The following is a 254,353-nucleotide window of genomic DNA, read 5'->3' as shown; positions in this document are numbered from 1 at the left end:
TTATCTTTAGCGTTTTACAAAATTTTTCTTACTGTGGACTTGGCAATTTTCTGCCCAATATATGCAAGTACATCTATGTATCACCTAGGAGATGAAGCTTTATCTAATCTGTACAGCTATGATCTTGGTCACAGTTTTTGCTTTTGTAACTGTAACAATCTAAAATTCACTGAGCACGCACACAAGATTTTATAATTTGGATTTGTCTTCATGGTAAATCTGGAACAAGATTTCTATATATTTTTGTAATACCTTAAGGGAAGAGTGAATTTGTTTTAAGTCTGTTCCACACAGAGTAAAATAATTTGTTATGTAATTTTTTTTTTTAAGTAGTCATGGTACATCAAAGGCTGAAACATGTGACTGCCAGAATAAGCATGATGAGGTAGGACACTAATAAGAAAAAAGGAGAAAAAACGGAATTCTCTTTTTGCTGGATGTCTTCAAGTATTTTTTTATCTTTGTGCATGTTCACTCCTTGTTGCATCAAATAGATTGAGAGCTATGTGCAGAGGTTTGTCTTGGTAAGTGCCTTCATGTATGCTTTTGATTGTTGGCTGTGAAGTGTGACAATAAAGCAATCTTGTGCTTATAGGTCCTGCAATGGTAACAGTCTCACCATCTGCAAAACTCCTACTCCAGCAAAGCCAGGCTCCCTCATTCATGGTGCAGATGTCCTACTCACATAAACTGCAAATCTTTACTCACAGAGGAAATCTGTAGGAGTTTAAACATATTTTTCTGGAATTTCCAGGGGGCTCAAAACTAAATCAAGCAGTCCAGGCATTTGGGCCTTTCATATGCTTTGTTGTAATAAATCTGCTGCCCTAGAAAAGTACTTCAGTGATGTCTTGTCTTGTGACTGGAATGGAGTAAAACTTCATCATCTATAGATCTTATGACAAGAAAAGCTTTTGAATTATTCTCTGAGCAACAATGGTTAATTTAGAGCAGTAGGTTTGAGGCCTTAGCATATCATCAGTACTTCTAAAGGAGGGTTCAGACGACATGTTGGGAACATGGATGGGCTTCACACAGATGGGCTGTTTTATTCTGTGCTTTCTGCCACCCCTCCTTGGCTGCCTCTCATTCAGCAAGTGGCTCTGTGTCCTGTACCTCATCCCTGAGTGTTCTTCACTGTTCCCTCAGAATCGAGAACTGCTGTTCACCAGTATGGACACAGTGTTATAGGTCAGTGTCCTTCACTTCCTTAAAAACATAAAAGCATTGTTAAGAGGGGGCTTCTCCTGCATTTTCAACACTAAAGAAAAAGCAGATGACTCAAACGTTACAGACTGTTTTCTTCTGGAAGCACTATTTTTTCTGTGCTGTTGGAAAAAAGGGATCTGTATTGTTTAATATGTGAAATTGCAAACATCTTTTATGAGCAGGGAAAGGTCAGGGTGTGCTTTTCCCAGGACTGAGCTGTAAGAGCTATCACCTGGCAGCATACACAAAAGCACTACTCAAACTGAAAAGTCAGAAATTGCTGTTTTATATTGATAGTAAAAACTATATTATTTTCCCTTAGAAAAATGGTGCTTCATGTCTTTAAGTACTGGAGAACCTCAGCACATCTTTTGAGGTTAATTAGTTCTCTTATGAGGCTGTTCTACTAACATGCTGTACTCACCTGTGTTGCTGGGTGAGCTGATCAGGTGCCAGTAACCTCCATGAGTTTTGCATGGTAAGAACAGCTTTCAAAATTGCCCTTGTGTCTTTATTATTTTGTCTATGAATTGTTGACCCAGTGGAGGAGAACTGACTGTGCTATAAGTAGTGTTGACATCTTTAGTGGAGCCATTTGTAGTTGGGCAGAAAGTGTAGGAGGTATGAAAATGTCTGGAAATCTTCTAAAGAATGACCTTTACTGCTCTCTAAGCTATGGGAAATTACCCATGAAGCTTAATGGCAGGGGAAATGCAAAGCACAAAAAGCAAGTTATGTTAGTGACTTGGAGGAATTTAAGGCCTAGTTGATCACAGGTATCTGTGAAGAATCTTTCAGCTTCCATGGGAGTGAATGCTGGGAACATTTGTTAAGTGCCTTGCTCTTTGAGAAAAGTATTATTGTAAAGCATTCGAACAAAAAGCTAGTGATATGCAAGCGTTACCAGTAATTAATATTTTGAAATTACTATTTGAACATCCAAGGACTTGTTCTATCAAGACTACGGAGAGTTACTTCTATAAAGCGTAGTAGGCTTACCCTAGTCTTTACACTACATTGCTCAGAACAAGAATACAAAAATGTCTAGCACCCTAAAAAACCCTAACTTGTTATTTTTACGGCAATACTGTTTCATTTTTTAAAAGCTATGGTTGTAAATGCTAAATTAAAAAAAAATCTTAAGAAAATACCAACTGGAAAACAATGTAGTTTTGTACGTTCCTCTGAATACAACTGACTCTTGTATCTGTCAAAAAATAACTCACAGGCAAAAATGAGATGGGAAATATGAACACTATTTTAAATGCACAACTTAAAAAGTAAACATTGAAACTAATTCTTTAAAATTCTTTTATTCCATATTTATTCAGGAAACATAAACCCTGCTTCCATTTCCGTAAATGACATTTACTTCTTGTTTAAATCATAGTCCAAAGCACAATTTGTGGTTTTGAACAGTTAAAAGCTATGGGTTAAGGAAGAAAAATGTGGACAGTTTCAAAACAGGCTAATTTTGTATTTAAATGTCAAATTACCATAAAGACACAGAACCTATTTGGTTTTTTTTCATTGATATGTATGTGGAGCAAAAGCTGTTTGCAACACTGCTTTCTGAAATGTATGGAGTATGTTTTTTTTTTAAGACCAAAATAATTTTTCCCAACAGCTTACTGAAATTATTCAGCATATATTAATAATTTGCTGCACTGTCATAGAGTAAATAGGATTCTCTTTTGCCAGGATGGGAACATGTGTTTTCTCTCTAGCTCATAAATTAATATAACATTTTTAATTTCTGATAGTTGGATTCAACAGAGAATCATAGAATAATTTAGGTTAGAAAAGACCTCCAAGATCATCAAATCCAACCTTTGTTTGATCTTCACCTTGCCAACCAGAGCATGCCACACATCCAGTGGTTCCTTGGAACACCTCCAGGGATGGTGACTCCCTCCACCACATCCCTGAGCACGGGTTTCTGAAGCTCCCCTGGTGAAGGTGAAAGCTTGATACATGTCTTGCAGAATATAATCCTGTATTATGTAATAGGATACATAATCTTTTTGGTGATGTAAAGCAACAGTAACACTTGTTAAGGAAAATTATTCAAGTTACTTTTATAACTTTGACTTTTTCTCTCAAATCCACTGAATGTAATTTTTCTTTTGATTATTTCTATTATATGGTAGGAAGGATAGAAGCATCTACTTTTGTGACTTTGCTTTTTTGTTCCCCCTCCTCCTTCTCTCACTGTCTCCAGCTTGCTCCCATAACTTAGATTATCTAAGTGGAAGTTGTAAGCATACTTCTGGGCTTTAACATCTCTACTAGGGCCCTCTCTTCCAAACTGCTACAGTCAGCAGACAGAAACTGTTAGGTCTAATTGGAATTAAACTGTATTCCAATATGAACACTCAGGTTACTACAAATACCTTGCCTCTGCACCACCCCTCTCCCCCATCCAAAACTTAATTAAATACTAGTTCAGCATACACAATAATTGGACTACTTGAGTTGGAAGGCTTTTTTCATGGAATGTAAATCTTCTAAAGCAATGTTTTGAAACACCATTCAAGTTACTGTTAACTTTGGACAGTAAAAGGAGTGGAAACATGCATCCAACATTCATTCAATGCAAAAGCTTGAAGGACCATAGAAGGAAGTACTTCCACAATTATATCATTAATCATTTTATGGCAGGTCATCTTACCTAAAGAAAATATTTTCTAAATAAAGGACACTTAAAAGTTCCTATGTCTGGCACTAGTACTCCAAGAATGTCTGACAAGTTGGCACAAATGAGTACATAACAATATGACCAAGGTCAGTGAAAAAACTGCAGAGCTAATACACCCAACAGAAACAAGATGAAGGCATTATCATAAATGAATCACACAGACTCATACACAAAGTAATAACCAGTAATCACTAAAGTGTTCCCACAGAAGCAATTAAATAGAAATTCAGTGGTGCATGGCCTTAGACCAGTTGTTGCTGACATAAAACAATAGAACCCTTTAACTTTTGTTTGAATAATCTTTGCTATTACCCCAAAATAAACATAGGAATTAAGATCTGAAGACAAATGTAAATATCAGTCTAGTTATGCTTACCAACAGTACTCTAACCCAGTCTTTTCATCTGTGCTGTTTATATCACACAATAAAGTGAAAGGCTGCAAACAAGAATGCTTCATACTTAAATATTTTTAATGTAAAAGATGATGAATTTAGTTCCTCTATGTTACTATTTTTAATGTTCCTCTCCTCAGTTCCACAAGTCGTACGGTTTTAATGGCTGGTTTTAAATATCAGGATGACATTTCTGTGCCTCAATAGAATGTGTGTATGTGAGCAGGGCAAGATTCCTCTCTGCAATTTACCTTCCCCACCACTAGACGTCAACATTAGATCATTCAAAACCCTAAAAAGTGTAGAAGTCCTAGGAGGATTAGAACAAGAAATAGAAAGTATATTCCAAATCTTACACCATGACTGTAGCACAAACCTTCCTTATTTAAGCACCAATTTATCTCTCTTTTTTCCTTTTATGGAAAAGCAAAGATTTTGATGTATTCTTCCCTTGCTGCCTCAGCATCCCTCAAATTTGGGCTTCAGGATAAGAAACACTTGCTCAGAAAAGTTTTCTCTTAAGAATAAGAAAATTCCTCCTCTTCAGTAATGTAGCAAACTATTGTGAGATTTCATCTCAACAATAAGTTTAAGTGACTGAAAAAGGAAGGTTTAATAAAATTCAAAATTTTATTAATTACTAATTACTAATTGTTACTGATTTCTTAGAGATACTACAGTTAAATATACAGATGACTGTTAAATGACATTCTTCTTCAATGTAGGATTATTTAGGGAAATTGCAAACATGACAAGAATGATAATGCTTGACACAGAGCAGCAGATTGCCTATGTGTAACTCTTCTGAGTTAAATTTTACCATAAATGGATAATCTAAATATTCCTTGCTGAAATTTAACCCTATTACCTCTTAGCCTTGACAGAAATAGGAGTGTAGTTTTTTTTGTTATCAGAATAAAACTCCCCCTGCCTCCTACCCCCCACCAACTCAATTATTTGAAAACAGGGGAGAAACTTATCTTAATTCTTATTTATATGCAAAACATTTCATGTAACTGAAATGTCTGACCTGCCTGCTTGTTGTCAATATCTTTTATACAGCTGTTTTTCATTATTTTCCCCAAGGGAAATTCAGTAATGTACAAGCTGTGATGATCTCAGAATTATGTTTCCAGTATGTTTAGAAAGCCTTAAATTAGTTACTTTCATCTCTCCAGCTTAAAATTTGCTGTATACCACTGACAGGTGCCTCTGCACAGAAACAGGTATAACTAATTAAATCAGAGTGAAACCATCTCTTCTTTATGAGCCAGCAGTGTGTCCAGGTGGCCAAGGCCGATGGCATTCTGGCCTGTATCATAAATAGTGTGAATGACAGGGCCAGGAAAAGGATTGTCCCCTGTAGTCGACACTGTAGAGGCCACACCTTGAGTCCTGTGTTCAGTTTTGGGCTCTTCATTCACTACAGGCATGTCCAGAGAAGGGGAACAGAGTAGGTAAAGGGTCTGGAGCAGAAAACTTGAAGCAGCTGGGGCTGTCTTGACTGGAGGAAAGGAGGCTCAGGAGAATATCTTCCTTATTGCACTCTACATTCCTTTGAATGGAGACTGTAGTGAGGTGAGGGTCGGCTTCTTCTTCAAGTAATGAGTGACAGGATGAGACAAAACTGATTTAATTTGTATCAGGCAAGATTAGTATTGGATATAAGGAAAATATTCTTAACTGAAAGTGTTTTCAGAGCGCAGGCTACTCAGGGAAGTGGCTGAGTCACCATCTCTGCGGGTATTTGAATGCTGTGCAAAAGTGGCACCTTGAGACATGGTTCAGTGGTGACTTCAGTGGTTGGACGTGATGATCTTAAGGGTTTTTTACAAAATAAAATGATTCTATGATTAACTTCTGTAAGTCTTTATTGTTTCTGTATTTAGTCATGGTAATTACTGCTTAGAAGAGTCTAAGAGATGCTGTTCCCTCTGTCTGTTGTGGAATTCTTGAATCCATAGAATCATAAAACATGTTTGGGATTTTAAAGATGTATTAGTTTCAACACCCCTGCCACAGGCAGGAACACCTTCCACTAGACCAGGTTGCTCAGAGATCCTCTAGCCTGGCCTTGAAGACCAAGGACAGGAGTTGTACAAACCACTCAGCAACTTCATTCTTATATCTAGTATAAACCTAGTTTCTTTCAGTTTAAAGCTGTTTCACCCATCCTAGACTGACTTCCTGAATCTTCCTGGAATTCCTTGATTGCTTCAACTTGTCTTTCCAGCAATGTCACTTTATTCAGTACCAGTTCTTTCATCATCTAATCAATTAAATTATTACACTATTGTAAGAAAAGATTGCTATTGGAACACAATGCAACATATTTCCCCCTTTCTTTTTATTCTCTTTCCATCAATGAGACTAGGCATCACAAAGGAACCTAGGAGAAATCAAGCAGTTTCAATCTTTGAATGCATTTTATTTTCAAGTAAATGACTGCTACTGAATATTTGAACCTCTTAAATTTCAATAATGCCAAGTATGAGGTCCTGCACCTGGTTGGGGCAATCCCCAATATCAATATAGACTGAAGGACAAAATGCAGTGAGAGCAGCCCTGAGGAGAAGACTACTGGGGATACTGGTGGATAACAGACTAAATATGAGCCAGGAACATGTTCTTGCAGCCCAGAAAGCCAACTACATCCAGCTGATGTAGTTGGCTACAGCGTGGCCAACAGGTTGAGGGAGATCTCTTGAGACCCCACCCCAGTATACCCCATACAGCTCTGGAATCCCCAGTACAAGAAAGACCCATGGGAGTGAGTTCAGCAAACAGAGACAGACTTTTTAGTGGGGCCTGTAGAAGAAGGAAAAAGGGCAATGGTTTTACACTGAAAGTGGATAGATTTAGTTTTGGACATAAGGGAGAAATTTATTATGTTGAGGGTGGTGAGATGCTGGAACAGGTTGCCCAGAGAGTCTGTGGATGCCCTATTGATGGAAGTGTTTAAGGTCATGCTGGATGAGGCTCTGAGTACCCAGGCCTAATGGAAAGTGCCCCCATAGTAGGATGCTGGATCTTTAAAAATCTCTTCCAAAACAAACCATTCTATGATTGGAAGCATTATTTTCTGTAACTCCTGAACTGGTATATATTAATGTTTGCCCATACCTTTTGTTGTCAGCAAAAGAATTGTTCTAGAACTTATTAATATTGTAATAAACTATTTAGTGGATGGAATATAAAACAGTTACAGTGAAGTCAGTTGGCCTACACTTCTTCCCAGTACACTGACAGATACCATCAAAACTTTTTAACTTAGATCCAATACAAAAATGAAATAAGAAAATAAGAAACTAAAGGGAACTGTCATGAAAAGGCACATCACAGCATTTTAACTGGGGTTGACTCTGGCTTAATTCCATATTAAAACTTTGCACATCTAAGGAGGTTTCATCTAATTGTAGCTGCAGAACCAGCTTTGTAATCAGGGTCTTGTGAAAATATGAATTTCATAAGCATCTACATCTGCAACCTCAGTCACCTTATGCGACCAAGTGCCATGTAACATCAGGATTATTCATCCGTTTGACAGTATATAACAAAAGGAGTTTGATACTGACAGCTAGTCTCGTGCTATAATTCGAAGAAAAGGAAAGTCCTGCAATGAAGTGAAAAATTGCTTAAAGTGCCAAGTGATTATAGAATAAAGCTGTGGGAATATTCTCTTCACTCTTAGTAAACAGCCATGTTTCTAATAAAAATGCTTGTGGTGTGGATTATAGTGGATAACATGATATGAAAGCAAGATACAGGAATTTTCCTGCTTCTTAAAATGAAGTCCTCAGGATAAATGAGTATGCATAGCACTAGGAGACGGCCTACAATAATCCAGCCAGGATCTGATGGAAGAGGGGATTAATGTCCAACACACCCCAAAATATCCTTAGAAGCAGCAGAAAGTCCTTCAAACAGGGCAGCAGGAGAGTCCTGTAGTTTTTTGTGCGGGGAGTATCAGCATTTGAACCAAAAGGCAGGCATTACAGTGTTTTGTTTAAGTGCTTGTGCTTGAGCTCTTGTGTTTGTCGGTGTGTGTGACAATTTACTATTTACAGGAAACATCCTTTGTAAGTAAAACCAGTGTTTCAGCCTGATGACTGTAATAATTGAAATAAATTCTTTCTTCTAGAAAATTGTACTGGCATGCTAGAAAATATCAGTGTGGATTATTTTTGGAAATTGATGGTTTGTTTTAAATCCAGTTTTAAGTAAAATAGATTCTCAGGCTTTGATGTAAGATATAGCTGCTACAGATTTTTGTATTGCATTCATGGTCAAGACAAATAATTGCAACAGAACTGAAAATCTCTAAACCTTTGAACCATTGTAAAATTAAGTAAATGCCCAAGCTGTATTCACAGCTCCTCCCAGAACCAGTCCTGATAACCTGCTAACCGCCTTTTATTTTTTTTTTTTTTTTACATTGTTATATCACTCCCATTGAAGGGTTTTTGAGGATTAATGCAAATAGGTGGACTTCAAATCTATAGCTCTGGCTATTAGTGCAACTAGAGCCTTTTAAACTAGTCTGATGAAATGCTTAAATGTCCCCTTTCCCCCCTCTTGTTAAATACTCTAAAGGGTAACTGAATGAGATAAGATGTCCTGCAAAGCTTGCAGGATTTTTGCTATTTTGCTTTAGAACCTCAAAACTAAGAAGTCTAGAAAAGGGTTATTAAACCTTGTCAACACTTGGTAATAACATAAATTTACATTTTAATGAATACCTTTTGGCATTTCCAACTGTGTATCATGAAAGTAGTTAAAATATCCTGAATATTTACATCAAGATCGGAATTTTATAAAAGTCTCTCCACTAGAAGTTAGCCCAAGAGACCTGAAGGAAATATGCAACACTGTAAACACGTGAACAGTAGCTGCTCTACAGAAAGAACAGAAAGGACTCAAAGCAAATCTATATTCATTACAGGGCAAACCAAGGATCAAAAAGGGAAGATAAAAAACAGAACAAGCATGTTAATGTTACTTCTTGGCAGAAGTTTTTTTGTTAATGAAATACGAACCACAAATTAATTCCAGAATTCCCTCCTAACTGAAATACATATAACATAACATGTTCTGTGTAAACAGTATAAGCAGGAACAGCAAGAGTCACATTTAACATTCTATAACATTTTTACACTTGAAATATCCATGCCAAAGTTGCCTTGCTTCAGGCTGTTTTTGGGAGAGTTTTTGTAGACCTCTACTTTTCCATGATATGGTTCTGGATAGAGGAAAGAATACAGATGACAAAATAAGGGTAAATAGCTTTGAATACACAGAAGTAGGAGAATATTCTTGTCCCATTAAAAATTAAAAACACATTAGAAACCAAACCAAACCAAAAACCCCAAAGCCTATTGTCCTGGAAAGAAAACTGATTGTGTACAATAAAGACAGTGCCAAAATCATTTGGGAAAAAAACTCAAAACCTCTATCTAACTTAAATTGAATACTAAAAACCTCTTAAACCTTTTAAAATCTCTTTTAAAAGTGTTGCATTACAGTGGGAATCAAATTTAATTCTGCAATAAAAGGACAATTGATGATGAATAAAAGGCACCTCTGCAAGGTCCAGTTGTTAATCTGTTTTCATCAAAAAGTGATATAAAAAGGAAACAAAATAATCAGGCGGTGAAAATTATTTCTTTTTCACTTCAATCAATGCCACTGGATAAAAGCAGCTTTCTCCTGCTTTGTGAAAGTGACAAGAAGGGCATAAATGCCAGGTGAATGAGTACAATATTAAATACAACTTGTAGTAAAACCAAATCTTTTTAGGCAACAAATTAATAACACTGGAAGTGAAAAATAATTTTTTTAAGATATATGAATAAGTTTTATCTCCAGCTGCTACATGTAATGCTATTATTTCAGTAGAACTTCTCTTTTGGAGGGTTTGAATCTCCATGCGCAGAAATAAATAGTATCTGGTTTGATACCCTGCACCTCTATCCTATTTCCTAGGAAACCAGATATTAAATAGAACCCCAGGCAGTGCTAGAGGCTGGAGGTAGAGTGGCTGGAAAGCTGTCGAGAGGAAAAGGACCCGGGAGTGCTGGATGACAGAGGCCAAAGATGAGCCAGTGAATATGTGTGTGCCCAGGTAGCCAAGAAGTCCACTGGCATCCTGGCCTGCATCAGCAGTAGTGTGGCCAGCAGCACCAGATGAAGGATTCTTTACTTTGCCAGCACTCAGCACTGGCAAGGCCACAACTCAAATCCTGTGCTCAGTTTTGGGCCCCCCACTGCAGGACAGACACTGAAGGGGTAGACAGTGTCCAGAGAAGGGCAACAGAGCTGGGCAAGAGTCTGACACACAAATCCTGTGAGGAATGGCTGAAGGAGCTGGGGTTGTTTAGCCTGGAGAGGCTCAGGAGAGATCTTAATACTCTTTACAACTCCTTGAACTGAGGGTGGAAAATGGCAGCACAGTATTAGCCATGTCTCTCAGTGTTTTGCCCCATCAGCAGGGATGGGGAAAGGTCCTGGGAGGGGACACAACTAGGCCAGCTGACCCAAATTGACCACAGGGACACTCCATACCATGTGATGTCACTCAGATATTAAACTAAGGGAACGAGGAGAATGGGGGGGCACTTGTTATTTACAGTGTTTGCCTTCTGGAGAAACCTCTACTCATGCTCGAGCCCTGCTTCCCAGGAAGAAGCTGAACACTGAACATCACTTGCAGATGGCAAATGGAAAAAAATATTTTTTTCACTTTGCTTATGTGCATACAAACTTTGCTTTTGCTTTGATAAATTGCCTTATCTCAATTTATGAGTTGTTTCCATCTGATTATCCCTCCCCTGTTCAGCTGTAAAATGGTAGAGAAGCTTGGTGGTCATCTGGCGTCCAGTCAAGGTCAGCCCACCACACTTGTCCAGTCAGCACTACATGCAATAGTACTGAATGAGCAGAAAAAGGATGCTTCCTGTCATTGACCAATGCCAAACACTGGCATTCTTACAGGACATTCTGCTTGAATTAGGTTAGCTTTTACTCTGCTGCCACTGTGTTTTTGCGACAGTGGAAACTTGAAGACAAGTGTAACTGACTACACGTCAGTTAATTCTACTTCAACACTGCTAGATTATTCATATTTAAAATAAAATAAATATTCCTTCTTTAGTACAGATCTGCTCAGAGTTAAGGAATTTAGCAGATTGTTAGAGAGAGACGCACAAAAGAATCATAAAATGTCCTGAGTCAGAAGGGACCCACAAGAATCACTGAAGTGGAGCTCCTGGTCCTGCAAAGACAGCCTGAAGAGTCACATAATGAGCCTGACAACATTGTCCAAACACTTCCTGAACTCGCTCAGGCTGGTGCTGTGACCATTTTCCTGGAGATCTGCTCCAGTGCCGAACCACCCTCTGGGTGAATTCCTAACAACCAGCCTAAACCTCCCCTGTCACAACTTCATGCCATTCATTGGTCACCACGGAGGAGAGATCAGTGCCTGCCCCTCAAAAGGAAATTGTAATTGCAGTGAGGGCTCCCCTCAGTCTCCTCCAGGCTGAACAGACCAAGTGACCTCAGCTGCTCCTCACACAGCTTCCCTTCTATCTCCTTCACCATCCTCATGACCCTCCTTTGGATATTCTCTAACAGTTTAATGTCTTTCTCATACTGTGACACCCAGACCAGCCCCCAGCACTGGAGGTGAGGCTGCCCCAGCTCAGAGCAGAGCAGGACAATCCCCTCTCTTTCCCAGCTGTGGTGCTGTGCCTGATGTCCCCAGGACAGGGTTGTCCCTCCTGGCTGACAGGGCACAATGACTCAGGTTCAACTTGCCACTGAACCAGGACACCCAGGTCCCTTTCCATGGCACTGCTTCCAGCATCCCACTCCCAGGTCTGTCCATCCAGCGCTGCTGCATCCCAGGTGCAGAATCTGATCAATGTCATTCATCTAGTAATGCCACATCTTTTTTCAAGAGCATGCAGCTTTCACAAGGAAAGAAGTTTATGTTTTATTGAAAGTCACAATATACCACTATTCATATTGTGCATAATATTTGAGGAATTTGCTCCATTTGTCTTTACCTTCATAAACCTCTCTGACATCCCCAGATAGTCTGTTCTTTGATTCCAATTGAGCCCATTCCAGCAATTTTAAGCAGTGATATGTCAAGAAGATGTCAGCTATTCTAAAAGGTTCTATTCAGGGGTATTTGTGTCTGTGATGCCAAAATCCATAATTGAATTTGATCACATATACTAGACAATGATAAGAATCAGTTCCATATGTCTCTATCCTTTTTGTATTAAAGCTTTCTAGAAAGCTAACTCTATCTTTTATTCCTTTAGGATTTGCTGTTTAAGGATGGCTTCCAGAAAATTAGAAGAAGAAAGACATGTTAAAAACTGAACACATTCTGATATTCCTTATTCCTACTTTTGTTCTAGTTAGACTGGCCCTAGCAAATTTCAGCAGTAATACAGGTTTCAATCCATGCTGTTTCAAAACCTAGCAAAAAAACCCCAGCATAGGAAAAACCATATATAGTAAGCAATGCAGTAACATACCATTGTTAAGTCAGCTGACATGAAAATTTAAAGGGATTATTTTTCTCTCTTGTTTTCTAGCAGTGCTTAAAAAAAATTAATGAAACTGAATTTTCATCCCCTTAAAACATATGAATATATGTGCATACACAAATTGTCTCTTTTCCTGAATAAGCTATTCTAATTATCTAACCCTGGAATGTAGATTAAGTTTTAGTTACAGAATTTAATCCTGTTGATCCTCTACATAGCTCCTCCTTTTCTTACAGTATGCTATGAGAAAATGCAACTAAGTTTAGTGAAGATATGAACTGTCTGTAATGTTTTCAAAGGCTAAATCAGAGGAATGGGTCTAGGCACATAAAAAGTAACAAACTATGCCTCTTTTGTTCAATACTTTCTTGTCACTTCCTTTTACTTCACCAAGACACTTGCAATAATTTTATCAGAAAACCTGCCAGAACTTAATTACCTTTGACATCTCTCTCCTCTGTAACTTTGGCTGACACGTGTCAATGGGTTTAAAACCTACCAGGAGGGAAGAAAGGCAGTCAAGCACAATGTGATCACAGAATATTTCTTGCTTAAGAAATCAGACTTAATACTTACTAAATTTATTCCAGCCTTACATAACAATAGAAAAGCCTTATTTTAATTAGTCACAGTAAATTAAAGAAAAATTCTATGAAGAAAAGAAAACATGTTTCAAAGTAACAATATTCACTAAATATGTGTTCAAATCAAGAAATTTACTAGAGTGTTTTCTGACTCAGTTGGTTTGCACATGTATCCCACCACTGACTGTAATGGAATTCTTTCAGATTCATAGTGATTCGGGAAAAACATGAATAGGTCTCTGAAGGTACAGTATGTGTAAATTCCTGAAAGGAAGGAAACAAATTCAGGGAGAAAAAAAAGAGTTGTGATTAGATAACATTCATATCAAATTGAAACAAAACACAAAAAGGCAGCTAGCTAAGAATAGGAAATTCGTCCATGCCTTGATTTCCTTCCTTGTAAGTAACAAGGTTCACAGATCCAAAAGCCTGCATGTACAGCCCTGTGTGTGGGGCAAACTTTTCAAGTCAGAAAACAGGGTGGATTCATCTGATACACACTACTTGGAAATATCCTAGGCTGAGGAAGAAATACAATTAGTGAATTCAGAGTCAGGAAAGGAAAATAAATCAAAATGCAAGCACTAAGATGAAAAAGAATTACCTTCTGGCAAGGCAACAAATTCAAGTATTAGTCAGAAAAAACAGGTTTTTGGACAAAACTTGCATAAAATTTCTTACTTCCAGGTAAAATTTTCACAGTGGAAACTAGCTGGTGCAGGGCAAAAGTGACTTTACAAGGCTTTTAAATATGAGATTATTGTATAAGTAAGAGTTACTGAAGTTACAAATAGGTTGTGTAACCAGCTGAAGCCATGCATACACACATACACACACAAAAAAAAAACCAAAACAAAAAACAACAACAAAAAGGATACAATTAGAAAAGGACAAGAATGTGGATGTCTAACTTTTACAGTTTGGTGGAAGTTCACTAGAGTTCATCTTCTCTATGAAGGAAAAAACAAACCTTTCCACCTGTTAATATATCAAATTTCTCCAGAAGTAAACACTGATACTGCAAGATTAATTTCCTCTCAATTATTTCTGTAGTTCTACCACCTAATAAATCAATCTCTTGGATACAGAAAATTCATCAACTTTAGAGAAGGAGAATGCATTGTGAAAAGGAGCTTATGCAGTCAATAATTGTGAATACCTATTTCAGATACTTACACCAAAGTTTTAGGAATTGATCCCTGCGTTTTATCTACAGCTTTTTAAATTACTGTACAGAGATTCTGCATTACAAGCAGTTGGAGACAACATTCAAATGATTTTGATTTTATCATAGAACCAGGAGAGATGCAAAAGATAAATGTCTCTCTTTCTCAGGATTGTATCATAGAAATATAATATACAAGGAAAACCAAGAACTATTGGTTAACCCTTCTCAAACAGCTCTAGACAAAACAGCAGTTTTGTCTCTGACCTCTTAAAGACTAGGAGTCCCAGTAAAATAAGCCCTTCTTGAAAACTAATTTATTTCCTAGAATGAGATTGTCTCAGTTGGTCTCTACTCAGAGTATACCATCCCTGGTGATCTTTACTTCTGTCTTCATTACTTCTGACACAAAAATTCTGCCCTGAACAAAGAAAATACATGACATCACTTGCCATCAACAACCACATGACATCAAATCACATACTGTCTCATTTTAAAGACATGTATGAATGTCAAAATTGCAAATGACAAGAAATGCACCATGTCCTTGGAGACTCCACTTTTAGAGCATCTGGAGAAAATTAAATTTCTGGCTGCCTTAAGTTTTTGCAACATACCACAGGAGAAAAAGAGGCAAATATAATGCAGTTCCACTGATTCATTTCAGAACAAAATGCTGCATCTTCATTATCACCCACTTCTTTAAAACAGCATTAACATTTACCTAACCCTTTCTGCAATGTTTTTGGTGTTGTTTTTAGAATAGAGATGGACATGTCAAAGCTATTTCACAGGTCACACCACCCCTCAAGAATTCATTCTCTTGTTGCTTAACTAGTGTACTTACAGTATACAAACTATTTGCAGACAAGGTTTTGTATTATGGACATTGTTTTTGAGTATGTGCATTAAGATGTGTAACAGCTTAATCAAGTAGAGATGAGATTAATTACCTGCAATCTGTTCCAGCACATGGTCACTTGCATGGTAAAGGAGTTCTTCCTCATATTCAGGTGGACCTTCCTGTGCATCAGTTTCTGCTATTGCTTGGCATCACTGAGAAGAGCCTGGCTGCATCAGCGAAGGCAATCAGTTTGCTTCAGTTTGATTTCCCTTTGGTGAATCCATGCTGATTACTCCTTGTCACCTTCTTATGTTATCCACATGCTCAAAAGATGGCCTTTGAAGCAGGTGAGGCTGCCTGTCCTATAATTCCCTGGGTACCAATATTTGGCTTTTTTGAACACTGAGATGACATTTGCTTTCTTCCAGTACTCAGGCACCTCTCCTGACTGTCATGACCTTTTGAAAATGATTGAGAATGACCAAGCAATGATATCCTCTAGTTCCCTCAGCAACTGTAAATGCATATCATCCGGCCCATGGGCATGTGGATGTTAAGTTTGACTAAACAGTCTATAACCCAATTCTCTTCCACTAAGGGGAAATCTTCCTTCATCCAGAATTTCCCCCTGCTTTCCTCAGTCAGGAATACTTGTGGTCTGATCAGTGAAGACTGATGCAAAGAAGGGCCTTCACTATCTCAGCCTTCTCAGCAATTTCTATTGCAAGTGTCCATGTTCCATTCAGTAGAATGCCCAGACACCAGGTGCTATATACTCGTGTTAATTCACTGTATAAAAATACATGAAAATACATCTTCAAGAATATTTAGGCCTCAGCTGAAAATAATCTGAATAGATGCTAGATGATTCCCCAAAATATACCTTAGTTAATAAGACTATCTTTAACATTTGACACTTGAGTGTTAACAAATATACTGCACTACATATTAGACTGGTTCTTCCAAACTTTCCCCTTCTTCTTTTCAAAAATGAAAAATCTTCCATCACTGTGAAGTAATTAATGACTTGAATTTCTAAAATGATTTGAGCACTGAAAATACCAGATATCTAACAGTACCTTACAATCTGCTTTGCCATATTTCCAATTTGTATCTGAAGACATAATTAGTTTATTTCCCATTGCTATCTAAACTAAAATAAACTCCAAGTTTTTTGATGTTCATCCATTAATGAAGACTGGTTTTAAGAACCATGTCTTTGAAAGTGGATGCTCTCCCACTGCACCAAGCTACTCAGCTGTCTAATTTCCTTTCTGAGTTCCTTGGATATTATCTTAGGTAAGATTGTATGGGTATATCATGTTGTATAGCAAGTGAATGCTGCAAAATACAGCATGACCCTTCCTTGAGAGACTATATTCTAAAGACACTTAAGATACTTCATAGCACAGCCCAAGTAAACATGGTTTCAGACATATACAAGTGAGAGATACTTTGTCCTTTCCCCTTCAGCCTATGTAGGGCACCAGATATGCTATTTGTTTCCAGAAGAAAAGAAAGTGAAGATGAATGCAAAACACAAATGTCACTATTACTTTTCTATATTCAAAAATATCTCTGTATTCTCAAACAGGGATATGGAGAATCCTTTGCTACACTTCTGTTAAAACATCTCTCCTCAAGCTTTGAAGATTTTGCTATAGCCTGTGTTAGAAGGGACCCTAAAGATTACCTAGCTTCAGCTTCCCTGTCATGGGCAAGGACTCCTTCCACTAGACCAGGTTGCTCAGAGCTGCATCCAACCTGGCCTAGATCACTGCCAGGGATGGGGCATTCACTGTTTCCCTGGGCAACCTGTGCCAGTGCCTCACCATGCTCACAGTAAAGAATTTATTCTTAAAACCTAAATATGAAACATAAACCTACCATTTTTCAGTTGGAAGCCACTTCTCCTTGTCCTATCCCTATATGACACTGCCAGAAGTCATTCCCCTGTTTTCCTGTAGGGACTGTTTAGGTAGTGCTTTAAGGTCTCCCTTGAGCCTTTTCTTCTCCTCTCCAGGCTGAACAACTGCAGTTGTCTCAGCCTGTCTTCATAGGAGAGCTGCACCACCCCTTGAATCATTTTCCTGGCCCTCTGGTCAAAACATCCATGTCCCTCTTATGCAGGGAACCCCAGAGCTGGATGCAGCCCTGCAGGTGGGGTCTCACCAGAGCACAGCAGAGGGGCAGAATCCCATCCCTCCACTGCTGCCCACAGTGCTTTGGATTCAGCCCAGGGCACATTTGACTTTCTGGGCTGCCAGTGCATGGCTGGGTTATGTCCAACTTCTCATCCACCAGCACTCCAAAATTCTTCTTGGCAAGACTGCTCTCCATTAATTTACCTTCCAGCCTGTATTTGTGCTTGGGATTACCCTGACATAACCAATATGCCATGACAGAAGATGCATCTTAAATGCCTGCCCAGTTTAGAACTGAATTATGTCAACAAGGGATGTAAGAAAACCCATTTGCCTCTACCCTGTCGATAACTGTTCCTTTTAAAGTGATAAAAAACAAATAGAAAAAGCAAATTCCAAAATTTTAGTTTGTAAGTTCTGATGTATTTCTCTTGCCATTTTTTTCCAAACACTTTGTATACACTGGGACAGGAGGTAGAGAGTGAATTAATATTTATTTATCATGCAAATCAGCCTTGTCAAAGGCCTGGCAAATACTGGGTATGCGTTCTAATTTTGTTATGACTCAGCTCTGTGAAAGAAATGGGCCCATGTTCCGGGGCTGCAAACCTTTCTAGAAAAATGTTTAAAAGACATTTCACAAGGAACACAGATGACAACTTTTTACATTTTCTGTGCAGAACTTATAATGTTTTCTATGCTGCTCTCTGAGTTCACATAGTAAACCTTACCTCTTTGGTTTTGCATATTAATATGAATAAAATATTGCTTGCAATAGAGGTGGTTATTTACAATTTATTGCTTAGAAAATGGTATTTACAAATATAGTATTGTATGATACTCTTTTTCTTTTAAAATAACTTTCTACATTTGTCATCAAAATGAAAGCTATTTTAAGCCAAAAGGTTTTTTTCCATTTATGAGAACAGTACCATATTTGAATAGCAGAATACCATGTTGATTGATATTTTCAGAGTATATAATTTTATTTTCAATCTATGAATATTCTGCACCTGTAGGATTTGATGCCTATAATCCAGACCCTCTTTATATCCTCTTTGTCTGTATTACCTTGGGTATTAAAACCTGTTAAAAATGAAAATGCCTTACAAATGCCTTCTAAGGAATTCTGCTGGACAAATGGCTGTGCTTCATAGATCTTTCATTACTTACCAGCAATTCAATTTTGATCTAAGAATAAGAAGACACCATCATAGTACTTTTCAACTGAGTGCTGTGATAGTGGTATAATAGAAAAATCTACAGCCTTCTAATAAACAGGGCTTACACAACCTGCCTCAGATAAGATGTTTTTTATAGAAAGGTCAGAGGAGTGGCTGAGAGCCCAGAGGGCAGTGCAGCCCTTCAGAAGGGGCTTAGCAGGGTGGGGGCATGGGCAGAGAGGAACTGCCTGAAATTCAACTGGGGCAAATGCAGGGTCCTGCACCTGGGGAGGAGCAACCCCAGGTACCAGCACAGGCTGGGTCTGACCTGCTGGAAAGCAGCTCTGAAGAGAAGGACCTGGGGTTCCTGTGGACAGCAAGCTGTCCGTGAGCCAGCAGTGTGTCCTGGTGGCCAAGAGGGCCAATGGTGTCCTGGGGTGCACTGGGAAGAGCACTGGCAGCAGGTCACAGGAGGTGATCCTGCCCCTCTACTCAGCCCTGGTGAGGCACCTCTGGAGTGCTGTGTCCAGTTCTGTGCTCCTCAGGACAAGAGAGACATGGAGATGCTGGAGCTGGTCCAGCAGAGGGTGACGAAAATGATGAGAGGACAGGAGCATCTCTCTTGGGAGGAAAGGCTGAGGGAGCTGGGCCTGTTCAGCTTTGAGCAGAGATGTCTGGGAGGGGACCTCACCAAAGTCTGTGAGTATCCGAGGGGAGGGTGTCAATGGATGGATGGATATCAGGCTGGGCTTGGTGCTGCCAGTGAAAGTTGGGAAAAGGATAGCTTAGCCAGTCTGCCTCTTGATTTTCATCCTTCACCATGAAGAAACTTGAAACTGACCCTGTTTAAAGCACTAGGGCCATGCCTTATGTATGTCTTCATGAGAACTGAAACTGTTAAGGGATCAAAGAGAACAAGCATGAGTAACTCAATCACACAAAGTGTAGAACAGAAAGTAACAGATGACTTTCAAGATAACCAGCAAATATGTAACAATTTCCACACATCAAAAGTGTAACCTTAGCATGGAAAGAGGTGAACTTTCCACCCATTATGATGAGAATAATCTACCACTGGAATACTTTACCAGGAGCTGAAATTAATTTACTGTTATAGTAACTCTTATTTTATTTTTAATTGGAGAATATGTTTTAGGAAAACAGACAAGCTGGAATGAAAGGAACACCTATGGTCTGTGTTCTACAGGAAATTAGACCAGAAATTTGCAGCAACATCTCTCTAGTCCATTATGCTATTCCATAATGCACTTTTGTGCCAGGCACTCTTGGGACTTATTACCATGGTCTAAACAAAAGAATAGCTGTCAGCTTTTGAGAGACTTTTAAGAAATGTTATCTCTTGGAATTCAGAGTAATGTGTTCCATTTATTTGATTTGATTTGTTGCTGACAGGAATATAGAGCAGAAGCCAGCTGAGCAGGGAAATTACAAGCATGTATACAGCATCAAAGCATGGTGGTAACAACACCATGGGTGTGGGTTCAATACCTGTACAGGCCATTCCCTTAAGAATTGGACTCGGTGATCCTGGGGATCCCTTCCAGGATTGGGATTCTGTGAAAAGGAGAAGGAAAAAAACATGAATTTAACAGAGGACAACTAGGAATAAAATACTAAATTATACAATACTTTTACTTATTTTTTAGAGTTTCTACTCTACTTTCCTGCTCATTATTTGCTCCTGTTCTATTTGAGCTTCTTATGGCTTTATATTTTGGCTGCCAAACTGCTTTCTGATCCTTATCCCAAATGGGATTTTTGCACAGAGTGCTGTAACATAGCTTGTGGTCAAAGGGGTTATCCTTGAAAAATCCCTTAGTTCTTCTACTGTGACTTGGGTGGAAATAAGAAAATAACAAATCTTGTAATTCTAGTGTTTTTACTAATAATCAATTTTCTTTTTCTACTGGTAAAGCAGAAAGAGGCTTTTAAATTTCACAACATTCTTTTTGCAACACCACAGCATCTGTAGCCCTGAATTACCTTGCTTCTGCTCATCAGAAGTCCCTTTAAGTAGAAGGAAAAGAAACAAAATAAAGCAAGAGAAAAGTCTAGTGCTTTGGTAAATCTCCTGTCAAGCCTCTTTCAGACTAACAAAATCAATGCCAGAAATTTCTAGTTTTGCTGTGCTCTTAACTAACAGAGGACCCATGGTCCAGGGGCTCACAGCTGTGGAGAAGGTCAGGCCTATGAATACCAAAATGACCTCTCAGATATCTGCTCAAAAACTCACTAAACCTGTGGATCTCTTATGGACTTTTTTCCCCCCACTACCCACCTCCCAGACTGCATCTTCCCACACTGCCCCAAGGACCGTACCTTCTCCATAGTCTGTCTATCACCAACCCTGCAGAGGTCACAGAGTCATAGAATGAATGAGGTTGGAAGAGACCTGTGGAGGTCACCCAGAGTAAAGAAACTCAATTCCATTTTCTTTTATTCCACTAGCCATCAACTGCTTATCCCATAAATGTTCCTTTTTGTCACAGCACAGCTGGTCTGTAGCTGGGCAATGAATTCAGCCCTAAATAAGAAACACAGTTCGGCTGGTGTGGTTTGACAAACAGGTCCCTGGGTGACCAAGGCTGGGATAGATTTGAACCCAAAGAGACAACCCAATTGGATCTAGAATGCAGACATCTCGCTGGTCAGAGAGCTGGATGGTGATAAAACCCAGACCAATCAGATGTCTTAACCTAGGAAATTCAAACTCCTTATATAAGAAAGCTCCAAACAATAAAATGGGTTCATTGTCACAAGGATCACTGAGAGTAAAGTTGTTTCTGTCTCTGACCAACTGCTTCACATAACACCTTTTTCTTTTTTTCTTCCCCCCCCCCCCCCCCCCAGAGCATAGTTTGTACTCTTTGTAGTGCAAATGGCTTGAGCACATAATGAAGTGCTGAAATACCACAGACACTGGAGGGCTAGTACAGTCCTTTATGCAGAATCCTGGCAGGGCTGCTGCCCTCAAGCACATGGGGCAGGAGATTTCCAAGATAGTTGGGAGTGCTTCCACTGCAGCAATGGAGATGAAGAAGTAGTGTGAGTGTGAAGTTTGTATCTGTTCTCTTCCAATGATAGTGCCCTAATGATTAATATTACTTGAGCTCCTCACACAGGAAAGTTTTGACCATGCACACCGTTCTTCTTTCTTTGGACACTTGCACTCAGTTTTCTGTTTTAAAATAGTACTTATCAGTATCCAAGAAGTTTCACACAAGGTACCTTAGGCAACTTGAAAAAAACCTGCAAATTTATTCAGAAACTTGCAAATTACAAAAATTCTCAAAGGCATTAGAAATTTCAGACTTGCTCAAATGTTTTTTTTTTTTTTCGATAACTAAGAGATAGAAGAACAAAAGAAGAAATAGCAGCCGCACAAACATACTAGCCATAAAGCATAGGATTACCCTGTTTTTTACTGCAGAGCCTATCATTAAGTTTCAAATTTAGAAACTTCTGTGGAAATTAATAATGACTTCCTTCAGAATAATATAACTGCCACTCATCTATACTTATGTGTAAATTAATAAAATATATATTTTGTATACACAGACAATAAAATTGAGAGAGGAATTCAGAGGGACAGAACTGCTGATTTAAGAAACAAAGTAACCAAGTGGCAGGAAAAAAACCACACAAAACTATTTTAATTTCAAAATAAGAATGAATTTTCTTCCAAATTTCTAGTACAGGACTTTGTTTTATCAAACCTGTTCAGAGTAGTACATTGCAGAGACAAAATCTGACCTGAAGCCAGTTCCTAAGAGCACATGTTATTACAGCTTTTCACATCGTCATTCAAGGACAGGGTGGATGGTGCCCTGGGCAACCTGCTTCAGTGGATGGCAGGGAGGCCTCTCCATGACAAGGGGTTCAGAACTAGATTCTAAACTTTGAAGCAGCTTCTAGCCCAAGCTATTATGTGATTCTAAGGTTTTATGATGTGATCTTTTTCCTCTTTGATGTGAATTGCCCATCTTAAATTTATTCTGTTGCTTCAGTGAAATTTGTTGTGCACTCCAGCCTTGGGGCAAATTTGTCCTCTTCTTCCCCTCAGTTTTTAAGTAGCATTATACAAATACTTGAAAACTGTGAGATATACTCTTTAATGTCACATTAATTTAGGGAGATAATATGTGTGTAAAACATACTATTTCTTTTTTCTTCTAAGAAATAAAATTTTTCACTGTACAGCAAGAATTGAAAAAATTAATTCAGGATTTCTCCCCTGTATCTTGCATCCGGATAGAATGTATTCTATACCAGTGCAAATTATCAGTAAAGATGTTAAGAATCAAGAGACAGAAATAAAGCTCTTTTGCTTAAAGGATACAAAAGTTTTGTTGAAGCTTCTTCTTTCTGTGATGAGCTGCTGCTCTAAGCTCTGCAGTTTTTCCCCCCACAGGTCTACTACTCATTCTACTCAAAGCCAATATTCATGAGTGGGTGCTACCATTACAATTTGATGAAGCACAGTGAATAAGGTTTGCACACCAAATTCCATCTTTCCTTAATTTACTCTATTCTTGTTGAGCTATAGATGACTAGATAAATACTACTGTAAATGTCAAAGCCATTGAAATACATATTTTCTGCAAGTAAAGAGGGCATTTGTAGGCTTTATTTGACAGCTACTGAGTACAACACCTACTCAGAGTAGACCAGCCCTTGAAAATAGATAACACCATGATCACTGCTAGTGTAAAGGGGCTTCCTTGCTGTGTTGGCAGTGTGGCCTCTAGGCAGCAAGCAGGCATGTCTCCATGCCTCTGAATTAATCTCCCAGCCAAACAAGATGTGGAAATGGCTTGCAGAAGAACCCCAAAAACAACAACAACAACCAAAAAAAAAGATAGCCCATCACCAAAAAAAAGACCAAAAACCAAAGCAAACAAAACAAACGAAAAACCTAACTCTCTCCCCAAAACAAAACAAACAAAACCCCCAACAAACCAACAACAAAATGCAAAGAGAAATCCAGTATAAGAGTTGCACTTTCTGCCCTACAAAATTCTCTGCATCCTTCCAAGAGAGTTGCTCAGATTTGCTGACCAGCATCAATATGATGGTCTTTAGAGTCATTTCATACTTTTCAATAATAACTAAATTTATGAAAAGAACTATATACATCATGTTTTAATACACATACAGGGGTGAAAAACAGAAGTGTGAAAATGGAACCATGGTGTTTGATAGGAAATAGACTAACAATAAAAACACTTCTTCATTGTGGAAAATTCACTTCAAACAATAATTTTGTTGGCAGATCATATATTGATAAAATGTGTCACAGGCTCTAGCACTAAGGGAAGAGCAGGCCTAGAGGAGTTTTCCAGCTGGTTTTCTTTCTGAAGTGGCCTTTTCATTTTTAACATGACAGCAGATGTTGATTTAAATGATTTTGGCTGAGTTGCTACGAATTGGTCTTTTCATATGCAATTAATTTCTTTGTTTCTTGTTCACTAAGGGATTTAATTGCAGCAACATAGAAATTTGCCAATTTTCCTTTAGAGAAATGCCCATGAAATTCTCCATTAGAGTAAAATCCTCAGATCTTCCATTGCAAGGAGTTATTCACATATTACAGTAAATGTCTGTAAAATCATATGTTTCTCTTCTAAGAATAAAGATTTTTCAACTGTACACATTCACTCATTTCTGTCTTAAAACCAAAGTATGCAAGTAAGACCATACAAGAAAAACCTAATGAATTGGAAAAGTTGCCAGCTACAGCAATCACATGGGTTTCAGACAGAGAGCATGTGTTTTACACAGCCGGTTGTGTGCAGATATCAAAACTTTCAGCTGTGAGACACATTTTCAAGTATCTTCCTCTCAGGACTGATTCAACCTCTGGTTCCTCTTGCCAAATCAAAAATCCACAGACTTTTGTGGGTTTTAAACTTTATTTTCTCAGAGCCTTTGATAAATCAATCATTTTAAAGTGACAATTTTTTCTTGCCTTCTGATTCAGATTTTTTTTCCTTATTCTGCCAGCCAAGGTCTCCGAAAGATGTACTCTGGTTGATTTTGTTGTGACAACTACAGATGTGAACTTGCCAGATTGAACTCCAGCAACAGAGCCAGGGGCATATACTTCCAGCCAGATTCTGATGTAGAAGCATCAAATTCTGATAGAGAAGTTGGGTGAAAAATACATTCAGCCACAGCTGTCTCTGTACAGTGACTTTATTTTAGTCTCTGTGTAAAGTTTTGACATTTTAAATCTCCTCAAACCATAACTCAGAGAATAACTGGACACTATTCCATCTTCTGCGCCCATAGGAAGCTTGTTTTTCAAGCTTCCCTTTTCCAATAAATAATGTTTTTGCAGCCACAAAGGCAGTAACACAATTATTCACTTACTACAAAGGAAGGAGCATGAGGAAGAGGAAGGATATTTGGTCTGCAGTACATTGAAGTCTGTTCTGAAAAGCCAGAAATTATTCACCTCTTGTACATGTCCTTCTAGCATGAAGCATTCACTTCCAAGTACAGCACTAAGTCTGGAGCCTTCACTAACAAACTCTACATGATTAATGATTTTTCCCATCATCCTTCCTTTTCATTATCAGATCGTATCTCATCTATATGTACTATTTACGCTGCCAGTATTTATAACATTGCAAAGTAAGAGGAGAACAATTTGCAATAAATCCACTGCTTGGCTAAAGGGCTTTCTCCCAATCATTCCGAATGCACTAAACCGGAGCCTTGTTAGCTGTGGGCTGTGTGCTTGTCTAACTTTGTGTGTTACATTAAATGTTACATAGAAATAGCAACTATTAAGTCAGAACATTTTAGATGAAAGGCCATATAAAGAGAAAAAATGTATCTATATCCAGGAAAAACAGACATGATAGTTTTTGGAAAAAGTCTAACGAAGTATCTGCTCTGAGGAGTATCTCAGAGCTGATTTTTGTCCATCTGTAGGTGTACTTCTGCTCAAATGTATGTATCTGTGAATAGATATTGACCAGAAAAAAACCCTAATTTTTCACTGTTAACTCAGTATTCTCCAATATTTACTTTTCTTAAAAACAGCCCAGTATAAAGTACGGGTGGCCTTCATAGTATTTTATGAGAAAATATGCTGCTTCTAAAAAAGGAATTGTGAACCTACCTCAAAGATAAGAAGTAAGAAATTAAAAATCAACACTATCACAAATGCAACTCAGTTTAGAGACTCAAGTAAGCCAGTTCAACTCAAACTTTCTTTAAAATCCAATATATATACAGCGTCTTTCTCACATTTTTACTTTTCTGCTAGAAACTATAAAAGTATACACTTTTTAAAAACTACTTTTTTCCTCCTTCCTGCTCTTTCACTTGTGGTGTTGTTCCAGTCACAGTTTTTAATGTTCTTCTTCCCCAGAAGCCAAAAGTCAGTTGAAACAACGTGAACAGTTAGCTCTGTGTCTATTAAGCTAAACCATCTCCCCTAGTGCAAAAGAACCAAAACAAAATGAAAATACTTATAACAAAAGATTTTACTGAAAGAACAGTAGAAAGCTGAAAAGAAAAAAAAAAAAAAAAACACCTCAAAACAAAGCAAAACAGCCCTACACCTCAAACAAAATAACATGAAGATGGCACAAAACTTGGAATGAATTTGTAAGTTAGCAGGAAAACTCTTACCAAAAAACCATTTTTGGTAGCTATAAGATTTTATAAGGTAAAGAAATACCTGCAGATTTCTAACCAGCAGTCACCTGTTTTGAAGAAACAAATTTATTCAGCAATTCCACTAGAAAACAAGGAAGTGAGTTGGTGGAACTTCCACTCTAAGAAAGCAAGAGAAAGCATGTTAATATTGCTTTTGCATCTGGGTGTGTTTAGAAACTACTTAGGAATGAGGTCTGCAGTGGCCCATTATTCTGAATTTACCAAAAGAAGAAGAAAAAAAAGCAACTCTAAACCCAGCCAGTCACATTTATCTAAATTCAGTGTAATGCAAGCAATGACACAAACAATCTCTCTAATATTGGTATCAAGAAGATGAAATAGATCCCAGTACTCAGTCTTGTCAACAGCATTGCATAGTAGAGAAACTTGAAGTCTTTAAAGTAAAAGGAAATGATCCATGTATTTACAAACCTGTATAGACTTCTACAGGTCTCTTATTAATAATTAGTAACTAGATTTTATAAGCACACAATTTTACTATTACATGCTAGAAAAAACTTCACCATTTGAAGCAGAGGCATTCCTGGAAAGAGTGTCATTGAGAGTCTGGTGATTTTTAAATACAATAAGACATTCTGATGAAAAGGACCATAAAAAAACCCCCGAAAGAAAATCAACATAAAACCAGCAAAAAAAAGAGACTCCCAACACATCCTCAACAAGTGCCATATATTCTAATACCAACAAGCATGTCCCAGCTGAGCACGTGCATATTGATTGTGTGGCAGGGAAGGTTGCCATTTAAGAAGTGGAAAATTCCCCTCTTGACTTCCATGTAGAGACCAGTTTACTCACTGGTAGTGCACTTTGTACTCGGTCATATAAAACAGCACATAAATTTAAGCCCCCAAAGTGGATACTGAACCACTTTGCTGTGGAAGGGGGCCAATGCTTTCTCTCAAAATAATAGCTTATAAAATGAAAAAGAGCAAGAAAAACTCTGCCCTTCCTGGAAGGAAGCACAAGATCTGATGTTGTGTGCACCATAAGAAGATGGTGCTACATGCTCAGTCGCGTCTTATGTCTGAATGAACACAGCTGCTTTTTCTGGTGCTTTGAAAAGAGCCTTTCCTCTGCTGACTCTTCACTTTTATTGCAATTGGGTTACTTGGAGAAGTTTTCTCCTTTCTCTGTTTATAACCATCCAGCAGCACTAAACTCTCTGAAGTGAAGAATTTCAGGTTCCTACCTTCAATCTCTTTGTGGAATTCAGCTGAAATCACACGAAAAGTCCAAAGACAGATACAATTATTCTATTCATATAAGTCTCATTTCTTTGGAAAATCCAGCTGAAGCCTCTGTTTAGGAGTGCCTAGACCCAGATTTTGTGCATTGGCTCATAATTAAGCATGTTTATTATGAAGCAGGATATAATATATTTTCGAATGTTTTGAATTAGAGTTTCTATAAAACTAACTTCTAAAATACAATTAGACTGTCCATAAATCCCATCCCTTTATCACCTGAATTAATGCCAGCCCAATGAAAATCAGTTTAAAAAGTGTAATGTCTTTTTGGTAAATTTAATTGCAAGTAAAAATTCTTTTAAAAGCATAAAATAAAATTATTGCAATCAGATTACTTTTAAAATAAAACATCTGCTATAAGAAATAGTTTATCTGTTGAAGTTTAGAATAATGAAGAGAAGAAATTACTGTTATATAATTTTGCAAAACTTCAAATGCATACCTGCAAGGAAATCCACCAATGCCTCTGTTCTTTGCTATGTTTTCCATCTGTCTGCACTACATGGGTTCCCTGTGTACCTCCCAAGTTTGATCTGGCTATGCTTGTCTTTTTGCATTCCCCTTTTCTGACATATGCTATTTACCTATCCCATAAAATTGATTTGGCATTATAGTATTTTCTTTGAAAAAGTTAATTCTGCTGACAAACTCATGCTGCAGCAACTATTCAAGACTAAAGGATGCTAGATTACCATTTACTGAAAGTAAGAACAGTTTTGGAGATGCAATTTATTTTGGAGACATTGAATCTGAAATGCATTTTTCACAGTATTCTGTTTTTCTCCCTAGGAAAAAAATCAATTGTTCAGACTGCTAAAAAGATTTGTTAATTGCAGACATATGCCCTGTCGTCTCATCTGTGCACTTACAAAACCAAGCCACAACAGAAGTGAACTCCTTTTCTATAATTCTCCATCTTAGGCAACTATATAAAAAGGTCTTCCTAGGTGGCTAACTGTACACATTCTGAATTTTAGTTTTGTTTTCTTCAATGTAAGTAAGTTCAAATTTCTAATGTCACCTAAAGTGGAGAGGGAAGACAGTGATTTTCCTGCAATGCAGGGTATATTTTAGTTTGGAAGATGAGGGAAAAATTTTGTTGAACTAGTAAATTAAAATCTCTGTTGCATCTCCAGGTATGGGCTTGTTTTTCATTAGATCAGTAGCAACAGCAAAAGCTAACATAATTTAGCAAGATGTGACTGGCTGGTAGAAGCAAACAACCAAGAATATATCTTAAAATTGCCTTTTTAAGATTGATGTACATAAGTAAAGTGGTATATTTTCCCTTCCTCCATCATCAGCTGATTTTTTGACTACTCATATTTGAAATTTAATTTCCTACAATTTGACTTTAAATTGATTAAAAACCTCCTGTGCAGTGGAAAAGGGCTTTCACTATGGCACTTGTCAATGACTTGCTATCAAATGCTATAAAATGATTTTTCATTTCTTTGTGCCTTACTTGAACAGCTCATCTTTCATTTACTTTTATTACTAGTCACACGTACTCATGTGTTGTTTCTCAAAGAAGACAAGAGCCAGGATGCCATAAACTTTCATCTTGCCTTTTAGTAGTCTGTATTATCACAAAGTGTTTATAAAAGTAGTTAATACAAGCTCTTGCACAAAAGCACTATCCTCAGACTCTAAATTATGTGGTACTGTAACTGGCTATTAAACATACACTCAATTTCTCAATTCCCACTCTGTGATACTGAAAAAAAAATGTGATATATAGAATATTAATAATAATACCTGCACCCCAACCCCTCCATGAGTTCACTTCTAGCAGGAAATTTGCAGAGTGGTTATAACAACAAAACAAACAAGCAAACACAAACAAGCCAAAAACAAAAGGAGGGAGAAAAGCCAGCCAAACAGTCCCTTCCAGAAATGTAGAGTTTAGAGGGTGCTATAGTGATTCCTTATATTCTTTATGAACTGTAAGGTTCCTAAACATCTCAAGGATTTTCACCTAAAATGTACCCAAAACATGTTGATACTTTCCAATTTCAAGTTGAGTTCTAGACAAAATATCACAAAAAACACACAACCCAAAATTAAGATAAAAATTGCTTTCTCAGTCAAAGGTCAAGTATGGCCATAGTACATAGCTACTTCATCCAAAAAATATCAGAACAACACAAAACAAAACCCTCTTACCCTCTCATTTAAGCATCTATTGAGGCAAATAAATAAGTACAGCTGAAAACAGCAATAAGAAACCTCTTCCAATTCCTTCTATAAATTGCTTTTATTTCTGAGGGTTAACAAGCCCTTTTGACATTCTACCCATATAGGAGTTACAGATTTTCAGATACATCACACTCACAAAGAAGAGCACTCAGCATAGAACAAGCTGTTCTCTGCTACAAAAGCACTAAACACAGATACTCAGCAGCCAAAGAATTCATGGGCCCTGACCTGGTAAAAGCACAAACCTGAATACAGGAAAAATAAAAGAGCAAACAGGTAAACAAAACTGATAAAAGTGCCCTAGGGAAACAAATATTTCAGAGGAAACGATTAATGCCATGCAAAAAGCAGGCATAGTGTAAAGTGGGGGACCATGCATGGTGATTTTTTCATTGGCACTGGACACACCTTTGTAATACATTATGACAGAAGAATCTCAATTGCTTTGCTCATCACTGTTGTTGACAACTGATTTTCATTATAGGCCTAAGATTCATTAATGAACGACAATTATAAGACTTACAGTACTTTGCATTAAATTCAGTGCCTAATGAAAGATCAAAATGCAGTAGACTTCTGCAAAGTGGCTGGAGTGATGCCTGGCTATTTTCATGTTGTCTCTAAGGGGTTTCTCTGTGTGTAAGCAGAAGTGATTTTACTTTCTATATGCCACTGAAGACGGCCTTGACAAACTCTTCTTATCACTTAGTGCTTCGTTACCTCTGATAAAGAACCACAGCATTAAATTCTGCTTCTCTCCAGCAACTGCAAAATAGGATCATTATCTTCAGAATCTGAAAACACTGTTGGCACAGCTATCATCAAGAACAAAATTTTGGCAGAATAGTGTGTTATAGGAATGTATCCAGCTCAGTTCTCAGTGCTCAGAATATGAAAAACTTTGTTGTTTATTAAGTCTTCATATTTTTTTCTTAACGGGAAGGCAAAAAATCAAACCCAAATGTGAAATGAGAAAGGGAGAGGGCAAAATAGACTCCCTCAAATAAATTCTGATTGTTGTAATTTTTCATCAAAATCTACACATCTGAATTAAGATAAAATATATTCCCAATCATATTAGCTGCTTCCATAACTGTTGCCTTCTTAAGGACCCAATGGTGTTTTACCAATGACTTATTAACCCTCAAAATAGTTTCTTATGTGTGAAAGAATAACTCTAGTCCCTCCAGTCTGTGAAGTCCAAAATTTGGTATTGTTGACACCATGTGTTCTTCTGACAAAAATAAAATAATTCTAATTTCCTGGTTTTTATCCTTCTCTATAACCCTAATGAGAAAAAAAGAACAGAAATCAATTCAAATAATGAGAAGTCTGATAATTATTTTTTATAGTCATACTGGTCATATGCAATCCTATTTTTTTAATTAAAAGTAAGCTATCAACTATATTTTGTTCATTTAGTGCTTCAGATAATAAATCCGTAAATTCTACAGATTTTTTCTGTCTTGATGCTTCCTACAGACTGTCCCCTTGAATGGCAATTAATTTCTCAAAGCCAACTCCTTTTTTGCCCATAATGGGTAAGTGTCTTTATTTTGACCTATGAATTATTTCACCATGTTTTTTTCTCCACCCTCTTAAGAAGGTATGCTGATTTTGGCTGTGGAAGAGTTAATTTTCTTCATAGTAGCTGCTGTGGGTCTGAGATTCGGGTTTGTGCTGGAAACAGTATTGATGACTCAGAGGTGTTTTGGTATATCTGAGCAGGATGTATTTAGGGCAAGGCCTTTTCTGCTCCTCATTCCACCCCATCAGCAAGAAGGCTGGGAATGCACAAGGAGCTGGGAGGAGACACAGCCAGAACAGGTTACCCCAGCTGACAAAAGAGGTATCCCAGACCATAGGGCACCATAGGGAGCCTATAGAGGAGAGGAAAGTAGAAGTGATGATACTTGTCTTTCAAAGTCCCTGTTATGCTTGATTAGGCCCTGCATTCCTGGCCACCTCTGAACACTTGCCTATCCATAAGAAGTTATAAATAAATTTCTTGTTTTGCTTTGCTTGTGTGCACAGGTTTTGCTTTACCTATTAAGCTAGTCTTACATCAGCTCATAAGTTTTCCAGCTGTTGCCCTTCTGGTTCTCTTCCTCATCCTGCTGCAGGGAAATGAGTGAGTAGCTGGGTGAGGTTTGGTTGCTGCCTGGTCTTAAACCATGACAGGAGGGCAAATGACAGAGAAGTGTGGTGGGCACAAGAAAGTCAACAAAGGACAACACATCTTCTGCTGTATTTTGCCTTACTGATGAGTTCTAACCAGGTAATTTCAGTTCTCAAGTGGAAAACCTTCCAAAATCTGATCATTCCTTAGGCTCAAAATGAAGTTTTATCAGTTCTGCTTACCTCTGAGATATACTTGAAGTACCAAAATGTCAAATCTGAAGGTTCTGAAAAAACTTAGATTTATGAAGTGGCGTCATTGTCTTACCTGCACTGTAAGCAGCTAAAAGGAGGGAGAGCCAGTGCTGTACAGTTATTCTCCATCTGCATTACTTTATACAAATCTACAATTAACTTTACCTGCTATTTCATTGCCCACTCTCACAATATCCTTCTGACACTTTCAGTCACCCTTACCAATTTCATTAACACTCAACAGAAAAATGTCTTGCCCTTTCCCACAATACCTTTCAGTTTCTCTGTATTTCCTGTTTGTTATTCAGCATCAATGTGATGTGGCTGAATGAATCCATTCCTGTCCCACACAGCTTTAAAATAAGAGGGACATGGACAGCCTTTTCTTGCTCTTCCCCAACTGGAGGATGAGACAGGAGCAAAATAATTTGTAATTATAAATTCTGGTATAATTTCTTCTGGAACATTGGCTGTAATTTTTTTTAAAGTTTAAAAAATAACTCCATTCTGTCTGAACTACAGTATTTGCTTCATTTCTCTACTAAGCAGTTACTGCTGGTGAAGTAGTAGTCTCATAAATAAACCTACAGTAATTCATACTTTGTACCACTAGGTGTCGAAATGTCAACACAAAGACTTTCTCTGAACGTCTAATCTTCAGATGTAACAAAGCAGGAAAATATTGTGACCAGGCACCTCATCATGCTGTATTGTCAGTACTGCAGCAGACAACACCACCACTTTAATGAACAATCACCCAACTGCAGGGATCCTGCTATTATCAGCGAGAGCAAGCAAAACACAGGTAACAGAGGAAAGTGCAGTATGTTACATGTTACTTTTATATCTTTGCCATCTTTTCTAAAATATTTGTCACTGTCACCAATTCTTGCTCTATGACATTTTTTTGTATTTTGCATCATTCTTAGGGGCTATCCTTTCAAAGCTGTCATCTGTCCCTTATTCAATCTTGCGTTGTTCAACAGTCCCTCTTGAGGACATTGCTGGCGCAGCTCTGTTCTACTGTTAATGTGACCATCAAAAGAAGACTGAAGCAGTTTCTTAAACAATTAATAAGAAATATTTCCTATTTTTGTATGCAAAAAACCATAATATAGCTATTCTTTCAACATATCTGTATGATTTCTTTAACTTCAGTGTTGTATTGATTTACTTAAATAAAATATGAAAAGAAATATGATGGAACACATGCCTAACAAAGTTTGTGAGGAATTTGTTCTAGTAAAGTGCTAGATATTACACTGTATACCATGACCTTCAGGAAGTCAGTCCTGACATGTCAGCTTTCAGAAGTCAACAAAAGTACAGTTTAAGCACAACTCAGTTATTTAAATCCATCCAAAAAACCCCCCACCACTAGCTTTCTTCACTGCCAGTGCAACCCTCATATTTCAGAGGAAGATTGCTAACATACGTTTGATTTCTGGCCTATATTTTATAAAACTTAAAATAAACAGCCCTACCACATTACAGCAGAGCTCGAATTAAAGTAAAAAAACATTATGTGACTGTCAACATGTGTGTAACAATGCTGTGAAAGAAACACCCCCTACCCCCTCCAATTTCAGTTTTTAAAGGAAGGTATCTTTTCCCCAGGCTCCATAAACATCAAAGGCAGATGGAGCCAAGTTTGAAGTGATGATAATTTATATTGCAATCTAGAATTCACAGAATCACAGAACTACAGAATGAATTCGGTTGGAAAAGACATTTAAGATCATCTAGTCCAACCTATGACCTAACACCTCCTCATCAATTAAACCATGGTACCAAGTGCCACATCCAGCCTCTTTTCAAACACCTCTAGGGATGGGAACTTTACCACCCCCCTAGGCAGTCCAGTGCCCAATCACTCTTTCAGTGGAGAATTTTTTTAACATCCAACCTAAGTATCCCTTGGTGGAGCCTGTGTCCTCTGGTTCTGTCAGTTGTTGCCTGGTGAAAGAGACCAACCCCACCTGACTACAAACACCTTTCAGGAAGTTACAGACAGTGATGAGGTCACCCCTGAGTCTCCTTTTCTTCAGGATAAACAACCCCAGCTCCCCCAGCCATTCCTCACAGGGTTTGTGTTCCAAGCCCCTCCCCAGCCTTGTTCCCTCCTCTGGATGTGCTCAAGCATCCCAATATCCTTCCTAAACTGAGGGGACAGAACTGGACACAGCACTCAAGGTGTGACCTCAACAGTGCCGAGTACAGGGGAAGAATGACCTCCCTGCTCCTGCTGGCCACACCATTCCTGATCCAGGCCAGGATGCCATTGCCCTTCTTGGCCACCAGGACACACTGCTGGCTCATGTTCAGTCGGCTGTCGACCAGAACCCCCAGGTCCCTTTCTGCCTGGGCACTGTGCAGCCACACTGTCCCCAGCCTGTAGCACTGCAGGGGGTTGCTGTGGCCAAAATACAGGACTCAGCACTTGGACTTGTTAAACTACATCCCACTGGACTCTGCCCATCCATCCAACCATTCCAGGTCCCTCTGCAGAGCCCTCCTACCTTCCAACAGATTGACACGTGCTCCTAGTTTAGTGTCATCTACAAATTTACTAATGAAAGACTCAATACCCTCATCCATGTCTTCAATAGAATATTGAACAGGAGTGGCCCCAGCACAGATCCCTGAGGGACACCACTGGTGACTGATCCCCAGCTGGATGAAGCACTGTTCACCACCACTCTCTGGGCCCAGCCATCCAGCCAGTTCTTAACCCAGCAAAGAGTGCTCCTGTCCAAGCCACGGGCTGCAGCTTTTCCAGGAGTGTGCTGTGGGAGACAGTGTCAAAGGCCTTGCTGAAGTCCAAACAGACAACATCCACAGCCTTCCCTGCATCCACCAGGTGGGTCACTTGGTCACAAAAAAGAGACCAGGTTGGCCAAACATGACCTACCCCTCCTAAAGCCATGCTGGCTGGGTCTGCTACCCTGGCCATCCTCTAAGTGCTGTGTGATGGCACTCAGTGTAAACTGCTCCATTGCCTTACCAGGTACTGAGGTCAGGATAACTGGGCTATGCTTACCAGGATCCTCCTTCCCACCCTTTTTGTGAATGGGTGTCACATTGACCAGCTTCCAGTCATCTGGAACCTCACCAGTGACCCAGGACTGGTGGTAAAAGATGGAGAGCAGCTTTGTAAGATCATCTGCCAGCTCCCTCATCACCCTGGGGCGGATCCCCTCTGGTCCCATAGATTTATGGATACCCAAGCAGCTCAGCAGTTCTGTGACTGCCTCCTCGTGGATAACAGGGGGTCCATCCTGCTCCATGACACCATCAACCATCCCAGCAGGACAGCTGGCCAGAGGACAACCTGTCTTTCTGTTGAAAATTGAGGTAAAGAAAGTGTTCAATACCTCTGCCTTTTCCTCATCTTTAGGTATTAAATTCCTTCCCATATCCAATAGAGAATGGAGGTTGTCCTTACTCTTCCTTTTGTCACTAATGTATTTAAAAAATATTTTTATTGTCCTTCGCAGAATTGCCAGTCTGAGTTCTAACTAGGCCTTTGCCTCTCTAATTTTTTTCCAACATGCCCTAGCAACACCCTTACATATTTCCTGAGAGACCTGACCCTCCTTCCAAAGGTGATACACCCCCTTTTTTTCTGAAGTTCCTTCAAAACCTTGTTGCCCATCCAGGCCGGATGTTTGCTCATTGACTCATCTTTCAGCACACAGGGACAGTCTGCTCCTGTGGCCTCAGAATTTCTGTTTTGAAGCACGCCCATCCTTCCTGCACTCCTTTGTTCTTAAGAGTTGTTTCCCAAGGAACTTACCAAATAAATATCTTGAATAGGCCAAAATCTGCCCTCTGGAAGTCCAGTGTGTAAGTTTTATTGATGCCCCTACTTGTCTCACCAAAGATTGAAAACTCTATAATTTCATTATCACTGTGCCCCAAGTGGTTTCCAATCACCACATCTCCCACCAGCCCTTCTATGTCTACAACAGCAGGTCTAGTGTAGTCCCTCCCCTGGTGGGCTCACTCACCTGTGTTCTTCCACATACTCTAAGAACCTCCTACATCACCTATTTTGTGCTGTATTAAGTTCCCAGCTGATGTCTGGTAGATTAAAGTCATCTACAAGGACAAAGGCTGTTGATCCTGAAACATTATCCAGCTGTCCATAGAATAAGTTGTCCAACTCTTCTTCCTGGCTGGGTGGATGATAACAAACTCCCAGAAGGAGGTCAGCATTGCTGGCCTTCCCCTCAATTCTACACATAGGCATTCAACTCCATCATCTTTTGTTTCAACAACCATGGCATAAAAATCCTCCCTAATATAAAGGGTCATCCCTCCACCTTCTCCCTTTCCTGTCACTTCTGAAGAGCTTGTAGCCATCCAGTGCAGCACCCCAGCTGTGTGAATCATCCCACCACATTTCTGTGATGGTGACTAAATCATAGCTCTGCTGTTACACCACGGCCTCCAGCTCTTCTTGTTTATTACCCATGCTGCATGCATTGGCATACATGCACCTCAGCTGGGCTACTGATTTCACCTCTAACTCAGGCTTACCACCCTTGGGCCTGCTTCTAGAGAGCACAGCTGCATCCCTTTTCCCCTTCAAACCTAGTTTGAAGCCCTCTCAATGAGTTCTGCCAGTTCATGAGCTAAACTCCTTCTGCCCTTATCAGAGAGGTGCAGCCCATCGAGATCTATCATTGGTCCATTGTGCTGTAAATCTGTCCTGTGATCATAAAACCCAAATTCTGCCTATGACACCAGTCTTTAATGATAATGATGATGTGAATGTGAGTTTTCATGTTCCTGTCTTTCATCCAGTTCTTCACTGCATGTAACCAATTTAATTTTTAAATAATTATTATGTTAATATGTTTATTATTATCCAAGTTATCCACTGTATATCAACCTATAGCAAAAGAAAATGGGCTATTGAAATTATTCACAAAATGGTATGAAATACATAGGTGAAAACCAGAGCCATTCTGCTTTACCTCATGGCCTTTCATTACCCCAAATACAAGATGATTTGTAAGTTTTGTGCTCCCCACCTGATGTTAAGTAGAGTACACAGTCTTCCTCTCATATTTTTCCTTCAATCAGCTGCTTATGTGCCCTACTATGCCTCTTGACATAAACCCTGAATACTGGGTCTCTGTGCAAATCCAACAATACACAGTGTTTGTTACTCCATTCCCATAAAACTCTTCAAAGCTCATTAGCTGAAATGAAATGAGGCCCTTGAACACATCTTGACAAAGCATAATTTTAAAGTATCTTAAGAAGAGGCTGGGCCTTCAAAAAGGGCTTGAACATGGAATATTGCAGCCCATATGCATACTTCTGAAACATTAAACTAAAGATAATTGAAATTCAGGATGGAACAGCATATGCAGTCAGACTTGGATTGAGTATCATTCTAATTAAAATAGCTGAAAAATAAATGGACACACAAATTGGAACATACCTTTTAAGACCTCAGCTGGTGCAACTTTAGAAAACCAAGTATAGTTTTTACATTAGGAATAACAAAAATGCTAAAAGGGTAATAAAAATTTTGTAGTACTGAAAGTATAGATAATGGAACAGATAAATAGTGATGCATTATATACCTAGAAATACATAATCACGTCTTAAAGCTGTCCATTCTAGCAGCACTGGAGAATGAGAGTCTTTGAAACATTGCTATGTACCAGCAAGTTCTTGGGATTCTGTTATTACTAGCAAGTTTAAAAATGTTATTTGTGCTTAAAAAAATTTAAAATGTACCCTCAAAAAGTAGGCAAATTGTATTTTACTCTTCAATGACATTTCTGATAAGCATTTTCTCAGAACACATGTAGTAGATTTAATTTCAGGAAATTATCTGTTGAATCATAACTGCCACAACATGACTTATGTTTTCTACTGACCAGGTCAGAGACAAAAGATGACATGAAAATACTTCAGTGAATGTCATACAATTATCCTCCTCCCAGTCACTTCAAGCATTCACATTTTTTCCCTCTGCTTCCAAATACTGACTGCCACATAGGTTATAACAAAACCATAGGGTTATGATTACAAGAGGTAGAAAAATTTTCAGAATGCTTATTTCAAAGATGAGACCTGAAGGAGATCAGAAATGGAATTTTTTAGGGTTTCAGGAAGGAAAATCTTTATAGTAATTCAGTACTTTTGCATGACTGCTGTGCTGATTCTGTTAACCACTTTCATGGAGGTACTATAACAAATGCTGAAATTAGCTTCACAACATAATGCACACAGTTACATGAAAACAAAACCATGACCATTTCCACTCCTACAAGGCAGTAACAGGAGCTGAGGAACAGTCAAAGCAGATTTAACCTCTACTACTCATAAGAAGTCATTGTTTTCCAGTGGGGATATTATCCAACAATAAATTGTATTTTCACTTTTCTTGTTCATTTGCCAATAAGCACTCTTGAGATCTGTGCCAGGCAATGTTTTGAAGTGTTATCTGTCACTTTTTACTAACCAAAACCAAAGAAGTTATTTTTATAAAGAAAGAAATTTGGCCAGAGTGATGAGGTGGTGAACAAAAACTGAAAAAAGCAACCCACCCTAAACTCAGTAGCTATTTCAGATACACCATTCATATTCTGTAGGATTCAGAACCATCTTCCATGCTGGTTACCAGGGAAACAGCTCTCATGCATTCTAAAATCCCACATGTTAAAAGCACATTCTGGAGTATTTTTCCCTAACGATGACAGGGAATATGATCCAGAATAAGAGTTTTTCCATTTACAAAGTTAAATTGACAGAGGGAGAGGCTCCGAATATATTTAATAATAACCATCAAAAGTTCTGTAGAGAAGAAAATAAACCCCTTAAAATAAATTAAGTATAAATACATATGGACTATTGCTTGGCATATATCTGAATGTGTGCTTCTGGCATGACTTATTTGAACCTACATAATTTGTTACTTCAATGTTTTTTTTGCTACTAAATATAAAGGTGAAAATTACAATATATCTTTAAATAAGTCTTTAAAATATAGGAGTCTTAGGAATAAGAAAAATATTAAATACATAACTTTTTAGTTAGGAACAATTTAATAAAGTTCCATGTTTCCTTCCAGTCTTTCATGCTATAGAAGTACAGGTCCAAGTTAGCCTTAATTCCATCATTCTGAGTAATTCCAAACATCCTGAAGGAAAGCATGGGAGCAAAATCATAATTGGAACAAAAAATTTCACTCATGTAGTATGAGGCTTTGTAAATTTGTAAATTTTGCATGCTTAACAAGCAAAACCCACTGTTATCACTCCTCAAAGAGTCTGCTACTGTTGAAAATACCAATGCTAAAAGTGTTTCTTTAATAATTTTATTTAAAAATAGAAAAGGTAGTTCACAGACAATGCAGACACGTGTGTATGGGTGCATGTGTTCATATGTATCCTATGAAACTGATAGTAGCACCTGGATAGGTTTTAAATATAAACAAAACCAAAAACTGTTCAGGAACATATTCCCTCAGTAATTCTCTGATTAATCCTTGCTTGTACTTGGAAGACCATAACTGGACCCATAATTCCATGAGTGTCCCCACCACCATGGAAGAGGAGGAAGGCCAATTCCTTCCACCTACTGACTGCTCTCTTCCTAATGCACCTAGCCGTTGCTGCCTCAATGACACAGTGGTGGCTCATGTTCAATTTGCTGTTCACCAGGACCTTTCCAAAGCTGTGTTCCATCAAGCCAGCCCATAGTAACTGGTACATTGGGCTGTTCCTCCCCAAGAGTTTGCATTTTCCTTTGTTTTGCATGAATTCTTCCTTCATTGTATGAGGTTTCTGTCAGCCTGTTGAGGTCTCGACAGTGGCACAACCCTTGGGTTTGTCAGCCACTCCTCCCAGTTTGGTATCACCAGCACTCGGCTCCATCACTCCACGATTCTATGTGTAAAGAAAATACTAAACAAGACTGAAACCAGTATTGTCCTCTGTGTCACGCTCCTAGTCATCTGGTCTCCAACTATGCTATGTGCTGATGATCAACATTGTCTGCAGCTGGCCAGTCAGAGCTCAATGCATCTCACTGCCTGCTATTCCAGTCCATCACTTACTTGCTTGTCTAGAAGGATTTTATGCCAGCCAGTGTTACACTGCTCATTATTAACTGACAGTCCATATTCCCCAAATAAATTATTTTTCCCACAGAACAGAGGTCACACACTACTCACTTAAGCTGGCTGCTTAAGGCCATCTCACTAGGTACACAAGCTATGTCCACTAGTACACACCATACACCAGCTTTTGAGACCAAACAAGAAAGTGGGGACAAGCAGACTACCCAGCCAAAACCACCAACTCTCACCACTTCTGTGACAGGCAGAAAATATCCTGGGGGTGTGGAAACAGTTTGTGTTGAGATGGAGAACAGAAGTAGAAAAACTCTCTCACACCTTTCTGGGTGGACTACAGCTGGGTTTAGTGACAAGAAACTAAACCAAACCCCAAACCACTCCACTTGTCCACTAATGCTGGCAGTTGCAATACAGAAACATTTCATAAACAATGCAAAAAAAACCTAGTCAAAAAGGTGAAAAAACCCACCAAACCATTAATAATCTAATGAAGTTATCAACACTCACCAGTATGTCCACAAATTTAAATATTCCTCAAATTCTTTAAAAAAATGAAACTCCTATAGGAATTAGAGAATCTAAATGCCACATTATGAACAATTAATAAAAATACATATGATGATAGAGCTGCCATAATATATAACTGAAAATATTATACAGGAAGACTGGAACATGTGTGCAGAGGGTAGGTAGGCCAGAGCAACGTACATGTTATAGCACAGCAATTATCCTCCTTTTTGTGGCAGTTTTGCACATTTCAAAATTATCCTTCTTGATTAAAATTTAAATTTTAGACATTGTTTTTATTTATTTAAGCAAAATCACATCAATCATTGTTTAATATGACAGAAATAGAGAAACTTCCTCTTTACAAAACTGCAGAGGCCATTGTATAGAGGTAAGATTGGAATTACAGCAGTGGGGACAGACTGGGGAATGACTGTCTGTGGGAAACCTCACAGAAATGGACCTGGGGACCCTGGATGGCAAGTTGAACCTGAGTCATTGTGCCCTGTCAGCCAGGAGGGACAACCCTGTCCTGGGGACATCAGGGACAGCATCACAGCTGGACAAGGGAGGGGATTGTCCTGCTCTGCTCTGAGCTGGGGCAGCCTCACCTCCAGTGCTGGGGGCTGGTCTGGGTGTCACAGTATGAGAAAGACATTAAACTATTATAAACCATTTAAAAGAGAGCTACAAAGATGGTGAAGGGCCTTGAGGAAACCAGTATGAGAAGAAGCTGAGGTCTGTTGGTCTGTTCTGCCTTCAGGGGACTGAGGAGAGCCCTCAGTGCAAGTCTGCAACTACGTCTTTACTCTTTTACTCTTTTACTGTTTTCTTTACTCTTATGATCTGTGATAGAATTTGAGGGAATGACCTCAAGCTGTGTTGGAGAAGGTTTGTGTTGGATATCAGGAAAAGGTTCTTCCCCCAGAGGGTAGGTGGGCACTGGAACAAGTTCCCCAAGGAAGTGGTCACAGCACCAGCCTGACACAGTTCAAGAAGAATTTGGACAGTGCTCTCAGGCACTAGATGTGGCTTTTGGGGTGTTCTGCACAGGGCCAGAGGTTGGGCACAATTATACTGATGGCTCCTTTCTATCTCAGAATATTCTGTGGTTCCATGATTTTACATCACAACCAGTTTTAAATGTCATCAATTTTTGATAACAATTATGTGTTAAAATGTTACTTAAAAGTTAAAAGTTTAAATAAAAACAAAAACAAACAAACAAACAAACCTAAGGACCCCCACAGCCACCAGCACCACCAAAAAAAATCCAAAACCCAACCTCTCCACACCAGAAAGTCTAGCTAGAATTTGAAAGAAACTTTTAAATAGGCAGCAGCTAAACACTTTGTATCTGTAAGTAGCTTTGGATTTATCAAAATAACTTCTCTACATCATATCCTCCCAGGACTCCAGGGAGCTGAGCTTTCTAAACTTGAGATGAAATGCAATGAAGACACTCATGCGTTTTTCACTGCTAACATTCTCTGCATTAGTTAAATCAGCTATGAAGACAGGGAACCAGATTTGAAATCAAAACCCATCCTCACTACGTAAGGAAGAAAAACTGAATGCACAAAAGACATCTTTTTTCTCCTAGAATAAAAGAGCAGGTCTGACAATAAGAAGCACTTCCTTGAGGGATTTTACCTCTGGTATACGCACCACCAGGGAAATACCACCTATTTCTGTGATATGAGAAACCAGCCACAGAGTGCAAACGTCAGCCTTTTGCACGTGGATTTGGCACAACCCTAAGAGAAGGTATAGAGTATCTGGACAAGCCTTGTGATACATGGGACAATGACAAAAACCTAAGTTACTCTCAAGACAAAATGCAGATCAGCAGCACTCTCTATTAACTTTGAGCTCTATCAAAAGATCAGTTTAAGGACTAGTCTAAACACTAAGCTATCAACACTCACTCAAAACTACAGAAAAAACTTTCATGTGTCACATTATGGACATAGATACATGTTAATAGAGCAAGATGGAAGATTTCCAGGAGCACTTTTTTTTTTAACTTTCTCTCATGGAGGCTGGCACCTATCTGCTTCTGGAGGACTGAACAATTTAGCACACCAATTTCTCTAAGATTTGTGAAACTTAGACTCTTGACTGAAATTATTTTAAAACAAAAGAAAAATCTGCCATACATTACTTATGATTTACCTCTGAATCACAAGTAGTCTTCCACTCTTTATGATCCAATGATATACATTGCTCAAATACATAGATTGCAAACTGTTTTTCTAAAATATTTGCTGAGACTACCCTTCATTAGTAGGACCTCAATTAGCATTTTGTACTGCTGAACACAGGGAGGATGATTTACTGTGCCCATAGTTCTGTTTACTTTTGCTTACAAATGAGTTATATCATGTGCATAAATATGTGATAGTGAGTATAAAGAAGACAGGGTTAAACTCCTCTAGTATTGTCCAGTGAAGGGACAGGAAGCAATGGACATACACTGGAATATAAGAGATTAAATACAAGAAAAAAACCTTTTTATTTAATGTGAAGGGGACTTAATATACAAGCATTCTGTTCAGGGAAGTTGTCTTTATCTTTGGAGGATACTCAAAACCCAACTGGACTCAGTCCGGAAGACTGCTCCAGGCGACCCTTCTTTGAACAGGGGCATAGCTGATGTAATTTCCAAGGTTCCTTCCTACCTCAATGACTCCATTATTCTATGACTAGGTGGATAAAAACACTGCCCAAAATAACACAGCAGCAGTGTGAATGTGGAGGTTGAGTGAAACTCTGTTCTCAGAGACAGGGACACCTCTTGTGAAACTTCCACTGAGCCAAAATATTACCGAGCTTCAAAAGGTTATTCAGGACAAAAGAGACCAAGAGAAGAACCCATACACCACCTGTCCTGCACAGCTCTGGGAGATGAACCAAACAGGATCTTACCAAGAGCGAGTGGTGGCTACATGAAAACAGTCTCCTAAGAGGCTGAGTGGGACCAAAGCATGGCTGCTGTGCTTCCAGTTCTGCATACCATCCAATTTTCATGTAGACACTTTTGGACTACCAACTGCAGATCTTCTATTATTCTCCAACATTTTTTTTTTTTCACTAGCAGTATTTGGTTCTGCTCAAAAAAGGCTGAAGTACAGACCTTGTATCAGAAATGATATCATGTAAATAATTTAAAGTCTGCCAGTAAGATTATGGATTGCCAGGAAAAAAAATTTGGCTTATTCAGAAACATAAAGAACCCCTAACCCCCCACATATTAATCTTAACTGCCAATTATTACCCTCCTTTCTTCTTGTTCTTCCTGAATCAGCAGCTTCTCAGCTTTCTAAATACTAATGAATATTAACAGTAAATACTAATATTCTTGCTCTAAGTTTTTCACTGATGGGTTTGCACTACAACAAACAAAACTTTTTAAAGAAGGAGAAGCTAAAGAGAATGCAAGAGGAGCTAGTGGATGAATTCAGAGAACAGTCAAACTTAGTCTGGCCTTTTAAAGTTACAGCATTACAGTTGTTTAAAATTCAAATTTGGTCTTAAACATTGTAATGGAGAAGTTCACTCTCAAAAGAAACTAATTCTCATTTCACATTACAGCTAACAGTGACACAGGATTTCATCCTAATTCCTCCACGAAATCTAAGTCTTAAGCCAGCCAAAATCTTTCTCCCAGTAGTTATGTGTGGTGGGTTAACTTTGGCTGGACACCAGGTGTTTAGGAAGCTCACATATCACTTCCCCTTCTCAGCTGGATAGGGGAGGGAAAATCAGATGGGAAATGATTGTAGGTTGAGATAAGGCAGTTTGCTAAAGCAAAAGTGAAAATTTGTGTGATTAGGGGGGAAAAAATTATTCCCTATTTTGTACCAGGAAGTAATGTCTGGTCATCTCCTGGGAAGCAGGGCTTGAGCATGAGTACAGGTTGCTCAAGAAGGTAAATATTGTAAATAACAAGTGCCCCCCCATTCTCCTCGTTCCCTTAGTTTAATATCTGAGTGACATCACATGGTATGGAGTGTCCCTTTGGTCAGTTTGGGTCAGCTGGCCTAGTTGTGTCCCCTCCCAGGACCTTGACCATCCCCACTCTGCTGATGGGGCAAAACACTGAGAGACGTGCCTGATGCTGTGTCAGAGCTGCTCAGCCATAGCCAAAACACCTCTGTGCTATCGACACCTTTCCAGACACCAGTGCAAAGCACTGAGAGGGCTGCTGTGGGAAATTAACTCCAGCTCAGCCAGAACCAATACAAAATGAAAAATATTTTCATCTAAATAACTCAAGGGTTGGAGAAATCCAGAATCCAAGACTCTCCAGGCTGCTCATCTCAGGGGTCATCGCACCGTGATTCAGCAATGATAGCCAAGCTGTACACAGGAAGGCAGCAGTTACCTAAGGATACCATCCCCAGCTAGAAGTTTTATCTCGTCTCTAATGGAGCTATGCACAGTTTCTAGATGAAACAGCCCCTTATGATTTGCCTACTAGATTCTGTCTTTCCATTTACTTTCCTGTATCTTTTACTAAAAATCACACTGACATTCTGTTACTTCTTGTTCAAAAAACTACAAAATTAAGCTTGGCCTGAAACTGCAAGTATTATTTGTATATTCTGGTTTGTGTTCGAAAAGCCACCCTGTTCAACAAAGCAATTTGACCAATTGTGCACAGTATACAGTGCTGCATGTAGCTGGAGAAAGTGTGTTTTGCAGTTATTTCAGCAAGAAAAATACAAACAGAATATATATATTTATAATATACACATTAATATGTATTTTATAATATATACTATATATTTAAATATATTTTATATTATATATAATTATAAAAATATATTTATATACGTAAAACTCTTTTATCTTGGCTCTTTTTTTTTGTTAGTCCTATGGTTTTCAAAACAAACTGAATGGTTCCCATGCCCACCTGTTTTCCTGGTAAAAACAGTAAACTAATACAGAAAACCATCTACAGTGTTTTCAGTTAAAGCAGAGCAACAATGTACAGCGCATGTGATATCCTAAAAACAAACAGAAAAGAAACAGAAAACAATAATAATATAATATATATTACTATATAGTGTTTATATTATATAATAATATAATATATAATATTTATAACTACAAAATACATAATATTTAAACTGCATAAAGGTAGAGTATTGTACTGAAGAAAAGCAAATTGGAGTAAGGGTTACTTCACAGTATTTCAAGACATCAGCAGTACAAATTAAAAACTCCTATAGTGCAATGTTTAATGTAAATATTCACAACACCTTCCAACAGACATCAGTGCAGATGGTTAGAGCAGTCAGACAGATTTCTACATGGTTAACAGGCCAAAACAATTGCAAAACAGATATATGACACTGAAAGTGGATCAGTATTTGGGGTTTTCTTTTTTTTTTTCAAATCAGTTTTGCCTTAAAAAGTTTTGTAATCTAGCATTGATACAAGTCAATTTAAACTTAGTTGCCGATCTGCAGATTTGTTCAATGTTCCTGACAACTTTCTGTCCGAAGCCTGGCTGGTTATTTGGAGAGGAGCTTTAGGAGAGTGTGTAGCGAGCAGAGCTGGCACTAGCACGGCGCAGTGACACAGCTCAGTGCACTCACAGACCTCTCTGGAGACGGTTTTGGCAGAGAAGCAGAGCTTTGACTCCAGCTTTTGCATCAAACTGTGGGAGCACGAGCAGCTGCCACAGAAAAGCAAAACTTTCCTGACTGAGGCAGCTTCCCCCAGTTTAAGATTTTGTATCAGGTAGTTTCAAGTGTCTGCTTTTCTTTCAGTCCTTGCTGTGGGCTTACTTTGCACCCCCAGCCTGTTCCCGAGCAGGAATTCTATTGGATGTGTGTTTGGCATCTGTGTGGAGCTTTACAGCAGCAGCTAGAAAGGCTTAAAACTTCATCTGCACTGGAGCCCTCACCGACATCCGCCACAAGGAGCACCAGTGAAACAGAACTCTTGGAAAAATGTGTGGTTGGTGTAGGATGTGGGAGCGCAGCTGGGATGCTCCAGAGAGCCACCCTGGGCTCAGGCCTACCAACATGGGCTCTGGGAAACAGCACAGCCATCCATGACCCACAGCATCCTCATTGTGCCCTGCCCTTCGGGATGGCCTTCGGCTCCTCCAAAGGAAAACCACCCGGCACCAGGGAAGGGAAGGGAAGTTCTGGGAAGGGAAGGGAAGTTCTGGGAAGTTCTGGGAAGTTCTGGGAAGGGAAGGGAAGGGAAGGGAAGGGAAGGGAAGGGAAGGGAAGGGAAGGGAAGGGAAGGGAAGGGAAGGGAAGGGAAGGGAAGGGAAGGGAAGGGAAGGGAAGGGAAGGGAAGGGAAGGGAAGGGAAGGGAAGGGAAGGGAAGGGAAGGGAAGGGAAGGGAAGGTGCCTGTGGCAGCAGAGTTCTGGTTCCCTGATGTGTCTGGAAACTGTGAAAGACAGGGGATGAGCCAGCCATTGGTGTTGGACAGTTTTCATTTTGGATGGCTTTTTTTTGACTTACCTGTATTTAATTCCTTGCTGATATTGTTGAATCTAGCACTGGGCCTACCATCTTGCATCTTTTAAGGCATACACTCTGGGAATTTTGCTGACACCCGGGTCTAGCAAAGCATTGCTCTGGGTGGCTGCAGTGCAGTGGCTGGGGCTGCCTCAAGTGTCCTGCAGCTAGCAGCAGCCTTGCAGGAGGCATGTTTCTTGTTCCTTAATACAGAAACCACTGACTTAGAACAATTATTATTGTCTCCTTTGAGGACATGGAACTGCAAGCAAGCTGCTTAATTACTGTAGCCACAGAGAGCTGTACAGCTACTTGTGATTAAATTGTAAATATACCTCTGTGCTGAGGTGGGAACTCTTTCAGGCTAAAGATCCCATGGCTTCATTATTTTTTTTCAGGTTCAGCCCCTTCTGTTCTCAGGCTAGAATCAATTCCATAGCGGTTTAAGGACGCACCTGCTTTTGTAGCACTGTGTCATACTCCAAGTCCCAGAGTCTGAGACTCATTTATAGGTTTGCAAACAGTAGAGAATAGTCTTTATGACCTTCTAAATTTACTGAAGTTATGTAAAATAAAAATGCAATTTTAAAATCTCCTTTCAAGGTTATTTCAGGTGCAGAAAGCTTTTTATTATTTTTAATTTTTCTTCCTTTATTTATTTAATTTTCTTACTTTTGTGATGGGGAGAAACATTTATTGCATAGAAGCTAGATACTCAGGTTTGTAATAACACTGTATGCATTAAAAATTTAACTGTTTATGCCCTCAACTTTTCTCCATGCATGCATTTAAAGTTCCCTTAGAGATTGCTACTGTACTTTGTCATCGTCCTGCCATGTTTTTCTCTATTAGTTTATTCTAAAGAAAACAGACCTTCTAATGATACTTGAACCTTTGAACTTCCAGAGTTTTAAACACTTCTAATAACAAGGAACAAGCTTTTGATTTGTGCAACACTGATAGGTGAAACCATTAGAAAATAGAAATATGAAAAAATTTAAACAAGCATAAGGTTTCTTTTCCCCATATACATTTGTGTTTATATCCTGAATAGAAAACATTTTTTAAACTCTAAGCTTAGTATTTCTAGGTCAACAGAAAACAATTGTCTCCAACTTCGCAAAATAAATATGCAAGAGTAAGCAATTATATAACAGTTGTTTCAAAATTTAAAAGTGAAATATTTTTGTAGTTTTTATTCATAGTAACTTTTTCTAACATAAGGATATGGCAGGTTTTAAAGGAGTCAGGATATCTGAGTTTGCTGATCATTGAGTTTCATACAAATGCGGCTATTCTCTGAATGATGTTACTCATTGCTACTGCAAGTAAATATTTGCCTTGTTTAATAGCATTCGGTGACCCACACATACAGTTTGAGATAAGTGTCAGAATTAGGTTTTTTGTTGGAACAGTAGAAAGATGTACACAGCAGTGCAATTCTCACTATGCTAACGACTTTGAAAATTTACATCTTATCTCTTTTCCCACATTAGGGTTGGCCCTCCAAGCAACAAAATCAAGGTCAAAATTTATTTTTTTCTGTATATGTCTTACCTTTATGAGCTTTATTCATAGTATCTTCTAACAGGCTGGAGAACTTTCATAGAATCATAGAACTGTAATGGAAACTGGTGGAAAAGTCCTAATGGAACTGAGTCCAACAAGTTAACTCAGCACTTCCATGATCACCACTAAACCAGATCCCTAAATGTCATATCCACACAATTTTTCAACTTTTTCTGGCAATATTTCACACCATGTTACACAATGGTTCATATACTTCTTCATCTAAGAACAAGTCAGTATAACGTAGGCAATCCTCTGGGCAATTTATTCTTGGAACAAACATTTATGTGATATGCTTAAGCTTTCTTCCAATCACTAATGGTCCTTTTTCCCCCAGCTTTCTCACTACTTTCTTCAGTAAGTTTGGATTATTTACAATTTGGTTATTCTGTAGCTGAGCAATAGAATAGTGCAGACTACAAGGATGTAGATATTTTCTGCTGAGCTCCTGTGGAATTTTTCAAGTCAAAATTCTGCTACACCTTTCTTGATGAATGATGTGGCTTAACCCCAGCCAGAAGCCAAGCCCCACACAACCGCTCACTCACTCCCCTACCAGCAGGACTGGGAGAGAATTGGGAAGGCAAAAGTTAGAAATTTCACTGATTGAGATAAAAGCCATTTTAACAGGGAAAGTGAAAGCTGTCCACACAAGCAAAGCAGAACAAGGAATTATTTCTCTGCTTCCCACATGCGGGAAGGTTTTCAGCCATGTCCAAGGGAGCAGGGCCCCATCACACCTAATGGTGACTTGGGAAAACAGGGCCCATCACTCCAAATGCCCTTCCTTTCCTCCTTCTTCCCCCCACTTTATATACTGAGTGTGATGTCATGTGGTCTGGAATATCCCTTTGGTCATTTTGGGCCACCTGTCCCTGATGTGTCTCCTCCCAGCCTCCCATGAACTACCTGTCTCCTCCCCAGTGTGGCAGTTCAGAAAGCAGAAAGGGCCTTGGCTTTGTGTAAATCCTGCTCAGCAATAACAAAAACATCTCTGTATTATCAACCCTGTGTTCAGCACAAATCAAATACACACCCCCATATCAGCCATTGTGAAGAGAGCTAACTGTACCCCAACCAAAACCAGCACGGTGCAGCTGAAGAGAAATACAGCCACCCAAAATACCTGTCAGCCAGTGGTATTTCCTAGACCACATATGAACATCAAGCTCATTTCCTTTTAACTCTTCTGGCTGATCCACCATTAATGAGTCATGGCCACTCTCAGAGATTCAGGTGTATGAACTTACTGCAGTCTTGATAAGGCTGCCAAAAACAAAGAAATATGTAAATGGTTAGTGTCAGCACAGTTTTTCTTGAGAGTTGATTACAATATAAAGTTTTATTGTACCATCAGGAGTGAAAATTCTGCCCCCAGCTAAAAAGAAAACCATGTTTTCTAGGGGTAGGTTTGAAATTTAAAAAAATCTGGTATGATTAAAAAATCCTTATTACAAACATTTCACTGTCTCACATGTCCATATTGCTGAAAACTAGCTCAAAAGCTGTGCTCACATGTAATTGGGAAAAGTTGTAAATCACCTCTTTTTGTTAAACTGGTTGGTAGTTACGTTTGGCATCACAGGGGATGGTCAGACCTAACTTTCAGTGAATATCTTGTAACAAAATCATAAAACAGCTACAGATAGTTCCTCCTCCTTTTGCTTGAATATTGTTATCCTTCAAGAGCAGAGGTACACACAATAATTTACTGCTCTCTTCTGCTGATTGGTTTTCTTTATTGTTATGATCTCTTGAACAGTAACATAATCTTTAAATCAGGAGGGCACCAACCAAAAAGACCATGAAGTAGTGCTCTGTAGCAATCAGGAAGAGAAGTGATATTTTGATTACAGCTAGGAAGCAGAAGAAAATGTTTATGTGTTTCATAAGCCTGTATTTTATGATGTGCTTTACATGGAAGTAGTTGGTTGAGTAAAAAAGGTATAGCTGGTTGAGTATAGGAGTGGCACAGATGATGTTTTAGAAAAAAACATGAGCAAAATACTATTAATGTAGGTTCAATGGGGAAGTAACCAGTTTTTCTTCTTGGGGCTTTTTTGATGGCTCACAGTGGCTTTATGGGTACTGTTGATATGGAGAGGGGACTTCGAGGAAGAGCACTTGTTACCAATAACATTTTAGTTTTACTCCTAAATTACATATACACTTTTCTAACTATTTCTAGCTATGCATATTTTCATACCTACTATGAGCATGAAGAATATAAGAAATCCTGCTTTCATTCACTCGAGAAGTACTGAAACATGAGAAATCTCTTATTTTTACTGTCTTATTTATGAGTCTTTTTAGAGCATGGTCATTGTAACCGGTGAAAAACAGATACAGATTTTTATTTGGCAGTGTCTTCTATCCACTTTTCTCAGGAACAAAGAGTTATGTAGGACACAGACATTCAAACAGAAACAGACTTCAAATATTATGCATATTCCAAAACTGGGAGATTAAAACAAACTTAATTTTGCTCTAACACCATGTGTGACTTTCTCTTTAGTGTGATGGATTTAGTTTCCATTTGTTTTGCTATTGTATTGTTTTGCTATTTTACACTTTGATAAAGCTTTACTTTGACTGACTTTTTTATTTTCTTTTGCACTTTGTGTACTTTGTGCATGTCATTGCTCAGTAACTCACAGTAGCTGCACTCCTTAAAAGGAATAGACTCAGAGAAACTTTGTTACTGGCCCAAACTAGTTTGACAGGTTCAATGACCCCAAATACTGGTGCAGTGAAAACAATCTCAGATTGAACCACCTTCCAAGTGCACACTATTTAACAGAAACGACTGGGGTAAAGGATATGAATTAAAGTTGCACTTAGAATGTGAATAATGAATTGTATAAAAGTCACAAATCTGTCTAATTCTCAAAAGACAAAACTTGTCTTTGCAGAAGGAATACTTTGAAAACAAACAACAGCAACAAGCAGCCCAGGTTTCTCTCTGCCAGATGTCTGAGACTTATCATGGCAGGATTTTGCTGATTTAATAGCATGGTAGGCTAATCTCATCTGGCAATGTGAAGTTATTCACTATCCTAATACTGCAAACAAAAAAGAAATTATGAAAGCAAAAAACTGCTGGTATACCTTACCTCCTTAGAGAAGTAAAAAAGATGACCAAATGAAGAAGCATTTTCATAATATTGTTCATGTAAGTGAGAGGACAAATCCAGGACCTCTCATAAATCCTAAAGGTTTGATCACCACATAAATAGGAAAATTTTCCCAAGTAAATCTACATTTTGTCTGCTAATGTTAAGATTTACTAATATTTTATTTTGTAAAGATTTATGGTTTGGTAGAATAAAAGAGCTTATAGCACATTAATTATAAGTCTGCAATCCTGAGATATGAGGAAAGAATTCTCATATTTTTATTATTAAAACCACCAATTAAGATTAATTTCACATGTACGGTTCTATGTCTGCAGAGAGCTTAACCCACCATCTCCTGTTAGAGTGATGTTTCAGCAGCAGTCTGCTCTGAGGTTTAGGTATTTTACAATGCTGGTAAAAATATATTAAGTAACAGCAGGTTCAGAGGGATTAAAAAACCTACTGGAAGAATTATTGTCTGGGAAATAATACATGTTTCTGCTCCTTGTCAAATACAATGAAGTTCTGCACTTTTTTTTTTTTTTAAGTAGTCTAAACTTCACCAAAAATAACTGCATTACCTCCCACAAAAGTCAATTTGGATGGGCTGGTTTTACTCCCTGTTCACCACTGACTGTACATAGAAGGCAGGAGAGAAATTCCACTGGATCACATCACAAATATGGTAGAGCTGGAGCAGGGTATCTTGAGTATAATCACTGTTGTGTCAGTTTATCATACAACAGTCAGTAACATTCAGGCAAATATTTTTGAAAATTTATCAGGGTGTTTACTTGAGCTCACTGTTGGCAGCATTTAATTAGTTAAACTACATCTCCTTGTGGCACAACAGCACCATTGTTCCACTCTTCTGGTATTTCTTTTGGAGTTCCCAATTTATTAAAATTCTACATTAAATGAAACAAGAAGATTTTGGAATTTCTGGTTATCTGGGCCTGTTTTAATTTCTACTCAGTATTTTTCACAATTATCCTTAGTGACTAATGGATTAGAAAGTATTTAATCATACTCTCATGACAGCAGCTTGCTGTGTTCCCTCCAGACATAGGCATCTGGTATGCCTTCTTCCTAGTTGCTTCACACTTATGTTTCACAATTTGGGTAGAACCAAGTAGGACCTGTGACATTGCGAACATTATTCTAATGTTCTTAAAAGTGTCTGTCTTTTTAGTACTACCTCATCTTTTGGTATTTAAACTTCTCTTTAAGAGTTCTCGTACTCCTTACCTTTGAATTCTGAAAGTTTATGACTAGATTTTTTCTCCTGCTTGTTGTATTGCCTTTCACTTCCCTTTGCTACTGAGTAAAAAAATCTTATTACTAAATCTTCATTATTAATCTAGTAAATGTCTTAAAAGCTGTGGTCTTTCTTTGCAGAACTCTGTGGTTCTTATTCCATACCTCACTTCAATTTTTCCTAAGATATTGCAAACTGAAATTTTAAAAGTATCGGTTACATAGACTACTTCCAGGAACTCTCTTTTCTCACCAGTAATAAATACCAGGTATTGGGATTGTTCAGTCTGGAGAAGAGGAGGCTCAGGGGAGACCTTACTGCTCTCTGTGACTGCATGACAGAAGGCTGTAATGAGGTGGGGTCAGTCTTCCACTTAATAAGCAATGGGACAAGAGGAAATGATCTCAAGTTGTGCCATGGGAGATTAAGACCGACTATCAGGAAAATTTCTTTACTGTACGGGTTGTCAGGCACTGGAACAGTCTGCCCCATGAAGTGGATGAATCACCATCCCAGGAGAAATTTAAAAGCCGAGTAGAAGTGGCAGTAGCAACATGGTAGTTGGACTCACTGCTGGGACTTGATGATCTTAAGGGTTTCTCCAACCTAAATGATCCTGATTCTAAATTGTATGAGCTTTCTGAAGAGATTTATACATACACGTACACACAAGCATACATGCACACACGTATGCACATAGGTACATAGATTGGTAGTTGATACTGATACTATCTTCTGTGCAGTCATGACTAAGTAAGCATGACTAAGTAAGTGATCCCGGCTTATTGCAAGGAGAGTGACAATTCCCACCTGGAGAAATAAAGGACACCCCTGGACTGATGAGAGGATGCTGACAATGAGAGGATGACCCCACACCTCCAACACCTCTGCCAAGCCCTGCTATCACCTTGTGTCACAGGGCAGCACCTGCAGCCAGACGGACCCGTGGATGTTCCACTGGGCCAGGAGCGCACGGACGGCGACAGCAGCGCAGAGGCGGGAGCGGCTTCGCAGAGCAGCGGGGGACGGGAGCTGGGTGTGAATTGCTGGAGATGCTGCCGGAGCCCCAGCGGGGCGGCGCGGAGGCAGCGAGGGGCTGCGGCGGTCCCGCATGGCCCGGACGGAGATGGGGGCTGGTGGCGCTGTGCGAGGGGCGGCGGGGCAGAGCGGGCTAAGGGGCGGTCGGGGCGAGAAGCCCGGCTCCGATCGATGCCCGGGGTCCGCCGCCCACCCACCGGGCAGCACCGCACAGCACCGGGCAGCTCGGGCTTTCCTGCTCAGCCTGACACAAGCCCGGGCCAGAAAGCTTCTGGCACACTTTCTTTTGCCTCCCGTTCCCCTGGGGAGAGTGCGAGGAGGCAGAGCCAGACGAGGTGCCTGGCTCTCTCGAGGTACTTCTGGTCTCTTGACCACAGCATTGTTAATTATCGTTATAGTTTGTGAAACCTAATCCCCTTCAGCCAGCAGCAAAACCATAGCTGTACTTTGATGTAAAATATAAAGAAAGTCAGGCTCTTGTAGAAAACACCCTTAAAATAAACTTGTTTAATTTAATGAGAAAAAAAAAATCAAACAAAATACAACTTGTAGTTTTCGTTAACAACTATGAAATTACAATGGTTTTACAATAACTTTCTGAAAATTCTTTACATAGGTAAGCATTATCTGTAAGACTATGGCACTCTCAGACATAACAAAATACCTGGATATGCTTGCTATGCCAACAGAAATGTGCATGTACAAATAGAAAAACGTACATAAAAGCATTTGTACCTGTCTCTGATGAAAGAAGTAAAATTGTGTGGCCTTCCACTGGCTTCCTGTTGAATTCTTTATGTCATTATTTATATATGCCAATTTCCAAATGTCACAGTTCCTCAATTTACTGCTAGGTAGTATATGCACAGATATATTCTCAACTTGTTTTTTCTTTAATGACAGCCTTGAAGTGTTGGCAAAATGCCTCAGACTTCACCATTTTTATTTTCAAAGGAAATTTTATTAAGTCGTATGATGTATGCCACACTGCTGTTTTCCCAGTGTTTTTGGCCTAAACATAACAGTTTTCCACAAGAAGAAAGTTCCCTCCATCAGCAGTAACTTCAGTCTGAGGATGCTTCACATTGCAGTGGCTTTGTCTGTCCTCAATCATAGATCTCATTACATGGTTAATGGCCATCTATCATTACCTACTTCTTCTCTTGCCACTTGAGGAATGCCTCTTCCTAGAGAACAGTACATACATATTTCATACCACAGTACGGGATCCTGCCTGACATTATAGGCTTGACGTAACCACAAGCTCAACATCAACAACCAGCAGTCATATCTATAAACCTACTGGGCACTTGGAGGCTCAAACAACACAGCTGAATACTGCTGTCTGGAATGTGTGTAGGTTGCCATAAGACTTCCCAGCTCCTTCAGGTGGTTTTATTTGTTTGCTGGGGTTGGTTTTTGTGGTTGGGCATGATGGTTTGGTGGTTTGTTAGGTTTTTTTGTTTGTTTGGGTTTTTTTTAATAAATAGAAATTATAGGCAAAAGGAAGAAAAAAGACATCACTGTTGTAGTGAAATTTTGTTCAACTAATGCAGCAGCACATCTGCTCTTACTTTGAGCACAGAAACATCAGACACTACGACATTCTGTTAAAACTTCCACTCTTTAGGGCCCTGGGTTCACAGCTGACACAGCAGGCCGAAGTGATCGCTGTGCACTGAATAGCAATTTCCATGTACCCATAAGCATTTTAAATAATGTTTTGTCAGCCCAAGTGATGGAAATACACAACTTCTTTTAATGCTTCAACCTCTATCACTTACAGATACACTTCAACCACCAAGTTAAATGTCTGGAAATTTCAGATGATCAGCTGTAAAATAAGCCTCTTCTGGGAAGTAGATTTCTTTTCCATAGATCTGGAATCAAAGTTTTACTCAAAAGACCTCCAGGCAGACAAGGGAAATTATCTTCTCCTAAACTGTGTTGGCCATAGAATTACTGAAAGCAGAATATGCCAGTACAAAAAGACTGCAGAAAAATAATTTGCAGCAGGTAACCTTGTCTGCCCTTTCATTAATTTCTTGTGGTTAGGACCTGTCCTTTTGCCTGCTGGACAATAGAAGGCTAAATAAAGGTCATACTCATGGCTCTCTAAGACAGTAAATCAGGACATTAAATGACTGTGAGTCCAGGGAAAGCGTTAAGCTGTTTTTGTAGCCTAGGTAAGACAACCATTCTTTCCTATTTGTATTAGAACAACTGAAGAGTTGTTAATTAGCAACTCTAATATTAGAATTTAAAAGACTATGTGCTAGGATACTGAAGCCATAATATTTCCTACTGAGAAGAAAAATGATTTTTTTTGTGAATTTTGCAGATAAACTGGCAAAATAATTTTCCTCTGCATGACTGGGGACGATAGGTTTGCCTTCCATACCTTGCAGGATTGTACTATTCCCTTCTGCTGCAATTTGGAGGCATTAATTTAAGCACCCTGCAACACATGTATTGAGTGTGAGTGTGTATTTCTCAACTTCTGAACATCAGACTAAGGGAAAATGAACTTTTAGCCTACATTGCTTTGTACTCCAAAATGTTTAAAGAAGTCTCCTAGAGAAATACTGATGAAGTATCTCAAACCCAGTTTTTTTTTCTATTAACCTTGAACAAATGAACAGTCACCTGAATGACTCACAAATAATTCTCAGTTCACATAAACTTTTCTCTGCTTAGGAAATTTGTTGTGCTCATTTACATTGTACATCATCATCTTGGTTGAGCCCTGTATTTAACTTCTAGCTATATAATGTTTTGCTCTTCTGGATTTTAATTGAGGATTACATTTTGCTATCTACAGTGGAGTTGCTTTTGTTTTGTATTAGCAGAAATAAAATCAGCATGTATGAGTGTGAATATGTATAAAAAGAGAATTATTTAATCCATAACCACAGAAATCTTCCACTTTTAGCACCATTTCTATAATTTCTTACAAGAGATTCCAACAATTTCTACACCATATTAAATAATACTGAAAATCAGTTAAGCTGTTTTTACATGTATTAGTCATAACATCATTTGAACACTTCTCAGATCTTGTAAAGAATCTGAATTATATGATTATGCATACAAGATAAGGAAAACTTGATTTCTTCTTAGTGCCACCACAGCCTGTTGCAATTCAAGAGGAATAGCTCCATCAGCTAAATTATAGTAATGTAATTGATTTATATGTTAAAAGATTATTATGGAAGGGAAGTATCAAATTTGACTACATTTATATCCAGACTTTTGCCTCTCAGTAACACTCAAGTTACTTAACTTCACCAAAATGAGATGACACAGTAAAGTTCTAAAGCACTTTAAGAAAAACCTTGATAATGAATAGTAGATCAGTTAATTTCTTGAGCTAAAATAAATCAGGTCTTATCAGTAACTGTGAGAGTTCTCCAAAAAACATGCTGAGAAAAGTAGCCACCAGGATACTAATAAAAACATTATCTGGCCTTTCCAAAATCAGCATTTGAAGTAAACTAATTATTCTGCAGCATGTGACAACAGATTAATTAGCCTCTAGTATACAATAACCACACTTGTGTGCACAAGTAACTGACAACTGTTAAGAGACTCCAGATACTTCATCGTGAGATAAATGGAATTTTATTTTTAGGGAAAGAGTGATTCCTCTTTATAATAAATGTATAAAAGTGCAATATCTTAAATATTTACTGCATGCAAGTATCTTTTTTGTTGTTACCGTCATATAAAGTAATCTTATGCAATAGTCTCTGCAAGAATACATTTAAACTTACTGTCAAATTAATGCATCTCTTTCGTTGAGTGCCAGCCTGATCATTACATTAACCACCTCATACAGGACTGCAGGAAAAAAGCCAATTTTCCAGCAACATTTTAGCAAACAGCTCTCTACTGACAATGCAAAATGACATACTAAAATGGCAAAATTTGGCTCATGTTTGCCAACTATGTTTGCAACTATAGTGTTACAGGGGTTTTTTTTCCTGAACCGCCTGTCCAAAAGGCTGATTGTATCTGCTTCTGATTACAGGAACCTTCTGAAGCTATTCTTATTCACAATTTGTCTTTAATGCAGCCATTATAATCAACTCTGTAGTGACTACCAGAATTGAATCTGGTATGTTAAGAAACCTTCTCTTTGTGGCAAACAGGATAAAGGAAAGATACCAAAACATTAATCAAGACAAAACGGCAGGAGGAAGATTAACCAGACAGTGCTTTCTTCTTCAGCTGTATTACACATCATCAGTTGTTGAATTTTACCAGACCAATTTACATTTAATTCACAAGGATCATAAAGTATTCCGGAGTGCACATACATAAAGCAATTACTTTCTTTAGATGACAGGAAGCAATTAATGAGTGTGATAAATGAGGGTGAATGGAGAAAGTGCCTTAGACACAGTAAACCTTGAATGACATGCCCAGCAACACAGAATTTTAGATAAGATGCATAACATTTTCTTTTTCTTTTTAGAGCTTTTTGGAAAAGAACTAATTTTAGTTTGTTGATTTTTTTTGCTTTGTTTTTTTTTTTTTTTTTTTTTTGGTGAGATGAATGAAAGTCCAATTCTTGTATTTTCCCATCTTTAACACTAAGTTTGACTTCCTGCCATCAGTCATCAGTCTCACTACCTGTACATTGCAATTAGTCCGCATACAGAGAAACTTGTGATTTTTAAAAAGGAGTAAGAAAGAGTTTACCTTGCTCTTTTCTTCCTTTTTTTTTTTTTCAGAATATGTATACAATCAAGGCCTTTAAAAATGAAAAGTGCAACACCTCCAAGCCAGAATAGCTAACAGCCCACAAAGTAAATAAAATGAAGAGTTTAAAAATGACAGCACTAGGACTAGGTTTTCAGGGAGGAAAGTATTACTCCCTTTTTTACTAATTTCTAAGCCTTTGGGCCACACAATTCTACCTCTTTCATTTAGTCATCTTAGCACTTCTTGGAACTATTAATCAGCCAAATCGGCTGAAACCTCTGAAAATCAGACTCATAATGCTGCCAAGCAAGGAGAGCAAAAATTAAGGCTTTTTTTTTCACCCTATTCATTGACAAAGCAACAGGGCTGACATAAAGGAGAGAGAAAGCTCAGAGCAGATGAAAACCAGGATCAGAGGAGGTCGTGGAGGGCAGATCCTTTTGGTAGTAAAGAACTGTGAGAGGGGGTCTGGTGCCTTTGTACCAGATACTGACACCAAGTGTGCCCCTGAGGATCTGGCAATTGTGTATTTTGTGGCAATTTATAAATATTCTGGAACTCCTAGATGTTTGGGACAGTGCTTGGTAATTGGGTGAGATGATCATAGTATCTGATGTTTTAATCACAAGTATGCACAACTTATCACAGATACAGTTTCTACATCTATTTCACATATCTAAAGGTCACAACTTACACTGTAGTTTGTTGACATTATCTTCACTGAGACACAGACATAAAATAAATCCTTTCCTAGTGACTATCATTCCCCCATACATTCTGCAACTGGAAAGAAAAATGAAGAACCATTCACTCTTGTCCTTGCTTAAGCAAACTATTTGCACTCCAGGAATCTTAACTCAATGGTTTTGTTCACTTACTAGAGAACCAACTAATTTTTGCAACTTGCCTGAAATACTATTTCTTCAGTAACGACAATCCAAGATCTGCTGACTGTTGACCAGGTAGGAGTCAAACTCTTGAAACCTAGTACCTAGGCCTTTTTCAGTTACTCTTTTCATTATATAGGTGAATAAAAAGATCTAAGAAACACACTACTCTTGCAGTAGTATTGCAGTCCAAAAATCCTTAAGACATTTCCTCATGGTCTGCAAAGTCATGAGTTTTCTTTTCCTGAGGCATAGGTTTTATTTCTTTTCTCCTATGCTTCTGAGTTTCCATTCTACAAAAGCCAAAAAAACCCCAAACCTTTTAGAATACTGTCGAATCACCTTCTCCACTGTAACAAACCCTAAATGTTTTGAACATCTGGCTATAACAAAGATATTCTGGAAATTTTAATATTTAGACAATGATGATGGAGCATGTATAATTAAAAAGTAATTTTGGAGTAATACAACTATTCTACATTTACCATACTAAGAAAACTTTTGGAAGAACAATTAGCCCAAATATTTCAAAAAAACTGAATTTCAAGGACTGAAGATACTATAGCATGAAGATGCGGCCAAAAATACTGTATTTTTAACCAACAACATTTTTGAGAGGCAGAAACTGTACAGTATTAGTTTTTCCAAAAAACTATTTCTGTCCCTCAAGCAACACACAATACATGCATTTAAGTGACACTTTAAGAAGAGCAAATGTTATTTTAAAATACTCTTAAGTTTAAAAATGGATCTCACACTCCTTCCTTAAAAGAAAAATAAATTAACTGATCAAATAATGATTTCCTGCAGCATAGTAAATGAGGAAATAAGCTTAAACTGTATTTTAAGAGAAAAAAAACTTCAACTGATTTACATGAAACTTGATGCATCTTTTAACACTGTTTTCAAAATCTCTATTCCATTCTTACCTGCACATGACTAATGTGAAAAAGCTCAAGATAAACTTACAGTAAAATTCTTGAATCATCTAAATTGTGACCCCAAGGTATTGACTAAACAGAAAAATTTGTTTGACTGCTAGAACACAAAATGCTACAGACAAACAAAAGGCAAAACAGATGAAATATCAGTAGCTTCACTTCTCAAACTGAAGCTATTGTTTTGCAAGATTTCTACTAAACTAACAAGCTGGAAAGGCTTTAGTTGTTTAATGTCTATTAAATTCTAGAATTTATGGTTTATGTCAAAAGACAGACTGTATTTGCAAAAGTGTCAATTTCTAAAATACTACGATTAATTAAATACCAGGACATTTGAATTTTCTAAATTACTCATGTCAGTCTCTCCAAAATATAGCTACTTTACTGATCTCTTAACTAGAGGTAGGTCATGTGTTGGCCTTGTTAATATGCTGTGAACACTCGCATTAGTTCACTAATGTAATAGTCTGCAGAAAAACTATGCACAGAGCTCCAAGAATAGCAGCACATGTAATAAATTAAATGTCTAAATTTTATTTTATTCATGTGGGTTAACATGTCTTTGTTTTCTCCTAATATTTCATTCTTTTGTGAAGAATATTTAACAAGGAACGGGTCATGAGGTTGAGTAATCTGAAAGCCTTTTGCACCTTACAACTCAAGGCTGGGAGTTTAGCAATGTCGATATGCAGCCCTTTTCCCCCATACAGAGTTTTTGCAAATCATGCAGTCAATTCTGACTGTTATCCAGCATTAAAAGTCTCTTCTCCATTTTCAAACTTCAGAAAGTAATTCACAATCATGTGGCAGTATGATTAGAAAGTACAGTCCATACACCTTGACAATCAAAAGAGACTGAATTAAAAAAAAGTAAACTGCCTTTATAGCTGCATCACCCTACATCTGTAAGGACAGTGCCAGTTAATTCGTGAAAAAGGCAAGTTCCAGGTTTCTGTAAAACACGTATTACAGCTTTCTTGTGCTAGTGAACATCTAGAACACACAGGTTCCCAAGACATTTTCCTTCCGTCCTCCCCCATTTGTAACATTCAAAGAAAATGCATAATTTTGGCAAAGTTAAAAGGGTTTCTGTCTTGATGTTTTTGCCTTCAGCTTCATGTTAGAGGCACAAACTTCTGGACTTCAGCACTATAAGGCATAATAGAAACCACCATTTAAAACAACAGCAACACCACCACCACCACAACGAAATATACTACAAGTGGGAACAGTTGTGTTATTTAAAAAGAAAATGTTTTGTAAACTGTCATACTGCAATGCTGTGTTAGGTGACTCATGTAAAGCTTGCCTTGGCATGCCAAATATTTTTCTCCCAGAACATGCTCAAATGGTCTAAACATTGCCACAGGTTCAACTTACCTAAAAAAAATACCAGAAAATAGCCCAGTGGCACACACTCTTGAAAACTTTTGCAATCACAATATAACTATAAAGCATGAGTAAACTTTTGTTTTGTTTTTATACAAAACTTGGAACCACATTTCCTTCTCCCCCACCCAATATCCTGTAAGAAAAAAAGAAAACCAACAAATTAAAAAACCCCAAACTTTTGTTAGACACCACTGCCTGGTGTGGCGTTCTGTTTGGTTCTGTTTTTCTTTCCTTTTCTTCTTCTTCCCCACCTCCCTCCTTTTTTTTTTTTTAATTTTTTTTCTTCATTTTTTGGCTACAGTTCCATTTACAGCACTGAATCTGATGTGGGCTATGTATTCCCAGGTTAATAAAAGGGATATTATCAACAGTGGAACTGTGAAAACAGAAGCTCTGTTGCATTTATAGCATGATCAGGACCAATTTTGTTAAGCTGTATGTAAGAAAGAGTCACTGCTCTGATCCCCTATTCAGAATGTCAGTGTCACTTTTCATAATCTAGATCAACCTGCTTTAGTTTCATTAAATAAAACATGTTAACTCCTTAAAATCTTTAACAATAGTGACTTTATGGTTGTTGTTTTTATACCTAAGGTTTCCACAGTTTCTGAAAGACTGATCTGATGTTTTGCATTTTATCATGGTATTTTAAGGGCAACAGCATATGTGCATTAGTACTTATGTACAATGAAGTATCTCTTTGATAGCTGAAATGCCTCTGAATTTACTTTTCCAATAAAGCTATTAGAAAAGTGAAAATAATGTAATGCGAATCAGTCAAATACAAAAATTAAGTTTCTATTTAAAGCTTATGTTCCAATATAAGATATAATGGCATAAGTTCTTCTAATAGGATTGTTTTCTACAGCTGTATAAAACCCTGACAAGATTTAAGAATTGTTTTGTATGTGAATCATCTCTGTCTTGGTGTCTCCAATTTACTTCTACTCAGGAATGTGCAAATGATTTTATACAGCATGATGCTAGTACCGCTCTGTACTATAGTATTTCATTTTGTAAATAAAAACAACAACAAATCCCTAGTCAGAAATAAACTGACAAAATTTACATTCTTCTCTCTTAAAAAAGTAAATAAAATAACATTATTTAAAATGTGAATTAGCTATAAGACATAGAATACAATTACATAGATACATATCAATACAGCACATTCAATTTGCCAAAAATTAATGATTACAAAGCCAGTATGGATGCTGCCATATATATATATATATATATATGTATGTACAATGATTATAGCATTCATAATTGCACTATACCTACAACCAGTTTTAAATTACAAGGTGTTTTAAGAGGGAGCAAAAAATAGCAACTGTTCTTATTATCATTCTTTTGGATTTGAGTGGGTTAAGGATGAAAAACATCTCATTAGTATTTATTGTTAACTTTGGTAATCAACTAATAAGCCGTTCTTTTTTCCACCTCCCATCCACTGCTATGTGGCAGATGTTTTAAGTGCACTCTAGTGCCAGTTGGCATTAGAGATAATCAATCCAATCACATGTCTGAACTCCAGAGTTTTCTCGCTAGAAATCATGCACCTGGTCAAAAATCACCTTTCAACCTAAGCTGCAGAATAAAGGCTCATGTGTGCTGCACTTTTGTTGTTAAAAAATTGCACATTTATGTTTCAAGAATGATTTTCTCACTGCTTCATTTGCATTTATAAATCTCTTCTAAAGAACACTGATAAAGGCTGCTTTGCATGAAAGCCTATCAAATGCCTGTGAATCCATTAACAATCAACCTTACCCAAAAAGGTTCCTGAACATGATCTCTCATCAATAATTTCTTGCAATACAACTGAAGGTGCCTTGACATTATTACAGAAAACAAATTCATGTCATAACTGACAAAATGAGAGATCTAAACTGTCTTTGAATTACTAGACTACATGGGGGTGCATGGTACACCTCACAGCTTATTCACTTACATGTTGGTTTCGACATTAGAAAATGGTACACTTTCTAAAAAAGGGAACATATGAGCTGAAACAGTGTGTGTTAATCATTTGGCAGTTGATTCAAGCAGATCAGTCCCCAGCCCATCCATTTGGCATTTCAATCAGTATCTTATGTTTCAACAGCATTAGTTTTATAAAAAGCCAGATCTGGCAACATGAATTTTGTACAATAAAAATAATTTTTCTACTGTGGAAAAAGAACACTTAAAAAAGCTCTAACTTAAGAAAAAAACACCCCACACAACTGAGAAAAACACTGTTTCAGGCTGTAGTCACTGGGGAAAATGTAGTGTCTATGACTTTTCTATTTGGCATTTGTGAATAAAATAAGAGAGAAAAAAATGGCACATGGCAATTAAAAAGAGGTTCTAACATATTCCGTGTACATCCCAGATTCTCTCTTAATTAATTCATTACTGTCTTCTGTGCACCCTTCTTAACTGCAAAACTATGCTAAAATTTATTATCCTTAGACAACTGTAATTCTGTTTTGCAATCCCAATATTCTAGTGTCAGAAGTGAAGACAGAATGAAGACGCCCATGTAAAGAATTTAAAACTCACAGTATCAATACTTTTTGATCCTTCAAAGAAAGTACATACTGCAAAATTAAAATGACTGATGAATTAAACTGTGATGATAGTCTTTTCCTGACCAAATCACTCAACAGAAAATATTTCACCCAGGAATGCAACTGGTGGAAAAAAAAGGCGATTGTACCTTCTAAAAGATAAGGGAAGTAGGAAAGGAGGGGGAGAGAAAGGTTTAAGGAAAGAGGAAACCAGCTTGATTTTGCTTCAATAGCAAAAAACTGCTATCCTTTGTAAATCTACGATTGAGAATTTGAAACACATTGAGTCACAAGGTTTTGCCTAAAAAATGAGGAAATGTGCTGTGAATGTACTTCAGCATCTTTTGGTTTTCCTCCATATACTTTAAATAAAACCATAATATTAACTACAAACTCTGTGTACATTCACAGAGTCCAGGCCAGCAATAAATTAGTATTATGCAAATTGTTTTCACAGATTATAATACAGTCCCTCTTGTGTATCTTCAATCACGGAAAGTTAGTTTGGGAGGACCCCCCAGGTACAGTTAGACCAGGTTGTATTCCTTCAGGTTTAACTGTAGGATTGTGTCCTTGACAGCAGCAAAGACGAAGCGGATGTTCTCTGTGTCTGTAGCACATGTGAAGTGAGAGTAGATAATTTTGTCACTGTCTGGATTCAGGTCTACAAACATCTTCAGGATGAACTCTCGTGCTGCCTGTGCATCCCGCTGTGGTCCTGTAAGGAGACAAGTTCAGTTTTCTTAGTCTGTTTTGTATTTCCACTTCTATAAAAGAAAATAAGGAAGGCTTAGTCTGTGATCCCCACATAAGAGAAGATGGGGAACACCTTTTACTAATCAATAGTATCATACATGGGCTGCATTCCTTGTGGTAGCAGCTATTAAAAATAAAGGAAGGAAATTTCAGAAGTTCACCAAGTCAGAGCTGCTCTTTTGCTGCTGACTATGTTCTTTCTTCACCAAGATAAAAAACCTATTTTAAAACAGGTGATTTATGAATGTGCAGAATGAAAATTAAAAAAAAAAAACTAGCTAAATAATTAATTCTTTAAAAAGTTAATAAAAATGGTGAATGTTCAGTATAAACCTACTATATTTAAATTATACTTCAGTTATTTTAGCACTGCAAGGTTTAGTAGTTTTATATGAATTTTAGTAGAAAGCGTAGTAAAATTATATCCTGAACTGGGTCAGACATCTGTCATCAATAGACCTTAACTTACTTTAAGTGATAATAAAATACACAGCTGCTGTCCAGCTGAAACTGCAAAAGGCACATGTTCTAACCAATCAGTTGGTATCTAAGTAATGTATGTTAATGATCCTATCAGATCTGAATTAAAGTTGTAACTCTCAGAATGACAGAGTCAATCTAACCAAACTACATTTTCAGCTTAAAAGATCACAGAAGGTGAAGTAATTACTTCCAGCCTGGAACAGGGAGGATTCATTCATGTTCACAGCCAAAAGAGCAGTGCAGAAGCAAGATTTAGATGGCAAAGTGTTTCTGGTCTAAGTAAGAGACTTAGAAAAGAGCTCTCATAGAGTTAGTAGCTTTCTTGCCCACTGCTCTCCCTAATCAGCAGTTTTCCACGTCTGGCTCTAAATGATACCTTGAAGATCTATGTAGTTGCTACACCAATATTTTTCTTCTCTTTTACTTCCAACTATAGCCTCTTTTTGTGTCTGCCCTCTCTCCCTCCATCAGCCTGTCAGTCAGCTGTCTAGTACTAGCATGCAAAGCATGTCTTCATATGATACACTCACCTAGGAGCATGGCTCAGCCTCGCTTTCAACGCCCATACTAAGGCATTGTGCAGCAGAACTCCTTAATTTAATCTGTCCAATTTGCCACCATGCCCAGCAGTTCTCATCCCTAGCCTACTTCCTCCCTTCTGAAGGTAAGAGAAGCAATACAACTGAAAAATACCTATTTCTGATACCTTCCCCAGATCTCCCACTTCTCACATCCCCCCTTCTGTACTGGGATAGAAGAGGGGAACACATGGTGACCTCTGCAAGTCACAGACCCTACCCTGCCACCAGAAGTAGTCAAATCAAACTGTAACCTATAACTTTGTCTCTGGAGTTAGGTCCTGCAAGATCTGCAGAATCAAGAAACAAATGATTCTCAAAGACTTGCAGATCTTCACTCCCACATCCCTGATAGTCCATAATGTTTTCTTACTCTCACCAAAGGAAAAGGACAAGAGAAATGAAATTTCTATGAACTGTTTGAATTGTCCTTTCTTTTTTTTTTTTGTTTTTTTCCCCCGGACAAGCATTTTACACAGCTTTTGTCAGCATTTCAGATGCAGTAACAGAGCAGACTGTAAGGTCTACTCACTTTTGGGATGTTGTTTAGGGAACTTGTTACACAAAGGAAATTCAAAAGAACATGCATATTTCTATTCAACTGCCAGTTCACTTCTGGTCATTACTATGAAACTAAATTTACATTGAATTAATAAATAATATGATCTAATCCTGCAGGCTTTTTACTGTTCTGTTCCTCTTTAACAGAAAACAAAAAGTACATTTTTCCTATTATTACTTTCCATATTTGAACATGAGAATTCCAGTCTTTTTCTCAGCTTCCCAATCAGCTGTTCCTTCCTGGTGGGACAAAATCAATTTTCTTTTCTTTTCTTTTTTTTTTAAATAGGAACATTTAGTTCTTTAGATCTCTTATTATATGAGTTTGGTTCTTCCCTGTTACCAAGGCCTTATCCACTTAATTACCTCAAAATTCTTAGCTTTTCCCCTCATGAGAACTTCCTGGAAGTACAGCTTTAGTAGAAACACTTATATAGCTCCAAATTTTTTTATAATGGACAAACACCATAACTTCACATAATTAATATTAAATTAAAACACAGTTTAAAAAGGTAACATAAAAGGGTCAAGGAGTGGTTGCATGTCTCTCAGAGTGTTACAGAGAGCATATGACACATGCCCTTAGGTAGCCAATTGTTGGGGGTCGGTTCTTTCCCTTTTCCCTCTATGGAATTTTCCCCATTGTCATGCTAAGATACCTGTTGACTGGGCCCTGGTGACAAGGGGGGGGGAGGAGAGAGAGAAGAGGGAAACCCCGCGAGATTCAAACAGCCAGAAGAGGAAGCGGAAGGCTGGGTCTCGGCCCGTTTCCCCCGCGGAGTTCGGAGGAGAAGGGACCAGTGTTGGGGACGATCCTCACTGCTGTTGGATCCTGCCCTGCTGTCTTCTCGCTGTGAACTACCACCATCCAGCACTCTGCTGAGCACCAGGACCCACACCGTGAGTGGAGGGCTCTCTCTCCATCTCTCTCTCCCCCTGGGACAGCTCTGCCATCACCCCCAGCCCTCCTGCGGCTCTGCGGGACCCGCCCGCCCCCAGCACCGGGAACTGCAGCTCAGGGAAAAGGTGCCTGCAGCCAGAAAGGGACTGGGACTGAGTTACTATTCTCTTTGTGGGTAATTTCATAGCTGTTGTTGTTCTTGTTTGTCTTGTTAGATATACTAGTAAAGAACTGCTATTACTACCCCCATATCTTTGCCTGAGAGCTCTCTTAATTCCAAAATTATAATAATCGGAAGAATCACAATTTTTTTCAGTCCAAAGGGAAGCTTCTGCTTTCCTTAGCAAACACCTGTCTTTCAAACCACGACAGATTTTGGCCACCCAACGTGGGGCCCAAGGGCATTGAGAGAAAAGGGTGAAAAAGGAATAACAGTTCTTGAGTTACCTCAGCTTTGTGTTAGGTGGCATCATGTTGTCCAGCTTACCGTGGTTTGGGCTCCATGTGGCCACAGCTTTATCTCTCCCACTTGCAATCCCTTACTTGAACATGGGTCCTATAACTCAGGCTGCTGTAACTATTATCCAGTTCCTTTTGTGGGCTGATAACGTGAGAAATTCATGGATTTTTAACTTCCTCTGGAAGGTGGGCACATGGATTCAGGGCTATCACACTCTAACTGTATGTTTTTGGGGTTACTTTAATAATGGTACATACTGTGAGGATATGACACCAGGGAAAATTTTGTCCCAACCCCTTAGACAGTTTTTTGGGTCTGCTCCACCAGCTTTTGAGGGGTTCAAATCTCTTCTAAGCAGTAATGATATCATACAGTGGCTGACATTGCTAATAGGCCTTGTAAACCTGTTCTATTTAACATTCCGAGATGAGGGGAGATTGACTTGGATGACAACCCTGATACGTCCCCCAAGGAATAGGGATCCTGCCCCAGAGCCTGGCCCTGCCCCAGAGGTTAAGGATGTTGCCCCTGAGCCTGACTCTGCTCCAGAGCTCACCTCAGAAAGGAACCATCCAGAGTGGGTGGGGTTTCTAGTGAAGGAGATGGGCCAAATGCTGAAGGAGTACCTTTCCCCAACTCTTGAGAAACTCTCCCTCTGCCTTAAAGAGGGAGAACCTGATGGTGCAGCAGTGGAACCCACAAATGTTACATCTCGCCAGGCTCCAGCTGAACTGCAAGGGCACTCACAGCCAGCAGCAGTTGCCCCTGTGGAAACTAGAAAGTCTAAGGTGAAAATAAAGCACCTAGATAATAATGATCAGAAAGCAGGGCCCTCACAACCAGCAGGGGAGCCAGAGGTTGAGATCGTCACAGAGTCCCTGTCATACGAGAGTCTCCGTAATCTGCGTAAAGATGTTGTACGAAGGGGCCGTGAGGCTTTTACAACGTGGTTACTGCGGGTCTGGGACCTTATGGGTACAGGTGTGCAACTGGATGGTACTGAGGCAAGGAATTTGGGACCCCTGACCCAGGACTCAGGTGTGGATCACATATTCGTAAGGGAACGAGGCCCCCTTTCCCTCTGGGAGCGGCTTTTAATGAGTGTAAGAGAGAGGTTTGTCCATAGAGAGAGAATGCAGGAGCACCACCATAGAATGCGCTGGAATACCGCTGAGGAGGGGATCCAACAGCTGAGAGAAGTAGCAATACTGGAAGTACTCTTTGGGAGGGCTGGACAACATGACAATGACCCCGACAAGGTCAGGTGCACAGGGCAGATGTTGTGGAATCTGGCACACCTGGGGCCATCTCAATACACCACATTCATTGCAGCCATTAATGCTGACACCAACCACGAGACAGTGGGTTCTGTTGCCGATAAGCTCAGAAATTTTGAGAGTATAATGAACGGCCCAATGCAGGCTCAGGTCTCTGCCGTGATTAGGGAACTCAGAGAGGAGTTCAAGGAGGAGATAAGAGGGGTGAGGGAGGAGATGAGGAAGGTCAATGCAGCACCAGTGCGAGTCACAGATCCCAGAGTTAAAGCCCAACATCTCCCAGCTAGGGAGAGAGGATACACCCCACGAGCTGACCTGTGGTTCTTTCTGCGTGACCATGGGGAAGACATGAGGAGGTGGGATGGGAAACCCACTTCTGCCCTGGCAGCACGGGTGCGTCAACTCAGGGAGGGAAACACTAACCAAAGGAGCTCCACTAAAGTGAAGGTAGCCTCAACTTCCCATAACCAAGATGTAGGGTATTACAAAAGGGAGGATGATTTGTCACATCCCCTTGAGGGAACCTCCAACATGTATGCCCAGGAAGGAAATAATAACCAGTGCTAGAGGGGCCCTGCCTCTAGCCAGGGAGAGGCACGGGAAAACCGGGTCTTTTGGACGGTGTGGATCCCATGGCCTGGCACATCAGAGCCACAAAAACATAGGGCATTAGTTGATACTGGTTCACAGGTCATCCTAATACCATCAGAACATGTGGGGGAAGAGCCTGTTTCTATTGCTGGGGTGACAGGGGGATCACAGGAATTGACTTTGCTGGAGGCTGAGGTGAGCCTGACTGGGAAAGAGTGGCAGAAGCATCCAATTGTGACTGGCCCAGAGGCACCGTGTATTCTAGGCATAGACTTCCTGAGGAATGGCTATTACAAAGACCCAAAGGGACTCAGGTGGGCTTTTGGAATAGCTGCTGTAGAGGCAGAAAACATTAAGCAATTGAACACCTTGCTTGGACTGTCAGAGAACCCATCTGTAGTGGGACTCCTGAAGGTGAAGGAGCAGCAAGTGCCAATTGCCACCTCCACAGTGCACCACCGGCAATACAGGACAAATCGAGATGCCATGATCCCCATCCACAAGATGATCCGTGAGCTGGAGGGCCAAGGGGTGGTCAGCAAAACCCACTCACCCTTCAACAGCCCCATCTGGCCTGTGCGCAAGTCTGATGGAGAATGGAGATTGACTGTGGACTATCATGCATTGAATGAAGTGACTCCACCGCTGAGCGCTGCCGTGCCGGACATGCTGGAACTCCAGTACGAGCTGGAGTCCAAGGCAGCAAAGTGGTACGCCACCATTGACATTGCCAATGCATTTTTCTCCATTCCTCTGGCAGCAGAGTGCAGGCCTCAGTTTGCTTTCACCTGGAGGGGCGTGCAGTACAGCTGGAACCGACTGCCCCAGGGGTGGAAACACAGCCCCACCATCTGCCATGGACTGATCCAGGCTGCACTGGAAAAGGGTGAAGCTCCAGAACATCTGCAATACATCAATGACATCATTGTGTGGGGGAACACGGCAATGGAAGTATTTGAGAAAGGAGAAAAGATCATCCAGATTCTGCTGGGAGCCGGTTTTGCCATCAAGAGGAGCAAAGTCAAAGGTCCTGCCCGAGAGATCCAGTTCCTGGGAGTAAAGTGGCAAGACGGGCGGCTCCAAATCCCCACTGAGGTCATCAATAAGATCACCGTGATGTCTCCACCAACCAACAAGAAGGAAACACAAGCTTTCCTAGGTGCCATAGGCTTTTGGAGAATGCACATTCCTGAGTACAGCCAGATCGTGAGCCCTCTCTACCTGGTCACCCAGAAGAAGAACGAATTCCACTGGGGCCCTGAGCAGCAGCAAGCCTTTGCCCAGATCAAGCAGGAGATCGCTCATGCTGTAGCCCTCGGCCCAGTCAGGACGGGACCAGAGGTGAAGAATGTGCTCTACTCTGCAGCCGGGAACAAGGGCTTGTCCTGGAGCCTTTGGCAGAAGGTACCTGGTGAGACCCGAGGCCGACCTCTGGGATTTTGGAGCCGAAGTTTCAGAGGGTCTGAAGCCAACTACACCCCAACAGAGAAGGAGATCTTGGCTGCTTATGAAGGAGTTCAAGCTGCCTCAGAAGTGATTGGCACAGAAGCACAGCTCCTCCTGGCACCCCGACTACCAGTGCTGGGGTGGATGTTTAAAGGGAAGGTCCCCTCTACCCACCACGCCACCGATGCCACACGGAGCAAGTGGATTGCCCTCATCACACAGCGCGCCCGTATCGGAAACCCAAATCGCCCTGGGATTTTGGAAATAATTACAAACTGGCCAGAAGGTGAAAATTTTGGTCTTGCCGATGAAGAGGAGCAAGAACAAGTGACCCGGGCTGATGAAGCCCCGCCATACAACCAACTGCCAGCAGATGAAACTCGCTACGCTCTTTTCACTGACGGTTCCTGTCGCATCGTGGGGATGAACCGGAAGTGGAAAGCAGCCGTATGGAGCCCCACACGACAGGTTGCACAAGCTACCGAAGGAGAAGGTGGATCAAGTCAACTTGCTGAACTCAAAGCCGTTCAGCTGGCCCTGGACATTGCTGAAAGAGAAAAGTGGCCAAAGCTTTACCTTTACACTGATTCATGGATGGTAGCCAATGCTCTGTGGGGCTGGCTGGAAAGATGGAAAAAAGCTAACTGGCAACGTAGGGGAAAACCAATCTGGGCTGCTGATGAGTGGAAAGACATTGCCAGTCGGGTAGAGAAGCTACCCGTAAAGGTCCGTCATGTAGATGCCCATGTCCCCAAGAGTCGGGCTAATGAGGAGCACCAACACAATGAGCAAGTAGATCAGGCTGCAAGGATAGAGGTGTCACAGATAGACTTAGACTGGCAACACAAGGGAGAGTTGTTCCTGGCTCGATGGGCCCACGATGCCTCAGGTCACCAAGGCAGAGATGCTACCTATAAGTGGGCACGAGACCGAGGGGTGGATCTCACCATGGACAGTATTTCCCAGGTTATCCATGACTGTGAGACGTGTGCTGCCATCAAGCAAGCCAAGCGAGTGAAGCCCCTCTGGTATGGGGGGCGGTGGTCCAAATATAAGTATGGGGAGGCCTGGCAGATTGACTACATCACACTGCCTCAGACACGCCAAGGCAAGCGCTACGTGCTGACCATGGTGGAAGCCACCACTGGATGGTTGGAGACCTACCCTGTGCCTCATGCCACTGCCCGCAACACCATCCTGGGCCTGGAAAAACAAGTCCTTTGGAGACATGGTACCCCTGAGAGAATTGAGTCAGACAATGGGACTCATTTCAAGAACAGCCTCATAAGCACCTGGGCCAGAGAACACGGCATCGAGTGGGTGTACCACATTCCTTATCACACACCAGCGGCTGGGAAAGTGGAACGGTGCAATGGGCTGCTTAAAAGCACCTTGAAGGCACTGGGTGGGGGGACTTTCAAGAACTGGGAGATTAATTTACCAAAGGCCACATGGTTAGTGAACACCCGAGGTTCCACTAATCGAGCAGGCCCTGCCCAGTCTGAGCCCTTGAGAACACCAGATGGGGACAAGGTTCCAGTGGTGCATATGAGAGGTATGCTAGGAAAAACTGTTTGGGTGAACCCTGCCTCCAGCAAAGACAATCCAATTCGGGGGGTGGTTTTTGCTCAAGGGCCAGGGTGTACCTGGTGGATCATGCAAAGGGATGGAAAGACCAGATGCATACCCCAAGGAGACCTTGTTTTAGGGTGAACTACCCATGATACTGTGCCTGTATCTGTAACTGTATGCATGTCTATGAAGATTTTAATTTGATTTGGCATGATGGTAGGGGAAAATTCGGGATGGATAATGTTGGGGGTTGGTTCTCTCCCTTTTCCCTCTGTGGAATTTTCCCCATTGTCATGCTAAGATACCTGTTGACTGGGCCCTGGTGACCCGGGGGTGGAAGGGGAGAGAGAGAGGTATACCCTGCGAGATTCAAACAGCCAGAAGAGGAAGCGGAAGGCGGGGTCTTGTCCCATTTTTCCCCCGTGGAGTTCGGAGGAGAAGGAACCAGCGTCGGGGACCATCCTCACTGCTGTTGGATCCTGCCCTGCTGTCTTCTTGCTGTAACCTGCCACCATCCAGCAATCTGCTGAGCATCAGGACCCACACCGTGAGCGGAGGGCTCTCTCTCCATCTCTCTCTCTCCCCCTGGGACAGCGCTGCCACCACCCCCAGCCCTCCTGCAGCTCTGCGGGACCCGCCCGCCCCCAGCACCGGGAACTGCAGCTCAGGGAAAAGGTGCCTGCAGCCAGAGAGGGACTGGGACTGAGTTACTGTTCTCTTTGTGGGTAATTTCATAGCTGTTGTTGTTCTTGTTTGTCTTGTTAGATATACTAGTAAAGAACTGTTATTCCTACCCCCATATCTTTGCCTGAGAGCTCTCTTAATTCCAAAATTATAATAATCGGAAGGAAGGAAGGAAGGGTCACATTTTTTTTTCAGTCCAAAGGGAAGCTTCTGCTTTCCTTAGCAAACACCTGTCTTTCAAACTAGGACACCAATCTTACATAAAAGCAAACCTCAAAACACCAAAAAAATAGAAGACTATATGTACAACTGAGGATTGTGTTTCTATTTATTTTTAACTCTTGTATTTTAATTTAAACCCTCATCCTAACTTATGAAAAATGACAGAATGTGGTTCACTACTAGTATGACAACACTCATCTAAAAGTCAAAACTTCCCAGTAAAGGTTCGGCCATCTGACCCACAAGTCAATACAGAACAAAACAAAGTATTAGCAGTCTAAAAATTCCACAAAAGTTCAATCACATTTTACATTTTTTTAGTGTTTTTTTAAGGAACATACCAAAGGATCTATCTGTCTAGCATGTGGACAAGGCTAGCACAATTTGCCAGTACTACAGTGCAAACAGAGCATGAGCTCTGATGTCATTATACTTACCATCATACTCCGGAAAATAATCAACTAGATGGGAGTACATAATTTTTTCCTCTAGTAGATCTTTTTTATTTAAGAACAGAATAACTGAAGAGTTCTGGAACCATGGATACGTGATAATTGTCCTAAAGAGTGCTTTGCTTTCTTCCATTCGATTCTGGAATAAAAAAGAGAGCAGAATTTTGGTGGTCATGAGATTTAATTTTTTTTTAAATAAATTCATGCATTTTCACTCCATTTGACAAAAGTATCCATATCTTGTTTTGCACTTTCCTACGAAATATGTAAGATCCAATTAATTAAATTAGAAGTAATAAGCAAGCAGAAAATGAAATATTCAAGCATTTTCCTTTTGCAAAGTCAGCTAGTTAAGTGTAAGTATTCTTTAAAACACTATCCACGAACATGAAAGTTGTAACAGGTACATTTGTGAAGTGTGAATATGCAGAGTTTCAATTAGCCAACACACTAGTGGTTATTGAAATGCAAGTGATTTGTGGTAGAGACACATACAACAAGACAACCAATTCAAGGTTTCAGAACATTATTGATTTTACATGCCTTTCTGAAATTTTGAATACAGAGTTCAGCAATTCTTAGAGATCAGCTTAAAATATTTTCAAGTAATTATAAAACCTAAGAATATTTTGTCAACATCAAAGGTTTATGACATAGAGTTTTAAAAAGCTGTAAATTGTAAATTTTGTTTCTAGCATTGTAGCCAGATGAAGAATTGTTTGCACCTGTGGACTGATACAATACTTATTGTTACAACCCACTAGCCTTTAGAACAATGCAACACTTATTCTGTAGGAAGAAAAACTGAAAAGCAACCAGCCAGTCCAGTTATGCTAACTTTTACCAGTTTACCAGGCAGTCAAGTATGACTTTGGGGGTGCTGATGACCAGGTACCACCAAAGAGATCCTCAGGACAAAAGACTGCATGTGCAGAGGGGAGGGACCACATGTCAAGGACTTTCAGGGAAATGTTCACTTATGTATGTTTATTCAGGGACAATCAATGCATATGTATGTAAAATATAGTATATAAACAGAAAATGTCCTGTACTCAGCATGCACAGTATTTGGAAGAGCTACCCTCTCATGCATTGGGCCAAATAAAGAATGCCTGCTTCTTAATGCTACACCGGGGCTAAGGAGTTTTATTTTTGCTGATTTTTGGTAACATTGTCACTGGATTAGCCTTTAACTCCTTAGCTGCTCCTGAAACCACTTTGCATTATAGCTGAAATACCAGCAATGCCTACAATTATTTCCATTTCTAAAACTCTTTTGCCATCGTAGAATAATGTTACAATTTGATTAGCTCTGAACTGTTAGGCTGACTTGACCTGGTTAACGCAGGGCCAGAGCAAATACAGTTTGAGACACAGGAACTAACTTACTCCTTTTAATACTATTATTTAAAGCTATAGCCCCCTGAAAAAGACTGTTTCACCACCAAATGGGGCTTCAGAGAACAAGAACACGAATCCTGCAAGTTCTGCTGTTGCTGAGCCATACAACGAGTCAGATAACTCACAGTTTTGCCATAAGTGTAATTTACTTCCATTAATTTGCATTTTACAGAGGCCAATATAAACATGAATGGGAACTTGAAAAACCCGAAACAAACACAAAACAAAAAAGGAAAACAAAAAACAAATAGTAAACTAACTCAATTTTGTAGTAAAAGTTGATGATTTGGTCTGTTAGATTTTGTTGCATGCTTCTGTGGTGCATGAAAATAAATAGCTGACTTTATATACTGAAAAATGAATGCAGAGTAATAAAACATTTGCATTCATGCAGTCAAATCTCATGACTTGTATTGATTTCAACAGTGCCAGGATTTCACTCTGTAAGGAAAGAAACACTTATGTCAACACAGCTGAGCACAAAACCTAGCTCCTTAGACTAACTGCTAATAAGACAGTATTTTCTTCTCAACATTGTGTATAGACTTCTTAACAAGACCTTAAGAAAAGGCACTGGGAACTCCCTAGCAGAGTTATATCTGTTATATGGTCCAATTCAAAACGTTCAGCTCCATGGCACATGTGCAACTCCAGAAATACTTGTTGGCAAGTACTAGCATCTTCTTCACCAGACTAAACAAGCTCAGGTCTCTCATACTTTCTTCACAGGTCATTGGCTCTGGGACTTTCATGCTTTTCTCAACAGATTAGGTGACCATGAAATTCTATTTATTAAAAACCCTTTGCAAATTATTTCAAAGGGAAATTGAAGCAAATTGTGTTAAGGACAGTGGACTGACATTTTAATGTGTTGTCGTTTTGATGTGTAGTCTCCAGATATTTCACAGGAATTAAAAGATGACCTAGAGATTTTCAAGTAAATTTTATCTGCCTGTATAAAGAAATACAGGTCCTCAGTTTGTGATAACAGATTAAAATGCTATAATGGTTTCATTATTTTATTTTACTATGATTGACTGATTAAGTAAAAAAAAAAATGAAGTGATTAATTTCTGACTAACCAATCTCTGCCTAACCTTCTGCTATCTTTCATCTCTCTGTTTATCCAGTTACTAAGGGCAATTCAAATTTATGGATGTCAAAGCAGATAAAACCAATTTTTATGCCACAGTTAATTCCTCCAACAATACTGCTTATTATCCTCTAAAATTTGTCAGAAACTGGTTTTGTTTCTAATGATAGCTCACTCCTTTGCATGCTCACTCTTTTGCTTCATTAAATATACATGTCATAATATTTTTAATCAGTTTAATTAATCACAAGATGATAGGGTTGAACTACTGTTCTGAAAACAATTTTTCTTTAACACGATGCACTATTTCTTGTGTAAAAGATAGTTTCATGTTACAGTATTGCTGCAGATAGAAACTTGAATAAGTAACCTACAAAAATGTGCAGCTAGATCTGGCTCAAGGCTTTCTCAGTAGCTGACAGCCAATGTCAGCAGTGAAGCCAACCTTCAACAGCAACCCCTGTTCAACAGCAGCAACAGCTCATCATTGACTTGGCACATGGAAAATGAGCTGCAGGATTACTGTCTTCACCATTCCTAAAGATCTGCTGGACAACGTCCCTACTCAGCTTTTGTCTGTAGTCAATCCCAAATTGCATAAAAACCACAAAAATATCACTAGCTGTTCCTTTATGTTTCTTGTTAGGATATACAGATGCCAGTGTACAATTCTTCACCTTCCATACAATCTGACAGAGTTGCAAGTTCAATATAAAAAAATCAAAACAAAGTAAGAAATACTGCAGACATACTCCAACAGTGAATTTGTTAACCATAAACAGGTTGCATAATCTTTGCCAAAGTTATCCTAATATTTGAATAAATATCAAGAAAAAACACTGTACTTACTAATGAATCACATGACTGTCAAATTTTATGACTAGAAACAGGTTTTTATAAAACAAATAAAATGGAATTTCTTTCTATCATATACCTCTTATATAAAAGATCTTATGCTGCAAAGTTTTTGCATAACCATTAAACATTAACACAAACACAAGCAGAACTATAAACCATGCTTTCCCACATTTTTATCCAAATGCAAACTTACTCTTCCGTAAGTTTTAATGGATTAAAAAGGAGTATACTTCCTTCCAATTTTATTTTTATAAGTAGACTTTCAATTTCCCTATTAAAATGATGGAATTCTACTTTGGATGAAAATACTGAAATTCTCTTTGCTATCTGTTGCTCTGGAAAATGCAATTACTCCTGCAGTTAGAGAAATAACAAAATTGGGAGAATTTATAAGCACTCAATTGTCATATAATGAAGAATACCTGCAAGAGTGCTAAAACAGCATTTAAGAGCTCTATCAGTTGGTACCAAGCTAAGGAAAAGCAACACTTCCCAGCTAACAAACAGTGCTTTGACAGAAAACACTTGGTAAAATATTAATCTGAAACAACAGAGAAGCACTAGTGGAGTTTCACCCATTATTGTCTTAATGATTATCTAGAGTGGCATCTAGTGGGCATACTGTAACTCACATACTGAAAGAAAAATGCAGAAATTACTTATATCTTTAAAAAACTGATAGCAATTTAAGCAGTGTCTGTTAAAAAAATTAGGATTTCACAGACTCTAAGGAACTACACTTTGTTGGAATGCAGTGAGAGAAAAGGTGGCAAGGAGGTAAACACCCATTTTTCAGTGAACAACTTGCTCTGTGTATGTAGCTTGTGTATGCTGACAAAAATGCTTATTTGAGTCAGAGGCCATTCAAAGATGATAACTGTAGAAAATGAGACACTGACGCAAGAAAACTTCAGAAAAAGCAGTGGCTAATATTTCAGAAGGTTAGTGTCACCGTAATGGACTTTATTATTTTGGTTGACAAAACCTTTAATTGCGAATGTTTTTTTTATGTACAACTCTATATTAACTCAGAATGCCTCTATTATCCAACTAAGACTTTCAGCAATTATTTTCATAGAAGCAATGTCAAGCTGTACAGAAAGACCTACAGTGTATTTCTTGACTAAAAATTTAATGAAGTTACCACATAAAAGCTGGAAAATAGCAGAGGAAATGAGGAAGTGGGAGGTAAGTGCAGAGCCCTCCACTAGTGAAGAAGTACATATAGTATCAAAATAGGGAGTGCTTTGCATTTTTGCACTAGTATGAAGTATACTCTTGTAGCTCTACTGCTGTAACTTGTCATCTGAGTAAAAACTTCAATAGCTGTACAAGTATTTTGAGTAACACAAATGCAGTTAGAGGCCATTTCAAACAGAGCTTAGGAATAATTGCTTTATTTTGTTCACTGTCTTCAATCTTACCATAAACTAGCCTGAAAAACACAGCTTCTGGTAGAAGACTTAGAAGACATCTCTGTAGATAAGAACTGTATTCATAAACCACCTGGAAGAAGAGGTCTCAACTCCCCCACAAACTGAATTTGCAGCACTGTACTTGAAAATACATGGCAATTTTATGTACCCAGCAGAGATACGGGTGAAGCAAGTGACAGCTGAAATCCATTAAAACAACATGTTCAACAACCATCAAAAACCAAAAATACTGTAAAAAAAATGTCTACAGAGTAGTCATAAAGCATGGTACAAGTGTTGCTATCAAGTATTTAAATGCAAAAATGGTTCTTAAATTATTTTTCATGATAAAACATGAAAGCCAGATTTGGCTATTTTTTAAATACCTACAGGTATTTAAGAAAAATGAGTGAAAATATTTTAAAATCAAATCGTCCCTGAAAAAATCTCTTTTCTAGAGAGTCCCGACACTGGTTATTCAGAAGAAGAAAAGAAAAAAAAAGTGACAGTCACACCTTTGCCAGTAGCAGCATTTACAAGCCGCATTTCTGGCAGTCTCTGTGTGCCAGTTCATGATTATCCGACCCTCCCATTTCCACTATGAACCACCCCCTACAACAAAAGAGAGAGAGGTTCTGACTCTTCCAAATGCAAATCTTCCCAGTACTCATAGTTTACATTCAAAAGGCTCTTTATCCAAAAGCCCAAAAGAAATAAGCATTTGTGTGGACAGGTCTAAACAGATACAATACATCCAGCAATGAGATTTGGCACAGGTAGTTAATGTGCTATTTTCTCAAGTTTCCAAATAAGCAATCAGTTCTGGAGATTTGATTTCCCATGAGAAAATAAATAAATAAATAAATAAGATTACTATTTGAGGATTTTAGCTCTAACTGGGAGCTTGTATTATCCCTCTGCCATATGCTCAATTGCTCTGGATTGTTGGCTGCTGATGAAAAGCCAGCCAACTGAAGCATTGCATTTATTAATGATGTAGAAAGAAGTCTTCTGATCTCAGAATTGTTTACCTTCAGCCTTCATGCTAAGCACCATGTATGACTAACCTGTGAATAAGGAACACAGTGCTAGAAGTGGAAGCATGCTCAGATGTGAACAGCATGAGAGCTCTGATGAAAAAATGAAATATGTTGTTGAGATAATTGCCTCTTTGAAGAGTAAACATACCCTGAACCATGCAGCCTCACGCATTTCTTATTTTTGCCCATCTCAAAAAAGTGTGACTGGAACACTTACCAATTTGTCACCTGTTAACGTTTACACTAATGAACACCACACAGGTTCCATCTAGGCTCATCTGTTTTGCTAATGTACTTTTGTTTGGATTCAAAATGTAAGCATGTGTGCCTGCATCTCCATACCTGTATAAACATAAATCACCTAACTGTAAAAATACCTATCCTGGGTTACATGTAATTATTTTTAAGTAACTTTAATAAATTAAATTTTAACTGGAATATTTTTTAACAAACCAAGCAACATTGATCCTTTCTCTGTGAGGCAAACTACAAACAACAACATTTTCCATCAATCAAAAGAACAGTGCCTTTATCCAGTTACTTGAAGCACAAAAACATTGAAGGAAACCACTCTACAAAGTTTGATCAGCTTCAATTTGTAGTTGAGATTGAGATACTGAAGCCCTAATTTTCTTAATATCTTGTTATGATTTCATCTGATAAAATTGCAAGACAGCTCTTCAGTGTAAATTAAGTATTGTGAAGGTAACTACATTAATGCAGATACCCACTTTCGAATAAAGTAGGGCTCTTCAGGGGTATTAAAGAAACTACAGAAAAACCTTGACATGAATACAAAGATGCTCCCCAAGGAAAGAAAGAAAAAGACGTCACACAACAGTTTGTTCTAGAATCAAAGAAGAAATTACAGTGGTGTGGATCTTTACATGGAAGTCATCAGGTACAACTCCTTGCTCCCAGCAGGAAGAACTTTGTATCATTTTACTCATGGCTGTGTTCAGTCAAGCTCTGAACATCTCTCTTCAGGATGGAGATCCTACCTCCCCAAACAAACAATTCTGTTTTCAGCCCTCATGATACAGGAACACCAAGTCAAAAACAGTTTTACTGACAGCTACTGTATTTATGGACAATTACATCACTTTAATGATCCCCTGTTGGTAATGTTTTGGACAAAACATTTTTAAGAGCAACTTTCTTCCTGGAGTATTTAGCTCCATGCTGCTTCCATAAGAGACTCAAGTCAGATGGTCCCTTCTTCCTTTCATCTATCATGTTCCAGAGACACAGATGTTCTAGGTTGAGACCCCTTGAGTTCCTGAAAGATATGTGCACTGGCTATTGGAAACATTGCTCCAGCCACCTCCAGACCTACTGGTTCTGGTCACATCTCAAACTACAAAATTATGCCTTCTTACTGCTAGTCCCAAGTAAACATCTGTTACTGGTAAATGAACCCACTATTCTACATGCCAGAAACCTGGAAGACCTGATGGGGGACCACAGATGCACTTTTTAAGTAACAACCACTGCTTTAGAAGTCTATAAACTCAGGATAAGAAGTTGTAAGTCAATGGGATGCTGAACACAAAATAAGATAGCTTTAAGTTACAGCAGGAGAGTTCTCAACCAGTGTAAGCAGCATTCTTCAGACAGCTGGCTGCTGCAACACTGTACGTCACACCGCAGTGCAATAGAGCAGGTTTAGACAAGTTTCTGAGGAACTTCAGTTCAGAATTAAGATAACTGTACCTCATGCAAAAATCTAGGTTAGAATGTTTCAAAAGGGACTGATCAAAACTGGAATAAAAAAGATTCAATCTGGTTATCATCTGGTTATCGGGTTAGATGATGCAGGTCCTAAAAGCAGACAAAACCATATTGAAAGGAAGCAAAGTCAGTGGACAAAACATGGAGAAATTATCTTTATGGCATCTTTTTTTTTTAAATGTCAATTGAGCAATATGGCATTTGCCAAGCTGTCAGAAGAGACAGATCTTAGAAAACACCTTAATATGTGTGAAAAGAGAACAGGCAGGAAGTAATGGCAGTATTAAACACAGGCTTGAAGGCACAAAATCATAGAATGATTTAGGTTGGAAAAGACCTCTAGGATAATATGTCTAGGATTTCTTAAGCCGAAAAATCAATTTTCCTATTATTTTAAAATCTTAGAATTCTTAAGCCATTCCTGCCTGCTTCATACATTACAATCCTTTTCCACAAGAACTGTAATAGGGGATCAAACCTGTAAATACATGGATTACAAACAGATGGTACTTTCAATAAAACTACAATGAAAATTGAGTGACAGTTTGATGATAAAATGGAAAGGAAGGTGCTCCTCTTTTAAGAGAAATTCCAAGTTTTGGCTGCAGATAAATCAAACGTAATTGCTTAAGATACAGTACAAACTTAAAAAAGGGCTTTCAAACAAAAGGTATTTTTTGAAACATACCGCACTCTACTTAAAAACAATCTCCTCTTACTAAGAAGGTTAACAGTTTACCTCCAATCCTGAAAGAATTTCCCATTTCACAATTTAACCAAAATGTATTATCTCTGATGAGAATAATCTAAACTGGCATTTCCCCCAAATATATTTTGTGCAATGTTCAGAATACTCATAATGACTTACACATAAAAATCATCTTTTATCAATGCATACTTTGTGCTTCCAATGCCTCTGTTGCTTTGCAGCATCTGAAAATACCTCAGGAAAGACAGCATTTACTTTTTGATAGTTTAGAAAGTTTCTAATTTTCACTTAGCCTATAAATTAATTAATTTAGCTGAACTGAGGAAATTGTATTCTGTCTTTTCTGGTTTTGCACTGAGAACCCTAGGAAAATAAAAACTTACACATAACCACCACAAAGCTACACAAACTATATGAAATCTTACATACCTTAAGACTTTTAGTGCGCTAGTAAATATGTACAAGCTTCAATAAACACGTTTCTCTATTTTGCTGTTTCTAAGTATTTAACTAGTTGTGCAAAGATAATGAAAACCACTTTTTTATGGAACTTCATCTCACGGATACACTGTTATGCCTCTAGTTCTTCCCTAACTGGAAGTGGTTATGATACTCTTAAAAAACTGGAACTCATTTTTCTAATTATTGCATTGAGATGCTGAAACTTGATATGTTGAAAGGAGATACCTCTTAATACATATTCAAATGCAGCATATCCTAGAAATCTAGGGAAAAAAATCCTTAAGAAAAAAATTGATTTTAAACATAAGAAGTTCTAAACTATGCCATGTGATAAAATGGCCAATTTCTCCAAATTTGCTGGCATAATTCAGAGCCAGAGCATGACCCACAAGACATATCATAAATCCATTTAACAGAGAGATGATTCCTTCATTTTTTATCTCACCTCTAATCCTAATGGAGTTTTCTGAAAAAAATGAAAAGGTCAAACATCTAACAATTTAATTTATAATATGTCCTGTTTCACATCACATCAGACTGATGGAATATTTATTTAATTTACAGTACTATTAATGTAATTAGTATATGATGTCCTCTGGTTCAAATTTTGTCCTCATTTTCAGCAATGAATGTAGACAGACTTTCTATTTTATTAAGGGCAAAATTTGGAGCAGTTAGCTATCTCTCCCTTGCATTTGTTAGAAGTATTTAATGATTGTGCATCAACTGAAATCTTTGCAGGATGTGTTAAAATATACCATCCTAACTGACTCTTCCTGTTTTGTATTTATGCACCAAAATCAAGTACGTACAATCTAGACACACACTTAGAAAAGATGCCATTGGGTCTGACTATTGCCTACTAAGAGAAATCATAAGCTAAAATACAGTTGGGACAGCCAGGCATGCTTATCTGCAGGACTGAAGCTCCCAACTCTTCAGATGTTTGTCATGGGAGAGCAATTTCATGGATGTGTCATTTGGAAGTCATCCTGCACATGTCTGAATAACAGGAAGTCTGAACTCTTGTCTTATTTCGTATATGTGCCCCTTTACACAAGTTATATTCCTCAGAACTCTCAATTCTTAACTCTTTCAAGGGCATGAAAACAGTTAACAGTTCCCAGCTCCACCTCACATATATACAGTAAGAGACACTAACAGACTCCCAGCTAAGTGCAACCTCATCTGATTTATAATCCAAATGTATTTGTCTTGAATAAGGTAAACAGGGAAAGAACAACTGATTGACCATCCATCAAACACTACATTTTGAAATAAGAATCAAGTCTTTATTTTCTAACAAGGAAGGTCCCATAACGACCATCACCCCAAACAGAAAACAGTAGTTTTTAAAGATTTCTATTTACTCATAAAAATTATATTAATGAAAAACTGTATTAACTGAAAAGGATGGACTTAAATGATTAAACACTACACTTCTCTTTGTAAAAACTTACGACAGGAAATGAGAGCTCAGGCAATATGGAGTGGACTAATTAAAAAAAGAAAGTAGGCCACCTTACAAAAATCATAGTTTAATCAGGCCATGAAAGCAACGAAAAGGAAATAGCAGAACACTGTAAATTGTCAAGTCAGGTATTTTAATTTCAATATGAGGCACACAGACCAAAATATTATTACATTTTATCCTAGTATCTCACTGATGGCACATATATTAAGAAAGTAGAGCCTTCACACACACTCCCTTCACTCCCTTCAAAGCACTCCTTTGGTGCTAAAATTTCAATACTGTTCCAGAATTTAAAGCTAAGTGTGAGAAGTATCTCTTGGCTGGTTACCAAAGTCTTCATGTTAAATCACTGGCATCCCTCCTGAGGTTGTCACACCTCAGTGAAGAACAAAAATATCTTTGCAGGTTGAATTTCTTAATTCAAGGTGTTAACAAACACATTTAAAGCCATATTTCTGCCACTCACATTCAGACAAACTACATTTTTCTTTATGTGGAATAAATAAACACATTCTTCCATTAATTCTGGGACGGCAATGTTTAGAGACATAGGGGAGAGAAAAAGAAGGGAAGAAGGCAGAGCCATGGCATACCAATAAAATCTAGACAGACAGACTACAAGTTTGCTGGAAGCCAAAACTTCAGGTGCCCAGATCAGTTGTAAGACTTGATCCTTTCCACAGTTAGAGCAACACAGGCCTAAGTGCACTGGAAAGCCTCCTAGGCTACATACGTTATGACTTGAAAACAAAAACTGCTTTGAATTAAAGTACTGAATATATTTTAAGTAATGAATGTATTTTAGACTGAAAGCCAAAAGGGTTCAGAGGTTTTCCTATGTTGTTAAAAAAAAACATAATTAGTTCAGTAGTAAGCTGCAAAAACCACCTGCAAGGTTTTGACTTCCATGAAGCTTATTTTGGATAGTTATAATAGTATTTTAAAATCATCATGACTAATTTTTCTTTATGCAATTTCCAATAAATTTTGCTTTGATTTGTGTCATTAAAATGCTTAGTATCTTGCGTGTTGACTTTGTGGCTACAAAAGAATAATGCAAACAGAAAAAGATAGTACCAGACAGTTCCAGTTTGACTTGAAACAAACCAAGTCTGACATTTCTCTTTTTTAACTACAGCGGTTTAACATCCAAAATTACAGGAGATGAAGCTGGTGCACAGTACATCATAATTCATGGAAATTCAACTTTGAATGACACAGATAATTATACAATTAACGTAATAATAGTTTTGTTTTATGAAAGCACTACAAATGTAGAAGTTCCCAGTGCTCCAAGGCTTTTAAAAAAATTAATCCTAAAGAAAGCTCAACGTACAAAACGTGATTGTCCAGGGACACCTGTTATACTTTATGTCAGCCACTGTCTTAAACAGTGCAACTTGTAGGCAGCCATGAAGAAGATATTGTCAAATGTTCTTGTTTCTCCAGCTAACTTTTCAAAGTATGTGCTGAAAGATTGGCACAGGACAGTGCTAATGAGTAAAATTCATAAAAGTTTGATGAGTAAATAAAAGAGCCCTTAGGAGAGACAAAATACCCTCAACATAAAAAAATCATCCTTAGTCTTCATTCAAAACTGCACTCAAAATAGTGGATATTGTGCTTTGAACCCTCAGCCCACCCACTTACTTGCTTTTTGAAATAAAAATACAATATACACCTTGGGCTTTAAGTCAAAGGAATGGAATTTACTATCCCAGAGTCTGTTCCCTAGGAATCTATAAATACTGTCTTCATTCACAGCAACTATTATTATGCCTCTGCTCAGAACAGTAACTGAACAAACATTCCTCTGTATTTAACTATATTCCTTTTCAACACAAAATAGACACTTCTTCGAATCCTTCAGAGAGTGAATCAGCTTAGCCCTACCTGAAGATTGAACCCTTCTTTCCCTTTGACCCCTAAAGTGCTTCTCACTCTGCTGGGTGCCAGTTGTGCATGATTGCTTGTAGATGCATTTTAAAAACATCTGGGACTGGACTGGTAAAAATTTTTTTTTTTTAAACTCGTCAGTTTTGTTGACAATTGCTTACCTCATTATCTGACTCCACAAGCACTTGATCATATTCACTAAGAGCTACTAGGAACATGATAGATGTGACATTTTCAAAGCAATGTATCCATTTTCTTCTTTCTGATCGTTGGCCTCCTACATCCACCATTCTGCAAAATTAACAACTACATCAATTCCATGAACACCTTAACAGATAAACATCCAACCACAAACACAACAAAAATCAAAGATTTAGATAAAAACACAGTTTCGTTTGGTTTCCTTAATGATTCTTTTTCCCGCTGGTATTTAATAGAATATGTTGCAAGCAGACAGTTAATCATATTTGCTTTAAGTCTGATGGATTTTCTGTATTTGAGCTATTGTGAGTCTCAAGCCCCTCAGAATTATGATATATAAAGGTCTCATGAGCAATGATTTGGCAATGTATGCCTCATGTATTTATTCAGCAACAGACACAAAAAAGATGGTGGACTACATTTTCCCCCCACACACATCAGAATCAAAACCCACAACTTGTTAAAGCTGCCCCATGTTAAGCAGACAAATAGAAAACAATACGTATCTACTAAATAAAAACTCCTGTCTGCTTGCCATGTATTCCCACTTCGTTCCATGTTTCAGCGTAAACACGGGTGTCTAACTCATAATTACAACTCCATAGTTATTTTTGAACTGTACTTGCACAAAAGTAGGGTGATATCTCTCTAAAAATCAACTGCACAAATGGTAACTTTTTATTCCATAATTTACATGAATAACAAGGACATACAGTTGTATTTTCAGATTATGATGCATACTAAAACTTTGATACATATTATTGAAAAGATAAATTGCAGATTTTCTATCACTGAAAATTACTCTCAAAAATAGCAAACCTAATTGTCTTTGATCATTCTGACATCTTTAACATGAGCTCCTAAACATATGTGGACAATTACAAGAAGATAAATTGACCAAGTTCAAATTTCAGAAACAGAATAATTGCTTTTTATGCACTTTAAACCAATATCCTTACTTGGCATTGTTAATGTAAAAGGAAACAAAAGAAATCAAGCAAGTGAGTGCTAAAACCTTTTTTCCTACCTGAAAATGACACTTTGTAAGTCGAATGGATATTCAATGATCCCTGTTGTTGGGACTCGAACTCTGAGCACATCCTGTTGGGTTGGCAGATAGGTAGAATCTGCTATGCGGTCCAAGTCATTAAGATAGCTATAAACAGGGAGAAACAACAGGAATGCTAGACAGTGACACCATCCTCCCACCAAGGAAAAGAGAAGGGAAAACTTGGGAAGGAAATGGGCTGTGGGGTATGGAGAAGTACAACAGAGAAAAAAAAATAAAAAAGCATTATCGGCAGAAAAGAGGGGACAAAACATAAAAATGTACTCTGTCGCCACTTACTTAGGTTCAAGTTATCTCTACAAGAAAGGTAGCATAATTATTATGGGGTTTTCTTCCCATACAACTTTGTTTGACTTTCACATGTAAATTCACTAAAGCTGTCAATTATGTAATTCTGGGAAATTTAGAGACAGTATTATATAAAGCATGAAAAATTTAAAATTCCATGGAATATATAACTTATTTCTTGATATGCAGTCTGTAGTGACTACATACACACACCTGGGTAAACTAACATGAACCTTCCAAAGGACAATGGACTGCTACAGAAGAGATAACAATCTTCAGCAGTCTAGTGTAACTGACTGGTAATAGATCATTACCAGTTATGACAGGAGGATAAAGAGCAGTTTTGAGACTACATTTAAAATGGAAAACTCCAACCACTGACAATTACATCACTCTCCAGATCTTGTTACCGGAAGGCAGCACAAACTAATTAGAGCAATCTCTGGCACCTGAATTCCTGTATTCACACTGAAACTGCTGATTAGGTTGATAAACCTGCAGTACTTGAAACACACTCCAGTTGGTCAGCAAATAATCCAAAACTGCTATAAAATTGCTTGTAAATGTTCAATAACTACAACATAGAATTATTCTGCTCATTGGTTAATGGTGAATTTCAACCGTAAAGCACCAGTGTACTGAAGGTTTTAATAAGCTGTTATAAAAACATCCTTCAAAGAAAGAAGGCACCCATGTGTGTGTCCAGGAGCAGGACATCTCATGAAGTCAGTTCACCAGGAAGCTTATGCTCTACCCACAGTGTACCTGTGGCAGAAAGACTACTGCAGGAAACCAAGTTCTTTGACATTTGGGTAATTCACAGCAGAAAAATAATCTACAGTTAGCCACTGAGAAGACAAACCAATAAATGAATGTATTACTGTATCAATTTATTTAAATGAAAATATCCCAGGTCTTTGTTGTACAACTTGCAGTCTTCTATCATTGCTATTTTAATGCTGTGATCATACAGCAAATTGTCAATAAAATTCTTCCTAGATAGAAAAAAATAGTTTCAATTTCAAGGTTTTTGTTTTGGGGTTTTTTTTGTTTGTTTGTTTTTTTGTTGTTTGTTTTTTTGTTTTTCTTTTGGTCAGTTGATTGGTTGTTTTCGGGGATTTTTTGTTCTGTTTTGTTTGTTTTTTTGGAGTTTCTTTACATTTTATTTTAACAGACTTTTCTGCTGAAAACTTATTTGTGCTGGAATTCAGATTGAAATGAAGGTTTGCACTGTTGCTCTGAAGCACAGGAACAGGTATTTTCTGCTACTGACTGTTCTGCATACAATTACACTTCCGGTTACCCCACGAAGATTATGTAAATTCGTGTTCTGCTATCAACTTCAGGGGGATTAAACATGTTTCTGAAAATTAAACTGAAAGCTCTTCCAGCAGCAGCAACACCAAGTTGCCTTCAAGATAAATGCACTAAAAATTCCACAAGACACTTTTAAAATTTACATATCCTTTAAAATAAAGTAAGAATTTAAAAACCCCTCTATCTTCTTTACATAAGAACATCTGTCACTGGGATTGACATCAGGGTCTTTCCATTTTAGGCACTGTTTTAATCATTGTCTGAAGACTTTTGATATATCACAGAAATAAAATGTCTCTTTTCAGTCAGGTGCAATCTTCCTAAAATACCAATGAGAGCAAAACAACACACATAAGGTCAATACATTATCATAACTTGTATATTAATTGAAAAACTTTACATTACATCTCTACATCTACGGTACCACACAGACAAATCTCAAGGTACTTTCACTTTATGAAGCACAATAATGGATTTTTGCATTGCATTAGAAAGGTTGGGGTGACAGTCTGATTTATCTGAACAACTGCTTGTTGAGCTGAGTCACTATTTCAAAATGCTGAGGGAATATGTAAGTGAATGCAGCTGACTACATAAAAGGAAAAGACAACTAGAATACAATTAAAATTTAAAGGCATACCAGCAACACACACATTTTTCACATGCTACTATTCTAACTGTTCCTGTAACGTTGAAAATTTATTATTTGGCTTACCACAGCTTTACTGTCACAATAATGATTTATGCTTTCAAATCTTCCTTGTACCAAAAGAATTGGATATTTAACATCTTTTTACCCTCATGAAATCTGGGGTTTAAAGAAATCCCCTCATCACCACAGAAGTGCAGTATTGCACACGTAAGCTTTAAACATCCTACAGCTTATTAAACGAGTAATTTATTTATTTTTAAATTACTTTATTAGACAGCAACTTTAAATTAAAATATCAAAAGTGCTAGCTGATGCCCAGTGTCTTCTGCTTTCGACTCTTGGCTCCAGACCATTCTACCTGCTCCTCTGACCATTCCCAGCTGCCAGCTCTTTCACTTGTCTAATAATGGTAACACGTTTCCATCAGAATTACTTGGAATAGTAAGGAAACACTACTGAAATTGTTCTGATTATGGTTTATTTGATGGGCATGTCCTGGGATGTTGCAAATCCATAAACTCCAGCAGGAAAGCAAGGTGGAGTTATTTCCTCCACTGCCTTATCTGCAACCAGAAGAGAACTTGTGAAGCCATGCTATGCAAAATGTGTTGGGTTCTTAAATGCAGATGGATGAGAAGTAAATGAAAATGAAGATTTTGATGGGCTTTTTTATGTATCTGCTTACTAATAAACTGAGTCACTGTGGTTCTAAAGCACTTAGCTAATGCAGCCCTAACTATACTGCCTTCCTGGGCAAACAAATCCTACATATACACAAAAACTTTAAACACATAAGAGATATGCACAGTGTGTTTTAGGGTAGATGCCCAGCTCAAAATGAATTAACAAATACTGCAATGAGTCTTACCAATTCACCTAACACCCCAGCCTACACTTCAACTGGCTGCGCAGTCATTCTTGCAAACAAATCACAAGACTTGAGGTAGCTACAATCTTACCCAAAAGGAGAGCAGCCAATAATTGACTAGACCAGGTATTTTTTCAGTTTATTTAAAGTCATTATAACACTATGGGTATCAGAAGCACCCTGGAAGCTATCTTGAGGGCTAGTCCAACTGTGAGTAACCACCAGCATTAGCACAGGAAATTTGGTTGTCCAGGTAGTAACAAAAGTGCAAGACACTTAGGTCTCAGCTACATGGTACTCAGAGCTCATTTTCACCACCTACTAAGAAATCTAAGAGTTACACCATAGCTATACAGCCTCTCTTCCAAAACTACTCAGCTAGGCATTACAGAAAAGAAAGAAAATGGGAAAATACATGGTTTCTGAGTAAATTTATAATGCAGACCAAGTTCCAAAAGTTAATTATAGCTGTAATTAGTTTTGATAAAAATGAATTTTAGTGGCTGCTGAGGTAATTTTCCAGGGGGTTGCTATAGTGACAGGCAGAAGGTGCCTTACTGAGGCAATAAGTATGAAATGAATTGGTGGCAGTGGACCTCCCTTGACGTCAGGACAAGCTACCAGCATCTAGCAACACGCCTGTGATCTGCATGCTCAGCAGAAGCAGAGGAAGACTTTTGTCTCCCTGTCAGCACCAAGAGCAAAGTAAATATTTTTAATGCAATCTTTATGCAAAGTAATTATTTTTACATCACTTATGACAAGGTCCAAGCCTGCAGCCGGCTTCAGGGAAGCTGCCAGGCTATGGAGGTGCTAACAGTGCCCCTGAAAGAAAGCACTTGTCAGAGCTGCTGTTGGTCCACATTTCCAAACAAACCGCAGGAATAGGATTATGGGAGTAGACCGAGTCTGTACTTTTCTACATGTATCTCCCATACAGGAATCAAGCAAGGAAGTGAGACTCCTAAGCTAAAGGAGATCAGCTATTTTAACCAGTAAAGTTCCTTAATAAATTGAGTATGAGTCCAGTCACCATGAACAGGTAGCTCAATCCTGAGCATCATTTTCCTAGGGCTACATCACTTCATGAAGACAGACCACCAAAACTTACTTGAATTTACTTTCAGAAATTAAGATCTTGGAGCACCTTCAACATGAGACAGACTCTTCAAAGGAAACACCCTCCTCCAGCTATGAGCTACTACTTACCAGCATCGAGGTCAGATTTTTCCAAGTAATCAGATGATAAAAGAAGCATTTTCTAAGGAATAAATCCATAGGATGAATTTCTGTAACATTAAACTATGTTCAGCATACGGCCTAATTGATCGGGGGCAGGCAGTAGGGCATGGGCAGACAAAGGTAGAAAGGGTACGGCCTTCAATCCTTCTCTAACATACTTTCCCTTTCTGAGGTTATAAATGAGACTAGTCTGCTCATCAATACTATCTAACAACTTTTCCTAAACTCAGCAGGCAAAACTGATGTAGCAAAGTGCTGAATTAATACTCACTAGCACACTATCAAACCCTGTGCTTAGGAGTCTGAGGGACACTTTGAGCACAGAAGTCCCTGGAGAGCAGAATGCCTCTTAAACACACTGCTGAGGAGAAAGGATGTGACTGGCACCATACCAGAAATACTATGTTACTAATCTCTAAATAAAACCAAACATGTTGAGATAGACATAATTATTGACACTGATAGAAAGGTCAGTATAAAACTAGTTAATGATGATTTGTTATCGCCCAGCCAGCCAATACACCTCTGTGGAAAGAACAAGACTACAGGGATCAGGGAAGGGACAAACCTCAAAATATTCTACAAATTCTGTTGCCTAACATAAAAGTTTGTTGGTGATTTCAGTGTAACCACAGTTATAAAAGCAAGTCTTATCAGCAACATTTCACATACAAATGCTTTCTCACTGCATTCAATGACAAGACAGATTTTGTTATGATATATAAACATTTACACCTTTTCAATCCCAAAGTTCTGAGGTTTAACGCAAAAAAGTCTTTTCCCCAAGATTAGGATGGATATGACCTTCTTCCTTGTTTCAAACACAGATAATGACAATGCAAGAGAAAATAGAAACCTAACCAAAGCCTATGACTAAGGATAATTAGGCAAGATATTTAATAATATTTGATGTGCCTCTGTCCTTTGGAGCCTAGCTACTCTGGAGTGGGGCTATACTCCATCCTACTGTTGGGGTTTGGTATGGTTTTTGGATGGGGTCAGAGTTTTTTAGTTTGCTCTGCAAAACTTTGAGGCAGTTGATGAGGCCACTCTCCTAAAAAACCCTAGCACTAATTCTGACCATGTGCTGAAAAAAAAAAGCCTTTATTTTTTTGCATCTTGGAGAAAACAAACTGGCTTGACTTTCAACAGCACATATGAAAAATGCTAAAGCTGCTGTAGCAGGATTTTTCCTGCCTCACAGAGCTGCCAGAAAAATATCACAAGTGTCCTCTATGCTAACAGGCAGCAATCCAGTAAATGGAATCAATTTTTAGTGTGCAAAACTAAATGTAAACAAGTATTGGCTGTGTTCTCAGAACTTCTGTAGAGGTTTGTGTTTCTAAGATTCTACACCATTGATAAATTGAGGTAAATTGCCAGTTTTCAGAACTATCTCATCTTAATCTATAGTAAACAGAACAGAGCTAAAATTGAAGTGAGCTAGGAAGAAGTCTACACAGTGTTGTTTTTATCCATTTTCCACCCAAATCCTACCAAGTTGTCTTCCTCAACTTCCTACATCACTAAAAACCAACCTCAGCAAAGGCTAAAAAAGATAAGTCACCAAATAAGCAAATGCTCATGCAAACTTTTCTTTTTAGGAAATGAGGTGTCAAAAATTATACAGTCATCAAGAACATATTTGGTACTGCATGAAAAAAGCATTCTGAAAGAAATACATACTGTATACTGCTTTACATGGTCCCACTTCCCTTTCTGAATTTCTCAAGTTCTGTTGCATAGCCTGCAGATTTTTCTATGGGAAGCAGTAACTTGGTATGCATGTCCCATCTTTCTTCAGACATTGCTTTTATTTTTGGGACTATATCTAAGGCATAAGACAGGATTAACATGGTTCTGCTGCAAGAACCTGATCTTTGAATTTCAGACTTTCATTTTTATTTACTGTTTCTACCTTACTCTAAATCTTACATAAGGCTGTGTAAACTGTGCATACACAAAAGCAGAATCTATGATTCTTCAACACAAACTGCCCTCAAGTGTAGCTTTAGGACATTCACATACATTTTTACAAATGAAGGTAAACAAGAACCAATCAACAATTTATGAAATAATAATGTACGTATACACCTTTTACATTATGACTATATGGTTTTGTCACTACACACTAATGACTGCTACACACATATCCCAGGTAGGTGTTCAGAATTTGCTATCCATTCAGAATCTGCTAACCCTTCAGCTGCATAGCAAGTCCCAATTTTGGACAATTTTGCTCCTTCTGAAGGACCCATCGATCATGCACTAAGAGTGCCCTACACCTTTATGAAATAAAAAAAATTATTGCTAAAGGCAATGCCAAGAAATGGAGTAAACTGCTAGTTTACTAGCAGTAAAAACTTAAGATTCATACGCTGATCTTGCCCCCTGTGTACCCCCAAACATATTGTATTTAACAGGTGCTAATTCCATTGAAATTTACCTATTTCAGAAGCGTAACACAGAAGGAAGATGATATTCTCAGCCGACAGGTATAAATGAATTATTTAACTGAAGTTTTGAAATACATCAAACTCAAATGGAATACAGCCATAGAAAAATTACTAGATGACTGAAGCCTTTCAATTCCTGCAACAGTTGTACAAAAGGTGTACTTCACTGAGCAGACATCAGTAGGCTTCACCTCTTTCCTTCCTGTTCAAAATGAGTGATACGTTGTAAATGACCTCAGATTCACACCCTTGAACTCTTATTACATAGTAAAATATGGGAATATGCATTTCTATACTAACTGTCCAACTACCTCAGCTTACAGTATATGAAAAGCTGTGCAACTGCAGGAATTGAGCTATTAAAGGTGACAGCAAATGCAGAAAGAAATGCCTCAAAGACTATACATGTATGAAAATACCACGGCATGCATGACTAATGAAGCAGTACATTACATAATAACAAAATGTGCTATAGATATCCACTGGCATATCTATCACACTACTGGGAAAAACATATTTAATTATCTGAAGGGTTAGAAAACATAGCTATGTAAGGGAAACTAAAGATATACGCTCAGTGCTTGTGTAGCTACTGGAAAGTTCTTGGTTGGAGTGCCCAAATACTTCAATTTCATGCGGCCAGAGAAAGATGAAATTGAATATCTGAACCAAGCAAAGCTCTGGGACACCTCCTAGGTCTTAACACTTAACACTGTATTTTGTTCATGAATGGCAAGCCTTTAGTGTCATACTGGAGAAAAATGGTGATGAATTTCAAAAATTCCAATTGCAACCCAAATTCTCTAACACAGAAGATTTTTGCCTCTCCTCTCCTTAGGCTTTAAAAAGGTATATACAATCACACTGTTGACTTGTAACCCTTTTACATTTGGATTAAGGTCTAGGCACCTGGTGAAATATATTCTGACCGATCTCCTCTCACACAGCTACTACTAAAGGCAATTCTCCATGTATTAGTTTCCATATGTCTTACATTGAAGCAGCATCTTAAAGGGAAGTAATCTGACAGTAATTAAGTGGCTAAGTCACCCAGTAATGCACATGGAAAGCAAATAACCTTGATATACCTCATGTGCTCTTGAATTTGCTACAGAGAAGTCTAAAACTGATTTTAAAACAACATGAACATCCAAGCTTTGGAGCATCCAGTAGTCAGTAAAGAGAACAGAATGTATTTGTTAAGCCTCCAAGTTCAAATCAACTTCCATAGTGCAGGGAATTTTCTTTCTTAAGACACTACTCCCATCTCTTCTACTAAACATACACTGGATGTATTCTTTCAGAGCACAAGCAGTGGGTATTAAAACATAAAAAATTAAGCTAACAATAATAAAGAATGACAAAATAGGTCAAAAAATGGCAGGAAGTGAAAGTAGTATGATATACAGGACATACTAGAAAACCTGAAATATAATTTAGAAACATTAAAATAACAGGAAGGAGACTATGTGTAGTAAGAGCATAATTTAGGTTGTGAAAGACCTCAAACATCATTGAGTCCAACACTTACCAATCACCACCTTGTCACTTAGATCATAGCACTAAGTACAACATCCAGCTACTTCTTGAACAACTCTACGGATGGCGACTCCACTGCTTCTCTGAGCAGTCTGTTTCAATGCCTAACAACTCTTTCCAAGAAGAAATTATTCTTGATGCTCAAAAAAATGAACCTTAGTGCAACTTGAGGCTATGTCCTCTTGCTCTATCTCTTGTTACCTGGAGAAATGTCTGACCCCCCAGCTGCCTACCTCCTCTTTTCAAGGCAGTTGTAGAGAGTGGCAAGTTTACACCTGAGCCCTCTTTACTCCAGGCTAAAGACCCCCAGCCCCTTCAGCTGCTCCTCACAGGACTTCTGCTCCAGCCCCTCAGTATCTGACCTGCAGTAAGGGGGCCAGAACTGGACACAGGATTTGAGATGTGGCCTCAGCAGTGCTGAATGCAGTGGGACAAACCCTTCCACGCTTTCTGATACAAGAAATACCTGATGTGGTCCTGCCAACCACACTACTTCTTATTCAAGCCAGGATCCCATTGGCATTCTCAGCCACAAGCTGGCTCATGTTCAGCTGCTGTCAACCAGCACCCTGAGGTCATCTTTTGCTGGGCAGTTTTCCAGCTACTCTGCCCCTGCCTGTATCACTGCCTTGGCCTGCTGTGACCCAAGGGCTGGACTCAGCACTTAGCCTTGTTGAAGACCGATGGCAGAAAAAAGCAATATAGGCAGCAGACTGAAAATACTACTACTACCACCACTAATACTACTGCTACTATAAAAACACAGTGGAAAACTACTGAGAAGATGAGAGGCTTGTGCAACGAATGAACAAAGAACACATATAACAGTCACAGATATGCTTACAAGAGAGCTAGTGGATAACAAACAATTTGGTTCATACAGCAAATCATAAGACAATGAGCGCCAAGTGCTTGTTTCTGCCTTGCTACCTTGTAAATCCCAGTAGTAACTTTTAATTTATTTCCTTGCTTTGTGACAGCGATATAATGCTAATAAATTTGTTTGGGTGCTTTACTGATAATCATCCATGCTCCATTTTTGAAATAATGTTTATTTTGTGTCTGCTTTTTTTTTTTTTTTAGTGTACTTAAATACCTGGCAAAAACTCTACTTGCAAGCATAAGTATACATAGAGGCTTTTCTAAAGACTCATATAAACAAATCTAATTCAAAAGATTTTGCAGAAATCCATAGTATGAACCATAATAAATTCACCAAATCTTCAAAAACTCATGGCAAACTGCTGAATGTGCTGAGCTTGAGAAATAGCCAATCAACTAGCACATGTACCTTTTGCAAGACAATGTACCAGGAAATTTTTTTATAGATACTTAATGATTATTCCTTACTATTTTAATACTACTCAAAAGATCCACTATGGTGACCATTTCATTAAAAGTAGGTCAAAACTATGGTATTCAGCACAATCTGATCTGAAGTAGCATCAGATCATTATTTCCTACTTAGGAGAGTAAATTCTATTTGCAGCCTCTAAGACACAGCACACAAAATACATACATTTATTTCAACTTTAAAACCAGTATCTCATCTGTTGTGGAAACAAAGTTAGGACCTACAAATATAAGAAATTCAAAATGTGAGAAGAACTCTGCCTCATCTTCTATTTAACTTTGCCACTCATTTCAGTAGAGAAACTATATGAAAATATTGTATATTGTTAGTAATGTGTCTCTTAAATTTTCTTTTCACTGTTTATGCAACCTGAAATTTTTCTCTTTATGTAATATTGTATTTGTTTCCTTGCCACCTAAAAATAAAACATAATATGGTATGTTTGGGAACTGTGAGAATTCAAACAATACAAGAAAGATGCCACTGTGCTTTGTATCAATCTACACCAAAATGTATGTGCAAAAATGATGGGTTGGGAAGGTAACCAGGACAGAGAACTGCACAGGACAACAGAAACCCTATGCATAGGGCAAAGGGAAGTAATGGCATGGTGATAATATTGCAATGAATCTGAGGAGACTTAGGCATCCATAGTCTTCACCTGCCTAAATTCTACCAGCAAGATCCTAGTGAGTTTGTCTTGACTAATTCCCTTATAAAGTGCTTCACTAGATAACGATGCTCAGACTACTGTGCAGATAAATGCCACCTCTCATGTCTAATGTCCTGCTACAATGAGCTTAATGGAACTTTGATGGTGCACTTTCTTAAGTAAGAGGTGTCCATTTGCATACACATGCCAAATGGAGACTGGAATTATACCACTGGAATAATTTTTTTCTAGTTAATTTTTAATTTTTTTTCATAGCTAATACAAAAATCAATGTAGAATCCATGGACGTTTTTTCCATGGCTTTAATAGCAAACTATGCTGTGTTTGTCAGCATTGGTCAACATCAAAAGGCCATCATCTGTTTCTTCAACAGCAGATGAAGAATTTTATGAGAGCTGTATGCTACATCACTAAAAAATAACTAAGATTCATGGAGTAAATCTTCAGGCAGACATCAGATCCCAATGACAAATTTCACACTGCTTTTTAATCAGATTCCAGTTCCAAGAAAGTAAAAGCATAACATTTCAGACATTTCTTACTCACATAGGCATTTTTATTACTGTTGATCTAGAACAAACAATTTAACTTGAAGCGCTTTCCTGATGTCTTTCTGGCAGCCATGTTCTTTGAAGTTTAGACTTTGTTTCCATAATAGAAAGGCAGATCAGTATAAAACAAATCCTTTTGTTTAGTACTGTTTACCTCACCACTAAGACTATAAATGTCAGGGAAAGAAAATGGAAAAACTGAAAAATAGGAGTTCTTGGACATTTCAATTCTTTTTAATTATATGGAGATCAACTTTGCACTTCCCAGTACTCACTAGTCACACTACATGAAGTTATTTTTGTCCATCTTGGAAGAGAGTAGGTTGAATAGGCTTAACAAAAAATCAAATTAATTACAATGTTAATTTAAGACTTTACATGATCACAGACTGTCATTTTCTGAAATAAGTGTAGATATGATCCTAAAATAGATGTATACACTCCTTAATTGAATTAAGTATGCATATATTCAGCTATGTTTGTGCTGCATATGCATACAAACATGTACACAGACATACAGTACAATAATATAGAAAGTAAAAATTACTTTGTTAGAAACAGAAAGTTCTATATAGTTGTTCATGGCTACCATGTACTTACTATTTAGTTGAATCTGATAATTGATATTCCCGTCGTCTATCGTAACACTCCTGAATTCCAGGGTCATTCCATAAGCTTCTTATTGCATCTACATACGGGTTCTCAAAACTTGACACCTTCTCTACATCAACTTCTCGAACTAACAGTGCATGAACCTAATTCAAGACAAACAAAACAGTAAAATTTACCTCATTTTCTGTGTTTGCAGGCAGCTCACATACAATGAACAAGATCAAAAATCCTCCACATTGGTCACATCACCAACATGTATGTTCAATTTGAAAAATCAAATACCATGAAGATGATTGTGAAAATGCAAAAATGAGGTAACCTTTAAACTAATAGGACAGGGAGTGAAGTTGCTTTCAGGAAAATTGTATCTAAGACTTCTTTCTTTTGGGACACCAATAATTGTTTCCAAAACATTGAAACAAAATAAAAATAAAAATAAAAATGATGGACAAAACTGAAGGATTCTGTAAGTACCACCAAATTCAAATGGATCGTTAAGATCTAACTACTGCTATTTTAACTTAACTGTTCCACAACCAAAGTCTAGATGGTGAAGATGACTGTTCAGTTCAATATACTTTTGACAAGAGTAGACAATATTTTGCATGTTATATTTCCATGTAATAATGTAACATTTACATTCCTTCTGGGGATATAACAATTTCCTCTTTATTTGCCAGAAATCCTGCAGATAGTTATTTAATTCTTTTTGGAAAACCATGTCTCACATTTAGGATCTTCTTTATGAGTTTCTACAAGTATTTAAAACAAGATTCCAGAATAAGAACACTGTAATCTTTGGGAATGTTAATCATGACATCTCCACTTGAGGAGATACTAAAATAGCAATCATGTCTTCTTCTTATTCCTGTCAGAAAACTATGGGCAGGGTTCAAAACTAATTCTGAGCTTCAACAGTATTACAGCTTTACGCTGGCTTTCCCAAAAATACATTTTTGCCACAATCCATTATATACTTACAAAAGTGTGGGTTTTTTTATATCTAGGCTTCATCATCTCCATCTTCTACTTACTACCTTGGTTTTCTCTTATTTTTATGGTAACAGGAAATCATGGAATTCTCAAGTTACTAGGAGATACCTGATCTCACAGAGCCTACTTTGAAAGAGCTGAGAAAGTTCTAAGAATTCAGCACTATTGCTAAGAGAAAGTTTCATATTTTCTCTGTTCTTTGGTTTGAAGGACTTAGTTTGAATGTGGTTAGATTTGCACAAGACCAGTGAGTTGACATTTCACTACTGCAAAGCACTTGCTTTCTTTGGCTATTTGCGTGCATTTAAATTAAACTAGGTTTTACCAAAATGCTCTATATATTCTCCTGAACTACCGCAGTGGTTATGAGAACAGTAGAAATTAGCTGAATAAACTGAGTAAACAAAAATGTATTTCACTTTTCCGGGTACAGGAGAAACTAAATCAGTCATCTTTGTTTGGATTGATTTTTTTTTTTTTAAATCAGTGTAAATATTCAGAATGAAACATTAGCCAAACCTCTGAGGCAAAACTTGGTTAACCAAAAAGCTTCTGTCTTCTGTAGCCTTTGTATGAAGCAAAAATGCCCAGAGATCCACCCAAACCATCAGAAGTCAGAAGACTGGCCTGTCATCTCTCCTGAACAATTCATGATCCCATTGAAAAAGAAGGGTAAAGCAAACAAAAAGCAGAGCATGTTTTCCAAATGCCTGATTCGTAATAAACATGCCACAAAAGCCCCTTCATAAATATGCTACAGGAAAAGCCACAGACCTTTCTTCTCTTCACTTCACTATTTTATTTGTATGTTCTTCTCCTTTGAAAAGCAAGTACCACCTAAAGACTGGAGTGGATAACCACCCCAGAAATCCGATGTTGCCACAGGCTACTATGTGACTGAACTGAATTATGTGACTGAAACTGCTATCAAGTCTGAAACTTCTTTCATAAAAACTCTGCAACAGAATTTCAGACCAAGCAGACAGACAGATAAAAAAGCCCCACTGATTGAACAGGAGAAACTAAGAAATAGATCACCTGTTTGCTGAGAAATGTCTGCCAACAGAGGTTTTCTTGTGGGACTCCCCCAAACATGAATTAATTTTAACGAACTGACAGACAATAAAAGCAAATGTTTCCTTATACATTTTATTTTTATTGCTAAAAACCATTCACTGCAAAGCTTTGTTTGGATCAGGCTGCCACACAAAGTAGGAAAAAGAGAACATTATTGATACAGTTGGAAAGCGTAATAAAATAAATACAGTATCACTTTCCTTAAGCAATGTCTTTGTATTCTGGATCATACAATATGATACAAAAAATATGAATGAAAGCTAAAGTTTCAAATTCACGTATGAAGCAAGTTCAAATTTTTGTATTTAGCAAGTTCATTTCCAAGAACTATATGCGCAAACATCCAAAATTATAACATCCAAAAATTTATGGGAGATACCAGAAAAGTGATTTGAAGCAGCTTCTGATCTAAAATATTTATAATTTAATTGTTAACTAAACACTTTCCTCCCCATTCTACCATGCAATTTTCTTGTATTTATATTATTATATTAAAATGCTGATGTGACTTTAAGTCTTCATGAATACAAGACCTTTATGTTCCTGTCTAAAAATCATGCCACAATTTTCATTAAACATCTCTAATTTAGAGTGTTTCTTTTGTTAAAACATACTAATGGAATCGCAGAGTATCATGAATTGGAAGGGATCCATGAGGATGATCAAGTCCAAGTTCCAGTGTTGTGCAGGACATTCCAAGAGTCTCACCATGTGACTGAAAGCATTGTCCAAACTCTTACTGAACTCTGCCAGACTGGTGCTGTGACCCTGGAGAGCTGATCCAGTGCCCACCCATCCTCTGGGTGAAGAACCTTTCCCTGATATCCAGTGTAAAACTCTTGTTTGGGAGTTTTATGCCATTCCCTCAGGTCCTGTCACTGGTCATCACAGAAGTGTCTGCCCCTCCTCCTTCTAAGGAAGCTGCAGACTGCAATGAGGTCTCCCCCCAGTCCCCTCTTCTTCACCAGGCTGAACAGAACAAGTGACTGCAGCCACTCTGCATACAGCTTCCCCTCAAGGCCCTTCACCATCCTCATGGCCCTCCTTTGGACACTCTCTAATAGATTAATATTCTTCTTGTATTCTGGCACCCAAAACCACACACTGGACTCAAGGTAAGGGTAAGGCCACCACAGTGCAGAGCAGAGCAGAGCAGGACAATCACCATATTCTAAAATCCTGGATACAGAATAACAATGCCATAGCAGCTCTGGATGGTCCCAATACTTCCTGGTAGGTTGAATGTAAATTCAACTACAGATGTCTATTTTAGCACTTAAAAGACTGAGAATGCAGCAGCTGTCAGTCAGTCTGCATAGTCATTTACATGTAAGGCTACCAAAAACCTGTTAGAGCAGCATCTTCCTCACCATGGCTCCACTTGCAACATGAAGATATAAACAACTATGAAGGCACAAAGGGCAAAATAAGGGTGTATAATAACTTCTTAGTTTCTTCATAGTGAAAGGGTGAAATCTCAGTTGGGTGAACTGAAATACATCATAATTTCAAAATAACATACACAGAGCCTGTGTAAACTAACCTGTGATGTTGACTCTATGATCATCTTAGTATTGCCAATACGGGGCTACTCAAACGTTTAAAATACCACACAAATGTGCAAATGAAAACAGTGTATACAATTTGCACTCTAAATATTACACAAGTCTCATCACTTCCCATAATTAAATCATAAGTTAATGACACTATGACCAAATTGGTTATTTGCAGAACATCCCCAAGAATTAAGGTATGGAATAAGCAGATGTAAATGGTCCAAGTAAACTCTTCCATTAAGGCAGGAAATTGCCTTGTATGCCATTTCTGAGGAACTAGTCAAAAATCTTGCATCTCCAGGCCACCTAACATAATTGTAGTATGGTGGGGCATTTTTTCACCTCCATGGAAGTCTTAATTACCAAAGTATTTCCAACGTTTTGTCTGTGTCTGGCATATAAGGCACTTTACCACAGATATAGCACTATCTCAGATATACTGGCATTTCAGAGACCTTAGGCTTGAAATAAATTACAGATATAACTTTTGTTTTCAAAAGCAAAATGAAATTGAAATGTACTCTAAAATTTTAAATTAACTGACTACATTTAATCAAAAATATTACAGTAACTTTTAGTCATCTTTTATTCTTTGTGCTGCTCAAATACAAAGGAAAAACAGTTGAAACAAAAAATACCTGTTATTTGAAGAGGGGGAGCATCTCACTCCCTCTCTCTGCTATACAAGACTAAAACTCCACAGAGATAATGCAATAATTTCAACTGCAGTAACGACAGAGGCAGAAGAGAAATTTCACCTTCAGATTTTAAATATTAATGCTCCTTTTATACTTTTCACTGGATCTAGCTGTTCCATCTGTAGGTAAATTTAAAATATTAATTCTCCTCATATATTTCACTGATTCTATTAGTTCCACCTATAGATATAAACTAAAACATCAAGATTTATTAAACAAAAATTACAGGCTCTTTTATAGTCTCTTTTAAAAACTTCATACCTCTAGCTCTCCAGGCAGAACCTCAAGACTTTTGGCTACTTTTTTCCTTAGAGGTTGAGATCATTAAGCATCACAGCTTTTAAACACTACAACTTTGCTTGTTAATGACTGCAGTGGGTGTTACACTCTCTAAATACTGGCATGGCTATAAAGCTAAACTGGAAGATGACATCACATGTGCAAAATCACTAAACAGCAGGTTGCAAAAACCTATCACAAACAAATAATAATTAATATTTACTTTTGTGTGTGTGGCATGTTATATTTGCAATGGATTATAAATTATCCATGCCTCCTTCTGGTACTAAATGTAGCACCTGAGATGAAATTTTCACACACTTGTGCTAAAGTTTTGCAGTTAGTGAATACTTTCCTGATATGTGCTGTAAAAATGTGTCATTTTTACTGCTGAGGATCCTAGAAACAAAAACAGCTTTATTCTCCGGAAAACACTTTTGCTTTGTAGAGGTGGGAAAATTCTACGGCTGACTTTCTGAAATATTGTCTATGGATCAGCTAACCACCACATCCTTTCCACTGCTTTAGGAATTTACCTCTGAAGAACTGGTTTTGTGTTGTTAGGAGACTACGTATTCTGCCCTGAAATTAGTCAAGTCTGCCTAAACATCCTACTTGTTTATGTTCACTTCTAAAGTACTTCAAAAACCCAAACAAACCCCACACATGCAATTTTATTCTAATTGCAAACAATAGCTCCAATTACAGGATTCATTTATATATATTTAGCTGCTTGATTATGACTGTATGGCATTAATACACAAGTTCAACTTGTTTCCCAAGCTTTGCCAAATTTCTTTTAAAGAAAACAGAGCAACAAGTAAAACATAGTCCATGTAAGTAAAGAGAGATTTAAAATAACTAGCAAAAAGTTCTTTTGCTACATTACTACAGGGTTTAAAAAGTTGTTGGGGGTTAGGTTTCTTTATTTTTTACTTATAGAATTTTTTCCTGTAAGTTGCTAGGAAACTGACTACTGGATACTTATGGGTGCGTAAGAAGTGGCCAAGGTTGGGAAATTAGTGCAGTATCTAGCTATGTGTCTTCTTCTCTGGAGTTTATCTCTGAGGGACAGAGATATGGTGGGAATTAGGCAGGCAAAAGGGTGGGGGTAGCTGCAAGTCTCCGTCTCTAGGCTTCAGAGGATGGTCAGACCTGTGGCTTGGGAAAAGGAATTTCGCTGCCACTGCCATAACCCAGCTGGGAGCTGCCTTTCTTCTGCTGGGCCCTGCACCCCTGCCCTGCCGGGACGTCCTGCAGAGCTTCTGATACATCTCATCCACTGCCCTGGGATTTCTGCTCATTCCCGCCGTTCCAGCTTGCTGCTTCCCACAGTCCCGCAGGGGCACGGGAATCGGCTGCCCCAGGTTTGTGAAGCAAAGCCTCCCCTCCATCCCTTCCTGGCCGGGCCCGGCCGCCATCACCGCGGCTCCCCGAGCCCGCCCCACAGCGCCCCCTGCAGGCGCGGGGGAATCATGGCCCGCCCTGCCCGCCGGGAGCCACCGGCGCCCCTGCTGGCAGTGCCCGGAACTGCACCCAGGGGAAAGCGCCCGCGGCCCAGAGGAACTGTCCCAGCTCCTGCTCTGGGTGGGGGTAATGCTGCGGGGGGTGGCGGTGCTTTGGTCGCTTTACTGTACGTACTAGTAAAGAACTGCCATTCCTAGTCTCATATCCTTACCTGAGAGCCCCTTAACTTCAAAATTATAATAATTCGGAGGGAAGGGGTCTACATTTTCCATTCCAAGGGAGGCTCCTGCCTTCCCTAGCAGACACCTGTCTTTCAAACCGAGACAAAAGTAAACAGTCCCATTTAGTCACACTTTGACTTGTGTTCCAAATGTCACTTTTACTGACAAATTTTCAAAGGTTTTCAGCAGCTGATAAAATTCTGGGATTAACACTTGGATTCAGATAAATCCTTAAGATTCCCAAGGATACCATGCAATATACCTACTAATGACTTCTGACATTATTAAAAATTAATTGTAGCACTTGAATTATAACATTGATAATCTGAACATAAAACTAAACCAAATCATCTCCTTCTAGACACAGTCACTAGCAACAAATCACATCCTCATCAAGTCCTTGCAATTAATAACTGACAAGGCTGAACAGGTAAAATCTTTTTCTAGGAATGAAACTTATTTATTAATTTAATTCAAATCTTCAGTGACAGAAACTACCAAAACCCATTTCAGATTTCAACCAGCATAAGCAAGAATTGCCAATAAGCTCTCCTCATACAACAGTTTCTGTAGCTAAAAGGAATTATCCAAATTACTGCTCCTTCTATAAAAAGATAGTATAATCACCCAATGTTTGCAAAAACACATTCAACCATGTTGCTCTAAGCAACCTGGTCTAGTGGAACATGTCTGTGTCCACAGGAGGGGGGTTGAAACTAGATGATCTTTAAAGTCCCTTCCAGGCCATTCTATGTATATACAATAATATTTTCAGAAAGCTAACAATGGTCTAAGTTTTTTTTTCCCATATTTTTGGGGGGGTTTTGGTGTATTCTTTGCCTTCTTTTCTCTCCTGAGGACAACTTTTAAACTGATATCATCAAACCATTATTGTGCTATAACCCTACAAATAGCTACTGTACACAAAACACATAACAAAATACTTCTACTTCATAAGCATTTCAGGTTTTTAGACCTTTATAACAGGCTTCACTGTTTTTGAATAACAGTGCTTGATAAGCCTTGCAAATGGTAAATTTTTCTGCCAAATTTTTGTACAGTGGTTCTGTTGAATTTATGGGAGAAAATGTTATGGGAACATGGACATGCTGAAACTTTCATTCCATTTGCAAGCAAAATAACTGTCTGTACTTTACAAGCCTCCAAGAATCTGCTACCTCAGTCCATCACTGTACACAACTAAGTGCATTTAAAAAAGAATAAAATAGAAGGACACTGTTCCAGTACTAGAAATCTCACTTAAGAAGTGTACAGAACTCCCATGAGACTCACTCCTGTGCTTTGGTCCTACACTACCGACTTTTTTAAAGAATACAGACAGTAACAGCCTTGCTTAGTCTCATGGATTCAAACACCTAGAACTGAGAAGAGCCAGTTGATTCAGACAGTTCAGCATTCACTTGCTTACACAAAGAACATGCAGGAATTGCACTGAGTTTCAGACCTAGAGAAGAACCTATGGTAAACTTAGGGCCCAGGGAAACAAACAGCAGGCTCTTTTAAAGGGAATGTCCTGGTTTTGGCTATAATAGTGTTAGTTTTCTTAGCAGATGGTACAGTTTTGGATTTAGTATGAAGTAATGTTAATGACACACTGGTGTTTTAGCTGCTGTTCAGTATCTTTGCTCTAAGTCAAATTTCCCATGCTCTGTCAGCCAGCAGGTGCACAAGAAACTGGGAGACAGCATGGCCAGGACAGAATATCTGAGCTATCAAGGGGATATTCCATACCATAGAATGTCATGGCCAGTATATCAACTGGGGAAAGTCGGCTGAGGGGCACCAATGACTGCTGAGGAATGGGCTTGGCATTGTTCAGCAGGTGCTGAGCAGTTACACTGGTCTTTGTTTCTCTTGGGTTTTGTTCCTCTCTCATTCTCCTTTTCATTCCTATTATTCTTACTATGTTTTATTTTGGTTCAATTATTACACTGTTCTTACCTCAGCCCATGAGGTTTAATATTTTTTCCTCTGACTCCTCTTCCCACCATGGATGTAGTGATCAAGTGACTCCATGGTACTTAGAGCTACACTGGGATTAAACCAGGACAAGGAAACATGTAATTGCATCTGTGTTTCAATTCAGGAGAGAAAGTATTATGTGGAAAAATAATCCTCTATACAATTCATACTAATTAGAATTTTGAGATGTGATAAGTTTGGAAAAATAAGAAAGAGCATATAAAAGAAAAGCATTTTGCCTCCATATTTTTAAGCCACACTTTTTTATCCTTACAGGAGCAGAGTGCCCTCTGCTAACAGAGGTAACTAATACCTAACAGCAGAGGCAGTTACTTCCAACTGGTATTTCTAGAAATATCAGAGAACTGGGAAGGTCCCTTTCAAAATAATGAATGATTCCAGCAGGAATTTTCCTCTGTAAAAATTGCAACTAACTTAAATGGTTGCATCTGTGTGCTGTCCAACCAAGAAGATTGTCTTTCTAAACAATTTACCTCACTTCTTGGAAGTAAACTCTGAAAGTGAGTTTCAGACTTACCCTAGGCATTCAAAGACACATAACACCCTATCACCTACTTATTTTGAACGTGTTCATTAATCCCTTGACGTTTAGAGCAATGAGTTGGCAAGACTGAAGTAGGGGGGCAAAATGTAATCTCAGATGAAAAGCTGTTGTTTAGAACAGGGTCACACAAGAAAGAATTTAGCCTCAAGGTGTTAAAGATAGCAACCCAACATTATTTTCTCAAGAGAAATCACAGACATATTGTATCATGGTGATGAACAACTACTTGAAAAACGCCCTGAGGGGAAAAAAGTTTTATGTGTGACCTAAAAAAGTGATAGCTTCCTTATAAATTAGGTACTCTCTTCTCCATTCCTAGAAACAGACTGTATTTGTGCTGGATTGTATCTGATGCCAAGAAGAGCCTATTTAAAGGAGGATGGCAAAACACTGCTGACTCCCCTTTTCAAGGCTTCAAGCAAAACACCAGTGTCCTGAAACATGCTGCCAACTCATATCATTAGAAAGGAGGAAGAAAAACAATAAAGCACATCTTTCCAATACTGAAAACATAGAAACAAGGTTTCTATTATTAATAGCTTGAAAAGCTACTCACTTTGCTGCCTGGTATGTGTAACACTGATTCATATATGTATTTTTAAATGATTAGCTTAGCTTATTAACTATTCAGTATTTAGAGGTCACAGTAGCCTTTTAAACAACTATTTGGGAAGGCTTATTTATCCACCAAAGCACAATTGGATGAGACTCCCAGGAGAAATAAGGCACGTTCTTCCTAAATGTAGCATCAGGCATCACATGAGAGGAAACAGATTTTTGAAGGATTATGTTTGCTTCTTTATTAATAACCTGCATGGTTTATTTGAAAGCCTGTGCATTCAATAAGAGTGACATCTCTGTGAAGGTAACCAAAATTGAGTGGTTTTTTGAATTAATTTTGATTGAATTGTGTTTGGAAGAAGCCTGTGGGAGGTGAGTAACACAGAAAAGTCTCAAATAGAGTCTGTTGAGAAGAACTGTCCTCATTACTAGTACAGAGAAATTTCTGAATTCAGTCACCTAAGCCTGCTGTTCAGTATACTCTGGAGATTCTCCAAGCAACGAGATGAAGATCTACAAGTGAACATGAATGATGAAGTAAACAGTCACATCCAGACAATCACATCACGTCCCCTGGAGTTAACAGGTTCTACCTAGCCACAAATATCTAAATTTACCCTCCTAATTCTGTCCTCTTTTTGGTTGTTTGTTAGTTTTGGAAATGTCCAAGGCAATTTCCCAGAAAATCTTCAAAACAAATTTATCAAGTTAATTTAGTGAAGCTGTTGATGTAGAAAAGACAGGCTGTTTGAGTTATATCCTGCTATCCAGAAAGAACATTTATTAATAGCCCTTATCTACCCTGTTCACAAGTATTATCAGAGACAAGCAGCTACTTCAGAAATCAGCATGCAACTACAAGACACACAAAGAAACATTTTTAGTTGGAATTACAGTACTACTGCAAATGCTGGTAGTAGGACTAAACTGGATGCTTAACAAAAATAACCTGCAATTAGTCTTTAGAACAAAATAATTAATTCACCCTAAGAAAAAAAATGAAAGAATTTAGTTAAAAAAAGCTAGCAAAGCACTCCTGCCCTAAGTTAGCACCTGATGCTATCATTAAAATTTGTTTTCTTCAGTGGGCTTTAAATTCTCGCTCAATATGAAAATAACTCTAATTATTTTTTAGACAGGATAAATAAGTATTTTGTTTCAGACTTCTGGCATAAAATGAATCATAAATTGGATTAAACATTAATAACATTTAGCTTCCCTGGATAATTATAGTATATTCATTTCATACAATCCCCCACCTGCAGAACACATCTCCAACTAGGAACACTTTTGCATTTCTGCAGGTAGGTCAGGACATTATTAATCAAATAAAAGAGAGCATTACTGGAGGGGAGGAATCAGAAGCTTTATGCTGGTTTTGCAGCCACCCAACACCTTCTTTAGAAGTGTTGATTGCTACATCTGCAAAGCACTACAGCCCCACAATCACTCAAATTTGCAATGATGGTGGCTGACCTGACAGCCCATGCCACAGACGGCACCTGGCAGTTTGTGCCAGGTGTGTAACCAATAATGTCATTCAATAACCTCTGCAACATTACACAGAAAGCAGCAGGAGACTTGTGAAGGACAAAACACCTACCCATAATTGTCATCACAAACCCTAACAGGGAAATGCTATCAGAGGAGGATAAAAGATTAAAAGTCTAGAAAGCTGGAGAACACATGATGAGAACATGTCTCTGCCACCTTCTTTGTATGTTGGTGAGCTTTCCTTCACACTATTTTCTTATCATTAATAATATATATTCAAATGACTGATTTAATTGACAGATTTAGTTTAAAATATCAACACTGAACAGCTAGAGAGAGAACACTTAATGTTGCATGTTAACCTGGTAACTATCGAATGTAGCATGGAATGGCCTTCGTAATAAAGTCTGAATTTTACTACCTAAATGCATTTTTATATTGGTTCAGGCATCAACATAACAATGTTAAAGCACTTCTACAGCACTCCTCAGCACAATTATATAAAAGTAGTCTCAGTTTCAATCTGTCATACACCAAAACTGGGTTTTAACCAAAATTGACTGGCTGTGGATTATAGCAGATTTAGAGTAGCCAAACAATTCACTACACTAGTGTGACACTGGTGACATTATTTTTAACTATATAAAAATCAACTGATGAAGAGCTAGAAAATTCATAGTACAGTTCTAAGAAAATATTAAACTTTTGCTTATTTGTGTCATGGGACAAAGGAACCACAGAACTTATTCTTCCAGAAGATTTCAGTGTTGTTTCCCCTGCATCTTCTTCATATCAGTCTCCTTGCTTTCAGAGATGTATGTATCACTGCTTGCTTTTCTACCACATAATTTATTGTCTAACAGGAATCCCCAATTCTATCATGCCTCCTTGCAATTCCATTGCTGTAACTGTAAGTAAAGCCTTTATTCAAGAAAAATAAATAAATAAATAAAGTGCTCAATCATTATCAGCCTTCAAATATACACAACCTTCTTCACCTTTACAACTTACAGGATCAATGACAATGTGGTCTGGCACTAATAGTTTCATGTTAAGAAAAAAATGAGAACAGGGAGGAAAAAGAAAGGGAATAAAGATCAAAATGTAATTCTCTAACTTTTCAGCAGTTTTCCAGCCTCATCTTCTGTCCACTGAAATCTAAAGGCAAATAACTCCTGTAATTTTTACTAAATGAGCACTGCAGAAATCACTATTCCCTACCAGATCCCAATAAATTAGGCAAACTCCATCAGGGTCTTACAGAGATTTGTAAGTTGTGTTGTTCTCCTTAACTTGTCTTGGAGACCATACTGGAAATCCACCAAACATATATATATTTGATGAATGACAGTAAGTGGTTTGAAAGGCTGTGTTGCCTAATGACAGGTTTCATATATTTAAAATGCCTTGCAATCCTTCTGTGAGCATTACTGTGAATTCAATGGCCCTAATTTATAGCAAGTCTTACTTTTGCTCTTACGAAGTACAACTCCTGAGTGCATTTTCATGTTGCATGTGCCATAAAAAAAGCCCACAAGACCAAAATCAACCAACTGATCAAACAAAAAAACAAAACAAACAAAAAACCCCCACAAAAATAATGGCAGCAAGTAAGAAGAGGTGAGAAAGGAAATCACATCTTTAAAGATGGTATCCTGTGAGGAGGGTCAACTCCTACTCTCAGTGATAGCGTTATAAAGACAAAAGGTAAACTGTGTTCCCTGAACTTAGGGAAATATTAAAAATACTTCTAGAATATTTAAACTGATGCTGCTATACTGGTCTCCCCACTTTCATACAGAGATTCAGTGGGTGAGGTAAAGAATCTCTTATTTAATATGAATACCATAGAAACACAGCTCTAACCATATGGCTATAGCTTTTTTACTATTATGATCATGGTAAAGGCACCACCATATTGCCTTGTTTCATGTTCAATCATCTAAAGCATCTTGTTACAGGCAAGGACAGCTCAGTATTAAATGTTCAAGTGATGTACCAGCAGTACCCACATTGACAGAAAAACAACTGTTGAACCTCAGAGACATCCCCACCCTCCAGAAAATAATCCTGACGACTGAAGACATATGATGTAAGTAGCCCTTTTCACCATGAGTCCTTCTCCATATTAATGCTAGTCTTTCCTCCCGACATGAATAAATAAAGATGCTGGAACAAGCAACAAGCAGAACAAGAACTGAGAAAAACCAATTTACTCATCCAAGTGTCACAGTGACACAGCCTGCCATGAGCTTGTGATCCATAGACAAATGGCATCAGACAAAGCAGAACACAGCTGCTCCTCCTAAACTGCGCAACAGTGGAGATGCCTAACAGCTTCTAGAGAAGAGAAGAAGCTAGGCATGCCCAGTGATTCTACACTTCCATAATTAAATTGTGAATTGCATTTGCAGAATATCAGGGACTGAATTTGACTGTGGACTATATTCGGTAATCCCTGAAGTATGTTGTCTGAGTCAGGCTGCAAAAGAAAAGCTGAAACTGAAGAATCTGGTGAGGTTAATAACCGCAGATAAACCAGGAAGCAAACTGATAGAAGATAATTTATGAATGAGAAGGAATCTCCTTTTTCCATTCCTGCTTCCACCGCCTTTAGATCACATTTCAAAGAAGGCTTTTGCCAATACTAAATCCCAGAAAATGTCACCATTACAGTTCCCATCTTGGCACCAAAACTTTGACAACAATACTGTACATCCTAAATCTTTACTTTTCGTACTATCCAAACATGTGTAATTAATCCCCCCAAAAAACTTAAAAAGCTGCTTGCCAGAGAGATGATAAATAGTCAATTCAGCGGATACTTAAGACATAAGCATCAATCACTTTGGTTACAGGCATATGCAAATACCATACACATTAATATGTGAGGAACCAGTAACTCACTACAACCTTAAGGAAACTGCAGAAATCTTTTAAACAAAAGTACTACAGGATCATATTTTACTAAAAGGTAACTCACATCTACACCAATTCTAGCAAGTCACTGTGTTAGGTAACAAAACTCTCTGTTCAAACTACAATATCATGGTCTGTTCTCCAAATTTAGAACAGACTGATTCTTCTGTGTTGATATGAATCTTAATTTTCAGCAGTCACACACTATTGAAACCACTTACTCTGGACAACATTTACCTCAATGACCCTATGTGAATGCTAGGGATTTTTTGGTATAGTATGTATCACCAGCAAAGCCAGTACTTCAACAGTAACTCTGGAAGAGGAAACAAGGCTTTGGAAATGCTGAACAAAGAGGAACAGACATAAGGAGAAGCAGAAGAGCAAAGCTTAATACTTTGAATAAATGCCAGACACAGCATATGTGCTTCACTACTTTTAAACAGTGTGGCTGGAAATAGTTCAAAATTCTTAGAGCAAATGAAAACAGAGCCATGTTAAAAAACAGCAAATAGAAGGAATAGTGTGATAAAGGACCCGAGATGCCATTTCTCAATTCTGCATGAGTTTCTCCAAAAGGCAAAGAGAAAGCAGCTCCAGTGCCTTGAATCAGGACCTTACAATGAATGGTATCTATTGACTTACCTGAAAAAATGCATGTTTACAGACTAAAGAGGGTGATTAGAGAAAAGAGAAAAAAGAACCAAGCAAAAACCTTTAGACATAAAAATTTCTTTCCTTGACATCATGTGAAATGGGTGAATGGGCCTTCTTCATCTTCTAATTAAAATCTATGATTTCACTCTTCTGATTAATACATAAAAAACCCATTGTCTTTAATTAAAAGCTGAAATCACACATTCAGAATAGACTGTCTTGCCTGTATCACCCAGAAGTTTAATGTCTCAGCTATCACTAACATTACTTAACTGGTAAAAAAACGACTTTGACATAAAAAACTACCAAGCATATGCAACTGTGTTAATGCAATACTAAGTTGCTAAGGGAAGACACACTTCTGGCAGCTTTGAAGCTAGCCAGCAATCTTCTGGAATCAGAGATATTAAGCAGACCAAAAAGCAAAAGTGAAAGCTGTAGAGGAAAAAAAATCCACCAAAGAAACCACGAGCATACTCATGAACTTTTAACCACTGCATTCTTACCAGTACTATTCGCCCTTTTCACCCAAATCATGCTCCTCTTAAATATTTCCTCAATGTTCCATTAGCCATTACTTCATTTTTATCCCACACTAAGCTCTTAAAACTTAACAGATACACACAAATAACTGTATATGAACAATCCTGATTAACTGCTCTGTCTGCAATTTTAAATTGTTTTGTTTGATGAAGGCCTTATGGGTAATTCAATAAACTAGCCTTGAGGAAAACACCCAACAACAAATAACACGGCACTTGTTACTGCACTGCAAAGCTAGCACTCTAACATTCTGTTGGAGCACAGCTCAGGAGAAAGACATTTATGACCTAACTTCCTTTAATGACATTAAACTGTTCTGGGTCCTTCCAGAAAGCTTCTAAGAAATCTAGCTTTTATGTTTCTAAACATCAGTTTATCATATTAAAAAGAGAAGATCAACCAAACAAAAGAAGAGAATGTCTACTGAACCCTAAAGGCAAATAACTCCTGTAATTCTGTACCATAGGTGGAAAGAACCACTTTATTTTCTGGACATAAAAGCTAGATATTTAAACTGAGTTCACTCTTTGGCAGTAGGAGAGCTCTTAATGAATCACAAGCTTTACTGGATTCCAAAGCTGCATGCATTTATCATGCAGTTCTTGAGGAACTGAGTTTAAAATAATTGTTTTGGGTTTCCTCTTTGATATATCATACAAATATATATTTACATCCCAACTGTAGCTCCAGATACATGCTATGCTTGTTGCAGTTTTACTTTCTGATTAATTTTAAAATTAATTTAGGTTATTGCTTATGGAACATACTCTATCCTTTTTAAAAAATTTCCTTGCACACTTTAAAAAATGTCTTTGCACACTTTTCTGAACAGTCAGAAATACAATACTGGACCCTAATTTTTACTGTATCTATTTTAAGAATAGATTAAGAAGTTTCTACAATTTTCTTGCCTGCATACGTAAACCCTCAGAAAAATTAAATTAAAGGTAGTCATACTAATACAGTAATCAGTCCCTCATTCAGATCAGGCTGATTGCAGAGAAAAACAACAACAACAAAAAAAACTAACAGGGTACTGTATTAGAATGACGATTTGATTTTTTATATAGACCTGCTGCTCATGTGAGCTCTGCCCTAGTTTGAACCCTGAGCATGGGACATTTAAGATGCTCACAGATGGCATGTGTTAATGGGGATTGCTAGTTACTATTTTTCTCAATTACCTGGCTCAGGAATGAGAGATTAGAAAAGACTTCTGAGTGGTTTTTGGTCTCTTGAGAATAAGGTGATTTTGAGATAAGACAGTTTTCAAGGTGCTAGATTTATTTCTCTACAGATCCACATTACAATAAACATTGATGAAACTGTAGCAAATGAGATAATTTAAATTTTATCACTCGTGGGACTGAACAAGCTATTGAATTAAGATTTTCTGCAAGAAAAATCCACTAGACAGGAAGTTTTCAAGTAAAGGTGGCAAACGACACAGAGCACCCTTTACTCTGTTTCACTGTGGAAAATCATGAGAGGAGTGGATAACCAAGAATAATATCTGATGTACTGCAAGCCCCTGCAGCTACCTCCATTGCAGCAGTCTTTGCCCACCCAACTGGAACACAGAAGGAAAGACACAAAAATGACTGTATGGAACATAAATAAGGTAAACACCAAAAAAATTCTGTAGTGTACATATCCTTAATTTGGATTTACTCATGAGATAGCTCCTAGAAATGCTGCCTTTTAAAAGGCAGCTAAAACCTAGTTTTTTTCAGAAATGTAATTGGTTTGCTGACATAAAACACTTTACAGTATTTTAATACAGACTGAAATGTATTCAAACTGAAACCTATTCAAAATGCATAATTCTTTGCCAAATTTCCCAAGTGTTCCGATTTCTAATGCCTGTACTACAATAATATCTGAATGAAGATATTTATCACACATCCTTTCCTGTATGCATAATATAAACTCTTTCTAAAGCTGATAGAAGCTAAGACTTACAGTATATAAATAAATCTCAGTTATAGTGCTTGCAATTCTAAATGAGACCTAATGTTATATCAATATTGCCTCTCTTTCACTAAACAAAGAACAGTAATGTATTTTTTTCCACTTGTATAAAAATTTTTGAAAAACTGATTTTGAAAAAATTGCTTTAAATAGAGATTAATTGGTTCACTTTATTAAAAGATTAGAGCTTAAGTTAGTGTTCAATAGAATGGGTGTCTTAGGTTTTAATACAGGATGTGATCAAAAGTATATATTCTATCACCATCTGTTGAAACCAGGGGGCAGTGATCCTCATCTCTATGGGAGATATCTTCTGCTAATGGGCCATCTGTTAAAAACCAGGTGGGGCAGTGCTCTTCATCTTTTCCACAACCCATCATTCCTCCAAGAGGATATCATCTGTTAATGGGCCACTGAGTCCCACTGCAGGACTGATAAAATTACATCATCCCCTTGGGAGATGCTCCACCCAGGGGGCGGAATCAAGCATTTCCTACCTAGGTGAAAACTCAGATTTGGAATGCCAAAGCAGCCTTTTTCCACTGGATTCCAGAGGAAAACTGGACCTTTCCACATCATCACTGGACCTTTGGAAGGAAAAAGGACCCTTCTATAGGAACACTGCTTCAATTGAATCACATCTGTCACTCCAGGACTGCAGTCACCATTTAATGGGACTGCTGACAACACCCTGACTGACAGGGTGTCAGGCTGTATTCTGACACTGTCTGTGTTTTGGGTTTGTTCTTTGTAATATTGCATTTCTATTTTAATTTTCCTAGTAAATAACTTATTCCTATTTCTTGTATCTTTACCTGAGAGCCCCTTAATTTCAAAATTATTATAATTTGGATGGAGGGGGTTTACATTCTCCATTTCAAAGAGAGGCTCATGCCTCTCTTAGCAGACACCTGTCTTTCAAACCAAGACAATGGGTTTGATTACAAGCAAAAATACTGATTCAGACAAATATCACCCCCCCCTTTTATTTTTAGCATCAGTATTAGGAACTTAAAACTCTCATTCTTTCATCCACATGGTATTTATAAAAAAAATTAAGTAGAAGTGTTTGTAGTCAGGAAGTCTAAAAAATTCTGCAACTGAAAGAGGTCCTGCCCCTACATATGCCATACACAGCTCTCATGACACATTACACAATAAAGAAAGAAGGTGATTAAGTGAGTTGTCATTTTCTGTAACCATTCAGCAGTATTTAGATTTGACCACATATGTATACCTTACTAAAACATAACTTGAAAACACCTACTGCTGGATGAGTTGAAGCTTTTCTTCACACTACTCATTTTTCCAATACTGCTTCTTTACTTATTAGATAAGCCTATTTTGTCAGGTATACATTAAAATATTTTCAAGACAGAACACTCTAGCCCTACACCTAAACTGCAAAATGGAGGTTTGACTCTGGAACCACCTTGTTAGAAAGCAAGTCTTTGGTGGCAACAGTGACTTATCACATTACCAATCACAAGGGACATTTAAGTCACTCTTACATGGTTTGGATGAAATAAATAGACAGTAGTGCTATACTGTTTATATGCATTAAAACATCTGTTATGATGGAAAAACTATCACTACAGATATTCTAACAATCAAAATAAAATTCTAAATAGAAAAATATATTTTAAAATGAAAAGGCTTCTTTTCATTGAGAAGTTGCAAATCTATTGAAACTTGGGACAGTCAAGGAAAAAGTTATCTGCCATCGTTGAACATGGATTGCAACTGGTGTGCATCAGTGTAGGTTCACTGAAACCACTGCAGCTCTGCCAGGATTTTCTAATCTTCACCAGCTTCTTACCCAACACCTTGTATTACATCATCAAAATACTACTTCAGGCCAGTAAATGGGAGAGATATTGCTGGTACAACCCAGAACCTCTTCTGTCAAATGGATTCTAAGGGTTCACAGTCATTCTGGAGATACGAACTAGCTACTATGTATCTGAAGCTAAAAGAGATACTGTTACATATAATGCAAACATTTTCAATTAAGGCAATGGGCTCTGCTTTGACATCTAATTTATCCTGGGTATGAAATACATGCCAAATTAGAGCCTGGTATTCAACACAGTTAATATTTTTTGAGGGACTGACTTCATGTTAGGACAAAAAAAAGTATATAATACAATATATAAATATAAATTCTGGATAATTTCATAAAATTATTAAATTGGGAAGATGTGCGAAAACATAGCTACTCTTACATTTTCAGACTCCTCTTTGGTGAAATGCTAAGTAGAACACTAAGAAATTTCACAGAAGAGTAACACAACTTCAGCAGAATATGGTATCACAAAGAAAAAATATGTTAGAGACATTAAAAAATTAGTGCTTTCATTGGGAAAACATGAAATATGCAGAAAAGAGCAAAATACAGGAAACTACCTCCTATTGTATTAACCTCTTTAAAGTGTAAGGAAAAGGGTAAATATAACTGAAATTGTAAACAAATAAAGTTGCATCTGCTTTGTTATTAAATATGGTATCTATTTTTAGAGCTAGAAAATAAGCGTAATGCAGGCTTTGCTTCTCATCATTTATCTAAAGCAAGTGAAAGTAAAAAATGTTGACAAGAGATCATCACTACTTCTGGATCCATAAATTAAGAGGACAACAACCACAGGCCTCAGAAACATAAAATCAACAAAAATTATATGCTATATGCAAATAAGGAGAAAATAGTATTTTTATAAAATAATCGGGAAAGTGAAGATGGTATGTCCACATATATTAATGGTAATGTGCTGAATACAGCTATAACGACCAGCTAATTTGAATTATACAGACTGACATTACTTCAGAACAAGTAAATCCATTCAAATTGCACACCCGTCATCCTCTGCAGGTTGCAATACCCAGTAAGAATTTAAACCCATGGAAAAAGGCATGAATGACATCATCTTAAGAAAACACTGAATTCAAAGTCTTTCCCACACTTCAAGATCTCCCATACAGAACCCCTTTGAGCATTATTTGTCTGCAAATTTGTGGGCAAGTGTTATTTCTACAGCCTCATATTTAGTAATATGAGTCTTAAAATCATTGGCAGTGGTGTGTCTGTCATACAGTGTCTCAGATAATGATCTTCAGTTTTCAGTATCATTAACAGTTCAATTTAAATCAGAATAATTAATTAGGTTATCTAACCTATTTACTATGTATTATGAGTTATTTCACTAAGAGAACAAAAAGAAAGAGCATGCATAGGGAGTTCTCAGTTCTGGTCTGTTCCAGTTACAGATCATCAGAAAACAAAAATAATTTTGAGAGATCAAGTTCCATCTGTGTTTCAAGTCAGCATGTTCCTGCATGCCTGTCAAGCCCTGACTTGGAGGATGCACAAAGTTTGACAGAAGGTTTATGGCTCAAAGAGAAAACAAGGAGGCAGCAGGGGACAGCAAGGAGGCAGTGGGGGGACAGCACAAAAGAAGTGGCTTGAAAAAAACTGCTTGAGAATTTTGAGCACAAAAAGATGCCAGTTCTGGCTAGCATGATACAAAATTGGGTGCATTTGACTTCCTTCTTGATTAATCTGTGATTGTTGGGTCAGATGTTCCATTTCTCCCATATCCCTATCCTCACTCCAATCACCACCTCAGCTCTTCCCCTCCAAACTTATTTGCAAATAGCATTAAAAAAAGTTGCTAGCCTAGACAAGTAGCAGAATGAAACAAAACCCACAAAACCCAATCAAAACCAGAAAGGATGCAGAACAAAAGCAAACAAAACAAAGAACCACACAAAGGACAGCAGTTTCTTTATAACTAAGGCTGAAACAAGCTTTCCACTAACTTCACCAACACAAAGTTTCCTTTTAAGTTTTTTACTCACTGTAATCTGACAGATGAGTTTTTGGGAGACAGTGAGGGTTTGACAAGAGATGAACTAATTACATGAGCATCTGCTTTGTTGTAAACATTCAGTGAAGATTTGTTAACAACTTAAGAGTTAATGAGTTGTCTTTTGTTCTCCTTTGTCAAAAAACATACTTAGCTAGTTTATGAAACCAGAATACAAAACTCCTACGTGAAAAACAGGAAATGAAATAACTAGAAGTTTCTAGGATGCCCACAGGTTGCCTTCTAGCCTCTATCTGTGAGAAAAACAAACCCAGATCCATTCCTCCAGACCCTCCTGTCCAAAAGAGAAAGGCAAAAGCTTTCAATGTTATCAGGAATGCACTCCTCAAGTACTTTCAGGCATAAAACTCAAGTGCATTATGTAAGATTATGAAGGGAAGGTTTTTTTTTTTTTGGCCCAAGATGCAGTTGCCACATAAATTATGATTCCCAAGGCTCTTGGTAGGATAGGCATCCTATCGCTGACATTATATTGCCTCATCAGTCCCACAGAGGACAGTATGAATCCTATCCAGGCCCAGAAGAAAGGCTCTGAAGGACAAATTGTAATCACATGTGAAGTGAAAAAAAAAATGAAAAGTGAAACAAAGAAAAGTATAACCATGAAGCATTAGGGACTTTCAGGAAGGCAGGCAAGCAGGAAGACATCTAGGGCAGAAGGATTAAATGGGACTGTTCTGGCAATTACAAGGTTCTCATGGTCAATGAGATTTGTTAAAGAAAATTTCTTAATAAGTTAGGAGAAAGGAGCTCTGGCATATGAAAACACAGAAAGCCGTTTAAAATACTGATTTTTTTTCTAATACCTAAAAATTATCTAGAGGAAGATGTATCTACGATGTAAGATTTTTTTTCTGAACAACTGAGGACTTGAGAATACTAATTCCTTCTTCTCTGTGTTAAAAATATGCATAAAAGAGCTATTAAAAATATGCTCCAGAAAGAGTGATGATGAAATATGATACAATGGACCTACTGCCCCAAGTAAAGGCAGCAAACAAAGATATCTTTATGGCATCAAGATTCTGAAATTAGACAAATTATCAGAGAAAAAGTAGGTTTGCTTATCTGATCCTATAGCAGATCACTCAGAACAGAGAATCTAACCAGGAAAAATGAGGTTATCTAAATGTTCACACCAAGCAGTTATCAAAACTGCCAAACAGACCCATTTCCCCAGGCCCATGAAGTTACACAAGTATCACTGATCTACTGCAAGTCCTCAAAAACAAAAGTAACTTGAAGTATTAGTAGTCAGGTATGTGTACAGCGCAGCCATATAAACATGTTCAGCACCTTGTCACAATTTTCTAAGTGTTGCTACAGAATTAGCTCACTTTCAGGAAAAAATGTGTACATTTTGAATTGCACTAGTGATGTTATTTTTTTTTAATATAAGGGGAATAATGGTCCATCATGTGACATCCTGATCAATTCTGTTTACTGAGAAAGCAACACCAAAACCAAAAATAACAGAACCAGTTTCCTTATTTATGGCTACTTCTGTAAGTACTCAAAATTTAATTGAAGCTCAGAAAAAAGCAGCGTGTGTGCAAATGTACTTAAGTCACATAAATGGCACAGGATTCAATGCCATAAATATTGCTACTTTTGGTTTCCTGCACTTCATTTCTTGGCTAAACACGGTCTGCTGTTGAAACTGCAAGTGTTTGCTGTTTCTTTACTATCAAATTTAGACCCACAGAAGAGATAAAATGGGTTTGTTTTTTTTTTTTTCCTGCTCCAAGCAATGACCATTTAAAGCAATGTTTTATTTCTAATTATCTTCAAAATTTGACTCAAATACTTCCCTATTTTCACATTCATGATAAAAATTGCATAGCATTGCACTTGGAAACATGTAGCCATTTCAATAGTTATATATAGTAACTGAAAATAAGTTAAATTGAAGTGAAAAAAGATTATCACTCCTTTGGCGTTTGTAGTATTGAATTGTATCACAATTTCAGAAACACAGAAAAATTGCTACACAACTTAGTGCTTATAACTGTTCCTAGATGTCAATAGCACACATTACTCTTTCTGGACAGTAAAAAATTAGGCAATCCTATGAAGACTTTCTTTTTACAGTTCCAGTTATTTGTTATGCGTTACTCCTGCTGAAGGCAGACACTAAACCTGCACAGTTAAATATGATAGCACAAAGAGAAGCTTATATAGCATACTAGGTATAATCTAAACAACTTCTGAACACTGGAAAACTGCATGTTTTACAATCCTAAAATTAACAGTGAGATTTAATTTTCTGAAGCATTAGTGGGAGAATAAAACCAGGTATAAATGAACAATTAAAATTAAAGCCCTCCTATGGAATGGCAGAAGGGCTAACCCTAAACTGAATCTAAACTAAGCTAAACAGGTTTTGATGGGAAGAAAGGAGCTGTGGGTAGGGAAGAAAATCTAAAGCAATTGATTGATTTTGGTAATTCAGCATATGAACTAGAATAGAGGAACCTATTAGAACGACACAGTTTGGAATAACCTAATTCTGGCACCAGGTACAGAATTGTTTTCTTAACAGAATCCTTCCTTACTGTGGAAGTGTATCTTTGGCCAACAATAGAAAAATGAGAGAAAAATGTCTTGATTCCAAAACTATTTACAGATTAACTATTCTTGCTTTAAAGTCTCTGTTAACACCAGGAGTCTGCTGTCAACAAAAGAGAAATATGCAATAGAGACACCTTGACAGATTGAAAGCATAATATTAGAAGTCTCGCAGAATAACTAGGAGACCCTGGCTGCTGAAACAAAACAAACAAAACCCCAGACAAAACATCCCCCCCCCAACCCCCAACAAAAAAAAACCCACCAGAATCAAACAAATCAAACAAATCAATTTTGAACCAAAGCTGAGAACTACATTCCGTACTTGGTACTAACTTCTTTACTCTCATTTTGAGAGGACCATTAGTAATAAATGTCAGGAAAATAAGTTACTATACAATTAATAACTACACTTTTGCAATCTCTGTTTTTCTCCTGTATGATTCCTTCCCTTCCATTCTTTTACTTTTTTTTACTTTCCATAGCTGCAAGTACTTCCTTCAAAGATCTTGCAAGGTGCTACTCTAAGAGTTTGTCTTAGATTCCATAGTGCCTATAAACACTCCAGGTTCTGAAAGTGTGTCCTGGGGACAGGACATGAGTGACACCTTCTAGTGACATGGGTGCACAAAGTTTCAGTACTGTACTGTACAAGCCCAAAAACTCCTATGAGACTTCTAATTACACCCTTCATTCTCTTTATTTCTGTTCTCAAACAGCATTTCAAAACAGAGCAATACAAAATGCACTCATTTTCATAAGACTCTGAACCGGAGGAGTGAGTTCAGTGCATACAGTTACTGAACTGTGCAGGGGTTAACAAATCTTGAACTTTTCTCCCAAAGGTTATGCTCTTACTAACATAAACTAATGGGGTTTTTCTCCTCTTATTTCCTGACCTTTCACTAGTAAGTTTCTAATTGCTACTACAAATAATGGATGCCCTTAGATAGGAAGATTTTTGGTAAGAAATTTTGCTGTGTAAACAACATAGCTTTTTACATCAACTAGAATCTGGTTTTAACTTTATTTTATTACTATCTTTCTTACACAGCACATGGTGCTGAACACTTTCACTAAGCTTTTAACTGATATAATCTAGGATGGTAGATTTTTTAATTTAACAGTGAAATGAGTTAACATAGAAGTATTTTAGCACAGATAATTTAGGGCTGGCATGCTTTGTCCAGTCTGTTCCAAAATTACTTTGATCAAAAACAATTAAAGCACCACTGAAAAATACCCTCCCATATAAATTTTTGTTCAGAAGATATGTAATCACTGACATTGAGCTTAAAATCAATTTTTCAAATAACTTGGAACTTTTTCTGAAATAACTGCAGTATGACACTTAAAAAAATCCACATGAATCTCTGTACAAATAAAGCCAAACATTAATAAAATCAATCATAAAACAAAGAGCACTATTAATCAGTTAGTAAAGCAAGATAATCAAAGGACAAAATAGTTCTCCAGATCCACTGAGACAAACCTTACCCTAGTAAGAGATTACACGACAAGCCATCTCATTACAAACACAGCTATGTTACAGCCTAACAACTGCCTGTTCACCTGTATGGAACATTTTCTGACCTCTGCCTGTTTGCCATGACTCACGTTGTTGTCAAGCTAAGAGGTAAAAAACAAAGCTGCCCCAATGAAGCCCTTCAGTGCTGTGTCACACCTGATGCTCACATAGCTCACTGCCCTCTCCTCCTTAGGGCTTCTCACATCAGCATCACAAATACCAGAACCCAGATTAAAAACACTGCTTCTGATTTATACAGGGCTCCCCATTCTCATTGAAATGAGAAGAACCTGGTTTCTAAAGGTTTATTTCAATCTAAAACTCAGCACATGTAGAGCTTATAGCAAGGCAGATGGCGTTTATGAACTAAGGAGGTAACTGATAAAGCATCTGCCTACTGTGTTTATAGTGAAGGGAACGTATCAAGAAGCAAAGCAGTTTCATTGACACTAGCAACACATTAGGCAGACACAGGCACACTGACTTGCTCAGTTTGAAAAGCAATTCAGTCAGAGGAACAATGAAATGGCCCCCTGACCCGAACCCCTGAAGGACACTACCTCACAATTTATATAACCACTCATGTAGCAAGGTGAAAACAGTGCTTTATAACAACTATCAGCCACTTTCCCAACTCCCCTGATATGATCGTTTTGTTTCCGCTTTCAAGATTATTTCATTAACATCTTAAGCTCCAAGTAAAGTATTACTGCTTTGCTTGCCTTCTCCTTTTGTATTTACAGAGACAACAAGCATGACTCACATGCATATTAAAATAGTGCTGTCTTCCTGAGATACTGGCCAGAAAGTTAAGTTTCTTGTGCTGCTGTTCATAACTTCAACACCAACAGAAGGTACTAACAAGTTTACTACCACCACATCATAATTTTTTTCAGCATTAGAGACACAATTAAAATATTATGCTAATTTTATTCCGCTGCAAGTGCTTAAGGTTAGTCATGAAATGTAGAGCTGTTCTAGACTTGAGTTCCCAAGGAGAAAAAAAATCTAAAGTGCAGTCTGAGAGATTTATCAAGGGAAACATACACACAGAGGCTTTAATAAACAAAGGCTTCCTTCTACCTTAAGCAGCAGTTACAATGCAGTCACCTTGTAATCAGTTCAATGCAAAAGGGAGCTCCAGAAATTCCAGTCTGAGACCTTTAAATTACATAACAAATAACTAAGAGAATACTACCTTCTCTTCCCCAGCAGATATTCAGTGCATGTTACCAAGACTTGAAAACAAAAAGCATTGCAAATTGTAGATTTGTGTTTGATTGGCTGATGTTTTGGGGTTTTTTTAAATCATTATTTTGTTTAATTCTGGTACATTATGTTCAGTTTCCTTAGTAAGTGAAATAGGAGTGAAAAGTCCCCAAAGGAAAGAGTCAAATGAACTGACAGATGAGTTAAGTACGACATGGTATTTACATGAACCAAAATATGTGTGACTTTGTCAGTTAGCCAGCAAATTCCTCCCATTTACTCACAGCTACTGCCTCAGGAGCAAAAAAAGAAAAAAACTTCAAACACAACAACATACTGAAATGAAAAAATGTACTCATCATTGTAGGTTTTACTTCAATCAAGGTCTACAATAAATATTTGTTTCAGAGTCAAGAGAGGGAAAAGTAATGAACAAAGCAGGTTAAAAAGAACACAAATAAGCAGACAGTGACTCATCAGCAACACAACTAACTCTGCATTAAGTAACATCATCTATTCCTAGTTTGCTTGCCAACAAGCATCCAAACCTAAACCCAAGGGGTTGAGTGCTGCTCCTGAGCAGTGTTGGAGAAGGACTGCCATAAAGAGTTGCTGTCTATACAGACTGAAAACACCTTCATCCCATTAATAAGCACCTTCTTTTTATTTTTTTTTCTAGCCCGTTAATTAAAAAGGAAACAATATTTCAGCAGTTAGATCTTCAGAAGAGGTCCAATATGAATTAGTTCAGGCAGTACGATTTAATTTTTTTCCACCACCCTCATAGCAGAGCTAAGGGGAAAGAGTGACTATGGCAGCACAAGGACCATGCCACAGAGTTATATCATTAAGGAAGAACAGTATTAAATATATCAAGTTAAAAAAATAAAATCACATAATACCCACTGACAAAAACAATAGTAACTGAATTTCAGTTATTTACTACTGTAATCTTTCTCTGGATGTTTTTCCCATATTTTTCATTTCAGTAAGGTATTCAGTAATATTAACAATTGTTTGTCAGGGTCTTAATGAAGAAAAGCCTCAGAAAAAAAGGAAAACTGTGTTTGTGCTGCTCACCAAATGACTTACTGAAGCACAGTCTAAAGCTTAATTTTAACTGGATCCTATATAATAAATACAAAGTATAGAAATAAATCTGCACTTTTCTTGAACAGGGATTTTATTGCTGGCAGCACTCTGCATATCACATATTGTAACCTAGCCTTTAATCCAAACATAGGAAAGATGCAGCAGTCCCCTATGAAGGAACCCAGTAAGACCCATACTTTGGGAGAGGAAGGCAGTCAGCCAGACAGTTGCCTTTTGACATTTCAAATATACTGAGACAAACTATGAAATCTTTTTCATGCTCATGAAGCCTTTCATGAATAATCTGGTATTAGTTTGAGCAAGTACTTATCAACACAATTAAGAGGACAACCACTGGACTCATCACAATTAATGGCAAGCCGTAAGTACCCTTGGATAAGAAAGAAAAATATTTACGGGCCAGATCTAATGCAATTTTTACTAAAACACTTAAGAATTTCTTTGAATACTTGTTTAATGCTTTTTTTCCAAAAAGATTTTGCATTAAGACTTCCAGCAGACTTGTGAAATGTGCTTCGAAGGATACCTGATGTCAAGAAGGAATGCCTTGTAGAATGAATAAATAGAAAACCCACATTTTTGATTGTAATTTCAACTACATCTTTCATCACCTTCATTACACTTTGCTGAGAAAAATTTGTAAGAAAGCTTTTTACCCTCTCTGTGTAATCTGAAATCCAGGTACTGTGACTCCTGAACAAAAGCCTGCTTAACTGCCAAGAATAACTCCTCCTACTGATAATCTGTGTAAAATCAGAGACAAATCAGTTTCTATGAGAAAAAGAGCTCTAGGGTAAACTACCCATTCTGCTAACTGCATGCAAAACATATGGCACTGGTTCAGATTGCTGGTCTGCAGTGGTAGTGGGGTGCTGGTTAAATAAATAACAATAAAGTAACTGTAGATCAGAGATAAGAAATTTGGTGTTTCTTGAGCCAAGTTGGTTTTTTTTGTGTTTTTTGGGTTTTTTTTGGGTTTTTTTTTTTTTTTTTTTACTGGAAGGGGCTTGGCTTGCATGCCTTGTGCATCCCACTGTCAGTACACCAAATTTAGCTGCCCTATGGACTACAGGTGATGATTGTTCAAGTACACTATCTGTAGGGCAGTCACACGCACCACCAACTGTGAACTCACATTGACAAGGTAGAGGAGGAGGAAGAAAACACTGCTTAACTGAGTCAGACTCTGGAGTCTAAGGCTGGCAGTACAATTTAGAAGTATCTTTCAGAAATCTCAACTGGTGCTTTCACTGTTCATCTACTAGGCAGAAATCACTTCTGTTAACAGCATTTGACTAGAAGGAACGGGAGTAAAATAATTCTTGCCTTCCTAATTGTTATGTCCAACTTCTACTCAGTTGTAAATACCTATCCTTCTGTCTTCATATAATTGAAACAGAGACAGTGGAAAGGTCAAAAAGCAAGTGCATAGATTAAAAAGATCAGAGGTGGCAATGTGAAGAAAAACCAGGGTGGTAACAGAAAGCATTAACATTTATTTATTACAAATTGACTATGCACAATCCTGCAATTTCCAAAAGTAGGTTTCATTTGTCACAAATTCTCACAGCAGAAGACAGATTTACCAACCCTTAGAAAGTAAGAAAAAGAGTCAGTGGAAGCAGAATTAGTAGCTTACATATCAAGAGCCCATCCTTATGTTTAGAAAAACTGGCAACCTATTAAAAATGCTCTAAAATGATGTCAGACATGTTTTAACAAGGAGTAGATTTTGGTTTTAACTGTTAAAAAAAAAAAAAAAAACTTATGTCAGAAGAGGCAGCATTAGTTTTGTCCTATTAAAAGAAATTTACTGGAACTCGTCTTAAACTGTGTTCGTTGAAGCTAGATTCTCTTTTTCCTGTCAATTGGTACATAGCCAATATTAAAACAATCATTTTTGAGGGTAATTTCTTTAAAAATTTACTTACAAGTTAAATGGTAATTAAATCACTGCTGTTTCACATCCACAATACAGAATTTCACTTCTTAAAACTAAGTTTCTTACCATTAAAAAAATGAACACTCAAAAGCAGAACAAAATCCCTGACAATGTGTGGAACTTACATTCAGAAACCAATGAAGGGAGAAAAATTTCTTGACAGCCAACAGCTCACTTTTAATCTCAAAATTAAGATGAACACATACCTCTTTTTTTTACCAGCAAAAATACTTTCCATCTTGATTTTGCTGGTGAATACTATCAAACTCTGCAAGTTAAAATGCAAATAAATCTTCAACAAACAAATCAGGACAGCAAGAAAAGAAAACTGGTAGCAGAACTTCAGTTTCTTACTTTAGCTTCAGGAATACCACTTTAGCTCAGGGAAGTTGTCTGTTTCTTGTTTTGATCAGTGAAAGGCATATTTAATTATGCACAATCCTATAAGCCAGTATAAACATACATTAAAAATTACCTCCAGCAGGATCTGGTATGGACTTAGTGACCTTTTCTAGATTTGTTCTGTTGTTGCATGTGAGGTCTCAGGTGAAACTCAAAATCAGCCACACAATACTTAATTAAGTATTAATTAAGGGAGGGGAAGGGGAAAAGATTCAAAAGAAAAGAGATAAGCGTAAGATAGTGATAAATCATCTTTATACCCTCCTGACAACTGATGCTTTTAACTTGGAGTAGTGCCTGAAGCTAAGCTAGAACATCCTCCATGCTGACCTAACTTTCAGCAGCAGCTAGTGGTTCTAGCAGACACTGCCCTGCTTTCTCTATTTTATCAAAGCCCTCAGTGGTCAAATCACATCTCAGTACATGAATACTGCAGGGGAATGGAGGTAAGTGTGGGGATCCCGAGGCTGTGCAAAAGAAACACGTACCCAAAACTACTGCAGTCCATTTTCTGAACCATTCTTAAGACTGTGGAGCATGTACTTCTGTGTGCATGTGCAGTTGCTCAAGGCACTGAGCCACAACATGATTCCAGCATTCAGTTCTGCAGTCATATAGACTTTGAAACAACACCAAACTAGCAGTGACTAGTAATTTGGTAAAATGGTGTCATACTTTTTGGTAAAATGTATATCATATATACATTTCCTCATGGGAGGAAACAGTTTTGTTTCATTCAGAAGTCAGAAAGAGGAAGTAAAAACAGGCAATTGCCATACTTTAACTCGTTTGCTTGAAGTTTTCCTATTTTTGAATTAACTAACATTAGTGTTCATTTAAATGCTGTGGGATACCATCCAAGATCCTTATTTAGGCTCTTAGCTATACTGCTGTTTTACTACTGGTAAAACTAACATCTTCAGGGCCATATAAGCCAGTGAAAGTGACAGGGACTGAAGAAAGGATCCCTATACCATACTACAGCTCACCAGGCGTGCGAGAGAACTTAGCTCAAAGAGACTGTGTATCTCATGGTGGTCCAAGGCAGCATGTGCTGAGCATGCTAGTGTTGCTTTGCATTTACAAATCTGTGCTGCAAAGTGGATGTGAGCTGATGCTGTGGCTGCCCAGGACAAGACTGATTACTGCAAGTAGGGCAAAGGGCAGAGAGACTGGGGCACTGGACAGAATCACAGTTATGATACTGGAAAGGCGGGAGGAAAAGCTCGACCTTTGAAGAGCCTCCCCACAACATCTCTGAACACTTTTCCAGCACTGGTCTTCATTTTAAGGTCCAGTTGTTAGCATTTCAGGCATAGCACAGCCACTGGTCTCTACTGAGTACAGGTCTCCACACAGGAAGATGTTATAATATGAAGACAGTAGAGACTAACACTCAGAATGGCAAGATTCCCATAGAACAGAAGAATTCTTTAAAGGAGATGAGCCTTTCCCTGATTCTATAATTGGTTATGCTGACGAAAAAAATTTCTATGAAGTGCAGAGAATAGCTCACTTACTGGTTTTATTTATAAATGGTAACCATGATGGCACCTGTAACACGCTGTAACAGTGGAGATTTATCATTGTTTCTTTCATTAGACTCATTTGCTGATGTAGTGAAGCATAGGAGACAGACGTGAATACATGTCTGAATTTTGCATGCAGTAGGTTTCTGGTTAAGGTATTTTACTCAGCCTTTCAAAATATCTGTAAACTCCAATTTCTAAGACAAAATTACTTCCTAGTGAAAGCATGCACTACATTTCTGCTCATCGTAAGGATGACATAGTTACTGTCCCTTCTTTTCCTGTACTGTACAGAAGGGATATTATATATTTTGTGCGATGCTGCCAAATGCAGACCAAAAATTATGGCATTGTTTTCTGTTGGATTCCTCAGCCAGTTGGAAATAACTGTTTTTAACAGTAACTGTAGTAGAATTCCCTGGAACTCTGCAGCTGGTATAAATCTGTATCTTCGAAGCAGGTGCCGGAAAATGCAACTATATCAGGAAACCTGTGTTTCGTAGTCATATCAACTACTTTTCCAACTGTATGAAGCTGTGCTAAATACTGATTCACATGATTACTTCCATTACCCTTGCTGCTAGAGAAAACTAAGACTGTCCTGAGAAACTCACTGAATTCTAAGAAGTCTGAATGCTCAAATGCAGCATGTGAACCAGGGGCAAAGCACAGCAGTGTAAGAGTTCTCATTTAATAACCTCCCTCACACTCTTCTACTGAATACAGTTGCAAAAAAATCTGAGAATACACAAAGTGAAAGGAAAAAAAATCCTGCAAACCTTAATACAAGGAGTTAGATCTAACCACCAAATTAAAAAAAGAAAATTAAAACCAACTGGCTAAGGAAATACTTGACTTGATACCCTGCTGAGAAACAACTGTGTCATATTCAAAGACTAATGACTTAATGAGACCATCTGAACACTGGAAAAGCATTACTAAACAAACTCTCTTGAGACTAACCTTTTTTTTTTTTTACAAAGTAGCAACCTGGCAACTCAGACTACATATCAACTTTACTCCTACCTTCACCCACGTCTCTACCAACCCCTCTCCCCAAGGTATATTTATTTAAATTTTCTTTCATTGTAGTAACTTCCCATGAGAAATCTAATTTTCATCCCTTTCAAAAGAGGCAAGAACTCATGAAATGTGATTCTTGTGTAGTTTAGACCAGTAATGAAGGACACAATGAAAAACTGCATTAAAATCTAGCAAAGCCAGAATTTGACTGCATTTTATGTTGGCAAGGATTCTATCTGTTTCTGTACATCCAGTCATTTACAATACCTGCCTGGGATGCATTCGTAAAAAGTTGTTTTCTACTGCATATCCTAGCCATAAGATGATAAATAAAAAAAGACCTGCTGGATCACAGAAATCCATCCCAGTGTGCCTTAAGAAAGTAACTCTGGATAGTACTGACTTCAAAGAAGAAAAACTAAAAACATTGCTGTTGCATGTTCCTTATTTGTCAGATAGGCAAAACACTACCCACACTGCTGATTCATATGGTATCATCAGACAGCAGTGCACAGGAAGCTCTACAGGAAGACCACAAAAGCTTACAAGCATCCAAAAAGGAACAGATAGGCAGAAACATACCAGTAAGAACATACACACCCCACTGGAATCAGGAAACGACAAAGCTAGTGAGTGACCAAGCTATAGCTCCTACTAATCATTAATCCTCATAAAACTACTTCTTGAAGAGATACACTTCTTTTCTGAAAGAAATGAGGAGAAATTTAGTAGTTTTTACGGCAGGGAGTTGCTATTTAGAACATTTTGCAAAGCAGTGAATGAGTATACCACTATAGCAACAGCAGCCAGGGCAATTCACTGTTTATCACACAAGGACATGAGCTACAAGGCTTTGCTGTCATGCTCCTCTTTGGTTAAGATGGTTATGTTTATAAAAGCTGCACCAGAAAGAAAACTTTTTTTAAAAAACAAGGCCTTTCACGATCAATCTAATAATACTGACACACAATTTCTTTTCCCTATCAGAAGTACTAAAATATCCCACAGATGAAATTAAAAAACCTCCAAGACTCAGCTTGGAAAAATGCTGACTAGTGTTTAGACATTTATCATAGAGCAGGATTTTCAAGCAGTAAATGAACTATACACAACACAGTACAATTACAGAAATTCTGAAAGAGCTTCTAAAAATACACAGGTCTGCAAAACTAGACATATCCCCTCAAAATCACAAAAGGGCTCTTAGAACCTTTCTGACCATAATTTAATACCACCTGCATGGTCTATGTTCTCTTTCAGGAATGCTTGATTTATCTCAGTAGATAGGCTCCTCTGCAGCCTCTGAGAAGATGTGTCCATTCATGCATTCCTCAGTTTTTCATACAGTCTTAAACACGTTCCCTTACAAGCAAGTTTGAATCAGACACAAGTAACTCCAACTTTTTTTAATAAAATCCATTTCATACTGCTTATGTAACAGTAGATACACACACTAGAAATATTTTCATGTCTCTTAGTGATGTCTCAGTTCAATACCAACAGCTCCTCCATGGTATTAAAGTGCCACTTTATAGAGTATATAATCTGTATTTAATTATAATTTATATTAAAATTATAAATATTATAAAATATTTGTATATAATTATTTATATGTTATTTATAAATTTATATACTTATATATAATTTTGTATTTATATATATAAATATTGTCTATATATTTATTATTTATTTATTATTTGATATTATATAGAAATTATTTTATAAATATTATAAATATTATATTATGATTTATATAATAAAGCTCATTAAAGTGCCACTTAACTTGTTTTACTGCAGAAGAGTTTTTAAAAGCTCCTTACGAAGTGGCAAGTGGTTTGAAAAACTCCCAAAACCAAGACTAAGTATTGAGGTTAATTTTTCCCCATATTCCTACTGCACAGCTAAATTAAAGTATCTATAAACTATTTCTGAAAAATGCCACCACATTTCATTTTCTCCTGTGCTCTTCTTTTATTTGTAGACTACTGGCTACAGCAGAATTTACAATATCTGATATGTTTTTGCACTGTTTTGAATGGCTTCATTTTCAATCCTTCATCATTACTTTTTCAACTTTTCAAAGGTCAAGGCAGTATTTAAAAGTTAAGAGTAACAGAGAAAGAAAGAAAAAGAAGAAAAAAATAACAAAAGAAAATTAATGAATTCTTGGGTTATGTTTCAGCTTTAATGAAATCCTTTTTCAATCCAGACTTTGCATAAAAGCAGCTTTAAAAAATGCATAGGGTCAAAAGAATAATAAAAACATATATTAAAAGCGTTTAAAAATATTCTGTGCCAGAAAACAGTTTTACCCAATTCCAAGGGTTTATGACTGAGGGTAAAACCTATTAGTCCACTGTATCTACAAACTGGCTTAGAAGATTAACAACTAAACATTAAACCAAATTTGGACTAGTAGGTCATACTAAGAAAAATGGTAAGTCATCATCAGAAATGACCTTAACTAATACTCTAGTTGTAACAGCTTTTCCACAGTATCATTTGTCTCAGAAACTCATATGTATGATAGGCATAATGAAGAGAGACATGAGAGTCAGAAATGATAGAAAGCAGCTCTTTGTAGCAACCATCCCTACAAGCCAATTTTTAGCTTTTTTGGCATGTTTGACACTGTTCAAAAAAGTGACTTACTCATAATGAGTGATTTTCTTAACTAGCTGTAACTTAGGTCCACCACAGCAATCTAAAAAATGTTAAACAATCTACTGTCAAGATCTCTATACTTTCTTGACAAAGATGGAGCACACAACCTTAGTCTTGTGATTGTCTGTTTGTTATGTAACTGTTAGGGAAAAAAAAATAAAATATAACATTACTAATGTAATGCTTTTATCTTCCTCTGCCAACCTACTCTTCCAGAAGCAAAACCCTGGATTCTTGCCTCATTACTCACCTTTATGCAATCACCCAATGGGAACACAAAGTCTAAGAGCAGAGCTACATGGACCCATAGCCTGAAAACAGGCATGTGATTGGAAGTGTGAATATGTAATCACCTCTTCATGTGCAAAGCCTAATTTAAACAGGGAGAAAAAAAAAAGCAGAAGAATCTTTCTGAAAAAGTAGAGGTCAACAGAATGATGTGAATATCTCTACTGGGCGACACATCAAATAATACAAAATAAATTATACTTCAGAAACAAAAAAGGGGGTTGGGGGAAAGGAAGGAGGGAATGGTGAGCTGTGTTTTGATTTTTTTTGTGGATTTTTTAACTACTATTTTGTCAAGCCAAGGCCGAATTTTATAATGAGACAAAATCTGCTTGCATCTCAGACATTGCAGCAAAAAAGCTTACTGTGAGAAGTAAATACTCCCTTAAATTTTCAGAGGAAAGTATGACAAAAATACTCAAATCTGAAATTAATTTAGAAATAAGTATTAGACAAGCTCGGTCTATCTCCTGTAAAAATGAATTAATTAGGAAACTATGAATTTAAAATATTTCCTCCTTGAAAGTACTTATATATGATTATGTTTATGCATTATTTTTATAAAACTGTATTGTATAAATACCTGTATTTATATAATGCCTGTTAATCATGAAGAAAGTCAGAACCATTCCAAGAGTACACAATCTCACTACCTTAAAATATATGCCAAACTCCCATTACACATGAAAGTTGCCCTGAGTGAATTTCACATCTTCACTGCGAGAGGACACACTCATGTGAACGTTTCCTTTCAGACACACAATATGCTCTGCAAGCAAAATAATTAAATAATCAACACATCTACATAAAATAGAAGTCAGAAAGGAAGGAGTAAAAATAAAAATTCAAGAAGCATGCTTTCCTGCATTTATGGCCCTTTATCCAGCATGTAAGTGATCACAAAATCTACAAGAATCCGCCAACATTATTATCACTCATTAGTTCTCCACTCTAGCAGGAACTGTAAAACAATGAAACTGTAAAGATAAAACATGGCCATCAGGCCTCATGCAAGCGGTTTTGTATTTGACTTACTATATCTCATTAGCAAAAGGCAGTTAATCACTTAAAAGTCTGTATTTAAACAAACAAAGAGCTTCATGTAAAATGAAATATTAAAAAAGGAAGGGAGAAATCTTTTTTGCTCTGCAAAAAGAGTAGCTAAAATTTAATTTTCAAATTTATGTTGAACTGCAAGCTGACAATTTCCTCATTTCATATATTTTACTGGAGAAGAGTGTTCATTTACCTATACGTTTATTTTAAATAAAGTATTCTGAACTCTTCATGGGAGCATTCAACCCTGCTTGTCCATCTTACTTCTCATACACCACCATCTTTCCCACACATTTGGAAAAATAGTTAGAACTTGTGCTTCTGCTGGGATAAAGTAGGAAACTCTTAAGCAGAATACAAGATGAAACAAGAGCAATATTAGAGCAATACAGATAAATGCAAGAGACCTCTGCTCTAAACAGAGAGCAAGCAAATGAGTGACTAGGAAAACAAAATATACACTACTACATATATGGGGGGCTTTTTGTTCACTTATTTTAATTTTATTCAAATATAAAGAAGGAAAACAGCAGAAAGTAGGACAAAATATAAGTACATAAAGATGTGCTGAGGTCAAATGTATATAAGACTGAGGAGGTGCCAGAAAGAAAAGCAGGAAAGGAGAAGAGCAGATGACTGACAAAAAAAGAGTAAGACAGCTGAGGAGAGGCTGCTCCATAGTTAAGATTTTGAAGTCCTCACAGAAGACTCTTAACAAAGCACTCATGAAGAAACTGCTTGTGGCTTTACTGGAATCCCTAAAGCATACTGATCAATATCCCCCATGGGAGGAAACACAGCTATCAGAGAGATGGGCTCTCCCTCATTACAGCTTCCAGGGGAACAAAAGCCAAGCTATCTTCAGTTCCTTTGTCTGAATGCATGTAGTTAAAGGACCATGATGTTTTAAATCTTCTACACACTCTTGCATGTCATCTGACTGCAGCTATCTATTTCTTGGGAAATGTCTGTGGAGCTTCCGGGTATTAGAAACATTTAACTCTCCTGTAAGACTTGTTATTTACTGGGTAATTTTACTTTGGTTTTGAGTGCTTGGAGAAACACATCAGAAAACTTAAATACTAACCAAGCATTACGCATTGTTAAATACTAACCAAGAATCACACAGGTTTCTCCATCTGCTTGAAGAGCCATTTGATTATCCCTGTTCTAAAGCAATAAGCATTTTATGTCAGTGTCCCAAGAAAATAATTCTTGCTTTTTTGTTTAACAAAACTCCCCTCTAAACTGAAAGACTTACCCTCCCAGTTTGCACACTACTGCTCTAGATTCAATCCTTCACACTCTCTTTCAGGTGAGGTGTCTGCAGTAGGCCCTTTCCTCCAAACTATGTTTGTTCAACATCAAATTTCACTAAGAGATCTAAACCACTTAACACCCCCAACTGTTTACCCAAGACAAAAACATACGCAATCTGATTCCATTCCTGCTCCTATTGTCCCACTTCTGCCTGTAATTTTATTAGCTTTCTCCAGTGGATCTGTCTGACAAAAAAAAACCAGGCTAACAAAGCAATTATGGACTTGAATATAATGCCAGTAAGATTTTGAGCTTTGAAAGCATTTCCGATATCTGCTCGTTTTGACTGCAAAACATTTCCCAAAGGAAATAGACACAAATACAGACAAAAATTAATCAGAAAACACTCTTATAAACTTAACGGCAAACGTCTACCACAAAACTTAGTTTTATGTTTCCAGCTTCTTGAAAAACTTTCCTGTAGCCTGTTCTTCAAGGCTATGGTTACTCACATTAGTTTTATTGTTACGAATATTTAAGAAGTCTCACAGGAAATTATGGGAATGGGATTCAAATAAGGTTTCCTGCCTGTTAATCACCATGGAGTGACGCCTTCCTGATACTATCTGCGGGAACAGAGTGGCAACTTGTCCTTTGAAAATTTCATAAAAATGTAATAGTATAGAACAGGGGTAATTGGTGTTTAGTATAGTGGTAGATTCATTTGTCTAAAAAGACAAACTGTAAAAAGTATAAGCCTGTATTTTGTTTTTTAAGAAACGTGCATTTGAGTACCTGCAGTTGCATGACTTAGTTTCTACAAACAAAATTTTGCAAAAGACAGGCAATTTTCAGAATTGCTTCTAAACATTTCTATAAAAAACTAACACTTTCCCCTAAAAACACTTACTACCCTGAAAGCCAAAAGCCATACAACAACTTCACAACTTCTAGTTAAATAAGAAATAATGGAAGCACAGTAAAATTTACTCAAAAGGAAACTAAAAATGTCTATAAGCAACCATTTGCAATGACAAATTCCTAAGAGAAGAGATCATGCTCACCCATTATCTTAAACCTCAGAAGAGCTCACATTCTGAAATTTAAACACATAACAATAAATGTCTTTGATGATATAATGGTCTACCATCAGTCCTGAGATATTAGCTTCTGAACAGTTACATTTCTCAATTGGCTTTTACTACTGTGACAATGAATCTTCCAAAACCGTCTAGGTTATTGTAATATAGGACAACACATTACACTGTCTGTCTCTTTAGTTACATAGATGACTATGAAGACAAACAATCTCATATGAACTGACTTGGGAAATTTAGAACTTGCATCCTGCTATGTTGATTACACTAAAATAATCCAATGTAAATGCTGTGATGTTGTACATCACACAAAGAGCACAGCTACCTACTTAACTGACTGCTAGGTGTGAAGGCAGCACTTCAAATTCCAGCAGTATTCAAAGATTCAAAATACTCCAATTTTAATAAATCACAACTAAACATATGAAAATTGGTACAGTAAGAGAAAACCATTTATAAAGTAGCCCCAAAGTCTGTTGCAGAATGTGAAGACTTTGACCCAAAAAAAGGGTAATTTTTCTTTAGGCCAAATCACATCAATACCAGCTTGACCTGCAGTTTTCTAAACTACAGGGTACAACAGCTACAGTGCTAAAAATACGCTGTTACTCAAACTTCAAGATATTCTCTCCAGAGATAGCACTTCCTGATAGGAGATTCAAATTAATAGGAAATGCCCTTCCTGTGTTTTCTCGGCTAATGAGTTTGTTTTCAACAGCCAGTAAAAAAAAACCAAAAAAAAAAAAAAAAAAAAACCAAAACGAAGGAACAGATTTATCTGTTGACTGGTGTTCAGTGCTTTGAAGTAAAGTGACCTTGTATACAAAGCCGAAGCGTAGTAGACCACAATCACGTCTATTTAGGCACAGTGCTGTAGTACATTTGATTTTTCCTGTATTCCTGACAAAATTTTTACAGGAATTACCTTCAGAGCCTGGTAATTGGCGACTTTTATTTTAATCTGCAAGTACCCGTACTAGAAACTGAGCACAGAGGCCTATTTTCAGCAAAGTAACTTTTACATAGAGAAAGTGAACAGTTCTGGCCATGTGTATACAGCTATGGCAAACCCACCTGACTCACTCAGCCATATAGAAACAACAAAAAGTCAGCACATCTAAAAAATAATGACAGAACACATACTCGGTAATATAATACAGGGGAAAAAAAAGTCCTAATCTAATTAGGATTTCCAGATATTACAGCAAAGTGACAGTCAACGCCAATTTTGAATTTACGATCAATAACGTTTCAGGTCAGCAAAAACATGGAGCCAAAAGGCTGAAATGCAACTGAAAGTACATTTTTTAAACTAATTAGACATTTGATTGTGATTGATAGAGGATGAAGGGAAAACAGACAGCTCCAGCATGGAGCTGGACTAGGAAATTTAAGTCTTGAGTCTCACCAATTACAAAACTTTCAATTTTTTTCATGTACATGAAAGAAGGTTAACATTACTGATTCTGATAAATGGGATCCTCCTGACTTCCTACGGCATGAAGTCACGCTCCTGCAAGACTACTGTTATTGCAACATTACATCACCAACAACGTGATGATCATCTGCAATGACCTCAACAAATGCAAATGAAAACAACTCATCATTAATCTCCTAATAAACTTTATCTTTCCTACTTCTATGTTAGCTGCCTTAAAACACATACAGCAGTTCAATTCTAAAAATTAAACTTCATATGTTTAGACACAAAAGATTCTAATATTAACCCAAGTTTACCACATTTTTTAATGGATGCTTTTCTCCTATTTTAAGTGTTGCTGCTCTTTGATATTTCTCTTAATGAAAAAATAGAATAAAATAACTTTTGAGAAATTCATCAAAGAAAATATTATTTTCATCCAGGACTACTAGATAATAATTACTCTTTCACAAGATGGAAAGAAAGGTGAGCCATCCACTTTGTCACGGATCTTAAATTCTCCTTTTGACAAAGTTGCTGATAATGGATCAACATAAAAATGCAAATTCTCAAGCAACTGTTATCAAACAGTGCCTGCTAGAGCAGGGAGGTTGGACCAGATGATCCACTGTGGTCCCTTCCAATTTGACCCATTCTGTGACACTGTGATGTTGGGAGATACAGACATGTAATTCTGTGGCTTTCTGTGTATTTTAAGCATTCCATTTCTAGTCACAAAATGAGATGAACTATTCTAGTTACCATACTATCAAAATCTGAATATTTAAAAAAATGTAAAATCTCAAGGTAGTTAGAGATGAACTTCAGAAACTTTTAAATGTATTTTGTCCTTTTAAACTGCAGTAGCAGCATCAGCCTCAGAAGACTCTGACTGTTTTAAGGTCTTGTGTAGAAAATTTACATTTAACAATCTATTCACACACATCTCCTTACCTATTTTTCTAATAATTTGAGTTTTTTCCACTTGTAATGTAATAGCAAACCTTGAGCAGTAAAATTTTGCTACACATCACAAGAATGGTTTAACTGTGCTCTAACCAGAGCACAGCCTCATAGGAAATGGCAAGAGTTACTGAAATTGAATGGCAGCCTGCCATTAAACCTCTGTTCTGTGACAATCAATCAGTCTCAGGCATCTTAAGAGAGGTCTCTTGTTTAAAAGCAGATTTGTGTTGTAGAAGTAAAGAAAGGGAGAGAACTAAATGCAGGACGGGAAATGCCCCTTTCTTCTGAGCTTTTAGTATCACTTCTGTGATGCATCATTTTTTTGAGACCTTCAGTACATTTCAGAAAATAAAAAAGAGGAAAAACTTCAGCTACAGAAATAACCAAAAATCTCACCTTGTTATTTTCACACTTGTATGGGATTTTGAGAGTATCCATGGCCTTGATCATGGCCTGCATTGCTGTAAATATATTCTGGTACACCAGTTTTGTAAAGCCCCTTTTGTCTTCATCAGAGTAACCTGATCCATGAATGATTCTCATCTGCTTGATAAATGTGCTTTTGCCACTCTCTCCTGTACCTGTAAGACAAATAAGAAGGATATGCTTTACCCAGTGGACACAGACATGACTTTCTTCACACAATTCTGACAGCTTGCTTACTGCAGGGCTCAATAGCATCAAGTGGTGCTTGGAAGGAAACCACAAGGACCAGCTCAGGGTCAAACAGCAGCATCAGTAGCAACTGAAAACCTGAATTATATTTTGCATTGTTATTTAACAACCAAACTAATGAGCAAAATGACACTCCAAAATATACATACTATGTATGACTTCATATTTAAAAATGTTCATTTCTTAAAGATGTAATTGTCCAATACACTAACTTCATGAGACATTTCATCACAAAAATTCAGAGAGGAAGAAAAAGAAATCTTCCTAGGCTAACTCTCAGAACATTACAGTAACCTGGTATTACTAGCAACCAATATATCCGTGTTTAGGTTTCTTGGGGTTTTTTTTTGAAGGGGTGTCAGTTTATTTGGATTTTCGGTTTTGTTGTATTTGTTGGTTTGGTTTTTTGCTTGTTTGTTTGAGGGAGTGCGGTTGGGTTGCGGCTTTTTTGTTCCAAGCTAGTATTGGAACAATTAGAGCCCATCTAGCTTCCATCTCAGAACCATATGAAATCACTGTTAATTAAAATTTGGTTTGTATTTATTAATGAGCAGTCATTCCTTCCATTAAAATTTTTCCCATGTCTTTTTATACTTTGTACTAAAAAGTAGTTTATTAATTAAATATGACTACTTGTCAACTTAAAGTTAAGATCTGCTTGCTGGAAACTTCACAAAGGTTACAATACACAACATTTTTCCTTTGCTCCAATTCAACAAGTTCATCTGTGTCTACAAAAGCTTATCTGTATTATCCCTGTATTTGCTTAAGAGGAGGAGTTGAATCTGCACAGCTACATAAGCCCTGCATTCACCCATCTACTCAGCTCTGCAGAAAACAAAATGCATTGCTTAGTGCTGTGTTTTTCAGGCTTTCAGCCTGGGCTTTATTTTAGTTGTTTCTGTAAAGCTTTCATGCCTCGTACCATAATATTCATGTCCAGGACAAAGGCAGCCTTATAGGCCTCGTAGAGAAATGCTTCAAGTGTCTTCTCAGAAAAGTGTGTTTCGCAGCAGTGCAGTTTATAGGAGTAACCCTTAACTATTTCTGAGATAGCACACACTGCAAAAATCTAAGCCTCTAAAAACTTCTGCCCTTACCACGAGCATAACTTTGAAACCATCACTCCCATTTCCTGCACACAAATAAACTTCTAATGCAGGTTTTCTTTATATGCACATTCCCAGAAAATCAAATGTGATGTTACATACTACAGAATCAGAATGGTTTGAGTTAGAAGGGACCTTAGAAATCACCTAATTCACAACACCCCCTTGCCACAAGCAGGAACATCTTCCATTAGACTAATCTGCTCAGAGCCCCATCTAACCTGGCCTCGAATACTGCCAGGGATGGGCATACACAGGTTCTCTGGGCATGCTGTGCCAGCGTGTTACTACCTTCAGAATTTCTTCAAGTATCTAATGTAAATCTGCCCTCTTTCAGTTTGAAGCCATTTCTCCTTGTCCAATCACTACATGCCCTTGTAAAAGTCCCTCTCCAGCTTTCTTGTAGGATCCATTTAGGTAATAAAAGGCTGTTACATCATCTCCCTAGAGATCAAGACATTGAATGGTATCAACTTGTGCTTTTTACAGCCTCATCCATTCATTACAGAACAAGTTAAAAAATACATCATGGCAATACATTCTTAAAATTTTACCTATACCATAAGAAACAAAAACAACACTGGGTAACAGCCTGAACAGCGCCTTGAGTGGGCCTGTTTCACCTGGCTAAAAGAAGAAAACCTGAAATCATGCAAGACAAAAATCGACATATTTTTCTGACAGCATATGAATGCCTTATGGGCTCTGTTAGCCACTGGTTCCACCACCACCACGCTACTAATACCTCTAGCTGATACAAAGCAAGAGCAAAGGTGAAATGGCAGTGCAGTGCATCAGCAGAACGGACCAATGTGGGATAAAACTATACTGAGACGAATTTTCTGCCAGCTACCACTGCACATTTAAATTAGTCAAGTCAGTTCTCTGAAGCCAAATGCATACTATCTTCTCATCTGTCAGAAGACCGATTATATCCTTAGGCCACACAATGTACCTGAATCTCAACCATAATCAGAGCACTACCACCACACTCCCTCATCTTTTAAAAAAAATGACTTTCAATCTTCCTCCCCCCCCCCAATCCTAATATAATTCCTTTTATAGTACTTAGGTGAGAATTGAATACTGTGACTGAATAAAACTCCACACTCCTGATTCAAGCACATAGCATAGAAGATTATAAAAATTTGTAAGACCTTAGCATCTTAAAACCTGAAAATTTCTGAAAACATCTTAATTTTTATTCTGGAAATGTTAATAGCAACAAGTATTACTGCACGAAGAATTATACAGTGAGATATTTGAAAGTATTTCTAGCAGTATTATATCCACAAGCAGAATCAGGAAACAATTCAGGTTGCTTAAATGCAGAGTAGATCCTTATGCATGCACCTGCACCCCCATATATACCTATCACATACAATCTTTAGTATTGATGCTATTTCTCCTGGTACACATCCTGCAAAAATCAAGCTACATAAGGCTGAAATGTAACAGTCTTTGCTCTGTGAAACTCATGGAAAAACTTTAAACATAGTTAATTTTAAATAGGTGACAATGCAGCTACTGGCAGAGAGGTTTCAGAACTTGTGGTGACTGGCAAAGGAGATACAGGCAACGAATTCGAAAGTATGACAACTCCAGAAGCCTAGAATGACAAGTCTTTCCTTCATGTGGTTGTACTATATATACTTGTACTTCTTTTTGCATTTCTCTGCATTGCAACTTAAAAAAAATCTCAAGAATAGTATCTTCAGATCAAATACTAGACTATTTTTCAACAACAAACATACCAATCTCTAAGCAAAATTCACACTGGCATCTCTTAAACAGAAACAGTGCTAAACTATACCTGGTGGTGTTTTCTTCCCAATTTTGACCTATGAAAAGTCAAGAAAGAGCTGCTATTTTATTGTTTTGTATTTAAATTAGAATTTAGTATTTAAATTATACAGAAGAGGACATTCTTAACATGTAAGGAGGAAGCCATTGAAATCCACTACCCTGTTAGCCAGTTTACACACACATTTACTAGGAACTGTCAACAGCAGTGCGTACATTTGCAGAAAGCTGGCTTTCATCTTGGGGCATGGATGCAGAAATCAAGGCTAGAAGTACTGGAAAGTGAAGATTCATGGGTCAGAGTAGAATCAACATCCTACAGAGATGAGGAGAACCATACTATAACCACAGTTTCATCAAACATCTACTCAGATAAAGCAGTCGGTTGTACACTACCTCACAAATTGACAGAAAAGGGGAACAATCAACCTCATCAGATAGTAAGTAGCAGAGTAACTCCTAGGAGGACTAAGAGCTAGAACAGCAGTAGAGAGGTAATACATGAAAATAAAAATACTTGATTCCACTAAAAATTATATTTCACTTGGGAGAGAATTTTATGTCCTCTATGCTATTACTAATTCAGCGATAGAGAAAACAAAAAAGATGGTTTAGTCCATTGCTGTTCCAGCAGTGGAATGCAGTGGATCACATTTCCACTGAAACTGAGTATGGCTAAATGAAAACATAAAACTGTACAGAATTCAGACCTTGGACCAGCTTGGCTTTGTAGGCGACAAATTCGTTGAAATGTATGATGGAATGCCTGAGATCCTCCTGGGAGCTGAAGCAAAGAAGCCAGTCTGTCCTACCACTTTTAGAACAGCAGCTTTAAGGCTCACAGTAGTTGAAGGCTAGTGTTGGGAAAGTTATTTGGTTGGTAAGACTCTGTAGCAGAACTTCCTGAGGTGGAGGGGAAGTTCTCCAGCTCACCCTGCAACATGTACCTGGCCAGGTTCTGGAGCAGAACTAGAGTATCTCTTCCCATCAGAAGAAAGCAGCAAGGCTAGTGAAACAAGGAGGCTCCCACACAAACAGCTCAGTTCTGATGTGGTCATGCACCTAGGCAGACTGTGTTCACATTCTGATATCTTATTAAGAGATGCCTACCTCTAAAAGAGCCTTGAATATCACCTCTGTCAATAGCTGCCACAACTGAGTTCACCTGCTCCAAGCTGGTACAGCTATTGCTCTGGCAGTCCTTTTTAAGTGAAGACTGCTAGTACTCTACGAATGTTTTTCTATATTGCTTAACAAGTATTATCTCCATGACACTGTAGCACCGTATCATACCTCTTGAAAGATACGCAAGTACCAGCCTATCACCTCCAAACAACTTATACTACTGTAAGTAGTTACTAACTGAAACTGACCATTTTCATCTTGGTCATAAAAACACCAGAGAATTTAAGTGACAACTCATCCAGAACAGAATTCAACTCATCAGGATGAACAGAATTCCTGTAAGGAATTACTGGTCCTGATAATGCAAATAGTAGGCATATTTGTACTTTTTATAAAATGAACTGTACATATAAAATGTACCATAGTATCTTCCTTGTGCGCTTATCTAACTCCTTAATTGACATGAATAGATTAAACTTCACAAGAGTTGCTTGATGTTAGGAAACATCTCAATAGCATTTCATTTAACTACAGAAAAGCCTATGAAACAGGAAAGCATCTCAAATTTCAAGCAAAAAAAGCCAGAAAGAGAACTAAAGTGTCCTGAAGTCTGTTCCAACATCAACAGCACCATGTTTTGCAGCTATGCTAAAAACTACAAAAAGCCAGATTAGGTGAGAACCCCAGTGATGGCTGTTTGGTATTTAACAATGCACAGGTTTAAGTTAAGAACCACTTAGGAAAAAAATGGGAGAGGGGTACATATTGTTCTATTGCCAAGTGTTTACGCTACTGACAGAATATCTTTAATTTAAAATCAAAACAATCACCTTTCTTGTTTTGCTTACAAATGACATTTGCATATTCCACTTGCTTTAAAAAAAAGTAAGCATGTAATAATTTCACCATTCACTAAATTATCTCCTCTGTATCATCTTAATAATTTATAAACATTTCATTAAGATGACTGTCAATAATCTACACAGTATTAGTTCATTAATTACTAATGTAACAACAAAGAAGAGTGTGGCAAGATGAAAAAAGATTTATCCCAAAAAAGGATGGATAAAATTTTATGAAGTAGATCATGAAGTAGCCAATTACCTCAAATAAGGAACATGCAACAACTACATTCATGCAGATCAATTTGTTTCAAGAATAATCCTGAATATCTTAAATATTTATTAAAAACTAAGCAGATGTTATCCATTACAAATATTACTGTAGTTGTTCCATCATTTCCTTACCTATACTACTGAAATTGTATTAACCACCTTCCTTAAAAAAGGGGAAAGAATACATCCCATTATGTGGACAGCTAGTCTGCTTCCTACAGCAGAAAAATCCTCATACAAATTTCATCTGGTTGTTTTTGAAACTATAATAAAGTTAGTCCTTCTAGTGCCACCATAAAACTTAGAGAAACAAAATATCCATTCTCACTGTACAGGTGATATACTCAAAATAGTTCAAGTGACTATTACAATAAAGCCTAAGACTGATACTGAATTACTGAAAAACTGGAAAGAAATGGAAGATAGAACTGAAGCATAAAATTCAGTTAATGTTCTGTAGCTTTTTAATGTTAATTCAAGCTTTTTCATGAACCAGAACCTCAAACTCTTTTACAGGAAATTCAGGTAATCAAACACAGCTTTGTGCCAGATCATCAAAACTACATTGCAAAACTACTGTTATACAGCTAGGCACAGCTCATTATTGAAAGTCACCATATTCTTCTCTCCACCTTCAATTCAGAAAAAATCCCAAACCCAACTAACCAAACAAAAAACCCGAACCAGCAGCACTCCCTCCTCAAATCAAAACAACCAGACAAACCAACAACAAAAAATACCACCACTGCCTAAGCCCCCATCCAACAGGGCAGAACCTCCTCCTTATCTTTAATAGCTACAGAAAAATAATTTTCACCATTTTAGAGGTATCTTATTATGGTTTAGGTGTAATTCAGAGACCAGGAAGTAAGAGAAGATATAAACTAGGTGCCTTCACAGAGGACAAGTAATTCCTCAAGAATTCGCACAGCTTTATAAATGGGTTCAAAGCAGGACAGGATCCCATCTTGTGTGACCTTCTCTTCCCTTCTCTTGAAAGGATCCCTCTGATAAACCACAGACTCCCTGAAGAGAATCAACTCTTTCCAGTCTGTGCTTAATTTTCCATTTTATACGGTTTGGAGCAACTTTGACAAATTCTGCCTGAAGAACTCATTCGTACAGAAAAAGTGTCACAAATCAAATTTCACCCTCAAATATATCTTCTTGATGCCACTCACAACTCAACCCAACAGCAAACTGTTTAAAATCAGTCTGTTGACTGCTGTTCTTCCATGGAAATGTTATAAACAAAACCAGAAGCAAACATCAGCATTTGTAAAAGAAGGTATCATACAAACTCCTACCTTACTTGAACAGAAGAAAGGCAAAATGTGTCTTTAGAAACTTGCATGTGATTGATTTCAAATGAACATTTATATGAGGGTGTTGGAAAGCAGACTCAAGTAAATTCCAAGGCACGAGCAAGTCAGAATCCATCATTTATTATCTTCTTTGAGATCAGTATAATACACAAGTACCTATAAATCGATATGTATGTTTTCTGTAAGCTATTTATTAAAAGAAAATGGTAATAATATGCTGACCACCACCTGATTTTTCTGTGAAAACTATCTTAACTACTAATTGGATAGATTGGGTTTAGGGCTTAAATCTTTTATGTCTCCTTCGTATTCCACCTACAGTTCTTCACTTCTGCAACTAAGCTGGACTAGAAATGCTGAGAGAGGCCATACAACCCTACTTGTCCTGCAGGGCTCCAGGAGGATTCTCCAGGAATTTCAGTATGAGAATTAAGTTTCCCTGTATTTCACGGTAAGGCTTGAGTTATTGCCAAACTTTTATAAAGGAAGATAATTATTAGGTAAGTAAATTTTATGTAAGTCTTTCAAGTTTTTTTCACCTTCTGTTACTCAGAGGGATTATGAACAGATAAACACAACTTCTATTCCTAGGAACTCTTGAGAGATATCATTTCAGTATAAACAATCATGATTAATCAAAAGCAAGGATAAATACTAGAAGCACTCAAAACTGCAATACTTTATTTTTATTATGGAAGGGAATAAAATACCTTTATTACTTTAAACCCTGTATCTTCAGAAAAAGTGGCCCTCACGTCTAAGATACTGCAACAGAGTTCGGCCACTTGTGTTTCCCCCATGCCAAGGGCTAAATTTCTTCTACCCTACAGAAAGCTGCAGAAGGTGAATATCTCTCTCTTGATATGTTCCATCATCAAACAATTATCATGCACAAGAACACACCAACAAAACAACAGCTGTATTTACCAAGCACACAAAGCCTTATAGTTTCTTAAGGTACAGCTAGAAATTCTGTGACCTGTCTTCTAAACTGTGTTTTAAAGAAGTACTGTAGTACTCAGAGTATATTGGATGTGCATTTGCATCCATCTGAAATACCAATACAAACCAGTATATTATGTAATTTGTTTAACAATATTAGCATCAACGAAGTGCAAAACACACGAAAGCACCCTTTCCAAAGTTGTTTTTGTTTGTTTTTTTTTTAATAATATTTACTCTGTTCTATGTTTGTGAGCTCTATTTTGAAAGCCTGATATAAATTTTTGACCTACCAGTCATACAAAAAGGCTGCATCCAGGAGCTGAAAGTATGCAGTACAGCATTTTCTTTCTTAGAATGTGAAAAAGCTTACAAGTGAATTGCTCTGTTATAACAAAACTAGCATAAATAGAAATTTACTTAAAATAAGTTATATGAATAATAGCACATTTGTTATGATCAAGTATTTATGTCAAGTAACATTTCTTATGATAAATATTATTATCTGAACTAAAGACTAAGAACAGCAACTGTTTTGTAGCACTTTGGTACATTTTTTCCTCAAGAATGGTTGGCCACTGCTTTCAAAAATTATATTCGCTCCAGTTTCAAACTTTAGTCTAGATATCATGAAGCACTCCTTCCAGGGGAAAACCACAAATGAATGAACAGAAAACCCCTTCACTTTACCACCTTTTTGTACGTCCTTCATGCATGCCGAAGAAAGAACATTTTCATATGGACTGAGATGATTTAAAAATAAGAAAGAAATCATGCTGGTTAGTCTTGCACATGAAGAGAATAGTATTTTTCCCACAAAGCTATTTGAGGTCTTTCTGTGTTAGGTTATTTACTCCTGAGGAAGACATTCAGCTGTTTCCTTGATCTCTTTTGCTTGTGCTTTTTTGCTGTTGATGCTTCAGAGCTCTCTATGACCTCGGTACTAGTATGATAACATGACAGCTGTTTCTGAAACCTAATTAGACAAGAGTCAACTAACCAGTGTATCTATCAAACTTACTCTAGAAACATAAAGGAACTGTGTATCAAATATATCTGGTATGCAGATACCTGTCAAACAGCTTCCCTGGTCTATTCACAGGCAGCACTAAACATGAGACAGAGGTTTCTTTCAAGCCTCAAATACACCCCTAGCACTAAAATGATGAAGTAATTTTTGCTTCAGTCTAACTACACACAAGTACAGTGCAGGGATTTCCAAGCAGAGCCCTGAACTGACTGCAGTTAGTAATCAGCTGGGGTAATTTATGGGGTTTTTTTAATACTGCACCTTACAAATGTATTACACATCCTGTATCTTTCTGATTTCCTAGGGGAACACATCTTGAGAGCATTGCAAAGGAAGTACTTTATAGTATAAGCACAAGTTTTACAGTAAGTATTTTTCCCTAGCATTTAACCCCTTTTTCTCATGTCACTGCAAAGGCAATACTCCTCCTTCCCCAGGGAGACTGAAGAGGTGGTGGTAACTGAAACCCACACCTACCTGGTTTCAGGCCCCCTTAGTGAACAAGCATCCATTTCACTCTCGCACACCACCAATCCGGTTACTCCATTTGGGACATCATTGTCATTACAGCTGATCATAGCATTAAACTAGAAGGAAGGTGGGGGGAGCTCAGGCATTTTATAAGAAGCAAAAAACCTACTAACAAAAAATAGAATGGGCAGGCAGCTTCAGCAGACATTGGCTGCTGGGGCAGCATAAAAGGAGGTGAACTGGGGAGCACAAAGGCAAGTCTAGTGCAGACATTGCTTTCAAATAAATCATCAGCTGTGAGCAGCCCTGGGAAGAACTTCTGCCAATCCCTACAAGGCAAAGCTCCTCCTGGCTGTCCTTCACCCCATGGACCTGCAGGGCTGTGGCGCCCAGGGCTGTTCCTCTTGCAAGCTTCCTTCCAAGTTTCTCAGAGGCTATTTAGCAACTATTAGAGAGACTGTCCCCAAGAGACCCATCCCTTACTACAGGCAGTGTTCCCTCATCTCTTCACCCCCAAGGCACACCCAGAGCCCAGCAGGCCAGACAGACCATAAGTAAAAAGCTCTGGCACAGAAGCTATACAGTAGAAACACATGACTCCATTTTTATTTTCATCCCACAAATACTGTGAGAGGCTCAAATGTTTGGTTTGTGTTTCCTGTGTCCCTACATTCACATCATTGCTTACCAACTTTTATGCGTTTCTCAGGGCACACTAGCAAGGGTATGCTCACACACTGAAATCCAGGCAGGCTCCAAGGCCAAGCCTGTTATAAACCCACTCAGAGGGAAGTACAGTTCCAGATATTGTGGCACATTTCCTGCAGTTTATGGCAGATGATCCTTAACTTGAGCCTGCTTTTTAACTGCTACTTCCCCTGGAGAGTCACTAGTTTTTGAGGGTATTTTCTGTCCTCTGAGACACTGCAAGAAGCTGTACACTAATTAAGAAGCTCCTCCAAAATGAAGGCAGACCCCTTGCACACTTTTTCATCCTATAAGGAAAGGGGACCTGGGCAAGTCAGCTCATTAGCTGGATACGAGTGACACAACAGCTGTACCATCGTAGTTCTTATTTCAACCATCTCAAAGGTTGTGATAATACTGATAAAAATTAAACAAATAATGTTTTAATCATGTTCCTTGTTTATTCTAAAATACATACGACCTATGCACATTCTTTCATGTGCACACATACAAAGTGTATGTATGAAGGCTGACAAAGGCTCTAAAGACATAAATATACCACTGGCACTCTCTGAATTTAAGAAACCAGGTCAAGGGTAGTATTAACAAAGAACAGTTTTATAATTAAAAAAATTATAAATAGATTTTCCACCCACCCCACCCCCCCATAAAAAAACTAACCCTGCTTTTCCTTGTTAAGAAAAAAAGAGTAAATCAAATAGCTAAGTTCTGAAAGGACATCCTTGCTATCTTTACACACTACATCATATAGATATTTCCATGTTTAGTACATGACAGAAATGCAGCATTCTTTTCAGATGCTGGATTTACTCAAGCATACAGATGAAAAACTGAAAAAACTTTAAGCTCGGGTAAAGTGAGGGATGAAAACTACTACTGGGTCAGTAAGGACTTGGACTGTCACAGTCAGTAAGAACAGGGACAAGCATGCAGATTTTATGGTCAAAGCATCCAGTGCCATCATTTTGCATTTGAGATTTTAACAGCACAGTGTCCTAGCATGAACACCACTTAAAGCTTTGCTTTGGAATGGCTGAACCAATGGGCATTTTAATTTTCTGCTTCTCCAGCAGGGAATGTCAGGAGGCAGCACTCTGGACTACCACACTATCACAGAGACAGCATCCATGGCTTGTGCCCCTTTAGACTGCCCAGGCAGGGCCCAGCTCCCATGCCACTGACCAGCTCAGCTGAGCAACTTCAGCAGCTCAAAGGATAGGTTTTCAGTCACATCTCTGACATGCCAAAACAGACAGCTACAGGACTCTTGTTCTCTTCAAGAGAAGCTTCTGATCCTCCTTATAATAGCCTTGCTGCTAAAGTTACATATTTATTTAGACATGATTATGTAATCTGATTGTATACTAATCTGGTATATTACCTACTGTGAAAGGTTTAGATTTTCTTTGCATTTTTATTTACTTTACACAAACACTACAAACAAAGAATGCATAGATTAATAAATAACTACATTTTACTTATAAAGGTAATGAAACCCATAAGATAATAACAATCAGAACTCAGTTAAAATAATGGATAAGCAACACGCTTTCCTGAGGTGCAGAAAAGGATCGTTTTGCTTGATTCTTTTACAATATTAGAAGAAATCTCCAGAAATCCATGAACTAGATGGCATCTGATTCACAACTACTGTTTTACTCAAACAGCAGCTACTTTATCCAATAGAACATACCACACAGATGTGGCTATATAACTTAGGAAATGCCACCTCCTTTCTCTTCTAGAGTTGCCTCATTGCTCTGACCTCTTCTGAAATTATATGTGGCTTTCTGTTTAATTAATTAAAGTCCACATGCTGTTCATTAGCATTTAAGTAAGTTATTTGCATTATAAATACTGGTTCCTCTGAGAGGCAGTTCTAAATTCACTTAATATCCTTAGTAATTAGGCTTTCTATGGCAACGGGCTCTTGTTTTATGAACATTCATGAAATTCTAGTTTTCACTTGTACTTGCATCTGGTTTCAAAAGGATTACTTTGAATATATTTCTAGCCACTTTCAGTGCTATGGCGAAAGATACTCAAGAGCATGATAAAATTAAGAATCTCTTCCTGTTTTTATTTAGTACACCAAAACAGAAATAAATTTAACTGTCAAGGTAAAGAACTGTAACATCTGCAGATCACACAGGCACCAAGTGGCAGGGTGAAGAACTAGTTTCTATAAGCCCTTATTTTTCTCTCTAGAGGAAACTTACTTTGAGGAAGTAAACATTTATTTAACATGCCATTCCTTTGCACAATTGTCAAATAAGAAGTATTTGAGTCCAAACTTTCATGTTTTAGGCTATTAAAATGTTATCTACCGAGTCAACATTCTTTGTAATTTTTTAAAATTATAATTTCAGTTCAGCTAAAAAAAATCCACAATGAAACAACCAAAGGCACATCCAGTTGTCACCACAAACCAGAGTTAACCATTCAAAGCTAAACAAGAATTTTCTTACCACAACCACAATAGCATGATGCTGAATGGTCATTATATTTGGCACCTCTGTATCTACTTCTACTTTTGCATAACTCTTTTTATACCCTTGCAGTAACAAAAAAAACTAAAGAAAAAAAGAAACAAAACAAAAAAGCCAAAAAACAAAAACAAAACAAAAAATACAACACAAAAAAAAACCAACCAAAAAAATCCACTTATTTTGGACTTACACAGGCCTGCAAATGTAAGGAGTCCTTGTTCATGAAGGTGTGGAGGAAACATGATATGAAACTCATTCAACTTCTCCATTTTTTAAAAAAGACTTTTTGATAAAATATAGTCTTTGATCCCTTTTGTATAGGGTTGGACTGTCTGCAAATCCAGCATGAAAAACTCTGGGGAATCCAACAGAAGATATTAAAAATTTTCTTTTTGCTATCAGGTTTGTTCTAGGAGAAAGAAAGACAGACAGAAAGAAACTACATGCAATAGCTTACATGACTAGAAAATAGCCCACACCTTTCAGATGCTTAGAAAAAAATCCCCATGCCATAACACCCCTATTGCTCTAATGGCCTTGAATATTGTGAAATAAAAGTTGATTTTACAGAGAGTACAAATGCTGAAAACACTAACATTTTTCAAAACAAGTATTGAGACAAACACCATTTTCCTACACTAACATCACAATTTCTAACCAACAGATCCCTCCACACAGCTTTTGCTACTGTTCTGCCTAATTTGCAAAACCACCACCAAGCAGAAAGGCGCGTGTCTTCTCCCAAACCCTCCAGCAGCTGTCCTGCCTCACCCTGCAGGTTCCTGCACTTTGCCAGCCAGGAGTGGAGAGCTGTGTGCGGCAGAAACAATTTCTGCCCGGGACATGATGGTGGGAGCTGCCAGCCAGCTCTCCCCAGTCAGGCACAGCTTGGCCCTTGGGGAAAGAGTACCAGGAAAGAGCCCTTCCTCCACTCACTGACTAGAAGCTGACAAGGTAGCTCCCTATAAGGTTCGTGGTGCCGAATTTACCTCGAGAGTTTTGAACTCCCTCCCCAGCCTTCAAGTACAAGCAACACACAGCCATTTATTTGGTGAGCCAGAGGTGTCTGAAAAAGGACAAGGCTGACGCTTGCAGCACCAGCAGCCAACCCTTAGTCCATGTTTTGCCACACTTGTTTCCAAGACAATGGGAAGCCAGAAGACAATGAGATAGCCAGGGAGTTCTGAACTATCCTTTTTTTTCCTCTGGTCAGTTCTCAGGTTTTGGGATATTTTGCTGACTCCAGCTGTCTCATTTGTCAAAAAAAAAAAAAAAAAAAAAAAAAAAAAAAAAAAAAAAAAAAAAAAAAAAGTCCAGCTGTTTCAACATCTGTATTATCCCACCACTGGAAACCTTTGTGCATTAGTAAAAGGTTAACCACTGCACCCTCCCAGCCTGTTGAATCACATGTAAACATCTGGTATAACCAACACCTCATACTTAAGTGTTTGCCATGAAGAAGCTACAGTCAATTTTCTCTTGCAACATGATCTCCAAAATCACATAAGCATTCTGACACTTACTGCATGAGGAAGGATACTGGTCCTCTAATTTCTGCCACATGGGAACAAGTCCCATAAAAGACAGCTGAAGTGTTTTGGGGATAATCTGTAGCAGTTCTGAGAAAATGTTATCTACCAAACTCTAGGTTTATCAACTCTGATAAAGCAATTTAGTTGACTAAAATATGCAGTTAAAGACTACTTTCTCACTATGGCTGACAAAGAACAAAGCCATGGAAATGTGTTTTAGACAACAGATCAGCGAATCCCAGATGCCCTGTGTTATTCCCTGATACAAAATCTAATATGAATGTTTCTGCTCAGATAAAGAATTCTTTTTGATAGCCAGAGATTACCTATTTGGTTGGTCAAGTTCTCATGTCATTACTTCTAAAGACAAAATAAATTTTAAAGGCTTCTGCACAAGTTTTCAGAAACAGCACTTTTGTCAAGTATCATGCAACTTCACTTCAAACTGTCAAATTCTTTATTTCCCCAACAAAAAACTTGGTAAGTTAAAAAATTAAGAGACGGCTTCCTACACTTAAATAATAAGTTTCCAAACTGCAAAAATCACAAGAAGAGAAACTTCTGAGTTGCGAGTATAAAATTGTTCCTGAAATCTAAGCTTGCAGCAAAAAACAAGAGAAACTATTTGCATAAAAACATAGTTTTTTACACTATGCAGCTTACAGCCAATAACTAAATTTCCACTACCTGAACTACAAAAAATTGCAAACATTGTTGCCATTAACAGGACCAATGGTATGTTCAGGGTATTTGCAGGGAAAAACCCCCCAAACAACCCACCACCTCTCCCCAGCTTTGCAGCCATTACTTTCGTCTATATACTGCCTCCTCAGATGTCAGTAGTAAACAAAAATCAGTCATGTTTCAAAGAAATAAAGTTAATGAAGAGTTTGGAAAAATAAATTAAAGGCAGTGATAATGACCTCAGAAAAGGTTAATCATACCCTTCCCCCCCCCTTTTCTCCTGTGATGTTTATGAAGGATTTTTTCTGCCATCCTTACTGTTGAAGTAGTCCCAACAGATTACTGCAAACTATGGCCTTAATATGAATGAGGGTAAAAAACCTGAAAGTAGACAAAATATTGCGCATATCCATTTTAACAGTTTTGGAAGTGTTCTTGAAAAACAAAGAACAGGAATAAAGAGCATCAAATGCTTTCCAAAATTCTCTGCCTATTACTCAATAACCAAAGTACCTAAAAAATTTCTTAAGATGGGAGAGAGTCTAAGAACAGAATTACCATGGTGTGACCAGTTACCATGTATTAGCTGCTCTCCACAGTGGTTTTTGCATGGGTAGCTTCAGTTATGTGCAAATGTCAAGTTTTATCAAACTGATTTGTCAGTCCTTTTAGATTTCAGTAAATCCTGCTGCTATAAATAGCTAATGAGAAGATTAAATACCTTTAAAATCAGTCCTAAAAGGTGACTTCACCTATGTTATACCATATTACCAAATGAAGAAAATTTATTTGAAGAATGAATCTTTAGTATTATAAAAACTACTTTATATTTAAACTAAAGTATCAGATGAAAGCAGCAGATTACTTAAATTTTTACTAATTCTCTGATTTTATTTTACTGCAGCTCTGCTATTACAAGTGTATTATTAACCTGCTTTTTAACTTCTACTTGAGAAACAATTCTTTGGCAAGGTATTTTGTTATATCACAAACTAGTTGTATAGGTCATGATCCCATTCCTTCTCGACACAGAGATAAAACATATTTACCTGAATGAGAACATTTCAGCACAGTGTGGTTATATCTGTTTTGTTTGATGTACCAGTCCTCTGAACATTCCTTATGAATGTGTTTATGTTGCTGTTATTAATTATTTTTACAAAAACATGCACTTACTTGTTTTACTTACTAAACAATCAAACAGACCAGTTATTAATGACCTGTTTCCTAATTACTTTAGAAGACTACTGACCTAACCAGTACGCACCAATTTCACCACTATTTTTCTTGAGTTTTTTCTGCCTACCTATAAATCTCATCTGCATGCTAGATTTTACTGAGACATAAGAAAAAAAATCCACATATCGTTTTTCTACATGAGCTATCCATTTCAAATTAGTTATTAAAATGTTACCTTCATTGTTGGTTTGCATAGTTACAATTTTTAAAACAAAATGCAGTATCAAGAATAATGTGCAGAGAAGGTGCTTCATTCTGACTACATTTGGATTTCAAATTCAAAGTTCTGCTTACAGACATTCCATAATCACACACATTCCTTTTTGACCCCATATCCTCCACTAGAAGGTGTGTTAGGCTATCTTCAGTAAAACATGGATGTTGTGACAACAGCCTGGGATGAAGTAAGTGCACATGCAATGATATGTACGTTATGCTGTGTATTGACTTTCAGTAACACGAACACTTTTCTTCTCAAACAATACATGACTATAGCCAATCTGGTATTTGGTAAATTCTGGAAGGCATGTGAAATTTGAAATCAAAGTTCTGTATTTTTATAGCCCTAAATACTGTGGCTGAACACCTAAATTAAGTATCTCAAATTCTTCTCTTCCCTTGCACAGATATTTTCTGAATCACCAAAACTGAAATGAAACCATTTCTATTTCTGTAGAAGAACACTATACAATCTTAATGCTGGAAGGCACCTCTAGCACTAGGTTTCAGGCTCCAACTAGTGACAGCTACTGTATCACCAACTTAACTTCCTATGACAAGGAGACAGCTCCTTTATGTCAACTACTGATGCATGGCTATTGATTAATATGCAATACTGTACATTTGATATAAGACTGTACAATCATAAAACAGACTTATTAAACAAAAATGCTGACTTGACTTTTATAAAGAAGGATTGCTAACATAATGCTACATGAACAGATGTGTCTTTTTATATATTTTACCAGCAATTTTAGTTAGAACTTAATGACATCATATCACTACACTACAATTTATTTGCTTGAACTGATCATCTTTCTAAATGAAATATGCTTTCCAAAAAGCAAATTTATACATTTATTAGTTTGCTGCAAACCATGATAGAAAATCTGCAATTCTCTTTTACTTATGAAGTTGGACATTAATGTTTTGTATTTCCATGTCCCAAGCTAGAAGACCATCTAGCTCCAGAGTCAATGCCGCCTCATGAGTTTTTTACGTATTGTGCTTTCTTATTTTTATTTTTCAAGAAACAATGATTTTTCTTTCAACAAGGAATAGTACAAGGTCCATGGTGCTAAACTCTATTCTGAACTCTAGTCTGACCCTCTAGAGGGTCAGGAACCTCTTGCTTTCAGTACCATGCCACATCACCAGGCAGTATTTGACTGCTGTAACATTATGGGTTGCTCCCTTACAAATGCAATTGATGGACTAAGGTTAATTTTTCTAATATAGTGTACGACAGTTTCTGAGACACACTTCCCCAAGACTTCAAACATACTCTATCAACCATCTGATCAGAAACTTCCTGTCTCTTTATTAAATTAAAATTTTCTTTCCCCATTTTATTGGTAGCCAAAAATATCCTAAGGAATTGTACCTCAAGTTAAAGGTATCTAGCTCACTATAAAGCATTAAAAAGTTCCATATGGAGTACTTTTGTAGACAGAGAACTGACACATGGGAAAGCCAGCATCAAACCTCTCATCATAATGGCTCTGTTGCATAGCTACATAAACTCTATAGGTAAAAATTATTTTAAAGGTTGCATAAATATACTTGCACATGCAAGAAGGGAGAAAAGGGCAGCTATTCTTTTGCTCCCTGACAAAAAAACAGCCTGAAGGATTGTATTTTTCCCTGCTCAATTCCTTATTAAGATCAAAAACATCTGTTCACGTTTTTCTGATGCTGCTGTTGAAGAATATGCTGGTGTAGAATATAATGCTGGTGTGAATTGACAGTAGCTGTTACCATTAGCTGAAACAAAAAGTCAAATCAAACAAAAAGGACTGGTAATTTAGATGTTAAAGACTCTGCCTAATCAAAGAATAAACATTTCTCTGATCAATTAGTTATACTGCAATTTAAACTTGCTGCAGGGTCCAACATCAAAAGCAAAGCAAAAGGGGAGTGAAATGTCATTCATGGTTCAGACAATTTAGTATAAAAAGAAGACTATGAAGAGGACAACTTAATCAAGTTTTTTTCATGTATTGGACTAATTACTAATGGCACTGAAACATGGAAAAAGAGAGTAAGTTCTTTGTGAAAACTGGACTTGACCAGAAGATGTTTCTCTGATCAGATTTATGTTTCTCAACATAAATCAACTGACTTGAAAGAATTAATATTCATTATCTCTCAGCAGTTATAGGGAAAGGAAAACTTCCAAGGTGAAACGTGAGTTTCATCACTTTTATGCAAAGTAGCAGCTAATCGCCAAGACCAGGTTCTTTTTCATGTATGTAAAATGCTATTGGGAGATGCTCTGCAAACATAAATTTTTTTTCAGTTGAAGTGGCCTTAGCAGCTCTGCAAAACCATGTAAGTACAGAATCATTTAGGCTGGGAAAGACCTTGAGGCCGACCAAGTTCAACCATTAACCTAGCACTGCCAGGTCTACCACTAAACTACAGCCCTAAACACCCTCCAAGGATGCCGAGTTGACTGCTTCCCTGAACATCCTGTTCCAGCATTTGACAACGCTTCCCATGAAGAAATTTTTACTGGTACCCAATCTAAATCTCCTCCAGCACAACTTGAGGCCATTTACTCTTGTACTATTACTTGTTAGTTGGGAGATTAATCCCCACCTTGCTACACCCACTTTCAGGTACTTGTAGAGAACCCCTGAGCCTCCTTCTCTCCAGGTAAACAACTGAACTGTAGATATAGTGAAGCTCCCACCTGAAACCATTTGCCAGTGTCCCTGTGGGTAGACATGTACTAATGTTTAATTCAAAAGTGTTCTTCTGAACCTAGCTTAAACATTCTCAGCTCCTTCACTGACTGTGCTCTTTCCCATTGCTATCAAAGTACCCCAAGTGAGAACATGGACTACTTCAGAATGTAACCAGTAAAAATTGAAGTTAAGGACCACAACTAATGCATTCTAACCATGAACAGGCATTTAATCCCTAGGATCAGATTACACCTGGCTAAAGAAAAAAAAAAGAAACCAAAACAAAACAAAAAAAAAAACCACCCTTGACCATGGACATCAGTTTCTCTGCACCTACTGTTTTGCTCTACAGACCCACTCTCGTTCACAGTATTTGCTAACTTAGAAATAGCCTTTGTCTGCACTCTTCCACCTGTCATCACAGGGATAATAATTATTAACTATATGGAGGCGACAGAGTGACTGATCAGCTAGGGGGTGGACAGCATTTTGAAAATTTGCATTGCTATGTAGCTATTCCCTCTTATTACAAATACTCTTGTGCACATACCACCCAAAAAGACAGCAGAATATAAACAAGAATCAATCTGAAACATCTTTGGTTTCTCTACAATACGACTTTGTTCTACTTGCTGAAGCCACTGTGGTGACAACAGGTTTATTTCATGGAACTTAATGATCTGACATGTCCATTCAAAGTACACACACTGATTATAGTTAGGATGCTGTTCAGTTCAGCAGAAGTCTGTCTGGGGTATTACAAGTCTGTCCATGTATAGTATAAGCTTTTCTCACCAGTATTTATCAGTCAGGATCAAAAAAACCCATGAACAACTAAATGACTCCACAATACTACTGCTATACACAACAGAAGCAACAAGTACCTACTGCTACTCTCATGCATCTCCTGCTTAATAAAACCAAAGACAATGTAACAAATGTATTAGTAAGCATTTTAGAGATTACAATTTTGTTAATTACTATCTTTTATGTTTCATTTTGGCACTGTACTTATGCTTCCAGAGTTCCTTACCTCCAAGGCTTTGCAGTATGGCAATAGCCCCAGAGCAGCTCACCTGAGGAGTCAGTCTACCAGAGCAAGCCTCACATGAAGTGTGAGGACATTTTCTCTGCTTCAAAATACAACTACAGGAGAAAATAACCCTTTCTACTTCAAACAGCTTTCTGCTTAGCTTAGTCATACAGTAGTACACAGAATTTTAATTACCTTCTCTTGTTTTGCCAAATCAGTTCAAACCTCCAGTTTCAACCTCTCAAGGAAGATAACTTCATGTCTAACTACACTGCCATGTATCGCACATTCATGTGTTGAAAAACAGGATGCATCATAAGATGAAGAAAGGAAAGTGGTCCTGCTCTCACCCTTGATCCAAAGTTTCTGATCCTGCCAGTTCTAGCTATTTACACACATGCTTACTCATTCACCCAGTTCTCTTGGGGCTTCTAAATCAGCTTAAAGGGTCGATAAGTACTTCAGAGTTCGCTAGCAGAGGTCACAGCTCTCTCCAGGAAACTTGCAATTTCTCCGAACAGATTCTTCACCTAGACAGTATGGCATGATGAAAAACAAACAATCAGGTGTCCAAGCATGTGAAAAGTTGCAGTTTGAGAAACCAGCAACTAAAGAAGCTAGATGTACTGAAAATAATTTAATGAATTTCAGATGTTTAAGAGTGACAGGACCTTTCATGTACACATTCAAAAATATTAGTCAAAATTACATCCAAATACCAATATGACTACATAGGTTAGATCAAATAAAAGAGAACATTAAAATACATTTCACAGTAAGGTTTTTCAGAAAAAAAAACAAACTACCGGTGCCATCAAAAACATAAGCACCTGATTGTACATGATAAAGAATGAAAAGGAACTTCTATAAATAAGAGACTTTTTATAGAATTGTAACAAGATGCTTCCAAGATATTTAAATGTGAAGTTTAGTTCAGACAGTTATGCAGCATTAGCTAAGACATTAAAAACTTATTACTTCTAGGCAAGCATTTCCAGTCCAGTGTAAACTAAGATCTGCTTCCTTGGTACCTCAGTTTCTTTTCTATCTCACCCAGTGCAGAAACCGTACCCAGTGCTAGAGGGGGAAGCAGCATCACCTATGAAAGCAACAACTACTGACTTTCTACTTTCCCTACTTGAAAATTTAGTTTCAGTATGACACTTTTTCAAAAAGAAAAGCTATTGTGTGAAGGTAAGATAAGAATCCACAAATCCCTGAGTTAAAGCCTTAGCATTTAGGAAAGAATCATGCATTATGATCCAAAGTGTAATGATGAAGTGGATTACAGAAAACCAGCAAAATTGGCAATATGCTGTCATTCCCTAGTAATTTACAGCATCAGAAGCATTACAAAGTAATTGGAAAGAAGAAAATAAAAAAACTCAACTAAACCCAAGCCTAGATCAGTCCAAATTATGATTTTGTTTGAGAAATGATGGTATGGATTCATTAATTGATCCAGGAATAAAGCTTGGTGTCTTTTCCAGTATCATTCTGAAATGTAATTCATAACACTATAATTACAAAGAGACTACTGGGAAGAGCAAGCAGGTCAAGATACTTACAGAGATACCATTAATTTAAGATAAAGAGGAAATACTCTTAGGTGATTTTTATGTCACAATACAGAATCAGAAAAATACCTTGCTTGCTGATGGACTTTAAGAGCTGCCTGAAATTGAGAAAAAGATTACTGTGAAAGCAATAAACTTCACAATTTGCAACACTAGTTATTCAGGAAGGTTCTCTGCTTCAAAACAACTTCATCACAGAATCATTTTTTTCCCCTCTCTGTGAAAGGGGATTCATTAACAAGGTGAGTCAAAAGGAAGAATGGCAGGAAGGTTTCTTTTTCATCTACAGTTAATTTACAATTGCAAAACTGTAAATTTCATTTACAATTAATTTTGTAAATTTGTACATTTCATTACAATTTCATTTGTACATTACAATTTCATTTATAATACATTTCACAATTGTAAACCTGACATATTTCAAGGTACCATAACATGGAAGAGGGTTAACTTGTTTAGTTTTTGGGATTTGTTTTTTTCTAAGGATGTATTCTTTTTTTCTTATTTTTGCTTTTGATGGTTCTTGTTTTTATACATAACTTATTCTGAGGGGGAGTAGATAAGACTAAAAGGCAAATCTTTGTAGGAGGCAAAGGCTTTTGTACACTTAAAGCAGGCTATTAAGAAAGGACAGGGAAAAAGATAATTCAGCATTCAAATGGCTTTTGCCCTCTTTCCATGTATTAGTTTTCACAAAGAAAGAAAAGATAATAGTGTACCCCAAACAGCTCACTCATTACTGGAATTATCTCAGGAGAGCCTGGAAAACAACTTACCATCATTTGATTTTACAGGTTAAGATGCAAAGAAATCCTACAGGTTGAGAGCTCCAAAGACAACCAAAATCCAACACCAAACAAACAAATTCCCAACACTATATAGTATTATGACAAGAGGAAAATAAACCCAAGAATCCATTTTTCAAAAATATTGAAAGTAACATTTTCAGAAAGTAACAGCAAAAAGCCAAGCACAACTACATACTCATTTGCTAAGGTCCAGCCCTCCTCATGGATTTCAGCACCTAGTTTCCATAGGAGCACTGAGCACCATTCTTTAAAACTGAGACCTACAGATGGGCCAAGGTTCCAATTCCAGTGCAGCCTGACAAATGGCCCATGTCTCCCTAACAGTACTGAAGGAGATGTTTTACCAAAAGACCAGGCCAGTATCTCCCTTTCTCCCTGAAGCACAGCCAAGGCAGACACAGCTAAGGTGTGCCTCACAGACTCCCTCATGCTTCACTTTCCCAGATATCACAGCCATCAGTGGACATCAAGACAGCAGATACTTTAACGTACTGGAGATGGGACACTGGAGATGTGTAGTACCACATCACTTAACTTGCAGAGTACATGTTCATCTTCAAGCACTAGCTAGAAGGGGCATTCTTAAAGAAAGCAGTAACGACTTCAGAATAGGACTATTACTTTAGAAGGGGGTGCCTCTCTGCATAAAAGCCTCTATCTGGCCTACCATTCCCAAAAGTTCCCTAAGAGAAGCCACCAGGCCCTCTAGCAGGCATCCACATACTTAAAAGTAAAGTCCTGTCAGCTTATACAGTAAAGCCAAGGCAGGTACTGGTTGCTCTGCTATTCCAGTACCTGGACTGAGCATGGCAGTCTCTGGCATGAGACCGGCAGTACGCACACTTCCTACTTACTCTCAATCTTGTCAACCTTGACTGGACAGGCCGGTTATTTTAAAACGTTATTTGTATGTATTTTAGAATATGTATATTTGGTGCACAGTACCTTTGTAGAGAATTACAAGTCTTACCCATTTCTTTCCCTCATGAAGGTACACACCGAGAGTTAACAATCATCTTTGCAAATAATCTTCTGACTTTGCAGCACACTTCTACTAGTGATAAGCATTTTGAGGGTAGGAGAAAAGACTTTTTCCTTCTGCTACTTTATCTAGAAATAATTTGCCTTCTGCAAAGGGAATTTGCTGACAGCAGACAGCATATTTTTGAGTACCACCAAAACAACTGAATCTGTGATCACATCCATGTGCCACTTACCAGGATGCTTTGGTACTCACCTCACATGCACAGTTGGGCTCACATGCACAGTTAGTATCATGCATCTACTTTACACGTGGTCTCAAGACATTGCCAAAGTGTGTTTTTCCAAGTTGGAGGGCTTCCATCCTGCTGTGTAACTTAGTTTATAGTAATGTGTCAAATCCCCAAAACCACAACTACCTTATATAATGATGCATAATGCTGCGACATTACCAGGAGCACTAACACTGGATCAAGCCCAGAGGCCACTCAGCCTACAGTCAACTACCTGAAGCTACAGCCTGTGCCAGTCTTGTAGCTGTTCAGGGATCAGCTGAAAGACAGCTCTGTATCAGCCGACAATCCAGGGTAAGGAGTTACCTTGCTGTCTTCCCAGACAGACTTAAGCTGCACAGGTGGCTGCTCTGGGGAAAGCATGCTGGCATACTGCCATTCCAAGACTTCTGAACTGCAAAACTAAATTTTACTGATTTCCCCTTAGGTAAGTGCTCACAGTGGTCTAGTACTACTTATAAAATGATTAGGCATATGCTACAACTTTCCCGGGCAACTGGTGCCAATGCTCAGTCATCCCCACACTCAAAAAGTGTTTCCAGATGCTCAGAATCTCCCGTGTTCAAGCCTCTGTCCATTGCCTCTTGCGCTGTCACCAGGCATCACCGAAAAGAGCCTGGCTTTGTCTTCTTTGCAAGTTCCCTTTGGGTACTTACATAAATTAGTAAGATCCTTCCCTGAGTCATCTATTCTCCTGGCTGAACAGTCCTAGCTGTCTCAGCATTTCCTCAAATTAGAGTATTCAAGCCCCCTCATTGCCTTAGACACTCCTTGCTTGAATCCCTCCAGAATTTCCACGTCTGTCTCTCTTGCACTGGTGAGCTTAACCTCAGACTCACTGCCCATCAGGAAAAAGGAAAAGAGGGCTAAGTGCTCTCTCTACTTGATAAGGAAACCTTTTCCCCAGAGGTTGCATCTGCATCAGTACAGTGTCAAGTCCTGACCATGTTTCAGCTGTATTAACACACATCTGAAAATTATGTAATAACTTTCTGAGCTCTATAGGTACACAAGAAAACACAGTCCCACAGGTAAGCAGTGGTCCTATGGGCCTCAAATTCTCATTTTTGGAAGATTAAATCTTTTCATAAAAGTCTGACACCTAAATGGGGGTAAGTAGAACAAAGTACCCTGTAAGCATCCCAGACTACTCCAACTGTAGTTAAGTCCTGGAACAGTCAGTTCTTCCTTGATAACAAGAAGTACTCACTTTCTAAGGATAAATCCAATTCCTCTGCAGAAGATGCAGAACTCCTTACAGCAGGCCTCCAGAGCCAGTGTTCCTCAAGGTGCAACAAAAAGCTGTTTTCATATTTCACGTAAGAGCTAAGCAGCTGCTACCAGTATTCACCAAACACTGACCCTTACACAAAAGCTGTGGTGTACAGTCTGTACAATCAGACAGTGCTCCCAAGGTGGACTAGCCATGACAACTGTGCATGCAGTACACAAGAGAAGCCTGCAGGTGTTGAGGCATAGGCAAAGACAGCTGGGATTCTTATGTCATTACAGGGCACTCTATTTGGATGCAAGCAAAACCCTGCAAGTAGCCTAAAGGGACTGCTCAGTACTATTTAATAGAAATAATGACAGCAATATGGTACATGTGCCTGAAGTATACTCCATCAGACAAATTACTCTGAATCCTGTAAATTATAAATACCTCAACACCCAACATTTATCATCTTGACACCCAGCCTAAACATTACTGCGCTATACCAGAAGGAAAACAGAAAAACCTGGAGGTAAACTCCTGGACAGGAAAAGAATGCACAACACAGCTCCGGGCTGGGAACTCGTCCCTGGATTACTGTGGAAGATGGAAGTTGCAGAATTTGGGCAATTTCCATTGTTACAAGAGAAAGCATTCTGAAATGCAGGTTGACCAGAGAGGTCAGAGTATCCTTGCACTGTTCAAAGTGAAGGGGAGAATGGGCAGGGAAGTGCACTTACTTAGCAGAAAAACTGACGAAGGATTAAAATTAAATGAATAACCAAATAAAATGGAGAGGTTGAACTACTTATACAAATATTCTAGACAGGCAATAAACACACAGAATCGCTGATATTTAGATATCAACTTGAAGAAGGAGGTATAACTAAAGAAAATATTTACCTAAGTCGAATTTCAGTGGTTGGCTTTCTTTTTTACATCAGAATTGGCTGGCAGCCAGTGGTCTCTATATTTTTAGTTTAAATTCTAATACGAAAAAATTGAAACAAAAGCTGATGCCATACCAGGTTACAGTCACAGGCAATGTGACAGACAAACAAGTAAGGCTCCTCTAGTGCTTTCATGAAATTCGAAAACAATATATCCTAAGGCCATGTAACTGATGTTAAAGGTCTCAAGCAAATTACCTTGGTATTTCTGCAAGTTTGAAAACTGTGATTCCTAAACCAGAAAAGCACCATACAGAAATGCCTCTTAAGGAGCATGTGTCAAAACCACAGTCAAAAGTAACTGCAAGAGCACAAGATTATGACTGTATGCCATTTGCTAAGTGTAAATGAAAGAAGTCCAACAACAGTAGTAAAGGCATGTTCTAAGCAAACTGTGTTCACTAGAGCTATTTTAGCAAAAATCTGACATAATTACAAGTGTAAATAACTGGATTTAGATTTAAAACAGGAACAACTGGGAGTCATTTCAGAACATTTTATGAAGTAGCCTAGACAGCCACAATTACACAAAAAAAAAATAAAAAATCTTAAAACCAGCCTGGATAAGAGGAAGAAGAAAACTGAAATAGGTATGCCAAAAACACAGGAAATATCAATCATTTTTTAACAGAAAAAGTAAAATTATAACCTCTGGGGCTTTGCACAAGACCTCACTTTTTTTTTGTAACGACAAACTACACTGGTCCCTCACAAAACTGTTGCTGTAGAATACTTATTAACACAGAAAAACGCCCACATAATTTTCAATTTTTTTTTTTCTTTTAGGGAAACACAGACCACATTTGCAATGACAGAGTGCCTACTGAAGACCAACAACACAGAGGATTTATTCAAGTCAGGAAGTCAGACAGAGGCTCCAAAGGTTTTAGGAGGACTGGCTAGGAAGGCGTACTGACTTGAAACTCTTGATCCGTACTATCACCCAAGAAAACCCAAAGGGTGAAAAACAGGTGAGGGAAAGAGATTGCATACAGAGACCGATAGAGTTCCAGTATTCTGACGGTTAGCTGTACAAAGTCAATGGTTTTGAAGAGCTATGCATCTGCTAAGCAACTGATCAAACAACAAACCAACACAGTATGCATTCAGTAAGAGTTGTTTAAACAGTTAGGTAGTAAACTACACAGGCAAAAGTCCTCAACAGATAACTGTCATCCAAACAGGAACCCAACAATATTAAGACTATAAAACACCTTAAAAATCTTCACCCATGAGATCAAGTAAGAACATGAAATTTTTACTGACAGTACTTGCAGTACAGTCAAAGTACTGCGATGCAAAACAGTGAACTGGTAAACAATGATGATGATATGATGCTGAAGACTATATTAGAATAACCCATGAAACAGAAAGAGGCCAATACTGTGTATCCAAATACTGTTAAATATAAACTTGTCAAACACTGACTAAACCCACCCTAAAAAGCAATTATTTAGAAAAGTATTTAAGTTATAGCAGTCACCTAAACATGAATAGCTTAACGTCATGGCTCCATGCTGTTACACTCCTTGAACACAGTACTTAGCAAAATTTAGATACTTGTAATAAAAAGTATATACATATTACTGTTCAATTTTCATGATATGTATTTCAGTACTGACCTTGAATTGGAAAAAAAAAAGTCAAAAACAAGCTACAAAAACAGAGGATCATAAAATCCATTCTGCAGTTACAAAGCTAGAACTGAACTATGGAACTATCCAGACTGAGCCCCAAGATACTGGAATATTTTCTTTCTGTCCTCGAAGTTGATAATAAATGTAATGTTCATGATTACAATGAACTTTAAGAAATGGGCAGTGCAGTTATATTACTTCTTATGATTTATCTGACATTAGATAGTCAGAAAAAAAAATCCAAACTATAAAAAGAAAGAGCTTATCAAACACACCTGGCATTTTGTGCAATCATGTATTTTGGTTCAAAAAATAAATATCACTCACTCAAAAGACACACACACACACACACACAAAAAAAAAAAACCATCATAAATACCTACAAAAAGAAACCTTTCCAAACCCACAAAACTAGCCTGAGTTATTGAGCACAGTGACATACAATTAATGCCACTATACCTACAGTCTAGATTGGTAGGCTGAAATACTGTTTTAAATAAGACAGTTATAGTCAGTTAACAGCAAAAGCAGTTGAAAGTAAATGCTGAAAAATAAAGACATCAATCATGGTACTTGTGTAAGTTTCTTGGTCTTTGGCTAGTTCATTGCTGTGATGATAGTCTTTGTCAAAAATCCCTACACTGAATGAGAACATTTCTGTGAGTTAAGAAAACTTGGTTTTATTTCCTTGTTCTGTAAACCCATCACAGGAGAGTTTTTAAGTCTTCAATGTTTATGTTCATTATCTTGCAACCCTCACATCTTCCTGCCCAGGGCTACTCTCAATCCATTCATCCCCTGTGATGTACTGATGAAGGGTTGTCCCAGCCCACAGGTAATGCACCCAGGATGTTGGACTTGGTCCTGCTGAAACCTTGCTGAGGTTCCAACAGGCCCACTTACCTCCCACCAAAGGTACCAACTGTACCTCTCACATTGGTGTCACCTGGGAACCTGCTGAGGGTGCAACTTCCCAGTGCTTACGTCATACTGAAGGAATTAAACAGTATGATTCCTTGAGGGATGCCACTCATTGCTATTTCCACTTGAACTTAAACTACTGACCGTAACTCCTTGGATGCAGCCAGCATGACAACTGTTCATTTATCAAAGAGTCTATACATCCAAATTCCTTCACTTCAATTTAACAGTAAGAATGTTGGGAGGGGACACTCTATAAAAGGCCTTACAGAACCCTAGACAGATGACATCTCTACCTCTTCCTCTGTCCACTGATACAGTTACTCCATCATAGAAGGTCTCAAGATTAGTCAGGCTGTTAGTCCTTCCTGAAGCCTTGTTGGGTGACCCTACAAAGAACACTTCCACATCTTCCAAATGTTTCAACAAATGTTTAAAGAATATCTGTTCCATGACCTAAAGACTAAATTATTGCCCGAGTCTTGTCTTGAGTTTCAATGTTGCCAAAGAGGTTTCCCCTAACTGGGGAGGGGGGTTTAAGAAAAGTTTCTCAAGTGTTTGTCACAGGGCTTTTATACTAAATCCTTTTGCGATTACATGCAACACCTGTAACTTCCCAGATCAAGCCCCCCACAAAAAATCACTTAGGACTTAATAGACTGGGGCAATGGTAATGAGATCAACAGATTTTGAAATCTCTAAATTTCTCCTTTAATAACAGGCCAAGTCAGTCAGAGAGCTATGTGGTGGCCTGCACTCTAGGATTAACTACTAATCCGATCGCTGCTGAAGATGACCAGGTGCATACATCATAACCATCCCTCAAAAAACCAGGCAGTCACAGAGAAGAGATTAAAGTGGTATGAAGATTGTTGCTGTGCATGAACACACTTCTAAGCATCAGGTTCTATTCACACACAAACAAGAAATTAAAAAGGAAAAGAGAATTTAACAGAGTTATTCAAATACAGGTAAGAATATGCCCTTTATTCTTGGGCTTTTCTCCCTAGCAAAACTATACAGCATCTATTTTCGAGGCTATTACTTTTTTCTTTCTAAAAACAAACAAACAGAAATACAAGTGAGCAGTATTGTAAGAATCATTAATTTTCCCTCTTAAAAGATTAACTGAGTTAAAATAAATTTTACAAAAGAGTATTTTGGGCTTGTTTTTTGTTTGTTTTTGTTGCTCCTTTTCACAAACCATCTCTGAAAGGTTTTAACTATCAACATAAACATTTCATTTCAACACCATCTAGACAGCACATTCCAAAAACACAAGCATCAGATCCTCCAAGTACCTGGACAGCTGTGTAAGAACCTATTCAAGCTACATGATTGATGTCTTTTATTTTTCAGCATTTAATTTCAATTGCTTTTGCTGCTCTAGTCTATGAGACTAAGAAGCACTGACATTCACAAATCTATTATCAGAGCAAAACATAAGTTTCATACTTGATCATGAGTTTTCCAAGTTTAATTAGTTCTCAAAAGCATAAAGAACGATGGCATCCTTTCCAGCTTCTATGTGTTTTGCGTTTTTCTGACCTTCTGAGTTAGCAGCTGTCTCAGAAGCCTTCTGTTTGACATTGTTCACCCAAGTAACATGGGCTGCAGTACCTTTCAGGATTCTTTTCCTACATTTGCTAATATATGCAAGATAATGAACATAAACATTGAAGACTTAAAAACTCTCCTGTGATGGGTTTACAGAACAAGGAAATAATACCAGGTTTTCTTAACTCACAGAAATGTTCTCATTCAGTATAGGGATTTTTGACAAAGACTGGCTAGTTCATTGCTCTGATGATAAAGACCAAGAAACTTACACAAGTACCTAGTGAGCTCAGGTACAGCAATAGACACCCTACCAAAACTATTCTTCTGTGCCATAATAAATATCCTAATGGATAGTTTCAAAGTGTACCTAAAACATGTCCACTACATTATACCTTGTCTTATAAAAGTATGCTCAAGAATGGGATCTCTTTAGGTTGCCTTCACGGCTATACAGTAACTAAATAAGTAATTTCTACCTTGATTCCTGTTTACACAAAGGATCTCAAAACAGGTTGATTTTCTTTCACATCCAGATAATGTGATGATGAACCAAGTTCCTACAGAACAGAAACCTGTGCTCTTACCTTGAATTTAACTTAAAGGTGGCTAACCCTACCTGAGCAAACACTATTCTGATCCACATTTGGTGATGCTTACCAAGATCTGAGGTGTATATTTCATTCATCTTCAAAAGACTTAAGGATCTAACTGCACTCAGCTCTTTAGAGAAGATTAGGGGTAGAGGGAAGAAATGTAACATATTTCAAACTTTAACTGCCCTTTCCACAATTTCCTTGGGAAAAACAAATCCTCCTTCAATTGACTTTTGGCAGCTGGGACCTAGTACCAAAGTACTTCAACCAGGCCCACAATGGCATTCTCCAGAATGGCATTCAACAAAACAGAAGACACAGATAAATAAGAACAGGGCCTTGGGTAGAAATCTTACCCATGTACTAGAAATCTTACCCATGTACTCTGAGGCAAACAGACTCAGACCCTGGCAGTACCCTGAGTCTCATTCATACCTCCACCTAGTCCCATTCATTCCTAACAGATGCTTCTTCCATACACAGGTCAATCTAAATTACAAATAGCAAAGGTCCCAAAGGAAGCTGTCAATACACAGCTCAGCTGTGCAGAGGCAATAGTGATATAGTCCTTATCTTTTCAATTTACTGAATCACTAGTTGCTTCCACTTTCATAAACTTTCTACTGTTCTGTTGCTTATTCAAGCAACACACATACTGCACACCACCTGATTTCCCCAGAGAGATGAGCTGAACCAAGACAGTGGGGTTCACCTAAATCACACACTTCATTACAGTTAGTTTTTTAGATGATTCTGCTTTAATGGATTGACAGAGGAGTCTTGTTCAGTGGGGTTTTACTTTCTGGAATAGCCACACCACCTTCTCAAATGCAGAACGGAATGAACAACAGCACTTTTCTGTTGGCAACTGCATTTGCATCAGGGTTCTGGGATAGAACTCTGCACTACCAATAAACAGTAAGTAGACTGTACAAATTAGGTAGCTTAATTATTAATTATTTAATTCCATGTCATTTGCCCTTTGAAAGCTTACAAAGGAAAAAATCTGTAGACATTCATGCCTCAGTTTAGTCTCAGTATCAGCACTACTTATTGAGGGAACAATGTGCTTTCAGAACATTTGAGATTTAAATTTCAGTTTAGCCTGAAAAAACACTTGTGCTATTCCTGGAATTCCCCCAGTAACTTTCAAAACTTTTAACTTCCAAATCTTTGGTGTCTCTTGGATTTCTCTCATCCAGTTTGAACACATCTAACTTCTTTGCACAGAGTTAACAGTATTTAAAACTTGTGGCATGCTTCCTTCTTTTTGGCCAACACCATGTGTATGGCTTCCTAGTGCTTCCTAATGCTAATGCTTCCTTTGTTTTCTCCTGCTTTCCTGCTTTTTGTTCTTGCCAGGTTTGATAATTACAGTAAATAAAAGGTGAATTTCACCAGTAACAGCTGTTCATACACAGCTGCATTTGTGTACAAAACAGATTTTCTTCAGTCTTCTACTATTCGGCTTAAGGAAGTAGATAGAAAAAAATACTGTACTTATAGCATTCTATTACTGCAACAGAGCTAACCAGCATTAACTGGACATCTACCCTACTTTATTTCACACCTCTGTGATTAGTTTTGCAGAGATTGCAAGGCAGTGCTTTCCCCTATGAAATTGCTGTTACCACCATAAAACAAAATTAATTTGAAGCAACTAAAATAGCAGTATTATTTCATCATTTTGCAGCACACACTCAAATGCTCATCCTTCAAACATTTCTCAGCTCAGCATGGATTTTTTTCATCCTACATTTATTCAGTATTGTCAGTGTAACACACAAATTAGGGGTCACTTGGCCCTTTGACACTTAAATAAAGTTAAATTAGCCTGAATTCTTAAACTGTTCAGACCTCCCACTAGTTCCTATTACCTTTGGTGGGTGTAGATCACTTACCAAGTAGTAAAAACAAAAGAGCAACAATGGCTGCACACAAGGTATCCTTTTGTGGTGCACTAAAAATAAATATTCCTAAATATTTTTAAATATATGTTCTTCACATTATCACACTGATATTCAAATGATTATTTGTGTTTTCCTACTCCACAAAAAAAAAGATGTTCTTATGGACATATCTGTGCAGATGAGAACACATCAAGGTGTTATACACCCAAAATGAAATTGTATTTCTTTAGGAAGAGCTTCTGCTAAATAAGAGATAGCTAGCTATCTAGCTACAACATGTATGAAGAGGTAAGTTTATTACTGTAAAATGAACAAATAATTAATATGTACTGTGTCAATTACCTAAAATTATTTGAAAGTGTCCAATGTGAGTAGGGCAGACTGATAAATATACAAGTTACAAGAAAAATAAGGAAGCTTGTTTCCCCATTTGAAGAAGTTATATGAAACAACAGTCTGCCATTGTTGGCTTAAAGGATTCATTTCCTCTTCAAGGTATCGAACATGAAGTCTGCCTCTCTGTGAATACACCAAGTTCTGCATGTTCAACATCTAACTCTGCTGACACAGCTTTAAGAAATATTCACCTTGTGTCCAAAAGCATCTTTTGGCATAAGCATGAACATAAACATGACTGCTGTTCATGCCAATTCAAATGGCTTATCGTCCAACTACTTTCTGTGTGCTACAGCATGGAGAATAGAAGGATACTTATATGAAGGCACATGTCTTCACTGACACATTCCTTGTCTTCAGCATAAGAAGCACCTAACTCTTGAAGAAACATGCTTCACAGGTGACACAATACCAACCAATAAGCTGCAAAAAATAGCACTGTCACACACACCTCCAGTGCCTAATACGGCCAGAGTTTACAGGCACATAGGCATAGCTAGCATAGCACTTGCAGATTATTCTTAGATACTCAAGGCATTGCCCAGTGAGAAAATAAAGTACAATAATAATGTATAGTCTACGGTCACACTACGTCCAGGAATGATGGTTTATGGCAAGAACTTGTCATACAGGCCCAAATGCTGCTTTCCAAGTCCCTGGAAAATTTACATGGACAGCAAGAAAAAATTATATAAGGGAGTACGACCAAAAAATTATATATGTAAGTATATAGCTCTTACTACATAAAAATAAATATGTACATACATGCTTAAAATACAAGCATGCAGAAGACATTGTCATAGCAAATATAAAATATTAGAACACCTCTTCATTTGCTTTCCTTGTTATAAAAACAATGTGTTTTTACAGCTAATAGCAAACAATGGATGAATATTAACAACTGTAAGCTCTGGAGAACAATCACAGGCTTTTACCAAGTGTTCAGCAGTAATGACATCCAGAAGAGTCTGAAAAATACAGATTAAAACCAAATTCGGTGGAAGACTGAACTTGTTCCAAAGTGTCCCGAAACACTTCAGCCAAGTTGTGCTTGTACTAGCTGAAACTACTACTATGTAATACACTTCAGGGTATATTTATGGATTCTGGCTTTCCACAATTACAATTGTAAAAAAAAATACTTCATCCTGTTCTAGCATGTTTTAAAAAAAAAATCAAATAATTATGTACAAAAATTACCTGAAACTGGTATTTTAATGTTTAATAAAGGAGTGTTTGTTTTTAAACTAATGCTTAAAAATAATTTTAGCACACAGTAAAAGTTTTACACAAATTACTTCAGATTTTAAACTCTTTGATTTCACGAAAAGCAAAAATATACCATGAGCACATTAAAAGAGTGTACCATGTGTATGTAAGTGACACAGTTAGGAGGAATCTAAGTTTCCAAGAAGGCACTGTGTCTTTCACAAGTTATGGAGGAAAAAAAAAACCTTTTCCTCCGAACCAAAAAGACAAATTTTTTCTTTATGTTTGTTACATAAGTGTATTTTTATGTGTGCACATCTAATTTTTAAGCAAATGTAATAAGAAAACAACCAAGCACAGATGCACTTGTTTGTGCCTTGAAAACTTGATACATGATACTTTTCACTTTGCACTTCCAACTAGTCTGAAGAACATGCATAGACACTTAGGCTCAGCTTGAACTACACTAGTATTCTCTTTACAAGTCCAAGGATATTCTTTAGTCCTGTATTTAAAAACACTTAACGTGCTTAGGTTTTTCAGACTCATAATACTTAAGAGAGTAGGACTAAGAAAAAAGAATGTTTGCTTCTGTTTACGCAAAATTAGGCAGCACTAGCGATTTTCGCCCTAAAAATGAGGAAGAAAGAGATTAAATTGGACAGTAAATATCTATTCAGTATTAAAAAAAAAAATCAGATGACTTTAAGCATGTTCAGATGGCTTTCATGCTACCAGCCTCACCATTTTTAATTAATGTATTTTCATTTGAAAATTATTTAATCGGTCTCATAACCATGAGAATGACCCATACAAACAAGTTTATCAACTGAGCAATTGCTTATGCTGGAGAAGCAATTAAAGTGACTAAAAAAAAAACCTGCTCTAATGTACTTAAGGTAAACCCACTCATGAAAGAAGTTTCCCTAAAATTATTTCAGAAATTGAAACTTGAGTCTACACAATACCAAGACACCAAGAATCATTCATCATACACTGCACTATACAAGATCATTATGTGTTAATCCATATGTCCATACACACTTTGAGTCAAACATATGACAGAGGCTGTCAAAACAAAGACCAAAAAAAAAAAAAACAAACAAAAAAAACCCCCACATGCACAGTAACAATTTCTGTACTGGTTTTATTACCCAGGTATATGGATGTGCTGTTAAGTACACGCAGCCCAAAGTTCACTCCTCTAGATCTCTAGTACATCATGCCTCCACTTTCACAAGCCTACTGGAACTCATAGCTGGCACTGATGATGAATGCAGAAATCTTTAATACAGGAACGCAACAGAGTTCTCCAAGTCTTTCTGTGGGTTGGCTTCTCCCTCATTCTTCTGCAAATCACCACACATTATCTGATCCAAAGCTATGCCATAACTGGACTCCAGTCTACCACCACCTACACTAATAGTAACAGGGAAGACCTTGCAAAGCAGCTCAAGCTCTGCATTCCTAACTGTAGAAGTGAATCTCTGAATTTCTTCTCTAGGTAATATATATCAGTCTCATTCAGTGGATTTCATACATTTCTGATAATCCGGGAGAAGCCTCTAGCACTACTGTAAGAAAAATCAGGAAAATACAGAAAAAATCTAGATCTCAGTAACAGGTCAAATGTATGAACTGCCTCTACTGAAGCAAGTGTCCGTCATTAATGATACTCAGACATCCACAATATTAAGTGAGGGCAATCTATTTTATCTTCTTTGTGAATCTTGGAAGATTCACACCGTGCACTGCCATAAACCACAACCAGGCCAAAATGTGACAGAACGTTATTACTGTGAGTGCTGCATCTGTGCTACTCCTCTTCCACACCAGTTAGAGATCCCAACCTTCTCCATATCCAGAAGATAACCTTCAGGAAATAGCATAGTCATATAGAAGCACCAAAACGTGTTCAAACTTTTCCTTTCAACTTGCCTTATCACACTGAAGAGGCAGTTTACTTCCCCAGTATAAATCACTACTTCCATATACATGGCCGAAGGAAAAAATCTCCCCCGCAAACATCGCACATCCATTTGGAACATACTCACTCATCCACACACCAGACAGTAGTGCAAAAATACTTAAAGGCCTGTGAGTCCAGGCAGGAACTATTACCAGGGAGCTACGCAAAACAGTGCATCACACTGGACACAGGCAGGCAAATTTTAATTTGGAAGGCTTATTTTAACCTAAGCCAAATTTTTTACAGATAAACGCCGCTTCTGCATACTTGCAGCCCTCAAACAGCAACCTCCGTTTTAATTAAGGAGAAATGATACAGTTAATTTTATTTCCTGACCAGTGGGTGGATTCCAACGGTATTAAAGATCCTGTAATCATCCTGCACACTTCAGGTTACCCCTCAGTTTGGCATGTGCATTTGGGCCTTTGCGGCTCCCTTTCCTTTACAGAAACCGGTGCACAAGCGTCTTATCCAGTTTCACCTCGATAAATAAAAATCACAAGAAAAATGCAACCGGTGAGCTAACAACCTTCCCGAAGCTCACGGAACAATGCAGATATCACACCCGCCACCTTCGCCCGGCACAGCGACTCCCTTCTTTAATCCGTTCCGCTACCATCGCTCTCCCACACACATCGACGTTTGCCCCTCGTCCCGCAGCCCCCTCACTCGCCACCCGCCATCCGTTCCCTCTCCATTTTGGAAGGCCGCTTCCCGTTCCACACCGAACCCACCCGCCGACGATGCCCGCGGGCGGGCACACACGCCCCGCTCCCCGCGGCGGGGAATCGGCCTGTGGCTCCCCGCGGCGGGGGCGGCGAGCGTCCAGAGGCACCGCAGTCATTGTCGCTGCCGCCCCGTCCCCACCGCCGGCTGCCAGCGCCCCGGCACGGAGCGCGCCGGCGGCGATGCCCGGGCGGCAGTCCGGCGGCACCTGGGGCGTGCGCGCCGGCGGCGGCCCGAGGCGAGCGGCCCGAGGCGAGCGGAGGAAGCCCCGCACTCACCCAGCAGCAGCAGCTTCAGCTCGCGGCGAGCGTCCCGCTTGTCCCGACGCAGCTGCCGCTCGATCTCGTCGTTGATCCGCCGGGCTTCCTTGGCTTCCTCGCTCAGGCAGCACGCCATGATGGACTCCAGAGTCATTCTTCCTAACTGGTTGAGACACAGCCCCCACCCCCCCTAAACCGGCACGCACACTCACACACAGGCACCCCGCCGCCGCTCCGGCCCCGGGGGGCACAGGCGCTCTCCGAGAGCCCGGGGGCCGCCGCAGGGCAGGCGCGCAGGCAGAGCAGCCTCGATGCCACAGAGAGGCGAGAAGAAAGGCAGGGCCGCTGGCGGCGCGGATCCCCGCTCCCTGCCGCTGACACCCGCCGCTGCCAACTCCTCCTCTCCTCTAAATCATGCACCGAACAACATGGAAACATCCACCGCGGCAGCAGCAGCGCTACCCAGCCAAGCCGCCCCTCGCCCCGCTGCTCCCCTTCCTTCGCCGCCGCCCGCAACCTGCGCGGTCCCCAAGCGTCCCTGGCGGCCGCCGACACCCCCGCCGCCCTCCGACGCGACCACCCCACCCCCCGTGGAAGCGGTAATGCCCACTAATCCCGCCCCGCACACGCACACATCTCCCCGCCGCTCCCCGCCCCCGGAGCGGGAGCCCGGTTCCTGCGGGGTGGGCGAGACCGCCGCTGCCCGGCAGGAAGAGCTTCGCCGCGGCCGCTCCTCCTTCCCGCCGCCTCGGCCACTCGCCCTTCCAAGCAGGAGGCGGAGGGTGGTGGTGAGGGAAAGCGGAGCTCGCTGTCAGGGAGCTGCCGCCGTTTCGTTCGGCTCCGCTCGGTTCGGCCCGACCCGCGTTGCCGACAGAGCAGCGGAAAAGGAAACGAGTGCACTGGCAGGGGTCGAGCTCGACCGGCTTTTAAATGGTTGGGCTCCGCGGGCGTGGTGCGGCAGGAATATGGCGGCCCGTCTCCCGCCGCCGCTCCCGCTCTCTCTCCGCCCCGCGGCGCGGTGGGGGCGAGCGGCCGGGACAGCCGAGCCCAGGGCCGCCCCCAGGGCCGCCCTGCCGCGGAGGAGGAGGGCGGAGGAGGAGGACGTGCGGGAAGAGACTGAACCGATTCTCACGCCAAATGGCTGCGAGGAGCTGTGCGTGCTCCGGTTTGTCCTGCCGGGCAGCGCCTTCCCTAACGCCGTGTTTGCTTTCGTTTCCTTTGTTTTTAGTCGTGGGCACGGTTTTTTTTATTCTGTTCCCATCCTAGGAGAGATGAGCTGGCTTGGCAGGGACTGGCGAAAAATGTGGCCGGCTGAAGGGAATGAGGGAGTAAGGAGATGAAAATGCCTTTTCCACCTTTGGCCGGAATGGGAAGGCAGAGCGGGACCCACGCACACCGTCAGGCGCCCGGAAGGTTGAGCGCCCTGACTCCCTGCCGGGGAGGCAAAGCCGTGCGCTCGGCACGAACGCGCTGGGGCACCCCACGGAACGCCACCCGTGTGGCCCATACTCGGCTGCGGTGAGCTCTATTCGCCCCAGCCCCTGCCTCAGGCCCAGTCCCTGGAAAGCTGTCCCCTCGTAGCTTTCGGTAGCCCCCAGAGTGATGACATACAATAGAGCAGAATGCGCTGATGCACCTTCTAGTTTTTGTGAATTCGTAAACTCCTAACAGAATCCCACACCTCCACTTCCTTTGGCCACGTCCATTTAAAGCTACTTATATCTAGGAATGTTGCTAAATCGGCTGTGAATCTGGTATTAGCCTTGGTAGTGGGCAGAAAGGCACATCACTATCTTATAGCTCTGTGTCTAATACCTCACCAGCACCTGCTGACATCTGTTATTAAATTCATATGCTTTTTCCTAAAAGCTTCCACATGTACTGACAGAATTATTTAAGTAAGGTCTGCCCTAAAGAGTAAGACAATGAGGGAATTAAAAATAAACAAAGAAGAGAATAAAACAATCAGGAAAATAATACATTCAATAAATTTTTAGACCATAAAAACAATTAATTACTAAAATCCATATAATGACTTTAAAAATGTATGATTACCACATTGATCTATATTGTACTAGTATATGATACAACTTGCAAATTTTTTTATTCCAATCAATGACTTTTAGTCAAAATCGGGTGGTTCCAGCTACTAAGAATAGATTATATTTTATGTGTATGTATATACACATGTGTATGTATATAAGTGTATCTGTGTATTCACCTGTATTGTTCTGGTCCCAGATGAATTACTATTACATGCAGTTAAGATTTCTAAAGTGTCAATGCTGAAGTACAGAGAAAACAAGTAACAAAAAAGAGAGTTACTTCAAGTAAATAATTATCCAGGTGTTTGGGATAAATACTACAGTTTTCTTCTAAATGCTGGAGTCCAAAGGAGTGAAGGTGAGTGTAAGTAAAGCTCACAAGAAACACTTGCTGGATGTTTTGTACATCATGCCCAAATCCACAGCAATCATCCCCAGGGATCACATCTTCAAAAAAGGTTAGAGACAGGTCAATGAGTTTCCAACCTTTAGGCAAATTGAATCAATATCCTCTCCAAAACTGAGGGCACACTGTTCTGATAAAAACTGTCTGCAGCAGAAGTTGGACTAAAATTTCTTAACTGTTTTGTATGCTCAGTATAAAAGGCATGAATACAGTATGTACCTCAAATGCAGAATTGTCATTTAATTTTGCATTTTTAATGAGAAAAGACAGCCCACAGACCATACCTGTAATTTGTATGTACCACCTCTACTGATATAACTGGATTTCAAATTTTTACAGAATAAATGTCTTCAGATTTTTAATGGATGAGCCATCTAGTCCTGAATAGGTCATCAGCAGGTAGCCATTATACACTGTTTTACTCATTTGTTTCATGACTTAGTGGAAGTCAGAAGAACCTCATTATGGACAATTACATGATAATAAACCTATGAGGAAATTTCTTTCCAGACCTCAATTCCATAATGGTTGGCTTTTGTTTTGAAATGTGAAACATCATTTATAAATATTTTATCCTAATAACAACTATCAGTAGATGACAGAAATCTTTATTGTCCATACAGGTAATTATTATCCATAGATATTATGCATACTGTTACCCAGTTCTGGTCAGATGCTTCCTGATAAGCCTCCCTATAGCACTAATTTAATATTCCTCTGTCCAAGTACTCTCCAGTGCATGGCTCATACCAACTGATTGCCTGTGAGATGTTTTAATGTTGCTTACTGCCACGGGAAATTAAAAGTGAGACTGACAGACGGAGAAAAGATGGTATAAAATATACATATATACAATACCTTGCTTCTTTGGTATTCTTACTCATAAGACACTAAAGATTTGGAAACCACTGCTATGTTTTATCATGTCCATAATATTCTTTGCACTAGTCTATCCCAGTTTGCAATTGCTTACTTCCGTATGCCTGAAGATATTTATTGTCGCTCTCCTCTGTCTCTTCTGCCTAAGACAGGTTTTCTGTGATGTTTCAACAAGTTCCAAATGGTATCTGAACTTGGTACTCACATGACAGTAGAACAGAAGATTGCGTATAGCAACATCATAGGATTTTCACAATTAGTAAGCCTCCCATCTTAAGCAACGGGATATCTTGTGAGTGCTTTTTGGTTGCCATTATGCATTAAGACATTTGAACAGTGCTACATACAAGTACATCCCAGTCTTGTGATTGCTTCCAGTAAATTTAGAAGCTGTCAGTACATCTGAGTTGAGTAAATTATCCTTCCAGTATGTCCTCCTAATCAGGTTTTTGTTTGCTTGTTTTGTTTGGGTTGGTTTTTTTGTTTGTTTGTTTGTGGTTTTTTTTTTCTAAGAGAAAAACAAAAACAAATAAAATGTATCTGCTGTTCCTCTGCCGTTAAATGAATAACATCCAGTATTTGCAATTTCCTTCAACTGATATCCATTGGTTCCAGTGTGCGTAGTTTTTTGATAAATTATGTTCTGAATGTTTCTCAGTGTAACTTATCTCAATGCAAAAGGTGCCCTCCAAGAGGCTAAGGTACGGGGTAACGACGAGGGAAGAGTTAACCCCCTTGTTTTTTCATCTGATTTATGTGGAATTTTAGAAACTTCTTTCCTTCTACCTTACATGTCGAGGTTCTTATGGATGACCTATCTCTGAAAAAGCTGAAGTATTTTCCGAAACGCTTTTTTTCTTCGGAGGGGTGTCGTGCGGAGAAGCGCGTGTGGCAGCCCCGCCGTGCCCCCCCAAGCAGCGCAGCGCGGAGCGGGACGCGCATCCCGGCCGAGCGCGCCTCGCCAGGAGCCAAGCCAGCGCTCTGCCCGCAGCGTTCTGCCTGCCGCCGCCCGCTCCAGCAGCACCGGCTGCCAGCCGCATGATTTGGCTCCCTAACTGTGCGCCGAACTGATCCTGGTGTATTGTGTTGGGTGGGAATTTTTTGGGTCGTTAGGGTTTGTTGCTTGCTTGGTTGCTTGCTTGACTGGGTATTTTCCCAGAGTTTGCTGTTAGTTTAAAGATTTGTATTGTCTTTCACAAAAGTTTCGGTTGACCCTTCAATCCTTCTCGTGGAAAACGTCTGGTAGGCACAGTGTGATCCAGACCACCACTTCTGTGGGAATAAGCTGCTGGATCACCTGCATGAGCTAGTTGCTCCTGTATTGTTCTGCACAAGTCTGGTGGAACAGGACCATAAATTTCAACCCTGAGAAAAACCAAAACCCCAAAGCAAAGCAAAATATCTCACCACGCTTGACATAGCCACATGACAAATTGCACTAATAAATTGGTGGAGTATGAGCTGATACTACAGGAATATGGCCACTCACTGAAAAGGAGTATTTAAGTCTTCAGTATTGGCTCCTGTTTCTCTGAATACTTTTGTATATTTTAATATAATACTTTTGTCTATTGTATTGCTTTTACCATGAAATGGATGCAAATTATGCATCCACGCTTATTAGTATTTTTATTATTTGACAGTTATATAGGTTAAAATCTCCTCCCTAAAGTTTCAGCAAAGCCTGTGATTAACTATTCAGTCCAGGATACAGTATGGGGGATACTAGTCTTCCTCCTCCATGACATAAATTATAAATTCATATTTTGGCATCATAGAAATACTTATGTTTCTGTCAAAATACTTTTTATGTGCATTTATTATGTTCGACACATCTGAGCACATTTTTTTTCACCTTCTTGAATTTTTTACAAGGCAGCTTTTATTCTTTATGGGTTTCTTATTTTTGTGCAAATCCAAAGTAAGTTATTCATATATATATATGAAAGCAAAAATTGATAAGCCCTCATTCCCATCTTAGTTCTCACTGTGTCACAGCACAGGGAAGCAAGAGTTACACATTACCCAGAGAGAGGTAGTTCTTTTGGTATTTAATGGAAAAGTATTATTTATAAATCTTTCCATCATCCAAGGAGTGCACCAGCTGAGCTTATTTTCTTGCAATCCAAAGTACATCACTAGAAAGACCGTGGATAACTATCTCATTGCCCATAATTTTATCATGGAAGACTAACCCAAAATCAAAGCATTATTCAATACTTTTCACAATCTTGCAGCAAAGTTTAGTTTGTAAAGTGAAGAATTATTTTTCCAGTGAAGATGAACAGGAAATAAATATGCACATGTAACAGTATTTCATAAAATTATCTTTTCAATATGCAATTTATACACAAATTAAATGCAATAATTTAGAAGCTTTAGGAATTAATTCTGTACTTTGTATATGCTTCATGTCTTGTATTAATAGGAGCATCAATGTATTTTGCACATTACTACCAAATCTCCTAATGAAAGTCATAAGAAAATGTCTGAGGGATAAGTGACATAAGGATAAAAGTTATGACCTAGTCAATTGCGTTTTCAGATGAGCAATTAAATTATTTTTATTGATATATATATAATTTAAAAACATTTTAACAGAAGTCCATCAGAAGACTATTTCAAGTATTTATGGTTTTAAAGTGAATGCAGAGAAGGATCTTAATACAACAGGTGATCAATGTTTTCCTCTAAGTAGAAGTACAGTAATAGGGGAGGTATCTTTCTTTATATGAAAATCTATTAGAAAAGCTTGTGGTACTTAGAAAAAATGGTCCTCATTAAGTCATATAAAACTATCACAAATACTTGAAAAAGTAATATTTCCATGGAAGTATTTAAAGTTATGGAGAAAACTGAGTTGGGAGATAGAAGAAAAATAATTGGTTTCCATTTGATAATTTAGGAAGTATCAAGCAGGAATTCAAGGCACTCAGTCATGTACTGAAGTAAAAATATGGGTTGAATTGTAAGCCTCATTGTATAACTATACAGTTACATAACTTTAGTTATACCTATAACCTCAGTTTATGTAGCTATAACCTCAGATAGCCACATAATACATTTCCTGAACCAGTATCACATGATTTGTGAACTTGAATTTGGGCAGAAATAGAAAAAATTCTCATGCTGGAGATGCACAGCTAATAGTAGCAGTTCAGTGCTTGCTGTTATTTGTCAAATTCTCCTGCAGTTAACATGGATTTTAGATAGTGCTCTATAGTCTTAAGGAAGATTGGTCAATCTATAATAATATTTCAGGGAATTACAGAAATTCATTAGTAGGAAAAAGGATAATATTTGTTTAATTCATCCCAAGAGACAAGAATAGAGACTTCAACACTTAACTTCAACTTCAGAAACTTCAACACAGAAAATGCTATTTTTATATATATATATATAGAGAGAATTGGATATAGTACTAAGATAGTTTAAATACCAATTTGGATAAAAACCCATGTATTATCCTGGTAAGAGTGAAGCGGACTGTCAGGGCCCTGTATTTCTATGGGACTGCTTCCTAATCTAGTTGTATTTTGAATTGTGGGCTTGCATTGCCTTGCATAGAATCTAAATAAAAATCATCTGAAATGTTGGTTTTGTTTTAATGGTTGTATAATTAGGGAGAAAGAAGTTTTTTGTTTTTTTTTTTTACTCTGAAATAAAGAGTGTTTAACAGAACTAAAACTTCAAAGAGACTGGGAAGTTTTCAGTAGAATCAGTGGTTAGATTTTAGTTTGGATACTGAGAGTACTTGTAGCTGTACTTTGAATTACACAGGATATTCAAACCTCTTGTATTTATGAGGGAAAACTTTTGTCATTAATACCTGCTTCTGCTAAGAAATTAGTCATAAATCTGAGATTTACAGGGGGAAAAAAAAAGCTTTGAGCTCCCCCTACTGTTCTTTCCATCCAAAAAGATGGAAAACCTGAAATTTTGTTTTGAGGTAAAATATCAGTCAGATAGAAGAGAAAATATAGCAATTTAAAAATAAGTACCATTTTAAGTTTCTGGTAATATGGTATTAACAGTGGAGAAAACCAGAGTGTTTAAGTTGTTTTCCAAGTTGTTAGTACTCTCAGGGCTTTTGGCATTCACAGCATAATGCACATAAGAATGTATACCTTCATATACATAATTTTCCAAGTTTTCCATATGAAGATGATTTATTTTTTGTGTATGCATGCACTTAATCTTGTTCCCTTTGAAACTGGTGGATTGTAGAACTTATTAAATATTGGCATATTCATATGAGTGAGTAATTTAATTTACTTTTGCAGATAGCTTTCAGAAAGCTGTTATTTATTCAGGTAAGTGATTTGGGAACTCCCACTGCAATTTATAATACATAACTGCTTGCAAATCTACTTTTTGAGTTCCTTTACATGATTACCATTGCTAGTAACGAAGAATACTTAAAGAATTAGAATTCTGACCCACATAGTGATTGACATTACAAATACTTTTCGTTGGAATTGTTTAATCTCATAATGGTCAGATTTATCTATAAAATATTGTTTCTCAGTTCCAGATGATCATCAGTACTCATGATCAAAGCACTTTTATCTTTTTATTACTATTTCTTTGTTAAATAAGACTTGTTTTTTTCAAAAAAAAAGCCTGTCTTTGCACATAGGCTGAGCTTTATTTGTAGTTCTGGGCTTCCATTATTTTAACAGCTTAAAAATACTAATTTGCTGATTATTTCATGTGTTGTTATACCCATTCCCATAAAGAGTCCTTGCTAGTCTCTCTACAGGTAACCGTAAGGCAGTACTATTGTAACAAAAAAAAAAAAGTAAAAATTCTCTCTAGTGTATCATGTATGTATTGGTACTTCTCCTTAAGTTTTCCTATGGAATTCAAAATTATTCTAATTAAATAAACTTCCTTTTTTACAATTCTGATTTCCAAAAAGTAGTTAAGCAAGCATCTATTTCTTTGGCCTGGTAACACCAAATACCATCTGTTCTGCATGGAGGTGTGGGGTGAGGTGAGAATGAAGTGGTGCAGGGGTCTTTCTAGATTTCAGTGAGAAAGGCCCAACAAATGGCTTAATAAGGTTGCTTCAAAAAGACAGGCTAAGAAGAGGGGTATAGGTAGTAACATCTTACATCTCCTTATGGAGTGCTGGGCACTCCATGCAGCATTGAACAGTGCCCCAATGGATTTTTCCATGGCACACTGCTTAAGAGCAGATCCTGTCTGGGGGAAGAAAATCACCCTTTCATCTTTAACTTCCTTACAAGAAAACAGGTCTGTTTAAGGGCAAGTCCATGCAGGTGGTATCTCGGCCGTGGCTGAGCAGGAGTTGCCTGCAGGCAGCTGCTTGCATTTTCCCTTGTTAGTTGCAGTGTATGCTGGTCTCCCTATCAGGATCGATACATTCTGTCCCTTGATCCCTATACAGTTTACCTTTCCCAAATATATCTTGTAATTTACAAATCATATTAAAAGAAAGAAGTCTTGAAGAGCTGGTCCCAGAAATCCAGAAATCTGGATTTCTAAGGAGAGCCAAGATAGCATAGGGGTCTTGGAATGTGTTTTATCCGTCTGCCTAGGAAAATACTGAAATTAAGTTAGAATAGTAGACTGCAGAGCTACAAATATTCGTGTAAAGAATACAAAATATAAAAATCAAGATGGCATAACTTCCTCCCCTTTTTAGGGACTAACAAGACTCTACCTTCTCCAGTCTCTACTCTGTATTTAACCACAGCACTGGATACACAACCGGCTATCTCACTAGTTATTATACAGATGCCAACTGTAACTACAGCTACTGTGAACACTTCTTTTATCCAGGCCAAGTTTGGTAACCATTAGGTAAGGGTTACCTAATATAGATATAGCCAAAGTTTAAGGTGTTATTTCTGAAAGCTACTTCATGTAAAATTTGAGTCTGCTCCCAAATTTCAGCCAAATCCTTCTTAATTCTTCCATTCTAGTTTACCTAAGAACAACAAGTGGTATTAATAAGAGCACATATACCCCCTTGTGCAGCCAGTACGAAATTGAGAGCTATTCTGTTCTGCACAACCACAAGACAGACCATGGACTTCTTCCTGTAAGGCCAATAGCCTGCCATTCAATATATTCCATAATGGCTGAGATGTTTATAACTGCCCTCTACAGCCTGGCTATTCTGAAAGAAGGAATAAGAGTTCTGATTATACTACGGAAACATTCAATGAGATTTAATGGGGGGATTAACAGATCTTTTCCTCCTCTCACTTCGATTTTCAGCATAATCAAATATTGTTATATTTGGAATTACAGCCCCAAGGGCAGAAACCTGAGCTTCATCTATGGGCAGGATTTTCCAGGCCTTATCATCACATATCCAACAACACTCTGTTCCAAGTGGTTCAAGTAGTCTTCATGATGTTGATTCCATTTTTCCTCACAGTTCTTGGGCTTATTCTTTCCATGAACCCGGTCTTATAGCAGTATGAAGGAAGAATGGCCCTTTCTGTGGCATTTATAACTGTGCAGGGAACTGTGTAATTCCTACTATCTATTAGCCTGCTCAGGGGTATAGGAAGCAGAAGAGTCTTACTGACTTGTTCCCACCTTTCAGCAGGGTTTGCTTCCATTAAAATGCCAATCAGTAGCCAGTTTCTACTCCCCTCTAAAGGTGGCTGTTGAGTAGAAATCCTGTAGTTGTTCTTATTAAGAGCTCTGGATACATTCTGGACTAAAGTCCTTTTCAAATTGTGGGGCCAACCCTGAGTCATGGTTTCATCAGCAAAACAATCTCCCAGCTGGGGACTTGCTTTCCATTTTTGATGACCTCTTCAGTGCATAATAGCTACCTCTGCAGGCTTCCAAATACTCTGCAGTGCGAGGATCTGTTCAGCACGCTTGATTTCATTACCTTGAGCAGTTATTAGCCCTTTCTCCTTCCAAATGGCTCCATGGGCATGGACAACACTAAAGGCATATTTGGAATCAGTTCATACATTCACCTTCCTCCCCTCACTCAGTTCTAGAGCTTTTATCAGTGCAACGAGTTCAGTCCTCTGTGATGATACATTTGACAGCAAGGTCTTTGCCTCGATCACCTTATCCATGGTTGTCACTGCATAGCCTGTCATTTGCTTACCCCTTCTCATGAAGCTACTTCCATCTGTATACACTTCGTAGTCTGGATTCTCCAGAGGCATGCCCTTCAGGTCTGGTCTGCTGGAATAAGCCTCTTCTATTGTCTGTAAACAGTCATGCCCAGGCATGTTGTAAATTAATGTATATAACAAAAACATTGCAGGACTTACAAGCGATGTTTATAGAGTAACATCATCCTGTTCTGACAATACTTGAGTGATACTTAAGCATTCTCCTAGGAGATAGCCAGGGTCCCCCCTTTTGTTCCAATACAGTTATCAGTGCATGGGGCACGTAATTGAATTTGTGTTGCCCAAGGGTGAATTATGGGCCTCTTGTTTCAGGATGACATTAGCCGCCACAGCTTTCAAACACCCTGACTAACACTGTCTAGCTGTTTTGAAAAACAGGCCACAGCCCTCTGTTGATCTCCAAGATGCTGCACCAGTATCCCCAGAGCAACATTCAGTCACTCATATGCAAAGAGTTAAAAAGGCTTAGTTAAGTCCAGCAGCCCCAGAGCTGGGGCTGACATCAAGGAACGTTTGAGCTGTCTAAATGCAGCCCTTGCATTCTCTGTCTGCACGATGGTTCCCTTCTCAGCTGCCTTAAGGGCTCCATACAGAAGTTTTCGGTTTTACCAGTAGTCCATAATTTGATATCCATAAGCAGGACCAACCTACCATTCCCAGGAAGGCTTGCATCTCTCTCACAGTGTGGGGCTCTGGAAGGTGGCAGATGTCTGTTTTCTGCTGAGCTGCTGATGTCCACAGAAGATTTCTAGCTCCAAGTAGACTACCGTTTCCCTGGCAACCTGTGCTTTCTTTTTTTGAGACTCCGTTCTCACTTAGTCCTAAAAAGTTCAAGAGACTTACAGTGAGTTGGATACAGTCATCTTGTCTTCTAGCTGCCATTCAGTTATCATCAACATATTAAAGAACAGCCCCTCCTGGTTCTTGTCTTCTCCAGTCCTCTGATTCCTTTGCAAGCTGGTTTCCAAATATTGTTGGGCTGTTTTTGAATCCCTGGGGTAGAACCATCCAGGTCAGCTGAGTTTTCCTCCCTGTCTCAGGATTATCTCACTCAAAAGCAAAAGCAGAGTTCTTGGCTATTCTTATGCACAGGAATACAGAAAAAGGCATACTTGAGATGTGAAACAGTGAACCACCTTAATTCATCTGTTGGCACGGTCAAAAGAATTTAGGGGTTTGCTACAATTTGGTATATATATATTCTGTTAATCCTGCACTAATCTGTAACTCTTACAATCAGCCTTCTTTACTGGAAGGATGGGTGTGATGTATCTAGATTAATATTCCACTATTAACCCAAATTGAAAGAACTTCTCTGTTATATTTGCCAATCCCCTACAGCCTTCTAACTTTAAAGGGTATTGTTTCTGCCTTAATGGTGTAGCCCCTAATTTGAATGTAATACTAACAGGCTCATCTCTTTTGGATGTCCCAGGAAAATCATTGGCCCACACTACTGGAATGACAGCATCTTCAGCTTCTTTGGGAATTTCACCATAATTCTCCTGTATGAAAATAGCAGCTGCTTTGACAAATTTAGTTTCAGGAATTATTCACTTGCACCTTCTTTGGAAAATGAAATTTCTCCTTCTAATTTCTCCAATAAAACCCTACCCAACAACGGCTATGGGGAGTTTGGAATATAAAGGAATTGGTGAGTCACCCAGGGTTTTCCCAACTTAAATTTTAAAGGTCAGAAGAAAGGCCTTGTTTCACCGACCCTGTGAAGGCCCTGTGGCACTGATCACATTTACATTCACAGTACCTTGACTTAGCATTTACAGTATCTTGACTCAGTTTCCCTTTTAAAGTATTTAATGCAGAATATGTTCTCCCATATTTACCAGGAATTCAGCATCATCTTTCCCCAGCTTAGCTACAACCAACGGTTCTGCTGCAGGGGATAGTCCTTTTGGTCCCTGTCAGTTCCCAAACACAGCTAATTCAGGTACTGGGGGTATCCTTTTTGCCTGCATCAGACACTCGTTCTTCCAGTCTCCCTTTTTCTTCCAAATAGCATATTGATCTTTGTCTAGAGGGGGAGTACTCCTTTTCAACACATTAGATGACTTTCCCTGATCACCCCTTTAATTCTGCTGGCATCTATTCCTGTCTGTTGAATCCCTATTTTGATAAACCTTCCACGCTGTATTCAACAATTTACCTATGTTATGTGTCTCATCCATCTTTGGCAGCTTTTTCTTTATGTCATCTGCAGATTGGCCTATAAACAAATAAGGTAGGTGGGTGTCCTCTGCAGGTGCCTTAAGGTCCGGATTTGTGTATTTTCGTGCAGACTCTGTAAGCCTATTAAAGAAGTGTGTAGGGATTTCATTTCCATTTTTTTTGTGCCTTCATATAATTTGGACCAAACAACTGCTTTTGGGATGGCATGTTTTAGGCCAAGTACCATCCAATTCTGAGAACCTTTTAACTTTGCCATTTGTTCTGCCACATTAGGGTCCCACCCTGGGTCAGCTAAACAGAAAATATCATTAACTAGCCCTTGAAGATTTCCAGCTGTAATTAAAGTCTGTACAACAGATACAGCAGCCCTATTTACCATCTCTTTTTCTGTTTCATCTAGTAATGTGCCTAGCATTACATTCAGATCACTTCAGTCTGGGTTTTGTGTCTTAATAGCCTTATTAACTATCTTCTCCAGATTGTCTGTATTATCGTCCAGCTGAGGCTTTCCACTGACGCAGCTCTACGAGGGAAAACGCTGTTTTTATGTAAATCACACCTTGACTCCCAACAGCTTGGCTCAAAGGTGCTTGTATGGCAGACTCCTCCCTTTCTGATACCTCCTTTTTAGATTCGTTTTGCTACTGGACCGGTGCTTCTACGGCCTCTGGAGCTGTTTTTCCCCTTCTCCTTATCACTGCAGTGGCTGCAGTAGCTGTGTCCTCGGTTTCATCCTCCGAGGAGCTGTCTGTACGGGAGGTACCCCGCCCACTTGCAGTCGGGGCTTTTGCCGGTGCTGGTGTCACCTCGGCGAAGCGCGGCCCGTCCCCGTCCCCGTCCCCGTCCCCGTCCCCGTCCCCGTCCCCGTCCCCGTCCCCGTCCCCGTCCCCGTGGCTGCCGTCGGGGCGGCCGGGGCAGGGCCGGCCCTGCCGCTGTCTCCGCTCCTGCCAACCACGGGCGCCGTGGGCGGAGATGGCGGTGGCAGGTCTTCGCCCCACCGCCACCACTGGGGGGGACAGTGGGGGAGGCAGGGGAATGCTGGTCCCCCTCCTTCCGCAGACAGCATGAGCACAGAATTTACCGACACAAACCGGGCTAGCAAGAGGCTCGTCCTTATTATCCTTCGTCTTTACTCTTAAAACCATCGCAAAACAGCCTTTTTCACGTTCGTATGCCTTTGATCTGCTCAATAACTTTAAAAATAACTGTGCATATCTTAATTCTTGCCATCTTCTCTGAGACTGAAGTTCTGATAGTAATTTTGGCATTAAAACACTTTCAACACTGCCAAAGTGAGGCCACGCCCTTCCTTCTAATATTTGGATCAGCCAGATTTCTGTACAGTCGAGTTAATTTTTCTGTGAAACAGGCGTTATCAGGGAATGCCAATGTTTTAATATCAAATCTAATGGCTATATGCATGCTTCGTTAGAAGATACACATTTCATGTCCTTACTTATTTAAAAAAAAAAAAAACAAACTCGCTGAGAAAAGATCTACTAGCCACGTACTCCAACCCTGGATTCAAACTCACGATTTCCTCTCCCAAAGCAAATTACTAAACTGTGCAATCCTTGTGGGAATTCAGTGTAACCACCTTCATGAATACATGGTGGTCTAATTTATAGGAAGCGATTTTTCTTCCACTGCTGGAAGCAGAATCTAGTGTCTGGCTGCTTGAATGGTCAGAAGCCAGACATTTTTGATGTTCCAGCCTAATGTGTTTGCTCATGGGCTGTTTATTCACTATGTAGGGGATACAGGAATTCATCATGACTCTCTGCCCCAGATCCATGTCTTCTTTAGAATCCATTAGTAAGGTACTTCATAATAACTTTTAATTTTTATTTGTTTTCTTAGAACCCAGATAGTTACTTGGATCAATAGAATTAGATACCCAATATTAGCTAAATGCTGTCCAAAACCCCCTATTCAGCATCTTTCTGCTGTTCAAGAAAATGTGTGAACGCAGTTGAGCACAGTGACTTTGTTAAGTGCTTGCATTCCTAGTTTGGCAGTACAGAAAGGCATTTTCTCTGTTCAGTAAACTACAGAAGCATCATCAACATGGACAATAACTTCGATCAATTTGAATCAAGAAAGAATATCTCTCATTACCAGACATGAAAAAAAAAAGTTGAACAGTTATTATTACCTCCCTGAATAAAACACATCATCCTCCATATTAAAGCTATTGATTTTTCATGAAATTGAATGCTAGTCTGTCAATTAGTTTGATTAGTAAAACCTAAAGTTAGAAAGAAAACCTACCTGTAAAGAAAGACTGAAATATGATTGCAGATTGTTAAGCAATATGGTTCCAAATAGGCATGCCTTCTCTTGGAGTTTTTGAAAGATGTCAGCGGAGAACACTTGATCTTGGGTCAGACAGCATCAGTGTAGTCTTCACGGTGATGTAGTATTGTGACAGTGGAATGATGCCACATTGTGATATTGTTAATATGACAAAAGCCATTTCATTCAAACCACTTTTCAGGTGCTTTGATTCATTCCTGCTGTACTGCTCTTTCCCACTCTTCTCAGGATTGCATACTTGCACATCTCTACCTGCATATTCCCAGCTATAGCTTTGCTTTCCCTCACTTTTTTTAATGAAACTATCACTTGAGAAATTAATATAGATTTGATTTACTACTCAGTGCAGGATATTCTCATCTTGTACTCTTTGGGGTAAGCACTGAGTCATTAGCAGCATGATCTCTTACAACTGTGAAGTAAATTGTATGTAACTCATTGCCCAGAAAGATTTTATATAAAAAAATCAGGCTGTTACTGCTGTTTACTTTGTATATGTTTCATTCACTATATTTCTAAGTTTGCTTTGCTCTTCTGACCTGGCTAGAAATACAGTGGGCAGTAGTGACTTTCACTGCCAATTGGTTTATACTGTCTCTGGGGATATCCATTTGCCTCTGTTATACAGATAAATTATCTTTAAAGATATATGGTAGTCCTGGCTTAGAGGTGGTATTCTCCAGTTTAGTATTCCCACTAAAAATAGAAGAACATATGCTTCTCCCCTTTCCTTCCATCCATCTGGAGGCACAAAAGGCTAAGATCATCAGTTAAGAACAATTTACAGCAATGAGATAAGAAAAAGAACGGTAAGAGCAACAAAATTAATAATAGTGTTCAAAGGAGAGCGATTCACATGCAAAAATGCTCACTGCAGACCCCGCGACAATAAATAATACAAGGTGGCTTCTACTACATTTTCTCAACTGGAAGAAACTCCGTGTTGCCAGAAGAGAGTCCCTTCAGCCTTCCCTGTCAATGATATCAGTTGACAGAAAATAATCTATGTGTCCTAGCCATTCTCCTCCTGGCTACTGCAAAATTTAATCCTATGTGGGCCAGAACTAGAACAATGGTCAATTAGAAACAATACTTTTGAATTTGTTCTTATTTTCAGAAACATTAAAATCTTTCAAGAATGACAATCCTTGTCTGACTTGCATTTTCCCAATAATCATACAGGCACTGGTAGTGCCTCACACAACTTGGCGCAGGAGGAGGAAGGGCAGTTGGGAATGAAGGAGTGAAGTTGAGGCTGAGAAGAAAAGGAGTAGGTAAGTGTCTTTGATTCTTACCACCAAGAAAATTAATCTTTCCCAAGATGAGTCTGTTTTACCTATGATAATAATTAGTAAACTGTCACTCTGTCTTTATCTCAGCCTATAAGCTTTTGAATCTTACTTTATTTTCCCATGTTGTGTGGAAGAGTAGTGAAAAAGCACTTGGGTTGGGTGGGTGCCAGCCAAGGTCAGCAGCCAGCCAAGGTCAACACACCACATTCAGCATGGGTGCATTAGTCCACATGACACAGTAAAACTTGAATTTTTGCTAGACTTTTAATGTGGTAGGGTAAAATGTAAAAGGCACTATATCCAACAACTGAGTAATTTAAATAATGGCTAAAAATTCCAGCATTGCCATATCATTATACCTTAAAACTGCATCATAAACAACATCCATATGGTTTGTACCTGTGGTGTTCCTTGCAAGTTGGAGATCTTAATTTGCAGGCTATCGGTGCTCAAAAACGTAAAGAAATGTAAAGAAATAATGCAATGTACTAATAACATTACATAAAATACAACAAAAGGTATTTCAAACAGTGAATTTATATTCAGCAGTTAACACTTGTTGGAGAACACACAGAAATGGCATTCCTAGAATTACAGAATCATAAAATGGTTTGGGCTGGAAGCGATGAACATGGTTGCCTTCTCTGGGCTGCAAGTGCACATTGCTGGGTCATGTCCAGCTCCTCATTCACCAGCACCTCCAAATCCTTCCTGGAAGGGCTAGTCTTGATCCATTCTCTGCCCAGCCTGTACTAGGGCTTGCACTGGATAGGATTCCTCTTTGATATTTTTCTCTGCCAGAACAAAGATTTATGTCTTCTCTAGACAAAACTGAAACTGGGTTAAGCTGAAAGCAGGGGGAAAGGCCATGAAATTATATTGAGCAAAACAGTGGAAAAATGAGTAAGAAAAGAACAATCTACTTCCAGATTGTGACATTATTGGCAGTGGAATCCAGGGGAAAAAAAGAAACACTTACTTTTTGATCAAAAAAATCTGTTTAGGCAATTCTTAGGTATGATCAAATAAATACCAACTTAGAACAAGGACACCTTATTCTATTTACTCCTACTCCATTATTTCTATACTCCTAGTCTTCTATTTCTATACTCCCACTCCTTAATTCCATGTCCCCTTCTACCTCTACATGCGCTGAATATGGTGCTGGATTTTGTCCTTTAACATTTTTCAAACAATGAGCCCAAGACTGGCTGGGTGCCAGGGTGCTTCATTTTCTGAGTTGGGCAAATGTTTTGTTAATTTAATATGTCACTGCTGTGAAAATGGCTTTGTCTTTGCCTAAAATTCTGAAAAATATTACCTTTTTTGGGAAAATGGGATGTTTTTCTTGGTGTTTTCTAAATGCTATCAACCACATATACATTTCAGTAATTACTAAATTCCCAGTCTTCCAATTTTCTATATGATGATCATCTTGAGAAAGATCAAGCAGTGTTAGTGAGTCAAGTGAGTTTTCTTACGTAATAGATGAAGTCTCCTTATCTAGTTTTTGTTCAGTTTTTAGTTTGAACTCTATAGAATAATGCCAGCTCTTGCTTCTGAAAAACTTCACTCTTCTAAGGCATTTAAACAATAATATTAAAATTTTACTGTGGTTTTTTATTTAATCCCGACTGCTTTATCTTGCCAAGTGAATCCAAAACAGTGTTATTTCAGGCTTTTTTAAATAGTTAACACAGATGAATGTTGTATGACCTCTAGAACAGCATCCAGCACACTATTAAAGTATTGAAATCCTCTATAAATGAAAAGGAGGTAAATATTCCCTGGAAGAGAACTAATAACCAGAAAAAAATCATTCTTTTATGTATTGTATGAAGAAAACTGATTCTGTATTAAAGAGTGTTTTTGTTGTCATTTAGTCTTTTTTTCTTTCTGGAAAACCACTAAAGCTGAACTCAACCAAATGGCTTTTCATGAAATGTAGATGAAGAGATGAAGACTTCACAGAAGAGGTATTTTATTCAATAAAATAGGTGTTTGTGGGAGTTTATTATTTTTGACTGAGGAAGCATAGGAAAATTTGGCACCGAAAAATGCTTCTACTCAGAACACAAAATACACTAAGACACAATTAGATGCTTTCATAATGCTTAACTCAAACTTACAGCTCAAAAGGGAGTTCTAGGAGTTGTCAGCCAGTCTAACAGTCAGTTGTGCTTTAGCAGCTGAAAATACAATGGGATGTTGACAATCACCAAAAAGGTGCTGAAAACAGGTCAGACACAACTGATTAGGTCTAAATCTAAATGAGCCTGTGGGTTGCAGGTACAATTTCCATCGTAGTTTTCTCCATTGTAAGTAGGTAGTGGAGTTAGGGAAAACTCAGAGACTGGGTGACTGAAACAGTCATGTGGTGGAGCAGCTACTCTACAAGAAAAAAATCAGGACCAGCTCAATTTATTGATCTTTTAATTCTCTCTTTTTGAAAGGAAGTTGTGTCTAGAAGTCTAAAATGGTCAATGAATTGCTCCGACAGGAAATCTCAGAAAGTATAAAAAAAAATCAGAGTTAGAGCAAGGGCATTTAATGTCACATGGGCACTTGATATTAGCAGAAAATAAGAATTCAATATTTTCCTGGTTCTGTCCAGCACAGGGTTAATTTTTGGACTAGCCAGGAGGAGGCATGGGTAGAACATGGAAGTTATTCTATACCACCTCACATAATTTTCTGGGATGGAAGGGAAGGGGCCCTTTTGGTTTGGGTGGTAGTGAGATATTGTCAGGTAGTCTCTGTGTGGTGAGCACTCATGTTTGAATGGTTTCTCTCTCATACACTGTTATTAGTATTGTTGCTGTTACTGTGTGATTTCTTATTTAATTTGCTTTTTCCAGTAAATGGTGCTTATCTCAGCCTGTGATCTTTACCCTTTGTACCGCCAATTCTCCTCTCCAACCAGCCACACAGGGAGGTCCAGGAGAAGGGTAGTGAGCAAGCAGTGCATGGTTTTGAGTGCTTCAGTGGGAACACTAAATAGGGGGAATACCATTCCTAAACCATGACAAATATATATTGTGTAAAAATGTCAAAAGTGGTTAAACTAGTAATGGTGGAATGGTGAACAGGAGAACTAAAAGTATTATTGTAATTATGCATTAAATAGTTAATTAATTAATTCAATTTCTTGACCTGGTCCAGTCTTACCCAGTATAGCTCTGGAACACGTCTGACAATGAAAGTCATATGAAGACATTTTCTTCCTGTGCTGCTAGTTGCCTCTGCTTGGTCTTCTTCCAGTTGAAGTGCACAGGCATTCAAAGGGGATACCTGGCTGTTCAGCAGCAGTGCCAATTACAGTAGCTCCCTGGGTGGTGTCTTGCTTCCTTACAGTGCCTGGGAGATGTTTTATCTGTAAAATATTGTGTTCTTCAGGCATTAGAATCCCCTTGCAACACCATCTTATGTGTTAATATAACAAATCTGGAATGAGGACAGACAATATTCCTCCTTTCAAATTCCATTTGAAAGTATATATTTTATACTTTCAAAGTATGAAATGGGATGGCTTCAGACTGAAAGACAGCAGGTTTCAATTGGATATTAGTAAAAAATCCTTTACTGTGAGGGTGGTGAGACACTGGAACAGGTTGCCCAGAGAAGTTGTGGATGCCCCATCTGTGGAAGTTTTCAAGGCCGGGCTGGATGGCGCTCTGAGCAAGCCAGTCTAATGAAAGATGTCCCTGTCCATGGCAGGAGGGTTGGAACTAGATGATCTTTAAGGTCCCTCCTAACCCAGGCAATTCTGTGATTTTATATCTGAAAGCTACCTTAATGAAAACCTGTGTTTTCTATCCTTTAATAGCATTGTTTCTGAAAGTTAGTATATATTTCAAATTTAGTGTATAGTAGTTACTACTGTTACTATAACTTAGTACGGCAGTTGAGGCTGTGAAGATCTGTGTTGTGAATCAAAAGCAAATTATGAACTTTGTGCAAGGAAACTGCTGAAATGGTTCCCAATCTAGGAGAAAAGTTAGGATCAAGAACAGTTAACTGCAAATGTGTTATTTTCCTGCATGTAAAACCTTCCAGCTTAATTTCAGAAGGAAAAAAAAAGTTATTTCACGTATGTTATTTTGCATATTTAATTAATATGTACACTATTATATATAATTATACATGTTATATATTTTCTTCTCTATACAATGATATATATATATATGTACAATATCTTATTTAATATATGTTATAGCAATAGTACATTATGTTGCTATTTTTGTTCATGCTGCCTTTCTATATCCTCCACACTCAGTATTTACTCATTTCCTAAGTTTGGGGAATTAAATTTTCTGGGTGAGTTTTTCAGTGCTGCTTCTTGTTACAGTTAGGACTACCAGAATTCATCTAGATAATTTTCAGTACAACATTTTGAGGAATAATAGTTTATTTTCAAAGATTTTTGTACCTAGATGGTTGATATGGTTAAACAGAAATTTAGAAAAAGAGAAAATAAATTTGAAGTAGGAAAAAGGAAGACAGTGAATATTAAGAAGAGACAAAAGGAGAGCAAAGGTTTTCTGTACATACCTGACAGTGAACAAAACAACAATCTTTTGAGAACAAAAAACAAGACAGTGGTAGATAAATGAAAAAAGAAATCCATTTCTACTGAATAAGTCCTGCTTTGCATTCAGTCTTTATTACATGGATGTGGAGCTCATAAGTCTACAAAAAAGGAGTGTTAATCCATGGAATGGAGGGCATGGCTAGATGTTTCAGGGAGAAAAAAACTGAATCTGTTGCCCTATATCCAACCCAAGATTTCTAAAACAAGGAATATTCAGCACTTTTTTTTTTTTTCCTACTTAGTCCATAAAAGTATTTTCTACTTCTACTTTGGCCAAGTTTCCTCTTTCCTTTCAGGTTTTTTGAAGAATATTTTCTTACCATTGCTTCAGTGTCCAGTGCCCACTCCATATTGCAAGATACAATTGATGATTACCAGAAAAAACTTCTGTCTTCAGACCAAGTTTCATACCTTTTTGGATCTCTTGGTTGAAAATCAACCTCCAATGGCTCTTCTTTTTTTAACTTGATGTGTCTTTAGGTTGCCCTGAAGCAGATACTGAGATTCTATAGTTTGTCACATTTAGTGTGTGTTGAAGGGTCAAGTTCCTGTTACAGTATAATGCAAATAATAAATAAGGAGTACTGGGCACTTGTCATTATACAACTATGAGCTTCCAATAAAAACATGATAAAGCTATCTGATAATGACAGAATGAAATAACTATTTCCTCCACACTTTAAGCAGATTTACAGGCTCTTCCAATACGGCTTTGTTAGATGAACCTGGGCACCTAGCAACAAAGGACCCTTTCAGGCTTCTGGACAAAAGTTAGACAAAGCTGCCCTGTCAGCAGCTCTTAAAACCCATCAAATAGTTGTGGAAATTTTGGTTTTGTCATTTTTTGCACTTAGCATTCAACCTCACTGGCATTCTGCAGAAGAGAGGAAAATAACTTTTAGCTATTCAGTTTTGGAATCAGACAGCTATTTAGTCTTGGAAGCAGGGTTTAAAAGGCTAGATAGGGGAGTTTAAAAAAAATAGGAAAGGGCAAAATGTCTAGGCGAGGAAGTGATAATGTGGAAGAACACCAATCAAGTAGGATACCTTCCAGATATCCTCATAAAGTCAAGAGAAAACATCTGCTGCCACCCACTAACAGGGTAGAGTGCACAACCCCTTTTTTATCTCCTGATGCCTCTAAGAAAGCTAACATTGGTTGTGGTGTGAGACTGAGAAATGCTTGTACTGTTGAGTCAAATTTAAAAATTAAATTAGTATACATTAACAAAAAGAACCTCAAAAGAGCATATGGCCTAGAAAGATACAGGAAGAAAACAGTAAGAAGAAAAAGTGCTTCAACAAATTCAGCAAAATGATGACTGGTGAGGAAGATACCATTTGCCAAAGTGACAGAATTGGGTCTGTTTGGGACTGTTCTCTATAGAGACATCTGGTATCTCACCAAATTACTTTGTGCTTTTGAAGCTCTTAAACAGTAAAGGGAAGTAACTTTTGCTACAAAATAAAGTAGTGATTATAGTCGCAAATGCAATATATAGTATGTATTACAAAAAGAATGAGATCTCTAGCCAAACAGAAAACATAAAACAACAAAAAATTATGTGGCATCTGGGATCTTCTCACTGTTCACTGGGCCCTGCAGAGGCTCTGGATGATGGCTGGCATTCCAGGACGGTGCCCTTTGTTAGGCAGGAGGGCACAGGGCACTGCCCTTTGCAGCTCCTTGTTTGGGGCTGAATCTGTTTCCCACCACCCAGGGCACAACCTGCACCTTGCACTCCAAGCTACCTGCACTAGGTGTGTTCTGCAACAAGTCTGTGGGCTGTGAAAGGTCTACAGGAGAGACCAGAAAGCAGAATGAGACATTGTCACAAGTACCAGATAAAGCCTGTGTTTAGGGCCTACCCAATGACTGATACACACAGAAGCTTTTGTCACTTCCTCAGTAATCTGCCCTTTTGAAAGGTGTACCAAAAGCTCTGTGCAGTGTGTACCAAAACTCGCTGTAGCAGAAGAACCCCAACCCAACCAAACAAAAAAACCCAAACAAAACCACACTCCCCCAAACTAACAAAACCAAGAGTAACCAACCAACCAACCAACCAACCAACCAACCAACCAACCAACCAAAAAACCAATCCCCCAAGAAACCCCACCAAAATCAAAGCAAAGCAAACAAAAAAAATTAGAGTTGCAAATAGAAGGCAAATCTAAAGCCCTGAATCAAATTCCAGGAAAGGCACACCTAGCATTGTTTTTTGAAGAAAACCAAGTTTGGTAGGGACCAAACTGAAGCAGTTTCTTAGCAAGATTTTGAATTTCAGTTTTGGAGATATCTATGTAACTAAATAGCATGAACAAAAAACCTCTAAAAGTAGAGATTCCTGGAAATATATTAATGTTATTTTGCTTGAGTTTACTCTGTGACACTGAGAGGTACGGCAAGCACAGGAAATATTTTGTCATACAGTCACAGAAACATTGTTTTTGCCACTTCACTGATAATGGTCCTGTGTTTCTTGTCTTTTACATTCAATTCCCCAAATGTCACAGTGAAACAATTTGTACAGATGGTGATGTCAGTCTTACTGAAATAAGTCTTGTTCTGGTACACTTGATAGCACTTAAGATGCTTCAGTTGCTTCTGATGCCAGTCAATGACAGTGAGTAACATTGCATCTGCATAAACAGTGTCCTCTGAATGTTCTAGCAGCCTGTCTCATTTCTCCGGAAAACTCTCTTGAGTTCGGTCACCTTTAGTTTAAATCCTGCTGCCTACCAGCAGACTAGAAACATATTTTTTTAAAATAACCAAATTGCTCTTAGTCATCAACCTACAGCAATAATTTTTCCTGATTTGGTGGTGTCCCTATCCATGAATGAACTGCAAGTTTTAGGAGCAGCACCTGGACTCCATTTTCAATTATTCTCCCTTAAATGTCACACCGTGTAATGCGCTGTACTCAATGTTAATGAATATTCTGTGATCCTGTGATCACGAACCTAGCAACCTGATGGGAAAGGCAGCTGCGAAAGATGAATTTGTTACCCTCCCTGTTGGACCAGGCCAGCTAGCTGTGGCTACTGCTGCGTACCAAAACATTTCCCTATGTATGGAGCTCCTCACACGCGTGCTTTGCCGACGGAAAGCTGAAGCAGGGCCTGCTTTATTCTTGCACTGCACTGGCTTTTGGTTAGCTTTACGTTTTTTGGTTTATTGTTTTTTTTTTCTTCGGTGGTTTGGATCGTTCCGTGTTTTTTGTATGTGTGTCCAGGGCTGTATTTTTTTTTTCCTTTTTCCCCCTGTTTGTTTGTTTTCCTTAGGAGAAGAGAAGCGGCCGCTCTCCTGCGCCGCACCGTTGCTATGTGACAACCTCGCTGTCCAGCCGGCCGGGCGCCGCCATTTTGAAGGCGGGCGGGAGGGCGGCGGCCAATCGGGAGCCAGCCTCGCGCGCCACGCGGCGGCCGCGCCAACGGCGCCGGGCCCAGCGCGGGGTGCGGGAGCGGCGGTAACAACGGTAATGGAGCGCCGGGTAACAACGGGGAACGGCGGGTCATGCCGGGTACCGCTGGGCAATGCCCGTCAGCGGCGCCTGACAGCGGTAACGGCGGGACCGCGGAGAGGAGGGGGCGCGGCCGGCCCTCGGAGCTGGCCGTAGTGGGGCTGGCCGTAGTCGGTTCCGGAAAGGTGGGGCCGTCGGGGCCGTTGTGGGTGCGGGAGCGACCGGCTGATGCCAGGGCCCGGCTGCTGCTCGCGAGCCCGCGGGGCGGTGGCGGACACCGCAGCCCTCTGTTGATGCGCGCTTAGCGGTGTGCGATCTGAAGTGGTTCCCCGAGTCGGTGTCGATCTTGAGTGGGTGTGGCATAAAAGCCGAGCTGTTTTTACCCTTGTGCTAACCGGAGATGTCCATAGCTGGGTACTGTGTTACATCCTTAGACACACTTGTCCAGTAAAAGGTGCCCAGCCCCCTCAGACGCCCAGGCCGCGCTCAGCAAGGCGCGCCCACCCAGAGAGGGAGGCTCGGCTCGGCCTTCCCGTGTGCCCCGCCGGTCGGCATGCGGCCGTGGCTGCTGCTGGCAGTGCTCTTGGGTGCCATCTCTTTGTCCACCCTATGCATTTGGCCAGCTGGTTTTTTTAATCGCTACAAACTCATCGCTTCCTGAGAGCTCCTAGCGTGGAGCTGGATTTTTCAGTTTTACTGTGTGGTGTATATTTGTTGTCAAGGTAGTCTAAGGTGGTATCAGATTGGTGGTATCACTACCTTCAGTGGGGAAGAGTTCAAGTTTGTGTAATTTTCCATTTGGAAGGCATTGTGGGTCTGATTAGTTTTTCCCTTTTTCTCTGCCAGCAAGTGGGTTAAATTTCAGTGGTAGAGCCCGGAGCTCTTCAGAGGTGTGGTGATAGGGTGTTGCAGTGAAAGCCCCCATGAAAAGAATATTCCTTAAGCTCTGGAGAAAAAAGGCTAGTATTTTGCACACCCATACATCACCAAAAAGCCATTGTTGCCTTAAAAATTATGGTCATTTTCTGAACCTGAAGTGTCAGATTATAATTCAATAATTTCTGTTCCTGTGGCCACAGTGTGGTCATTAAATATTAGTAAATCACAGCAAAAAAAAAAAAAAGTAAAAGGGTGTGGAGGGACTATGTTATGTATATGTTATTATTATTATTACATTTCCAGTAATTTAGATGCTAACTATATATTTTTTCTAAATTATGCTTCTACAAATGGCTGTCCTCACATGCTTTTATCTGTCCAGTAACTTGTCTTAATTTGACATACAGAATGTTTGAGAAGATTGGTTAAAGCTTGGTTAAAGCTTTCTAGCCTATGACAAATAAGAAAAAAGTTTGCAGTGTGAACAAGGTTTGATATCCTGTGTGAAATACTTAATGTCGTCTTGAGTAAAAATAAATAAGTAAATTTATCTTCTAAATATATTGGCAGATGTCCCTGTTGAGACAGTAGAATTACTTAACCCTTAAAGCTATGTAACAGCAGTATATAGAGATTCTGCTTGGAAGTTAGTAGTGCTTTTCTGTGTGGGTACTAAAGTATAACAAAATCTTATGCCTGAAAAGTGCTTACTGAATTTTACTGGGATATGTATATCCGGTATGCAATAGCAAAAATATTTAGGGAATTAGATTTTATTATGTATGATGAAAATTTAGATTTTTAACTGAAGTAGCAGAGAAGCAGTTCTATATGTTTCCCTTGATCATGGGTCAGGAAGTGTGCAAGGATTTTGGGCAGACCTTGATGCTACAAAGTTAAATTTTAAGATGAAAACAAGATCTCTACAGCAGTCAGTGCTTAAAGATCAGGGCTTTTGTACTTTTGATATACTTGTTAGCGTGGGGAGAATGAAAATCCAGATTAGTTGCTTTTTGGTGTTTGGGTTTTTTTTCCCCAACCCTTTACTCATTTAACTTTCCTTGTAATGTAGTGACTATTATAAGATGTAAGATTTTTACCTACACATTAAAGATGTGTAAATGCTGTACAATATCCACTTTGGGTATGTGTGAATGTATGTGTTGAACAGGCACTGTGATGCAAGATAGTTATGTACTGAAAAAAGTTTATATCTTTTTTTCCCCTTTTTTATTTTAGAGAGAAATTTATCGCATAAAAAATGATTGAGTCAGTCAAATTAAGAAGACGATGCATGCTGGATTTCTACTCACATTATGAACATCTTTGTGAACTTCAAGGCTCTCTCCCACTGAAAGCTGTGAGGGCTAACATAACTCGTGATGCTATTGATCTAATTGTAGATCACATTAAAGCTACTGATTGGGCACCACTTCTGAATGCTCTCAGGCATAATAAGACTCTGACTTCTATCAGAATAAGTAGTTTGCATCAACATGGTCTTGAAGAATCAGGTCTGTATAGAAGATAAGTATGTTGATACATGCATGTTAGAATTTGTTGCGTAAAACTTCTGTGTGATTGAATACATGGGTGGAGGAACTGTTATGCCTAAGGAATCATTTTAAGAAAGTACATGAAAAAAGCAATGGTTATAATTGCTTTTAAGCTAATAGGGACTGGATTTTACTGATGTGTGTTTTTTTTTTTTTAACTAGGTGTGGAAAGATACAAAACTTACTTTAGAAGGAGAATTCCAGCAACTCTGCCAAAAGACTTGACTGGCCAACTGTGCAAAGCTGTGAAAGGCTGTCTCAGTATATCAGATGTTCTAAAAAATTTAGAACTGCAGGGTTTGCTTCTGAGAGAAAGAGACCTAGCACTTTTAACAAAGGTGAGGATGTAATAGTATACAAATGAATGGAAAATATGCCCAGAACAAAGAATAGCAGCAACAAATCTTCATATTTGTTGCAGACAAGGATATTTCTCTTCTAAGATACCTTTGTGTAGTCTTTACATATCGATCTAGAATGATTCTGCTGAGACTTTTAGAATAACCTAGTCTTAACTGAATGCCTCAGAATTCCAGAGTTTACTACAAAGATCTTAGCAACATCTCTGCTATGTGCTTGAGTCATACGATGTACGCTCAGGAGAGAAACTGCTGTGCATATGTGTGATAGAGGCGAAGTTGTGGGACACCAAGGAGATATAAACTGGTCTTCAGATACGTTACTGAAAAGCTCCAGTTTGCTTGTGAGTGGCTTCTTGGAAGGGAGATAGCTACAGTAGCCCACAGGCAAGCTTCCTCTGTGCTAAAGAAATGAACCCACTTAAACTGAACTTGAAAGTTTGTTTATTTTGACCTTTGTTTGAATGGAGTTTCTTGTAAGCAACAGAGTTTCAGATACTTGGGTGACTTGGTCCTTTGTTTTCTTTTTTTTCCCCCCTTTTCAAGTCAGATAACAGCATTGTTTGTTTTATTCTTAAGGGCCTGGCTGCAGCTTCATCTCTGGAAAGTGTCTCTTTAGCCCACTGTCCAATTGGAGATGGAGGGCTGGAAAGTAAGTTTAGACTCAAAACCTGTAAATATACTTTTCTCTGTTTAAGTTTCCAAATAGGTAAGCAGATTTTTCAGTATTTCCATTCCTGTTTTAAATTTGTCTGTGGAGATTAAAAGAACAGTCTTCATTCTGCATAACTCAGTAGCATTTAAAGACTTGAATCTCTTCACTTCAGGCTAGTAAATAATTATACTACTTTGTAATGGTGTTTATACTTTTATTTAAAACACCATTCATATTTCTTTACTCTTTCCTGATTTGTTTCTTTAAGTAAACTGAAATAAAATATGTATTAGCTTGTTCAGATATTCTTTGCTGAACATTTGCACAAGAAATGTATAAACTTAGAACACATTAAGTGTGTTTGAAAGATACTCTGTATTTCAGCACTAGTTCTTTGTCAAAGCTGTTGGCTGTTAAAGATGCCTCTTAATAGGCCACTGAAGAAATGTATTCTGATAATACAGGAATGCTGTGTATAGATAACATGCATGCTTTTGTTTTCTTCAGCAATCTGTCAGAGTATAAAGAATACAGCTACTATCAGATTTGTAAACTTCACAGCATGTAGCCTCACATGGCGAGGGGCAGAACATATAGCAAATGTATTAAAGGTAATTTAATCAATTTTCTTAGAATTTAGTGTTTGTAAGAACTTAATAAATTTAATTTTTACTTTTGCTTTAAAGCCCAAAATCCATGAAGGCACTTCATGAGGAGCTTGTGTGAATAGCAAAATTAAGTATGCATTCTGATGAAAGCTGTAACTTTATATGACAAAAGTAGCTTGGTTTACTGGTGTGGGATTTAAATTCACCATTTCTTAGGAAAAAAAAAGTATTTTCTTTAAATGAAGACTAAGCTTGTAAACATCTGATACCTGTTTTGGGAGTGCTTCCTTTCATTGTCAGTAATTTTGAAAAATGTCTCAAGTATTCTAAAGCACTGGGTAAGAATAATCAAGTTTACAGTTTAGAAGCTACTGATTAATTTGTCAGTAGGTTTCTGCCTAGTACTATGTTTTTAATTAGTCTTAATTGTGATTTCCATGAAAGCACAAAATTTTCTAGTATGTATTTATTTCCTTTTCAACGTGCCTTGAAAGTGTCTGTCAAAAGAAAGTGATAAAATACTTTGTAGCCAAGTTTAATAATTTGCCTTGCAAACTGGGCAGTCAGAGCAAATGTAAGTTACAGGTAAGGTTTAAAAATTAATTTTGTTTCTTGAACTCAAGAATGGTGTACTTATACCAGCATGTATTTCATATACCAGCATTCAAGCCATTGAATGTAGTTTACCAAAAAAGGTGACTTGTGATCATGTCATCAAATATGGCTTTGCCATTGCATTTGGTAACAGCTTCTTTGTTTACAAAGCACCAGGCAATAAGAAGACATGGTGAAGCTTGGGCTGAAAGCCTACGTTACAGGAGACCTGACCTTGAATATATGACAGGTTTGAGGCGGATTACTTTGAACTGCAACATGCTTCTTGGAGATAGAGGAGCAACTGCCTTTGCAGACTGTCTAGGAGAGGACCTTTGGCTAAAAGGTATTGCTGAGTCTTTTACTGATGAACAGCAGAGTAATTCTGTTATAGGAGTTTCCTTATATAGTGACTGTAGATATATTGATGTACAGATATTGAGATATTCCATATAACATAGAACTTTGCCTACACCAGCAAATTCTCCGTATGCTTCACATCTGGTTATTCCTGGTTGCTGTAAGGATTTGTGCAAGATCTCCATATCTCTACTACTATCTTTTCTACTATCTATGCCTCACTACTGCATCTCTTAAAATGTATAGTAGTGGTGGGCAGAAGACTTTAAATTGTCAGTTATAACAGTTGCAGCCGGAGAGGTAACTCGCTATGTAGTTTGTGAAGAGTACTCCATTTTCCAAAGAAATTTCTCTTCCTCTTTTGAAGTATCTGAATACTCTTGTGTTATCTAGTATTGCCCTTCAGCATTTTTGAGAATGAATTTGTACTACAGTATACCTTTCACTATATCTAGTAATTTTACAAAATTACTAGTGATGCTGGCATAAATCATAGTATTCTGTATGTGGAAAAAACCCCCCTGTTTTATAGTTTTGTTTTGTGGTTTGAGGCAGGCCTACGGATAACATCCATACTCACGGAAGAGGATCAGATTAGAGAATAATTAAACAAACTGGACAAATAGCAGTTCGTAGGCCCTAATGCGATGCTTTCACAAGTGCTAAGGGAGCTGGCCAGTGTAATTTTGAAAGATCATGGTGATTGGGAGGGTGTGCATGAGGACTGGAGGAGGACAGCTAATGTCATACCTATTTTCATTAAGTCTGGGAGGAAGGACCCAGGAAACTACAGACCAGTCAATCTTACTTGGAGCCCTTGAAAGGCAGCTATATGCTGCCATCCAGCGGGACCTCAGCAGGCTGGAGAAATGAGCTGATGGGAACTTCAGGGAGTTTAAGAAGAGGAAGTGCAAAATCCTGCACTTGGGCAGTAATAATCCTGTGTACTAGAACATGCTGGAGCTGTGTGGCTGGAGAGCAGCTTTGCAGAAAGCATGCTTCAGATCCTGGTGGACAAGCTGTCCATGAAACAGTGAAATGCCTCTGTGGCAAAGAGGGCCAGTGGTGTTCAGGGTGCATTTGGTGGAGAATTTGTGAGCAGGTTGAGGGAGGTGATTCTTCCTCTTTACTCAGCACAAGTGAGGCCATGGAATCTGCAGTACAGGAGGGAACTGGAGAGAGAAAGTCCAGTGAAGTGTAAGATGAAGTCAATAAGATGAAGTGACTAAAGCAGCTCTGATTTCAGAAAAGGCTGAAAAAGCTGTGACTCTTCGGCTTGCAGAAGAGAAGGCTCAGAATGCGATCAAGGTGTACAAATATCTGAAGGGAGGATGTAAAGGAGATGGAGACAAGACTCTTTCCAATGGTACCTGGGCACTAGGCAAGATGGAGTAGAGATGAAAACACCCGAGGCTTTTCCTCAACATGATGAAACCTTCTTACTTGGAGGGTGACTGAACACTTGCCTACAGTGGTTTTAGAGTGGTTCATATTGCCTCCTGTGCAGATGTTAACAGTTATTTCTTGATGTTGAAAAGTTCTAGTTGTCTCCTTTGAAAGTAATACTCCAGATTTTACAGGAGTTTTACAGATGACTATTATCTTCATGTCCTCATTTCTCATGCTTCATGTTCTATGAAATGGAGGTTTTCAGCAGGATTAATTTTTGAGATGTCTACTATTAAATTAAATTACTAGCTAAATGCAGGACTACCTCCACTGATTTATTTTTTTTTTTGCCTCCTTAAACATTTTAGCACTTGATTTGCAGCAGTGTGGAATATCCAATGAGGGAGCAAGGTCATTATTAGATGCTCTTCAAACTAATACAACATTAGTGGTACTTGACATAAGAAAAAATCCATTAATTGGTATGTATCTGTGTCTGCATTTATCCTCTTTGTGCGGTTGTTGGTTTTTTTAATTTCTTCAGTAACTATATGGGGAAAGGTAGATGGCTTTTAAGAAAAAAAGAGCATGCCACAGTGATTTGCTAAATATTTTTAAGATGGGAAAACAAGCAGGATGTGTAATGTGTGCTTATTATTCAATGACTTGTTTGTTCACGTAAAGAGATGCATCTTAGAGAAAATTCTTAATAAGGTGTTTTAATTCATTTTAGGTCATACTCTGATGAAAAACATTATTGAAAGAGTTCTTAAGAATGGAAAGAGTACTGATTCAGAGGTATGTTTTACATTTTGGAATTTTACATTTTCTTTGTAGCTTCCATTGCATATATTTTTTTTAAAGGATGACTTTTTTTTAAATGAAACAACTATTACAGTTCTAAACAAAAGTTTGACTCAGTACAAATAAAAAACACTATCTAAGGGAAAACCTAAAGCCACTATAATGAACATTTTACTATATTGGGCTTTCTGTATGATTTCTTATGGAATTAAAGGTCTCACATGTAATGAAACTTGGATATACATTTAGTGGAAAGAAAAATAGAAATGTGTGTGTACTTGGGCATTGCCATAGAATGTTAACTAAACACTGCTCCAGGACTGCTGGACCAGTTTCAACTATATGTCGTTGTCAACATAGTAATAATTACTTCTAATTAAGAAGTACAAGAAACCACAATTTAAAATATAGCACTTAATTTATTTTAAAACTTATTTATTGTCTCTAACTTCTGTAACTGAATTTATTTTAAGTTTCTCAGCACTGTCCTTTCCAATTCAAATCATGTATGAAAACAGAGTTCAGTCAAAGTACAGTACCCCCTTTCAACTTTGTCTGACAGTCCACACATAATTCACAATAATGTGCATAAACTGATTATCTAGACCATTTATGATTAGGTATACTATTAACGTGTAAAGAAATCTGATTCAGTTCTTAAAGGATTCCTAGAAATTCCAGTTCTTATGTTGAAATTTAATGCTCTTTTGGTTTTTGAAAAGACTAAACAAAAACAGAGGTATGGATGTGTAGGGACTGTCTAATAAACTGAAAATTTGTGTATAGAATTTCTGGAGGATCAATACAGTTCCCCACTTCGGTCTCTAGAAGACCTTTTTTGAGAAGTTGAGGTTGGTTGTGAAGAATTACTCTTTCTGCTTGGCAAATGCAATCAAAACTTGCAAAATGTCACAGGGATCACATGAAAATAACATCTGCCTGCAATGCTAAAGATAATTACAAAGTCAAACCATGGAAAGAAGCAACTCTGGGAAATCTCCCATATGCTAAAAGATTACTTGACTCAAGATATTAGTTTTATATTCAGCCAGTTAGTGCAGTATCTTAAGTTTTATTGGCAGTACTAGTAATTATTCATACTTAATTAACAGCACGGATGAAGAAATACTGACTACTGGCTTGCTAAGTAGCGTTGCTGCTTCTGCCAGTCACAGCTGTCTTTCCTTCCATCCTACTTTGTGTAAGAATGGTTGGTTTTTTTTCAGTAGCAGGTAGTTGATTCCCTTCTGGGTTGTTTTTTATGATTTGCAAGAAGAATTGTCTACTTCTAGTTGATGCCTTTGCTTGAAACAAAAGCTATATATTTTAGCAACACTGTGTAGCAGTATAGTGAACTGTAACCATAGATATGACCAAGTGTAATAGGTGGTGAAATTTTATATCGTTTCTCAGAGACTGAATAGCTTAAGGAAAAATCTACTGAAGGCGTATACAAAACAGGATGCTTTCAAAATACTGTTTTTGTATTTTGCTGTCTTTAAGCAAAATAAATATGCTGTCATTTAAGCATAGCTTAAATGCTTAGATGTACCGCAACAGCAGTAGACAACTAGATGAGACAGGCAATGGGCTAGATGAACTTTAGGTTTAACCTAGTGAAGCTGCCCTTTTAGGTGTCTAGTAAAACAAAATTAAAATTACTTTTGCTCTTAGAAGCTTGCAGTTTAATTTTACTGTTTCTGGGTGTGTTTTAGTTTAAAATGATCAGTTCGCTTGCACAGGGACAAGATCCAGCACGAGACACAGCAAAGATTGAGTCCAAAGTGAAAAGAAAAAGCTTTTCTTGACCACGATAAGTTTGGATTAAACTTACTTAGAGCACAGTGATGGCATTTTAATCATTCTGATGCTTTAGATGGAATAGCTCTGGCATACTGTTCCTAGTACTCTTATGTGGGATTTAGGGCTATGTGAGACAAGCTTTGTGTTAATGTAATCTGTATTTTCTAAAATGACTGCTTCAGCACTAGACCCTGTATTAGTGATGCACACTGAAAAGTAAATGCAGAGTAATTTTAGAGTATCTACCAGGAGTAATTAAATTAAACTTTTTATCAGGGCAAGGGGAGCCATTAGGAATACAGCTGTTGCTGTAAGGAAATGAAGTTTGAAGTACAGCTGTGGCCTTTGATTATCACTGTCTCTTAATTTTAGTACAGGGCTTTTACTTTGTAAGGATGAATTTTCATTTTAGGCAGTAAAAATAAACTTCATATTTTTTAAAATACTGACTTTATCAGCAATACAAAATCACATTAGGGAAGCTTTTATTACTCTGGTGAGCTTTGACCTGAGCCAGTCATTCTTATTAAGCTAGTTTTCTGAGGATGAAGTGCAGAAGTCAGCGTTGCCTCTTTTTAGGGTTGATCCTGGGGTTTTTTTGCTGTAGAAGGATAATTGTTTTGTGCAGGAGGAAGGATAATATTGGATGGGATATTGCAGTGGTGTTATGAGAACACTTTCTGGTAATGTAAACTATCATGTGTGTTTCAGTTTGGGCTTTTGGGTGAGACTGTGTTTTTTTCTTGATTTTACAGCTTGTAAAGTTTTCTGTAAGTAGCAGTGTTCTCTATATCTGACATGCTACCTCTTAATTTTAAATAAGCACCTCTTCAACTGTCAGTTATGAAACTGATTTATTTTTTCTTTAAAAATAAAACCCCAACAAATTCCAGTTTAAGTGGCTCCTGTCTCCGCCTTCCAGAGATGCTTTGAAAACTAAGCCAAAGAAGAGAACTATTGTCTTGGGAAGTGGTCGGAAAGGAAAAGCTACTATTCGTATTGGTAATGCTTTGTTTTTTAATGACTATAGTAAATTTTGTCTGGAAAATTTTATCTTAATGTTTAAAAGCTTAAATTAAAAAAATGTGATGTGTCTAAATGTTAGTGTTTTTCAGAATGCTTGTCTCAAAATCTGTTTCTTCTTAATTATATCATACATCTTCTATCATTGGTATCTGTAGGAAACTTGCTTTTGTTTTTAGTGTTGCTAGATACATGGCTGGAAAAATGGTAGGATATGCTAACTTTAAAAAGTGTGGAAGCATGTATTTATTCTGTATCTCCACAAGCTTTCACTTCTGCAAAGCCTGGCAGTAGTAAGTTGCCTAGTTCTCCTGCCATTGTAACCTTTCTGTAGCAGGCTGTCCTCTGCCAGAACAAACAAACATGCATTTTTAACTGCATGTTCTAAGATTTTTTTTCAGTTTCATGTAAACCTACTATAAATAGTATGTTTAAAATAGCATAGGTATCTTGAATATTTACATTTAAGTACTGATAGCTGCAACACTAAATGTTTTTCAGTAAGCTACTAAAAATTTCACTGCAGTACATTTCACTGTTTCTTGTCTTTACTCTAGTTATCTGGAAGCAGAGAGGTAAGCATAAATCAAAAGAAGTCTTTGTACAAATAAGCTATGGTGATCAGGGTGGTTGTGGGAGAAAAAATGCTTGGAATATGTGGTTGTGGGGGGTTTTGAGGTTTTTTGTTTGGCTTTTTTCTGTTTTGGGATTTTTCATTGTGTAGGGGTTTTTTAATGTGTTTTTGGGGTTTTTTTTAAGAGAAGGAGGGAGTCAAGGTGAAAACCATCCTCTTTATTATGTTCAGAATGAATTGATATTTTGAATGCCATTAACTAAGTTATGCATTTCCTTACGTTACAAAATCTGTTACAAAAACAGAGAAACAGTAACCTGAGTTCTCACTAGCTTAACTGTAGAAAATATTAGGTGATTAGTTTTCTAGACTTAATAGTTTCTGTTTTTGAGAGAATGTGACGTAGAGTGATCATCCACATTAGGTTTCTTTGCTGAGTCTACTTTGATGCTGTATGATTTAAACAACAAAAGACCTGACCAGTGAACCCTACCTTTTCTTATTAGTCCTCTGAAGGGAAGAGTTTGCTGGTGTCCTGTACAAGGGATCTGCATGAGTACCAGCTTTATTTTAAATTATTTTACCCATAAATAAAAGAATGTGCTTCACTCTAGAGCCACTAGAGGGCAAGTTGAAACACACTGATACCTTTATTGTCTACGTGGATGGTCTAAATTCTGACATGAAACAATGTAATTAGAGATCTGAAGTTAGTGATTTGAATAAGCCTCTTCTGCTACAAAGCTTTACCTCCTTTTTTGAAAACCAGCTTGCCTTGCATCAGCCTAAAATTAGTTAAGTGTTGCAGCTTCTAAACTCAAGTTTTCGGACACTTTAGTAAAATCAGACTGAATGGCAGATTTCCTGCAGTCCTTATTATTACATAGGAAATTTTGTGAATGGTAACCTGTGAATTTGTATGCGAATAATATGGTATAATGAATTCTCTTTTCTTCTGATTTTGATCTTCAATCCAGGATTATCATCTAAAAAATCTGTAAGTCCCGGGAAAAAAAATTCTACTGTGAGAGAGAGTTACTCACCGAAACCACTACCACCAGGTACAAGAGGCTTCCTTCCTTGGCGGACTGCAGAACGTGCAAAGAGATGCAGGTGAGGCTTTCATAGTACAAGGGAAAATACTAAACCATAAAACTTGCATGATAAATACAGTAGAGAGCAATGTTAACTTTTTAAGGTACTATTTGAAAGTTACACACAGAATGTCATCATAGTTTTTTCTGTTTATATAAATATTTAGGATTTTGCATAAATTCTTCTCTAGTAAGTATTTAAAATACTCAAAAATACATGATAGCCATAGGAATATTCATATGCAGGAAGAAAAACCCACCACAACCGAACCTGCCTTACCTGCTTGTTCTTTTGTTAATAATGATTTATGTGATGTATCATAGGTGAAGAGGCAATTTAATGTTCTAAACTTTTAGTATAGTTGGTTTGAGATCCAGTTCAAAGTTCATAGGTATTTTCCTGCCTCTTTTTTCTGCTTCACCTCACCCAATACCAGCATAATTATTGTGATCATCCAAGACCTGTAAATTAAAATAAAACTGAAAAAAATTTACACATGGAAGCCATTTTTACACATTTTTGAAACAGTTTTTGTTTGTTTTTTTTAAATCTGTTCCCTAGATCTTGACCTCTCAAAAATGGAGATTGTATAACTATTTAAACAACAAAATTACTTAATACTCTATTGCAACTCTGGTTGTTAAGCTTGTTTTTCAAAATGCTGAACACCGAACTCTCCTGTTGACTTTATTTCAAAATAATTAAGTAAGATTCCTATTGAAGATGTTAATGTTAGCATCCAGTAGTGTTCCTCTAAATCATGATTAATTAGGGAGTGCTAATCAAAATGAGAATGTAATGAGGCTTAAAGGGATATAGTGGAATGTCTTAATGCTGTTTATTTACTCTTACTTCTTCATCTGTCCTAGAATCTTGTCTTTGGAACGCTATAAACTTATTTTCCTCAAAAGTATGGTTGTTTTTTTTTTTTTTTCCTAACTTCAGAGGCAGAACAATGGATTGTGCTGGAGAATTGCCAGTGAAGATTCAGGTATTTTTCTCACATAATGGTTTAGTGGTTAGATGCCTGAGAAAAGGGGGGAAGTGTTCCAAACAGAATCTCATTGTCTGAAGGCTAAGACTGGAATGTTCTTTCAAAGATTCTCACTCACAGAAGTGAAAAAAAGTAGTTTACATCCGCATTTGGTTGAAGCTTCTTTGATACTTAGTTTACTTCCATTTCTATTTCTGTTGTTTTGTTTTGTAGTCTTACCAGCTTGCTGAGTTGGAGTATAGGCACAATGATGCCATATTCAATAAGAGCAACTGACAGCATTTTTCTCTGAAGGCTTTCTGCACCATCTTTTCTGTCTTGGATTTGGATGATTTACTTTTTTGCATGTCTGTAAGCTGCTGTAGTAAACCTACCAGGAGAAGAAAACCCCATCTTCCTTCCTTCTGCTTTGCATCTTGTTTCCATCACAAAAAGATCTGATGTCTGCAGAATGCACCAATTACCCTCTGGTCTGGTGTAGGCTTCCCATGGTTTGGGAAAAAACATGGGCTGGCATGGAATGCCTGTGGCAGCAGCTCCTTTGACCCGTCCCTCTGCTTTGACATGCGTCTTCCCTGGCTGGAATGAGGGTATTGGCTCCACCATGGAACACCTCTTCCTGCTCCCGGCCTGATGTTACCTCTGTTTTTTCTTACTCTTTTTGTTCCCACTTCTTGTGCCTGTCTGGCATTTTTTGCCTTGCAATGGGTCAGCTGGGGCTGGCTGTGTCCTGCATGGGGCAGTCCTGGCTGTGCCTTGCAGGGCCTGAATCTGCTGCTAAATCTTCAACACAAATACTCAACATAGGCATACAGAGGATTGTTTTCTTTATTTTGTTTTGTACAAATTTATGTCAATGTGTATACATAATAAGAGACTCTGGAACTGAACTATGTTTAACTTAAGCTTTTGATATGATTTAATCTTTGATTTTTGCTACACATTCTAATGCTGTGAGTGGGCATGTTTTTCTTTTCTGGTGGAACTAGACAGGTGTTCCTGTGAAAGTGACGCTAGAAAGTGCTTCTGCATCTGAAACTGAAGATACAGAAGATTTAGAGGATGTTATCCAGCAGCCTGATTTGGCAAAATCATTAGATAAGACTGATGTAGCACAATATCAACAGTTAGAGGTAAGAACCATGTTCAGTGCCTTAGATTCCATCAAGGTAAGTTGTACCAATTCAACCATGTTTTATTCAGAAAATTGTAAATAAACAAATAACCAATTTTGGAGCAGAATTTCAGAATAATGTAATACAGCTGCATATGCATAATTTCTCTGTTCCAATCTTGAATCATAGTGTGCAGACATTTTGATCAGTGTTATTGCCTATAGTAGTTTCTTTCAAATATTTCCTTTATAAAGTAATGTAATGCTATTTCTAAGAGCTAAAATACAATAATGACTGTTGTGTAAAAATAATTACAAAAATAGCTGAAAATGTTTGAGTTCCATTTTATGATTGAGCCTAGTGAACTTTTTTCATTTGCTTTTTATCATTCCTTCTACTTCTTCAACACTTAAAAGACTTAGCAGTAGTGAAACCGGACTATTTCTGCAAATGTCTTGGCTGGGAATATTCTTACAAAATAAAGGAGAGGAAAAAAGGTATATATCAGTGGCTTAGTAGTGCTGCTGAGGTAATCTAGCATTGTTACCAAGTAACACCTTCAGACAGAATAACTGAATTGTTTCTGAAGTATTAAGATATAAAATCTGTTCCAAGAAAACAGTGACTACTTCTGTAAATAAGATCAACAGTCATTCTGGGCTTGCTGGCTGTCTGAGCACCACACTGGGTCAATGTACTGTTCATATGTGTAAATACTGGACTGTATGCCTGTCTTGGTGTAAGAGGAGTGAAGTTAAGTTTTAACTTGCTGTAGGTTTATCAGTAGCAGGAATGTTTAGGGTGGGATAGAGTTGTGGAAGGTAAAAGGACTGTACAAATACTGCATGAATAATTACCAGCCTTTTCAGTTGATGTATACTTTTTCTTTAGACCTTTTTCTGTGTAGAACTTTCACTCAGGAAGATTTCAAGGTTTTCACATGTTGTTGGAACTAAAAGTTTTATAGTAACTTTAAAACTGTTAGTGTGCAATGAATTGACACTGTGCTGTGTGGTGGCTTCAACACTCTTACCAAGGGCACTGTGTCTGAAATCATAGAATTTCATGTCATGTGCAAACTGCTCCAAAAACCTCTATGTAGGAACTACTGTGCTTGCAGAAACCTTTTGATGTATTTATTCTTGGTGTTTGGAGAGGGAAGAATATTATATTCAGGACACACAGCAGAGGCAGGCAGTGTTTTGTGCTTTTGGGAAGGGTTGTCATACTGATGTATTATATCAGTCTTAGCTGTAGTATTACATGTAGGGCAGCTGTTGAACTTCCTTGGAGAGAAACGCACAAATTTTTGGCACCTACCCAATTTTTTTTTTTTATTTTTCTGTGCTTGTAAAGGTCTAGGTTTTCCTGACTTTCTGAATTTGAAAACCAAAATAATTTTTTAGGCCATGGTTGCTTACGTTTAAGCAATCTGCACCTGGTTCTTTTCCTCATCCATTGTTTCTGTTACCTTGACACAAAGAAGGTTTCACATTATGGCAGAATCAAACTATCAAATTGGCACCACTGAATTGTCTTTCCCATGCCACTTAGTGCCTTTTCGTTTCTTGCTTTGGTCTTTTTCTCTTGTGCTTTTTTCCATGTTTGTCTGATCATAAGACTGTCATTAATCAGCTGTTACTGCACAGCAGCTTGCAAGGAGAGGTGCGCTGAGGAACTGATCCAACTGAAAAGTAGTTTAGTGTATTTGGTGGTAGCAGGCCTTTCATTAAATGGGACAACCGGTTGTGTTAGAACAATAATGGGAATGCAGAGTGGGAATAAACAGTAAGAGGTTCCTTAAACTGCTGCTTTGTCAAAAAAAGCTCTCCAAACATCTCTTGATGTGACTGAATAACCAGATTTTCACTTAAGTATGCAAGTTTTGGACAACTTCTCTACATCCTTCTGATCAAAAAGGGGCTTTAAGCATATTACTTAATGAAGCAGGTAGTACTTATTTGTGTTCTCATTAGGAAAAAAAAAAAGCCTTGTCTAGTGGAAGCTTAATTTCTGCTTAAATGAAAAATAAGAGTTGATAAATATTCTTTCCTGCCACTAGAGGGAATCACATGTCACAGTTGGTTTTGATGAAGTCTGTACTAGAGGTAACTCCCATACTTCTAAATTTTAACTAGGGATTTAAATGGTGGACTTCACTCTTAATCTAGTTAACAGGGCGACTCTTTCTACATCTCACTACTTTGTGAACTACAAAGACATAGACATTGTACTGTAACCATTTTTTTTAAAGTACGATGCAGTCAAGTATAAGAACATGGCTGATTAGTTACTAAATTTTTTAAAATATAATTTAATTTTTTTAACTTCAGTTTTATGCCTCTGTCTAGTGTTGAACAGACATACTGCTTACAGTAATTCTGAGGACTACCTATATTTTTGGTATTCGGTTTCATCTTAGTCTATCAGTGCTGTCTTTCTGGGCTGTAATACTTGAAGGCTTAGTCTTGTAGCTTGGATGTACATTTAACTCTCTGATATATTTTAATATTTTTTTTTTCTGCAGAGAGACTAGGGCATTTTGTCAACTAGTGAATTTCTTAAAAGCAAATCAGAGATTTAAGTGTACATATACCTGTAATATAATGGTGACAAATTAGTTTCTTTAAATGCTGGGTTTGATACTGCTTATGAGGAGATGCAACTGCAGTGTTCAGTTTTGTTATGAACTCAGCCCGTGACCATGAAATATGTACATCTAGAGTGTGATAGATCAAGTTTAAACATTACTGCAAAACATCTACATTTCTGTTTAAAAACTCATAATTTGCTTACTGTCTAAGCTATTGACCTTTGACATTTCAAACCAGCAATTTGAAGAAAAAGGTCAGTGCTTTTGTCTTTAAAATTATCTAGAATCTGTCCACAACAAAAATACTACAGAACTACAGTTTCTAGAGTTCTTAGCCTACATGCTAGAAGCTTCAAAATACAAGTAATTATACATATGCACCTGCACTATAAATTGAAAGGTAATAATTCTTCAGTCTGTGATAGTTGTTACTGATCTTCAAAGCTAGGTTGGGGGATTCCAGGTTACGTGTCAAGTTGTCAGTGTGGAGCATTATGGTTTTAACTTTCTGTGCTGTGCTTCTGTGTCTCTTAAAGATTTTACAGCTCCTGTTACTTCCACATGTTCAAAGATAGATGGCAGTAAGACTGTGGTATTTGTGGATGGCTCTCCTTATATATTTGTCCCCCCACCCTATGCCTGGTTAGATAGTGCTAAATCTGTTTTGATGCTCAAATATGAGTATGATAAAGATATTACTAACTTGTAGTGTTTGCTTGGCTGATGCTAGTTCAAGAATTTTAGGAGTGGGTTTCACTGGAGTAGTGACATACCCAAAATCATCACTTCAAGTTCATGTAGAGAGTATTCTAGAACCTATAACTTGGAATCGATTGCAAAAGCACTTTGGAACCTAGGACACTTTTGCATTTGTAGAAGGTTTATTTTTACTATGCATTCTGTTGCACACTGGTCTTCTCGTTTGATTGCTTATATGAAATGCAGTAGTATGCATTTGAATAAGCTTTTGCTAGTGAACAAACTATTCCAGTACTATTTGAATCGTTTATTCTTTAGAACTGCTTGATATGGTGTGTACAAAAAGAGTGTCCTTTTACATATATGTGCCTGTATACAAAGTGAAAGGGAGAAGTTTTGTGTACTGTTAATTTGTATAGTCTAATCTCTGAAAAATAGAATAGCTTGATAATTTGAACAGTTTTCAGCTTTTGAACCAGAAGATTGTTAAGGTGTGCAAGAACAAAAATTTTTGCTTGTTTTTCCAGTTCAGATGCTGTAATTAAAGATGATAATGCTCTGCTGGGATGCAAGAAAATGTGGTATTGCAAATCCTGACTACTCTTACTGAAACTGAGATTTGCTACTTAGAGTCAATAATTAAAATACAAGTTTAGGCATCTCATGAATAAGACTAGAATATATTTATTAGGTGCTTTGGGTTTGTTTTTGTTCTTATTAATTGAACACTAAACTTGGACTTTTGAAAAACTTTCTGCTGAAGAACTAAGTGAAACAATTAGAAAGAGAGAAAAAGTACAGATTTTACTCTTCAAAATTTTATATTCTTACTGCTGAGAGTACAGTTCTTATATTCTTGCAGCTGTAGGAAGGAATAAAATCCTGCATAAAGTATATAGTTGGAAATTCAAGATATGGCTGCTAAGAATTTCTTATTAGACCTCAAATTGAGCTTCTGATGATGTAGATATATTTAGTTAAAAATGATGATAAAGTGGAGGAGAAGTAGAGAAGAACATGGTTGATGGTTATGTCATAGGCCAAAGAGACTTGAGCTGTAATTTCATATGATCTGTTGCAATCTTGCAAATCTGTTAAGTGAATAGCACTTATTTCTACTTTCCTGTCTTAATATTTTGCATCCTAGAGTTACGTACTGGTAGGCCTCTGTCTTATATTTTTGAAGAAGATATGTTTGGAATGCCATTTACTAGTTGTTAAATTGTTGAGTTTGTTTTTTTTATTGCATGTTAGTCTGACGTTTTGAGATATATTTCATGATAGTTTATCTGTGTTTTGATAGTTGGAGCTGGAAGAATGCATGGAAAAACTAAAGGAAGAACAGAAAGCTAGAGTAAAGGCTGAGGAACGATTACTAGAGGTAAAGATACTTAACTATTAATGATCTTTACTTTTAAAGGAGGCACTGGTCAGAGAATCCACTTGCTTAATTAGGAGTAATTATCATTGACCACTAATGTGGTAGCTTCCAGAGTTTCAGTTCAAAGTCATGTGTATCATTTACTGGTCTTAAGGGCAGTGATGAAATCTGTGTTTAGTAATGTTTGTTCTACTGATCCTGTTCAGAGCCTTGAACTCCAGCTCAAGCTACTCTTTCAATGTGTTTTATTCATTTTCTGAAACACTTCTGATCTGGGGCATCCTGATGGTTGTTTTTCTCAAGAAAGCGATTAAATCTATTTCCAGTATGTACACATGGATAGTTCTTTGTCCCCCAACTCACTTACCATGACTTGTGCTGAAAAGCTTTAAGTTGCAACTATTGCTCAATTTGGTTTATTCTGTATCTTTGATTTTTAAGTTTTGTTTCCCTAGGCAATAGCCAAATTGGATGTTTTCTGCATGTCAGTTGTTGTGAAATGCAGTTCAGCTTTGACAAAACTGAGCAACTTACCACAGTTAAATTGTGATGTCTGTTTCCTCTCTGCTGACCTAAAAATATTATTCTGCTTGAATAAGCAGGATTTCTTGAAATACAGTTGAGTGTAAAGTAGTGTAAATTAATGGATTTGGTCCTTACATGTGATTTGGAGGGGAGTGAAGTGGTGATATCCTTTGAAGTATGAGCAACAGGGGATACCCCACAGTACAGGGAGCAGATATCCACAAAGGACTCTGCACTTCTCAAAGACAGATTGTAGCCCTCTTGTGTGACTATCCCCATCTTCCTGTAATGTAATGTGCACCAGTGGGCTCTGCTGGGTGTCTGTTGTTCAGATCCTTAAATGCTTTTTAGGCTAATCACTCCCTACAAGAAATGTTTCTCTGTCAAGTCTAGGTTGGTTGGACTTAGCACCTTGTCCCTGAGGTGATGTAATAAACCAAGTAGCATTAATTTCTAAAATTGTTTATTTTGTTGCTTATTTGTCACCTACAGTGCTCTAGACAGTCTATAATTTTTTTGTCCTCTCATAAAAAATATAAGATGGAAAGCCTGTGGTAGTACTTGATTGCATAGCTGTAATTTTAAATGAGTGAGTTAATGCTTCCCTCAAGCACAGAACCTTGTATATCCTGCAGTTATCATGCAGTTTTCAGTTTCGTTATGGATTTGATTAAAGATCGATGTTGAGAAAAATGGAATCATCTCAAACTTTCAGTTTTGGGATGCACAGTGCAGGGGAGAGATAACAGTAGTGTGCGTTCCCCCAATACAGAGGGGTGAGTATAAGGAGGACATTGGCCTTCATTAAGGCTTTCTTACTGGTAAAATAAATTCTTTGGTGTTAATATCTAATACATGCAAAGTAAAATTATATGAAAGCTAAATTTTTCTGCTTGTATGTGCTCTTTAATATCCTATACATACTAAAGGCAGTGCTGAGCCAGTGGTTTTAAACACTTGCAGGAATATCTATTGTAGCATAGAACTGCAGCTGTGTATAAGCAGACTTGCACAGAGCTCATATAACTGTGCCCTGAAAATATGTGGTACAGCAAACTCTGCATCTTGTTACATCAGTTATTTCAGATATTCCTCTTCATGATGCTGCAGTTCAGGCACACAGAGGTGAGGTTTGATATTGTGAGGTCTTTTAAACTGAAAATGAAAGAAATTTCTTTTTTTTTTTCCCCACATAGCTGGAAATTGAAAATGCAAGATTAAGGAGTCTAAATATCTCCCTATCCGAGGTTCTTCATGCACAGTCAGTAACCAGCATGATTTTGGAAGATGAAGGTGTTCTAGGCAGCATTGAGAATTCTTTTCAAAAGTTTCATGCTTTTTTAGACCTCCTTAAAGATGCTGGGTAGGTTGTCACTTTAAGTCTTGCTGTTTTTCCTGACATCTTTCCAAAATTATCCTCACAATGAAATATGCTGCCTGCTACCCTGCCAGATTTCTAGGTCTGTACTCTCAGAGAGCAAAGGAAAATAAATTAGCCATGTACCTATTGTTTAGTCTTTTCCTAGGGGAAAAAGTATGATCTAAGCACTGTTCAGCTGAGTTCATGCATCTCTCTTTGGGAAAGGCTTTCAAGAAGCCTATTCCAAAAGAGTGGAAAGCTTCTATTAAAGCATGTTTCCAAGTCTTCAGTGAATCACCTTTGGCTCTTATTTAAGGCTCAAAAGTATAAAAGGCTCAAAATGCAGTTGAATTGCTTTCAGAAAATGTCTGGTTATGTTGTTCTCTCCATTAACTAATTGAAGTGTGGGAACCTACATGGATGAATCTCCAGCCTTTGTATTTAAAGTCTGTATTTATTACTATTATTACTAGTAGTAGTACTACTAATATTACTACTAGAGTTGTTTCAGAGAGTTTGATTAGTTTAGCACAGTACATGCAATTTGTCTGCAAGAGGATGGTTCATCTTTCCTATTTTTCAAAGAATTTCAGCTTGAACCCAATTTGTAAAGCATGGCAGTCTCATCCACAAGAAGGGAATGATATAAATAATATTGTAGTCTACTCCATGTATTCAGAGAAGATCACAAAAAAAATTTATTTGCTCTCCCTATCTCCCACTTCCAAATATGACCCAGGACCTAAATGAAAATGGCCTCAAGTTGTCCCAGGTGAGGTTTAGATGGACAATTAGAAAATATTCCTTCTCTGAAAGTGTGGTCAGACATTGGAACAGGTTGCCCAGGGATGTGGTAAAATGGCCATCCCTGGAAGTGTCCAGAAAACATGTGGATGTGATGCTTATGGGACATAGTTTCATGATGAATCTAAGTGTTAGATTAATGTCAGGACTTGACGATCTTATGGGATTTTTTTCAACCTTAATGATTCCATGATTCTATGATTCTTTCTAACTTACTGTAAAGTTCACCCTGAGGCTGTGTTTTAATTTTGTGACAATCAGTTTGGAGAGTTGCCATGACTACAGGAGTTTCAAACTTCTCAGGAAGGGAAAAAGGCACTTTCACTACATGAAAAAAATTTCTTCATATACACCCTATGTCTATTCATAGTAATAAGGAGCTGCTTTGAAAGTTACAGAATCCCAGTCATGAAGAATGCTCTTCCCAGTAAGCTTCTATACATCATATGCTGTGCTATCTCAGTTAGTGAATGCAAATTCCCACTTTTTACTGAGGCTTAAAATGCACATGGGATTAGTTTGGCCAATTTCCAAGTTGGCAGGTGACTCAGCATCATTGTATTTGTGAAGCTTGTCATTGAATTGTTAGAGGTTATGCTCTCTGGAGATGTGCACCAATTTCTGCTTGAATAACAGAGTTTTAATCTTTTTTCTTCCTGACATGGAATCTGATTGTCAGTATGCTGCTCTGAGTTCAGTGCTACATAGGAGAACTTAATTCTCAGCCTTGTAACAGTTGTTCTGAATCTGCAGGCTTAGTTGTGCAAAGACAAGAAAATATCTTCAGCTACTTGTTTTCATCTTGGTTAAGATAGTTTGAGCTTCATATAAAATAATAGAAAATTATGTTCAAAGCTTTAAGCAGATTCTACTTAGGATTTTGAATGTTTAGTCTTTCAAAGAGTAAGAATAGTTTGTGTGATTTTCTATTAAATGTTTATTTTACAGGCTTGGACAACTTGCTGTATTAGCTGGGATAGACCAATCAGATTTTGGTATTTTGGGGCATCCACAAATGAATTCTACTCTCGGTAAACCTGTGAACATGGTAAAGGAGAAGTCTTTTGAAGAAGAAAGACAGGAACATACCCAGAATAGCAAAGTAAGTCTTTACAAGGAGTGCTAGAGGCAATTCTACTTGATACTCTTTAATATACTTTTCAGCTGTTAACCTCCCTCTGATTCATGAAGTTGTTACCACACCCCTTTGCTGTAGCTGCATTTAAACAGATCATAATAATTCAGTGATTAATGGAAGCTTTTGAAGTATTTACCACTCGGAGCACAAACTGCAGTATTTTGTAACATATTAAACTTGGATGGTAACTGTGTTATTTCCTAGTCTGAAGTAGAAGTTCCAAAAGTGGTATGCACCTATTCAAATTGGAAAATCCCATGATCAGATTTTTTAGAAACATTTAATAATGAAATATAGAGGTTCTTAAGAAACTCAGTCTTACAGGAGAGGCTATACAATTAATGTACCTTCTGAAAATCTTAAATTATCTTGTAAGCAATTGCAGTGTATATGTCCAGTCCTGATAGATTTCTCTGGGCCCTGACATGAGTTTCAGACAGCTACAAATTTATAGTATTTGTAAACACTGCATAAGGTTTTAGATTCTGCTCTCTGTATTAATAGTAAACATTGTGGCTTTTTCAAAGGAGATACTAAAATTCCTGTAACAAAGGAAAAAACCCCAGGCTTTTTAAAAGGCTGTTAAGAATTTAGATACCGGTGGCCTATAGCTATGTCCAAGTTGAATAAAACTGTTATACCAAGAATCACTCTGCATTCCAGTGTTTCCCCTCTAAATGTTCTGATTTCCTCAAGAACACATGAGCTCATTAAATGCTATGCTAAAAAATTGAGGGTTGTTTTCACAGTGTGGAGAGAATTTCAAGTTTTGCAGTTTGAAGACTCTCATTTTTATCCCCTAGTATTGGTGATAAGTTTGGATTCTTGTAGCAGCTAGATGTTGTGGTATAGAGTGTTGAGACTACACTTCTGTGAACTTGTAGTAAAAATGAGGAATTGCAGGTGTTTCGGAATGATAGATCTGACTGTTTTGTCTGTGTAACTGACATATCTCTCTAGTATAAATTTCAAGCTAGATGTGAAACTGTAATGTGCCTACTCTGTGTCATCACCATAGCAATCTTCAGAAATGTGTTTTGAAAGGTGATAAAGAACGTGCAATTACTATTACCTCTGCATCTTACCTATATTAGGTAAAGACTACTTTGCTCTGCAGAATCCAGTATATATGGCAGTTGCAAAATTGACCTTTTTTTTCTCTACTTGCCTCAGTTTCTTCATTGGAATCTTTTGTTTCAGAACAGAGTTGGGGACATTCAACTTCCTCTTCCTGGCACATTTCAATCGCAGATGGTTGTGAATAATGCTTTTTCATCACTTAGAGAAATAAGAGAACATCAGGCTGCTGGACAGCAATATCTGCCAGGTTTGTGGAAGGAAAATGAAGCTCAAACAATTAACCAAAATAAAGAGGATAAGCCTCGAAGTAGTACTCCACTATTATCTGAGAGGAGAGTCAAACAAAATGAACAAGCAAAAGGACATCACTCAGCAAGGCAGTTGGCTACCAGTCTGCATTCATATACTGATTCCAGTGTACAAAGCAAAAGTGATGATAGCAGAATATCCAGTGGTATTCCTGGTGAAAAAAACAAACATTATTCCTCTAAGAAATACGTCCCTTTAGCAAATGAAACAACAACTCCGAGTAATGGAGTGAGAGGAGACAAAAGTAGACTGCAGGTAGTAAATATTAGCTCTGGAACTGATACTGTAGGATCTGGATCTGAAATACAGGAAAGTGTAAAAAGTGTTACCAGCATTTGAAATAATTCTAAAATGTTTGAACTGTTCTTTACACTTGCAACATTAGTTTTGGATATCCCAGTATAATTAGTAAATCTTTCGTAAAGTTTTGTAGACTTTATGACTTCTTAAAAAATTGCATACTGTTCAGTATTACTGTCTCATGTATGCATTCCTTGTCACTTGATTTTTAGTTTTGAAAACATGTTATTAACCTAAAATGGTACCCATCAGTTTGTACTACATATAAGGGACTCTTGACATATGGCTTTCATTATCACAGATTTTTGAGATAATAAAGTTAATTTGAGAGAAGTTTTTTTCTAGTGTTAATTTTCAGTGTATTGCAAGTGGGAGTGCAGAAATGGTTTTGCGGCAAATGTCAATTCTTGCCCAACAGTGTGTGCGTATGACATTCTGAAAATTGGTGGAAATTTCAGACTCAAAAATGAGGCCAGAAACATGCCTCTAAGAAACCTTTAAGTACAACATGACTGCAGATCATAGAATAGCACATGTTGGAAGGGGCCTCTGGGGGCTGTGTAGTCTAACTCAGGTTGCTCTCAGGACATAGAGAAATGTGAGAATGTGAAACTAAGAGAATTACCATTGTTTTTAAAGCTCCTGGGATTTAACCCCAGCATCTTGTTCTTGTCCTTGTGCACAGGCAGCTGGTTTGCAGCTTCTGGGGTAGAATATACTTACTACATAGAGGAACTAGGCAGGATGATTTAGGCTAAACTGGGGGAAAAAACAGCCTGCAACTATTTTTTACTCAGTTATCTGTTGTGTGATTTCGGGGACACATAGGATGTGTAGAAATTTCTGACTCTAGTTGCTTGACAAATACGAAAAAACTCATGAATCCTCAAATTAATCCTACAGAGCAAATAGCACAAGATTACCTTAGCTATTGCAATATTGCACAAGTAATTGCACAATGAAAGTATGTTCTTTGTACAGATTTTGTCATTTCAGAATATTAGAAGGTAATATATTAATCTGTTATTTTTTTTAACATATTTTCCTAACTGCTTGTCTAATTCTCCAGTCATTCTTTTTTAGTGATTTTGGTTTGACTGAACAATTACATGCAACCTGTATATCCAGCAGTAAAAGGCTATTCAGCAGTAAAAGGCTACCTAGTGCCTTTTTAAAATCTAAAATTCTAAAGCTAATCACTGAGAAATGCTGAATAAAATTATAAATTCAAATGTGTTTTATTTGTGTGGTTAGGAGTTAGGAATCTGTTACTGTCCCTAAAAATGCCATGAAGAATTTAGGTATTACATGCCCAAAAGCAGGTGATACTAATTACCTTTCATGTTAAATACATGCTTTTCAGCATTTGCATTTAGAGTATGAATTACATCAAAAATAATCTGTTAAAGCAAAATTGACCAAGCAGTTTTCAATTTAGATGGGCATGGGTTTTTTTCAGTGGACTAATACTTAACCTTTTTTTTCCTGTTAGATCAGAAATGTAAAGGATTCATCATGTTACTGGTGCTATGGTATTGCACTCTTACTGAAAGAATTTGTAGTGCATACTTTATGTATAGCTGGATCTGAAATTGGCAGAGACAATGGATTGAAGCTACTAGGGGAGAAGTACTCTTTTTAAGGCTGTCATCAATACAACAGAAGTTTCAAGGTTTTTTCTGACAGTTTAAAAACTCATTTACAAAAAGCATTTTACACACATAAACATTCTCTCTATATATTAAACAGTATTCTAATAAAGTAAAAATATTTTTGTTTTAAAATATTAGGAAAGCATTTTCTACCCTGCATCTGAATAGTAACTTTCTCTTCCTTTTAGATAATGTTTTACGCAATTGTCTGTGTTCTTGTTTGACATAAAAGCCTTAAATCAATAGGCCAGCTATTTGCTGGACAACATGTTACTGTTTGCTCATAAAGCTCAGTAATTTTTTCTCTTTTTACTTCATCTTCCCAAGACCTGCTCTTCACAGTTCAGAACTTTGACCTCTGCAAAACAGACTTGCCTCAAACCCTTGTTTGAGCCACCTAAGTGTAAGGTTTCTCCAAAATTTTCTTGTGTCAGTTTGCTGGACCAGAGATCCCAGCTGCCTCCTGAAACACTCGCCAGGTTGCTGTGCCATCAGCATTATTTGTCTTTTAATAATGACGTCCATTTGTCAACCGTGGTACCAGACAGAGAACTCGTGTACACATGCTCTTGAGTGAGCTGATTCTCTTCCAGCAGTAGTTGATCAAGGTTTTGCTGTCCAGCATAATATGAAGTCACAATGAAACTAATAAAAGTTCACTGAAAACTCTTAAACTTTATTTCTACTTGTTCTTTTAACCTGTCTTGTTTTTCCAGTTATGCGTTACAGCTCTCTTAGCTTTTGTGTTTATTATGCAAATCCTTGTTCATCTGCAGGGACTGATTTGTGGCACTTGAAGGGTCAAATTCTATGTCAAATGTTAGAAGTCAGAGGCGTTCCTGGAAATCATGGTTTTCAAAGCTTTTATTGGGTGACTATGAATATTTGTATGATTCCATGATGGAGTTCATGGGTTTTGATGTAATTAAAACATTAAATCATAACTGCTGCTAGCAAAATACTGAAATAGGAGAAATCTGAACCCAATACAAAAAAAAAACCTGTAATGTGACTGTTTCTCTTTATTCTATGTGCAAAAGCATAATCCACAGCAAAAATTTCACATCTATACATTCTTTCTGGCTTTATATACTTCTGATTTTATATGCTTCCTATCAATGCACAGTGAGAAGAGGATTTTCTAAAGCTTCTGGGTGACAAGGCTTCCAGCAGAATTGTCTTCTGATATTGTGGGAGCTGCTATTTTTGACCCTTCTGGTCAGGATGCGACTTGTGTGAACCGAAAGCTCCTATACTCAGTATTTACACCAGTGCTCTCAGCTGGTACCAGCACCAGCTTGCCTTGTTTCTATTTTTGTGTTCTAGCTCTTTGTGCCAGCATTTGAAGCACATTTTTAACTCCAAAGTTTTAACTTCCCTTGTGGTTTGTGCCACACAATTAGGATTCAAGACTGATCCTGGTAGGATGTTGAAGCACTTTCTGTAGTAGTGAGCAGGCTTCCTGACCTGAATCCCCAACCTACACTATTTCTCACTGCTTCCACTACCCTGTACTACCTTGGAACCCATTTTCCTAGCCAGACTGGAGTTTGCCTCTCTGGGCCTACATAGGTGCTTTAGATTTAATACTGGAAAAAGCCCATATGAGAAGCCTGTGTCTTTTGATCTTACTTTTGCTTGAGACACTAATAAAAATAATTAAATTTTTAGTCACATCTATGTTACTAAGCATTTCAATAGAGGTTTCAATTTAATTATAACTAATTCTAATAACCAGAAGTAATGTAGTTGTTCTGGGTGTTATGGTGTGAGACATACTTTTAAAAATACCTTGGTGTTTTGAAGGTAATGTATCCAGCCTGTGATGTCTGTGAAGTTTCATATTATCTCTTAAGAACTGAGGAGGTTTCTGGTATCTGAAAGCAAGTTTGGTAGGTTTGTTTTAAGCTGTAGCTATCATTGAAAGTTATTTTTGCTGTAACACCAGTGTTTCTGTTTACAATTTTTTTAAAGTAAGTAAATTCCGTAACATGAAAATATTTCAACTGTGCACCAGATCAGGCTGTGGTCTGTAAATTCTTTTTTTGTGGTTCCAGGTATCACCTAGCTTGACAGGAAAAGGAACAAATTCAAGTAGTCAGTATTTTTTTCAGAGGAATAATTGGTAATGAAAAATAGTATTTTATATATATCTCAGTACTCCCAAAATAATGGACATCAGTACTTCCATTATTTTAAAAAATGCAGATTTCTGTACAGATAATTGATGATAAGCATGGTTAACATCCATGAGACTAACATAGGACCAACGTTACAGGAAACACTGGGCAATCTAATGTGTTCAAGAGCTATGCTTTGTACAGCTACGTATGAGAATTGTCCTAGATATTTGGAAATTATCAGACTCTGTCATGCCCATCTGTTTTCAGTGATACTTCATGGCTTGCTTTGTGAAAATTGATTTACTGCTACTGCCTTTAAAATAATATTTGAAAACTGACTTGGGAAGAATGTCTCTCCCTGAAACAATCAGAAAAAACTGAATGAGCTGAAGTTTTTTTCCTTCAGTTGTACTACCTCTCTGTTTTTAATGAACTAAGGTATCTAGGGAAAGAATGCTTTAGTATTTCAGGGATATTAGCCTAGGATTTGGCAAACCTCAAGGCAAGTCCAAGCTATGCTATCCATTATGTGAAGGTGATCAAGTTTCACAGCTCTCCTATTTTAATTCTCTTAGATGAAATTCAAATAGCAATTTGCCTGCAAAAGACTTTCTGGGGAAACTGCACAACATGCAGGCACTTCTTGGCTTACAGAAAGCAGGAATCCTCCTCCTCCACAAGGTAAGTATTTCACACAAAATATGGGTACTTTAAACCCACCTCTTTCAAGATGAATCACCGATACGGCCTGGTTGGATACAGCGGGTGCTTTGCTCCAGCTTCACAGGTTTATCAGGGGTGTACTAGAATACATGGCACAGGATTGCACCTGGGTGGTTCTTAAGTGTCTCCAGCTAGGGAAACTCCACAATCTCTCTGGGCAGCGTGTTCTAGTGCACGTTCTTGCACAGTGGAGTTCTTCCTCTTATTCAAGTGGAGCTTCCTACGCATCAGTTTCTGTGCGTTGCCTCTTGTCGTTTCATATGAAATATGAAGGTTCTCCTAAAATTCACTGTAACTGTGGGTCGCTGCTCTTAAGTTCTCATGCGTTCCAAAAGCAGACTGCTTTTGGAACAATCATCCCAGCACCGCTGCAGCACCCGCGTGGGGGAAACGCCGGGCAAAAAGTTACAGTAAGATGTGCATTCACGGTGTATGTCTGTTTGTGAGTGTGTGTCTGTGAGTGTGAGAGTGTGTGTGTGTGTGTGTGCGTGTGTGTGCGTGTGCCTGTGTGAGTGTCTGTGTGTGTCTCCGTGTGACTGTGTGTGACTGTGTGTGTCTGTGACTTTTTGTGTGTCTGTGTGTGTGACTGTCTGTGAGTGTCTGTGTGTCTCTGCCCACACGGCCACCCGCCAGGGCTCTCTACTGTCCCCGCGGGCAGCGCCGCTGCGTTGACCGGACCCCGCCCGGCCCGCCCCGGCCCTCCCCTCACACCGCCGGGCCCCGCCCGGCCTTCCCCTCACGCCGCCCGGCCCACACGCCACCTCCCCGCGGCCGTGCCGCCAATGGGCGGCCGGGACAGGGGTGGAAGGTACCGGGCCTCCGCGGCCGCGGGTTTATAGCGGAGGGGTGGCAGCGCGGCCTTAGCGGGAGCAGCAGGAGCGGCACCATCGCGGCGATGGAGGGCGGGCGGCAGGTTGCGAACTTCGGCGCCGGGCCGGCGAAGCTGCCGCGCTCCGTGAGTAGGGGCCGGTCTGGGGCACGGCGGGGCTGGGTGTCCTCGTCCCCCCGGCTTCCCGCGGGATTCCGGCTGCAAAGCGAGGGCTGGGGAAAATAGTAAATAATAATTACAGGAGTTTACCGGCACAGCGCCGAAACCTACTGTCTTCTCTCCAGCGAACTGCCCCGACAAGCTCGGATTTTTGGGAGCCAGCTCGAGTGGTGTTCTTGGAATACTCTCTAGAGTTTTGTCTTTTGGGGTTTTCTTTCCTGCTGCATGGCACGGCATCAGCCGTATGTGTTAGTTTTGGGATGGGAAGTAGGACCTAAGCGCACAAGGATAGCTCTGTGGAGTGTGAGATTTGTCAGTTTATAAATGGCACGGTAATTCCCTGAGACGCCTTTTTATAAAAAGTTATAGTGAATGTGGTGTACACTCAACCCCCTGGAAAGTTGCATCAGCATCCATGGATTATCCAGTTACATATGGAGAGGGGAGGTTTCTGCCGAACTGTACGTATCTGACTTTAACTTTAAGGGCTGTCTACTGTGGAATTTTTGTTGTTGTTGTTTTTCTTCTCTTCGTTCCTTTCATAGTATTCTTCGTTATTTTATGTATTGCTTCTTTAAAAAAAGATCTTTAGCTAAAAAGATTTGCTGTAGAGCAACTTTCTTGTCTTTATTTATTTGGGTTTTGTTCCCCGTCATCTCTTTTCTTGAGGAAATGTCCTTTGTGGATAAGGTTGCAAAGAAATTTATTGTTGTGTGTTGAGCTCTAGATTCCAAAAGGGGCTCTCACAGGCACTGCCTCAGTACCCAGCTCTCTGACAGAGATGGCTAAAGGCTGGATTGAAGGTTTGAAGAATGCAACTGGGCACAGCTGAGCTCCCTGTTTACCCTCTTGAAAATGTCTTGTGTGGTCTGCTGTAACCTCGATGGTTTGTTTTGCTTGGCTGTGGGCTGATGCTGCCCATAAAGCACTCAGAGTCGGTGAAGCAAGAAAATAGGTTATAACGGGTATCGTAGATATCTGTTGTGAGGCGTGTGCAGATTTTGAGATGGAGAATGTTACTAGCAGAATTGGATTTTATCAAACAGTTTAGCAAGCACTACTCTAATAGTCTGTGTGTTCTCCCTCTTTTTTTTTTTTTTTTTTTTTTTTTTTTTTCCTGCCTCCTCTGTCATGGATAAGTTAGCTTGTAAAATGTGGTGGTTAAAACTTCACAATCTCTTAGTTGACCTTTTGGCTGCTACAGTTGATCGGCCATGCAGATACCCTGTCAGCAAGGTAGATTTCTTATTCCTGGAATTGCCCAGAGTATGTAATTTCTTGTGAGATCCTAGGGTGCATGGATGCAGCATTTGTTTTGTGACTGTTCTACTGGGGCTCCCTCTTCTTCCTTTAGGAGCAGCCAAGAGTGTTCTGGCTCTCAGACAAGAATTTACTGAAAGGACATAGGATGGAGCGGTGGGAGTGGGTATTTAGGATGATTGGTTAGAAAGAGTACGTATACAAATGTTAGATGTTCTTTAAAGGTAAAGATGCTCCATTCAACTCCTAGAAATTGTTCAGAAATCTGGAAGTGTAGCATTTGAAATAACTTGGTCTCCACAACAAGCATATGATTTAAGTTTTCTATCTTATGAAAAGCCTTAAGTTTCTAGTTACAACAAAATTGTATTGGTGGCTATACTTCTGTTAATCTCACTTGACAAGTCAGGTTGCTGCAATATGGGGCAGCTGGCATAGGCATGGTGCATCAGAGACTTCAGATAGTGGAAAATTCCCTCAATTTATTTCTGGATTTTTTTTTCTTTTTGATAGGTATTGTTAGAAGCGCAAAAAGAATTGGTGGACTACAAAGGACTTGGTATAAGTGTTCTTGGTAAGACTTAAAAAAATTACATTTTTCATTATTTCAATGTGTAACTGAACTGTTTAATAAGGCATTCTGGTATTTTCACTCCATGTCTAATACTTATGTGTCTGTATAGATGTGTATAGATACCATTTAGATGTACAGCATCCTTCCCATTAGGAAGGCAGTGCTCTCCTGCAATAAGGAGGAAGTCTTCTGTGCCATATGGATAGCTGGCTTGTTTTTCAGCCCCAGTTGCACTAAAGATTTATGCATCAAGATGGTGAGCAATTTAGTAATCTATGAAACTTCTTAGTTGCTAAAAGTAGAACATACAGCTGCCTCCACACAATTCAGATTAATGTTTAAATTGTACACTTACACGTGGAATATAGCCTATGGATTTAAAAGGAATTACTGTGTAATTGTCCTTAATGTTTAATTATCTTTACGGTGTGAAGAAGCATTGCTAAAGGTAAGAGAAGAAAACAACCTCCTGTACTTTAATATATGCTTCTTACAGCATTAGCAGCAGAGAAGGTTCCTACCATAATGAAAATGAAACCTTTCTAGAGACTATTTTTTTTTACCTGCAAATGTGGTTGTTCCTAGTGGTAGTAAGCTTATGAGTGCCATATGTCAATGAACAGGATTTGCCTGTAGTTGGACTGCAGGTATAAGTCTTCTGTAGGCATTTAGGAAGTATTTATGTACTTAAAGATAAGTAGGAACTGGGAATGACAACCTTTTGACATTTTGGGTTGGTAGTGTAAAATCTTAATGTATTTAAAAACTCAAATTAATGTATTGCTATATTGTTTCATGTTATTTCTTCTCTCTATTCCACCAAAGAAATGAGTCATCGGTCCTCAGATTTCACAAAAATTTTAAATACAACTGAAAATCTCATGCGTGAATTGCTGTAAGTGGATTACTTTCTGCTTATTTTTATGCTGTGTGTGTGCTAGTTGCATCAGTAATGTCTAATGTGGAGATCTTCTCTTGAAAGCACCTCTTTGGTGGTGATTTTCGTTTGAGGGTACTGTACATCATAGAGTAATAACCTTGGGGAGACACTGATCTTCTGTTTGATGCTTTTATTGTTGAATGTGACAAAGGATTCTTATTGGATTAAGATGTTTTATATATTGTTTTAAAATTTGGATTTTTGTCACCTTCATAGAATTTATGAAGGACATGAACTAAAAGAAGTAAGTGCAAACAATCAAAATCAGTTCTCTAGTGTTATAAATGTGATCTGCACATTGTCCATAAGTCCTCTTTTGTTAACAAAGCTCTGTGGATGAGAGTTGGAATCACTGAACAAGAGCCCTTTTCCTATTTGTAGAACAACACATTTTAAAAAACTTGAAATAAATATGAAATGGATTAGAATTAATGTTCTCATAATAGTTAATAATGTTGATCGTTTAACAGAAACCCCTGACCCTCAGTCCCAGCCAGAATCATTGACAAAGGGATTTTAATGAATAATTTGAATACATAATTTTTGTGATTGTATGAGCAACTCTTTATTGCATTTGCTCTGCATGTATACATGACTGTACTGTTGCACTTTGAAAATGAAGGGTCTCTTCTGAGTGCTGAGGGCTACTGTAAGCAGTTTGGTGTGATGTTCTTAGCCTGACAGAGAAGTCATGAAGCCATCAATAGATGAAATTAAAAGTCAGCATTACTTGTAATGCAATATCTATCAAATTTGTGTGTACAACTACTCAGGAGTGAGTTTGTTTAATGCAGTGCCAGGGTTGGGGAGGGAAAGCTTTTTTTCAGCAAGTTTTTATCACTGAAATTCATAGCATTTACTCTTAAATATTTGTTTCTCAAGACCAGTGCTGAGGTAAGTTAGTCAGACTTGATCTAAGTTCTAGGCAGAGTCTTCTAAAATGACAGCGTCCTTCAGTTGCAGTTAAATGGATAATATCAGGTTGTAGTTATCCTGTGTCACCCGGGAATAACATAAATAGTTATTTCTTTTTTGCAGAAATATACCAGACAACTACAAAGTTATTTTCCTTCAAGGAGGTGGATCTGCTCAGTTCAGTGCAGTCCCACTTAACCTTATTGGTTTAAAGGAGGGAAGACAAGCAGATTATGTGGTTACTGGAGGCTGGTCTGCGAAAGCAGCTAAAGAAGCAGAGAAGTATGCCAAAGTAAATATTGTTCATCCCAAACTAGGAGCCTATACCAGTAAGTTGATGATTGCATCTATCTATGTGAATGCTTAGCTCTTTGACTCACTCTAAAAATGGATCCAGTGTAGCTACTGGGCTGTTGAATGTTAACTAGAGTTGACTGCCAAGCACTCAAAAGAATGTCTGCCACATCTCTTTGTTCACCACTGAGAGGTTAGTGGTTTAGCAGTTTTTGGCTTAACACCAGAAAAAAAATGGTGAAATGGGGCTGAGCAGATGCCAGAAAATAAGTGGCAAGAAACAAATGTCTAAGTAGGAAAATGGTCTGGGCTCTGTTTTTTTAATATTTAACTGAGTTCTTAAGTTATTCACAGGAATATTGTGAGGTATTTCAATTTCATGTACACTTGGTAATGAGATTACTCTAAAATTCAGAAGCAGGTCTGAGATTTTGACCTTGTTGGCCCAGGGTATGGGAGACCTGAACGCTGTTACCTGCTTTTAAGGATTCCTAAATTATTATCTTTCTCACCAATGTGTCACTGAATGTACATAATTCTTGAAGCAGGAATACATGAGATCTGGTTTCTATGCCTGCTAGTTTTGCCCCCTTCCCCTTCCCCTTCCCCTTCCCCTCTCCCTCTCTCTTCTCCAAGTTACAACACCTGAACTAAAAAAGTGTCAGCAAGAAAGATGAATATCCCCATATAAGGTAGTGTATTAACTAACAGTGATTAGGGCACTAATTTAGAAAGTAAGTTTATATTCTGTGAGGCACAGGAAGGAATTGAACCTACAACTTTTCAGTCTGGGGGAGTGTAATTTACCATTTCTTAGCTGTAGATAAGAGGAGAGGCAGTAAATAATGATGGAGGCAATAGCACCATATCCCATCCCCCCCACCACCTCCCATCAGGTTCTGGAGGAGAAAAGAAAGGGAGAGCAACTATTTATTCTATGCCAAACCTGTTCTGTGCTGTCAGGACATGCCTGTATATTGCCTGTTGACAGAGGAAATCTTAATTTTGTAAATCAGTTGCAAAGCTTAAAATAGGATAAAGGTAGGTAACCTTGTTTGTTCAGCTTGGGCAAGACTTAAATGCTTCTGGTATTGCACAGAAACAGAGCTTTAGAGAATTTTGCCAGTGAGAATTTGGTTCCAAAAGCAGCAGGAAGATTCTTGTCCTTAGTGTCTGAATTCCTCTGAAATGCTGTTTTGAGCCCCTAGGGCAGTAGTTTGTAGTCTGAAATTGCAAACTGGATGAAAATAATTTGAAGAATAAGGGGTGAAAATTAAAAGGTTTTGCAAACTTATTGATGGTTTACTGGAGAATTTTGGGAATGCAGTGGTGTATCGGCTTTGCAGATGCATTTATCTTTCTGGTAACAACATGATTAATAGTCTATATGGCAAAATTGTTCTTGGTTTGCACTAAGTTTCATATTCAGGTAAAATTGCATTCCAAGAAAATTACTTGTCTCCAGAGACCTCTGTTTTGTCTCTTAGGCATTCCTGACCCAAGCACTTGGAATCTTAATCCAGATGCATCTTATGTGTATTATTGTGCTAATGAAACTGTTCATGGTGTGGAGTTTGACTTTGTACCTGATGTCAAAGGAGCAGTCTTGGTTTGTGATATGTCATCAAACTTCCTGTCCAAACCTGTGGATGTTTCCAAGGTAAACAATTTGACACAGTGACTGCACAAAACATTTTCAAAATTTAATGCATATAGTGAAACACTTCCAATTAGGTGGCTAGAGATGCTGAGCAGTGAAATTAGGGAAGTCATGTTTTGTTAGTTGAGTATCTGATGATTGGCTAGAAGTGTTGAAATTTCAGGTTTAAGATTTCAATGTCTATCTGTTTTCCTTTTTCTCATAAAAACATACTTAACTATGCTGAAATTGTTCATGGTAATAGCTGCCCAAGATTATTTACCTACTGCATGATCTTTACTGATGAAGAAAATAACTCCTAAAAGAAAGCAAAAGCTAAAATAAATATATTCCAAATCATATTTAGTCTGTAGATAGTGTACAGCTGCAACAGAGTATTGTGAATCAGTTATTTTAATCCTGCCTCTTACATGAAAAATCTGTAACCTCTAAGCTCCTAAAGCTTCCTCTGCCTCATGATTGTGGTGTCTGTTTCACAGATAGTAATTGCCTGTGTTCTGCCTCTGTACTATGTTTGTAAAGTATACTATGAGTAGAAGTGTTACTGACTAGTGAAGTAGCATGTTTGACATGTCTTACCTGTGTGTAGTAAAAAGGAGTAGTTGTTAATGCATTCAACCTGGCCTTTCCTGATTTGCCTCTTTGAGCAGGTGGATTTTATGAAGATTGTTCAGAAATACCAGATGGGTTGAAAATACTGTGAACTGTGTAGGGATTTGTTTTTAGTAAATTTGCATGGAGTACTGTGAAATTGCAACAGGCTGCCTTGCAAATTATTTGCAGCTATTAAATAAACATTTAGCCAACTGTTGTGAAATTTGTTGTGATTATCTTCCTCAGTTGAGTAGTCATAAGTGCACTTTGAAATCAGAACTTCTGCTAACTCTTCTTTTAAGCTGCAACTTGCTAATTTTCAACACATTCTTAGTTCTGTTCATTTGATTAGTATGCCTGGAGTATTACTCAGTAATACAATCTGCAAGTGAATGCATGTACCAAGTTCTTTCTTCTTCCTTTTAGTTTGGTGTGATTTTTGCTGGTGCTCAGAAGAATGTTGGCTGTGCTGGTGTTACTGTTGTAATAGTACGTGAGGACTTGCTGGGATTTGCACTGAAGGAATGCCCTGTTGTACTGGATTACAAAACACAGGCAGCAAATAACTCATTGTACAACACTCCACCGTGCTACAGGTAACTCATCCTGCTATGTGGTGTCCCTTACTTGGAAAGCTGCCGCGCTGCCATCTGCCACTCCTACCTGGAAAAGCTTCCCAAGTTGCATATTTGCCCTGAAGCCACTGATATGCTGGAGTGTTTCACATGATTTCTGTGAAAACATGGAACTGTCTGGCCATGTGACTAGTAGGCTTTGCGTTGCCTAATGCAACTCAGCCATAGAGGATGTAGTCTTTTTTAAAGTATATATCTTTAAAGTAATTATATATTCAGAGCTCTGTTGTAGAAGTTTCAGGATGCAGTTCTGGTTTACACAAGCACAGCTCTAGTCAGTTCAGCGGTGATGCATTTCTCATTGCAAGGAGGTAATTTGGCACTAAGACTTGCTTCTTGATCACTAGATACAGTTTGATTTAATTTCTTCCTGATATTGTTCTCAGCATTTGAACCTCCAGATCCCCACTGACTTTCTTTACTGGAAAATGGTAAATATTATTGTGAATAAAGTTTTAAATAATATAAGATAGTTCAATAACAAGTATTCTTCTAATCTTTAAAAATTTTTCTTGTTCTTTCTACATCTTTCTCTACTGTTGATTTTGAAATGAAACTGCAGAAAATTTTTTAAAGAGTCATTTTTCGTAGTTGCTTTGATTTTTCTCTTGTAGCATTTTGCATAATTCTTTGACTGCCATCTCAGTGTTTGGTTTGGCATCCAAAGATAAAACTGATCTAGCTTTATAATCATTGCTAGCAATCAAAATCATAAAATTGCCATGTACATGATGATTTCATGATGCAAGAAGCAGATCAGACTGTGGCTTGCTTTTTAAAAAAATGCTATCTTGTAGCTTCTGGTAACTAGTGAAATGGTGCTTTGCTACTAGAATGTTTTGATGTTGTGCCAATAGTATCTATCTATTCTTAAACAAAATTTTTCTACCAGTGTCCTCTGAAATGGTTAAAAAAATATCTTCAATGTAGGTGTTTTCTTTTTCCCCAGAAGCTTTTAAAATTACCTTGAAAATGAAGATTTTCTTTTTTGTTCAGATAATTTGATAATGCAATTTTATACTGATGTTTAGTTTCAGCTCTTATAACTTGTTCATATGTTCCAGAATTGCAAAGTTGCCTAATGATCTTTGACGCATATTAAATGTACTATACAAGCCTAAAGTTCAGTGATTCCTGTATATAAACCCTATAACTTATTTCTACCATTACAATTAATATCACTTCAAATTTTACTGAATTTAAGTATCTCTGAATTTGCTGCAGAGTGTATTGTTGCATTGACATAGGAGCAGCTATCTTTATCAACAGAACAGTAAATCTTGTGAACATTTGTTTATGCCGAATTTTACAGTGCAGAACTTTTTCCCTCGAGTTGTGTGCTAACTGTGCAGTATGTAGTGCTGTAATTATGTATTCTTACTGGCAGCCTGTCTACCCTGTTGGCTGTGTACACCCAGTAAGAATTAGCTATACAATGTTTCCAGATTTTGGTCAGCTCAGTGTAGCTTTGTAACATAGGCAGTATGTAATGTCTTTCTTCTACCATGCTTGATGGAACCTCTATTTCATTATCAATTATTTGCCTGACTGCCAAGTCACGTGTACTGTTTTTGGACACTGTATAATTGAATATGTCAGGTTTTAAATCCAGCCATTCATGTTTTCCAAGTACAAAGCTATTTCCATTTGAAAAACTGAAGTTCTACTTAATCTCAGTACTTGGACACAGTGTTGTTCCTCTGGTTTGAAAAGCAAAACAAATCAAACTCTGCAGCCTTTTTTTTAGCCATTGCAAAGAACTGCTGAAAAGAAAGTGCTGCTTTTGCTGTAACTCAGTAGCCTTAAGAGAGTAGTGGGTGGTTAATGGAACTGAAAATATAGTTGAAGTAACAGTCTTTCTCCTTTCTCATCACTGTCCTGCTGGATTTCACTTCATGTTACAGACTCACATTGGAGTACACTCCAGAATCCAGAATGTAGCAGACTGAAATGTTGGCAGGATGCACATCTGTTTGGCTTGGACCTAACTGCCTGTTCTAGTTTAAGGAACTGTCAAAGCTTCTTAGTTATCTTTTTCTCTGGTCTTTTCCTTGCACTTGTTAATGGTTTGCTGGAAAACAGGCTGCCAGGAAATATTAACTGAATTTGCAAAAGCTACTTCAGCAAGATGTTAAATTAAATTAAGGCGATGTTAATGGCTTTAACCTCATGGCATTACATAGTTGACTCTTTGACCCTATTCTGTTTAGCTAAAATTAATAATTAATTTGCTATAAAAATCTCATTTGCAAGCTCTGAAATGCATTTAGCACTTAAAAGTGTTCCAGAAACATTATTTTGATTGATGTAAAAGAGGGATAAAAGGTTTCAGCTTTCTGGGTTTTTTGTGAGTGACTCTAAGGCTGACTTCTTAGAGTTCACATGTCCAAAAAGTTTTGCTCAGGGAAATGAGGGCAAGAGGTGAATGTGGCCCTATATATTTGCCAATGGCATAGTCTATACTTCACTTAAGTCCTTTACAGTGGAGTAGTTAATAGTGTGCTGTCATAAATGTGGCATGATTGTGCTCTCAGAGCTGTCAGGTACTTCCTATAAATGGCAGTCTGTAACCTTGGTTATTGTGCAACCCTTTTGAAGTGTTCAAGGATTTGGTACTGGCATCTGTTTAGAAAGAAAAAGCAACAAAATTTAAAACAGCTTCCTGCTAGATATGTGTTACAGAAACTTGTAGGGTAATGTTCTCTGAGCACTCCCTTGGAATCAATAATGAAGGTATTCATAAGAATGAACTTGTTGGATGTAGGCCATAAAAACTTGTGAGCAGGTTTTCATGTAAATTGTTGTAGTCGTGGGAAATGTCTGAACTTGAACAAGCTGAGTTTTGTAGCAAAAGCACAAATGCAAAAGGCCTCAAGGATTTTTTTATGTTGCCCTTAGTAGCTAGCATTGAAATTCTTGGTCTCAAGCCATGTGATTCCAGTAGGCTTCCAGATCTCTACTAAGAACTTGACTGGTAACAAATAATTGTGATACATCATAATTTATTTCACCAAACTTCACTGTTCATGTTGGCAAAAGGCCTTTGTAGACAGAAATGGGATTAGCAATCTTATTTTTAACATCTATGAAAATAGGATTAAATTTCTGGTGTGTTAATGTGCATGCATTTGAGACTTCTGTATTTTTGCTGGAGCAGTTGCACAGGGCAAATACCATTAACTTTTTTTTTCTAAATCTGGCTCCTTCTAGGCAGTTGTGTAGTCCTTCTAGGCAGGACCTGACAGGCAGCTGTGTAGGCCATTAATTGGCAGTGCATGCAGCATGTTTTGGGATGTCTTTGGGAGCCCTGCAGGGCTGCAGGAATCCTGCAGGATGTGTCCTTCTGTGGTACAAAGGATTAAGCTGGGTCCAACAGATGTGTGGCATTTGAATTTCAGGATATTTCTTCTGTGTCTAGAAAATATTGTCTGTTTAGAGTTGTCATAACTTGTAAAATAGTCTATATTTTGATTTGTTAATCTTAAGTGCCCTTAAATCAAACATGGCATTTTGTAAGCGATTAGATAAGCCTTATGTTTTTCCTGTTTGAATAACTTCACTGAAAAATGTTCTTTCCTTTTGCAGCATTTATATCATGGGATTGGTACTGGAATGGATAAAGAATAATGGTGGAGCTGCAGCTATGGATAAACTTAGTTTAATGAAGTCACGCATGATTTATGATATTATAGACAAATCTAATGGATTTTATGCGTAAGTTGCTATGATTTTCTCCTTTGCTTCAATATTTGCTACATAACCAAGAGTTTCAAGAGTTTAACTGTGTTTTTGAAATTACCTTTTTTGAGGACTCCTAGAGATACTATTTGTGCAAACCATTTGCTTGGTAACTGTCCAAGGATAAGTCTCATTCCAGTAGGAAGTTTTTTCAACTAATCATGTATATCTGAGTAGTGAACCCTACTAAAAACATATTCTAAACTTAATAAAACAGGAATATGGGAGAACAGTATACAAAATCCAGATATGCAGATTCTGGTTTGTATGCTTACTGCATCTCTTAGGGAAATATGCACCAAACCAGAGAAAGTTGCCTGTAAGAAATTGTAGAGAGCTTTTTGCGTTCTATTTTCCTGACTACCTTCCAGGAGTCAAAGACTATGCCTTTTCTCTGTCAAGCAGAGCATTTTTATTAGCTAATTATGCTAAGTTCTGAAACGCTTCCTGAGATAAAATAGAAAGATTAGACCTCAGAATGGAATACATTTTCTTTATATACTTTATGCACAGTTTATTTTCTTCAGTTATTTTTATGCTGGCTTTCCAAAGCAGATTTAACCCTCTTGACTTCTACATAGAGTTGCAAGGTATTTTTGAGTTCATAGGACCTATGCATAGTTAAGAGCTGATATTGTAATAATTTTAATATTTGCCAAGCTCAGACTACTAATTCACCATGAGCCTGCAAAATGTTTTACATCACCTTCACTGTAAAAGCGACAGTGTGGGAACCTAATTTACTTTCGAGTCAAAGTTAGGATAGAGCAAATTAAATTTGGATTTTATATTAAAGCTGTCTGCAATCATAATTGGCAGGGATAAAGTTTCACAATAATATTTAATACATTCTTCTTATCCATTTAGTTAATGAGAACAGCTTTGCCTTTAGCATCACCATGATCAGGATTGTGATCCTACTCCAGGGAAGTCCCGGGGGCTTTTCATAAACATCAGGAGGCAAATGAAACCTTGAGAAAAACATTTTGTGACAAACAGAAATCTGTGTCTGTCAAGTTGGTCTGTAAGGCAGTGAGTAGGAAATGCAATGCAAATTGGATGGTAAATAGTTGGGAAAGCAGAACAAGCTTCACTGACTGAACTGTATGCAGCTTCCTAAGCAATACAGTTAAGACTGTGAATTTTTAATGGTATCTATAACTAAAAGGAAGACTTAATTTGAGGCTGCCTCCCCAGCTGTACCATGATACTTAATCTGTGGCATGCTTCCCTGAGTAAGCCATGTGACGAGCCATTTAGCAAATGCAGCCTTTCTTCCATGAAGTGCTCTGTTCCATTTGTGGTTTGTTTTTCAATATCTGTGCACTGAGTTACATCAGATTGCCTAGTAGCAACTGAATATTCTAAACACTAAAGCATGGCTGAAGTAATTCAGGTATGGTAGTTCTTAGAAGCATAGGCCTTTTTAAACGTTATTTTCCTGGTTGAACCTGTAGTAGATGATTTGCACAGGCAGGTGTTATGATAGATCTTTTTTTCGTTTTGTCATGGAGATATCTGGACAAAGGAACAAGAGAGGAACTAAAAAGAATGATGCTCATGCTTTCCCAAATAGCATAATAATAGGTATGAAATTCACATGCAGTTTATGAAAACTCACTTAGATTGAATGCCTGCAAGAATCTACATCACAGCCTTAGAAAAAGATAATTCTGAAGGCTTCGTATCTCCTTTATAAGTAGAAACATTAAAAAAAATACTTAAATCTTCTCTTCTTCCCCCATAATTTCTTACCTTCACAAAATGCTTGAAGAGAAATTGAACAGATCTTGAGTTTTCCACTTCAGATTAAATGGGATTTTAAGACATTAAGGAGCTGTGATGCATCTCATATAATGTTGTGGCCATGTATGCAGTGCAAGATTTTTTCTAGAGATGCCTCTTCTCTACTTCATGATTCCAAGTAATACTAATTTAGAAGATGGACTGAAATCACTAACAGAAATTTCTAATATCTGTGAACATTTACTTATCTTGTGTTCCTATACTTCCTTTAGTTCTGTTTACCTGAATGTAATTCTGGTAGCACTTTTGACTAGTTGAGAAGTGTCACTCTTTGAAGAGGAAGAGAAGAAACTGTTTTACACTTAGTCAGAATTACCTCACTATCACTGTAATTACCTCACTATCCTAAGTAACTGGCTTTTTTTTCCTTTTTTTTCTTCCTTTAATTTGGTCTGTAAACAAGCCTCGTGTCTGTTCCTCTGGCACAATTTTGAGTATGTCAGAAAGGGTTAATAAGCCTTCCACTTTACTACTTCCATTATTATATTTGGTTAAGAAAGTAAGGTTATTTTCTTTTCCAGAAAGTAATGACAATTTTGATTACGAAGGATTGACTTTGAAGGACAAACAAATGTGATTATTCACTTTCTCAAACTGCACATAGCTGAAATATAAATCTAGCACAAATGGGTTAAGCATTACATTCTGTACCCTTTCTAGATGTCCAGTGGAGAGAAAGAACCGAAGCAGAATGAATGTACCCTTCCGCATTGGCAGTGTCAAGGGCGATGAAGCCCTGGAGAAGAAATTCCTCGAGAAAGCTGTGGAGCTTAACATGATATCTCTGAAAGGACATCGGCAAGTATTAGTCAAGAGAATCTCTGTCCTGTGCAGAATAAACTATTACTACAGTGGTACAGTATCAGGCATTGTGCATTGACTTACCAGCCTTTCTCATGCATAAGCTGTTCCTCATACTGGTTTGGCAACACTTGAGAATAGCTGTCCAGAGACTGTAATCAGAGATTGTTGGTGACTCAAGTTACTGCTTCGGTGAAGTGGTGGGCTTCAGAGGGCTTTATCCTTAAAGCTGCTTTATTCTGCAAGTCTGTCTCTGTGGATGCCAAAGAAGATGGCTTTTGAGGTTAGATTGTAACAGTGTATAAAGCCTCTCAGGTGGCTTGTCTACTTGGTTGCAAGAGTTCTTTCCCATGTTCAGTAGCGTTTGTGGGATTTTTGTTGTCATTGGGAGACAGCTTTGGAGCTGTAAATAGCTATAAATGCTAAGCTTCTCTAGATGTGCAAGCCTGCCTTGAAGAATTAAATATTCTCATGCACATAAATGTGAGTTTTATCATTTTAGATAAATTTAGGAATAGATTTAAATGTCTGTGATTGTTACTGATGTATTTTTTAAAATATATAAAACTTTTCTGATTCTCTTTTTTTCTCCCCTCCTATTTTCAATTCAGGTCTGTGGGAGGAATCCGTGCCTCTTTATATAATGCGGTGACTGTAGAAGATGTTCAGAAGCTTGCAGCATTCATGAGAAGCTTCATGCAGATGCATCAGTCATAAATACTCATGGGTTAGAGCCATGCTCCACATCAACGAAATAAAAGCTAAAGGGTTTTGACATTACTGTGGTACTGCACTGCTGTGGTGCACAAGTTTTATTTTCTTTTAGTTCCTGTAGCAATTTTAATTTACTGAATGGGACAGAGGCCTCCAGTCTTGCAATGATGTGGCAATTTTGGTTTTGAAGGTGAGGATCCTCAGACTGATTGTGATTGATTCCAAAATTTGAAAATGTGTGGTTAAAATATGAATAACATTATAAGATGCTATGGATCTGAGTCTGTTTCTCACTTCCAGTTACAAGTGTCCTCAGCAATGCTTTCTTTTTAGAAAAATTCAGGAAGCAAAATTTGTCATAAGCTCTCTGTTATGCTTTACAAATACTCTTTGACTGCATAATGAAGTTAAACTAATACGGTCTGTAGGGACATCTAGTTGGTTTATGGGTTACATTCCAACTGTGTAGCCCCAGTAGTATTCAGGAGGTAGCACCAGCATCCCTAACTGAGGCTCCGGCCTTTGGACTACTGCTCCAGTGCTAGAAGTACTATCATAACAATTGCAAGCAATTGTAGTTAAAGTCTGCAGGACTGAGCCTTTCTTCCTATTAACATTTATTAGTTAAAAGCTAAGATTCATTAGTGTGATTAAATCAATTTAAGATGTTTTTTATTTCTCTGTGCATCTTGTATATTAAACTCCTAGGTTATCTATATTATAGTCTTATTTGGAGCCTGCATATTTACTATTGCAAAAAATTTGCTTCTTGTTTGTTAACCTTGTGCCAGACTGGATTGCTGTATTCCACTCAATGGACCTGTGACTTTCTCTGCACTGACTGAGCTCAAAGTGCAGCAGTCTTCTTTGTCTGGTGTTTAAGTGTTTTTCCTCTCTACTTGCTCCAGTATTGTTGTAGCTTTTCATTATTTCAGTTCTGTCGCCTTTTATATGTGGAACTTTGCCCAAATGGAGTAAATAATGCTCTTCTCTGCCTTTTCCTGACACTACATTGTACTTTTGTTTTCACTTTCTCACTTGGTCCTTCTAGCTTATTGCAGACTCTGATGGTCTGGGCTAGAGAGGTCACTGGTTATGCAAAGATCTTCAAAAGATCTTCTTGTTATAGAACCCTACTTTTTTTCTCAGTTTATGGCTTTACTGCCAATGCCCATATATTGACCTTAATCTCCTATTTTAACTTGTGTAGAAGCTATCTGCTACTGTCAGAGTGTTTAGCATTACTACAGCTGGTTTCAGGCTAAACTCTTTGGCACACAATGGGGATTTATTTTTTTTTTAAATCTTTGTGTAGCATCAGTACAGTACTAACAATTTATTAATGATAATGGTGTACTATCCATTTGTTGATGAAACCTCAGTGCAAATCAGTAGAATGTGCTGGGGTTGAGATACATTCCTGCCTGACAAGTCATTATTTTAAGGCTACTGTTTGGAGATTTTTGTCAATTTAATGTAACTCAAAGTAAATAAATTATTTGAAAAAAATAAAATTTGATCATGGCATGATGTGAAGTACCATTGTGTTTGAAAGTTTTTTATTTTGTCACTTTCAGGAGGAAAATCAAGACTGATGTGTTTAGAATTTTAGATTCTGGTATATTTATTTTCCCTAAATAGCAAGGTTCCCTAATGTATGTTTTATTTCTTTCCTATAGGAGCCATGGAAGCAAAAGTATTATTATGAATGCTTAAAGAACCCTTTTTGCTCTGCCAATTATGAATATCTAATTTGGATTCCATATTAAGCTTTTTAACTTCATAAATTTCTTTTGCTGAGTTTTGTGTACTTGCTTTCAATTGTAGCTCTGGCTTATCTCTTTCCAAAAAATAGCCAACCTTTCTATTTTATAATAGCCTTGCATTTGTCTTTACAAACAAAATCATGCTTTCTTTTACAAAAAAACTTGCACTGATTTGTGCAGTTGATTCATGAGTCAAACAAGGAACAGCTTGCTGCTTCTGAATTGTGTCTAGCATCTTCTCAATTCTTTTCTTAACCCAGTAAGGCAAAAATCATATAGAATTAAAATATAGAGTGAAGACTGCATTAGACAGACAATGGTTGACAGAATATCAAGTGAAGGGCATACAGGAATGCTGGAATACAGATGCATGTCCTGAACTAATTATTTACTTGAGGTTTGTTTCAGACTTATCCATGCAGCAATTCTAGAGTACCAGGCTGTTTGTCTGTATTTGGGGTTCTGAGCCCTTGTGGACAGCGAAATCCTGATTCCCCCACATCAGAGTGGTAGGAGGAGTTTCCTGTTCCTGAGACCCCTGGTCTTCTTTTCTCATCAGCACTTACAAGCTGGGCCAGTAATTTCAGTGTTTGGAAGCTGGGCCCTTTTGGAGTGATATGAATACTCCGGAGACATTAAAATGTGTTAAAAATAAAAAAATACTGGTTTCAGCTGAGGTGGCCTATATAGACAGTTCTTTCAATTCATTTTATAGTGAATCATCTCTATTTCCTAGCTCTTGTGTTTGATTTCAAAAAAGCACGTTCCAGGATTCTGCTTTGTAGTATTAAAGTCTCTGGGCAGTGTCTTTCTGAGACCTGGCCTAAAAAGAGAAAGCTGCTCAGAAAGCTGTGTGCACTCTCTGTTCTCCTGTGTGCCGTGAGGGATGCTTTAGCCCAGGTGCTAACTGTCCTTCAGAAAGGTACCATGTCCCAGAGATAGCTGTCAGTTGTCTATGATAAGAGCTTCCCATGGTAGTTACCATCTGTAAGTCAAGCAAGAATTAAATCAGAATTGGAAGTCTGGATTGCTGCATCCTTATTTAAGTAGTAGTTCCAGTGGAGAGAAATTATTCATACAGGCAGCAGTGTGGTGAGTCCTGCTCTTGTGTCAGCTGATACTCTATATTTTCATATGCTTTCCTGTTTCTGTTTAATCACATTTTTTTCTTTTGAACTCATAAATGGCTTAATATTTTTCAATACACCCAGGGATGTTTGGATGTAAAAAGCTTAAGCCTCTTCCTGACATTCAAGTAGGTGTTTGGAACAAAACAGGAATAAAAGACATCATATACTGATGTTTAAGTAGTTGCAAAGGTATGCTGAAAGTGTTATTAGGTCTGGCACTATAGTGGTATATGTTTAATTTTCACTGTATTTCATTCTCTGTGCAGAAAACAAAATGAGGATGAACTTTTTTGTACTTAATTATAATATACCTAATTGAAAAGTGAAATATTGCAGGTTTTTATATTAAATCAGTCCATTTAATTGGAAAGAAGATTCCCCATTCCAGTCAGCAATTGGACTCTTGATAATTTAAAACCAGGATTCATGACAATCTGTGATAAATACCAGCCTTTTAGACTAAAGAAACTAGGAAGTTATAATTATCCGTGGATTACTGAGTGGTTGGAGGAGAGTGATCAAAGACATGCAAGGATAGATTTATTTTTTTAAGTAGCTGAAGAATAATTGTGTATTTGATGTGAGAAAACAAAGCTGTACAGTTTCTGAAATCTGAGATGACTGGAATTCTATCTTCTACCTTTACACTATGCATAAAATGCAAAAACTGTATTTTGGTAAATTAGTTGGATTAACTGAAATTGGATTAATTACAAAAGAGATGTAAAGAAATCATGTCAGAAAGTGGAAATTTTCTAAACTATTATAAGAGATATTGCCATTAAACTGCTTAGAAGTTTTAATGTAATGAACCAATCCGGGTATGATTCTATGTTGTAGTTCCATGATGTAATCTGAAGAAATTTGAGAGACATATTGCTAGACTAGGGACACTAGTAACTCTCTACCATATAACTTAGTAAATAGTCTTCCATAGGGTAAGCAGTAGTCTTTGGAATTAAAACAACTGTATGGAAGTTTCAAGCTCTCATACTGGGTTTTGAAGCTTGGCAAACCAGACCTAAAGAATTATAAAAGCTGGAGAACTTCTGGGCTGGAAGTGCGCTGTCACTATAAAACCACACTGGCTTGTGGTTTTTCTCTCTTTATGGGGCAATCCCAGTCATACTTCTTTTGGGCACATATTTGTTGTGAAGTCACACCTCTGGCCTCGGTGTTAGATGTTAATGCTTGTTTCAGTTGTGGTTGTGCTTTGCCTGATGTTGCAGTACTGAGTTGTATTGTCAGGTCCAGTCTCTCAGTACTGAAATAGGTTTTGTCTGTGGAGGTATTTCACTAAGCCACCTAAAAGGTACCTCTTCCTTTTTGGTATGTCATGGAGGCTTGTCTTAATCTATCTGGTGATGTGAAGTGATTTGGTGCAGGACAGGACATTGCTCTAGTTCTATGGGGGGTTCTCAGGTGTGGCAAGAGAAAGTGTGATAGACACTGACAGCAGAGCTATGTGCTCTGTGACTTCTGAAGGAAGTGTTGCACCAAGTTAGTGGTGAGGTATGGGCAGGGTAAATCTGGGTGACAGTTGGTGGAAAGGAGGATATATTACAAGGTTTAGAGTTAGTTTGGGTAAATTTAAAGGAGAGGAATAGAAACAGAAGAAAAACATTCATAATATTGTACAGTAATAAGTTTTGTCACCTATTGCTGTACCAGTTAGAACCACTTTGAAGAGGTATCCCTGCCCTCTTCACCCAGGAGGAATACTGCTTATTTTGTGGCTCTGACTACTACTATCACCATAATGACTGTAGCAAAAACCTGGCTAGATTGGGAAGCAAGGCAGAACACACTTGTGTATGTCAGTTAAATGTCAGGATTTAACTCACTTTTTCTGCACAACCACATAATGTACCTATAATGTATAATTTACTTTATCTGTATTGTAGTGATAGCTACAGATGAACAAAACTCTCTATTCAAATACTTCTTTGCATCTCTGTTACAATCAGAGAAGTCCCATTGTTTTCCAGATGCCCACCAGCAGTAGTTTTAATTACAGTGTTACTTTGAAATCAAATTGCTTGTTTGACAGCACTAGTCACAATCTTTAACTGGCAGTAGAGTGTACATTTCACTAAGTGAAAAATAATCCGCTGTATTACCACCAAACCTTTAGCTTTTTCATGCAAAATTCACACATTTTTATTTGCAAAGTAAACCAGAATATTACTTATATCTCTACTATATTTGACACAGAAAAGACAACCACATCTGGAATTCTGATGGTAGCTCTCTGCCAAATTTTGATTGGTTTGACATCTCACTGCTGGTTGGTAGATGTTCTAAACTGCATCTGAATGGAAAAAACAACAAAATTTTACCTTTATGGCCAAGAAGGCCAATGGTGTCCTGGGGTGCACAAGGAAGAGCATTGCTAGCAGGACAAGGGAGATCATCTTGCTCTTCTGCTCAGCCCTGGTGAGATACAGTTGGAGTGCTGTGTCCACTTTTGAGCTTCCCAGCACAACAAAGACATGGAGCTGCTGGAGCAAGTTCAGTACATGACAGCAAAGGTGATGAAGGGACTGGAGCATCTCTCTTGTGAGGAAAGGCTGAGGGAGCTGAGTGTGTTCAGCCCAGAGAAGACATGACTGAGAGGGGTCTTCATCCATGTCTGTGATTCCATGAGGGGAGGGCATCAAGAGGGTAGATCCAGGCTCTGCTCAGTGGTGCTGAGCAATAGGACAAGAGGCAACAGGCACAAATGGATGCACAGGACCTTCCATTTGAATGTAAAGAACTTCACTGAGCACTGGAATCGATGGTGCAGAGGTTGTGGGGTCTCCTCCACTGGGAAAATTCAAGGATTATCTGGACACAATTCTGTGCCTTGTGCTCCAGGATGACCCTGTTGGAGCAGGAAGGCTGAAACAGGTGACCTACCACAGTGCCTTTCAACTGTATTCATTCAGTGATATATATGTGTAAGGGAATGCATTCCAGAAATTAACCACAGAGCCTTTATATTTTAAAGGATACCACATATAGGTGAGTATTAGATACCCTTAGTTTGTGTTCTGATAGTGTTGATTACCATGGACCCTTAAATGTGACTTATTTATCCAGAATGGAAATAGTTCCACAGTTATTCCATTGACACTGCTTTGGGGAGACCTTACTGTGGTCTTTCAGTATACAAAGGGAACATATAAAAAATACAGAGCAGGATTTTTTATAATGATCTATACTTAGAGGACAAGGGGATAACTGTTTTAAGCTTTAAACTGAGACTATTAGGTTTAGATAGGACATAAGGAAGAAGTTTTTTGTGGTGAGGCACTAAAACAGGCTGCCCAGAGAAGCTGTGGATGTCCCATCCCTGGACAAGGCCCATTTGGATGGAGCTCTGAGCAACTTGTTCTAGTGGAAGGAGTCTCTACCCACAGCAGAGGAGTTGGAATAGAATATCTTTCAAGGCCCCTTACAACACAAACCACTCTGTGATGAAGCAAACATTTTATTTTGGAGAAATGCTGGTGTAAGTCTTAGTTCAAGAGTTGTATGTCTGTCAGTGTGACACCTGGCAAAATGATTGATGTTTGTGTGACAGTTGATGTTCAGAATGGGAGAAACGAGCAATAGGGGCAGTTCACAGTACAGAATTGCCATGGCTCTGCAATACTGAAATAACACTTTTAAATATTGAGCCAAAATGCTGCTGAGCATTGCTAAATCCTTACTGAAAGAAAATGAAGAGCAGTGGAAGACTGCTGTGCCCAGTATATTTGCTTCCAGTTCTCACTTTTGTAAAAAATTTGTTTAGACAATTCACTTAAGATTCTCATTCCTGATTGTACAAAATACAGAGCTTATTGTATTAAGAATGGTCATGCAGAATGAATAGCATGGAGGAGTTTACTTAAAGGGTCAGATGTCTGTGGATGCAATGTGAAGCAGCATACACTTTGTGTGGATCTCCCCTTGTCTGTGAAAGGAAGGATATTTTGCAAAAAAGCATATTTTAAAGCAGTTTAGTTCTGGAATAAGACTGAGCCAGAAGTAGACAGGAGGTATATATCTGTAGAATAATAGAACTGTATTTGCACAGGAAGATGCTAGAAAGGCAGCATAAACAATCTGGAGTATTGATACCCATTACCCCCTATGCTAACCCCCAGAGAATGTGAAAGGCTCCTTGTAATGTCTTTCACACACAAAGAATAACCTTGTGTATCAGTCTGATCGCAGTCAGATTAAATGAAATAGGCTAACAGTTCAGGAAATGTGAAAGGCTTGGAAAGATCCACAAGAGCAGAAGGGGGTCAGTGATTTGCGGTATCATGTGTCTCCTTGCTCTCTGCTGTAGTGCTTGCAAATGCTCTGTGTGCCTGTCTATGCAAAATACATTGGGATGGAGCCCTACTCAGTGTAAAGCAAATGATCAGTGTTTAGGTGTGAGTAAATTTGGAAAACTCAATTCCAGGCAAGGTTATTAAAGGTCAGAAAATGCACATTTCAAGGCTTAACAAATGTACATGTTGAGGAAAAAACTGTAGTTTGGGTTGGGAAGAAATCTCTTTTGAAGTCAGCTATGTGTAGAGCCGAGGTCCAAGAATACAAAAGAGGGTTTATAAGATGCACGAGAGTGAAGTGGTAGGTTAGCAGTATTCTACTTGAATCAGGGCATCACCAGAGATGGCCACAGTTCTGATGTGACTTGCCTGGCCTAAATCTCTTGCCTCAGTTAAACAGTCTGGCTCACAAATAGGGAAGATTCCAGCACCCTCAGGCAACTGGGGGACGAGCTGCTCTATGTCACTGAGAAACCATGAGCACCTAGTACTGCAGAATGGAACTGTGAAAGAGAAATTTATTTCTGTCTTGGTTTGAAAGACAGGTGTCTGCGAAGGAAGGCAGGACACTCTTGAAATGGACAATGTAACCCCCCCCCCCGCCCCCAAATTATTATAATTTTGAAATTAAGGAGCTCTCAGGTAAAGGTATGGGAATAGGGATATGGGAATAGGTTCTTTACTAGGAAAATTAAAATAAAAATACAGTAGTACAAAAACCAAAGCACTGACAGAGTCAGAACACAACCTGACACCCCGTCAGTCAGGGTGTTTTTAGCAGTCCAATTAAATGGTGCCTGCAGTCCTCCTGGAGTGACAGATGTGGTTCAGTTGAAGCGGTCGTCCTGTAGAAAGGTGCAGTTTTCCTCCAGAGGTCCAATGATGATGTAGGAGGGTTTAGTTATCCTCTGGGAATCCATTGGAAGAAAGGCTGGTCTGATGTTCCAAATCTCAGATTATATCCAGGTAGGAAAGGTTTGGCTCCTCCCCCTGGGTGGAGCATCTCCCAAGGGGATGATGTAATTTTATCAGTCATGCGGTGGGACTCAATGGCCCATTAACAGAAGATATCTTCCTCGAGGAAGGACGGGTTGTGGAAAAGATAAAGAACATTGCCCCACCTGGTTTTAACAGATGGTGATAGAATACCTACTTTTGGTTACATACATGCAACATTGCAACCCAAGACAATATCATGTAAGTATTTAAAGGGCAGTGAATTTGTTGTTACATTTCTGACTGATGGCATTTGGATTATCTTTAGGCTGTTTAACAGAATATATTCATCTAGCAACTCATCTCAAAAAACCTATGATATAAGGGAGCTTAGGAGCTGAAATGTCTTAGACTGCTGATTGTGGGGGTGCTTTGAGTTTATTCTGAGAGTGATGCTCATTTTATGATTTTTTTTTTAAATCTGTAAGGGGTATTATGATGTCTAAAATAAAGTCGCAGAAATTCCAGTCCCTATATTAACTTACTGCAGTACTATTAAAAGCTCAGTTCTAGAAAGTGGTGATTATTCTCTGAAAAGAATATAATTACTGTTA

The 254,353-nt window shown here is 38.1% G+C and overlaps 3 protein-coding genes across 3 annotated transcripts; 2 read left to right on the top strand and 1 right to left on the bottom strand.

Moving 5' to 3' along the window:
* Positions 1-61,430: 61,430 nt before the first annotated feature.
* Positions 61,431-178,015, bottom strand: LOC134056145 (guanine nucleotide-binding protein G(q) subunit alpha). The gene is made up of 7 exons (XM_062512721.1): positions 177,880-178,015; positions 141,065-141,249; positions 99,727-99,881; positions 88,145-88,273; positions 87,078-87,207; positions 74,823-74,976; positions 61,431-65,572 (listed from the first exon to the last, which is right to left on the bottom strand). The coding sequence occupies exons 1-7, from the start codon at positions 178,013-178,015 to the stop codon at positions 65,382-65,384; spliced, it is 1,080 nt and encodes a 359-aa protein (XP_062368705.1). The 3' UTR covers positions 61,431-65,381.
* A 26,308-nt stretch (positions 178,016-204,323) lies between these two features.
* On the top strand, positions 204,324-226,423 carry CEP78 (centrosomal protein 78). Its single transcript, XM_062513214.1, has 16 exons — positions 204,324-204,576; positions 204,781-204,956; positions 205,557-205,629; positions 206,140-206,243; positions 207,006-207,180; positions 208,952-209,065; positions 209,317-209,381; positions 212,084-212,192; positions 212,771-212,788; positions 213,765-213,900; positions 214,828-214,873; positions 215,866-216,009; positions 220,587-220,664; positions 222,386-222,552; positions 224,302-224,455; positions 225,692-226,423. Exons 1-16 carry the CDS (start codon positions 204,324-204,326, stop codon positions 226,217-226,219), a joined length of 2,340 nt encoding a protein of 779 aa, XP_062369198.1. The 3' UTR covers positions 226,220-226,423.
* A 5,147-nt stretch (positions 226,424-231,570) lies between these two features.
* On the top strand, positions 231,571-245,600 carry PSAT1 (phosphoserine aminotransferase 1). Its single transcript, XM_062513396.1, has 9 exons — positions 231,571-231,633; positions 233,440-233,500; positions 234,326-234,395; positions 235,479-235,684; positions 237,137-237,309; positions 238,330-238,499; positions 242,124-242,252; positions 244,743-244,880; positions 245,495-245,600. Exons 1-9 carry the CDS (start codon positions 231,574-231,576, stop codon positions 245,598-245,600), a joined length of 1,113 nt encoding a protein of 370 aa, XP_062369380.1. The 5' UTR covers positions 231,571-231,573.
* The last annotated feature ends 8,753 nt before the right edge of the window (positions 245,601-254,353 follow it).

The sequence above is a fragment of the Cinclus cinclus genome, chromosome Z, assembly GCF_963662255.1.
Source record: "Cinclus cinclus chromosome Z, bCinCin1.1, whole genome shotgun sequence".
Taxonomy (NCBI): domain Eukaryota; kingdom Metazoa; phylum Chordata; class Aves; order Passeriformes; family Cinclidae; genus Cinclus; species Cinclus cinclus.
This window is presented reverse-complemented; position numbering and strand designations above follow the sequence as displayed.

What these genes read in the sequence shown, in the direction of transcription:
- LOC134056145 (XM_062512721.1), bottom strand. Translation starts at nt 178,015, where the DNA reads ATGACTCTGGAGTCCATCATGGCGTGCTGCCTGAGCGAGGAAGCCAAG. An exon ending in ACAAGTGTGAAAATAACAAG is followed by an intron (nt 99,882 to 141,064) that starts GTGAGATTTTTG and finishes GTCTTGAATTAG; the next exon opens with GTTCATGCACTGTTAGTTCG. An exon ending in TTGTGGAGTCAGATAATGAG is followed by an intron (nt 74,977 to 87,077) that starts GTAAGCAATTGT and finishes TTTTTATTCCAG; the next exon opens with AATCGAATGGAAGAAAGCAA.
- CEP78 (XM_062513214.1), top strand. Translation starts at nt 204,324, where the DNA reads ATGATTGAGTCAGTCAAATTAAGAAGACGATGCATGCTGGATTTCTAC. An exon ending in TGGAGATGGAGGGCTGGAAA is followed by an intron (nt 205,630 to 206,139) that starts GTAAGTTTAGAC and finishes TGTTTTCTTCAG; the next exon opens with CAATCTGTCAGAGTATAAAG. An exon ending in ATATAGCAAATGTATTAAAG is followed by an intron (nt 206,244 to 207,005) that starts GTAATTTAATCA and finishes TTGTTTACAAAG; the next exon opens with CACCAGGCAATAAGAAGACA.
- PSAT1 (XM_062513396.1), top strand. Translation starts at nt 231,574, where the DNA reads ATGGAGGGCGGGCGGCAGGTTGCGAACTTCGGCGCCGGGCCGGCGAAG. An exon ending in CAAACTAGGAGCCTATACCA is followed by an intron (nt 235,685 to 237,136) that starts GTAAGTTGATGA and finishes TTTGTCTCTTAG; the next exon opens with GCATTCCTGACCCAAGCACT. An exon ending in AACACTCCACCGTGCTACAG is followed by an intron (nt 238,500 to 242,123) that starts GTAACTCATCCT and finishes TTCCTTTTGCAG; the next exon opens with CATTTATATCATGGGATTGG.